Source organism: Vidua macroura, chromosome 12 (assembly GCF_024509145.1).
Source record: "Vidua macroura isolate BioBank_ID:100142 chromosome 12, ASM2450914v1, whole genome shotgun sequence".
NCBI classification, from domain to species: Eukaryota; Metazoa; Chordata; class Aves; order Passeriformes; family Viduidae; genus Vidua; species Vidua macroura.
Window position 1 is genome coordinate 1,076,801 of NC_071582.1, and position 243,793 is coordinate 1,320,593.

General features: G+C 42.9%; 5 protein-coding genes and 1 long non-coding RNA gene across 18 annotated transcripts; 3 read left to right on the top strand and 3 right to left on the bottom strand.

Moving 5' to 3' along the window:
• The first annotated feature begins 44,239 nt into the window (after positions 1-44,239).
• Positions 44,240-90,716, top strand: UBE2Q2 (ubiquitin conjugating enzyme E2 Q2). 4 transcript variants are annotated; one of them, XM_053988214.1, is made up of 14 exons: positions 44,243-44,694; positions 60,469-60,573; positions 67,104-67,208; positions 68,818-68,874; positions 69,076-69,162; positions 70,884-71,024; positions 77,263-77,347; positions 82,102-82,162; positions 84,219-84,309; positions 84,635-84,693; positions 85,945-85,993; positions 86,851-86,946; positions 87,388-87,454; positions 89,177-90,716. In XM_053988214.1, the coding sequence occupies exons 1-14, from the start codon at positions 44,509-44,511 to the stop codon at positions 89,206-89,208; spliced, it is 1,221 nt and encodes a 406-aa protein (XP_053844189.1). In that variant the 5' UTR covers positions 44,243-44,508; the 3' UTR covers positions 89,209-90,716. The 4 variants fall into 4 exon arrangements, with proteins under 4 accessions (XP_053844191.1, XP_053844189.1, XP_053844190.1 ...); XM_053988217.1 differs by lacking the exon at positions 44,243-44,694 and adding an exon at positions 48,654-48,791; XM_053988216.1 differs by lacking the exon at positions 60,469-60,573 and having other exon boundaries at positions 44,240-44,694.
• A 120-nt stretch (positions 90,717-90,836) lies between these two features.
• On the top strand, positions 90,837-98,725 carry FBXO22 (F-box protein 22). Of its 3 annotated transcripts, XR_008438976.1 has the most exons (8): positions 90,837-91,013; positions 91,109-91,241; positions 92,325-92,412; positions 92,803-92,898; positions 93,769-93,933; positions 94,249-94,414; positions 94,692-95,036; positions 95,464-95,499. XR_008438976.1 is itself a non-coding variant. In XM_053988218.1 (7 exons), exons 1-7 carry the CDS (start codon positions 90,910-90,912, stop codon positions 95,891-95,893), a joined length of 1,182 nt encoding a protein of 393 aa, XP_053844193.1. In that variant the 5' UTR covers positions 90,853-90,909; the 3' UTR covers positions 95,894-98,725. The 3 variants fall into 3 exon arrangements, 2 of the variants coding, with proteins under 2 accessions (XP_053844194.1, XP_053844193.1); XM_053988218.1 differs by lacking the exon at positions 94,692-95,036 and having other exon boundaries at positions 90,853-91,013; positions 95,464-98,725; XM_053988219.1 differs by lacking the exons at positions 92,803-92,898; positions 94,692-95,036 and having other exon boundaries at positions 90,852-91,013; positions 95,464-98,725.
• Positions 98,726-104,461: 5,736 nt separating this feature from the next.
• Positions 104,462-126,083, bottom strand: NRG4 (neuregulin 4). The gene is made up of 7 exons (XM_053988223.1): positions 125,847-126,083; positions 121,486-121,659; positions 120,454-120,508; positions 116,402-116,495; positions 108,587-108,736; positions 104,793-104,872; positions 104,462-104,700 (listed from the first exon to the last, which is right to left on the bottom strand). The coding sequence occupies exons 3-7, from the start codon at positions 120,461-120,463 to the stop codon at positions 104,684-104,686; spliced, it is 351 nt and encodes a 116-aa protein (XP_053844198.1). The 5' UTR covers positions 120,464-120,508; positions 121,486-121,659; positions 125,847-126,083; the 3' UTR covers positions 104,462-104,683.
• Positions 126,084-126,350: 267 nt separating this feature from the next.
• Positions 126,351-211,269, top strand: TMEM266 (transmembrane protein 266). 8 transcript variants are annotated; one of them, XM_053988207.1, is made up of 13 exons: positions 126,351-126,419; positions 151,200-151,278; positions 152,485-152,585; positions 153,558-153,662; positions 155,709-155,897; positions 166,258-166,412; positions 170,316-170,389; positions 179,618-179,674; positions 181,389-181,527; positions 182,979-183,094; positions 191,913-192,099; positions 202,523-202,573; positions 210,245-211,269. In XM_053988207.1, the coding sequence occupies exons 4-13, from the start codon at positions 153,649-153,651 to the stop codon at positions 210,805-210,807; spliced, it is 1,545 nt and encodes a 514-aa protein (XP_053844182.1). In that variant the 5' UTR covers positions 126,351-126,419; positions 151,200-151,278; positions 152,485-152,585; positions 153,558-153,648; the 3' UTR covers positions 210,808-211,269. The 8 variants fall into 8 exon arrangements, with proteins under 8 accessions (XP_053844182.1, XP_053844181.1, XP_053844183.1 ...); XM_053988206.1 differs by lacking the exon at positions 126,351-126,419 and adding an exon at positions 127,051-127,149; XM_053988208.1 differs by lacking the exon at positions 126,351-126,419 and adding an exon at positions 128,864-129,345.
• On the bottom strand, positions 187,759-188,739 carry LOC128813261 (uncharacterized). Its single transcript, XR_008438977.1, has 3 exons — positions 188,128-188,739; positions 187,967-188,044; positions 187,759-187,849 (listed from the first exon to the last, which is right to left on the bottom strand). It is a non-coding gene; the product is annotated as an uncharacterized LOC128813261 (long non-coding RNA).
• A 160-nt stretch (positions 211,270-211,429) lies between the features above and the next one.
• On the bottom strand, positions 211,430-241,060 carry ETFA (electron transfer flavoprotein subunit alpha). The gene is made up of 12 exons (XM_053988221.1): positions 241,010-241,060; positions 235,178-235,327; positions 233,364-233,445; positions 233,180-233,262; positions 231,598-231,697; positions 230,292-230,402; positions 229,040-229,141; positions 228,177-228,245; positions 227,113-227,195; positions 215,759-215,824; positions 212,372-212,452; positions 211,430-211,527 (listed from the first exon to the last, which is right to left on the bottom strand). The coding sequence occupies exons 1-12, from the start codon at positions 241,046-241,048 to the stop codon at positions 211,489-211,491; spliced, it is 1,005 nt and encodes a 334-aa protein (XP_053844196.1). The 5' UTR covers positions 241,049-241,060; the 3' UTR covers positions 211,430-211,488.
• Between the last annotated feature and the right edge of the window lie 2,733 nt (positions 241,061-243,793).

Genomic DNA, 243,793 nt, shown 5'->3' on the forward strand with positions numbered 1-243,793 from the left:
TCCAAAATTGCATTTGACTGGTGGCAGCCTTAATGGACCGACTGTCTTTTTGATTGACAGCTCTACAGCAGAGTCTAGTGAAGGCGCTGTAAATTAAATGAAGCTGCAATGACAGTGGTGGCTCAGGGCTGTTAGCAGCGTACATCCAAACTGCAGAGCAAGTGTGGGCCCAAGGCTGTGCTTGAGCCCAGCCCTGGCAGCGACTCCTGCCTCAGGGCGACCCAGGCCGTGCAGGGCGAGCAGGACGGAGCTGCCCACGCTGGGTGCTCAGTGTGCTCTGCTGTGCTCAGTGTGCTCTGCTGTGCTCAGTGTGCTCTGCTGTGCTCAGTGCTCAGTGTGCTCTGCTGTGCCCAGTGCTCAGTGTGCTCTGCTGTGCTCAGTGCTCAGTGTGCTCTGCTGTGCCCACGCTGAGTGCTCAGTGTGCTCTGCTGTGCTCAGTGTGCTCTGCTGTGCTCAGTGCTCAGTGTGCTCTGCTGTGCTCAGTGTGCTCTGCTGTGCCCACGCTGGGTGCTCAGTGTGCTCTGCTGTGCTCAGTGCTCAGTGTGCTCTGCTGTGCTCAGTGCTCAGTGTGCTCTGCTGTGCTCAGTGCTCAGTGTGCTCTGCTGTGCCCAGTGCTCAGTGTGCTCTGCTGTGCCCAGTGCTCAGTGTGCTCTGCTGTGCCCAGTGCTCAGTGTGCTCTGCTGTGCTCAGTGCTCAGTGTGCTCTGCTGTGCCCAGTGCTCAGTGTGCTCTGCTGTGCTCAGTGTGCTCTGCTGTGCTCAGTGCTCAGTGTGCTCTGCTGTGCTCAGTGCTCAGTGTGCTCTGCTGTGCCCACGCTGGGTGCTCAGTGTGCTCTGCTGTGCTCAGTGTGCTCTGCTGTGCTCAGTGCTCAGTGTGCTCTGCTGTGCTCAGTGCTCAGTGTGCTCTGCTGTGCCCACGCTGGGTGCTCAGTGTGCTCTGCTGTGCTCAGTGTGCTCTGCTGTGCTCAGTGCTCAGTGTGCTCTGCTGTGCTCAGTGCTCAGTGTGCTCTGCTGTGCCCACGCTGGGTGCTCAGTGTGCTCTGCTGTGCTCAGTGTGCTCTGCTGTGCTCAGTGTGCTCTGCTGTGCTCAGTGCTCAGTGTGCTCTGCTGTGCTCAGTGTGCCCTGCTGTGCTCAGTGCTCAGTGTGCTCTGCTGTGCTCAGTGCTCAGTGTGCTCTGCTGTGCTCAGTGCTCAGTGTGCTCTGCTGTGCTCAGTGTGCTCTGCTGTGCCCACGCTGGGTGCTCAGTGTGCTCTGCTGTGCCCAGTGCTCAGTGTGCTCTGCTGTGCCCAGTGCTCAGTGTGCTCTGCTGTGCCCAGTGCTCAGTGTGCTCTGCTGTGCTCAGTGCTCAGTGTGCTCTGCTGTGCCCAGTGCTCAGTGTGCTCTGCTGTGCTCAGTGCTCAGTGTGCTCTGCTGTGCCCAGTGCTCAGTGTGCTCTGCTGTGCTCAGTGCTCAGTGTGCTCTGCTGTGCTCACGCTGGGTGCTCAGTGTTCTCTGCTGTGCCCACGCTGAGTGCTCAGTGTGCTCTGCTGTGCTCAGTGCTCAGTGTGCTCTGCTGTGCTCAGTGTGCTCTGCTGTGCTCAGTGCTCAGTGTGCTCTGCTGGGCTCAGTGTGCTCTGCTGTGCTCACGCTGAGTGCTCAGTGTGCTCTGCTGTGCTCAGTGTGCTCTGCTGTGCCCAGTGCTCAGTGTGCTCTGCTGTGCTCACGCTGGGTGCTCAGTGTTCTCTGCTGTGCCCACGCTGAGTGCTCAGTGTGCTCTGCTGTGCTCAGTGCTCAGTGTGCTCTGCTGTGCTCAGTGTGCTCTGCTGTGCTCAGTGCTCAGTGTGCTCTGCTGGGCTCAGTGCTCAGTGTGCTCTGCTGTGCTCAGTGCTCAGTGTGCTCTGCTGTGCTCAGTGTGCTCTGCTGTGCTCAGTGCTCAGTGTGCTCTGCTGTGCTCAGTGCTCAGTGTGCTCTGTGTGCCCACGCTGGGTGCTCAGTGTGCTCTGCTGTGCTCAGTGCTCAGTGTGCTCTGCTGTGCTCAGTGCTCAGTGTGCTCTGCTGTGCCCACGCTGGGTGCTCAGTGTGCTCTGCTGTGCTCAGCGCTCAGTGTGCTCTGCTGTGCCCACGCTGGGTCCTCAGTGTGCTCTGCTGTGCTCAGTGTGCTCTGCTGTGCTCAGTGCTCAGTGTGCTCTGCTGTGCTCAGTGCTCAGTGTGCTCTGCTGTGCCCACGCTGGGTGCTCAGTGTGCTCTGCTGTGCTCAGTGTGCTCTGCTGTGCTCAGTGCTCAGTGTGCTCTGCTGTGCTCAGTGTCAGTGTGCTCTGCTGTGCCCACGCTGAGTGCTCAGTGTGCTCTGCTGTGCTCAGTGTGCTCTGCTGTGCTCAGTGCTCAGCGTGCTCTGCTGTGCCCACGCTGAGTGCTCAGTGTGCTCTGTGAGCAGCAGAACAGCTCGGGGGTCCTGCGCCGCACACGCAGGGCTGGGAGGTGAACTGAGCATGGCCACGCGTGTGACACAGCCCAAGCTGTTGGCTTACACTGGCAACATAGAAGCACAATGAACGATAAGGATTTACTGGGATATAGGCCACGTGTTAGTCCACACAGTCTAAAGCACTCTTTGGTGCTGTGTTCTTTTTGCCTTTAGATTGACCAATTTAAAAGCTGTGTAAAGGGCAGGCATGTTTCCCATTGCTTTTCTCTTCTGATTGACAATTGTAATTTGCATCAATATTTTTTTTTTACTGGATGCTGGGTAAAACTGAGAAGCAGAGAGGGCTTACATGTCTTCTACCTGGGATTGAAAAGAAGCTTAATTCTTGAACTTCCCTTCAGCTCCTCCTCCTCCCAGTGTCCCATTTCTTCTTTTCCCTACCTGTAAAAGCAGGCTTTGGTACTGTATGGTTACTGGTGCTCTCTACCTGGTCCATTCTGTTAGGAGCCTGAAGAAGGGTAGGAGGTCTCTGCAGAGAGACCTGGAACGGCTGGATAGATGGGCAGAATCTAACAAGATGAAGTTTAATAAGTCCAAGTGCCCAGTCCTGCATTTTGGCCACAATAATCCCCTGCAGCATTATGGGCTGGGGACGGTGTGGCTGGACAGTGCCCAGGCAGAAAGGGACCTGGGAGTACTGGTCAACAGCTGGCTGAACATGAGCCAGCAGTGTGCCCTGGTGGCCAAGGCCAACGGCATCCTGGCCTGTATCAGGCATGGTGTGGCCAGCAGGAGCAGGGAGGTCATTCTCTCCCTGTACTCGGCACTGGTGAGGGCACACCTTGAGCGCTGTGTCCAGTTCTGGACGCCCCAGTTTAGGAAGGACCTTGGGACGCCTGAGCGCATCCAGAGGAGGCAACGAGGTTGGTGAGGGGCTGGGAACACAAGCCCTATGAGGAACGGCTGAGGGAGCTGGGGTTGTTTAGCCTGGAGAAAAGGAAACTCAGAGGCGACTATCACTTCCTGAAGGGTGGTTGTAGTCAGGTGGGGATTGGTCTCTTTCACCAGGCAGCAACTGACAGAAAGACAGGTCACAGTCTCAAGCTGTGTCAAGGGAAATTTAGGTTGGATATCAGGAAAAAAATTTTTACAGAAAGGCTGATAAGGTTCTGGAATGGATGCCCGAGGAGGAGTGGAGTCACCATCCCTGGATGTGTTTAAAAAAAGACTGGATGTGGCACTCGGTACCATGGTTTAGTTGAGGTGTTGGGGCTGGGTTGGACTCAATGATCTTTAAGGTCTCTTCCAACCTTGTGATTCTGTGATTCTGTGAATTCTGTGAAGGTTAGAAGTGCAGAGGTGGTCTCCAAGGAGGGGATCTATGAAGTGGTTGTAAATTGAAGAAACTACAAGATAACTGCTCCTGCAGGTTTGACAAGAGTGTAGTGCCTCCTGTTGCCTCCTGTTATATTTGTCTTCCACAAGGTTCTTCCTAGCATTTTAGGTACTCAAACTATTCAAACATTTCTGTTTTCTTTTTCTAACTCTGTGTACTGTAGTTCTCTCACAAGACAAGAATTTCTTCAGAATCTGGTCTTCAACTGCTGAACTGGTGTTGGTTTGGTTTTCTTTGCTTTGCTTATAATCTTGTTTGAAGTGATTGTGGTGCTCAGTATTGCTTGACAATAATTTGGATGTGGTACCCAGTCCACATCAAACTTCCACTTGGGTGTTTGTGTCCTTTTGGTAACACTGGCATTAAGGCCAAAGAGTAAAGCTGAAAGACAAAATTGCTCATAGCCCAAGAGGGATTTGGCTCTGTTGGGAGGTTCAAAGGGAGCAACTTGGGCAAGAAAAGCAGCATCTTGTTGTCTTCTGTTGGGAATAAACCAAGGAAGAGTTGCCACTGCCTTCTTTTTCTCACAAAAACACTCAGCAGCTGAATTCTTGATGGAGGGGCAAGAAGAGCTATTATTTCTTTCTCAGCCTTTGCTGTCAAGTAAAGTGTTCTCTCAAGTTCGCATTACTTTCCTTTCTGCAGCTGCAGGACATGTTGCCATCAGCTTTTATATCAGTAAGGCTGCTCTAATTCTTCCCTTCTGATTTTATGGAAACAGTTATGTGTGATCCCTATGCTGTAACTGGTGCACTTCCAAAGGCAGCAGTACGTGTGAGATTTCCCACAGCCACAGGAACAGAACTGTTTCCAGATCCATCTATTTGTGTAACTCCACATGCCAATCCCACAGGGAGTGCAAGCTTCTGGAATCGTGTATCCTCACATGTAAGAAGAAAAGTGGCCATGAGGATGACAGGTGCAATTTGAATATGTAGATAAGCAGAATTTCTAAGACTGATAGTGGTAGGGGATAATTTGGGAACTGAATAGATCATTCCTCTCAGAACAGCACTTTTAGAGTCTCCAAATGCATAGGTTTTCATACCAGGAACAAAGTCTGTAGGCAAAAATATGTTAGTTTATATTTTTTCAAATACATATGTATGAAAAATTGATCGTTGTGAAGTTCATAATTAGTCAAATTAGAATCAGATTGCCTTTTATCAGATTGGTTTCCTATGCAGGAATAAGCTTTTCTGATTTAATCCTGTGCATACACACTGGGGACAGTTGCCTGTGTATAAACAAGATAGCTAAAATGCCAAAGCTTCTGTGTGAGAAAAAAGCTCACACTCCATTGTGAAAGTCCTTCCTGTTTTAGTGGAAGTGCAGCCAGTCAGGCAGTTCTTGTGTAGATCCCCAGAGCTTTTCCTTTCCTCTTGGGTTTGTTATCTAAATGCACTGAGGTAAATACAAACAAACAACCTCATCTGCTGAAGAAGCAATAAGTCAGCAAACTGCCATCTTTTACCATGCACAGGATTCACAGGAACCCTATTCTTTTCATAAATGAATAGGCAGAAAAGGATGGGTTTAGAAAAATACGTCAGCCATAAGGAAGTGAGAGAATCAAACACAGATGCTGCAATTGAGCTTCATTAATATTTTTGTTAGGTTAAAGAGGCTGCATGTAGAAGTTTATATAGTTTTGGGGCAAAATGAGGTTCATATGGTTTCCTTTTACACAGAGCAAAAGAGTGAGCTTTTAGTCTTGTTAAGTTAACAATAAAAAGGAAAGGAAAGCTAAATCTCCAGGGGGGCACATAGTATGTGTTTGCTGTCTGCAGATATGTGCATTGAGCTGAACAGGTCTCAGAGGCACAGTTCAAAGAAAAAAGGGTTACCACAGCTCTGCAGGATGTCTGGGGTGATGCATTCCATTTACACACTGATTTTTCACAACTGCATTTGAGGGGGAGGAAAATTCACGTGGGCAAGCCTAACTTTGGAGGGAAAAACTGACCCATCCTTCTAAACTGAAGTTACCTACTCGAAGCAATGGCTGCTAGTCCAAGCCAAGCATGGAAATTACAAGAGAGATTCAGAGATAGTCTGAAATTCACACTTCTCCTGTGGACCAGACCTAAGTGGGGAGTGTAGGTACCACGCTGTGCAGCACACGGCCCCGTCAGCCCCAGCTGTGTTTGCACTGCAGCAAAGACATCTCAGCAGCTGGCCCAGAGCAGAGCTGGTGGTGCCAGAGCTTGGCACAGCCCCTCATCCACATGCTCAGCCACAGGCAGGGCTGGAGCTGCTCTGGTGCATGCTCCCAAACAGCAGCTGCAGCCTGAGCACTGCAAACCCAATTGGCAGCTGGACAGAGTTTCCTTCCACATGTTTCATCCTTCCAAATGTTTCATTTGTATTTAATTTATGCTGTCCTTAAGGACTAATTCACTGCCAGGACAGTCTGCCTGAGGAACCTTCCTTCAGAGACACATAAGGAAACCCATAACAGAAAAGCAGGTACTTAACCAGTGTGTCTAACCACTGCGCCAGACTTGGATCACACTTTGGTTTCTGAACCATTTCTGTGTCTAGAAAATGGATGGGCTTTTATTTGGTGTTGTGGATTTTAACTTCCTTGGACTCTTATAATCCAGAAACCAATGGAGTTTACTTTTTTTTTTTTTCAGTAAACAGAAGGAAGGACATGATAACTGTGTTTGCCTTCCATTTCATTATGGAGTGGGAAGCAGCTGCACATCTGAGTACAGTGTTCTGACTTTGCTGCTGCTGCTGATTGTATTATGTCTGGATATGCAAGTCTGGCAAATTTTGTATCTGCAGAGCTTCTGGAAATACTCTAATGACGTTTTATGATTTTCTTTTTGCCTCGTTGGCCTTATGAAATGTATGTTAATAGTGTAAGAGAATTTTTAAAGGGTACATACAGCTTATTCAATATTTCCAAAGACTAGAAGAAAAACAGTTCACCTTGGCAATGAAGGTTACTTCTACCAAGAAAAAATTATTTGCTTTTAAAGCTGGCAAAGTGATTTCTTGGTGTCTGATTTATGGTGATGACTTATACTTTGAGTTGCTCTTTGTCTGTATACCCGTGTGGGGTTTTTAATAAGAATCTTGACATTTTTCTGAAATGAAAGAAGAGTTATGTTGAGAAGGGAATTTGTGTGCTTTACTTCTTTGGTCAAAAAAAATAACATGGACAAATCTGTTTCCTGTCAAATACTGAGATTTTCTAAGAGCCGTCAAAAACTCTGCTCTCCTGAAAATGGAGCAGCAGTGAAGAATTTCACATTTAGAAAATAGCACAGTAAAAGGAGTTTTCCAGTCATGACACATGCTAATAACATCTTATATGGTTTTGAGCAATTCCTCACGAGGTCCTGAATCAAGTTATAAAACCATCCACTAGGAATAATAGTACTAAAGATCTAAAAAGTTTATGAGCCATCTAAAAGTCCATGTCCACTTCAGTACCCAGTTTAATTGAGCCTCAGGGAATGCTGGAAGGTTTTAGCTTAGTAGATGACAGGTCATAGGAAGCTTTCCTAGCACATTTGGAAAATAAACTATTGGAGACCAAAAAGCACTGAAGGTCCCAAATGGGCCAGAAGTGACAGGAATGGTTCCTATTAGCTCGTTTAATGGAAATAGTTGTTCTCAGGCAGATTTTCCTCTTTCTGCCCCTGGTTTAAATCCAGAATTTTTGCTGAAAGGGAAGGAGAGCAGGTGAGCTGAAAATGAGGCCTCATGGATTTGCCCTGCCACCACTCTCTCAGTTTCTGCCAGCGTTGTGGAGCTCAAGGCACAGTGGCTGCCTGCAGGCTGCCCTTGCAGTGGGACTCCTGTTCCTCCCAGAGTCCTGAGTGCTGCTCATCTGCTGCAGGGACACTTTCCCCCACTGCATCCCTCCTCTTGTTCCACACCATGCGGGTCCTGGCTCCAAGGTCAGTGGAACTGTGCTCACGTCTGTCTTTGTGAGCAGGACCTGGGCGCTGCCTTCGCTTCTTTTGGTGCAGCAAGCCCTGGGGAGCAGCTGCAGTTAACTGGCACCCAGCTGCTCCTGGCAGAGGGGAAAAGTCACAGAGCAGTTCTAGTCGTTCAAAAATGAAATCATCCCAGGAGATACTGCTTCTCAGAAACTTCGGATAGCAAGCAGCTGGATCCCTGACTCTTGGCAAATACAGTTTCTGCTGTTCTTGTGCCACTGGGGCAGGACAGGGAAGAATCTAGCACGTCACTGAGGCCATTCCTTTAACTGTCATTGCTTCCACGTCCAGTACTTCTAAATCTGCCTTTTGTTCCCACAGCAGCTCAGATTAGCAGTGCCTTCCTTTAGGGAGCTTTTATATTGCAAAAATAATTTTATTGTTTGCTATTTTTTGCTGCAGATATAATGTAAGCAGAAAATGATGGGGTTTGCATGCCTGGAGTGAGACTTAACTTAAAAATTGCATTCAATTACACAAAGAAAACCCCAAACTCCACTTTTTCCTGCCCAGATAGGAAAGTGCTTTTGTTAATTCTAGTAATTATTACATCTTTTATTAGCCTATCAGTTTCATCTAATCTGGTCTTTCCTATTTTACTCCACAAGCTCTATACTGGGTAGAAAAAGAGGCATGGTTAAGTCTTGCACTTGAGTGGAAATTATTTAAGTGTGCATGTTCTCCCTCCCACCTGAACCCCCACTTTTTCTTTATCTGGATTGCAGTGTGCCTGATGATCTCACTTCTACCAAAGTCAAGAAGAATGCTGCTGTCAGCCTCCCTGTGCACACAGGGCAGTAATGGTCTTCTTCCACCAAGAAGAAAGAGTTTTGTTCTGCTGTGTTACAATCTCCCTTTGGCCGTAACCATCAGGGAAAATAGCACCAGCAGCATTTCTGGATGGGTGATCTGTGGCCACATCAGCTGAATGTGTCCTGATAAGCTTCACCATGGCCCCAGCGACTCCTGCAACTCTTTCCTCCTTGTCCCTCTTCCCCTCCCATTCTCACTTCAAAATGGGAGACTTCAAAGCACTTAAACTGTGTCTCCTGTGGGTTGAGAATAGGGTCAAGTTTTTTTAAGATCCCTTCGTCCAAGAGCAGGGAATCTCTGAAACATCCAGAGGCAGCTGCCATAACCTAGGTCTCCTTAACTTTGTCCTTGTTTTGCTCCTCATCATATCCTGCAATTTCCTGTTCATTTCTGATCTGTATTGCTGTCATCTTTGTTGGATCTGTGTTGCTGTCACCTTATCCACTTCTATTCTGAATAATCTGATAGAAGCTGAAGAACGTGGGTTTTCATTCTTATATTTTTATGTAGCAGTTCTAGCTAGTGTGCAATAGAGCAGTTGTGTATCAAAAATAGGCAGGCAGGAATATGAGCAATAAATAGCAATGCTCATTCATGCTATGTGTTCTTCTACTGTGAGAATTCTCTGTCTCCTAATTATTTTTCCTTCTTCAGAGTCAATTAGTTTAATGTGGTAACAGGAATTTATGATGGTGCTGCCAAACTATATGTGTCTCAATCTCCATGGATTCCCAGCATGACTTTTTGTTATGCACTGAGCAGTGGCAGATGTGTGACACTGAAAACATTATTCAAACCTCTTCCACTTTCCTCTATCTTTGGGCCAGGATCAGTTTAAAAAAACACATGGGCTAGCAGTAATAGTACATGAACTTGTCTTTTCTTGGTCCTGCAGAGATTTCTGTGTGTTCTGGAGTTCAGATGCAAACGGGTCCATTGAACTTGTCTGGGCTGAGCAGAGATAAGGAAAAACATGGGACTAAATCCTGCAGGACTGGGACCTTAAACCTGAGCAGAACACAAGGATACAGCATCTGCATAGCCCAGTCTAACCTGGGCTCAGTGTTTCTGAGCCCAGCTTTACAGGAAATTATGACACATCCCTGATGCTCCTCCTAGCTCCAAATCATCTGGAGGCAGTTCCGTAGTGACAAATATTTTTCCTAATCTTCTTCCAGCCTAGGTTCTAATGACTGGGATCTGGGCTTGGGCATGATGTTTTGAACAGACATAGCACTTACTCTGCAGATTGCTAGACCTGTGATACTGATTGATGTTATTATTTTGGCCGTGCTGCACTGTCAGCACTTCCCATACCACAGATTTTTGTATTGTGACCAAGATGTGCAGTGCCAGCTGAAAGTGTTGGCAGCTGAATGGGACACATTTATGATTTTTGGCACTTGCTCATGTTGATTAGGGGTTGGGTTTGAGCATTCCAGCTGACCTTCTCAGTACAATACTCAGCTGACACATGATTTGCAATTTTAAACTTTACATTCCACGTTTTTTCTTTTTTTTTAATGAAATAGTGACTACTCAGAAATCTCAGAGCCGGTGTCTGAAGCCATGTGGGATGTCTAGAAGAGAGCACTGAGTGTGATGACTTGCAGGATTTGTGACAAGGACTGTGCTTGAGTAAACTTGTCAGCCAGGGAGGGCATTATTTATTTTTGCACACCTTCTTGGCTTATGTCTTAGCACATATATTGTATTCACATAGAAACTTCTCCCACAAAGAGTTTGGAAGAGCAAACCTTAGTTCTGGAATAGCCATTCAAGCTTCAATTGTATTTACTATTTATACACCTGCTGCAGATGTTTTATCTGAAAACGCCCAAAGCATTTTCTTAACAACATTCACGATGCTGTCCTTTCAGGCCTTTGCTGATGTTCTTTATCTTTACTGATAGTGCTGCATCTGGGCATAAGCTACATTTTATGGTTGGATGGAAGATTGTTATTGGGGCATTAATCATTTCACACAAATCTTCTCTCTCTGTAATCAGTGAAGTGAATGTAGCTTTTACAGGCACTGCTTTGTGTTGGCACCTCCACCCCTTTGTAGCATTTCAAATGACAGCTGTCCCAGTTCTGCTCTGTTTTGGGCTACTGGAGGGTCCTGATACATTAATTGAAAGCTGGTCTGAGAGCAGAAAGAGGTGTAAGAATTACGTTTGTTTTGAGCTCTGCCCATCTAACCCTTCCCTCAGCAGTGGCTTTAGCATGGGTTTGTCTTTGAAAAAAATATACAAACAACAGATATAGAGTGTGTTTTATCATATGATAATTTTAGAGGATCCTAGCACTAAAGAGGAGAGTAGATTATTTCAAGGATTAGTCAGAGGGTGAATGTTAAGCTAATGGAAAACTAGGATGAATATTGGGGAAAAAATAGTCTTGCTACCGCAGTCCAGTGGGACAGAGAGGAAATGGAAGGACTATTGATTGGCTTATTTTAAAAGGTCTAAGAAATATATTACATCAATAACAATCTTTCCTTGGTTAAATCATCCAAACATTGTTTTCCTAATCAGACTGAAGAAATATGTAAATACAGCATTTATTCCATCTGCATTAGGACCTGGCACAAATGTCCACCCACTTTTGGAAGAGTACTGACATTTGAATGCACACTTAGAACGAAGCATCTGTTTAGAAGTTATGTTGAATTGGGCTCCAAACGCTGAGGTGATTCCTGAGCAGTTGCAGATGTTGCCCTGCAGGCCATCCTTTCCCAGGGCTGCTGTGCCCTGGCAGCACCAGCTCTGCTCGCTGAGCTTTGCAGCGTTTCTGGGCTGCTCTCCTGTCCCTGGGGGCTGCAGGGTTGTGGCTCAGGGAGTTCATGCCCAGCCTTGTGCCCAGCTCACACAAAATGGGATCTGCTGTGCTCAGGTGCCATCATCCACTGCAGAACAGACACTGAAATGGTAACACTTGGGCAGGCCCAAAACAACCAGCAGCAAAAGTACGTGGCTTGCATGTCGCTGGGCTTTATTGCCTATAATACAGCATTCATTCAAATTACAGTCTCTAATTCCTTATGTTCCTTTGAAAAGCTGTAAAAGCTGTATTAAAACTGCCCAATTTTCTTTGTGATTCCATCTTCAGAGGAAGCTCGTTATAATTGCATTCTGAAAGATCATCAGTGGGTCTCCACTGCATTGCACTAAAGTTGTTTTTACATTGTAATCTCATATAATAATGGGATAGTAATGACTTTGCTAATAGGCATGCAGGATGCAAATTGTCTCTTTCTCAAATTTATAGTATTTTTGGTAGAAGGAGCAGCATAATGGAATCATCAAGAGGGTTTTGAAAAGTTCCTTCCCTGTTTTTCTCTGTCTGAGTGCTTGTACTTACAACATGAGATCACTGAGACAGTATTAGGAAATGAGATTTAGTGTCACTCTGCAGGAGCTGTGTATTTGATAGGCAGTGTAATTTGTGGAACGGTGGTCTCATCCTAAATGGAAATCCAAATGGAATTATGAGCGCTTTTGAACCTTCAAAATTGTACACTTAATGATGATGGAGATTAATTTTATCGTCTGTTCTTTGTGGCTGAAGCTGCAGGGTTGGAAACAAGCATTAAAATTTGATGAGAGAGATTTTCCCGTGGGGCAAGTCTGTTTCTGATACTGACCAGTCATCCAGATTTAGCCCTAGATGGATTTTTTTGGGCAAGTACAAGGCTGATGGGTTGGAGGTAAGTAGAGAGAGTTGTTAGAAAAATAACAGTGGCTGGAGACCACCAGGAATGACTTGTGCAAGTGTGCTGGCCTACAGGTTTTAGAATATCTATGCTGGATGTGCCTGTAGCTACAGAATAGCTAAAGATGATGTTTTCCTGGCATTTACAGGGGCCAGCTACTCCTGTGTGAGGTAGGTAATCCTCTAGCCTAGTTTATGCCTCATCTAAATCATCATTTCTGTAAGGAGCTCTCACTCACATCCCACACTTAATGTGATTGAAGAATCATGTGACTTCAATGTGTTAAAATCACATCAAGTGATTCTTTACCCTGAATTTCAACAGATATTCCCTGTAGCCATTTCTGTGTGAAAGCTGTGCATTGGTTCCCCTTGGAAGTCCCACACTAGTTGTAAAGTTTGGGGTTTTTTTCCCCCTCTTCTGTTTCTACTCATCAGCTTTGGCTCCCAGGGGCTGAGAACAGCAGCTGCCAATGCTCTCTGTCTTTGTAAGGCTATTCAGGTGGAAAAGAAATTGTGCTGTCTTTAGTTCCAGTGTCATTTGACTGTCCCACTGTTACAAGGATTTCCAGGAGATTTGTTTCTTCTGCTTCTCCCTATGCCAAGGACTACAAAGGTGATATTTTTTTTTCTTGGCTCAAATCTTTCTATTTATTGTGCGCTTAAAACTTGTAAGAGAGTTACTAGAACTTTCTTCTGTCTCCAGTGATACTGGCCAAATAGCTGAGGTGTGCTGACACCTGGCTAGTAAATATCCTAAACTTTGCTTCTTAAAGGCACATTTAACAATTTGAGTTTAACTAATTTAACAAACTGAAGAGCTGGCAGCTCTTCAAGTTCCAGAGCCACTCTTTGGACGCAGCTACAGAACTGTGGCTGCAGGTAGAAAGAACAAAGTAACACAGTAATGAGTGAGGCTGGGCTTTTCAGTGCCTTTGTTTCTAGAGCTACCAGAAAAGCTTGATCATTAAATAAACGAATTGTATGAAAAGGAGAGAAGGCTGGGAATGTTTTGATGAAAACTTTCTCATTGCAAAGTATTACAGCTGCACCTGACTAGAAACAGTTTGGTCAAAATCTGTCAGGAAATTTCTCAGGCACGAGACAGAAATGATTGCAAAAGCAAGCAATAATTAGAATTTAATTTTCAATGATGAAAAGTTTGGGCTCAAGATCTTTGTGTTTTAAGAGCAGATATTTAATCTTTCTCTCCCAGATTCCCAGTCTCAGCAACTGCTTTTGCAGCAGAAATGATGATTTGAGTGAGTGTAATAGATAATCTGCCTGCCTTGCTGTGGCAGTGGTATAGTTTATAAAGCATTTCAGAACTGACTAAAAGGGAGGGATCTATCGGAAGAAATTTGTACAACGTTCCAGAATCCATCAGAATCAAAGGATTCAGAATCAAAAGGTCCAAGCTTCCCAGGTCTCACATTGCTATTTCTTCAGAATTAGAATCAGTAGAATCCATTGGGACAACATATCATTACCTCCATGTGGTAATTACCTGTACAATAGATATAACATTCATCAGAATAAATGCCTAGTATTTAAGTTTCTGACTGGAAGAGTTAAGAAAGAGTGACAATTAGGAAAGTATATATACCTGGGGATTGGAACAAGATTTTTTTTCCTTAAGAGACTTAGAAAACCTTTTTCTCTGTTTTGACTATCATGAGATCCTTTTCTACCTATGGCAAACAAACATTCTTCTCGATGCTTTAGATAGACAGAGGCTTGAATAATACTTGTAGCAAATATTTCTGAGGTCCATTTTATTAAAAAAACAAACAAGCCAGCAAACAAAAAACCCACCAAAAATCCAAACCGCATCCACCTGTGCAGCATGCCTTCCTGGCTGCATGCTGTGCTTGTTCCAAGCCTGATTTATGGAAGAACAAATACAGCATGCTCAGCAAGAACCCAGGAGAGGCTGTTTTACCTGTGACCTCTGCTTCCACTTGTAGATGCAACAATTGAAATTACAATTGCTGCTAGATTGCAGTGACTCTGGCAATGCTGGGGTCTGTAGGATATTTGTGCTTGTGGCTTGATCTTTCCACAAAGGGCTGAACCTGAAAAGCATTATCCTCACAATCCATCCCGTATTAACCTCCCAATAAAGCTGGGAGGAACTGTTTTGTCAGCTGGAGTTTATGCCTGCAGCACTCAATACTGAGCCTGCAAATGTCAGCAGTTCCAGCTTATCTGTTACAATGCCTCACTGAATTCAAACTGCTCTCGTGAAGTACAAAAATACAAATTTATTTTCAATGTGGAGCAGACCATCTGTGCATTGTTCAACTTCTCACTCCTTAGAATGCTTAAATAGTGTCACAGATGAGTCATAAAAGTGTGTTGGTTCATGCACTCAGTTCTATAAAGTGTATTAGTATTCATGGTTTTCTTAACACTCCTTCACCCTAAAATGGAGCTGCATGAATTTCAGTCCAGCTGTCAGTCAAGCAAATACTCCCAATGCTGAGGTAGTGATGAACTCAAGATATCAAAACGTGGAATGCTATTTTAAAAATGTTGGTGAGTTCATTTCTTGCACAGTGCTAGAGGAGCTGAGTGTCTGTGCATCAGATCCCTTGGAGGCTGCAGATGCAGCTGTGTTTATACTGCAGCCTGTTCCAAGGGCCTTCAGGAGAGCACAGAGGTGCCTGAGCCAGACACAGAAAGAGAGGGGCTCACCCAGGGGGGACCACATGTAAATGTTGAGTGGGAGGAGACAAAGGGAGCAGCCAGCAGAAACAGCTGAGAAGGAAAATTTCAGTGTGGGTCAAATGTGGGTACAGCCAAAGCTTCTTGGTCCAGTTCAGTTCTCTCCCAGATTTGGGGATGGTGTGTCCTGGATGTTAAAGAGTCCAATCCTACAGGCTCATCCCAGGGCTGGCTTTCGGTTCTTCCCTGTGGGTTGTGGCAGGACTGTGGTCTGGCAGCTTGAATGGGGCTCTGCAGTGCCATGGGAGGTGGGCTGGGACACCTGCCCTGCACCATGGCCTGCAGCATCAGCGTGCCCATGAAAGCAGCGCTGGCCCAGCTCAGAGACTTCTGTGTGCTCTTCCTTCTGCAGAAATGAGCAGTGTGCTGGTCTGTGGCAGTCCTGTGAAAGCAGGCAGATGCATGTAAAGGGCTGTGAATAAACACAAAGGTGAGGAGGATTGTCACTGCTGTTCCCTGAAGAAATGATGTGGAATGAAAGCGCAGCAAGAGTCTTGCTGGATTGGACACGGTGCTCACTCACCACACTGTAGATGCAGCTCAGTTTGAGCCGTGTGTGGTGGGGTGTTTTCTTTTTGCATTCAAATCTTACATTTGTCAGAATGATAAATCAGAATGATAAATGTAAGATTCATTTATCTCTTTCAATTACTTTAGCATTTTGCCCTCGCTCATTCTGTTTAACCTCCCTTCACCTTTTGTTGTGCAAAATATAAATACATTGCTATTTTCTACAGCATAGGGTCATAATTGAAATTTTTGCATGCGCAGCAAGGTTTTCATATTCATGGTTGAAATAAAAAAAAAAAGCTGTATAATTGCCATCCCTGACGTGTTCCAGGCCAGCTTGGATGGGGCTTGGAGCAACCTAGTCTTGTGGAAGGTGTTCCTGCCCATGGCAAGATGTTGGATCTAGGAGACCTGTAAGGTCTCTTACAACCCAAACTAACCCCTACTCTGTGACTCTATACTCTGAATATTTATAATTTGAAGTTGGGTAAAATCATGAGAGAGTTTGCCTTGCTCAAGCTGGATTCCATTGGCTAGGTAGGTGTCATTCCCAAGTGCCCAGAGGAAAAGTGCCACACAAGGTTTCATATGCTCCAGCTGCACACAGACTTTGTGTTCTTTTAGCCTGAGGACAACTCAGGCATAATCTCTTACTGTGTAAGCTAAAAATAAAAATAAAAATAAAAATAAAAATAAAAATAAAAATAACAGTTCTAAATAGCAGAGCTTCTTTTGGGAAGTTGCTGAGGGAAGAGCTGCCATGCTGCATTAAGAGCATGGTCACAGCAACTGATTTCTTCATACAGGGTATTTGCCAGTCTGTCTCCTGTGTAATCATGAAGAATGCATTGACTTCAGAATAGCTGCACATAAGTAGGTCTGGGAGACAACTGAAACTTCCTGTCATGATTGGTAGCGTGAAGAAATATTGCCAAAGCTATCAGAAAAATACTCTCTTTTCACGATGTATATTCCAGAAGATACAGACCCGCATCCCAGAAATTCTTCAAAATATTTGAACAGAAAATGGGCACAAGTAGTGACACGTGCTAGTGCTGGAGTTAATGGACCTAGTGCAGGCAAACACCAATCCATGGTGTTGTCTGAAGTGCATTGCTGTGTTTTGTTGCAGAAGTGAGTTAAGGAAGTAGCTGTGGTTGTGGATACTGAGTATTCCGTGGGAGTAATTCATGTTTGTCTTTTTTGGAGAAAACTCTTCCAAAGTCATAATCTACAAAACGTATTCCCTGGTTCTCAGGCAGACTGAAGCACTTTGGCTTTGTCCAAAGCCCTGAAGAATAAATACCCTCACTGTCAGTTTGCTCTGCTCTGCCTGGGCAAGACCCAAGCAATAAACTGCTCAGTGAACTTAAGCGGTTTGGAATTGCACCAGGAGAAGGAGCAACAGCTCCTTTCCTCGTTCACATACATCAATGCCAAGGTGCTCAGGCACAGAGCCGTCCCTCTGAAACCCTGTGGATGACACTGGATTTCCTACAGGATCCTCTGACATTTAATACCCACGTGTTTCGTGGGGTCGGGGCTTGGAGGCAGGGACAACACACACCCTGATGTCCATGTGGCAGAGAAGAGAGCTGATGTCTCCAGCCCCTCTTTATAAAGAGGTTTGAAAAACCCAGTCTGGATGGATCGTGGCTCGGGTCTCTGACAGTGCCCAGCTCCCCGAGCAGCGGGATGTCTGCAGCTGAGGGTGGGATAGCACTGGCTGAGGTTCCTGTCACTCAGCCCAGGGCTGGCTTATGGAGCCAGCTGCGTTTCTAGCCAAGTTAACTGCCCAGTACAAGCCAGCTTGTACAGTAACAGGATTCTACCTTTAAAAAAAAAATCTTGCAATTTCTTTCTCTCTTCCATAATTCCTTTTCTATCTTCTTTTTAATGCACCAAGTCTTCTACATGGCAAAAATTTCATTTTTTATTTCTCTCTCATCGTCTGTTGGCGTTTTCATTTGTTAAAGGTTTTTAAGAAGGGTTGGTTGAGTTAGTTTAGTTTTACCAAAGATTTAGTAAACATAAAGAAACAATCTTTCTTTTAATGCAGTCATATTGCAAAAATGGAGAGGGGAAACACTCTGAAATCTTGTATTTACAATTTTGCCTTAAGCAACTGTGGTTTGCAATGAAAACTCAAAACATTTCCCAGGAAACCTTGTTTGTGTTTGACAAATGTGTAATAGACATTTTTCTCCAGATGTCTTTAATTTTGAATATTTCTAAATCCTTTCAAACTTGCACTGCTTCTTAAGTTTCCACTGCAAATATTCAGTATACACCTTCCTTCCAGAAATGCTGAATGGGGACACAAGAGGTTTTTAGCTATTTCCCCGAGGGAGGATGGTGGTGAAAGAGCACTGTTGCACTGGCAGTTATCCTTGGATCAACAAAGGAACAGTTACCCTTGGATCCCAAAGGAGCTCCAGACCTACTTCTAACTGTGTGTTTAGTATTTGCTCCAGATTAGCTGCATAAAGAAACCTACCATTTAATGACCTGGTGGCTTGACCTTATTCTCTGTCTGTTAGGCTATAACCAGCAGTCACCTCATGGCAAAAATGCACCTTACAAACCTCTTCATCCAGAGCTGTCCTAGAAAAGCCTGCTTCATTTAACTCCTGTTCTGGCCCGGGTAAAGCAGAGTTCTAGAGATGTGCTGCATTTTGTCCTGTATCTCGGGGTAGGTCATTGGCAGATGAGGCAACAATTATCACTATCTTCTCTAGTCATGTGAACCTCATGTGCGAGGTCTACAAGAGGAAAAAGAACATGAGGGTTATTGCAACAGGTAGATTAACTATGGGATTATTGCTGTAGGATTGCAGATGCCCAAGACTTCCATGAACAAGTTTGTGGAAAAGACATTCGTATTCTCTAGGCACCACTAAATACCTCAAACCCAGTGTCTTAGGCTGGAAATGCAAGATGTGGCTGGGGTGTGTATTCTATTGCCACCTGATAGAGCTGGGGCAGGGATCTGCTGTTCATTGGGCAGTTTTCTTTAGCTCTTCCACAACCAATCCTCCCTCCAGGAGATACCTTCTGTTAATGGGACATTAATTATTAATTATCTTCTGTTAATGGGCCATTAATTATTAATTATCTTCTGTTCATGGCCAGTGAGTGCTCCTTCCAGCTCTGCATGGCTGATAAAATTCCATCATCCCATGGGGAGATGCTCTGCCCAGGGGGAGGAGCCAAGCATTCCTACCTGGATACAATCTGAGATTTTGGGACACCACAGCAGCCTTTGCCCACTGCGTTCCCAGAGGAGCAGCTTTCTGCCCCACTGCGCTCCCACAGGAGCAGCTTTCTGCCCCACTGCATTCCCAGAGGAGCAGCTTTCTGCCCCACTGCATTCCCAGAGGAGCAGCTTTCTGCCCCACTGCACTCCCACAGGAGCAGCTTTCTGCCCCACTGCATTCCCAGAGGAGCAGCTTTCTGCCCCTCTGCATTCCCAGAGGAGCAGCTTTCTGCCCCACTGCATTCCCAGAGGAGCAGCTTTCTGCCCCACTGCATTCCCAGAGGAGCAGCTTTCTGCCCCACTGCATTCCCACAGGAGCAGCTTTCTGCCCCACTGCATTCCCAGAGGAGCAGCTTTCTGCCCCACTGCACTCCCAGAGGAGCAGCTTTCTGCCCCACTGCATTCCCACAGGAGCAGCTTTCTGCCCCACTGCGTTCCCAGAGGAGTCCAGGCCCATCTCCAGCAGCCCTGGAGCTCCAGAGGAAAACTCCAGCCTTGTCCAGGATCCTGCTCCAGCAGAAGCACAGCTGGCACTGCAGGAGGGCTGAGCCCCCATGGAATGGCACTGCTGCCACCTCCCTGACCCACAGGCTGCCAGGGCCTGCTCTCACTCTGGCAGTGTTGTTTTGTATTACTGCTCTTTTTTTTTTTTCTTTTTTTTTTTTTAATTTTATTTTCCTAATAAAGAACTGTTATTCCAATGCCCATATCTTTACCTAAGAGCCCCTTAATTTCAAGTTTATAATAATTCAAAAAGAAGGGGTTTACATTTTTCATTTCAAGAGAGGCTCCTGCCTTCCTTAGCAGACATCGGTCTGTTCAAACCAAGACACCCAGGAAGTCTCTGAGCTGCAATCTGTAGAAGGGTATTTGGGGCTGGTACTTTCTCTCTTGCCTTCTTCCTGGAGCATCTAGCTTGGACATCAGGACATCCAGGGTAGTGAGGCCGGAGGTATATTCAGTCCAACCCTGTATGGCTGGACCTTGCGTATTCTCAGCTAGAAGGTGAGAAATGAATTTGTTTGTAAATGTACCTAATTGGCTTCCAAAGACTGTGCCTCATAAAAGGGCTGAGATGCATTATCACGTCAGTGCCACACAACACAATCTCCCTGCACCTGCAGTGCCTGCTCTATGGGACATCAGGCTGCAGTTTTGAGTACTGGCAGTTCGGCACCTTTCGTGAACAGCAGATGAATTTTTAAAGTGAAAAAGAGCTGAACCATTGCCAATAGGTTATGAGGCTGGTGAAGGAACATGAGACTGGGGAGGAGATTGCACAAAAAGAGCAGTGAGCGATTCTTCTGGACAAGATTTGTGCTCTGAGCTATATTAACTGCACTGAACTGGAATATGTTAAATGATTGAGAGGAGATGGAGGCCATCTCCAAGCAGCACAGAACCCCGGGGACTGGTAAATAATGAATACAATTCTGCTGTTAGTGGGATGACTCATCACTCGCTGTCTGTTTTCGGCACCTGCTGCAGGGATTGGAGGAGGACCGGGCCTCTTAAACCTGTATTGCAAGGAAAAAAGCAGCTCTTGGCTGCTACTAGGCCATTCCTTTATCCACCTGGATATAAAAGATACCAGCAGCAATTACGAATAGACGGAGCCTGAACAAGGAGGACAAATTGTCCTACTCTGGTGTTTGGCAATGGAGGATCTCGACCCACAAGTTATTGTTTTCCTTGGCTTTCCTAAAACCAGGGAAACTGGAAGGTGGCAGCTGACACAGAGAGCTCCAGACCTGTCTCGGAGTTTCTGCTGGCAGGTACCAAGGGCTTCCCTGCACACAAAAGCCCAGCAAAGTTCTGGGACAGAGCCATTCTGTCAAAGGAAAGCCCAGGATCACTGACCCAGATGCCAGCTGCTCTGTGTGCATTGCTTGTGGCACCAGCAAAAAGCTGATGCTGCGTCCCATCATTTGTCCACTTGACCAGGTCCAGAACAGTCAAATGTGAGGTCTCAGCTTCCTCCCCCAGCTCTGACACGTGGAAAACCAGGAACCCTTTCCAGCTGATATTTCCACAGCTGACGTTACTGTCGAAGTTTGTGTCAGTTCCACTGTGCAGGTTTAGGGACAGCTCAGAACTTCTTAGGAGTGGCTGTAAAATCAAATTTTAATACGGTAACAGAAGGGTGTTGCATGATGCCCAGACCAAAGAACAGGTCACCGTGGTCCCTCTTTCATGCACCAATGTCCTTTGCTTGCCTGTTGCTGGGTGTCTGTTTTTGCTCACAAATGAGCAACATTAAAGAAAATTAGTGGAACTGACTTTTTCTCTCAGAGGTTTTAGAGCCCAGAAGAGGCTAGAAAAATGAAACCTGTCCCTCTGCCTGGATGACATTTTCTACCACAGGTAGAAATTTGTGTTTATGAAGGTAGATTTCTACCACAGGTAGAAGTTTGTGAAAATTTACCACTGTAGATCATGGAAAATAGCTTAGCAGGCTTTATTTCAGCTTATTAGCAGTACGGGAAAACCAAGGCCGTATTTTGATATTGTGGTGGCCAGCAGCTGGCCCGAAGGCCTCGCAGTAATGATTAATCCCAGTTCTATAACTGAAAGGTCACTAGTTCTGCAGGTACCTCGATTCCACAGGCTGAGCAGAGAGCAGCCCTCGGCCGGCCGATGGACCGATGACCGCCTTGGTCCATCGGTCCATCGGTCCATCAGTCCATCGGTCCATCGGTCCATCGGCCAAGCCGATGGACCGATGGACCGATGGACCGATGGACCAATGGATCCAATTAATTAATAATTAATGGCCCATTAACAGAAGGTATCTCCTGGAGGGAGGATTGGCTGTGGAAGAGATAAAGAAAACTGCCCAATGAACAGCAGATCCCTGCCCCAGCTCTATCAGGTGGCAATAGAATACACACCCCAGCCACATCTTGCATTTCCAGCCTAAGACAGTGGGTTTGAGGTATTTAGTGGTGCCTAGAGAATACGAATGTCTTTTCCACAAACTTGTTCATGGAAGTCTTGGGCATCTGCAATCCTACAGCAATAATCCCATAGTTAATCTACCTGTTGCAATAACCCTCATGTTCTCTTTCCTCTTGTAGACCTCGCACGTGAGGTTCACATGACTAGAGAAGATAGTGATAATTGTTGCCTCATCTGCCAATGACCTACCCCGAGATACAGGACAAAATGCAGCACATCTCTAGAACTCTGCTTTACCCGGGCCAGAACAGGAGTTAAATGAAGCAGGCTTTTCTAGGACAGCTCTGGATGAAGAGGTTTGTAAGGTGCATTTTTGGTGCACCGATGGACCGATGGACCGAGGCGCTGTGCGAGGCAGAGAGCGTGCAGGGCACGGGGCTGCTGTGCACGGACCTCGGTGGCCTTCGTCACATCCCTGCCCCTGACACCACAGCAACATTTTCAAAACAATTCCACCTGTGTTTGGACTTCCAAAGACGGATGTGAGTGCACCCATCGGCCCGGTTGTCGTGGCTATATTTCCACCTGTGATCAGGTTGATCCCCAGCTAATCACAAGCTGAAAGCAGGGTCTGACCTATTGCCTGAAATCCTTGCAAAGAGATGGTTGGCAGTGCCTGGTGGCATGCTGGGAGAATATTACTGTGCTGCTTCACATTTACCTGTAGGAGGGAAGTTTTCTTTCAAACAAAGTGTCGCAAACTTTCCGTTTGAGAGTTCTTATTCATGCATACAAAAGTTGTTCTGGATTAACTGATTCGTTAGCGATGTGAGATAAGAGTAAAGAATAATAATTCCTAATTTCTAAAACTCCAAACCCAGTAACTGTCAGGTACAGCTGTAGCAGCTGATTCTCAGTTGCTGAGATGCAGGAAATCCTCCTTTTGCTAATCAGACTGCTCTACAGTACCTCCTTATCCTCTACTGGCTGTTTTGGCTGTTTTACTGATGGAGAACCTGTCAGCTGATGAGTGAAAAGTCACAGTTTCAGAGTTTTTGAACTGAGATGTTAAAAAAAAATCTCTTGTGTGAGATTTGGGGCATATTTGTATATCCTTTGGGATCAGAGTCTTGTTTGTATTTTCTACTAGTGGCCTCTTCAACCTATGAGAAATTTGGGATTTTTGTAGTGTTTTTTAAGTGCTGTTCTCTGTTGCCCTGTTTTGCTTTTTGATCCAAGAACTGTTGTCTTCTTGCTAGTAGGAGTGCCACCACTTCACACCAATATCCTGCCTGTCTTTTCACATCCAAGACTGTTCCATATTTATAACCACCACTTATGCTTATAAGCATTTTTCTCTGACATGTATCTGTTTAACCAAGGGCACTGATCTCCCTGTTTAATCCTCCTTTTTCTGCAAAAACATTTTCTTCCTTCCTTTTTAAGAAGTTGAAAACAAAAATCGTTTTAGGTCACTGAGAAACTTAGAACAGCCACCAGTATTTATTAGTTAGATGATTTCAGTGACTACACTGTCCTCTAGCCACAACTGTGAGTATCACATTAGTTGTCTGCCTCTTAAGTGAATTTAATGACTGTAATGTGCACACTCATTTAGACATTCAGAGGAGCAATCTTATTTGTCATGAATTCTGCCCTTGACACCTCCTTTGAGAGCACTTCTTGGGCCTCACCAGCCTCATGCTGGGGACAGTCTCAGACAATAGCTCAGCTCTGCTTTTGCGCTTCCCATTGTGCTGCAGTTGTGTCTAGAAACCACACCTGTGATCTCGAATGAGTTTGTTGTAAGAAGAAACCCTTGTTCTGCAGAGCTCCGAGTCTAAAGAGATGAGACAGATGACAGGTGGAGAGGAGAGGGAGGCACCAGCAGGCTCTGTGACTTGCCTGAGCTCATGTGGCAGTTGTGAGGTGCCACGTGCAGGGCGTGTGACAAGGCTGGGGCAGTGACCCAGCTGTCTGGGTCCCCATGGCTTTGGCACAGCTTCCAGACCAGTCCGTCTCCAAAGTGCCAGGTAGTGAGACCTTACCAAGTGTCCAACAGTGCAGAGTGGCTGTAAATCAAAACAATGCAACTGTTTATCAGCCCAGAAAAAATGACCAGGAATAAGTGTATAATCTGTAGAGCCTTTGTGTCAGAAATGGGATTGCTAGGGAGTATTTGTAGTGGCTTTTTTACAGGGCAGTCGTCATGGAGAAATTGCGGAAATATCAGAAGTGATGCTTCTACTCCTGTAAAGGATAAGATCATTCCTAGAGGGAGTGGTTTCTGGGAAGACAGCAGTGAAGTTCCAGAAAGATGTCTGTGAAGTAAAATAGCCTGACTGGGGATCAGCCGTGCTGCTTCTGCTAATTCATAGGATTTCAGCAAGAATGTTCTTTAACCAAAGTAGGAAATACTTAACATTCTCTTTAGGTTTCCAATTCTGTACCCAACTGTGCAGGGCAAGCACAGGAGCGAACAAGCTTAGGTGGGAAAGTCAAAATCCACAAAAAGATGGAACTTTTTCTTTTAGAAAGGGAAACTTGAGGAGACTTCTGTTTTCATCAGCTTTCCCTTCGTGTGGTTTACGTACAAGCCTCATAGTCTTGGGTGTGTGAGACTGTGTAATATCAAGAGTACACTTCAGATACTGTGTTATTTCCACTCACCTTGGTTCCTGTTCCTAGAGACATGCCTGGAGATCCTCACTGAGAAGTTTAATTTGCAAAACCACTTTTTTGCAATGCTGACAAAGACATAGCCAGTACCTGGTAAGGAATTGTGAGTTAAACTACTAGGGTAGTTATTCTTTTGTTGTTAGCATGTTAGGGAAAAGGGTAATATGGCAAGGAAAGCCTAAGAAAGTTGACCAGAGATATTGCTTTGGATGTTTCAATATTACTTTGGATACTGTTTTTCTAGCAGTGTTTTGTTAGTGTGCCAATATACACAACCTATCTTAATTCTAGTTACAAGGCATTTTCTTACCATCCCATTGATTTGCTGCACTATAAAACAGATCTTATATCAAACTAAGCACTTGCAAACAGCTGCTTGTCAGAGGCTCTGCTCAGGGCTGCTGATACAAGGCAGCTCAAGATTTAAGGTACCTTGATGCTGCAGCAAGAGGGGTGTGCCTGGTGCAAGCTGCAAGGATGCACTCTTGTGGCAAAGAGGTGCTGTACGGGGAATAGGTGGAGTTGAAATCACATTCTGTTCATTAGGAAATTGAAGAGTTTCATGCTCAAATAAGATCAAGAGCCGATCAGCTATTCTAGGGAATTTTCGCTGCAGCATCAGTATTTTGTATTAGTCCTCATTATGTTTTCTTTTCTGGAGGGTACATTTGTACTTCTGTTTTCTGAACTTCTTGTAAGCAGGTGCTATTCAGCATGCCTCAGTGTTTGCCCCCCTGGGCACATATGCATAACTGCCTGCCAGCCAACTGTTCGTATGACTTAGAGGAGAGGAGCTGTGAAAGGGCAGAAGCTGGGGGAGCACAGCCAGCTGTGTCCCTGAGGAGTGCCACCTGCCTCAGTGAGCCTGCACCCCACGGAGCCCTGTCCCTGCTGCCTTTGCTCTGCAGACAGTAAACCCACCACGGCTCAGGCAGTGCAGCGTTGTCTCCCACTCCTGCCTTAAAACACTTCCAAGGTCAGGTGGGGAGAGTGCCAGGAGAGAATGGTGGCTGTGAAATGTTGTGCTAAGCCCAGAGCAGCAACATTAGGACCACGGCAAGGGCTGTGTGTGTGCAAAAGCCAGTGACTAAGAACTAGCCAAGAGGAACCATGGGTTGATTGAGGTGAACTGCTGAAAGGCTCTGAGCATGTTTCAAAGGTGCTTTCGTGCCTGCTGCTATGGATGGAGTTTTGAATTTCCCCAGAGAACCTACCCGGAGGCTGTTTTCAGTCTTTCCTCTGTTGGCAATGGTGAGAGAGATGGGGAGGCTGAGTGGTCATCAAAAGCCAATTTATTGTGGACTACATGTGCTTATATACTATTCTAGGAAGGCTAATAATTTTTTACTACAATGATTGGGTTAACCATCAAATAAGCACACTTATACATTTTGCAACATCTCTTGCTTGCAGAAGGTGATTCAATCTTCTTTTCCTGTCAGCCAGTCTTGATTCAATCTTCAGCCAGTCCTGATTCAGTCCTCAAAGCTCTGTTTGTTCTTGCCAAGGCATCCTGATTATCAGATCTCTTATGCTAACTAGATCCAAAGTACTCTCTGTCTTGTGTGCCCCAATATTCCTCTTGGAGACTTTGTTCCTTCTCTGTAGCTCACAGCTGATCATGTGTTTTTTCTCTGCCACTGGTTACCTCAGCTGTGTGTTCAGAGAAGTTCTTTTTTAACTCTTTGCTAGTGTCCAACTGGTAAGTCTTTAGCATGAGTCTCCCATGTCCACCTCTGTCATTTAGGAGCCCTGTTTCTACAAATAGATGTGTCTTACAAGAGTTTCCCTGTGGAGGAAGCTGGGGATATTTGCAGACTGTTTATGTAAGGTAGTACTGACAAAACCCACTTGAAATGGTATGTAGTTATGTCACTGAATGGATGTTTTCCAAATATTTCTTCCCATGTTCTGCAAAAAAAAAAAAAAAAAACCAAAAACATAGTCAATCAACAGCTAAATCAGCAATGCAAAAGGTTAATAGCAAACAAAAGTGAAGAGCACTGTAGCAGACTGCCAAGCAGTTGGCTCCTCTCTGAGCGTGGCAGATGGATCGCAGGTACCAAAGCGAACATCGGATTCACAGAGGAAAACACAGGAAAACACTGCCTCACTTCTCACATGGTCCCTGAAGATGAGTGGCTCTGCCTGTTTTCCAAGAGACCCAAAGCTACCCTGGCAAAGTTACTCAGAGTAGGACTTGGCAGGACCTGCCCTCAGGAAGCACCATCCCGAGTGTCAGAGGCATCGGAGTGATGCAGTGCGGCCAGTGCAGAGCAGGGAGCTGCCAGGGCTGCAGTTGGACTTGTTCCTGCAGGGACCTGGGGACCTTCTCACCTCTGTGGCCCCCGGAGTTCACGTGCTGAATGAGAGGGCAAGGATCTGGGACTAACACTGAGGCCATCTGGATCTCTGTGGGTGTACAAAGGGCCCAGGTGGAGCACAAAGCCGATGGATGCTGGGCGAGTAACTGAAGTAGGTGATGTTGAAGATTCCAGTTTAACAGATAATATGGATTGTTCCTATAAAGTCCTTCTTATTTTGAGATTTAGGATATTAGCATATACAAGATAGGAACATAAAAGGTTGATCAGGACAGATTTGAACAGTTTCCAGTGTTCCTAGTTAAAAATCGGTTGGGAAAAGTGAAATAAATGGAAATTAAAAGGGAAAGAAGTCATGGATGAGCAACACTGCTTCTCCAAACGGAGCTTTTCCCCTGTGAAAATGTGGTAGTTTAATAAAATTGAATAGACTAGCTTTGGAACGTTAATGTGAGCATACTTTCCTTTTTACACTAAATTGTAATCACTGTCAAAGGATGTGCACTGAAAACTGTTCATCAAACCATCCTGTGCTGCACTCAGATTGCAAAACTCCATCACAACTCTGCCTGGCTAGCATACAGAATTAATTCCCTGGCTGACTTCAGTCTGAGACAAAGTAAATACTGGCAAACAGGTGAAGGCTTTACGAACCTCAGAAAAATAGATTTCTAGGTGCTTTTTCAGAATACAAAGTATGTTGTAGATTCTCAGGAGCACTAAAATTACCAGAAACATTTAATCCCATACTGGTAATACCATGTGGTCTTGCCAGGATGCTGAATAGTAAAATTAGTATGACTTAAATTAATAGGAACAATTGTCTAGAAATAAAACACTTTTCTTGAACTTAATAGTTCAGTTTAATTCAAGGGGTATTTTCTGAACTTGCACATCAGCTTGGTAGGAGAAGAAAATAACCACGGCAACCTATAGGGAATTATCTTTGAATGTCCTTTGAATGTTCTGATCTCCTCTGGATGAATACTGACCCGTAGCAGCTGCTGTGATATCACAAGAATGCTCCAGGGTCACCTGAGTGTCGCTGGCTTCTTGTGTGGAGATACCTGCCAAGAGTGCAGTGTCTGCACAGCCTTCTGAGAAAGACCCGGGATGTCTTAAGAATATTAAGAATTATTTTCTCCTCCTCTTCTGCCTCAAAAGATTTGTAGATGTTATTTCATTTTTTTTACCGAAGTTTTACAGATTTTCAGAAAATGTCAGATTTGGAGGGCAGAGATGTCCCTCTAATCAAGCAGCTCCATAGCTCTCCATCCCTGTGTCCCGTGGGATGGGTCTGCCCCTCCCCTGCTTCCGAGGGCAGCTCCGGCCCTGCCGGGGGGTGCGGGCAGCGGTCGCGGCCCCTATGTGCTTCCAAAAGTGTTCCTCTGTCTCCATCTTCTGGTCAGCTCCTCGGCGCTTTCTGCACGCAGAAAGTGTGCGTTTATATCAGCGGGAGAAATGTCCTTCTCTGCTGGAGGCATGACCGTGCCCTTTCCCTGCTGCTCCTGCTGCTCTCCCTGGCTTGTGAAGAACGGCACGTTCCCGGTGGGGATGGCACTTGGCTGAGTAGGTGGGTGAGGAAAGCTGCTTGCATTAAGCACCCAGTCTGCTCACGGACGTACGTGAAAGTCACAAAAAATACCATGAGCTCCGTCCCCGTGTAGACAGGAGCCCTACGTGTCCGGATGGTTTTTCTTAAAGCAGCTCTTCTGTGAAAGGTGGCAAATATTAGCAGTGAGGAGTGTAACAAGGGAACTGCTCGGGAATTGCTCACACCAAGGGCCACGGAGCCTCCTGTGCCTCAGCTCTCAGGTGCAGCCTCTCGGGTCAGATCGGTGTCCAGAGGAGCAGCTTGAGCTGCTGAGACAGAAAAGCTCAAAGCAGGTGCTCCTCCTTGGAGGGGTGCAGCTCTTACCTTTGGGGATCGAAGCCCATAGCTGGTTAAACCAATAGAAGTAAAACTAAAGATCTGTAAACAATAGAGCTAATTATTGTTTACTGGGAGGCAAAAATCCAAAATTTCTGGCTTTCCTGCCTTGATAACCACATACTTTTTCGCCATCCTAAAAAGAGCAACGCGTTACCCAGCTTGTGTTTCTAAAAATGTTAGGCAGAAGTTGATCACTGATTTCTTACACTCATTTTACCTACATAGCTGTATATAATTTAATCAATAGAGATGAAATTGTGTTTCTTCAGCAGATTTTGAGATTGCCAGAGACAGTGATAGGCTGATGACTTGTGCTCTTTTGTTATAGAAAGAGACTATATTTTCTACAGCTAACTAGGCATAGGAAATTTGAAATGCATTCACTTTTTTCAAGAAGTCAGAGGAGTTCTTGGTCCTGCACGTTCCCCTGCTGGCTGTTTTAAATGGATTGTAATCACATTTTCCCAGGGTTTTTTTAGTGTTTTCCTCTTCTGTGTTGTGTGTGAAAAACCCACACAAACAACAGGGAAAACTGACTGACAGCCTTGGGGAAACAGTGAAACTCTGCAAAATGCTGCCAGGCATACAGAGCAAACTGACTGAAACGCCAGGAAAAAAAAAAGCAATTATTTTTAGTCACTATATGTTCTAATAGGAGCCTAAAGGATTCTAACAGATGTGGGATTTTTGAAACAAGGTGGTATCCTCAACACAGACGATGCTGTACTTCTTCATGAAAGGTTGATTGTAAGTGATGCTTCTCACTTCACCATGACTGATGTGGCCCACTGGAAATTTCAAAGCATCAGGCAGTGATCAAAGATCTTTCTTTGGAAGGGGCAGCTATCTTTGGCTCCCCTCACTGGATGGGAACTCTTAAGGTGGAGTTCTACAACTGAAGCAACGTAGAATTCACTGCCTGTGGGCACACCACCCTTTCAAAGTGGGCCTTGTGCTTCTCATGAGCCAAAGCCTTTGTAAACAACCTCCAAAGGGATTTTAAACCAAACCAAATAACAAAACATGGTGCCAGGACCAGCGGGAATGGTGGAGAGCCAAGGTGGCCAGAGGCAGAGCCAGTCTGGAGAGCTCAGTGCTGCACCCCTGTTACAGCTGCTCCCCTGCAGCTGTACCCGGCACATTCGGGGGCACTGGGGTCTGGGGCGATGTCGCCCAGTTCTTTTAAAAGTTTTAAAGTTCTTCTAAAAGTTTTCTATGCCTTCTGATGTTTACAGATTTCTACTGGAGTTTCTCATGCACTGTCATGTAAATAATGATTGTGTTGCATTCTTCTTTGTGGGAGGAGAGAATTGATGGGGCTGTTGGTTTGACCAGTGTGGTTGGAGAGGTGGCAATTTCTTCCTCCAATCCACTGTCACTTCTAGAATTCTATATATTGCGAGGTCAGAAATAAAACTTCCTCTTTTCCCTCTTTTGCATCTTGAGTGAACGCGTGAGTTATTTCGTGTCGTAGTGCCACAGGGCTGGGTGACCCTCCTTATGTGAAGAAGGCTGAGAGGAGACCTAGGGCCTGAGCTGCAGCTCAGCAGCTTAAGAATTTTCTTATGTAGCTGCCATCCTGATATGAAGAAAATTTCAGGAACCCAGCTTCAGGTTACAAATTCTCAGCTAAATCCCATCAGAGCTGTGTGAGCTGCAAAAATCAAATTAGAAATTCGGACAGATGGGAACCTCTCAAAAAATGTTTGCTATTTTGTTTCCTGAAAGGATTTTGACAAGTTGTTTAAAGCTGTGCAGCCTTCTACCTATCTCTGCCTGGTCTTTGAGACACAATTCAAAATAAACTCATTAAAGTTTTGTGTTTCAGCAGGGGAAATGCAGAGTTGCCTTTTTGCATTTCTAGTGGCAACATCAGCAGCACAGAGCAACAAATCTCTGAAAATCTCTGTTTAGGCCGTTGCCTAGCCTCCATCATGGTATGCCTGCATGTGATGACCACTTCTAAGTGGAAACATGCCTCTCTGTAGCTCCTCAGTGCATGTGCAGCACCAGCGCTAGTGCTTGGCACGAGGCTGCCAGCAGAGAACCTCGAGAGGAGACTGGGCAGTTGCATTTCACACTGCAAAGCTCTCATGGAATGCTGCAGGCATCAGGAAGAAGTAATTGCTTCTGCACAGGTATCTGCAGCTGCTAAAAACCCTTTCTCTCCCGAATGTGGCAAGTGCATGAAGTACGTGGTTCAAAAGAGATTGGTGGATGAGTCAGCCTGAAGTTCCAGCTTTTGCCTCGTAGCAGGTTAACAAAGCTTCTAAAAGGCATTTTAGTTGGGGTTTTTCATTTCAGCCAGCAACAAAAGCTCCATGCTCCCCAATAAATGTGTGCAGGCTTGTCTTCCCCACAGTCCCTGAAGCAGGGCAGGGAGAGGCTAGCCTGAGAGATTTGTTTCTTCTGGACCTGCAGTAAAGTTAGGCATGTAGAGAGATTTTCTGTGACTCCTGAGAATGCTTCTAATCTACCCCAGAGAGCAGGGCAGGAACCCGATGGCTGTACCTGCAGCCACGCCTTTGCACAGGAATTCTGTTCTCAGCTGGAAGTGAAATGGGCCCTTCTGGTCAGGTTGCTGAGGCTGTTCTGGGAGGTGCTGTTCCAGCTGCTGCTGAATTGGAGTGAGAGCTGCCTGGTTTTGGCTCCTGTTCTGCCGTCCCTCATGGTACATCCTGCTCTGCCAATGTGACTGCACACACAGTCACTCCCTAACCTAGTTCTGTCAGAATGATGCAGGTTAGGTTAGCTATTTTTTTAATATGGGAAAAGTAGCCTCAAGGCCAGGTTCTCTTGCTCAACTTCTATTACAATAATAGCACGCAACATTCATATTATGCTCTGCTTGAGTGTGTGTGATCAGCTTGTGATTGGACTGAATGGCTCTGTAAATAAAGGAAACAGAACAAAAAGCGTGATAGTCCTCAGAAATCCGGCTGATTCCTGGAAGAGTTAACTCATTTAGAAACCTTTTAGTGGGCCATATTGATTACATGGATGTGTTCAGAGCAGCTGTGGATATTGCAGTAACAATGAACTGAAGCAGTTTATCAGCACATCAATTATTTTACTGGTATAAAAAGGAGCTTTAATTGGACTAATGATGATGGGCTCAATCTTATGTTGAAGCTGTCTGGCTACCACAAAATAATCTCTCAATGAGCTCATCTGTTTTGCAAGGAAGAAGCTCATAATCTCGTAGGATGGAAGATGTTCTGGCTATTTATAGTCACTGATTTTATTTGTAGGGAATATCATGACTTCACAAGTGGCAGTGGCACTAATCTCCCTGGTAAAGCATTTATCCGAATCTAAAGGGAGCTGTTTGCTACAAAGCCAGCCATGTACTTAAAAGGGCCATTGAACAAATTTGGCAGTCATTTGCCTGTAAAAGCAGCAGGTGAATCAGTGTGTCCTGAATGCACAGCAGCCCAGAGCCAGGCTGCTCTCTGAAAATCCGACAGTGAGACAGAGGAGAAGATATTCCTACCCAAAATGGCTGAACTGCCGAGATGAATTGGGCAGCAGCACAAGAGCAGCTGAGAACGTGCTGCAGCCTCCTGGCTGCTGGGGGCACGCAGGGGTGGGTTTAGGCACTCTCGGTTAAAGAGCAGGCTGCTGTTCTCACACCAAGGACAGGGAGAGAATTTACTTTTTCTCAGGTATTTCCTACCCTGTTCCAAACTAGATAGTCTGGGCTAGCTTTTAGCACTAAGTCATGTGGAATTACTTTGGGCACCTGCTCCCAGGGGATGAAAATACCTTTCTGGTTGTATTTGCAGAGATCACTGAGGACCATGGAGGTAGCTGGAGTATATCTCCAAGAGATCAAACGTGTTTCCCACTGAGCCAAATGGAAAATAGGTTAACGAGAAAGCATGGTGGAAGTGGAATTTCTGCAGAGTTCAGGGCTGAGAGGAGCAGTGAGCCAGCAGAGATCACTGCTGGGGTGGATGGGGCTTTGGTTAACAACTCCACAGCTCGAGCCTTCATCGGGATGTGGAGCCAGCCCCAGGACAGGCTGGGGTGCAGGAAACCACGCCAGGGCTGCGAAGGGAGGCAGTGTGGGTGCACAGCACCCGCTGCTTTCTACCAGGCACTTCATTGCTTGCATTGCTGCTGCAGTATCCTCAGCTATCAGCAAGCCCCTGGGCTGCTGCTGTGCCTCACGGGATAGTGCAGCCCCAAGTCTGAATTTATTTTTTTCTCCTTGAAATCTGTGGGAATAGAGTGCACTTCACTCACTTTCTGCCTGGTCTGCTGAGGCCTGCCCTTCCTGGTTGTGGGCTCAGTGATTCCAAAAAGATGAGCAGATTTGAACACAAGTTATGTACAGGATAAACTAGGACCACATCAGTGGAAAAGGCCAGATGTGTGTTCCTTTAAATCATAATCCTTCATGTAGTATCACACTTAGTTGTCATAGAAACCATGGCATCACTAAGACTTGCTGCTCTTGATCCTGCAAAACAGTTGAGCATTTGCTTTTAATATAAAGTATGTGCTTAAATTCCACCTATTTCTGTGGCACTGCTTGTATGCCTAGGAAAAAGCCTACACTTTATTTTTTTTTTCCTGTGTGCGAGTGATACGACCCAGTAAAACCTCCTGGTTTCTTTAGTTAAGCACAAACAGTATGCATGTTTCACAATCAGAAAAATTACTAGCACAGGAATGGTCTAAAGAAAGTCCAAACAGAACTTTTTTAAAAGATCTGTTGGCAATTGAATACTTGATTAGATCACATCACTGTCTCTGCTTCTGCAGCCTGAAAAAGCATTAGAATAATGCTTTTCACAATTTCTTCCAGTACTTAGGACACTGGACAACTCTTAATTCTACTGATTGTATAAGGAGAATGTTTTTTTTCAATTAGTCCAGAACATATAGAAGTTCATAATTCCTAACAGAAACATTAATGCTCCTGAATTAAATAACCTATTTATGTAGCTGTTCATGAAGCATTTTGTATTTTTCTTTGAAAACTCAGATTCTGACTTAAATGTTTAACACTTTCTGTTTTAATTCTGACATACGTTTTAGCATTCAAAGTGCTGAGGAAAGTATCCCTTGTGCCTCCAAGAAAACAACAAGAGAAGTTTGAAGTTCTGGGAGGTTTAAAACATCTTTTAGCTGGGTCTTTGAGCAGGTGTCCATGTTGAATATTCAATTCTGTTGCAAGTGCATTTGAAAGATGACACGTGATATTTCACTCCTGTCCATTAACTGCAGTATTTTCCCCCAGGTCATTCTAGAAATGAGATGTTTGGGGTACCTTTTCAGTGACTGAGTGTTCCCCTGCAAACAGGGCCTCATTCCAGGCTTGCTGGGCTCAGTGGGTAGGTTTCCACTGGAGCTCGGTGGGTTCTTTATCAGAATTAGGTGGTTTACAGTTCATATTTGATCTCTTTATAGACGTGGGGTAATGCTTTGACCAATTCCAGCAGTTGACAACCGGGCCTACCCACCTCTGTTACAGCTGTTCTCTATAAAGTTAGACATCTACATCTGTGCCAAGGAAACCTGTTCTGTTGAACTTCAGTAGGTCGGGGGTGGTAGCAACTCCACAGTAAATTCAGTGCATTTGTAATGCTTCCTGTCAGCAGAAATAAAAAAAGCAGCAATATCCCATCAGCTTTTGTGGAAATTAAAGCAAAAGGTTAATAAAGATGGTTGAGTCACAACTGTCTTCCAATTCAGGGGTTGTTTGTGGACAAATCTTCCTGCTGTTTACCAAGCTCCACCAGCTGGTAAATGACTGTGTATTTCTAAAAGCCCTTCTTGTAAAAAGTTTAAGTTTTGTGAATGGAAAAAGGGTTTTTAAATGTTCCTGACTAATCTCCTTGCTTGCAGAAGAAGGTATCAGCGTTTGTATGACTACAAAGACAAATTGACGAGCATGCTGTTGATTTTTCTGATTTCATAGTACCTGGAACAAAAGAATCTCATCCATAAAAGCATTTTATGAAATAGCATGATTCACACCAAAAAATGAGTAAGAATTTATGTTCAGCCATATTCACCAGCAGACACACAAAGGGAAAGTTCTCCAGATCAGTTTTTAATAATCCTGTATAAATGTAATTAATTCAAACTGAAAACAAGATAGGGAAAGGGAACAGTAAGCTACTTTTCTATTTTATACTCACGGGGCTTAAGTGCGGTTTTTACACAGCTCCTCTGAGTCTAAGAATTCCTAGTGCTCCCGAGTGTTCGCAGAAGTCCATCGGAGGTGATGGACAGAATGCGACTGAGGTCCCGAACGCGTGAAACGAGTTTCAGAGCACGGAGGAGCGCCAGGCCCTGCTCTATGGGCCGGCGCTGCCGGCGCTGCCGGGGCTGCCGGGGCTACCGGGGCTACCGGGGCTGCCGGGGCTGCGGCGCTGCCGGGGCTGCCGGGGCTACCGGGGCTACCGGGGCTGCCGGGGCTGCCGGGGCTGTGGCGCTGCCGGGGCTGCCGGGGCTACCGGGGCTACCGGGGCTGCCGGGGCTGCGGCGCTGCCGGGGCTGCCGAGGCTGCCGGGGCTGTGGCGCTGCCGAGGCTGCCGGGGCTGCCGGGGCTGTGGCGCTGCCGGCGCTGCCGGCGCTGCCGGGGCTGCCGGGGCTGCCGGGGCTACCGGGGCTGCCGGGGCTGCCGGGGCTGCCGGGGCTGCCGGGGCTGCCGGGGCTACCGGGGCTGCCGAGGCTGCCGGGGCTGCCGGGGCTGTGGCGCTGCCGGGGCTGCCGGGGCTGTGGCGCTGCCGGGGCTGCCGAGGCTGCCGGCCCTGCCGGGGCTGCCGGGGCTGCCGGGGCTGTGGCGCTGCTGGCCCTGCCGGCGCTGCCGGGGCTCCGGGGCTCGGCTCCCCCGCCGGGCCCGCTGAGCCCCGGGACGGCCCGCGGGCAACGCGACCGCCAGGGGGCGCGCTGCGAGCGCTGCGGGGCCGCGGGGGAGCGCCCGGGACAGGGGGACAGAGGGACAGAGGGACAGAGGGACAGAGGGACAGAGGGACTGACGGCTGGGGACGGAGGGACTGGGGACAGAGGGGCTGGGGACAGAGGGACAGAGGGGCTGGGGACAGAGGGACAGAGGGACTGGGGACAGAGGGACTGGGGACAGAGGGACAGAGGGGCTGGGGCAGCGGGACAGAGGGACAGAGGAACTGGGGACAGAGGGACTGACGGCTGGGGACAGAGGGACTGGGGACAGAGGGGCTGGGGACAGAGGGACAGAGGGGCTGGGGACAGCGGGACAGAGGGACAGAGGGACTGGGGACAGAGGGGCTGGGGCAGCGGGACAGAGGGACAGAGGGACTGGGGACAGAGGGACAGAGGGGCTGGGGACAGCGGGACAGAGGGACAGAGGGACAGAGGGACTGGGGACAGAGGGACAGAGGGACAGAGGGACAGAGGGACAGTGGGACTGGGGACAGAGGGACAGAGGGACTGGGGACAGAGGGACAGAGGGGCTGGGGACAGAGGGACAGAGGGACAGAGGGACAGGGGGACAGAGGGACAGAGGGACAGAGGGACAGGGGGACAGAGGGACAGAGGGGCTGGGGACAGAGGGACAGAGGGACAGAGGGACAGTGGGACTGGGGACAGAGGGACAGAGGGACTGGGGACAGAGGGACAGAGGGAGTGGGGACAGAGGGACAGAGGGACAGAGGGACAGGGGGACAGAGGGACAGAGGGACAGAGGGACAGGGGGACAGAGGGACAGAGGGGCTGGGGACAGAGGGACAGAGGGACAGGGGGACAGAGGGACAGAGGGACAGGGGACAGAGGGACTGGGGACAGAGGGACAGAGGGGCTGGGGACAGAGGGACAGAGGGACAGGGGGACAGAGGGACAGAGGGGCTGGGGACAGAGGGACAGAGGGACAGGGGGACAGAGGGACAGAGGGACAGAGGGACAGAGGGACTGGGGACAGCGGGACAGAGGGACAGAGGGACTGGGGACAGAGGGACAGAGGGACAGAGGGACAGAGGGACAGAGGGACTGGGGACAGAGGGACTGGGGGACAGAGGGACTGGGGGACAGAGGGACGCGGGGACAGCGGGACGTGTGGACAGAGGAACATCGGGACAGCGGTCCATCGGGACAGAAGGACACTGGGACATGGGGACACCGGAACGGGGCAGCTCTCCGGGCACACGCGGCAGGGGCAGCGCCTCATCCCAGCGCTGCCCCGCACTCCAGCCCGCCTCACCCCTGGAACACCGCAGCCTTTTCCCTTGGCCTTCCCTGCCGTGCTCACCTCGGGCCACCCTTGGGCCGCTTTGGTGGCCGCTCTTGGCAGCTCTTTTGCCCTGTGGCATTGCCTACTCGAGGAAGCAATCCTTCTAGGGTCTCTTATGTGGCAGGAATCTTTGGGCCAACATTCCGGTTATGTTTTCCTCTTCCCGGCTTAATTTAACTTTTGTTGCTTCTCTGCATCAGAACTAAATAATCCCTTACATAAGTGCTCTCAGCCTGCAGATTTGGGGAGGCAGAACACAAAGGCAGGCCTGTGCTACAACTTGATGTACTTTTGGTTACGTGATACCACCATGTACTAATGAAGAGAGGGCACGACAAAGGTTCTTTAGCTCCTTCCCTCCAACTGTGTTCTTCTCCCCCTGTCCCTGTGGGAAGACAGTGTATTCCTATTTGACTATTCCCTAGTTAAAATTGTTTATATGAGACTGGTTCTTCAAGCCAGATAAATCTGGAAGATTTATCTGGCTTGAAGAACCAGTCTCATATAAACAATTTTAACTTTCCAGATAAATCTGGAAGATTTGTCTCAGCAGATTGGGGACAAGTTAAGACTCTTGTCTAGAAAAAAAATAATCACCTTGGTGAGTACATTGCCATACCACATTCTTGCAGGTGTCACACAGATGTTGTTCTGAGGTTGCTCAGTTGTGCCTGGAGCTAATGTGAGTGCAAGCCAGGGCTGGGATTGGGGTGTGTAAAGGAGTATCCCAATGGACACTGGCTGCATCAGAGAATCTAGCCCTGGTGTTTAATGCTATTAAGTCTCACATCAGAAATCTCTCCTCCAGGTCCCACACTCTGCTGTGGTTTTTGGTAATTTTCTGCCAAGATCACAGTTGCAGTGTTCTAGGTACAGAACACAATAGAATGTACCAAGCAGGGTAGATTCTGAAACCAGTGACAGCATCTGCTCTGCCTCCCCGAGCCAAAACAGGTTGAAACTGTGGGTGGAAATATGGGGAATCCTATGGAAAGTAAGAAGTGTGGAGGCATGGGAAGGAACTGGGAAGGTGTTTGGGGGGGTGTGTGTTGCAGAATGGGCCCAAGTGAGATCCACTGTGATGGTGATATAAAAATGCAATCTATAGGAGAGTAGGAATCATTAGGTTTGTGGCTTTATAGATCAAGGACATGATATTTAAAATTTATTTTTCTGCACCTGTTGGAATTATTTTCTTGTCCTCATTGCTATTCAAAATGTTTCTCTCTGATATCTGATAATTTCATCAATTAGTCTCTTCTAAATCACACAGAAAGTCTTGATCTGAACTCTAACACAGCACTACCGTGATCCATTTTCAACACATTTAACATTAAACACACCTTCTCCTGCTCAGTTATTTGCTATTTTTATTCCTTATTCACAATTCTTAAGCCAGTTCTCAAATTATGTGAGTGCTGTTATGTCAAAAGAGATGTGAATTAGTTATATTCAGAATCCTGTGATTCAGTCTTTCAAATGTTGGTTTAAAGCCAAATATGTTGGTTCTGTTACTTTCCTTTTACTCACTGATGTTGTAAATCTCTATGAAGTTCCCTTCCTTATAAACTCCAGGGCACATACAACTGCTTGAGTCCGTTAGCCTTCATCTGTTTCAGCAGCTTTTTGTGCTTAGAATTTGTTTCTAGCAGGAAAAGAGTCAGATTTACAGAAAGTAATTGCTATGATCATTCTTTGTCTGAGGTTCGGTCTCACATTTGATTCTCAGACTGCTGTTTTCTGTGACTTTTTCTCAGTCATTCTGAGGGAACATGGCTTCAAGTCAGCTTTATAATGGAAAAAAAATCTTATATTTTCTGTCCTTCTTTCACCAGTAAAGGTAGATGGGTTAGTTTTCCAGATGTACTTCACTACCTTTTTTTGGGGGTTTTTTTTTTGGTTTTTTTTTTGTTGTGTTTTGTGGGGTTATTTTGGTTTTTTTTGGGGTTTTGTTTGTTTGTTTGTTTTGTTGGTTTTTTGGTTTGGTTTTTTTTTTTTTTTTGGGGGGGGGTGAGTTTTTGGTGGTTTGTTTGTTTGTTTGTTTGTGGGTTTTTTTTTTTTTTTTTTTTACTGTTGTATCTACCAAACTCAATTTTGTGCATTTGATATTTAAAATTTAGCAGATGCAGATTATGTAAAAATACTGGATCTTGGTAGACCTCGACCTGTGGCCTGTGGACACATGTTATTTCCAAATCAGTAAATGGTTGAAAAGCGCTGGTTTAGTTCCCCAGTCTGTCCTTCCCCATATCGAATGAGGCTGCATCCTGTCACACCTGGTTTGGTGTGACACTGGTAAGGCAGCACTTGAGTCTGTGGAGGGTTTGAACAGGGACAGTACTGTTCCAGGCACAACTCTGCTCCCCAAAATCTAAACTTGCCCACAAAAGAGATAAAAGTAAATGAGAAGCTGTGGATGGTAGGGTTGCTGAGATGCACTCGACCTGTCTTTTCCATGCTGAGTGATGCGGTTGCAGAATCTGGAACTGGCCCAGTTCACCTCAGTGCCTGCCAACTCAGATGCCCTGTGCTGATATTTTAAATGTAGACAAAGTTACCTGCCTATTAAAATAAGAAATCAAAAGGGGGACAGAGGGGCTGAGTATTCAGCTGTGGCTATGATTGCATCTCAGCCCTGGGAGCACTTGAGCTGGGGGTCTGCCCATTCCTTTGCCTCCCACTCCAGGCAGAAATGTATTTAGCAGGACTGAGCCTGGCATCCGACCTCTGCTCCTGAAATCCCTTTTAAGCATCTGTGATGGCAGGGGAAGATAAGCTTGCTGAGCCCTGTAAGGCTTGTGAGCCTGTGGATCCCAAGGAAAGGGTGCAAGTCCTAGGAAGTCAAGGGAAGGTGTGTTGCTCTGCTCTGAACAGTTCTGTGCAACTTTCTTCCCTAACCCAGCTGGGTTTGGAAAAGTATCACATTTTCCTTTTTTCTCTAGCTTGTTAATTTATTTTATCAAATGGAATGAGTCAGATATGGCTGCATGGCTCCTTATTGCTTTCAGAGATGTGTTGTTAATCTGTTTTCAGGAAGCTGTGTGAGCCATTAAGGAGAGAACTAGGTGTGTTCTCTCACTGTATGCACAAGAAGTGTGGTTTCTGATGTGTTTGTGTAGTGGATTTTAATCCCCATCTGCAGCATTGCAAGACTGTGATTAGCATGGCTTGGCTTTCCTGGGGCACCTTTCTTCTAATAAATGAACTCCCACAACTTTCATATAGAACAAAAACATATCATTGACCCTGCTTTGCAGACACCATCCAGCTTTTGACAGTTCAGAAATATTCACTGTTCAGCCACGGAGGTAAGTACAGCCAGAACTACAGAGAAATCCACAAACAGCAGCGTGATCTCCACCAACAGGTTATTGCTGTTTCCTGTACAGGATCGCAAACACTCCTCAGTGGATGAGCCAAAGCACTCCAAAGAAGGGATGTGATTGACCTCACTGCTGACCAGCAGAGGGATGGACTCAGAAGGACTGGAGCTGAAAACTACTCTGACCATCCTGGGTAAAATCATGCAACTTGGTTTTTTGTGGGTTTTTGTTGTTGTTGTTGTTGTTTTGGTTTTTGTTTGTTTGTTTGTTTGGGTTTTTTGTTTGTTTGTTTTTTTGGTGTGGTTTTGTTTTGTTTTGTTTTGGTTTTTTGTTTTGGTTTTTTGTTTGTTTGTTGTTGTTGTTGTTGTTGTTTGGTTGGTTGGTTGGTTGGTTTTGGTTTGGGTTTTTTTTTTTAATGTTAAATTCATGGCCATGGTATTTGAGTGCCTGTAGACATCTCTTTGACACCTATTACTGAAAATCTGGGCAACAGTATCCCTCTCTGTCCCAAGCTGCTCTAGGATAGATTGATTTTGGAATGCCTTTTCTTAACTGTTAAAGGGAAATTGGTGTCTGAGGGACTAATCAATCCCTCACCCACTGCACTCTTGAAACTAGCCTTTTAATCAGCTTTCGTGCACTGATGTATGCTTTTTTCTCAAGGCTTTGAAGGTCACTTCATTATTGAAGCAATGACACTGGTGCTGTGAGCTCAGAATGATGTGAAAGCCTGGCTTTGGCAAGCAGGACAGCTTGTCTTGTATCTTGGTAAAGCAGGATCCTCTTGACTCTTTGTCCAAGGCTTCAGGTGTGGGTCCCACTCTTGTCCTTCTCTTTATGGGTGTCAGGTATTATTTGTCTTTTCTAGTCTCAGGTTCTGTGAAAAAAGTTCAAGAGTCTACCTGGGGATCAACTATTGTCAAACTGCATCATCCATCAGTAAAATCAATTTGCACTTCCTCCCATCTCATTAACTTTATCCTTTACTTTCTCTGTCTATTGAGGTTCAGGGATACAAAAGATCTGGACCTTCCCTATTTCTGAAATGGCAGTTCCTTTTTGGTGCCTGACATTTCCTTTGGGAAAGTGACATCAGAATTAAACAGAAAGACCTCTTTCTAAGTGCTAGGCTGTAAATGAGAGAAATGAGGTGAAAAAAACAAGATTATAAACTGCTCTCAGAGAAACAAATCAATCCTCTGCTAGGCACACTCAACTGAATGTACAGGAGCTTCATTCAGGGGTAAAGCTGGAAATACAGCAGACCTGGAAAAGGCATTCGCAGGAAGAAAATGACTAACACAAACTGAAATTCATCTGTGTTCTGGAATATCCTTTCTTTAAGTCCCAGACAACTGTTGCTTTCATCAAAGCCCATCCATCCTATATTTTACTTCATTTCCTTCTTAATGGCTCATTCTGAGCTCATCTTTCCTTCAGTTCCCTTTGCCCCTTTTTGCTGGCCTTCTGTCTTGCCAGGGACATGCCTGTCTGATCTGTTGGAAACAGGGCTGGCAGTAAATGCTAAGGGGAGAGACAACTTTGGTCTTAACTGTTTGTCTCCTTGTTCTACCCAAGAATGCAATGAGGAATCTGCTATTTTTTTTTTTTTTTCCTGAGAGTTTCAGTTGAAGATTCTTACAAAATTTCCTATATTTAAATAAAAAGGAGGAAAAAGAAACAAAGGAGGTTATGAAGGTATGTTATCTTCAAAACAGGGATTTGGCCAAAGTTCAGCCCCTGGAAGAGGCAATCTAGCTGTATGATAGAAAGAGGTAATCGTGATGGTGAAGATGTGCGTGCAAGTTAGAAAACAGTGGTGCTTACAGGCAATATAGATCAAGGAACTTAAGAGCAACTGTAACTACTGGAATCTGATAGAGTGCTCCTGGGGGGCTGTACCAAGATTCACTACCTTTATTAACCCAAGATGTCAGGTCCTGCCCTGTGTACAATCATTTTGGTCTTTGGGAAACTCTGGGCTTTCCTGAATCATCTTATGATCAACATGAGATTCATGTCAACGTCCCATGGCAAGTCCTGAAGAAAGAAACAGGAATGAGTCAGACATGTCTAACAGCTCTTTACACCTCTGAAGCAGCCTCTGAATTCCAGAAAAGGAGACAGCCCCAATGTGTTCTCAAGGTCTTATCATAGAAACTAATTCACAGCTTGCACAATGCCTACTAAATACCGAGAAGGGCAGGAGAATTCAGAGGAGCGGTGGCTATGCTGCTGCATGTTACTTTTTGAAGCCTGCAACAAAAAGGCAGGTTGAATGAGCTGGGGAAAGTTCTAGCCTGGGTTTGCAGAACACACTTGGCCAATTAAACGAATTGTTTGGCCTGCCTGGTGCTCAGGAGAGGTGTGGCGAGAGTGTGGCGAGGTATGCTCCCAGCCAGCACATCCACACATCTCAGCTGTGCAGCTGCCAAAAAAAAGTGCGATGTCACAGTCAGCGGAGAGGCAGAGGAGAGGGAAGGTAGATGAGAAGACAAGGAGGATGGAAGAGCAGAGCCAGGGATAGAGGCAGCTCTGCTAAGGTGCAGTTCAAACCTGCTAAGCCTACTCACCTAACTGCTGCAGTGAGGCATTCCTGCGAGGGAAATTGGGCTGAGTCACCAAATTCATTCCTCTGCTGTTTCATACATCACACCATGCAACGCCTGACAAAGTCTGCTTTGTTTGGTTTTGTCTCTGGGGTTCCCATAGGGAGGCTCTTCCAGGTCCTCCCTTTATGATAGCTATAGACATTTTCTGCTGCTTATTTATAGCTAGTTTGCCCCTATACTTAAACCATCCCTTATCTCTCAGAGTTCTTTGCCCTGCCTGTTGACGTATTGACACACAACAGTTACATCCACTGTGGCTTCGCTTCGCAGGCTGTACAGTCTAAGCAATAGTTCAGCCTGTCTAGAAGAGCTGAGTTGCACATGCTGTATAATCAGAGCCTTTCAAAGGACAGCTAAAAAAATCCTGTGGACTTTCTGGTATCTTTCATTCAGAGTATTTAACCAGTGTCGATCCTTCCTGCGTCCTTTTGTAGCGAAGCGTGTTCTTTGCAGCTCTCTTTGCTGGAAGGATAGGAATCTCAAGCCCACAAATCAGTAAGACTTCCATATGCTTGGAGCTGGGCATGTGCATAACTGTTTTCTGGATCAAGATTAGAGTTCTCACCACTTGACAAGGTTCAGATTGTGGTTTGTGACATGCTGCCAGTTTGTCTGGAATTAAAGATTTATAAAAAATATCAATTAAAAGAAAGGCAATTCCCTGTTCCAGGTTTATGTGTGTACTGCTTTAATTAATACCTGGTTGGGAAACATGAAGGACACCGTGCAACAACATTGCTTGTATCGCACTTCTTGTCATGTGAGAGCTCCTCCATATTCCCAAAGAACTGACAATTGTCTATATGCAAAGCCAAGAGGGGAAGGGACAAATAAAGGTACAGAGATGGTATTTCCAGTGTCAGGAAGGGGCAGAACCTCTTGATCTCTGAACGTAGCGAGTACTTACTTCACTACCAATGCTTTCGTGCATCGCGATGCTTTTTCTGGGGATAAAATGTTTTACAAACAATTATAGGAAAGCTTAAGTGGAGTAGTAGCAATTTTTCTTGGCCTCTGTGCTGCTGATTTCCAGCCTGCGGTGACTGACAGCAGATGTTATGTGCACGGATCCGCCAGAAACGCCAGTACAGGAATTCCTGGCTTAAGTCGACTGACCTCCGAGGAGTACTGAAGGACTAACAGGACTCTGAGATGACAAGTGCCGCAGTTTTTTTTTCTCAGCCAAACAGGAGTGCGGTGAGGAAGCAATACCGCACGCCCTTCCGCAGGGCTGCGCGGTGGGAGAGGAGGAGCAGCACGGGCGAGCGGTTCCTGCGGCTCGGCAGCAGGAGGGCTGCGCGCCGGGCTGCAGGGGGCAGCGCCCGGGCAGGTGCCGCGGCTCAGCCCTGCCGTGCCGTGCCGTGCCGTGCCGTGCCCGGCGGGGGCGGGAGGCGGCCCCGGGGGCGGAGCGGGGCGCGGACCGGCCCCGGTGCGCGTGTCCCGGGCGCGGGGCCGGGCTATAGGGAGGAGGGCAGGGCGAGGGCGGGGCGGTTGGTGCGGCTGGCCCGGCCCGCCGGGGAGGAAGGGAAGGGAAGGGGAGCGGGTTGCGCTGTTGCCCTTTTAAGCGAGCGAGCGGGCGCCGGAGGCCGGTACAAAGGGAGCTCCGCCGTGCCCCGCCGGCTGGGGCTGCCCCGGCCCCGCCATCTTCCGCCCCGCAGGCGCGGCCGGGGCCAGGGTCGGGCCGGCTGAGTCGGAGGGAGGCGGCGGCAGCGCAGGCCCGGGCCCGGAGATGAGGCCAGGATGTCGGTGTCAGGGCTCAAGGCCGAGCTGAAGTTCCTCGAGTCCATCTTCGACAAGGACCACGAGCGCTTCCGCATCGTCTCCTGGAAGCTGGACGAGCTCCACTGCCAGTTTGTGCTCCTGCCGCCGCCGCCGGGCTCCAGCCCGCAGCCGCCGCCGCCGCTCACCATCCACTGCAACATCACGGTGCGGGGGCCGCGCGGGGCGGGGAGGGCCGGGCACGGCCCGCCCTCGCCATTGTCCGCGGGGCGCGGGGAGGGGGCTCAGCCCCGCCGGGGTGACTCAGCACGGGGGCGCCGCTCCTCAGGGGCTCCGGGGGCGCCCTCCCCGCTGCCACCGTAACAAAAGTTAACAGGGGGCGGGCGGCCCCGGCCTCTCCTCCTGCGCGGCGGGGGCTCCTCCGGGGAGCCCGGGCACGGGGGGAAGGAGACGCGGGCCGCCGCCGCCGCTTCGGGGCCGGGAGCCGCGAGAGCCGGAACAAAGGGCGGCCGGGCCGGGGGCAGCGGGCACAGAGCCCCGGGGCGGCGGCGGCGGCGGCGGGGGGGAGCAGAGGGACCCCCGTGCCCGGCCCGGCCCCGCGGCGGCTGGCGGGACTCCGGTGTGCCGAGCCCGGAGCCGGCGGCGGGCGGGCGCTTTGCCGAGTGCGCCACACGGCCGCGGCCTGGGGCGGGCCCGGCCTGCCCCGCGGGGCAGCCCGAGGGGGCCGCGGCGACGGGAGACTCGTCGGTGTGGCCGTCGTGGCGGGGTAGCGCAGAGCCCCCGTTCTGCCGCCGAAGGGCCGTTTTTAGCATCACGGTGCGTTTAAACTTGCCAGGGGTACCAGCAGCCGTGTCTGAACTGAGGGTCTGCTGCCTGCCGCGGGCTTTGAAGGTTCTCCTTTCTGTGGGTTTTTTCTCCCCCCCTTAAATTCGTTTGGCTTAATATTTTTTATATGAGTGTGATAAAACTGGAGTTTTATTCATATTTCTATGAATAAAACGTTCGGTGTTGTGTGACATAGTAACAATCCTCTGTTTCTTTAGAAGATTAGGGCCTAAACTTGCCGAAGTGTCTGAATATTGGCATCTGGGACTCAGGTACAGGAGAGTGCTGGAGGTTCATTTTTGTTGGGTTGATTGCAGTTCTAAGTGAATTTAAATGCCTTATCAAGATTCGACTGAACAGTGAGGTATTGAAACACTTTGGGTGAAAGTAGCATGTTTGTGTTTAAGGAAGATAAATTCTACTGCCTTTTTTTTGGCTTTGTATGAAAGTTTCAAGCACCATGGTGGTCGAAACATTCATGTAAATGTGAATATTTTGGTACTGAAAGATGAAAATGTGTGTGCAAACCAGGCAAGTCTAATAATAATCATTACCAGATTCTCACTTGCCTTAAATAACTTTATTAAATTAAAGGCGAATCATTAAGTGGATCTTTTGGTTTTCACAGTTAACTGTTATGAGAAGTTGCTTCTGTGGTCATGGGACAGGTGTTTGTTTTACTGGGTACTTTTAAGACATAAGATTCTGGGGTTTTATGGTAAAATAAACAAGAAGTGTTGGTGTTCTTGTTTCCAGACATGCCCTATCAGATGATGGACTTTGTGACTTCCTACAAATATTTTTTATTCAGTAGAGAGTGTTCCATTGCAGAGAAATTCGGCTTTTAGTTTCCACACAACATGATCTATTTCATAAGTCTCACTCTAAACAATAAAATGAGTGGTCTGATGATTGTGCACCCTTAGTTGCCAGTTGAATTTGATGGGTTATTTCTCCTTTTTCAAGTCACAGCTGACAGGTGAGCCAGCAGTAAGACCTGAAGTTGTTGTGCTCAGGATCTGTGCTGTGGTGTTATCTGCTTCTGAGACTGCTTTCATTTGTAACTACTTTTGATAGTAATTCTTATTGCAGAGAAATATGCTGCCTTAGCTGTAGGCCTTTGGTTGAGGTGAGCAAGCGAGAAACCACTTAGGTCACTGTTGTCATATTTGTGTTAGTGAGGAAACAGTGTCTGCAATCTGCTTTACAGTCGCTTGCCCCAAAGGTCAGGAGATCTCTCATATGCCACTAGACTTGTGGCATATGAACTTGCGAAAAGAACAGGAAAAGTGCTCTTTGAAACCTCAGGCCTGAGACTTCTGCTTTGATGAAAGGCTGAGCTTTCTTGAAAGTTCTGAGCTTCTTGCAAGTTCTGTTTACAGTTGCCTGTGAGCAGCTTGGTGCTTTCCAATGTTGACTAATATCTTGCTCTTTGAGGCAGGTGGCTATTTTCCCCATCTGTTAAAAATAAATGGGATAGGGCAACCCGAGATACAGACGTGGCTCCCTGGAAAGAAATGGGCAACAGGTAATAGAGCCAAGAAGAGAAAGCTCATCTCTGGGCTTCCATCCTAGTTTTTTGACACACACTTTAGAACTCGTGTCACAAAAGTGATTTTTTTTTTTTTTTTCCTTCCCCTTCCTACTGAATGGAGTCCCTTGGCCCTAACTCCTGATTGCCTCCAGATATTTTTGGTGGGTTTTGTGGGCACTATAAACTAGAAGAGCCTAGGTCTTTTTTACTGTGCTACAGTGGCTCTGCAGGTACTGAGGGAACTAGGACTTCAAATAGCAGTAGTAGCATGCAAAGACTAGTAAGGCTATAAAGTTGTTGGTAAACATGCTTTTTTTGGGGGAGACTCTACATCAGAAGCTGCTGTCTTAGTGTTTTGGATTTGCAGAGCAAATAAGCAATTTTAACTGTTTGCTTCTTCTAGCTAGTTTTAACCCCTGTGATACTGATCCAGCCAGAGTATTTCCTTTACTCAGCAAGAGCATCCAGTGGGTTGTGTCTGGATGTTCAAGAATCCTGTTAAGGGAGAAGAGTAAGCACAGAGCTCAATCACCACTTCTTTTCTTTGTGGTTCTGTTAGCATACCTCAATAGGTTATGTAAAATGACAGCTGTCCTGCAGTGTGTAGAGATGCTGAGGTTAGGGGATGGAGAAATATCTGGTAGGGAAGGAAGCTTTCAGTAGCTAAAAAGAGATCTGATAACTAAGTTGGCTCTGAAATTCCCAACAAATCTTTTTTTTCTTTCCAGCCTAGAGGGAAGAGGAAATATTCCTCTGGAGATGTGAGGGAGCATATATTAGGAACTGTGTAGGTCTCCACAAGTTTTCTAGACTAAAATTCAGAGTTTGTGAAGTCTGCCACTGGCATTTCTCACTGAGATGATTTGCTGATTGTCTCTGTAGTATAAGTTTGTGGAACTATCAAAGTTCAGTATTGGCTATAGCATCTCAGGGACACTGTACCTGTGACGCTGACCACTGCTTGAAATTAAAGTAAGATACCTTTTACTTGATAGCTCCTCTGTTTATAGAGTGGTAGCTGACTTTGTCCAAGTTTGTCCTTCACTATTTCTGGTAGTGACCTGTATTAGAGCTTACATGGTTAATCAGATTATTTTAAAAGAGACACTTCAGGGTGGAGTCATCCCTGTCAGAAATATTGCTACTTATTCCTGAGAACTGTCCAATTATTGAACTTGTTCAGGCTGTGTACCTTCACATTCCCATTTTGTTACGCCAACAGCAGCGTCTCCATTTGCAGTTTTATTTCTGTTTTCCTCAGGTTTCCATATTAGTTAACAGCACTATTCCAGTTGGTCGAGTTCAATAAACCTTGCCCTATTCCTCGTGTGTTTTGAAATAGTATCAAGCCTCTGGCCTTACTTAGAGGAGTGTGTTTATTGATCATGACTTTAGGTAAGTGTCCTTCAACACAATCTCTAGCTTCAGTTTGGTACCTTATCAGACTTTGGTCATAGTATTGCAAAGGTTGTGTTAGAATTATTCTACGCTGAGGTATTTTCCTTGTTATTTCAAGGAAAAGGACTAGTCTGGATTGCTGTAGAACATTTTGTATTTATGTCATCTCTTCAAAGAGAAACTGGATGTTAATATCTCTCCACCCATATGCAAAATTTCTGTTGAAATTCTGTATCCTCAAGTGACCCTTGCAGTTAGAATGGCAGTTTGTGCCAATTCCATGTGGGAACAGGTTTGCCCTAAACGGAGAGGGGCTGTGATGTGCAGTGATATCCTTCATACTTCAGCAATTCATTTCAGGTGATGTGGCTGACTCAGTGAACTCCTGCTTCTCTGTTGGAAAGAAGCATCTTCTGCTGAAAAATACCCTGCTGCTAAATCAGAGTTAGAAGCTGCTATGAAAGACTTGAAAAGGTTGCTGCCTACAGATAACTGCAATTGATGGGACAAGGCTTTATTTTCCCTTAAAACCAGAATGGATGAAAAGGTATTACCTGTGAAGCTTTTGACAAGTTGGGTGTACACAGAGAGTGAGTGTATTGGAACCTGGGACAGTTCTTCAATGGCATAGGCTTTTCATATTGAACTCACTCCTAGCTAATGCCTAGACAGCTGGTAACCTTTTTAAAAGGTTATTTATTTGTACACAGAACTAACCACATAATGAAGGAGGCATTCCATTCCAACCTTGGATTTATTTATTTTTTGTACATCATTAGGCCTTCTGTAGTTAGGTTGAGACCTTTGTCTCGCAGCATATGCATGTCAGGGCTGTATAAAAGCATACATGGCTTTATCTTGATAGTATGTACTTTTTAGCTAGGGTTAGATATACTTGCTGATTTTTAAAAAGGCACTCATGCAACTATTATCGAACATAACATGCAATAGAAATTGACCAGGCTTAGTATTGTTTTATTTAGCAAACCAAAATTAAGCTAACAAAAAAAATTAAAAGAGTGTGGTGAGGGTTTTAGTGTCTTCTTTTATGTCAAAACTGTAATTGGAAAAAGAATATTGAAAAATGAGTAGGAGAAATCTTTTGTGTTTGGAAGACAATACCTTTCTGATGCCACAGTCTGGTTTTGTGATGTGTGAAAGGCTGTAACCAGTACTTCAGGACTTAAAAGATGGTTCTGTTCTCCTTCATACCTGTAAGATATGAAGTGCTCCTAAAATACCCTAGAAAGCCACAGTGGTGGACTTCAAATAGAAATGCTGGCATATGTTGAGGTCTCAGTGCACAGTAAATTGTGCTCATTTCCAATGGGTTGCTCATGTGAGTTGATGACAGTAACCTCAGAACTGGGATTGTTGTGGTGCTTGAAAGAGCTCCCTGTGCACTTTGATAATTAAAGAAGTTTTATGGAAAGAATTACATTCTTTTTGAGGTGTTCAGGAGGTTTTGTTTATTGGTGCCTTGTTGAGACCCTCAACATGTATTGAAAACTGTGATTGTTAGTAAGAATGAAGCATGATGGTAATAGTGCTGTTTCTCACAGACCAGTAGAGGCTGTGTGCCTTGTGAGGTGGCTGAAATTGAGTTGGCTGCATTAAGGACCTGGCTGGCAGGTAAAAGTTCTGACCGAGTTCTTGTTGATCTGGGCTATTTCCCAGTCTGGTTTAGCTGTGCAAACATCTGTCCCATCACAGCAGGGGCACAGCACTGAGTGGGAGCTGCTGGATCCAGCAGTGCTGGCAGAGCCCTGGGTGGCACTTGGGACTGACCTCTCCTGGGTGCACTGCCTGGGCTGGCACCAGGCCCCTGGGCCTCCACCACTGCCTGCGTTCTTACCGTGACAGCTGGACCAGACTTCACTGCAACGAGTTTGTTTAGCTGAAAAATCTGACTCTTTCCTGGAGACTGCAAGATGCAGAGATGGAGACAGTTCTCTAAATAGTATTATTTTTAGGAAAAAAAAAAAAAAAGGAGGTGAAATTTCTTGATAGGAACAAATGTTTGTAGAAGTTTATTAACAGAAATTACTCCTATTATAGTTATGCCTTAATGTGGACTACTGTTCAGTACTGTCAGTTTGTTTGCCTTTATGTAACTTTGAAAGGTTGTAAATACCTGAATTCTTGGCTGGAGTATTAGGGGTTTTTTCCCCTTTAAATGGCAATATTCCCTTTTTAAGAGACATGATAGTTGATGATTTAGTATGTCTTCTACTGTGTTTCTTCAGCTACAAGCTATGTAGGAGAAGCAAAAATGATCTTTCACCAGCTCCTAGAAGACAACTGGAAAATTAAATGACTGATTAAAGTAAGAAGATGCTATTTAGCATTTAGATCTTCTATCAGTCTGCCTATATGCAGTACACTTGAAGCTAATATGTTCACAGTAGTTTTCAGTTGATCTCAGGTGGAATCAAGCATACCAGTATGTCTTATGTCTTGTGTCCAGCTGTAATCTCCAAGCGTGGTATAAAAATAATGACCTTACACGTGGGGATTTTTTTCTTTCTCTTGCTTACAAGACATCTTGGTGTACTAAGTACTGTAGAACAGCTAATAAATGACTTCTGAAGACTTAGTATGAACTGTATTCTCCCTTCTCTCAGACCTTATACTCTTTTGCCCCTTTGCAGCAAAAGAATTCAATGTAGTTGGGAGATCTTGCAGTAGCTTCTTCAGTGTGTATTCAGGAAGGCAGGAGCATAAGCTCTGTTAGAACTTGTACAGTGGCATTAGAAAAAAAATCAAAGCGTTCCTGAGCAGTGGTGTTCAAGATACCACAGGCTTCCTTGAATTTTTGAAGTAGGAAATAACTGTGGTAAGAGTTGTGGTATTAAACTTATTAATGGTAAATGCTGGTTAAACTCTGTGGTACTGAAATTTTGCATGTGGGGGGACAGAGTTCCATGCAAGTGGCTGTAATCTGAAGGCTTGTGGCTTAGCAGCATCAGGGCAGCTGTATACATGCTGTTGTGAGGGGAGAGCTGGGGAGCCTGGTGAGTGGTGGCTGGAATGCTCTCAGGGGTGAGGAGCAGCAAGACCTCTCAGCCATGGGTGAGAATGAAAAATTCTTCTGCCTGCAGGTATGTCTGGAGTACAACAAGTTTGCAAAGGGAAAAGATAGAAAACAATATGATTGCTCTTGGAGAGGGGAAGGGGCACAGATAGCAGGCAATGCTGAGTGGTTTGAACACTTGAAAGATGTAAATTCCTGAACTTAGAAGGGGAAGCCTGGATCTTTTGGGTGACAACAGAGGCGATATCAGAATTTGCATACTGTGGGGTAACTGTGACGTGATAAAGGTGAGAGCAGGTCTGCAAGGAAACTTTCTGGATGATTAAGTTAAGTTGGTGAGAGAGGGATATGTCACAACTTGGTTATAATCAGTTCTTCTGTTCTCACCATTTTAGAAGCCATTTCTTGTTACTCTGGCTTTGTGACACTCATGTTGATGATAACTGGCCTGTATAGTTGCAGAAGTAGGTAATTAATAACTCTTGATGATTAGAACGAGTTGATAATTTGTTTCAAGTAACTAGACTTCCTGCAGGAATTTGGACACATCAGATCCTGTGCTGGTAGTAAAGAGTATTGCAGAATCAGATTTACAAAATACCTTTCTCTTGATCCATGTGTGTAGCTGCTCTTAGGTAAGGCACTGCCAGCTTGAGTGTGTGTGTAATGTGTGCATTAAAGAGAGCCCCTTATGTCTGTGGGCTCCCAAACAACCAGCCTCTGACAACTGGCAAGCTGAGGGTACAAGCACACAGTGGGTTTTTGTGTGTGAGGAGCAGGATAGCTTGAATCCTGCTGCTGTGAGGTGCTGTAATAAAAACCTGGACGTAGTCTCGGGTCTACAGCCATGTTCCCAATAAGCAAGTCGCTTAGTTTTCAGCAGTGCTGTAGCTTTGCTCAGTTTTGAGTGTGGAGGATGTTTAACTTTATTTGTTGCTGTTAACATTGGCAGAGCAATGCTCCTTAACTCCCTTAGGTTGGCCCTCCATGATAGTGTACACATTCAGAGACTGCTTGCTGCTTGAGAACAACTGGCTTGCTATGCTGTTAATGCAGTCCTGCAGTGTTGAGTTGTGTTTGAACAGCAATTCAGTAACATTTAGTGGGTTTTTAGTTTGGGTCTGGATAAAAGTGGGTTTTTTTCTGTGGATTTCCTTGAGTGCAGAGATTACATGCTGCATTATGGTGATGTGGAGAGTAAAATGCTGCTTCACAGTGATGAACAGTAACTGTGTTTTGTCAGAAAAGTGAAATTTTTTTTTTTATGCTCCAAATTCCTGGTTTAATTCTGTGTAGTTTTGTTCCACTGGACAAGTAGCCTCCTGCCTTTGGCTTGGTATGGAGAGAGAATGAGGTTGTGGCAGCTGATAAGAGAATCTGATAAACCTGTTTTTTCCAGGGTTATGTGCAATTTCATGTATGGGAATTGGCAGTAGGGACATTTTGCATAGATTAAGTAATTTAAGGAACAACTGGCCATAAAAACTTGACCACAAGAAATGTAAGAATTATAATGCTACATTTGCATTAATGTTTGTGACCATTTAAAGTGATGTTCTGTGCCTTTACTACTTTGGCTGTAGATGTTTTGGCTTCTTACCCAGTAGTGATGTTTTGAGCAGTGAGAGATGTGTGTACCTGGACAGAGAGATATGGAAGTAAAACACTTAAGTATCTTGGATTATTCCACAGACTCTGAAGTTACTGGCCTCATGTATGTGCCTGTTTGAAAGTAGCAGTTGCTGAAGTTTTCAGGAATTTTTTTTTTCCCTCAAAGTGTTATTTTCTGTCTTGGGTGTATAAAAAAATTAAGAAGTTAAAGATTCCATAATAATTTCAAGAGAATTTTATGAGTCTAGATTGAACTGGAAATTAGCGCATATGAAGACGCAGATTACAAACTGCTTGGCTTTTGGAATAATTTGTACACCAGTGAATTGCCGTTGAAATGCTGTCCCTTTTGATACTTCCTTAGTTCTGGTGGTGGCTGTCAACGAAGATGGGCACTTAGGGACGCTGCTGAAGCTGTATATTGCAAAAAGTGTTCCATGATGTACATCAGTTGATTCAGATCCCTGCTGTGGTCCCTGTGCACTCGTGCAGAAGGCAGCTGGAGAAGGTGCAGTGTCAGAGCCCCACACATGTGCCTGTGACACCTGATGTGACCACAGGGCAGTGGCTTTGCTCTCAGAAGGGGTCTCCAGACCCATTCTGTGTACTCACAACAAACATTTCCTCCTGGTTACTTTTGTGGTAGCCTTCTGCAATCGGTAGAACTTGTTTGTACAGAGAGCTGTATTTTTGTTGGGGACAATTTGTGGTTGCAGAATCAATTTTACTGGCATCTCTAGAGTTGTGGTTTGTTGTGGTCTTTCTGCTCCATGAGGCGTGTACCTTTGACCCTCCCATCTCTAGCACGGCTGTGTTTAATAACAGGAACAACTCTAGAGCAAGGTCCTGTGCTCCACTTGCCTCCTTCCCTGGAGAGTGTGTGGGAGAGGCCAGCTGTGACCCTGTTAGTTGTGTTGATTTAATGCGCTCCTGAAGGTATTGGCTTCTGCAGCACTGAGCGTATTAGCAGAACTGACATGGAACAGGATTAGGGGATTCTTCCACCTTCTTCCTGTGAAGGTGCAGGATGATTAAGCCTGTGCAATCCCAGGGATCCTACCAAAGGACGATGCTTCACCTGGGATTGTCATATATAGGCTGTAGCTGTCGATACAGCCATTACATTTGAGAGTAGAATTGCAATGATTTTGTATGTTGTAGAGAGAGATGTGTATTTCAGACAGCTGAACTTGGTGCCTTACCAAGTGCAAGATTTATAACAAGTGTTCTCACTGAACTGAGCCTGTCAGGTTTTAGGGAGGATGGAAGAAAAGTAAAGCTATACAGGCTTGCTTTTGGGCAAGTTAATGGCATGTTATATGTGATTTTAAAATTTGAGAGACAAAGCAAGTTCCTCTTGTTTGGTAGTGATGTTTAAAATTAACTTTGCTTCCTTGCTACCACAGATACTAAATTTCATTTTAAATCCTCCATTGCAAACACTTTTCTTATCTTTTAGAACTCTGGATTACTGGCATGTTAGATTCTTTAAGAAATGACAAATTTTTCATATCCAAAAGTGCAAACGTTAGAGTATTGTAGTGTTCAATGACATGATCTACACAACACAGCAAATGGTGGTGTCTGAATGTTCGAAAATAAAAAATTGGGGGAGTTTACAGCAGGTTTCTGGGAAATAGTTTGATCTGGATTATATTCAGTGAAAGTGATTCTTCATGCTTTCTTCTTTCTTAATTATTATAAAGGATTGGTTGAGAGGGCAGACGACAATCTGCTGGCTTTTAAAGGTTCTTAAGCCTGTGGATTTCACCTCCACTTGAGCTGCTAGTGGTAGAAAATGTTTGCTGCTTCTTAAGCTGCCTTTGGAAAATTTGGCCTCTAATAATGGGAAACAATCTGTCAGTTGTGTAATCACAACTAATGCTGTTTTAAGTAGCTGTAAGTACTAGTGGTTTATGGTCACCAAGCTAAACTTTAGCTTTAAGAATATTTTTTGTTTTCTGAAATCCTGATATTTTTGTTATTATTAACTCTATGGGTTTTTTTCCTCTAAAGGCAGCTTGATACAGGTGGAAAAACAAGTGGTGAATAACTGACTAACAATTGCAATTAATGTGTACTAAAGTGTAGCTAATTGTTTTTTATTCTTCAGTATTTATTGAATGTTCATGTAGGGTGTATATATGGCCCTTAATAAAGATCTGATTCTGCCGTTTAATTAAATGGACAAAGTTGGAAAGCCAATCTGTGATTTGAAATCAATTTTTTGGCACATGTTTATAGTTGCAAATGTATTCACCTTGAGAAGATTGTATATTAGGCCTCTGAGATGTCTTGTTCCATTAGGATTTACTTCGTTACCAAGATTTGGGTGAGCAAGAATGGTCTCTTTCCAGTCTTCTCTGAGTATTTAAGCTGGTTATAAGACCTGCTTTTTGTCAGTAAAGGAGGGTGAAAAAAGATGTTGGGACTGAGAAAATGAATATTAGAAGGACTATTGGGGAAATTACTTAAGTTTTAGTTGTATCGGGTATGAAGAGAATAGAACTAGGTTCTGTCTGTGATGGGGATTTTGCAAAAACTAACAAATAGAGAAGAAATAAAACTGGCTGAAATTTGTTCAGACAGTATGCTAAGGATTTTTAAAAGAAACCACCCCCACACTTTTTCCATCTAGTATGATTGGGAAATTAAAGAAAATTAAGAACTGTCACTGTGATTTTAAATCATAATGCAGTAGCCATGTGTTTAAATGTATGTTCCTACCATTTAGCTGTGATGAAATGGCTCAGTTGTGTACAAGGAGAGATGATTACTCTTTTTGCCTTGTAGAAAACTGCAAGGACAGGTTGTTCTAATGTTAAGAGTGAGAGCAAGATGTTTTGTTTTAACAACATCACAATTCTAAAAGTATTGTAGTAATTTAGAAATGTCGCATTTAAAAGTCTCTTACTGATGTCAAAATGGTGTTACTGTAGCTTTAGAAAGCAGGCTGAAGATTATGTAACAGTGCAAGGAAATGGCCTTATTGTTGAGGATGAGAAAGCTTAGATAGGATATACTTAGATGACAGATCCTGCCTGGGAAAAGCTGTCTTAATGTGTGTGTTCCTGGAATCTTCTGTCACATTTTGCTGCTTTATTTTTTTTCTTTGGTTAGCAAAATGAAATGTAAGTAGAGCTTTTACAGAGAACGTAATGGAATGTCTGAACAGAGAGATCCCATGTGTATTCTTCTAACGCACTGGTTTTTCTAAATGATTTTGATCAGTTTTGAAATTGTTCCCATGGCAGGAGTGCAGGGCTTTATTCCCTTTGTATTTTGTGTGTTTATTAGCGGCCTAAATTCTTTCACTGCGTTCTGTCACAGAAGGGTTTGCGTTCACAAAGCTCCCAGTCTGTCCTGGTGCTGATACAAAGAGTCTCTAGAAGTGATGATGCTATGAATTGTGATTGTATCTGTGCTGCTGTAAACATCCTGCCTTTGTCCTGCCTGTGCAGGGAGGTGTGATGTCACTGCTGTCCTGTCACTGCTGTGCCCACAGCCCTCCCTGGGCTGAGCCCCTGCCTTCGCTTGTGGAGAGCAGCAAAAGAGCAGCAGTTACATAAAACATCTCCAGTACTGAATATGGTGAGAGCTGTGCAGCTGGGAGAGATTATAGAGACAAAATCACTGCATGGCAGCTCTCTAGTGAAAGGCTCACAGTAATGAGGCTTTTTAGCCACTGACAATTAATAGTAAAATAACTGCTATTTCAGGGTTCCTCTCATGAAATGTCTTTGAGAAGCCTGTGTTCCATACATGACACAACAGCTCAAACCCACCTCTTACCTCTGTAGCATGCAGATACAGAAAAAAAAAGCCGACTTAATTCTCTCAACAGAATTAGCTCATGTGAAGTTCATTGTTTGACCTGACAAACCACAAGCTTAGCTTTAAGTTGCCTGCTGTGGTTATTACAAACTCATGAGCCTTTTTATATCTCAAGCTCAGAACGTTTGAAGTTCATGTGTGAATTCTGTATTTCAAAATATAGTGACTCATATCCGCGTGGAAATCAGCTGTTCCAAAAATATAGATTACTTACAGATCTAAAGGAACTCAATTCCATTTATATTTTTAAATTAAATGAATATATTTATTGGCAAGTGTGAAGAATTAAGAAGTATGGCAACAAAATGGAAGTCTAGTTGAATTTGTATTTTAATATTAAGCATCTGTTGTGAAGAAGCTGGTATGTACAGTTAAGTAATCATATTCCAAAAATTTAAAACTTGAAATATTTTCTGATACAGCTGAGTAAATATGCTTTCAGTGTTAAAGAAGAGCCTTTCTGAGAAGTGCACTCTTCCATTCATGTTTCAAAAGCTAGACCAGACTAAAAATTTGAATGGTTAATGATTTTTAGGACACAGTCATTCATGTGTGCTATACACTAATCCAGGCAGTGTCGAGTCCTTGTAGGTTTTCTCACCTGCAGGAGGGCTTGTTTTCAGGGCACAAAGTGGGGTGAGTGTAAACCATGAGTAAGAGCTGTCACTCAGAGCAGGAGGCAGCAGCACATTCAAGTAGCCACTGCAGTGTATTTAAACTCATAGTGGGATTGCTTGATCATCAGATCTGCACTGTCAGTCCTGTCCCTGCTGATGACAGACATGCTGGAAGTATTTTGTATTTTGGAGGAGATAATTATGTAGGCCCCTAGACTGGAACAGATACTGGTTGCAATAAGGAGTGTCCCACTGTGGTGTTGTTCCTTAAATTCTTCAGGTGGAAAAATAGAATTGTCAGCAAAAAGGAATATAGACAGGGAAGATTTGAGTTCCACTTTCTAAGCAGTCTTCAGATTCCAGAAGAGAATCTTCTACAGTTTAGAAGAGAGGACTAGCAGGTGTTTGTCTTCTATAAATCTTTGCAATTAATAGACTTGTATAGTTCTGGACTAACATAAGTTTAAAAATGCTTGATTTAAAAAAAAAAGCCAAAAATACCTGTTATCAGAATGGTGCATGCGTGCACAGTCCAAATGTGACTGTATCTGGAGAATATTTTTATTCTGTTGAGTCTGAGGATTTTAAAGAAATAGATGGCTTGGTGAATCTTGGAAGGGATGTTTCTTGGTCTTTGTATTCCTTGATGGGAATATTGGTGTAATCTAAAGTCATGGTAGTAGTGTTTACCCTACTGCCTTTCTCTTAACTTCATGAGCTGGACAGAGAAGTTTGGGTCTCAAGCACAGCTGGGTCAAACAAGTATTCAGGCAGTGGGGCCACAGTTAGCAGAGGTTCCCTTGTGCTGTTCCCCCTGCACATCTGGGTCAGTGTGCAGTGGGAAAGGCTTGAGGTGAGAAGGTTGCACCAGTGCAGAAGACTTCACAAGTAGGTTGCATATTACTAAAAATGAGTGAGGTGTTATCAGTACAAAACCTGAAATACCTTTAATGAAGTTTAGCTCCTTAAAATAACAGTTCAGAAACCCAGTGGCAACAGGGAATTCAGCCTTGTTTCTCCCACAGACATAGTGGTTAATCTGTTATGTGAAGCTGAGGAGAAAATACACTCTTCTCCAGCACTGTGTGGTGTGAAGGAGGAAGGTGAGTAAACCACATCGGTAAGCCTGCCCTAGCTGTAAATCTTGGCAAGCTGGACTTTCTTGATAGATCTTTGAGATCTTGGGCCTCAGTTAATCAAGAACAGATATTCAAAGGTCTCTGCTTTGAACAGATATTCAAAGGTCTCTGCTTTGAACAGATATTCAAAGGTCTCAGTGCAAGGGAATCTCTGCTAACTGTGGCCCCGCTGCCTGAATACTTGTTTGACCCAGCTGTGCTTGAGGCCCAAGCTTCTCTGTCCAGCTCATGAAGTTAAGAGAAAGGCAGTAGGGTAAACACTACTAGCATGACTTTAGATTACACCAATATTCCCATCAAGGAATACAAAGAACAAGCGAAGTATAGTAGAGTGTGCTTTGAAGTGAAGATGAAAGATGTGAACAGTTTGTCTTTTCATAAAGATACTGGGAATATCATGTATTCCTTTAATGAGTTTAGCTGTGATTTAGAAACAAAAATTACATAAACTTGAGGGGATTGAACTTGTTAAAGAATAAGTTTATGCAGAGGCTTCAGTTTACAGGTGGGATTTTAGACCTCTGTATCTAGAGGTTCTCTGGAGTATGGCATCAGCCTGTTCTGCCAAGGCTGATGTCCTTTAGTCATATGGCTTTGTTTATGGGGTTCAGCACTTCAGATAGAAGGTCAGGTAGGAAATATGCTTTATTAAAAGCCAGTTCTGACGTGCTTTCTTCATGTATTTTTCTAATTTTCAAACCTTGCCTGTTAACTGTTGAAGAATGAAGCATGATGTATTGTCTCTGGAATGAGAAAGATGGATTTTTTTTCCCTTTTCAACAGCAGTGAGGGAAATGAATGAAAATTCCCTCATTATTTTGTAAGACCTAGGGATACAAAGAGAATATCTGGGTGATAAAACTGAGGTTCAGGCAATTTGCCCTCAGCTACTAAAATTTAATTGAAAGGTTGAGAAGTGGAGAATGCCTTAAATAACTAAAGCAAAACAAGTAAAATCCACCCACATCAACAACATGAAGGTACACTTACTGTTGAGTTGGAAGTTACATGGTATTATTCCATCCTCACAATCTTACCAAACCTGTGTGAGGAGAAAATCTGAATTGGTTTTTAGAATTGGTCTGACCAAGAGCCAAGGGCTTTCTGTTTACCTTTCTGTAGCAGGGGTCTGCATGCTGTGGCACCTTAGTGGCACCCATGAGCAGCTGTGGGTCACATCTCTTCCATGGATTCCATCTGCCCAAACCATGGCTTGCTGTGGGAAATGGAGCATACCTGTAATCCTGTGAGCTCCTTTGGTGTCACCTGGCTGTGTCCTGGCACCTGCCTGCCAGCTGTGGGACTCTGCATGGAATGGAGTTATGCTGTGAGCTCTCCTGGATCCAGGGTATTGCATGAGAGATCCTCAAAATGGAATGTCCTCAATGAGCCTTGGTGGTACAAAGATAAAATGGCAGATTTTATCTGTGATTAAACTGATCTGCCAGTTAAATTGTCCTCCAGGGTAGGACATTGTGTTGCTTTTGGCTGTGGATCGGTGCTAGAAGAGTTTCAATAATCTTGTTTGAGGAGGAAATCTAAAGACACCAACTTTTATCACTTTCACAACTTTTCTTTCCAAGAAGCCGTGTTTTTATTATTTTTATTGTTTTATTCTTTGACATGTACTACTTGTGATTCCATTTTTTGCTAATTATCAGCCATACCACATTCTTAAATTTCTTCCTCCTGCTCCACCTGCCCCCAAGGTTTTAACATTTCAGCACTGTTTCTTATGTATATCCATCATCTGAGAGACAAAAATAGGTTGAAATACTAGAAGAACCAGTTGGCTGGATTTCTTTCCATTTCTTTTGCATTAGATAAAAATGTGGTGTTAAAAGCTTCTGTGTTACCTGACATAGAGTAAGATTAAAGGTGATATTAGCACTGTTTATGAAATTTTGGGGGTAAATAATTTTTAAAAGCTTTGGATTTTTTGTTTATTTGTTGGGTCTTGTGTTTTGTTTTGTTTTGTTTTTTTAACAGGAATCTTACCCCTCTTCGTCACCAATATGGTTTGTAGAATCAGATGACCCAAACCTGACTTCAGTCTTAGAGCGTTTAGAAGATATTAAGAAGAGCAATACTCTGGTGAGTGAAATATTTTGCTTATTTTGGAGATTTGCTTGGGATTGTGTGTTTACTTGGCTTTGTCACATTAACAAGCAGGTCATCTAGTTCAGTTTTAGGGTTATTTGGGGGGTTTCATAAACACAACTTTCTCTTCCAAAAAAACTGAGGAGCCAAAAGCAATCCAAAAGATTTGAGGCAAGAAGGAAATGATCATTTCTTTTAGGGAGTAAGCTTTTAAGTAAAGTTTCAGCCCCAGTAATTAGTGTGATGTTCTTTGAAAATAGTTAAACAGTGAAGTGGATGAAAATGTTAAAACTGCTGAGTAAGACAGCTGTGTAGAGTTTTCTTTGCACAGAAATCAATTGCAGAGGCAAAACTTTGTACTCTTGAGAATGTATATTCTCCGAACTATGACTCTTAATACCAAGAATTCTTGGTTTCTTTAATTCCTTCCTTCTTTCAAAGGAAACTTGACCTGATAGCTTCTGGTTCATCAGAATGTTCCTTAGGTACTGATACATTTAAGCAGTGTTGTGGCTTTGGACAATTGCTACTTAAAGGAAATCTTTGTATACAGATTCTGATGGCTGTTTTGTATTTCAGAAAACTCAAGCATTGTATCTTACTCAAATACCCTTTTCATGTAGTGATGGGAGCTCAGGGGAAAGGCACATGAATATAAAAATTAGCTTCCTAGTCTCTGTAGGAAACTGTCCTTGAATAGTGCTTAGAAATAAATGTCAGTACAAATGCAGTTTGTGCCACAAAAAGGAGTATTGCAGCATACTGACAAAGTCAGGTGATCTTTATTAATAGATGATATTAACATTTTGTGTTTATTTTGGTGGACATGAATGCAATACAAATCAGTCTGCAGAATACTGTTTATTGCATGGATGATGTGCTTAGTATTTACCTGGTTTGGAAAAATTTTGGGAAAAATTGGAAATGTTCTTTCTTAGGAAAACCTACTACTTGTCACTTTTCCTGGGAATAATGTTCATCTAGGATACCCAGCCTTACATAAGAATGTACTTTTTCTGAAGATAGTTTAGGATGCATTTGACTTCTAGCAAAAATAATTGGGAAACTAATAAAAGTGAGCCTTTGTGGGCCTTCCCATAATTAAAAACAATTGTAGAGGGACATTAGTGCTTTCATGCAATTTTGTTGGATCTGATTGCACAAGATGTACATCTCTGTATTTTCTACTTCAACCTAAGATTTAGACTGAGCTACTTTCAGAAGAATATTATAAATCTTAATCTTTAAGCTTTGCCTAGAAAGGGGCAGTAGCAGAAATTCTGGCCAAATGAGCTTTTTGCTTAAAGACACTTCTCAGAAGAGTGTGCAGCTTGAAGCTGGTGTGGCTGATATTCAGCCTAAAGGTGTGCACAAGGTATTTCCTGTGTGCAACTGCCTGCAAGAGCCTGGAAAGCTTTGTTGTGAGCATGCATGGGACTTGCTATGCTGAATTGCATATGCACACAGACTGCTTATGTAGCTGGTAAGAAAACAGCTTCTGCTATCAAGATTGTACTTGCCCATGTAAAAAAGCTGATGGGTTGATGTAATAGACACCTGTGATGGCCCATTGGTTTCTCAGGAATCCACCCTGCTTTGTGCTATGCCAAGGTGAAGGCAGATGGGAGTGGTTGGGGAGACAAATACTCGCACTACAAAATCTGATTTCTTTTTTGCTCCAAAGACATGGCTTGCGACTTTTAAATTGTGTGTTTTCTTTTTATTTTCTCCCTACAACTCTTCCCTCCCTTTCAGTGACATCGAGCACTCACATAGAGACTTTTTGCTGCAAAGTAGGAGGGGGTAGGGGAGTACATGTAAAAATCCAAAGGCTTCTAATTTATCACAGTCTCATAAAAATTCAGTTTGTTTAATTTAGAATAATCTAGAACGTTTCAAAGTAGCTTTAATTTAATTTAATGCAGGTAAAGTATCATTAGTGCCATGTTACTTTAAACTCAAAGTTACCGGAGCAGTCAAATTGTGAATGGAGGAAGGCACAGCACCCTTCCAGGAGCTCAGCTGTGCTAAAAGCAGTGCTAGCACGTGTACCCTGGTTTAGCCTTTGGTATTCTACTGCCCTTTCTACCTGCTTTGTAACTGGGACAGGTGTCAGCTGTTGGGAAACTGAAAAACATGCTCTTCAGGCTTAAATGTTTGAAATGTGGAAGCCTTGTCATTTGACATGGTAACATGAAAACTGGTTTATGATGTTGAAATCATAAATGTGTTTCCTGGAAAATCTTCTGTGGGTCTGAAACTGTTAGTTACCTTGCACCAGCATGTTGCTTTTACTATGAAAATTCGTCGAAACACTAAAAATGTTGGAAGGTTATTAAGAATGTGACCAGCATGGATATTATCAGGTTTGGACAGCTTGGCTGCTTGGTTGTCAAAGTTAGGCAAGTTTCAGTCAGCAGATGAAGAGGTTACAGAGTTCTTTCAGCCCCTAGTGTCTCCTGCATTTCCTTCTGAAAATCAGCCATGCTTTCGATTTTGTAAGTATGAAACTGCCATCTGCCTTCTAGTGGCTGTGCTATGCAAAAGAGAAATCTCACTGTGATTTCCCTTGTTCTGTTTAATATCATGGAAGTTACATGATGCGAGTCTGAAGCCTCAAACCTTATTTCATGAGATGTTAAGTATAACTCTACACTATTTGGAGGTTTGCTTTTTAAAGAGAATAGGGAAACGGGCTGAAATTCAGAGAGGCAGCTTTAATTCTCACACTCTAGACCTTAAACTTGCATAGAAGATGTCAAAAGTAAATTCACAATTCCTGGCATAAGTATGTTTGCAGCTTGGGTAAGCTGCTGTCTTGAAATACACTGCTTCTGTGTTAATATTTTAGATTAAGTCCCACACGGAGGCATTTCAGGGAAGAATGTTGTCTCTTACAAACTCCCAGTGTGGCAGCAGCTATTTCTGTAGTGGGAGTCAAAGAGACAAAATGCAGGAATCAGCTTTGCTTTAGTCTGAAACTGCCCGAGGCTGCTGAGTGTGGGGGAGGCCAGGCGAGGGACTGGCACCGTTACCTGATAACCAAGTAGTGGCCGCACTCCAAGTGACAATTATTGCTTCCCTCCGTTTCCATTTGTATCCTTCTTCAGCACTTTCTCAATGGTAGGCTAAGATTTATCAATGCATTTATTTTTATAAAGATATTGTGGGTGTAGGTAGAGACGCAGAGAAAAATTAAGTCTTTCTGTGCTTAAACTGTACTGCTTAAATTCATTTTTCTTGGTAATCAGGAAACATGGTGTTTCATAGTGAGCCCAGCAGGATATTAATATCGTCAAAGGCATCCTAAAATTATTAATGCTTTCATACTACATTAGGAGGATATCTTCATACATAAAAAAGCTGCCTAGTGTAGGCTGGGTTTCAAAAAAAATTGTTTTAAACTGTTTTTGGATGTGCAGAACATTAAGATAGGAATCAAAATTCCAAGAGGTGTTTGTGTTCTAAACCAGCATTATGGTGTCCAAAAGAACCACCAACTTCTCAGAACTCCTGAAGCATTTAAAATTATAGAGGATGTGTATTCTAATGGTGTAATTTTTATTATTTTGATATTCATTATAATCATTGTAGCAAATGTATATATGTGTTGTTTGGTCACTTGAGGGTTTCCCTTCTGCAGGCTATTCACATCACTCCTTTACCCTGTGGGTTATGAATTCTGGCTGCTGTTCACTTTGTGCTGTAGGCAGCTTGTATTCCAGGGAAACTACTGGTGTACTGATAGCTCACTTTTCTTCAGTAGCCTCCAAATGTGTGTGTTAAGCATTCATTTTATATTAGTTAAGCCTGTGAAGTTACCTTGGAAATACATTTAAATTATTAATGCATGACAGAAATCTGCTCTCCCTTTTGCTAGTCTGTTCATGTACATACCAGCACATACCAAACCATGCCAAGCTCTTCTTAGAGCATAGGGCTGGATCAGATGTCTTCCACACATGACTTTCAGCTCAAATTGCCCTGTGATTTTTCATACAGATGTGCAGAGGATAAGGGACAACAGTGATGGTGATTCATGGCAGAAAGATCAATGGCATTAAATTAATTCCTGTGGAGGAAAAATGTAGCAATAAGGAAGAAGGGTGGAAGAGTTGTACAGACAGGATCGGCTTCTGGCTCTGCCACCACCTTTGCAAATTGTAGACACGGATTGCAAATAAAGCAGCTGATCTGTAACAATGAACTGCAGTATGAGTTGCATTAAGCTAGCCCTGCAATGTAGACCCCTGCTCTCAGCAGGTCTCTGCCTCCCCCTTCACGGTGAAATGGTGGTTATGTGCTGAAGCATACCGGAATTGATGTGCCACAAGGCTGATAAGCTGCCACACACTAGTGTGATCTGTGCTGCAGAGGAAATGAGAAGGTGAAGTGCTGCTGGACCCTTGTCAGGCACAGCTGAAACTCGGCCCAGGCTGTGCCAGCACCTTGTTGTTTTGAGGGTGCTCCTATTCCTTGCTTGTGGTTCTGTGCTCAGAAGCAAGGGAAGCTTACAGTGTGGTAGGTCCTGGCTGCAAAAATCCCTTCTGAATTCCAGTTCAACTGACAGGACTATTTGTGGGGAGGAGGGGGAATGAAGGAAGCAGGGCAGGAAGCAGTTCTTAACTCTCCAGCCCTTATTGTCTCTCTGTCAAGGCATATCTAATACTGTGTTCATCTGCTTTTCCAAGGCCAGCGCTAATTGACCAGCCCAATTGTGGCAGTCTTCCCTCACTGTTTAGATATATTTTTGTATGATTCAGAGAAGATTTAAACAAATTTTTGTCTCTGTGAGAAAAGTTGCAGCTCCTGGAATTGTATGGTTTATGCTCCAGCTCTCCATGAGGCAATATTTGTGCAGAGAAAAAGTTTCTCAACAAAATGTGTAGCAGTGCAACTTTAAGCATCTTGCACTGAAAATAATAGTTCTAAGACCTGTGGTCCTATCTGGCAACTAACTTTTTGATTGATTAACCTGATTCCTGTCTGCTAAAAGATTTCACAATGCTCTGGGTACCTGGAAAGCTTCAAACAAGTGTAGAATCTTAATGCTGGTGAGAAACGTGATTGTTACAGAAGGGTTTTTGCCAAAACCTATCATGTCTCACGTATATACTCCTAAGAAATGTGGTGCTGGTGCCCCAGTCCTTTTGGTGGTATCTGCTCTATTTTTGAGTTAGGTTGATTATCTGCTTTATTTTTGGTTTGGGTTGACTATCATGAATGATGCAGAAACATCAGACATGGTGTGATAGTGTTCTAATGCAGGCTGGTGCCTCAGATGGATAAATAACATTCCTATGAAAGACAATGTGGAATTTTGCTGTAGAAGGGAAAAGCACTGAAGCTTTCAGATAGCATAAGGGCAACATTTTCCTATCACTGCTAGTGATTAGGACTTGGAAATGAGCTCTTAACCCTGGAGAGAGTGAATTTTTCACTTCCAGTGGGGTAAGGTGAGAGGATTTAAACTGGCCAATAGCAAGGCTTTAGACATGTATTTTGGAGTGTATGTGCAGAAATGACTGTCTTGCATGCTGCCCTTGACAAGTGGCAAGACAAGTTCTCCTTGGTTTTTGGAAGAAAAGTCCATAAATGGTTGTATAATTTCTGCAAGCTTCATCTAGGTTAGTATTTGCAAATGATGAGATGTTGACCCTTTTACAAATGGATTTTGCAGTCCTTTTTTTGTTTTCCTGACATAGCTGTGCAAAGACCTTGGAAAGGTAGGAAATGCAGTGCTATAGTCTTTCATGTCTTGGCCTTAGCTAGGAATCTGAGGCTGCCTAGAGAAAGTGAAAAGCTGTAGAAATCAACTTCATTAGTGTAGTGATCAAAGAGCAAACGATGTTTGTTTCTGCAGAAGTAAATTTTTTTCTGGCTTGCATTAGTGAGTGTGAAGTGGTGCATAGTTTGCAGTTAACAGAGCACAATCAATGAAACAAGTTGGAAACAGAAGTCAGAAATAGTAACAGATTGTGCCTCACCCTGATACAAGAAACTGCAGGCAGAGTGCCTGGGCTCCAGCTCAGAGCCCGCCTGGCTCCTGGGACTTGGACAGGGTTGGTCCTGCTTCTGCTGCCTCACTGGTGTACCCTGTAAAGGAGTTCAGGGTATGGAAAACCAGTCTCCTTGTTCCTCCTTGTTTTTTTAAGCAGGGAAATGGGAATGGACCATTTTGTCTCATGGAATGTGACCATTTGCTTATCCCATAGTGATGTGCGGCTCAGACACCTATGCTTGAAATAGATGATGCTGTCAGACAAAAAATTGTTTTTCTGCTCATGGCTTTCTTCTTGGACGTAGGAAGATGAATGGGAGTCATTGTTAACTTGCCATGTCCTTGAGTTTCTATGGTGGGGATTTTACTACAAAGACTACAGAGGAAATTTATTCCGGCCTGAGGAGATTTAAATGCTGTACACTGACTTTGAGTTCAGTATCAATGTGTGAAGAAAACTCAAAATATATTTCTCTGTGCTTTGGTTTAAATAAATGTATCTATGTTTTCTTATTGTTTATAGCTTCTTCAGCAGCTGAAGCGATTAATATGTGACCTCTGCAGATTATATAATCTTCCTCAGCATCCAGATGTTGAAATGCTAGATCAGCCATTGCCAGCTGGACAGGTAAATTAAAAAGCTATAGACACCTTCTTAGGCCAATAAAGGAGTTGGTTTTTTTAACTCCAAGAAACAAGATAATGGGAATGATTAAACCTTGTGTAAACCAGAACTGAGAGATTAAGCACTTTTGCATTATGGTGTCTTCAATTTGAATTTTGTCTGCAAAATCCATTTAATAATGGTGTGATAACATTACACAATTCCCTTTGAAGTTTCTGTATCACTGAAAGGTGTGTATGTGATACCAGTGCTGTCAAGTTTAATTTTCTCCTAAACACTGTTCAAGCCAATGTCTGTGCACTTGGAGTGCTTCCCAAAATTGCTTTTTCTGAAATATTTGGCTCTTCGTTGAAGGGTATGTATTTCACATGTGCACTTGGATGAACTACTTTTTTCCTTCTTCAATCCCTTGCAGAGGCATAGAATATCAAGGCCATATGTTACTTTGAGTAGGGAGGTGCCTTGCTTACTTCTTGTGCACTTGAAAAATTCAGAATTGTGAAGGCCTGTGAGGTGTTCTTCTTGACCAAAATGTTGTGTATTGTGCTGAAAGCAGAACTGGCAACCAACAGTAGCTGTTCTTTTCTGTTCTTTAGTAAGATTATGGGATCTTCTTTTGTTTGTACACATTAAGATGACATGATTGCTAAAATACTCCTTTAGAGTAACAGATGCTTTCCTGTGGTGACAGTACTATAGTAATGACAAATAACTTGCTTAATTTTTGGTGGCATGCCAAACTGTAATCCTATAGGTCTTTTCTCTGAGCCACCCACTCAGCAGTGCAGCTGTAAGGCAGTGGGCTGTGCTATTAGGGTGTAGCTTTGTGAAGGGTCTCATGTGCTCTGTAACTCAAAAACAAACTCATGAAAGGTTTCTTGGCCAGAAATGTCAGACATTTTCAAGTGAAATAAGAAGGCCTAACTCTGACCAAAGATTCATCTGGTCCCATATATTGTCTAGAGCAGTGTCATTCCTTCTTTGCCAAAGGAAGAGTGAGCAGAGGAAAAGCATATCAGAATGCTCCTGAGTATTTCTGCAGCTCAAACATCCTGAGCTTGGAGTGGTATCCTGAAAGTTATATTCAGTGTATTGTTTTGATATTTCCTCCAATAGGCTAATAGCAATGGCTACATGATGATACCAGCGGCTGCATGGGAGTTCCAGGTAGTGAGAAAAGGAATCTGTTAAGTTCTAGATGTCTAAAGTTCATTCAGTTTTTTCTTTCTAGGGATGTAGCATGTAGATGGATTCTAGTCAGAGCCATGATCTGATTTCATGGTTAAGGGATGGTGGGTTGTAACCCACTTGATGTGTTTGTTGCCTTTTTCACTGTCTCAGAATAGGATGTTCCTTATCTGAATTTAAAGTTTCTATTTACAACTTAATTGGAATTAATTGAGACATGCTATTTATTTTTGCTTAGTGAAAACATTTATTCACTGTCATATTCCAGGAAAGCATCTTTATGCATCTTACCCTTATCTGCAAAGGACTGAAGTCTGACATGTAACTTTTTCATTTGCTGCTTCTCTTGGAGAGTAGACTTGCTGATTTTGAAAGCAGGAAGCATATGCAGAACTTATGCAGAACTTTCATTGTTGTATTGCAGAATGGAACAACAGAAGAAGTTACATCAGAGGAGGAGGAAGAAGATGATATGGGTGAAGTATGTCTATATATGAGATTGTTGTCCTAATCTAGTAGAATTTTGGCATTTTGCTCTAATGTCTGGCTAATAATTAAACCAAACTGTAAAATGTAACCTCCCTGGAGTTCAACAGAAAAGATAATTAAAATTTGGATGTTTACCTTAATGTCAGCTTTCCCTTCAACCAGAAAACTAGTGAAATTTTCTTCTTAAACCTAGATCTCAGCTGTGAGGTACTTGGATACAGAGAATTGGACATCTGTTTGTGCTTTAGTCAAACAATACATAACATTGTGTGCCAAATCAGTAAGTTTTTACATTGTTCACTCCTATTTCAAGCAGCATGTGAACTGGCTCTGATACAGTTGGAAGTGCCTCCCAAATTGAAGCAGAGTTGCTAAGAGTAAATCAGTTTGACTCATTAAATGGGTGAGGTAGTTTTTGACTGTAATAAATTGAAGGGTCTGGAAGAACATCGAAACAGACGCACTAAACTGTTATGTCCATGTCTGGCAACATGGTGCTCTCTTTAATGAGCTTTTTAGTTGTAAGAATCACCCTTTTTGCTTGCTTCTGCTACACGTTAGAATAGCTCCAAGATGCTTGCTTTCTACACTATAGACTGCCTTATTATAGTAGAACTGTTCTGGTTATTTCAAATTTGGATTTTTAATTAAGGTGTAGTAAGAATGAACAACGCTCTCTGAACAAATGATCTTCCTATAGAAAAGACCTAAATGTTACCAAGTTCTTAAATTAATTAGTAGCAGCCTTTCTTATGCCGTATTTAGCCTAATCCAGACTATGTTTGCTGGAGCCTGTTTTTCTGTAAAGGTGGTATCCTGCTGGCACAAGGCACTGGTTGCTTGCAGACTGCTAAAGTAGCCTTTTGCATTCTGTTTGGGTTACTTAGTACAAAAAAGAAATGGTCTGCCATTATTTATCAGCTGTCAGGGGGCACTGTGCGTGGCAGCGATATCTGCAACCTGTGATCTAGTCCCAGTTTAAATGGAGAAGCAGTTTACAATTCCTCAGCTCTATCACTGGAGAAACATGAGCATTTTGAAGAATACTCAGTCTAAAGTCTGTTACAGCTGAAGACAGTGTTGTCAAATGCACCAGGTGTATTTCTTGTTACACAGAGCATCCTTGCATTTGGGTTTTCCTGCCGTGCAAACAGCTGGTGCATGGAGAGCACCCCCAGGCGTGGCAGAGCTCTGCACATGGAGTATATCTGGTAGTTGTGTCACCAAAGCTTGCTGGTGTGGCTGCTGCAATGCTTCCTCCTTCGTGTCAAAGTATCTACATGCTTGCCCTCCTCTCTGCAGCCAGCATTTGAATCCCCTTCAGGCAATTGTCTGAAGCTCAGAGTGCTTCTCTGCCACAAAGATAAGCCCATCTCAGGATACAGAGTTGGAGGGGTTTTAGTGCCTTGGTCTAGAACATAGAACCAAAGTGTTGGCTTGGGTGATCAGAATGCTTGACCACAGAATTTTGTCTTATGTCCTGATTCCAAAATTACGGCATCTAATCTTTAGCTGAAATGCTAACCTTGAATAAAGTACACATAGTATTCTAATATTTAACTTTCTTGAAGGGTTGCTGTAGCCCTCCCAAATATGTTAATCACTACTTGTGAGAAGTGTAGTATAACTAGGATTCTAATTGCAAAAGAGTCTGCTTTTAGAAACAACTTGGAGCCACCCTAACTTGGGGTACTTTTGGATTCTCTTGTCCAATTTGCTGCCTACTTCAGTGGGCTAATTCTCTTCTTCTTCAATACTATCTTCTTGTTTCTGTGACCAGAAATGCTGTGAATTTGGGTTTCATTTGTATAATGGGGGTTCCCTATACTTCCAGTGGTTATGTTGGCTGAGGGTGAAGTTAGAACAAAAGAGAAATGGCATCCAACCATCACACATAGTGGTGTGTGGTATGTGACTGTATCCCACATGCCTTTGGAGAGAGCTTCATTGAATGAAGAGCACAGGACAGGTATTTACAATTAACTTCTCTCTCTCCTGTAGGACATTGAAGATCTGGATCACTATGATATGAAGGAGGAGGAACCAGTTGATGGGAAGAAATCTGAGGATGAAGGCATTGAAAAAGAGAACCTTGCAATCTTAGAAAAAATCAGAAAAAATCAAAGGCAAGATCACTTAAATGTGAGTTAATGATTCCATGCTTTTTTTGCAATACTTCTGACTTTAATATAGAGATGGTTTTCAGCAAAGAAAGCCCACTGCTATGCACCTAGACATAAATTAACCTGTAGCTGACTGTTTAACTGCTCATCTCCAGAGGTACCCATGTGGTTGTCCCTCTTATCTCTTGCTTGGTGCCTTTGTTACAAACATTAGCTCTCCTTGCAAAATCAGCAGAATACAGTCTAGGCTGTAAGCTTGACTTTTGTTGCTGAACACTTATTAAAGTAAAAAATCTAAAGCCAAAATTAAAGCTGCCCGTGTTAAAAGTCACGGGTGACTTAAAATACTTGGCAAACCTGTGCTTTAAATCCATTTTATGCATGAGTTTATTTTTCAGTAATAGCTGTGCCACCTGGAAATTACTGAAGGGTGGTGGATTGTTGTGCAGTTTTTTTATTGCCATGCATAAAGTAAGGGGCTTTCAGCAGCACTGCAGGTTTGTTGTCAGTTTTCTGAGTGATCTTACCAGCAGGCAGTTGTAGAAAAAGTGGTTGTTGTCCAGAGGTTTAGAAACATTCTGTCCCAAGTGCCAGGTTCCAGAGAGGCTTCTGCTTCTCAGAGGTGCATGTAGCAGGCTGTGATGATGTCATACAACCTTAATTTTATTTACCCTGACTCCCAAAGAAATCAAAGCTTTTGTTTCATAGAGGCTTAAAATGTATAAAACATGAAATTTAATACTTCTGTTTATGATCTGCTTCATCCAAAGGATTTTAAAATTTTAACACCTAAACCTGATTTGCATTTCAGGGTTTAAAAGCAGGTAAACATAAGGTCCCAAACTGCTTTGGCTGTATAGTCAAGTCTGGTTTTGAGACTTGACTAACCATAAGCACAAGAGTCACTTACTGGTTTTGTTTCAACTTGAATATTCACAGTTTGAGAAGATGCCTAGTGAGGTTTTGTGTGTTTCTGTGTGTATAACTCAAACTCCTAATAGTAAGGAATCTTTTTATTGTTAAAGAAAATATATCCTCTTGCAGCCTGAAAGGCATGGCCTCCTTTACAATCATCTAAAATTTGGTAGAACAGAAAAAAAGATTTGTGTAGTGTCAGCATTCTTCCTTGGTGCAGCAAGCCTCTTAAAACTGCAGATTTTCTTTTGCTATCTATTCTTTTCTCCTATTTGGCAAATACTGCCTTTCCTTTTGGTCTTTCTCTCCACATTTAGTGGAGCTGAAATGAACACTGCTGGTTTTCTGTTTGACAACAGCAGATTCAACTTACATAATAGCTGTTCCTCATGCCAGGACACTCTGGTTGATGCTGGTGCATAAACAAGGTCAGCTGAGTGCAGGGAACAGGGTATTCAACTGCTGCCGAGGAACTGTGGTATTTTTGTGGGTCACCAGAAATAGCTGTGCTGCTGAAATAATTTCTTCAAGGACTTGTGAGGGTTTACTCCTAGGTGCTAGAGAACCAAAAGCTTTAGCTGTGTTACTGACCTAGGAAAGAGCTAGCCCAGCTGCACTTTATTGGTCCTCCATGCTGCCTGAACAGGGGGCTTCTGATAGAATTTAACCATGCTCTAAGAGCAGTTGTTTGAGTGTCCCAACACAAAACAAAATTTAAATCTGTACAGCCCTCACAACTGGGTTTCTTGGAGAACACTCTGAGTTTGACAAACCTAAATGCTGTGGCTAAACTAGTCTGGTTTTTTAGCCCTTTGGGAGACTTTGTTTCCTCAGCAGAGGCCAGTAAAACAAACTCGTGCCATTGACATGCTGCTTGTTGGAAAAGGGAATGTGCAGCATAATACAGGGCTTTGACTGGTGCCCAGTGCAGCCAGAAGACTTTTCAGTTCCTTTCCATATTCTTTGGCCCACGTCCATGGGCTGTCCTCTCTGCCCTTGGCTGCAGTGCAGGCTGGAGTTACAGATCATGCTCAAGGCTTGTTCATGGGAAAGCAGTGCATGCACTCTCATTGTCATTTATTCCTGATAGGTTGCAGACATTTTTCTGCTTCTCAAGATGTTGTCACAAGAGTTTTTAGGGTTTATGCGTGCTGTACAAGTTAAGAATGTGTATTTACTAATTTTGTAAATGAGTTCTGTCCTTGGCAGTATCCTTAATCCCATTCTTCTTGTTGGCATCAGGAAATAAATTTGGCTTTTGGTACAGTATGAAACTTGGAGCAAGAATTAATCCTCCTCTTAACATTGTAATAACTTTAAACAACCACTTGCTTTCCTGTAGTTAAAATAGGTCTTTGAACTGGAATCATTAACTTCAAATATTTAACAACTTGCTGCTGCTTGCTTTTCAGAGGTCTCTCCCCACATAGTCATTTCAGAGATTAATGCCTTTCTTATTTAGATAATGCTATTAGCTTTTCCTGTTTCATACTGAGGAGTTTAAGCACTTCCCTTCAGAAGTCTCCAATGTCTCTACTTTCATCTTAAGATTTTATGAAATCTAGGGTGTCATTTCTATTTTTAGATTAATCCTTGAAGGAAGTATGAAACTACTTTAACTTCTAGGAATGATTGTGCTTCTGCACAAATATGGAGAAAGTTCAGTAACAAATGGAACTTATGTTCTTTAGCTCTTTTTGGGTTATTTTAGAATTCAGTTCATGATCTTGGAGGAGTTTTCATGTTTTGTTTCAGCAGGTGATTTTTGGTCTTGTGGCTAAGTCTTCTAAAATTCATTGAGTGAAGAGGTTTCCTGTAGTGTTCTGTTGTGTTCACAGTATTTTTCCGATCAGACAGAAAACAGATCTTATCAGATCTTTGCATAAAAATCTGCAGTGAACTGCATCTCCTATCCCCTATAACTTGGGGAGGAGAGCAGGCTGTGGGTGCATTTTGAGGGCTGGAAGGGGAAAAGAAACCCTTGATGTCTCTGTGGCCTTAGCACAGCAGGGCAATGGCAAGTGCTGGTCCAACTGCACCACAAGTTTCATGTTTCCAACAGTGGCTCGTCCTTGGGGGGAAGAGTTTGAGAACAAGACAGGCTTGTAGTGGTGCATCTCGTGAATATTTTTCATGTCCAACAGTTTTGGCTGTGAGAATTCCTGGATCAGGTATTTCTGTTATGTGCAGCTCTCAGCAACTGGCACGTTGTCAACATAGATGTTTGCCTCCTGTAGCAGTGATTTCTCCAGCTTACCTGCTCGTTGTTCTGGAGAGCTACAACACATGCTAGTACAGGACGGGACGATTGAGACTTTTTTTCCTAATAAGTAATCAAATAGGCACAAAAAGTCTTTTGGGTCTGGTCCTGCAGCTCATTTAGTTACTTCAGATGAAATGGCTTTGCCTTTCTGCTCTTGGCATCAGCCCCACATGACAGATACCCATCAGATCCCATGATTGACCACTTAATGTCTGAGGCAGTTGCAACTATAAATCTTACTGTCACAATTTGAGAAATGGGAACTTTATCTCCCTTGGAGTGTCAAGTCCCACTTTTCCAGAAGGATACTGTTATTTATATCTGAGTTCAGTATTTGAAATTATAACTTGTGTGTAGTGAGTTATGGAAAAAGTTTTTAATTTTAGTATCACTGTAGTTAAAACTGGCCTCAGTGCTCTGTATCGTGCAGGATGCAAGTTGTGCTCTCTTCTAAACTACACTTTACAGTGGCTCCAAAACCCACAAGTGGCACCAGAATGAAGAGGTGCTTCAGAGCAGTGGTGTTTGGCATTAGGCTTACCATCAGGTTTAGCTGTTACCTTCCTCTTCAAGTTCCTCCAAGGGTAGTTCAGAGCACATAAAATTAGCCCCTGTGCTAAACGTCTTAACTTAAGCTTGCTATCCTCTTTCTCCTGATTGTAGATTACTGGTTTACAGTCCATTGATTCTTTAGAGTAGCAAGTGTAACTATATTTAATGCTGCTATATAAGGAGTGAGCAGCCCAACCAGAAACTCCTGAGGGAAAAAGGGTGAAGACAAAGACAAAGTGTGTTGAGGCTTGTTTACACATGCTACAACTAACTCCTTTAGTACCACCTCATTTGTCAGCAGTTATAGTGGAAGTCAGGGGGATGTGGGTGTGTTACGCTTTGGTTTTTAAATGTCTCCAATAGAGAAGATACTTAAATTTTCATTTGCCAAGATGAACTTCCAATATTATGTATAGAAATTCAGTAGTTTAATTGGATGGCAATAGAGATGCAATGAGAGAGGTAGTTTTCCACAGGATGTCTTTGACCATGTAACTTGTTCTTAAATTGTCTATCTTTAGAGGTTGACAATCTGTGGGAAGTGTATGAAAATTCCTTCTTTTAGTAAGAAATACAGTGGAAGGGGCAAGGATCTGCACAACTGTACTCAGAAGAAAACCAAAGTCTTGAAACTTGTCTATGAAATGTCTTTCCTCCAGACTCAACATATCATGAGTCTCAATGTTAATGCTCACAAAGCACAGCAACTCTACAAAGGATGGTGATTAACACTGCTGTGTTAACTGGTTAAGTGCAATGCTTCCTTTTTCAGCTAATCTGTTAATAGTGGGCATAAATAGTAGTAATATGCAGATATTGCATATAAACAACCTTTTTCCCTAAAATTTCATGTACTTGGTGTTTGAGAATTCCCTTCTTTGTCTGATATTGCTCTATAGAGAGGGGCATAGTAAATGGAGAAATTACTTATCTGAAGCCTTGTTTGTATGTGGCTTTTGTTTAATCAGATGAAAGGAGTTGCCTGTTATTTGCATGTTTAATTACAAGGTTCATCCTTCATACCGGTCTGTTAAGAAAAACTAGTGGAATTTCAGAAATCTGCATAATTAAATCCCAAGGTGTATGAAAATGAATAGCCTTAAAAGAAAAGTCTACAGATTCTAGTGTGAAGCTGTGTGTATTGTTTGATACTACTGGACAGAGAAGACAGAGGACTATGTGGAGGCTTTACCATCAAGTAACTCTTACTGATACTTAATTTTTATTAAGAAGTAATTTGGTCCTACAATTAAGACCTTGTAGAATATAAAACATCACTGTGGACTTCAGGCAAACAGGGAGGATGTTTTGGGTATTAGGTAATGGTCACAGCTGCTTCATATTCTTCCAAATATGACACTTCTGTCGAAAAGGGATATGTTTATAGGTGTTCATAGTGTCTGGAAGGAAAGTGAAGAAATGAGAATCCTTGAATTTTTAGATGAAGTAAAAAAGCAGCCTCATCAACTTACTTATTCAGTACTTGATGCAGAAAGGCTGAATTCTCCTAGGTGGGTCTTTTTTATTTGGTAGAGGGGCAGTTCTATTTTTGGTCATGGTTTCTCCCCCCAGCTATGCTTATGAGCTCCGTATGTTAGCCTGTATTTCAGTGGCAGTGACTGAAGACGGGAGCAGAAGGGAACTGCAAAGGTCCAGTGGAATAATCTACCTTTAGGAAACAGACTGGTGGTGAAAGCCCAAGTGTCACAGGGTCAGGGTTTGGGGTGGTAACTTGAACCTAAAGTGGTATTTTGGGTGGGATATATAAGCAGAGTAATCACATAACATATAAGAAAATTGTTTTGAGTTTTCTCTCACTTGGAGATGCTGAGCAGTACAGAACTAAGCTCTAAAAGAACAGAAGAGGTTTTGCCGTAGTTGCATAAATCACAAGAACTATGATAAGTCACAAGAAATATTTTGTATTTTAAGGTTTACATAGCTTTGTCTTCCTCTGTGTAGGTGTTGGTTTTTTTTCCACTCAATTTCAATAAATATTGCTTTTGTTCCACATTTCTTAAATTCAGTGCTTGCTCTTATTCCTCTGGAAGCTGCTGTTCTAGAGTGGATACTTAGCAACTCCTGTACCTTTTTCAATGACCAAATAAAAATATACCTCTGAGAAAGCAATAAAACCTTATGTGTAGAAGCTTGCTCTTAGGATTAGGTTTACTTTTCTTCCCAGTATGTAAAAGCAGAATGTAAAATTAAGTAGTTCACTCTGAGATCTACTGTGCATCCATCTTGGAAATTAAAGTGCCAAAGATTTAGGTCCTTTACAGAAAAATACCTTCTACCTTGATTAAAAGTTTGTATCACCTATAGTATTTAATAGTATATATTAATGTTCTTTAGAGGGAGGGCCTTGTTTCTTTGGAGTAGACTTTGCTCACTAGAATATTTAACTTTTCAGAAACCTAACTCTCATACAGAAATAAATATATTGTTAATACATTCTAGTTAGTAATGTAAAGCTGTTTGTAAATATTACTTTTCACTTATTTGGAGTATTTTTTGTTTATTTCAGGGTGCAGTCTCTGGGTCAGTTCAGGCTTCAGATCGACTTATGAAAGAACTCAGGGATATATATAGATCACAGAGTTATAAAACAGGTAAATGCCTCAGATTTCCCTTTTTAAAAGATACTTTAAATGAATCCTCTTGGGAAATACTTGCTGCTAACTTCTGTGTTTTGTTGTCCTGTGTTTGTATATACGTGCATGTTTGTGTGTGCACATATGTAAAAATACATAGATACATTATATATACATTATATATACTTTTATTACATAAAGTAGTTTATTTGTGGAGGAAAGTCAGAACATATATTCCTTGCAGTAATGATGTGAATTACAGTGGAAAACAAGCTTGTATTTTAAATTATTTTGACTAATGACCAGTGATTATCTTGAGGTAGTGGAGGCTGTTTCATTTATTCCTTGTAGGAGCTGTAGCTAAAGTAGCTCAGCAAAGGATTCAGCATGTTGAATCATCTGAGTGTTACCATATGAAAAATAGAAATTACACAGATTTTGGGCAAGCTGTATTCCTCTAGGTCTGCCAAACAGACCACTCCATCACTGCAGCCAGGTGTCAGACCCTGCTGCAGGCCAGGGTGGGAACAGGAGGAATACCTAATTAGAGAGTATAAACTTAAATATGCTTTCACTTTTCTGGAGTCCTGCCTATATTTATTTCTAGTGGACTTAAACCTCACTTGACGATGCCATTTTAATCACGTGTAAAAGAACAGAGGTGAAGACACGATAGGTTCCTGTTTTGGTTTGTCATATTTAACTTTTAGGTCAATTGTTTCATGTATGGAAGTGCTGGGGACAGTGGTAAAATGCCTGGGGTATAGATTTGATGAGGTGACCTAGTGTTGATCTGTTGCAGCCTCCTTCTTTTAGCTTTGTGGCAGCTGAGTGCTTGCCAGTGTGCCCCAGTCACCCCCTATCCAGGGAGGAAAGGATTAGTGGCTCTAGGGCAGAGCTGGAAGCAGATCTGTGTGCAGTCACGGGGGATGCTTTACTGCCTGGTTTTGACCTTCAGGGTTTGTTTAGGTGACCAGAGCTAAGGCTGGCTTTGACAAACCAGACTGTAAAGTGCTCTGGGGTGCTCAGTCATGTGCTGGTGCCACTGGAGTCAGCCAGGGGCCCCTGGCTAGCTGTGGTTTGAGGGGAGGGTTTAGGCTCTCTAATAATGCCATTTCTTGGCTTTAGATAAAAAGTCCTAACAAGTTGCAAAAGACTGATCTTGAATGTAGGAAAGCAAACTCTAAATTATGAGGAAGAGCAAATCTTGCTAAACTTTACAGAAAGTGGGTGTTCTAAAGGGTGAGTGCAGTAACTTAGAGCTTATGACTTTGGAAATATGTAAAAACACTGCACCTGGATGGATGCCTCATGTTGATCTCTAAAACATGGTAATGAAGTAGTGTCAAGTGGAGGTTGACACTACAATGATGCTGGCAATTCTGCTTTGAAACACCGTCCTAAGTGACACAGTTATTATATTTTGCCAGTAAATTGATGCTGTTTGTTATAAAACTTACCTGGATTCATTCCTTATGGCTTCTTTTATTCTTCGACGTTGAGCGAATTTATGTTCTTGTTTCTTTTCCTCTGCACAAAAATCCTGCTTTCATAGCCTAGTTCTGCCTTTTGTTAGGTAACTGTCACCACGAGCACAGGCTGTGGTAATTGGTTTTTTTAATGTCATTTTTGTTAAGAGTATTTGCCCCATGGTCCATTTTACCCTAAATTGAATTTCTTCCTACTAATGCACAAAGGGAACCATTGTGAAACTTCCAGGTTCTTGTAACTATTGCAAGGTAATTTAACGGTTTTCATTTCTTTGTAAGACAAGCCAGAAAGGCTAAGGCTGATTTTTAGTTGGGTAAGGATCACTTTATTTAGTTTTCATGAGGTTATATGTTTTTAGGACTGCCTGTAGAACAACACTGGGTGTTCGGAAGTGAATAATACTTGTAGCAATAGTATTTTAATTTTTTTTTCTTTTCTCTTGGACTATTTTATAAAAAAGCAATATTAAAAGACAGTGGCTTCAACTGTAGCTGTGCATTCAAGGTAGTATCTATTTTAAAATTAATTTCCTTTATCAAATGAAGCAGTGCTGCTGGAGTTCAAGCAAAAGATTACAAACTTGCTCTCAACAGCAAAGTTGCTTATCTACCTGGGAAATCTAGGGGAAGAATTGCCCCTAAAGAAACAGAAAATAATTTTCTTATGAGCTGACAGGAGCAAAAAACACTCCACCAAATTAAGATACTCTGTTGTGAATTAGTTTCATTAGCCTGTACAGATAATGGGGGCCACAAGTCCTGTAAAGCAAGATTATCTAATTTCCACATATCAAATTGGAGAGTCACAAAAGACTTAATGTAATTTAAGGGACTGGGAAAGGAGGGCAAGAAACAAAGAATTTGGGGATATTAAATGAATTTTTTTCTGTTCATATCTTTAGCATCTGTTTTATTCAGATATAGTTCATATAGACTGCAATTCCCTGTTTTTATCCAAAGACTGTGTGGGATTTTGATATAGTAATGTTGCCCTAAGTAAGATGTTGCCTCTGTATTGAAAGGAATTGCTTTTCTTTCTACATTTCAATTTCTTTTTTGCTTGCTTCATTGTTCTGTGGTTTCTTTTTACTTGATCACCTCTTTTACTTTATCACCTTTGAGTAATAAAAACTCCACTCCACCTTGTATTTAAGCAAGAGGAACCTACCTTGATTCCCTTTCTAAATTAAGGACTTCTCAAAAACTACTGTTAGTAAGTTAAATTCTTTTTGACAGGAACCTTTTTCCTCTCTCTGTCAAAATTACAAAAAAAGCACATAAATTACTTCCAAATAACACCACCTGATTATTCAGAAAACCCCAGACAACCCTTGCTCAGCTTTGGATGGTGTGAAGTAGCTTCAGTAGGAAGACATGGAGCCCCCTTGCTGCTGCTCACGAGGAGACACAGATGCTGTTTGGCTCAAAACGTGGCTGCTTGAGAGGCTGCTGGAGGTTCTTGCACTGGTGTTAAGTCCTGAGCTGAGCCTGTCTCTCTGAAGAACCCTCCTGCAGCTTCTGGCTCAGATGCAGTACAACTCTTTGGGCTACAGCTCTTCCTGTTGGGGAAGCTGGCAAAGTGTCTGGGCCTGGGAGTTGGACTGGGACAGGAACTGTGGCTAAGAGCAGGAGGCTCAGGATGATGGAAGGAGTGCAGGACTGGGGCTGAAGGCTTAGTGAGTGAACAAAGGGATGGAAGTTCTCTTGTGATCTTGCATTGTTTAGCATGGTATCAGGAGCCTTACTGTCACTTACTGCCTTGTCTGTAATAAGAATTCTTTGCTCCCACTTGGACACAGGTGGAAGAAAATATTCTGGATACAACAATGGAATAGATTTGTCATTAATGGGAGTTGACAATGAGCAGAGTTCTGAATGTCACCTCTTTAGTTGTTACATCAGAGCAGTGCAAATTGAAATTCTTACAGTTTGTGACTTGCACTAAGGTCAGTTCAGAAAATAGTGTCCTTGGATCTGGGGAATTGGAAAAAGGCCTTAATAGTTCCTTTGGTTGCTCCTCAAACAGAGATGTCATGTCTTTGAAGTAACTGCTGATTAAAAAGGGCATGGATAGCACAGTGAGTATGTGTTCAGGCCTACGTTGTTATTCTAGACATAGGAAAATTAGAAATTGTGCTCTTGGCTGCAGTACCCACTTGTTAGCTGCGCTCAGGAGAACCAAGCATGGGTGCTTTAACTTGTGTGCCAAGTTTTGAAATGCTTTAGAAATAATGGTGTCTGGACAGCTAGAAATGTCATCTGTACTCCTAGTACTAATGCTTAGAAGCTTCAACTGTAAGATTATTTTTATGCTAGAATAATAAAATTCAGAAATTAATACTCCCTATTCCTTGGGGAGAATGTGGTGACTGCAATCTGGTGGTGGTTGTATTGCCTTCTGAAATCCTAGGCAGGTTCCTGATTTGTATATGGCTTCCAAATAATGAGTCAGCAACAAAGATGCTGTTAAATATTAGGCCAGGTAATGAGTTTAATAATAGTGGGTTAGTCTATATGCATGAATATTCTGTGAAAGAGGAGGTTTAACTTCTGTACATGACTGACTGATACCATGCTCTAAATCTTGTTGGCTGGTTAAAGATTTATTGCTTTTTCCAGAGCTGCTTGTGAATTTATGCAGAGAGGAAGCCTTGAATATATAAGATGGCAGATAATTTCCGTCCTTCCTGGGAGTCAATTGCACAACTGTTGTTTAACATGCTTAAAACAATAAGGCCACTGGAAGTCACCAGCTGGCTCCCACAGACCATTCTTCAGATGCATCTTTCTGGCTTCCTCAGTCAGCTTTTGGGAATGTGCTTAATCCACTGCTGTATCTCCTTTTTGTCGGGTTTCTGCTGCATACACTGTCCTGTGTGCTCTCCTGGTCTGCCTGTACTGATGAGAACCTGTGAAACACAATGCTGCACGTTCACACTGTGTGGTGAAGTGTTTTAAAAACACATTGGTAGTGTACTGGGTGTAAAATACAGTGAGTAATAAGCAAACTGGAGTTATTGTTGTGGAAGGTTTGAAGGTGAAATGGTTAAGTATCAGAAAAAAAATTGATTAATGTGGACTTTTTTAATAGAAGTGAAAACACTTTTTCCTTGTAGCTCCTCAGAAGTGCATCTGCTATTGGAGGAAGGACGTGCCTCAGCATCAGTGTCCTACCCATTGCTTACACCTGCTTACAGCATTCAAATTTAAAGCAAAGAATGGTTTTGCTAAGTTCTCTATCTACACTTAGTGCATAATTAATTCCATCTAATATTTCTACAGGGATATATTCAGTGGAACTGGTAAATGACAGCTTGTATGAATGGCATGTTAAGCTTCTCAAGTAAGTTAATAAAGTTTTTACGTGTTCCGAACAATCTGTTTTATTATTGCTGGAGAGATTCTCTTGATAAATGAGTATCTCTAGCCATAGCATATAAAATAGTGTGTTACAGTAGTAGTAGCAGTAATGGTAATTGTAGCCACTAAATAGTGGCTGTGATTCTGATACATAGAAATGTGTAGAAATGGAAGAGTAGTAATTGAGCTGGCAAAAAGACAGACCTGCTTTTCCCTGCCAACACTATGTGTATTGCATTAACTGTTATTACTGTTCAATTCTAAAACTGCTCCAAAATATGCATCCTTAAATTATGAAAATTCTTTTCAAGAACTTTTGCATTGATTTTATTTTTATTTGTTTTGAATTACAGGAAAATCCAGCTTCTAGTTGCACTTAAGATGTAGGCAAGAACAGAACTGAGTGTCATTAGTTGTTTATTTCTACAGTTAAACAGACACATAGGACTGAAACTTTTAGGTATCACATAAACATGAATTATATAATTATATGTACCTTGTCTTCTGTCATCACCTAGTATACCAAGTGAAAAGCAGTACATAACTCTCACCTTGTTACATCTGCAGTCCAGTAACTCTAATCCTAGAGGTGTTAGAGTGAAATTATTCCTGGTAACAGGATCATCTGCTGGCATCCCTATACAGTACCCTAAAGAAAGGAAGAGCCTACCCAAACTGGTCTGGGTGGCTGCTGCATGTGGCAGCGGATGAAAGAGCTCCCATGGGTTCAGGGATGTCCTGGGGAATAAGGATAAGGACAGAGGCTGTTTCAGCACAGTAGTGCTGCCTGCCTGTAGGAATTGTTGCCTTGTCCTAGGGGTGAGACTTGTGCAGACTGGGTCACCGGCTGCTGAAAGAGGTTTGTTTCCTTCTTAGTGTAATCATGGGCATGGGAAGGTTTTGAGGCTGAAAATGGCAGGAATGACACATCAGAGAAATCTGTATCATGTTATTGGAGGCCTTTCCTATTGAGTGCATCTGTAACCAAGTGCTCAAACCATGTGCAGTGGTTTGAAACCTCTGTTCAAGTGCTGTGAACAGGTCTCATTTTCTGCCTTCAGAAAAGAGGAAATGGAGTACATGCAGCAAATGCCTTCCAGAATGTCTAAGGGAAGTGTTGTGTTTGTTTATTGCAGCAAAAAGTGTCTGGAAACAAATGCACTGTGTGCAGAATAGGTGAGGGGTAGATGTTCAGAGGAAAGAGCCCATATGAGGAAGGAGCAGAAATTGTTACTTGGAACAAGTCCCTTTGAACTGGCCCTGCAAAAGCCATGGCTTGAAATGAGAGGTTCCTAAGCACTGGGAAGATTTTTTTTTTCTGCAATAACTTCACACTGATAGAATGGGGACTATCTGCCCAAGAAGTTCTGAAATGAGATCTAATAACTTTGTACTTTCAGCTGTAGTAGAGGATTAGATTTAAGGGCCTTTCAGTCGCTTTAACATCTTCCTTTGACTTGCTGCAGGTGTTTTTGACTAGTCTCTTCTGTTTAAAAGCTGCTAGGGTGTCATATTAACCCAGTAGTGTCTGAATTAATGACCAGGCTGTTCACCACCAGCATTTTGGAACAAACAGTTGTTGAAATTCTGCCTATCAGAAGCTGCTGGCTTTAGTACTTCTGTGATGCAGATTACTTTTAACAGCTGATGCAGAACTACAATTACATATTCCATAAAGGATTCACTAACTATGTGCTGAAAACAAGATTACTACAGGCTTCCTGTTTTTCTCCCCTCTTATTTGAGCACAACTGAACTGAAGAGAATTAAAATTGCTCTTTTCAAATAAACAGCTTATTTTGTGCTGTGTTTAAGCAACACTTGATAGCATTGGGAATGTTGTACATTGCAGCAAGTTTTCATGCTGATCTCATGGCAAAGCTTTTACTGGGTAAAAGGAGCAAGAAATTCCTACATTTCACCTTAAACTACAATTTGTAAACTACAATTACACAAAGGAAATCTTTAAGAGGAACTACTGTTTACAGGTATTGAAAATATGAACTTCATCCATGGTCTCCCCCCTGCTGCTTTTATAGGGTTGATCCTGATAGCCCACTGCATAGTGATCTTCAGGTCTTAAAAGAAAAAGAAGGTGTAGAATACATTTTACTGAACTTCTCTTTTAAGGTAAGTGTCTGTAGGATGAAAAGCTGTGGTTAAATTTGAGGCTTACTGTAGAAAATTACTAAAGTGACCCTCAGCTGTTACTTGGGTAATAATGGAATGTAGCATTAAAAAATGGGCAGGTAAAGAAAACTAACTTAAGTTCAACACTGAAGCTTCCCAAAACAATGCTTTTTTTAGCCAATACTATGGAAAGTGAATTTTTACAGAACTGAAAAATTGTAGTACTTCAAATGTGGTTTGACAAATAAGGCTATTGAAATACTTTCTGTTTGGGAAGCAGTGTCACAGTATTTTCCTCAACCTGTTTTTTTATTACTCTTTTCAGGATAACTTCCCTTTTGATCCTCCCTTTGTGCGAGTGGTGTCTCCTGTGCTCACGGGAGGGTAGGTTTGAGTTGCCCTGCAGAAATTGTGCTTTGTGGTAAAAATGTTACAACTTGAAAAGTTCTGTGCTTGCCTCTGTGGGGGGCTAACATCGCTCTTCCTTCTCCCGTTGGAGGCTGTTTGGGTTGGTGCTTTAATGGGTCTTGATCCTTGTGTTGCCTTAAGTTTGCTGTAAAGTCTTACCTGTCTCTCTCTTGCTGGTAACACTGACATAAAGTTTGTGTTTAAAAATTCCTCGAATGCTAATCCAAACCCACTAAATCTAATTGAAAACATGCTCCAGATGTCATCTAAAGCATGTTTGAAGTGCTGTCTGTGGCACTTGTATATATCCATGGAGAGACAATTAAATTCACCTTCCTTTTATGCATCTCCTGGTGACAGGAAATGATACCTGCTTTTGGAAATGCAGTCTGTGATAGCTGGTGCTGATTCTTATGTGATCTGAATTGCCATGTATTCTTCTTTAATTCAGTAAATGGTTAGTGCAGTTAAATAGGGTTCCTGTGGAGTGCTGCTATCTCAAAACTAAACAAGCAGACCCAAACACCAGAAAATTCATTGGATTCTAATTTTATTGTGCTCAGACTTCTTTTTAGAATGAAAAAAGGATGGCTTTTCAGTGGTCATTTTTTCCCTCTGAATGTCATATGGATCTATGAGGTTTAAATGTCTTGATCACAGAGGAGAATACATTTTGGCAGTGGTAAATTCTCTTCCCTCAGTCCAGGTTTTGTCATACTCGGGTGTTCTGCTGTGTCCCAGTCAGCACAATGGATAAAGTGTTTTTGAAATTTAAAAAAGCTATTTACAGGAAAAGAGAAAGAGAAGATCTGGTTATCTCATCATTTATAAGTGCACCTACATTGTTTGAAATGGTGTTAAACTTCTTTACTCAATTGAATTTTGCTAGATTCTTTTAGCTACACATCTCTACCATGTATATGTAGAGTAGCCATAAAAAGTAACTTTGCTTTTTCTGTGGTCTCTGCAGTTGTGCAGAATAGCTCAGTCAGTGGTTTAAGCTAAGTCTAGTTAGCAAACAACTTTTTTTGTTTCTCTATGCTAATTTTCTCTGCCTAAGTATAACGTAGCTAACTAGTTACAATATATTACTGGCTAAAGGGCATTTCAGCTTTATGAACAAAGAATTGAACAAACAAGGTAGCAGGAGCTTAAAGTGCTGCGAGCACTTGCATCTTTTTACTAACTGCTGATGTCAAGTATATTTTCTTTTACATTTGTTTCTAGGTATGTCCTAGGAGGAGGTGCATTATGCATGGAACTTCTTACTAAACAGGTGAATATGAGCTCTGTTATCTGGATAATAAAACATGCCTGAAAATAATGAAAATAGGTGCTTCCCTTGAGTTGAGGAATCCCTGTGTGGAATAAACTACACACTCCAAAGGAAACATGATGGAATTAAACCTCAATCCCACAAGATTTGCCTCACTGATCTTGTTTGAGATCTTATTTTCTGCCTTGGATGGCTTACAAGGGATGTGAGGGAGAGGCAGGCAGTGTGAGCATGTGAACTTGGAGCTCTCAGAATTTCTGTGAGGAAGGCAGTGTGGAAACACATTGTTTTCTTTTCTAGAAACCTCTCCAACTGCATGAAGTGATCTCTGGAGAAGTGAGGAATACAGACAATTATAGATGATTTGTGTAGAGAGAGTGATTTTCTCTTTAAAATAAGGAAATGAATGAAGTAACTTACTTGCAGGCTCTGGCAGAAACTCTTGTGAGCTGTGGAAGGTAAAGCAATGCCAGAGATGAGCAGAATTCTTACAGCTTATTGAATTGACTTCATTAGATATCAGTCTTTTCTATTTATTGGAAAAAGGAGTTGTAATTTCTGTTGTGACATTGCTGAAAATGTGTCAGTGCTGTAAGGATGAAGCTTTTTTTGTTTGTCTTGCTAGATTTTGGAAATGTGATTCAGCCTTTTCATTCTTCTTACGAGTTCTTAGTACTAGGATGGTACATAATTTTACAGATTTTCTGTGGAAAAGAAATGTTAACTGAAAATAATTAGTTAAAACTGGAATTCAGGAAAAAAAAAAAAATCCTAAAGCACATGTTCCAAAATAGATTTGGAAGGTGAGCACAAGAAGCAAGTACATGTTGTATGTTAGCATTCTTTTCCTCCTCCAGGGCTGGAGCAGTGCCTACTCAATAGAATCGGTCATCATGCAGATCAATGCCACTTTAGTCAAAGGAAAAGCCAGAGTACAGTTTGGAGCCAATAAGGTAAACGTGCTGTGTTTCTGAATTACACAAATCACTGTTGGACTTCCATCTCCTTGCTGACTCCCATAGAAGATGCTTAATGACAAAATTGCTATGGCAAATATATATGCATTTCAAGTTGGCTGGTGCCTGTTATGAATATTTTATTGGCAATTAAATGTTTTTTATGTAATTACAAGCATATGAGTTGGATAAAGCCTTGGGATGGGCAGGGTAGGCTTTTGCTATCCTTGTATTGGCAAGGGAGGGGAGGCAAGGAGGATTAGGATTGGGAGGATTTGGAATTTCTGTCTCTGAGAAGGGAATCCTGAAAGCCAGGAATGTTCTAACACTGTGTATGGACTTTATTTTTAGGCCCACTGTAAAATTTCCTTCTTAGAACTGTTTTTGAGTCTTGCATGTCTAGATGCAGGTTTTTATGTTATTTTTTTCTCCTTTCAGAATCAATATAATCTAGCAAGAGCACAGCAGTCCTATAAGTCACTAGTACAAATACATGAGAAAAATGGTATGTATATTCTTGCCACTTCGTTTTTGTCTGCACAGCACCCTGGGAATTGGTGTTTGCCACAGAGAAACTTGAAGTGACAAAGTGTCTTATTTTGGCTTGGGAAGACCATAAATGTTTCTTCCTTCTTTTCTTCTTGCACTAGAAAAGCAGTAGTGCTTAAATAACTTCACTGCAAGCTCATTGCAACTTTTCTGGTTTACTTGAATGTTGTGTGTGTTCCTGCTGCTTGTTGAAAGGCAGCTGCATTTCATTTTCAGCCAGTTGATCTAGGAACTTCATTGCTACTGTGGCTTTAAGGACTCATAATATTGGCAGAGTATCTCCCGGGAGTTTATCCCTTTCCCTGAAAGATTTTGTTTCAATGTGTCAAGAGCCTAGTGGAAATAACATTAATGAAGAAAGAAAGTAGGAAAAAAGACCTGAGACTAAAACATACAAGAAGTCCAAATGAGGTGTACTAGCTGGGAAAGTGTACAATAGAATAGGGAAAAACCTGTTTTGGTATGGGCTTTTTAAAGTCTCTGCTGCATAAAACAAGTGTGCAAGTGCTTTAGATATAATTGAATTTACTGTGGCAGTATGAGAAGCCTGAGGCTTTAAAAGGTTTAAGTAGCTTACATGTTACATAAAGGTAGTCAGCAGAATTGGTACTCTGGTCTCGTGATGAGGGAGTCAGTGCAGTTACACTTCAGTGATGTTCGGGGCTCTGGGTTGGACACAGTGTCCTCCAGGAACTGAGGTTCTTGTAAATGTGCTTGTGTGACTGCAGTGAGCACCTCAGCTTCCCTGCTGCTAACACGGAACATAACACCTGTACTCTTGGGAGGAAGATCAAAGATAATGGCTTCAACATCATCTCCGATTTTACAGTATTTTGATCTTGCCGTTAACTGAGCCTTTTGCTCATTTTGTTTGCTACAAAAGCCAGCGTGGCTGTTTACTTTTATGTGCTACAAGTGATCAGTCCTGCCTCAGGATCTGTACACAAAGCATTCACAGTACTCAGTGCTGCTGTGAAAGGTGTCTCAAGCTTAGAGCTGCTACGTGCTCTCTGGGACAGCACAAATAGGCCTTGTAGTCACTGTACACACGTTTAAAGGAAATGTTACAAGAGGGGCTGGGAGAATTCAGACTCTGGAGCTCTGGAGGTCTCTAGAAAAAGCAGTACACAGCTGATCAGGTATGATTCAGCTGCTAAATGTGCCAGATTATGTCAGGAGACCAGTTATCCATCTGACAGTTCTGAGCTTATTCCTACAGTAAGATTTGCAGAAGTAGGATAAACCATTCCATTGGAACCATGCAGTTGCTCGTGCATGCCTAACTCTACAGTACACAAAATAAGTGTCCCAGTGCAGTCATGTTTGTATGTCTGTGTTTTAAGTAGCTTGAAGACTTGAGGGTTTTGCCTCTCTTCTATGAAGTTTGGTTAGAACAACCCTCCTTCAGCAGGTTCCTCTCGTTGGTGTTCCACTTGTCCAGCTCGGGATAGCTGCTGCCGTAGAAACCCGTGTGTGCACACCCAAATACCAGGTCAGATCCTGGTGTGTGCCACGTGGTTTGTCTTGCACTGCTGGCTTACTCACATTCAGGGCACTGAGCTGGCCTGCTTTAAGAGGGAAGGACTGAGCCAGGTTAGGCTTCCATCTCCCACAGGTGAAGAGTAGGATGGTCTGCACACAGCAGCATTGGTACCTAACATGTCTCTGTTCTCCACAGGCTGGTACACTCCTCCAAAAGAAGATGGCTAATGCTGAGGACTGTTGTATACCTGGACCAATGTCAACAAAACAAGCTCTTTTTTATGTTTTCCAACACACAGACTCAAGCTATGAGTGCCCCTGTAACAGCTGTACTGAGGACTTTAGCTATTAGATAAGTTAGTGGATAATCTATCAACTGACACGTACAGTATAAGTTACAGCCTTACCATTCCGCTCTTCTTAGGCGTCTGGACTGAGCAGTTTGGGCCTTTGCCATATTTGTTCTTATGGATTGAGCAGATTTGGGCCACGCCCTCCCTTCTCCCTTTTTTTATTTGAAAGCATAAACTCTCCCTGCAGCAGGCTATTGACTTACTAAAGATCATACAATAGGAGTGAGTTGTTCACACACTTCTGTGTATTTCTTACTTTTTGCAAAAGGCAGACTTGCATTGTATTGTTTCATTTAAAGCCAAGAAGTTTATTAATACATTGTTTAATACTGTTTTAGGAAATGTCAGGTCTTGCAAATCACAGTAGTTTTTCTGGTCTAAAATGACAGCGTTTGTAGTATTTTCCAAATTAATGATATAGGAAAAACACATGTATGTTAAGTCATTAAACATTTTTCATGGCTGTATGAGAATATGAACTTTTTATTGGAAAAGATGCTCTTTGTTTAGATTATTTTAATTTTTTTTGTTTGGTTTTTTCTTTTTTATTTTGTTTCGGTTTTTTGGTTTTACGCAGAGCAAGGCTGTGCCAATGAAACCTTGTAACTAGTCACGTCCACTGGGGCATCAGAACTTGCTGGGCTGTTCCTGCTACTTGTTGGCTCAAGCTCCTTAACAAGAAGAGCCACAGTATGAAGCTTGAAGTTATTTAAAATACTAAAAACCTTTTTAGGTGTTCCATTTTATTAACGGGTTGTTGCAATCATTTCTAAACTAATGAACTTATAAAGTGATTGGCACAAATTGAGATGAAAGTCCTTGAATGAAAAATTTTTGTATAAAAACTACAGTAAAGTACAAAAACACGTCATCCAGTTCAGAGGCGTAAAAATGCTGCCATAGTCTTGACGGTGGCTTTGTTATTGAAAGACTAATGGGAACTGTTCTTTCTTTATTAGGAGATGAGTCTGGGTCTGTGTACTTACACAATTTCATTGCCTTACCGGAATCGACTCTTATTTTGGTTGTAGTTCTAGTCCTTAGGCGTGTGCACTCCTCGGGGCCGAGCGAAGGGTGTGTTCCATGGATTAAGCACTTTCAGAAGTGCAGAAGCATGTTTTTATGGGTTTTTTTTTTTTAGTTGACTATCAACTTGTGCTCTTTTCTCTATCAGGCGCCCGCGGGTCCTTGTGCATTTGCTTCTAGATCCAGTTTTTAGCTCGAAAGAAACGCCCCGGGCACGGCGGGGCTGGGGGCGGCCGCGGCCTGCGCCCCGCGGCGCACGCTTCGGTTTGGGTTCCACTTCTTCTGGCAGAGTTCCTTGGCAATGTACAATAATTTGTAAACTTGCATCAAGTTTATGAATAAAAAGCATTTTACGAAGCGCTGTGTCCGTGCTGGGGCCCGGGGCGCGAGGGAAGAACAGGGGGGGAGGTGAGAGCGGCACGGGTCCTCCGCGCCGCTGGGCGGCGCCAGCGTAGCGGCGTGTGCCCGCTCGCGCTGACCGGAAGCTGCCTCAGGCGCGGCGGCGCGCGCGCGTGACGCAGGGCGGCGGGGCCGGGGAGGCGGCGGGGCCATGGAATCCGCGGCCAAGGGCGGCTACGTCCTCGCCAACCTCGCCGAGGTGGTGGAGCGTGTCCTCGGCTTCCTGCCCACCAAGGCGCTGCTGCGCGCCGCCTGGTAAGGGCCGGGGCGGTGGGGTGGGCGGCGGCCGGCTCCGCTTGGCCGGCGGGGGCGCGGCGCGGCTGACGCGGCGTGTCCGTGCTGTGTTGCAGCGTGTGCCGGCTGTGGAGGGAGTGCGCCCGGCGGACGCTGCGGGCGCGGCAGCGCATCGCGTGGGTGTCGGCGCTGGAGCCGGGCCCCGCCGAGAACCACGCGCTGGTGCGGGCGCTGGCGCGCGAGCTGGAGGTGAGGGGGCGCGGGGCCGGCGCCTGCCTGAGGGCGCCGCGGGCTCAGGCGGCAAACAAAGTGCTGTGTGTGAATGCACCGGCCGGAAGGCCGAGGATTTGCAGTTCAGGGCGCGCCTCTCCGTCGCGGCAATCTTGTTAAGAGGTTAACTCTCGTAGGCTGGGAGACACTGAGTAACGCTGCGGGACTTCTCTCTCTCTCTCTGGCGGGATTCCTTTCCCGTATTAACCCGGTGCTGGGTCTTCACTACACAGAGGTTCATGTCAGGGTCTTTGGCAGTAGACGGGCCTCAGCAGGTCAGCGTTAAATCAGCTGGGACAAGATGGGCCCGAAGCACGTCTGCGCTGTTTAGCAGCGTCAGCGCTCGTGAACGGTAGGCGCCAGCAACCATGGATGCAAGGAGTTTGGATAGTGCTGAAAGAAGGAGTAGAGTCACGGGCCAATCTGCTGAGCTGTTCTTGCTTCTGTGAGCTTTGGGTCAGCTTCCTGCCTCTGGGCACTTCTGAGGCTAATGAGAGGTTATCTGTTGGCTGGCAGGAGTCTGGTGAGGGGGAGGGGACCAGTGTGGGCTGGCGGTGGAGCAGGAGCAATTTATCCTCGGTTTCTGCCCCCACTTTCCCTCCACTCCGTCCTGTTGTGGCATTCACGTTCTCTGCACAGAGAGACATAATTCTGTCTCTCAGGAGACGCACAGAAAGAAGAAGAGAAAACAGTCTTTATCTTTGCTCCTTTGTTTTCCCCATGTGGAATGGAGATTGTTTACCTGAAGTGATTGCTGGGTTGGATTCTGGGGAAGGCTGTTTGGGGTCAGTGACCAATGGGATCCAGCTGTGGCTCGGGCTCTCCGCAGGCAGTCATGAGTTTGTTAGTTGGTTGGTTGGTAGCTGATAGGTAAGTAAGAAGTATGCATGTAGAATAGGATAGTTGCTCTTTAAACAGTATATTAATGTAATATAGTATAGTTTTAATAAAGCTATCCTTCAGCCTTCTAATCTGGAGCCAGACATCATCCTTTCTTCCCAGCCGGGGTTGCTTTTTCACTGTAGTCCTGTCTTATGTTCTCCTCCGCCCGTGTCTTTGCAGAAGGTGCACGTGCTGCCCCAGACCGTGCTCTACATCGCTGATGCAGAGACGTTCAGCGGGCACGAGGAGTGTCACGAGCAAAAGAAAGGTAAAGCCTGGACCTAACTCACTCCCACGTAAAGATATGCTGGGCTGTGAGTAGAGCATAGTCAGCTGAAAGGGAATTTCCTGCGTTCCGGTTTCAGTGGACAGGAAATGCTTTGCAGAAACCGTGACTGCCTAGTGCCGCGTTTGTGGTACGAAGCAGCTCGCAGGCCTGTGTTAATGTGCACAGGCGGGTTCCTTTCCCTTCCGTGGAGAGCGCCGGGTGTTTGCCTGCCGGCAGCTCTCAGGGAGCAGCACAGACCAGCGTGCTGTTACCAGGGCGGCCACTGACGGGCAGCATTGCTTAAACAGGCCGGGATTGGCTGTGGGATTTGCTGAGAGCACACTTCTACTGCTGTCTGATGGTTTTGTTGGTTTCTTCCTGTCTTGACAGCCAGAAAAAGAAACAGTAAAGAAACGGCACTCGCACTTGAAAGGTTGTTGCCAAAGCGATGTCAGGTTCTTGGACTGGTCACCCCAGGGATTGTAGGTAGGAGCAAAACGTGTGGGTTTTTGAGAAGTCAGCTTGAAGGTGTCATCTCCCTCCTTGTTCAGCACTGGTTTCAATTTTCAGGCGTTCACAGTGTCACTGCTAAGTGACGTGGAGCTTACTTCATGTATTGCAATTGTAATTAAAAGAGTTGATTTAATTAGGCAGGCAGCTTTCCCTGGCACCTTAACATACTTACTGAATGTTGCTTGGATTTATGTATGCATTTCAGTCATACTGTGACTAACTGTAGAGGGCATCCTGGTATATACCTGTTTGAAATGGTCTAGCAGGAGGCATATGCAGTAACTGGAAAATTCACGGCCTCCTGTGGCAGGCTTTTTCTCATGCTTCACTTTTATCATTAGAAAGTTGTCTTTTTTTTATGGTTTGTCACCTTAAATTCACTTCCCACATCGTAAGTAAGGTATTTTGATTGTTGTCATTGCCATATTTTAATAATACACTCCCAATTTTTGTGTCAGTTTTGCTTTATACTGTCATCACGTGCTTATAGGACACCTTAAAAACTTGAGTATGTCTGTGTGCTTGCAGAAGTTGGCTGGAAGGCTTGTACTGCACTGTTCTTGTTTTCCTAATGTTTTATATTTGGTGTCACTGGGGAGATACGTGTAAATATATCCATGTCTCCGTGTCAAAACTGACTTCAGTGTGATCAATAGCCAGCAGGACCATGTGTTTCATCTTTCCAAAACATTAACAAAAAAAAGTTAGCTTTCAATTAGATAAGTTGTTACGGAATTAGATTGTCATGTTTTAGATGTCCTGAGCTACCTCTTTCTGCCCGTGTCAGTGTAACAGAATGTACTAGAATCTCTGAACACAGGATCCTTGGTTTTGTCTCCGTAGTTACCCCGATGGGTTCAAGTAGCAATCAGCCTCAAGAGATTGAAGAGGGCGAAGCTGGGTTTGCTCTGTTGTTTCCCAAAATTGATGGGGTGAAAATTCATACCTTCCATTTTTCTAAAGATGTGAAGAACAGGGTCTTTGATGAAAGCAAATTTGCTGAAGCAGGTATGTCATTTTTCTCTCTTTTACGTGGGCTTTTGTGAGGTGCTGCTCTCTGAAGTGCCAGTCTGGAGTTCTGAGTAGAACCAGCAGCTTCTGTACTGGCTCCAAGAGCCTCTGTGGGGCTCCAGCTGGTGACTGTGCATCTCTGCTCCTCCCTCTGGAGTACTAAGGAGAAGTTATCCCGAGTATCGGTTTCCCGTTACCTCAGTTATGTTTCAAGCCGAGGTGTGATGTATTATTTGAGGAGAAGCTAGGATGGTTGGGCTTCAGAGTTCAGGATTTAACAATAAGGGGATCGGTGTTGGCTTTTGTTTGTAGGTCTGAAGAATAACCCAGATCTCCGTGTTGTTCTTCTGTTTGGCTACAACTCCTGGAAGACTGGAGCTACTCGATTTCTTCATCAAATAGTCAATCCATTGAATGAGAAAAGTATCATCCTGGCTGGGGGACAAGTGGAGAGCTTTACATCACTGACTTCTGAGAAGTAGGTATTTTTTTCAAGGTAAATGATGAAAAAGATTTAGCATGAGAGAAACATTGCAGATCATAGCCTTCAAGGTATATTGAAAATCCCCTTTACCAGTAGTAAAATAACAATTTCTTAAAGGGAAAGAATGTCACAACTGCTACACTGTCATGTAGCCAGAAAAGCTGGAAGCTTGGTATGGCTGTGTTACAGTTTGGATTCTGGAAACTCAGTTAGGAGAAACCCAGTGAAAAGGAGATTTCCAGCTTCAGATACCTTTGTGTGTTTACTGCAGTCAGCATTTCATCTCTGGAGTGCAGGTAATGAGCACCCATTGTGATGAAGCCCAGGATGTGAACTTGTGTTTGTGTATCTGCCTCAGTTTGGCTCAGAGCACGGAGCAGTAGCTGCACACACAGCAAGGCTGTGCCCCAGGAGCTCACCTGATCCACCGTGGCTGCTGAAGGACGTGGCACTCTGTCCTGTGGAGCACAGTGCAACCATGCCCATAGCTCCTCTCGTCCCACTGGGGGTCTGGAGTCCATACTAATAGCAACGTTTTTCTTGCATCTGACTTTGCCAGCAGCACCATTGCCCCAGATGAGAGAGCTGACCTTAAATAAAGTCACTGCAGATAAAGGTTAAGTACCTAACTACTTAACCTCGTGTGTCCTGGCCAACCAATTTAAAGCAATGTGAATCCGAAACCTTTCCTGACTGCTGCCCTGCTTCGGTGTATAAATCCTCAGTGCCTTTGCTTAAGTTTAACTGATGTTTTAGTTGGAGTTGCAGAGCTGTGACATAAACAAACTACTGAGTTTGGCATGAGTGAAACAAGGTTATGGTTAATACCTAGTAATGGATGTGGAAGTTTTTCCTTGTGAAAGGTTGCTACACAAAAACACTGCTAAAATATGAAGTCTTTGGTTTGCTTTTTAACTTTGGATGGTATCAGAATCACTGCAATGTCAGCTGCATTGAACTTACGTCTGCCACAGCAGCAGTTTGCTCAGGTAAGAAGTGGTCCCCCCAGAATGTTCTCTAACTCGGTGCCTGTTACCTTTCAGTAACCATGCCCAGCCTGGTGACGCCTGCGGTGTGGTTGGGTTGGCTTTCAGCGGTCCCCAGATCCAGAGTGCCACAGTCCTGCTAGACCAGGATGTGGCTGATGAGAGGACAGCAGAAGCGGCCATGCAGCGTCTCAAAGCAGCAAACATCCCCGAGCACAACACCATTGGCTTCATGTTTGCCTGTGTTGGCAGAGGATATCGGCATTACAAAACCAAAAGGAATATGGAAGCAGATGCATTTAGGAAGTTTTTTCCAAATGTACCCCTCTTTGGCTTTTTTGGACATGGGGAAATAGGATGTGATCGAATAGTTACTGGGAATTTCGTGTTAAGAGAATGTAATGACATAAAGGATGACCTGCTTCATGGTTATACTACTGTTATGACTCTTATTCACCTTGGTTCAACTAAAGCAAACCAAGCATAAGTAAGGTTTAATGCTTCAGGGAGCTGTTTGTTTCGTTCCAGAGCTGAGAAGTCTGGAAGAGTGGACGTCTTGCAGTCAAAGCCCCTTCCAAAACATAGACATCATTTTGGTAATAATACTGAGTCTTGTAGTTGCAATAGAGTTTACTGTACTGTCTGTGAGAAAGCCTTGCATTTTGTGTAATCCCCTGTACACATCAGAATTGCAGGAAATTATATTTGATGGAATTCTGCATTTGAAGAAAGCCTCTTTTCTTCCAAAATGAAAACGGTTCCTACAGATCGTAGAATATGCTGAATTGGAAGGGACCCATCAGGATCGTTGAGTCCAACTCTTGGCCCTGAACAGGACACCCCAAGAATCCCACCAAGTGCCTGAGAGTGTTGTCCAAACTCTTCTTGAGCTCAAGCAGGGCTTGGTGCTCTGACCACTTTCCTGGGGAGCCTGTTCCAGTGTCCAGCCACAATGGGTGGAAAATTTTTTTCCTGATATCCAACCTAAACCTCCCTGACTCAGCTTCATGCCACTTCTCAAGTTCTGTCAGTGTTCATGAGAATGAAGAGATATTGAAGACCACAACAGTCTCCTCCAGGCTGAGCAAACCAAGTGTCCTCAGCCACTCATAAGGTTTCCTCTCCAGAGCCTTCACTTCCTCATGGCACTCCTCTGGAGCCCCTCTAAACTTGATGTCTTTCTTATACTGAGGTTCCCAAAAGTGCCCACAGGACTGGAGACTGCCCCAGTGCAGAGCAGAGCAGGACAATCCCCTCTCTGGTCTGGCTGGTGGTGTTGGGCCTGATGCCCCCCACATGATTGACCCTCCTGAGTGCCAGGGCACGGCTGGCTCATACCCAGCGTACCATGGACCCCAACTCCCTTCCTACAGCTGCTCTCCAGCCTCCTGCCCCCCAGTCCACACACACAACCAGGATTGCCCTGTCCCAGCTGCAGCATCCAGCACTTGCCATTGTTACATGTCATATGGTTGGTGATTGCCCATCTCTTTTTGTCAATGTCTCTGCAGGGCCTCTGTCCTTGAGGGAGTTGACAGCTCCTGCCAATTTAGTGTCAATGGCAAACCCAAATGTAGAAACAAACAGTACTTTGATGTGCTCTATTTAAGTATGTAAAGCACTCTAGGAAAACTACTGATGTATTAAATCTGTCATTTCCTGGATTTTATTTCTAAAGAGATGCAGAACTTTCCCAGAGTCCTGTTTACAAAACTGAACAGTTTTACTAGATAAAATCAATGAAAATCCTCAGAGAAAAGTAACAAACTACTTGTTAAATAAAGGTAGGATAGAAGTATGTCAAAGTACCTTGCCCTCTATTCTTAGAGTAAAAGCTCTCATTTAAAGAGGTCGCCCAGCTAAGAGTTCAGCTGGGCTCACCACTTGGAATTGAATTTCATTTGCTTAACTGTGTGGTTCAGAATATAGTGTGATTACTCTAGCGTGATTACAGTCTTAAATCCAGAGTATTTAGAAATAAGTCTTATCTATCTTTAAGTTCCTTTAGGAGGTTTTCTGCTCTTAAATTTGGAATTGTGTGAGACACAAGATCTGGCTATATTATATTTATATAGAGACTTTAAGTGAAACTTGTGCTTCTGCATGTTTTTCCCTTGCTTTTACATCAGTCACCTGTTTTGATTGCTGCAGCTGGCATGCAGTATCAAGTAAGTAAATTCAGCATAGTCTCAGTATAGCTAATAATATATTTGCCACTTTTTACACTCTTTCCTCCCTTTTATTTTGACTTAGTAATAGAATGACAAGAAAATAAGATTAATTTTGTACTATATCACCTGATTTCTAAATGCTAAATCAAGCACCTGGCCCATTTTCAGTGTAGTAAAAAGAAAATACTTACCTGTATGTTGTACAACAAAATAACAATTTTTGCTTTAAATGTTACTTAAGGATGACTTCAGTTAGCAACTTTATGCCCATGTCTAGTTAAAACTTTTCCTGAACTTGGCCTAGCAAGCTTTAGTAGGGTGTATCTGTCCTGAGCAGTAACTGTTAGTGTCAGTGTGTGTTGAGCACAGACAGCACTTCCCCATGGCTGTATTGATGGTGGGATATTGTTTCAATTGGAAGATAGTATGAGCTGTGAACTCCCAGTGGCCATCTGTGAATGGAAGATTAGTAAGTGTGGATGTGACTGGACAACATTTAGTTATGTCATTTAGAGGGAGAGGTATCTGGAAGCAGAGTATGGTTGAATTTTCGGAGAAGCCCCTTGGTGGGAGGTGACTGTGTTTTATTTTAACATAACCAGAATGTCACATTTGGCCCTTTATGTCTGCATAACCTTCATGTTTAACAGGACAGAAAGGAAATGTTTAATTTCTGTAATGCAGATAGGATTCCTGGTGCTTCCAGCCATGCTGAGCAGCCTAGGAAGGTTAACTGGCTGCTGTGTTGGAGTAGGTGAAGAGAGATCAGCCACGTGTCCTCAATAACAGTGCAGACTCCGCCAGAAGGTGGAAGAAGTTGATGGTGAGCTCAGACAATGGCACAGCTAAACCAGAACCCCTGGGGCGGTCTGCAGGGGACAGTCAGCAGGTCCTGTAGCTGAGGAAGCTTCAGAGGTAAACAGTGCAGAAAAGGGGGTGGAGGGGTGGGGGGGTCTGCATCAGAATCCAGGAATCCTTCTCTTCAGCATCAAGAAGTGTGGGGATGTGCCCAAAACACCCTAGAACCATGCACGTAGCTGGAACACTACAATGTCTGTCCCAGGCCACATCATGCCTTCCATGTGACAGGGAAGTGGTGTAAGTGATAAAACTGTAACATCTGTGATTAAAGTGTTTTGCTAACCAAATTCATTTTGCCTCCATGCTGTTATTTGCTCTTCAACCACAACAACTGCTGAGAGTTGCAAATATATTTGCTTACGAGGTGCGTGTACCAAAAGGCAGAGCTAATTGATAGAAAGTTTTGCAGTGCCAAAATTTATACTTCTGTCACTCAAAAGAAGCAAGCATGAGGTTTTAAAGTGGGTAAAGTTACTTAAATGAGTATTCAGTGATTGAGGCAAATGTAAATAGCAGGCCTGCTCTAAGCATATCTAAAGATAAGGTCTATCTGCAGTTCCAGTGCTGACAGTAATGTGTTTCCAGCAGAGAATAGAGTCCCTAAGTGACCACAACTGGGTTTAGGTTTTGTTGTGAAAAAAGTAAAACCTGCAAAGTCACAAGACCTGCAGGGAGGAGTGATAGTTTTGCCTACAAAAGGTAAAGACATTGTTTTTTTCCAATGTTTTGAATATTAATGTTTTGCTGCACATTTGTTCTTGATGCATCATTCAATTAATTGATCTGTAGGTTTCAAAAACTCAAAAAATAATAGGCAAGTAGTGTGACGTATAACCTCGTACTCACACAACCAAAGTAGCAACTACCAAACATAAAGCTATTACTGCAACTTTTATTTTAAAGTTACTGTCCAAAGATCTCCTCATTATAGGATGTTTCTGTAACATGCAGTCGTAATAAAGCGAGAATAAATTGATAAAGAGGAGCAAAACTTTTAAGAACAAATAGTTACATATGATTCTGAATTAATTTTTAGTTAAAACTTTACCTCAAAACTCACTCAATGTCATTACCCCCTCTTAGTTTCTATTTTTCTTTCTAAAAATGGAGAACTTCTTTCTACTAGAAGTAACTCTGTGGTGGGGGTTCTTAGCTTTCATATCAGAAATTGGAATTAAGTTTTCTGGTGTTTGGCCCCGTAAGAGAACAAGCAAAAAGCATTTGTCATTCAGATACCTGCTTCTGTTTTACTCAGCAGAATGATACAGAAAAATAACACTTAAGTATAGACGTTTGCTCAGTTAGAAATTACAAAGATCTTAAGTATATAGTTAAGTGGTCTTTTATAGGACCTGTTATAGTCTCTGAGCACTCTGCAAACATTAAGACAGTAATGATTTCCTCCACTGTCTGATTATTTTTCATGATTTCATGGTGGAGAAGTTATTTTTTACTTTATCAATCTCTGGTGGATCTCTAAAATCCATTTAATGTTAATACACAGCAGCTGTATGTTCTGCACACAAATGCAGGTAACACAGTTGTTTGAGGCTTACTATCATCTGCAGTTTTTCCTGTTGCTAAGTCCATTTCTCAGCCAGCAGCAGCTTCAGGAGAGGCTGTTCCAGCAGGACTCAGGTTAGCCTTGAGGGGGTTCTGAACTGTAGGCTCCAAGGTGTGCAGCGAGGTAAACCAAGCTTACTTCTGCCGCTGCTGCTGTGCGTTGGGCCTGTACTACTGGTTTAGGTCAAACAAACACAAGTTTAAACATTTGTAGGGGCATTTAATTGATTATTCCATGCCTACCAGCACTCCAGGACAGTGTGAGGTATTATTCTAAAGAGAGCATACAGCCACAGTGGGAAATTGGAAACTCAAAGGAAATGCCTAAGAGAGAGAGGTTTGGATTATTTGGAAGTGATATCACCTGGATACTTAGATTAGAATTATCAGCAGAAAAACACCTAATTAGATTTTTTTTCCAAGTGCTTTGATAATTTAGGTGAAAAAAATTATTCCCAAATCATTGGGATTTGTGCTTCTAAATGCTTTTGAAACACAATGTATACATTTTCATCATTACATCTCACCAGTATATCTTCCCTGAGCAGCTAGCACAAAATTCTGAAAAGAAATGTTTCAGAGATTCACATCACTGAGTCAGTGGCAGGTCATGTCACCTTTCCATGATAAATTTTCACAGCTATGAGAGTTAGAAACAGCTTTTTTTGAAATAAATGCATCTTAGCTGAGTTGTCAATATGGCAACGGTGACGGCAAACAATAATCCTCTCAAAAGAGCCACTCTCCTAGAATCTTCAAAGCTGGTGAAAATATCTGAATGGCAGCAAACTCTGTGATGGAGAATGTACAACATAAATTCAAGTGATGCAGCCCTCGTAAAAAACACCCAGATTTTTACAGCCCATTGTTTGTCTGCACAGAAGTTTTAGATTAAATATTACTTGCATTGAGAGGATAATTTGAAAACAGTCTCTTTCAATGTGCACAGAAAAAAAGTTTTCAAATGGTACAGAAACTCACATAGAGGGGCACTAAAAAGTGTTAAAAATTGGTTGTGGCTTTAATTTGGGGACCGAAACCAGCAGTATCTTCTTGTTATTTCAGGTTCTGCAGCTCTAGAAATGGTTCCTGCTGAAAGGTTTAGTGGAGTATCAGTGTCAAAGATGGAACTGAGCAGCAGCCTGACTACTGGTATTTCACAGGGTTTGTATTGCCTGCTCTGCCATCATGAAATGGATCTTTTGCCTTACGTACAGATTATGCTGAACAGGCTACAGTCACCAGGAGAGCAGGAACAGACTTGGATAAGCATAAGCAGATAGCTCACACAGAATAACGACCATTTCTGCTGTGAGAAGTTCTATCCCGCATTTCTTCTTGGCTTTCCAATTTCAAATAACTGAGTTACACAATCAGAGCCTCTCTACAGCTCCTCAAAAGTTCAGGGCCAGGAGGAAAATGTTTTCTTTTAGTGCAGTAAATTTTGAAGGAGTTGCACAACACTGACATTATCTTTAAAATGGGGAGTGCTACCAAATGGACTTTTGTTGGTTTTTCTCTAATATTTAACATTATAAAACAAAAGACTATGCAGCACAGAGAAAGCTTCATTTTCTTTGAGAAGCCATTTGACTTTCTTTAACTGTAACTTTAACTGCACTTTGCTCCAGTGTTTGTTTGGGCTGCTAATGAAAAGCAATTCTATATTAAGTAACATATAAGCATATATATAACTTATAGGTCTGTAAATAGATTTCCTGGTAATGGCTGTCAGTTCTGCAAGTGATCAAAAGGTTTTTGGAATACATTATGAAGAGACTTTTACTACAAGGTTCTGTAGGATAACATGATCCCTAGGCATAAAATAATTTTTGCCATAACACTCTATTGGGTTGTTGTGTAATCATAGTAATGGAGTTTCTTAGGAAATTAGTCTTTTCCAGTTTCTTCCCTGCATAACCTTTCAGCTGGTGGAGAGGTAATTTCAAAGATATGAGCTCTTCTGTTTCATGGAAATGGGAGTCAGACAGGAGAGAGCCCTTATTACTCGCCCTTTCATAAACATGTAATAATTTTTAAGACTCCAGTGACTCCAACCACAAGATCTGATCCATTGGAACTGGAGTTTCCTTAATTGCTCACAGATCAACTTCATTAATTTTGTAAGCAATCATTGCTAAAGAGTGTTGCACTATTTTATTAAATTATATATAATGCTACCCTGTACTTTCTGTGACATTTGACCACCTGAAAATGAATTTGTAGCCTGATGTTATTTTGATTTGAACATCATAGTCACAAAGTTTGTGAACTGAAATAATTTTAGACGCTAAAATGTTCTCAGGTGCAATGGGTTTGAGGCAGTCTGAATTGCTAATAGCGTTTCCTTCATAAATAACAGTGATTCATAAATCAGCATGTTCACATTTAAACATAGGGTCAGTTTATTCAGCCCCACTTTTTGTAGAGATTGTTTCCCAAATAATGCAAACAAGCTCAGTAACAATGAATAATTATTCTATGTCTGTCTAGAGAGCTGAGAGGGTTCTAAGAGCTTATACAGAGTAACTTCAGTCCATTTATTTCTTCTATCCTATATTAGTATTATATCTTATATTAGCATCTCCTTCCTGAATTGCCACTTAAGATGATGAAAAGCCTTTTCCTTCTTCAGTGGATACAGTATACCAAACTGTGAACCTGTCTTACGATCAATAACACAGCAAAGTGATCTACCAGGTGTCATCTCTGATAAATTTTAACTGAGGCTGTGCAAAGTCCCTCAGGTAACGCTGATCCTGATGTAGCTGTCATTTCTGCTGCACACATCTTGAACTCTGTACAACAGTGGCCTGTCCCTTTGTGATGAAAAGTAACTTTTATCTTTCCTAGCCTTTAAAACAATATTATCAGCTTCCTTCAGCTTATCTGCTAAAGATCTGAAGTCCAGAAAATAACATGTATGATTGGTTAATTTGGGGAGAAAGTGATCTTCTAGTGCTTTATATAAGTTAATCTCTGGATCAGGTCCTCTACCTGACTTGGTGCCCTCAGATTCTCCTTTCACATGCTGAGCACTAACTTGGACTCTGACCTCTCCCATAGTTTTCAGAAGGTAATGAATTATTCTGGTTTGTGTTCTAGCAGCTATTGTAACATAATTTCTCTTTGACTTCTCACCTTATGCACTGTACCCAAGCCCCTTTTCTTCCCCCTCCCACCGTGCTTTTGTCTACATTGATACACTGATTACAAGTACACACTGATCAAGTACACACTGCTTTTTCTGACACTAGAGCATGTAGTAGACATCCTAGAAATAGGAGCTTATTCAACATTTGCTCTGCACCTATGTTTTTATACATCTTCAGATTGTTTCTTTTGGAGATAAGAAATCTCTGTTCTGAATTTTCTCTCCTTTCAATTCATGAATTTCCTCAGCTTATCTTCCCTTCAATACAACCTTATAAATCCCATATAATGACCCGCTTGGTAATGTGCCATTATGGACACATATCCAATTTTTTGCTGGTTTCTGCCACCAGTGCTAGAAATAAGTTGAAAAAAAAAATTGTTCAGTTCACATTTTCTATGCCTCTGACTAACCAGGCATTCTCTCTGTGTTGTGAAGGCAAAAAAAAAAAGACGTGGACCATGGCAGATGGCCTCTCTTTGCCTGAGTAAGAGAATCCTGTAACGGACCAAAGTGTGGTATATAATACATCAGTGTGATCAGCAGATGCTTACGTGAACAAAAGAAATAAATCTTTGGAGAGGACAGCATTTTTTCATCCAAGATACCTGTCTGGATAATATTTCGTGTCAGAAATTGACCTGATGAACAAAATTCCTGTTTTCTACTATCTGAAATAACAACTGGAACATTCAAGGTAAGGTTTGAATTTCCCTCAGTAGTGAGATTTTCAGAAGAAAGCCAGACAAAATTAAAAACTATCAAGGAAGATGTCTTGCTTAGTATTAGGAATGTACACCAAACTCTGCCTAAAAAACTTTTTTAACCATTATAAATCTCTTTTCTTAATATTTCCCTTTAATTTGAATTTAAATTGTGTGCCAGGAACCTGGGCAATAAACTATCAATGATACCTCGTGCTGATGTTGTGTTACAATATTTAAAAAAAAAAAAAAAAAAAAAAAAAGTATTAGCTGGGAGAAAGGTAGGGGTTTTCCCCCTACATCTGGTAAGGGTATCTGAAACAAGCCAAATTCTGGACATGTATCACAAATATCAATTTTGAAACTATTGAATCAAGACAGGCTTCAGCTCCTCTGGGGAAATCCTGTGAAAAATGAAAAACCACTATCAAAAATTCATAGTGTCATCTCACGCTAAAATCCTGTGATAGCTCATATTCTCTGTGCAGTGAAAAAAAAAATATTGTATTTTATTTATTTCCCATGTAGTAAAACCCAAAATTATCTCGTGCACCTACCTGTACATTATTGAAAATCATAAAAAAACTCACAGAATTCAAACATAAATGATAGTGATTTCTGTATAATTGATACAGTTTTAAAAGTACATAGAAACTCCAGTAAGTGCAACTGTTTAAGTTTTAGATGAAGTCTTCTCTAACCCGTCAGCCTCCTGTTTTAGTCAACTGCCTTCTCTCATCTTGCTTACCATGTCACCTTCTACAACTTAGATTCTTAGGGTTGCTCTGCATGTTGTTTCTCCACCATTCTTCCACTCTAATTCTTTAGGCTGTTGTTATTTCTGAAAAATAAAACATGTGACTTTAATTAACAAAAACTTCGTCCCCCACTTCCCTTGTGGAGTCCGGTCATTTAATTTTAAACTGTACTCACTGCTGCAGCCATTGCTGCTTGTAGTTTCAACTAGGTTGGCACCACACTCTGAAGAACTTGCCCTTGGAATGGAAACTTTCCTGACCATAAAAAACAAAAAGGAGACAACAGAGAGAGAGAGAGAAAAAAATAACACACAGAGTGAAAAATGGTATCAGGGAAGAGACAAATTAATTGAATGATTTTTCCATTGGAAAAAGTGACATGGATCTTTTCCAACCACTTTCTAGTTAATACTCATTAATACTCATTTTGAGAAGCATGTGTTTGAGGGAGAAGAACAGAGATCAGAGGGCAGTACAGCATTTGGAACTACATGGCTTCCCTCCTGAAGGTAATGTTCCTGTTTGTCTGATTTCTTAGGTCTTTATTTAAACAATTAGTAAATAGCACAGAATTATTTATCAATTCTCTTGGTGTTTGGAAATGATGTGTAATTTTCCACACTTTGTTGAAGAGAAGCAAATCTTGTAAATGGAGCTGATCATTTGCTGTCTAGTTCCCTTTCTTTTAATAGTAATCAGACATCTGCTCTCTTGAGAAGAGTCATGAGCTAGTCTCTGTTCTGTCCAGTTTGTGTCCTGTGGTGATGTAACTCCTCCACAAAGTCTGTTGTCTTGGACAGCTTAAATGGCTTTATTCCTAGACCCTGTTGTTTTGGCTGCCTGAGTTCTTGTTCATCAATATTACACTTACTTTACAGGTCATTTGGCATTTTAGAATGCATTTACAATGAAATATAGAAATTAACTGCAGATTTATTTTGGTTTTCCCTAGGGTTTCCTCTATTCCTCTGAACTATAAGCGTGGCATTTAGGCTTCTCTATTGCTTCTAAAGAAAAGCTGGCTTATGTGGCATCTCTTCTCCTCAGCAACCTTTCTTATTCTTCTTCCAGTAACCTAGGTGCAATATGTTTCTGGAGGAAGAAGACCAGATGGGCCTGGTCTGACAGGTGAATTGCTGGAAGCAGAATATGCCATTTGTTCCTCAGTAGCAGTAATAGCAGGGATTTTTTTGCACTTCCCTGTTTTGCCCACGTGAGAAGGACAGGCTTTATCAGCACTGTTTGTTGGGGAGGGTGGGGGATTGTTTCAAGATGGAGAGCGGCTAGATCTGTGCTTGCCCTGCCTCCATGTGCTCTGCATACTGGAAAAAATACATCATCAGCTGATAAAAATGTGATGACTCAGTTAAATGTAAAAGGAGAATTATTTCCCACTGTTCACCCAGAGCTTTCATGTGCAGCCCTGCTCTTTTATAGATTACTTTCACTGTAAGCTATGATTTAGTTTCATAAGCAGAGCAATGAAACCTCCACCCTTGTATGTTGAATGGATTTGTTTTTAGGGAGCATGGAATGCACTGGTCCTCAAATCTGCCCCAAACAGCCTGAGAGAAAGAAAGCTTGGAAAGGAAGGGAGGTGCGATGATACAGACAAGAAAATAGAGCACTGAGTTCTATATTCCCAACAATTTGATGTATAATTTTAGGAATTCAGTTTCCTTGTCCTGAACTTAAATCAGTATTTCCTCTCCTGCACCCCTCCAGATTACATTACTGTTTATACTAAAACCCCACTAGAACCCTCTGCTGAAAGAGCCATGGAAATGCTCACTAACACAGTATGAGGAAAAAGGCTCTCTGCCCTCTGATTGTGGATCAAATGTCTTTGTTAATGAAGTGGAATAGTGGAAACTTTAGCACAGTATGTCTCTTAACATTTTAAACTTAATCTGTCCTGTCAGGAGGCCAAGTCAAAGATGATGCAAACTCTCAGCTAACCCTTATAAGCCCCAGCTCCACCCTCTTCTAAGATATAGGTGATAGATGCAGTTTGAGAAAAAAGTCTGGATTAACGACAGCTCTTGGCAATAATGCTCATTCACTCAGCTGGAAAGAGACTGGTAGATTAAAGTATCCACTTGAGACTCCTCATGTTTTGGTCGCTTCAGCCAAGAGATAAGGACTTAGAGATGTAAAGTGTTTCATTTATAGATGAGTTCTCCAGCAGATGATCATCCTACATCAGCCTCTGAAGTGTAAAGGTAAGACAGTTTTAGCCAGTTAGGTATCTGCACTAAAGAAGTTGATAATAATTTTATGAGATTTCCCAAATTAGTCTGGTGTGTAAGATAGGGTTCAAAGGACAAGTATGTTATAACTGAGTTGTTGCCCTTTTTATTTTGCTAATAAAGAGGCACTACTGCTTGTTCTGCCAGTTAGGTAAAGAGTGAGTAAAGAGAAGTTGATGTTCTAACTGACTAATAAAAGAATTTTCACAGACCTGTCATTGCTGTCACTCTAAGCTTCTGTACTTGGACCATAAAACTCAATAGATTGTCTCCAGCTTTCCCCTAATTTTACTGTATGTGAAAGAAAAGGGATCTTTTAACACATTATTCTCGGAAGACGTTTTTTTCCTTTTCTCAGAGACAATTTTACTTCTAAAGAAATACTGTCTGTATCTCTGTGAGACTTGAATGAGTTTTTCTTAGGTTAGTTTAAGCTGTATTTTGTTCTAATAAGTTTACAGTAATTTGCAAATGTTTTTTAGTGAAAACCACTGTGGCATTCCATGGCTAAGCAAGATTAATTTAATTAAAATTGCTAATCTGGGGGGTGTCCTTTACAACAAGGGTTTTTTTTTTATACCAACTGTTTTATCCAATGCTCTCTATCTCTTCTAAATACATTCAGCTATGGGAGAAGCTGGCATTCAGTGGGTTTCCATGACAGCAGCTGAGGTAAAACTAGACCAGCTATTCCAAAGGTCGCTCATTGAAAGGCACAGATCTGAAAAGTTGATTTGGCAATGTGACCGTGGGAGCACAAAGAACAGAATTGCAAGAACCTTTGGTTATCATAACCAAGGAGAAATGCAGTATAGGAGGAAAGATTCTGCAAGTCTGTGATGGTAAAGAATTACAGGGGCTATAAGGTGCCTTACAGAGACATAGAGATGCATAAACATATTATTGGTATATGGTAAAATGAGTTCTTCCAAAAAGTGCTGTACTCTAAAAATAAAGAGGGCACACAGGTGCAAAATAAAGAGGGCATTGCAAGTGAAGATGATGCATTTGTTTGGGTTTGGTGTAAGTGTAGTGATATATGCATCAAGTAGTTGCCTCATCCCAGCAACTCTTTATGTGTTTTCATTCCAAGTCCTAACATGTCTAAAATGCTACTAAAACCAACCCTGCAGCACTTGCATTTGCTGTCTGGCACTGACATTTGTCTTCTACTCAAACCTGGATCGTCCTGGACAAATTAGTTAGCTCTCTGAGTTGTCCTAAATGCTAGTAAACATCTACCTGGAAGTATTCTTCAATTGCATTCTTTCCTTAGTTTCCCTTTTTAGACTGGGAGTGGTATAGAAGAATTAGGAGCTAATGGCACCAGCTGCTTCAGTTACCAATTCAGTAGGAACAGTTTCTGATCCCTAAGCACTTTGCTAATTTACTTCTACTTCTCAGTCTTTGGACAACATAAGGTAGACTAATGTTTTAAAATGTTAGCACTAACTCTAGATGGACTGTAAAATCTCAGATAGGGGTGTATTTTTCACAAAGCAGCTGTAAGTAAGAGCTTATCAATGACACTGAGAAAACTTCAAGCCAGGAAGTAAATATTACAAGCAACAAGTTGAGACATCCCCTTTCGTTATGCTGAATAACCATACAACCTTATGGATAATTCATTACATACTTTTACATTCAAATAATTAGTACATGATTGCCAGAAGAAATTTCTACTTGATTGAACAGCTTCAGCCTTATGAATCACTTTTACCTGCAAAGGAAGTAGAATGCTCCAATTACAAGAACTCCTAGAAGAAGAAGGGAAGCCAAGAAAGCTGCAAACAGGTCACCTTTTGTTTGGGATTTGATGCTGGGCAGCAAAACTTCCTCACAACGAGCTCCTGTGTAATTCTCAATACACCTGGGAAACCAAGTTGGATTTGGATTAGATGGTAGCTTGTCATCTACGATGAAAAGCACAAAAGGCTTCTTCTGGGTAGAGAACTCGTTATGACTCAATTCAAAAGTTATATTTGCTTCACAGCAAGTTTTGTTACAGAATTTCCTCTCACCTGGTATTTCTGGAACAAAGGGAATTAGGCATGTTGGGCATCAAGTTTACATTCTGATCCATACTGCTTTTATATATTAAGTTTAATATACTCATCACTGACAGATTTAATTAATTAAGCCTACTTCTTTAGTGTTAACTGTCATCCCACTGATTCTCACACAGTAGTCATGCTTTCCCTGTTTAAGGTAACTTTCCGGCTTCCTTTGTTGAAGACAGTAGTGTCAGCTAAAGAGATCAAGGAAATGAGAATTCATTGAGATACAGTACAGCTTAAACTGTGAAAGTAGTTTATGCAGTGTAATAATTCATGCCAGAACATGTTACATGCTAGGTGAATAACCCCCTCTTGGAGAGACCTACGTAGAAATCTTCTCTACTATGCTTATTTTATGTGTTGAGCTTCTGAAAACTTCTTCTGAAGAAAGTCTTAAAACAAATATGGTATTTTACCATGGTAAAATGGTATGATATTTTATTAAAAATAAATAAAATCAATGGCTTAGTAATTAATATTCAGCCAAAAATAGTAGGTTGAAGCTAAACTAATCTTCATTTGTTATGTATTTTGCACTTATTCTGCTAAGTTTTCTTAAGGAATTGATTTCATTACAGAAAATGGAAAGCACTTCTTTCAATATCTAGATTCTGTGTGTATTTTTTATATATGTAAATTTGCTTCTCTCTATTTGTATTGCTAAAGATCTTGCTCCTTCTTGCTATTTTTGGCACTGAAGTCGTAATAATCTGTGACATAAGCAATTTCAGGCTCCAGCTGAGAAAAATGGGCTAAACTCTGCAACATCCTTGAGATTCTCAAATGGCAGCTGCAAGGTATAATTTCAGATGAGGGGTAAGAAGGTGGAGAGGGAAGGAACTGCCAAAAAAGAAGTATGTTTAACATATATAACTAGGACCAAAGGGTCCCTTTGAGTTTTCCGACATGATGCCTGATGTGACTCCCACGACGCTTTCTGTAAGTTATGGACCAGTATTTCAGTACTGCTGGCCTCAACCACTGCACAAACAGTTACTACCCTTTAAATTCTTTGTCTTGGGAAATAGAGAAGATTTAGACACTAAAAAAAGACATCTAATTATCATCATATATTAAAGCTATGCAACTGATCAAACAGACAGCATTTACTAAGGACAATCTGAGGCTTTTCAAAGTCATGATGTTTCACTGCTGGGAGAAGCAAGGGTAGGCAGACTGCTCTGATTGCTTGAGATAATGTTCCAGATATTTATTCTAAGTGTAGTGGCTTTTCAGTGGCCTATTTCTGAAATACTGTAGAATACTTTAAGAATAGAAGTGTAGTTTGAGTGGGGCATTGTTCTCTAGCAAGTGAGAGAGAAATGCTTTGGAGAGCTGAATAGAGTAACAGGGAAAGAAAATGGAATAAGAAATTCATAGGAGTATTCTTGAATAGCAATGAAAACTGGAGAATAATGCAAGGCTAAAATGATACAGGAAGAAAAAAGTAGGTTTTGGCATCAAATTAAGGCTCATGGAAAAGTTCTAAAGAATGAGTGTAAAGTCAGTAGCCTAAAAAGCAGAATACAGCAGGAGGAAGACAAGACAGTCATAGCTGCAGAGAGCTGCAGAGAGGATCAGGTAAAGGGTAAGGGTTACTGAATGCTGTGATACAGGAGAGTGGAGTGAGTTGGTGTGAACAGTGCATGGAAGCTGTATTCATGTTCAGCAAAGACAGTGAGGAAAACATTGGGAATGTGTTGACAGCACAGCAAAAGGGTCACTGAGATCGTAGCACTTCTACAAAACAGAAAACAGAACCAGATGCTTAAGGTGGTCACAAGTCTTTAAGAGGGAAAACAGCTTGAAGGCCTAAGATGGTAAGGGTAAAACTATAGTGATATGAATCCAAGGTTATAGCAAAAAAGGAAAAAACCTATACTAAAGAAGCACATGCCAAACTTAAGACATCCTGGATGTTGAACCTATTAATTCTGCATGGTTGTAACAAAAACAAGTTGTAGAAATATGACTAGCTAGTTTGATAGTATCTGTTTATCTGTGAGCAATGTGTTAGGGATTACAAAACTACTCATCCACTTTCTCTGCGCTGGCCTGTTGACACACTTGCTGAAAGTGATTCCGTGCTATCTAGAAAATGCTGTCATGTAACCTAAAAATTATGTAGGTTTTCATAGAAACAGGAAAATTAAGATGAGGTATCTTTGGGTTACATTTAAGTAATAAAATTATAGCTGATGTGACCAAGCTGTGCTACAGTTGCAGCATTTCTGAAAATCCAGATGTCCAGATACTGGTTTGAACAAGCTTTTATGAAGTCACCTTTCCTGATGTACAAATAGGTAAAGGCCTATGTTAAAGATAGAAGCAACTGATGCTTTAAGACAACCAGGAAATGTTTCTTCTGCAAGTCCTTTGCTAAAATAGGTGAGAAAGAAACTAAGCATACTTCAGTAATTAGCAGTGGAATTTCTCAGAAGACCTGCTTATCCTGTTGCACTAGCACAGCTCCAATAATTTGAGTGGAGTTGCATATGCAGTGACTGCAAGCAAGACAGAAATGCAGTCTGTGACACGCACATGGGCTGTGAACACAGCCCAGAATGATGGTGTCTGTGTAGTGTCTCCTGGAGGCAGGCAGCCTTCCTATACACAGCCTTAAAAGCCAGCAGCAACTCAGTTTATGGACGCCTAGAAGTAGCGCACGAGTTAAGAGCAGTTGTTGACATGGCAGGCACTGGTGTACCTGCACCTGAATGAGCAAAGCCCAGAGGAGCCCGGTGCAGGCTGCAGTAAGGAGGAGCTGCACTCATCGAGTTTGTGCTCCCTGGCCAGGGGTTGCTGTTGCACATCACCTGCATGCTGTTACCCTGCTGTTGCTGCTCCTGCCCCGTGCTGCCTTTAAACGGCCCTACTATGCAGCATTCCAGAGCTGATTTTTCAAATGGAAAAAAGGGTCTTTCCCCCTCTAAGAAAATTGAATTTCTAATTCAGAGTTGAAAGACAGCAGCCTTCAATGTTTGAGGAAAATCTGTGACTAAAACCTCCCATTTTCAGCTGGCATCCAGATCTCTGCTCTCCTAGATGTGTGTGCACACACATGCACACACGCCCACACCTCTTGTCAGATGAGATGAGGCAGCCTTAACTGTTGTATACAAATGTCCTATAGGAGCTCCAGACAAAACACTAGCATATGGAAAGAAACCCATAGGATCTTTCAGCACAGGGTATTAATCCTGTCAGCATCAATGCAAGGTGGAAGAAAATAGACTGCATTGGATAAGATGTCAGGAGATGACCAGCAGGTCTGCAATTACATTGACCCTTTACAATCTGATTAGTAACTAAAACATAGCAGCCCTGCAGTAACACGGGCACTGCTGCTGTCTCCTTCCAGATGCTGTTTGCTGGACAGTGCAAATGATCCTATGGCACTGGGACTTAGTAAGAAGGTAAAGTTTCTTTCTTTGCCAGACTCTAAGGTGGGCACCATAAGGAAGTATCTGATAGACTGTAAAAGTAGGAAGTAGAATTTGAGTCAAATACACACACAGGTTCTCACTGCTTTGCATTATACTATCAGGGTGTTGACTTCAGTTTTCATTCAGTCTTCCTTCAGTCAGGAAAATTTTGGATACTTGGTATAAATACTACTTCCATGTAAATACAAAGCTCTGGGCAGAAAGAGACGAGAAATTATCTGCTTGTCAATGCAATTCAGATTACATGGCTGATAACTTCAACATCATCTTCAGTCTGTAGCAGACTCCTAGAAGTTGTCCTAGTACATTCAGTCTAAGAACATCTAGTAAGGATGAAAAAGAATTTAGAGCCAAAGCGAGTAAGCAATGACAAAGTTAATTGGACACCTAAGCAGCTTTTTAAAAAGTTTGGCATTTAGAGAAGTTTCAAAACGGTTACTCTCTATACACAGAGAGTAAAATACAGTGCTCCCACTGGAGAGAGGTTGAAAGAATGGGTTATTCTTCCCTAAAAGAATGGCTTCTTCTCCCCTCCCTTAGCTATGTGTTTGTCTGGGAAGGTTCCCCTATCTGGCAGTTATATTAACTCAGATTGCTGATACTTTTCAGACACATAAGAGAGTGTTGCATTTTATATTTTATGTCCCATTAAAAAAAAATCTTAATTCTTGACTCCTTTTAGCTATACTTTTGGTGTGAATTCTAACTTTTGTTACTTCCTTTCAAGCCAAAAGCAGAAATGAAAAATACTAATTGGACAGTTTGATTTCAGAAGAGCCTGAGGTACATTAAAGTGTATTTTTGGAGGCAGAGAATGAAGAAAAGCCCAAATGACTGGGAAGCCCCTCCCTGGCAACTCACAGGGTGCATATTCTGAAGGCTGAGAGCACAGCAAGTGTATGACTTGTGGGGATGTCTGAAATGGGGAATTGAAAGGCCCATGGCAGAGAGTCAGGCGAGGAGGGAATATACAGAAAACGGCAGAAGGAGCTTGCATGGGATTTGCTGGATTATCATAGGAGAGGTGGGGGAGAGATTCCATTAGGATGGAAGCAAAGGAAGGGAAAAAGGAAGAAATATCTTTGAAGATACACAGGAGTTTCAGGGAGGAGATTTGTGAGGTCTGCCTGTGTCTCTTGCAATACTTAGCCCTCAGCAGAGTGGGATCCCTGTCCCAAAATGAGAGCATTCACTGTTGATTTCTGTGTGTACTGCCCTCTGAAGCAGAGCTCTGTGCATCTTGTCTTATACCATCTGTATTTTGCTTGAAATACAGAAAGAATGCTCTCAGAAATCTGCCAAGTGTAAGAAAAAATGGGAGTACCAGAGCTTCCCCTCAGAAACCAAAATCTTCACTTAATTCTGCAGTGCATTAATTAATGATTATGGGACAGCTGTGCATCAGGTGCTGAGGCAAACAGCTTTCCACCTTGTGTTTTATGATGCACCTGAGGCAGCTGCCTTTCCATCCTCCTCTGTCCTGCTTATTTATTTAGTTCCCTGCCTGTTTATTTAGTTCATTTGAGCGTTCCTGGGTTTGGAGCTCATCTGGTTTATGGTGACAGGTGTGCTTTTTACTGCTGAGAACATGAACTCCTTGTTTGGGAAAGCAGGGACGGAAGATGGCAGCTGAGCAACCACATTTTTAATGCATGTCAGCTGTATTTAAAATCTGCTACTGCTGCACATGGAGTGGGGGGTCAACTAATGTTCAACAGATATTAAATCTCTGCCTTGCATATATCTATTTCTGAACGATTAAAAACACCCCTGAAATTCCAAAGGTAAAAAGCAGTTCTTCATTTTTAGCATGCTACAAAACACATATTTCTAAAGAATGATGCATGTTTCTTAGTCACATGGTGAAATTACTTCCAATGATGTTGCATAGGGTAACTCTGCTGAGCACAACACATTTGTGTGACCAAGTACCATGTCAAGGCAAATGTGTTTTAAGGTATTTTTACAGTTTGCTAGTCTGTTCTTTCTCCATCTCCTCCTTTTAATTAAGAATCATTCAGCCCTTGATTCTAAAAGTGATTTGAGTTTTCTTTCAGTAGGACATGATCATTTGAGAACACTGGGGAGCTTTGGGTGGGATTTGGCAGAAACCTTCATCAAAGAAACTGCGCAACTGTGTGATGATGCCAGTCATGAAGTTCCAAAGCACCAAATATTTTCTGAATTCTGCTGAATAGTGATGCATTTTTTCTGTTGTTTCTATTCACATCACTGCTGATTACTCAGATATCTGTGTGTAAACAAAACCTTTCTCATCTATAATTAGCCTTCTCTGACTGATTAAGGAACATGCTTAGAATGAGGATGTGCTTAAATAGAATGCTGCTATTTAAACCCATCTAACTTCATAATCAACCACTAGATACAGAAAAAATAGTTGACAATTTAAATGCTGTAAGATTGCCTGAGTATAACAAAAATGTTCTTAAGATGTTACTTTTCTGCTTCAGCAGATTATAAAATCCTATAGTACCCAAATTGGAAATTACTTCATTTGGAGCTGTTAAAGTGGAAATTATCTATGCTGACTAGTTTGTGCTCCTGAAGGATGAATTTTTCTAGGTATTTGTTACTTCATATTTATAGTCATTGCATTGAATATATCTTTCTTGTTACACAGTCCAGCAGTAGTTGAGAGGGTGCTTTGAAATTGTGTAACTGCTGCTCTTTAGTTTAACCATTCATTTTCATTTATGTACAATAATACAGAATTCCTTCTAGAAAAAAAACCAAAACCCATGTGTTTCAAAATGTTTTACTTTTTTTGTGTAGTATTCATTTTATATTGCATAAGCTTGCAAGGTTTAGCACGTAGAATAAATCGTCATACAGCACTTCAGGGCTTTAATCTCACTTCTGGATCTGATTCACTGTGACACTGAACAATGACAGTGATATGCTGTGTACATTTTTCAATGAGCATTTACCACAAAATTGCCTCTTTTCTCCCTGTCTGACTAAATGAGTTTATGTGCTTGAGTTTAAGTATTTAGACTGAACTGACCCAAACAAAATGAAGTAATACTTTAATTAGGCATTTAATAGGCAAGATGTTGTTTCCTTCTTCAACTTTTTTATCCAGTTATCATTAGTTATAGCTCAGGGCGGAAGAGGAAACAGAAGTTGCCATGGAAGAAAAAAGATACTATCCTTAAGTGTATCTAATATTTGTCTGAATGCCTATTTTTTAATTAAGCAAACCCACTAAGTCAACCATAATTTATTTTGATGAATGATAACTCAGAATTAGTAAATGCAGGACCATGAAAAGTGACAGTTTTATTTAGCATCTTATGTCTTGTTAAACCAGAGAATAAAAAGATAGGGCAGTATTTATGCAGGGAATGTATCCACATGCAAAACCAGGAACTGCTTCTTTTCCTGTTTGCTACATGGGCTTCAGCAGGAAGAATGGTTCTGTTATGGAGTGGTGTAAGAAGGATCTGTATTTGCTGCCTTGATGTTTTTTTATCAAGTAGTCTTTGGCTGTCACTATAAAGCTGCTCTTTGAGTATTTCAGCACGATTCAAAGAGCACAGTAAGTCTTGAATTACATTCTTTTTCCCCCTTAAAAGACTATATTATTTTTTGTGTCTCTGCATTTTGTTCAGGTGAGGCCATTTTATATTACAAAGATTTTTGCAATAGAATTAATTTGTAAGAAAAACTGTACTTTGCCTTTCTGAATGCCTTTCCCACAGTCTATTCCATGAGGCAAAGGGTATTTTGTTCTTTCTGTATTGTAATGAGGAAATATGGCTCTAATTATAGATATAATCCTGACTGCATACGTAACTGAATACTGTTCCACCTGACAAGCAAGTATACACCAAATATACACGTTTATTTTTCTCATACTGCTATGTCTCTGTGAACTAGGTAAGTAATAGGTAATTGGTATTTTCTTTTAGATAACGCTTTAGCAGTGATTCCTTAAAGAGGGAAAATGGAGAAATAGTCTTTTAGACAGCTACTGTCCAATACTTAGACAAACAAACTAGTTTCACTGACCTGCAGAATGGACTGGATACAGTAGGAATCATATAACAAATCCCTCCATTTAGACAAAAAGATCCATAACTGGTGCCACAGAGTTCTTCATGATCTTAAAAATAAGACCAAAACAAACACTGAGAAAAACAGACTTCAAACCAAATAAACACAAAAGTAAATTACCACACAAACGAAACCAGCCTATGAGCAAAAAAGGTATAGGTCTTGCCTTCCAAGCCAGCAACACAGAGCACAGTTTTGCAGAACAGTTTCATGTAACAATTTGCAGAAAAGGTCAAAAATTTATCACCGTATCAGACACGAAATAGCTAAATTAGATGAATAAATCAAGCTCTCCCTTGCAGTGAGAAATTCTCCATTACTTCCTTTGCCTTTCATGACCACTCAGCATAGTGAGTACAGTGCTTCGCATGATGACCTGTGTGAAGCCTGGCTTGTCCTATTCCAGAGGCACAAAGTACCTTTAGCTTAACTAGCTCCTGCAATGGAGTCAGTCAGTCCAGATGCACCCAGTGCCAGCTCGGGGCCAGGACATTCTGGGACTGCTCTGGGCTGCACAAAAGCTGAACTGCAGCACACTGGGACACCCCCACCTTTCCCCACCCCAATCCTCAGTGGCCACACCAGGGCACAGCCTGCAAGCACGCACTTACCTACAGGATTGCTGGCTACAATATCATTTCCACAGATCTCAAAAAGGCTTTTTCCTAACCCAGTAGGCTTCTTAGATGAATTCTTAATGTGTTAAACATAATTAGGCATTCTAAAAACACCCCAAATACAGAACACTAATGTTGGCACTTGTAGCAGCACTTGTCCATTTTGTGCTTAAAAAGCACATCTAACTGTACCACTTCACTCTTCCTGAAAGCAGTCTAAAATTGGAAGTTGGACTGAATATGTTTATGACACATTTAATGCATCAGTAACTCATTTAATATATATATGCATCTAATATTGTTATATATTTCTTCCATCTTATGAAACCACAGTATCTCAATCAAAACAAAAATAGACCAGTCTTCTGATATCACAGGGGTGACAGTCATGTGTTAACCTCACACTTTAGGTGTTCTTGCTGTTATTTCTCCCAGAAGTTCTGAAAACCAGAATTCTGCTGTGTCACTATTTATGTAGAGAAGACATGTTCTATACATAGCATAGAGTTAAGAGGAATAAAGATTTTAGTTTTCTTATTTGTCCTTCAAGAAAAAGAGTTAGGGTTTCCCTTTATTCCTGCAGAAAAAAAAAAAAAAAGTAACAGGTGTGGCTGTAAGACATTCTACCCTAGAGAGACCTTCTACAACTTCTTATCTAAAATAAGCCAGGCTTTTCTAAGAGTGGCAGAAATGCTCAGCTACTTCTACCTCTGTGCAACAAAACCATTGTGCATCCTGCTGTCCTCCAGGCCAGCTCTACTAATTCTACTCTCCCTTCTTTTCCTACATTCTTCCCTTTCTATGAGAGCATATTGATTAGAAGTGTGAGTAAAGTCCTTACATTATTTTAAGATGAAGACAGTTATACCCCAGGGCCCAAGAGGAATTCAGTTTCATGTTCCTGTTACCAAAGTGCCAGCATCCAAATGGTAACTGGACCTTCTTGCCTGTGGGCAGATAAATTAGGAAGCTGGAGGAGGGCAGAAGACAGGCTGGAAAGATTGTTCATTTTTGACCTCGTTGCACAGAAAATGTGTGTTCTGTCCTACCTTGTTAGAAGTTAAATGGAAATTTATTTTAACTCTGAAGCTTTCTGTGCTTGTCTGCTAGCAATTCATTTACTGCAAGTTCACAATTTAAAAACTTGTTAAATTATTTTGTATGGGTAACTGTACAATTGCAATAGGAATAAAATGGGAACGGGAGAAAACAAGGAGGTTTTTAAACAAGAACTACACCTTAGTTGCTTTTAGTCTATTCAAACGTAACAGTGGACCTCCCGTGAGCTTGTAATTCAGTCGAAGGCTACATCCTTCCTTAAATGAAGAGAGGGCACTGAACACATCAACAGTGTATCCAAATATCTGTACAATTTTAAGAATCAAGTGCGAAAAACAAAACTCTCAACTTCGACCTCATCTCAACTCCGTTAAGTGTCTGAGGGAGGTAACTGTTGAAATTCTAGCAGACAGAAAAGTAAGATGATAGAAGGCAGGCCCTGCAGAAAAATGCTTTTGAACAGCTCATGGAAAGGTTTCAAAGCAATTCTCAGATTTGTTCGCCTCCTTAAAATCCTTCCTCGCTGGTTCTATTTCTTCATCTTTATGCAGAAATAGAGGTGTCTCACACTGGCACAGGGGCAGACTACTGAAGAATGCCAAATGCCTCGAGTCATTCAGGCCTTGGAACATCTGGGAGAATGAACACCGTTAAGGTGTGATCTTTGTATCAAGCACCAGCTCTGCAGCCCAAGCAGACGTTTCTGTTCTGGCAAAATACCTCAGGCACTTTCTCTTGGGTCTATTAGAGAAAAGTGACAGAGGTGGAGAGAAATAACAAAAAGTGCCTAGGAAACCTTTGAAACCTTTTTGATTGTAATTACAGACAATTTTTCTATAGGCCTTCTTTCTAGAGATAGACTTTTCTTCCAATACTAAGGAGAAAATGGTTACCTTAATTTTAGCAGTAATGAGAAACTTGAAAAAACCTCTATGTCCACCTTGATCACGTACCCCTTTTTTCCATCCAGTTGTGCTTTTCATTAATTCTATCTTGTGTTTTAGTACTTTGCTACTAGTTAGTAAAACTATCTGAGTAATACAGTGTAATATAGATGTTAGAATTATGAAAGACAGTCAAAGAAATTCAGGAAGCTTTAACTCTAGGAAAAATATTACTAACAAATTGTAATTTGCTACAATACAAAAACAGGTATTATTGTACTCCACACCTATGATATTGAAATGCAGCAGCTTGCTGCAGATTTCATAGTTACAGTTCTGTATTTGTAGAGAGGAAAGTGTGAAAGCACCAGTTTATCCCTTTAAATAAATAGTCAATGATGCAAAAGAGTATACTGGAGAATCAGAAGGGGTTCAATACAAGCCAAAACCCAATTACATTAGCATTGGTGAATGTGTTATGATTTTTCATGAGGTGAGTCAATACATTATATTAATCTAAAAATGCAAATTGTATGCTTTGAAAGTCAAATGTGTAATACAGTCAGACTCCATAATGAAGACAGAAAAGTTTAACAAGTCAAGAGATGATGGCCAATTAAAAAATACAAAAGATTTAGCTTTGAAATTAATAGAACTCTATCAATGTATGTTGCACATAACATATAAGTATGTATTTTGACAACACCTTCTATGTGAGAGATTAAAGAGAAGTAGGACACAAAAGTTACTTCTTAAAAAAGTTGGATTTTGGTGGAACAAGTGAAGAGGAATAAAATGAGGCTGTTCTTTCTAATGCTAGGCTGAATACTTAAAACTGACTGAGGTAATAGCAGCCTCTAAATACACTTATTCTTAATTATTATTTTTGAGGACATGCAGGTGTCCTGGTTTCAGCTGGGATAGAGTCAATCTTCTTCCTAGTAGCTGGTACAGTGCTGTGTCCCTAAACTGTCTCGTCTGTTTGCATTAAAACTTTTTAACCTGACTGTCCTGACTATGAAAAAAAAAAACAAATGCAGGCTCAATACCATCTTAACCCCAAAGAGCCAGCCAGCCTTGATAATTCACATGTTGACTCAGCTGTCTTGCCTAAAACAGAGGCTAAAATACTAGATTGCCAACACAGAAAAGGAAGAGAGAGGAGTGGGAAATGTTGGCAGAAGGTCAAAGGGGGCTGATGCATGCTTCCTCACTTGTAAGCAACTTTGGACTGCACGCTAACAATCACAAATTGAAATATGAGGATTGATCAAAGCCAACACCTCCTCGCAGGATTTGCACCACTGGCTGGTAAACTCTAGTGAGGGATGGCATCTCTGCAGAGCAGTTGTGACAACCCCAGTGGCAGCTATCAAAATCAATGCCATTTTAATGAACTCTAATTATATAGGTCTATATATCCAAGTAAAGACTTGGAAGAAATTACCTGTTCGCATATTATTCCAACAACAATTTTTGTTCTTGGTCAGAGGCAACAGCACCTAAAGACAAACATGTAAATTAAGCATATAATTTTTGAACCTGCTGTCTTTTTCCCCTGAAGAAATAGCTACTGGAATGCAACTTTCAGTGTTTCCGCTAAGACATCTGTTGCACTCTAACAGCAATGTACTGTTATATGTAAGTTCCATTGAGTCACAGTTAATGGCAAACGTTCAAGTCTGCTGTCAAGTTCAGTGAATCCCTGAAGGCAGAGTAAAACTAAATTCAGACTAAAGCATGTTTAAACAATGAATACTTTTCAAAAACTGTCATGCTTATTCAGAATTGTAATACCTGATGCATTTAGGCAGTCTGATTGATTCTGGCTAGCTAATTAGGTTGACACTTGCACCTTGAAAGGCAGTGCACACAACTGAATCATTCCTCAGACTGCTAATTAGTCAGGTAAATCCTGGTGGTAGAATTCTTCCATTCCACAAAAAAGAACTTTCTAATTTGTCATTTCTCAGAGTGAATATGCGTTTCACTTGAGTGTTCCTCGTGTCTGGATGTCAGGTGAAATTAGTAATATAAGCTATGAATTTTTAGAACTTGTACAATGATTTTTAAAATCTACAATAGAAACCCTCTGCCTGGACAGAAACCAATGTTCACTTGACATTGCTAAAAGAAATTACTTACTCTGTAGACACGCCAACTCTATAAACATCTATCCTAGCTATATTCTGTTTTCTTGTTAGGTATAGCCAAGGTTTACTGTACCAAGTAGGTTACTGAAAAAGTCTAACATAATTTTCTCATGTTTGCTCTTTCTGTCTTCAGAGTGTATGCAAAGTAAATATTTAAGCGACTTGTCCTATACTGGAAGCAAGATTTTTTTTTTTTTTAACCATTAAATGATCAAATAAAATAAATTATCAGCTTTATGAGAAATAGTTGCCTATACTGCAGCTTTAACTAACAGCTGACTTTCTGTAGAGGCCCATTTCAAAAGGTGTAATGAATCCGTACTTACTTTATAAGTAGGTGGTTCTGGTTTTCATGGGACCTCAGGTGGCTTCTCTAGCTTTTTAACTGTCCAGCCCATAGAAGACAATCTGAACTGGCAGTTCCCTGTGACACTGGGCTGTAACAGCAAGGTCCCCACCCAAAGGCGTCCTCTTGAGCTGGCTCACAGCTACACTTTGCTCTGTGTACAGAACCAAGAACAATTAGCACAGCATGTGGCACGGAGAAACAAATGAACAGGGGTCACTTCAGAACTAAAATCTCGTTTTCAAAAGAAATAAATCATCCTGGAGATTCGTTTTCCTAGCAGCCAAGATCTGGATTCTATATGTGCTGTTAAAAAGGTTTCCAGTTTACACACTGTGGGTGAGGTTACAACAAAGACAAACACGTGTACAGGGGCCAAGTACAGAACAGGGTAACACCCCATCATGCCCACAGGATTACTTGCATATTTTTCTAGGGTTACCAGTACTAGAGTTTATTGCTGAATTCAAAATACTCACATAACGTTGTACATATAAATTGTATCATACATATATTTTACACTGGCATCAAAAATCTGATTTAAATTTGTGCTTTATTGGAGCAAGTAGTCTTTGTTCATTTAGTTTCCCTTTTCACAGAAAGCTCCACAAAATTGTATAATATCCAATAACTCTCATAAAATAAAAGCAGGATACATAAGCTAAATTTCATGACTAGCTCCTGTGCTAGATTTAATTAGGATATGAATCCTTGAATTGACAAAACAGCTTGAGTTTTGCTACTGCCAAAAGGAGATCTCGCATCAGCTCTCCGTCACCTTACTGTCAGTATGTACCTCCATACCTCTGGTGCTGCTCCTGGTCTAAGTTTAACTTTTTCAGAAGATGCTTAAATCTAATCACGTGGTAGAAAATCCCTTAGGGGAAGCTGATGGTTTTCTACTGCACCAGTGTGTTAAATGGATGTGCTATGCAACTCATCAGCTCTTGGGACTAGGACTAATTGTTCCATGTAAGACAAATTGTTTATAAGCTGAGTGTAGAGAGCGAGACAGCTTGAGGAAGGCTGTGGGACTACTAATTATTTATTTTCAAAATTTGTTGCCTGTGTATTCAAGGAAATGGGGGGTGACAAAGGGAGGGAGTGAAAAGACTTCCTCGTCAACGGGAAAGCATAACTTTATTTTTTACGTGCTGATAATGAGTATCACAATATGGGTCTAAAGATGGTTTTTTAAAGAGGTGTTGCTGACAGCATTCACAGCTTTGACTTTTTTAAGATTGAAAAGTACATCATTAGGTAATCATGTATTTAGATGTTTTTCTCTGAGGTGTTGCACCCTGAACAGAAGTTCAAGTATGTATCAGTGTTCTAAAAAGAGTAAACTGGACTCTCTATCTCATTAGAAAAGAAGATGATATATTTAAAGAAAAGGAAGCACTGCAGCAGAAATTGTTGCTAAATTTGATTGTAACTCATGGCTGTGTGTGTGTACTGAGTTCATCCTAGAAACATAAAGATCACCTGTGCACCTTTCTTGCACTTTCCAAACTGAGTCTTCCTCTAGATGCAGATATAGCCTATGCTAACAGAAACTAAAAATTCAATTGTATGAATGCTCAAATGTTTAACTTCCATGTGTCTTTGGGGTTTGTGAAATGTTACTTTATATATCCAGTTAAGAGTATTTTAATCTGAAATTTAAAATATAGCCTGTTTTGCTCTGTGCCAGCTTGTTGAAAAATCTTATCAGTTCTACCCTTTTCCCCTCATCTTTGTCATCTAAACTGATATTAAGAATAGTAATGCATTGTTTGAAATACTTATACATGAGAGTGAGGTCACCTGTGTATACTGAGATATATTGGAACAAGTCTTGAACGTGTTAGATTTGTCTTTAAAAAATGAACCTGTCTGCTTTACTCCCCATCTATTTAAATCAGAATCTGTATTGCCTCTTGGTTTTGTGTACTTCTACTGGTTAGCTGGCCTAAGCATCCACAGTACCTGTAAGTCAGTCTTAGTGAGCACAGGCAGATAAAAACCAAGCACTGAATAATGATCTGGGCTTTGGTTTATGGATCTTTGCTATTCAAACACTCTTAAAATTAATCTCTATATAAATGTTCCCCTAAATTAAAGAAGATAGTTTCAGTCATGTGGGTATTTCAAATATACCTTGTTTGTACATTTAGATTAAGTTACACCTTACGGCTGTCTTTGAGAATAGGATTTTACTGCACTATGTATTCTTTCTAAAAATCAAAAAAGGTAAAATCTCATTCTGCCCCAATATTGAGCTTAAATATTTGTGTCATGAAAACAATGAAGGGGAAAATTTTTTTAATTGCTTATTATGCTGATTAAATATAAATTTCCTTCTGAGATGTCCTTGATACCTGTCAAGCAGTCTGTAGTCTACACCTTGTATTTTCTCCAAAAGCCAGGAACTGTCCTGAAGTCTTGTTAAAAAGAGTTTTTTCTCACCTGGGTATAACTTCTCATACCTTCAGTGTCAGAAGCTCATAACTGATCTGAGCACAGAAAATCACCAGGCATCAGAAAAAATCCATCAAACTGCCTGAAACTGATGCCTTGTGAAGGCTGGCCTAGAACAGAGGCCAGACGGAGCTAAAGAATAAAGCAGGGATTTATTAAAAGACCTCCATGGATCCTCCTTGGGCAGTACAGAAGCCCAGCCAGGGCTGCGCCCAAGATGAACCAAAATGGACAACTGGTCATGAAGTCTCACTTTTGTAAGTTCTGGTCCATTTGCATATTGGAGTTAATTGTCCAACTACAGCTTTAGGTTATGAAGTCCCATCCTGCTTGTTTTTCTCTCTTCAGTCCACGTTGTTTGTGCTCTTGGGCCTGAAGTTTGGATCGGTTGTTCTTGGTCCCAAGCTAGGAAAGGAATTGTTTTGTCTCCCTGCTCTGTGAAGAGAGCTCACCATCCCTTAGTATCAAGCTCAGAACTACACACAAAAGCAGTACAGAACCCGAAAAATAGAACAGCTAAAAACTAAGGCATCAAAACAAATGAGGATCTCTATAAAGAAGAATTGCAGGTGAGATAACAAATCTGAGTAAGAGCAATGTTTTACTCAAATTTACACACTGGAACTTTGATTTAGGATGGGATAAGCACAATATCAGGAAATTCTGACAAAAGACAGAAAGCTAATGCAGATGACAAATAACTCACAAATCTCAGTGTGCTTTGGTTGACAGGGTAATTTTTTTTTAATAGTTCTTCAAAATTCTTTCCATGGCAGTTTTTCTAAAATGACAACAAATGGCTGAGTCCTCTTACATTAGAAATCCCTACAGCAAAAATTTAGGTTTACATTTTCATTTTTACCCACTACAGTATGTCTAGGATTAATTAGACACTAAAACAGGGGGTAAAGCTCTTGTCATAGCGTTGAAATTGAAATTTGAGACATTACAGTGAATTTCAGGGAAAACTTTCCATCGCCAAAATTTCCTAAGCAGCTTGCAAACAACTGCAAATTTCCATCTGAAACCAGTTCTAATGTACGAGATATTCATACAGGCATTGGCAAAGCCACAAAGTTCAGGCTTCTGTCCAATGTAACTACTGTAGTCACACCACAGATTTGCAATTTTGAGAGAAGAGATTCCAGTTTTAAGCTTGTGTATGCTTGTGTGAGGGGAATTATTAAATCTTACAAGACCCTTGCATTAAAAAAAAAAAATCACTATCAGTCTTGGAAAACGACCCCCACCACTACCCTATGATTTTGTATAAGTATTGTGGCACTTTTGCTTCCAAGTTTCATCCCTAACTCTTGTAAGAAATCAACTGAAATGAACGCAAATTAAAGTTTGTCTCTGCATGGTTAATTTTTATGCATACCTCAGTGGCAGATGTAGTGTTCCTCATAACGTCAGCTCTCAAATGGCAATAATCTCAGATCCAGCAATCAGAACTCAAAATATCCATATTACAGGTTATCATACGAGGAGACAGTTTAGCACATGGTGACACAATAAAATAGACCAGTGCCACTTAAACAATCTTGAGTTACTAAAAATCGATGTCATAGGAGTTTAGATATTTACTTTATGTGGCAGTCATCAGGAACCAAGTGTAACCAGTCTTCATAAGAATGATTTTGATTTTTTTAAAATTCATCCAGCACTAATAGCTGGTTGCTGCTAACAGCAGCTGTTCCAGAACACAGGGGAGATAAATGTCAAACCCTGAATTTCAGTCTCTTTTGTTTTGTCCATTTAAAGCACCGACGTTCTTAACCTTGGGGTGTTTTACTTCATTTTTTTCTCTTTTTTTTTTTTTTTTTTTCGTGCACTTAATTTTGTATTGAGTTAATTTGTTCTACTTAAACCACGGCTTACCGCAGCAAGCGGGTACTCCCAGCTCTGCTGGTGCAACCTTTCCCAGGCACGCACAGCTCAATCTGCTGGACCAACGTAATCCCTAATCCGCGTGGTGTAATCCTGCAGCCGCTCGCTCCGGCGCCGTTATGCAACCCCGGCCTCTGGGCAACGGAGCGGAGCCGGCTGAGCGCGGCGCCCGTTGCGGACGTGCCGCAGCGGCCGGGGGTTGCCGGGGGGTGCCGGGGGTGCCGGGGGCTGCCGGGGGTCGCGGGGTGCCGGGGGTTGCGGGGGTCGCGGGGGTCGCGGGCTCCCGGCCGGTGCGGGCGGCGGGCGCGGCGCGGGGGTCGCGGCGAGGGGGCGTGGCCGGGGGGGGCGTGGCCGGGGCCGCTCGCGCCCGCCGGCCCCGTGTAGTACTACGGCGCGCGCCGCCCGCCGCCGCCATTGGCCCGGCCGCGCCCGCGTGACGCGCGGCGGACGCGCGCGCGCGCCCCCCCCCCGCGCTCCGCTCCGCTCCCGCGGACCGAGCCGCTCGCGCCGGCCCCCGCGTTGCCAAGGCGACCCGGCGGGAGCGGCGGGTGCGGCGGGCAGCAGGTACGTGCGGGGTGAGCCCCGGGGACGGAGGCGCGGGCGGGGGAGCCCCGATCCGCGCCGCGCCCCGGCGCGCGGGCAGCGGGTCTCGGCCGTGCGCCGAGCGGCGGGACCGGCGCCGCGCTCCCGGCGCGCGGGCAGCGGGTCCGCGCTGTGCCCCGCCGCGGCCGCGCGCGGCTCGGGGATCCCGGTTCCTCCGCCTCCCGGGGGCGCCGCGCGCCCCGCCGTCCCCGGGGTCGGGCGGGGTGGCCCCTGCGGGCTCCGCCGCGCCGCGGTGGCGGGGGCCGCGCTGGCGGGGGAGCCGCTCCGCGGCGGACAAAGTTTGGCGGCGGGCGCCGCCTCCCGCCAACTTGCCGGCGGTGGGGCCGGGGGCCTGAGGGCGCTCCGCCGCGGGCCGGCCTGCGGGGGGGTGCCCGAGCCCCCTCACGCGGGGACAGCCGAGCCGCGGCCCGGCCGGGGGCGGCGTGAGCACCGCCGCCCGTGTTGCGGGGCCGCGGCCGGAGCGGGGTTACAGCGGGGGCCGGGGGGGCTCGAGCTCGAGGGGCGCCTCACGCAGCGCGGTCCCCCGGCGGCGCGCCTCCGGACGGGCCCGGCCGCGCAACTTGATTCCGAATACCAACAGCCCCGGTAACGCCTGAGCGTGAAAGTTGCTTTTATTGTCTGTTGTGTGCAAACCCACCCAACGGCGCTGCCTCAGCAGTGTCATCACGCAGGAGTGCTCCGTATCTGTAAGGTGCTGCATTGCTTCTTGGAAACCCCCTGTCCTGAAGTAACATCGTTCCTTGCCCCAACGGGAAAAGGAATAGCGGTTTCTTTTCTAAAGCCGAAATCCATTTAGAGTGCTCTTTAATAGGGAATTTTTGGTTTGCCTTCCATAAAATGCAATAAACTTAATAGGCCTTTTTTGTTAGATTTGTAGAGGTGAAATCTAAATTGTGGGAATTGATGAGCTGTAACGGGACAATATGTTATAGTAACTTTTCTTAAAAATAGTAGTACACGAACATTCATGGATTCAAAGCTTGTTGCTGTACTGAAGTTAGGAAAAGATTCTGCTAAGCACGTCTCCAGAATTTCTTGTTTCTTACATGAAGGTTTAGGAGCAAAGCCATCTACAAGCTCTGTGTTAGAGCGTGCACCTGACACCAGCTGTAACAGCTGCAAAAGGTTGTATGTGTAAAAGAAGTAAAATGAGCAATGGTGTAGGGGTATTTACAGCTGTGAATGCAATCAGCAGAGAATGCTCATTTGTCTGAGTGCAGGGCACCTTTCACAGGCACACAGTCAGAAACTGCTGCTTTGCTATGTGACTCTTAGGAATCCTGCTATTTTTGCAACACTTATTACTCGAATTTGCAGGAGGAAATTTAAGGAATTTAAGGAGGGGTAAGCAACCTCTGTACTTTTAATGCGCTGTAATAACATTACTATCCAAGTGTAGATTAGATGAAACAATACTGATAATAATTTTTGATAGCTCCCGTGAAGATGAGTTCCTGCAGGACACTTGTAAAAGGGTTATTGATACCACAGTCACGTTGGGTGGGGGTTATAAATTAGACTGTACAACAGTAGCACATAGGTGCTTTGCAATGAGATACTGCAATTGTGCACCAAGTATTTTGTGTGGTAAAATGTGCGTCTTGGTGTTGTGAACAATGTCTGTCTTGTGAGGCAGAATACTCTGTGCAAAGAAGGGGAGGAATGCTTCTCATTTACAGAGGATGCAGAACGAGAAGTGTGTGCTGCTTCAAACGTGTTATGGTTCCTAAGTGCTGGGCAGAGTCCACAGTCAGTGAGGGATTGGTGTGAGTGAGGAGCCCATTCCCAAAGCAATGCCTGTGCGTACTCATCTTACCGATCCCTCTGTGTTTCTGAACAAAGTGGAGTTTTTGCAGCTCTGTCCTGATGCTACGTATTGCAAAATTGTTTAGGGCAAGACGCTGTTTTCGCCTGAAGGGTGAAAAGAGGTGGAAGTTGCACACAAATTTAGATGTGGTTATCGGGTAGTAATTATGCTAAAGACAGCAGTGGACAGCAAGGATGTGAAGCAAGAGTACACATCTGCTATTTCAGCCACAGAACTGGAGTAGTAGGTGAGATAAAGATCTGAACTCGCACTGGTTTATGAAAAGGCCAGTAAGAAAATTAAGATGTGAGCTACGTATGCTTGCAGTGTGAGTACCAGTGCAAGCCTGCTACTCAGCTGAAGTATTTTCAGATCTTGACTGACAGCATAAATGCAGAACATAACAGTGTGGCTGTCTCCCCTCTCACTGTGCCTGTTCCCAAAGGTTAGCTGGATGTAAGTGTGATTACGGTTCTGAAGGTGCCCTGTACAAGATGCTCACAGCTCATTACGCTTTGCCTCTCCTGGCCCCCAGTACTATTGTGCTGTTACACCAGCCTGGGTTCAGCGGTGACTGCCCCAAACGTGGCCACCTGGCAGCTTGCTGTTTGTCTCTGATGGTCTCTCCACTGCGGAGTCTGACGCTGCAGTGATATTGCATCACAGGTTACTTCTAGCACGGCGGGACAGAACTAGCAAAATCTCCAGCACGGTGAAACGCGTGGTTTCCGTGTTACCCCACGATCCAAATTGGGAGGAGGAACTGCACTGTCCTGTGAGATCCTGACATGACTAAAATCTACCTGCATCGTCAGTATTCATTTAAATTAGTTGCATTACCTGGCAATAGCACAAGAATTAATTGAATTGTGTTGCGCGGGACAAAACAGCATCTTTTATCAGAGCAGCAAACGGGGTGTTAGTTCAGTTACAGTGGCGCTCAGCTAAACTGCTTCCTGGACAGTGGGGTTAACTCACAGAAAAACTACTTCATCCCTATCAACACTGCAGAACCAATATTGACATAGGAGACTGAGCTGGAGTCCTTTCTGCCGCGTGTGTTAACATCTGAAGTGTCCAGTAAGTGCCATCTGAAGAATCTACGGTGCTGTTGGGTATATGAGGTTTGATTCCTCCTTTTCCTCTCCTCTGGTTCTAGAGTGACGCTGTGTGCTGCTGAAGGGTATTTGCCACACTCTTGTTAGGCTCAGTAATATGAGGATGAGTCTGGAATCATTGGTGCTCGGAAATGCGGAGTTCCGGATTTTTTGACTTGGAAAAAATTTCTGAACTTTTGGGAGTATTTTTGTAGCGTAGGTGGCTATGAGCGTACTTGGTGAAATGCCATTTTCAAGAGAAGAAGAGTAAATAAATTATTAAAATTATTGGCTTCTTACTGCTTTGGGGTAGAACTTTGCTGTTGTTCATTCTTTGGCTCCAGAGATTTCTGTCCAAGGTGAATTGAAACCTTTTTTCCTCCGGATTCCTAGCTGGTGTGTTGTGGGCAGCAGCAAGGTTACCTCAGTCTCTGTCATATTTCAGCCCACCCATTTGCTGGGCTTAGGATTTGGTGCGACAAGTTGATGTAGTGGGTTTAATTCTTAATTTAGTTATAAGGTCCCAGTGAAGCCTGTTGCCTCCATGTAATCCCGTTGAAATCACTGGGTCTGCATGAATAGAGTGAAGTCAGGTCTTGTAAATTCAAGTAGCAGTGGAGGTTTTCTAATGATACTTGTTAATAATGTTTATCAGCTAAGCATTATCAAATGCAACATCAGCTTATTTCTTGGTTTATTCCTCTGTCTCACTTGTATTTTATCATGTTCTAGAGTTCAGTGTTGCTTTGGTGTGTTTCAACCAAAGTTTTTTGGGGCAATTTCTGTATGTTTCCTTGCATCTGTAAAGCACCGTGTGTGCCTATAGCATTACACACAAATGAAACTACTTTTGAAAATGAATGTTCAAATCCTTTGGTTGCAGAGTTAGACCTGTAAGCCAGCAAATATCTGATTGAGGGTTGTGCAGATAGAGTTCTGTGTTACGAGCCACCCTGCTCGCTGAATGAGGCAAGGATTTGCAGGAAGAGTAGTATGTGATCTTAATAGTTGAGAGGAGGATTAATGCAAATGGAGCTAAAGTAATAGGCTGTTCTAAAAGTGGTGCTTCTGAATTTTCAAGGGCTTTACTTTCAGCCCAAATAACTTTCTTGCAAATTAGTTTCTAACATGGAACCTCTTGGTATTGGGAGGCTTAACCCCTTTTGTGTGTTTCTTTGGTTTGGGTTTTATTTTGTAAAATTACACTACATGGAGGTATAAAATTCCCTTGTTGACTTTAAAAAAATCCCTAAATGGGATTTGAGCCTTCAGTGGTGATTTCTAATTCGGGTAATTGCTTTATTTTTGTGAGGTTGTTACTGGATGAATGGGGAGAAGACCTTTGGGTTCCGTGCTTTGTGTAGTGGAACAACAGGTAAAGTCTGACCGTTTTCATCCTCCTTTCTGCTCTGTGTCCTGCCTCTGCCTTTTAGCCTCAGCAGCCTGCCAGTGCTCACAGCACACTTGCCTGTGCTCTGTCAGAGGCCCCCGGTGCCCAGCCCTTTGCACAGGGAGCTTGTGTCCATTTGGATTGGCTTTTGAGAGGCCACCGAATACTTGATTAAAAAAGCAAGCAGGCATAGGAAAACTGTTCAGTTTAACTTGAGTGGATTGCTATGAGACAAAGAGCATCTCTGCTGTTCCAGGGAACTTCAAAGGCTGCCTGCAGACGAGGCAAGTGTCAGAGCTTCTCAAAAAAGTTGGGAAAGTCTTTGTAGTGGAAAGTGTTATGTGTCTGATATTTAAGTGTGCCTACCAGGTTTTTCCACTAATAAAAAATGAAAATTCGTGTATAAAAATACCAAAATACAAGTTTTATTGAAGTTAGTGAGACCTTTACTGTTGAATTATTTTATAATTTCTCCTTCAACGCTTTTGTTCAAGTTTGTCAAATAATTTCTTACAGAAAAGCAGTCACTTGGACTACCAGTCAATGTAGCTGATGGTACAAATGTAAAGAAAGCTCTTCTTTGAGTGAACTAAAGAGCTCCTGTCTGTAATAATTAAAGTTAGCAAACATACAGGATGTAAAAATGAGGCATGTGGTGTGTCTCAGCAAGCAGTGCTTAATTTTTCTCTGTATATAATACCTGCCTGCATTTTACAACCCACATATAGTAAATAATGGCATTTTTATCTGGATTGATGAAAGTAGACAGCTTTGAAAGCAACTTTTTAACAGGAAAGGGAGATACGAATCAAAGTTCACATGTTAATTGCACAAGTGTATTAAAAAAAAAGCCAATCTGAACGATTTTTCTTTTCCTCAACACATATTTGTTGTTTTTCTTGTGTTACCAGCTGCCACATTCTTTTTTTTTTTTTCTGTTCACTCTTAAGAAGAAGGACTTTTGGAGCAGGGGCAGTAGTGTAATTAAATAGATATGTTCAACTTGGAAAGGTGTTATTTTTAGAACTAGCTTTAAAGGGCAGGTACTCCTTGGAGACATTATAATATGGCCAGATTGTCTCCTCCAACTAAAGAGCCGTACAGAACATGGGCAGCATCGAGGTTTACTTAAAAGTTTTTGACACGTGTTATCTCTGGGCAAAAAAAAAAAAAAAACAAAAAAAAAAAAACCAAAAAACCTGAGAGGAGGCTGCAGAGTGGGCACAACTTCTGAGCCTCTGGGCTCTTGGTGTTTCATTGAAGAGCGCGGGTTCCAGAGGCTGCCCCGTGGAGGGAAGTCCTGGTTGCCTTCCTTTGCCAGGGCTGTGCTGGTTCCTGGCTGCTCTCAGCAATGCACCACTGCTGGCTGGAGCCCGGAGGAGCGCCCTCGCAGCCAGGGTCGTGTTGGAGACAGCAGCTGTTCTGAGCTGCCCCGATCAATTGCTGATCCTCTGAATTTACATCCTACACGGAGCAGGGAAGTTGGTTCGTGCTCCTGGTAGGAGAGGGTGTGTACATGAATTAATGGGCACATCAATGGGCACGCTGCAGAGATATTTTTCTCCCTACTCTGCTCTTTTTTTTGTGGTTCACATTTGCTCACTTTTCCGCCTCTGAGCAAAGGGGAGCACATGGCAGTGTGCTGTCCATCTGGTTGCCACTTACTGTGACATCATTATGCGGGCAAATTTGGCCCCACCTTGAATTTCTTAGGTAGGAAAAACTGTTCCTAGAATGACAGCTGAAGTGTTTATACTGAGCTGTAAATGTGAATTAAGCGCAGAATGAACATAAAGGACTTTCTGAGTATTTTCAATCTTCTACATTAAAAAAAAACCCAACTTGTGCTATGCTAGTATTTAAAGCAAATAAGGCTGGGATTCTCATTGTGAACAGTAGACTCTTCAAGTACGGATAAAAGACAAGACCTGTCCCAGAGGATTTGCAGTCTGAATGCATTTTAATGAGAATATAGTGAATGGTGATAGGTGCTTAGGAACCCCTTAGTTATAGAGATAATACTGTATGTATGTCACAAAACTTCCACTGACGTTTTTGCATCCTAGCACAAGCTTGTCACATAGTCTCTTGAAATGCATAGCAGATGTTAATTCAGGTCTGTGCATTTTGGGTATACCCAGGTATTTCCTGTTCACCTGCATATCAAGGATCAGTACTGGCAAAGAGAAGTCTTACTGTCTTTGGCACCATGAGCACGTGTACATTTTTGTTACCACATTTCACATTGCAAACATTGAAATAGTAATGACCTAGCTTTCCTCTAGTTACCTAAAGGAGTACCACTGAAAAAAAAAAAACAATTAGGTGATGTTTATGCTGTAATAATCTGATACCTTATTTGCAGACAAGAGTATTTGCTAAAGTAGTTTTTAAATTCAGTTTATTTTATAGTTAGGAGTGTTAAATTTTGTACATTTTCTGTTGTGTAAGTCAAGAGCTTGTTTTTCATATAGCCACATGGAAAACATATATATTTTTAAATTGGAACAGGTGACTACAAGTAGAAGATAAGTCAGAAGAAAGTAATTTATCTGAAACAATCTTCCTTGCTGTTTAGATTAGGGATCCTCACTTTTGATTGCTATGTGTATATTTATTATATAGTACTGCTGCAGTGATTCTAGTGTGATATGAAATTGCTTGTGGACTGCAAAGAAGAGTTTTGTCTTTTTTGGAGGAGAGTGGCTGGACTTTGTTCACTGAAGTTTTCATTTTGTTTTGAACAGAAGTGCAGTTAAGTTTTTAAATATTGTAAGTATTGAGATTTTTTTGCCTTTTTTCCTGCAAGAGCATATTTAAAGGACTTCAGATAGCTTTCTGAAAAACTTTTGTTCTGTACTGCAACATGCAACGGGAAAAGTTCATTTTAAGTTTCAAAAAAAATCTCAAGTTCGAGATTTACTCCAAAGGAACTGTTTTTGAGCAGATATTCTCTGCATTAGTATGTCTTTCAAGTATTTTAAAATGGGAATTCAACCCTCAGTACACAGCAGTGAAACTGGGCTGACAGTGGGAATTTTGAGTAGATTTGGGGAGGAGGAAACACTTCATAGCTCCTGTTAGAGTGTGGTGAGAGCTGTGGCCTGTCTGTTGGTGACCCACCTGTTGCAGCAGCACAGGGGGCAGCCGGCTCTGCTGCTGGCACTGGGTGCCAGGCTCTGCTAAATCCCTGCTGAGCTGCACTTTGCACTGCTTTGGTGAATGACTTGTGCTCTGTGGAATTTTTTTCCGGTTCAAAAGAAGAAGAAAAAAAGGAGGGGTAGCGCAGAAAAATTCAAAGCTTTTCTTTTAGCCCCAGTTCTTTAGCTCAGAATATTGGAGAGTTCTTCCTGAGTAGTAGTTGAGGCTTTTAAATGCATGCTGTCATATGACTTGTATTGAAGTTTTCTGAAATATATTATACTTCAGATTTTGTTGTGGGATAAATCTGTGATGAATCTATATGTGACGTGCTGAGTGAGATTCGTGGACATCTTCACCAAACTTGTCTCCCTGCTGTTGTTTTTTAATGTGAAAATGAGAAGTAATTCCTTTGGTAGGTTGCTTTTCATGAGATAGAAGTAACTGGTAAGGGAATTTCTCTCTGGTTTTAGAAGTCAGAATAGTCACCATAGTGACTCCTGAGACTGACATTTGAAAAAGATTATATTTAGTTAAAGATTCTAAAGGGTTTTAGTTTAATGATACTGGCCATCTTCCTGCATCTATTATTCTGCTGTAGAAAAAGAAGTAACTGTTGTGCAGGTAAAAAGCCATGGTTTTAGCTAAAGAAGAGACTGTAACAGTTGTCTTGAAGTGCTGCTTTTAGTCTGGTACCCAGGCTTCATATCCTGCCAGAAGGCAGGAGTTTTGATGTGTAAATGAAGGTATTCTTTGAAATGCTGGGAAGACCTGGAGTGCCAGGCAAAAGATTTCCTCAAGAGCCCAAGGAACAGGAGCTCAGGGACTGTTACAACCCTTTGAATCTCGAGCTGTGGACTGTCCACTTGTAAGGGTGATGTTTGGTTTATTTTTTAATTACATTCTCTTTTGGTTAAAAATACTCATCAGCAGCTCCCTTGTGCTTTTCTGAAATTTGGGAGCGATGGAAAGACACTTGGTGTGTTTTCCATTAGCAGTTGGATATATTAACCAATCTGACTGCAACACTTCATTCTGAAGCGTAGATCAGCTTGTTGCCTTTGAAGAACTTCTTTCGGTATAAGACTGAATATACTGTATATACTTTCAGTATAAGGGACTCCTTTCAGTCCCTTCCCTTTTTCGGGGGGAAGGGCCTGCAGTCCAAGTAGCTGGTAGCCTGCCAAGGCCCAAATCTGAAAGCACTGGGTGCAGTGAGCTAGGAAGCAAAGACTAATGGTTATTTGTTTGAAGCATTTGCAAATTCGACCAGGTCTCTGAGTGTCCGGGCGACTGGCAGCAGCTGGGATCTGACTGATGTTTGCTGGGCTAAATGAAGTAAGTGTATCTCTAGTGAGAAAGGTTCCACAGTCTCCTCTAAGAACACTGTTAGCTGTTAGCTTTCACGGGCTGCCTTGATGGAGGGATTCCATGGACTGAGTGAACATGTAAAGTCAGCCAGCTTTCTTCTGCTTCATACCTCCAGATAAGAATTAATGTACATGGGACAAATTGACTGGGAAATACAGGTTTGCACAGTGCATTTTGTCAAGAGAGGGAGGACTTTATACCCTAGTGCCCGTGTATTTCACAAGCTTTAAAAATCACTTTTAAACATACTCGCTTTTTGTTGGTGGCTGTGTGGGGCAGGAGCTTTCTCTCCTGATAATGTCTAATGAAGTTAAATACTTATCTTGTTTCTAATGTAAGGCAATGCTAAGTGTTCTTTCCTAGAATGAAGGTAGAAAAAAAGGAAGGCCAGTGTTCAAAATATGCAGTTATAAAATGGAGGGTTCGATATTGCAAGAAAAACTGATAGCAGTGGTACTTTCCTTCCCTAGATGGACATCTGATCTTGGGGCTTTTACTGCTTGTGTTTAAATGGTTTAGCGAAGCACTTCAGTCTGAAAAAGGCTGTTTTTCTCTTAGTTTCACTGAGTGTATAAAGCATACTGCATGAACAACACTTGGCAGACAAGAAGCAAAACATATCTGAAACCTTTAATTACATATTGTAGGCAGCACTGTCTAGGTCAGAAGACACCATATTATCAAATAACATATTACAGGTATTCAGAACTTGCACAGTAGCTTGATTATTCAGTGAATAATTGGTCTTTGTTAAGCAGATAATGGTACTGTTTGCATTCAGAGCCTAGGTTTGAAGTGTATGATATAGAATATTTGTATTTTAAATCATTTGTTATCCAGCTGATGTAAGAACTAAATAGAACAGAGTTCAGTAAAAGCTTCTAGGATGGTAGACTGCCTTTTCTGCTGTGCATGTCTCACTGACTGTATCATACCTGCAGTTCTGAAGGTATTGAAGAGATTTTTTTTGTTTATTGAATTTAATTTTGTATGGGTGTTTGCAGCAATGCTTGAGACTATATAGACTGTTTAAACATGGACCGTATTAAAAACCAAACCAAACAGAAAACACCCTGAAGGAAAAACAGTTTGGAAGCTTTCTGACCTGCTGGTGGGCTGAAAGGGAAGAAAATGTATAATGAAGGAGAGCAAGAGTATGGTTAAGACAGGCAAATAGGATTTATGAGAGAAATGCCATGTCTTTCTGTGTCACACACTACACCGTATTTTGCTTATCTAAAGGAGAGAAAGTATTTCTACTGTATGAATATTTACTTAGGCTTTTTAATCCTTAAAGATCCCAAGGTGGAATATGAAATTATTGACTGCAGTGTCAATAGCTGGTAATTTTTATGAGTATCTCAAAATATGAGCTCAAGTAAGTTTGCAGATTCCTTGGGCACTCATTTATGTAAGCTTATGCTTGGAGGTGACTGTCAGCTTGGTAGAATCCCCAGTGCTACAGTACTCTGTTTTGTACAGGCTGGGGAGCAGGTGATGATGAACAGACCTTTGGCATCTGGGTTTTGTCTTGCTTTCTTTTTCCCAAGACAGAGTTTAAAAGGAAACGGTAAGGTGACAAAATTATTGCCTTAAAGGATAACAAAAGTGATCAAACCGAGTCAAAGTAATGGTTTTTTTGTATCCAGTGCAGCAGCATAGTCACCTAATCAAAACACATATTCTCTATCTGTGACTGTTTAGCCTGCAGAAGATCAGCCTGCTTTGCAGTAAAGAAGTTGTATTTTCCATGTGAGCTGAATACCCATTTGAGCTGTGATCAGCACTCTGCCTTCCCTAAGGAGATGGCAGTGATTGTAGCATTTATCATACATAAAGGAATCTGTCTTGCTCTATATATCTGCCAAAAGACATGTGAAAAATAGAGACCAAGGCAGCAGTGTCCATGATCTCAGTAACCCCTCCGACAACAAGACTGATGGTGAGCTAAGGAAATCACTTCTCCCCGCCTCACCTGAGCCCCATACTTAGCCACAGCAATAGTTTTGAGTTGGGCAGATTTAGAAGCCTGTCTGTATAGGAAACTGTTAGCAGAATATTGGCTAAAAGGTTTGTGTAGTGCATGAAGCTGTTGACCTATGCTGCAGAGACCTCATGAACCTCCAGGTGAAAACAAATTCTTGTTCACACCAGAAATTGAGTACCTGGATAGAGTGCTCTGGCTTACATTAAAAATGGTTACTTGAAAATTCAGTGACACAGTGGGCAAGAGTTGGACTTTTGGTGTTCAAGGAAAAATTATAGTGCATACAGTTGTTTTACTAAAAGCAAGGAGTTTGTCTGGGTTATTTAGGATTGAAAAAATCACAGAATGTAATGCATGTTCTGCTATCATCAAACAGCCCTGTGACTGAAGCAGAGACATAAAACCAAGGGCAGAAGTTCCATTCAGGGAAAGAAAGGTAGAGCAGAGTTAAGTTGCAGAGCACTTTTTTCGTGGAAAAGCACTGAATATTAGAATTTTGCTTTAGTCCTCGGCTCTATAACATGCTAGCAAAAATGATGGATCGGTGATTCTTCTGACTTGGCAAGATTAGGGCTGCTCTCAGGAAAATGCAGCAAAAGAGCCTCAGAGGCTGCTCTGGGTATGCTCACGGATTTGTGTGCCTTTGCAAGGAAAGGAGAGACAAAGGACTTGCAAGCCAAGATCAAAATAATAAACGGTGTATAAAAGGTGCCGTACATGACCTGTTTTTCAGTTTCTCTGCTGAGGGCAATGAAGCTGCATGGTATGTAATTTCTAACGATTTTCCTTGTATCAAGCTAAACATTCCATTCATTTTTCCCTCTAAGGTCTGAAGTATAAGCATTCTTGTGATTCAAGCAAGGTCAGGTCTGTATGTAGCAGCAGCAGCTACTGGACCTACATGGACGGAGCTGCTTCCCTTCTTGCCTGTCACCGTGTGTGGTGTCAGAGGTGTTCGAGTTGCTAATGGCTAATTTAAAACCCACATGAAAGGATGGGTGATAACATTTGTATGTCCCTAGCTAGAGTTTGTGTATCCCCTGTGCAAGGAGTATGGCAGAGTTTTCAGGCTTAGATTTTTGTCAGTTTTGATCGTTTGTGTTTGTTTTGGTGGGTGGATAAGTGCATGTTTAAGTTAGTTTTCATCTTTTTTCTGAGATACAGTTTTGCATTTTTATAATAATTCATAACTGAAGTGTTAGAGGAAATCATTCAGGTATGGGTTTTTAATGAAATAAGATCTAGTAACACTGTTCACTATTACAATTTATTTGCCTAGAAAATCCCACTAAGTTTTTTCCTTAAATAGGCAGGTAAGCTCTTCTTCCCTTCCCCAGTTTTCACAAATTCCAACGCTGTATCTGCTGACAAAGTGAGTAGGTGGGATTAGGAAAAGCATTTCAGCCAGGTGGACTTCTTGTCATTATCTGTAATGTGTATATGCACATGTGAATCCTGTAATTTTTCTGCCTTCTGGGCTCTCATTAAGTTCGTCCTGGTGCACAGCTTCAAGTTTGATTTGTACTTTCCACCAGTTTGTCTCTGGGATAGCCTCTCATCTCATTGATTTGCTGTGATATTTTTATGCTAACTGTAGGAAAAGGAGATGTTTAAGGGGAAATATTTAAAGATTTTCAAATGTGCTTTTCATCTTCTGGACACAAACTGGTGCAACAAAGGGGAGAAAAGTCAGCATAAGGTGACCAGCCATCTCTGTAAGATGTCAGTGGAGCAGAGTTTGAGAACATCTGGACTGTGAAATGCACCTCTTGAACTTTCATTGATTGGTTCCTTGGGCTGCCAGCCAGGAAGTGTATTTTTAGATACTTGCAGCAAATTTTATTGCATGTGAGCGAATGCCAGATCCATAGTTCATCAGCTGCTGTTTTTCAGTAAGTAGGGAAAATGGATTTGGGTTTAAGTTAAATAGTTAATTTTATGCTGCATTGCAGAGTGCCGTTTGTACAGCTGTACCTGAGTTAGCTTTAAACTGGGCAGTGGCAACTAGTCCCAAAGCCCAGCACAAACTGTGGTAATCCTGAGTGCTAATCCAGAGAGGAAAACTATTGGCCTGGACACAGTAATGCAATCTTTTCTTTCACTTAGCCATGGCCGCTGAAAGCAGAGATGGAAAAATGTGTCTCATTTTTATGGCTCACCATATATTTCTTTCCAGAACAAAGGCATATTAATTTAATGGAAAATGAATGGGTTGACTCCTTATATGAGTGAAATGTGATGCATGCTACAGTTACATAGCACACTGGAGTACAGCTATTCCTTGGGATTTTGAAACGAGGCACATTCTTGGTAAAAGCAGGAGAAAATAGTTCTGCCCTCCAGCTGTGTGCTCTGCCTGCAGCAGTGGGCAGGGTGGTGGTGAAGTGTTTGTAAAGTATGGGGATGCCTGAACTGATCTAATCTCAGTGGTTGCCTTGGTCCCATCACATTCCTAGAGGATTCTGCTCTTGGTTGAGGGTGAACTGTGGTTTGGCCTGCCTGTGTTTTTGCCTTTTGGATGCTGCCTGATGCTACTTCTGCTTGGCATTATTCTCTGAAGCTCATCGCACATCCTTTGAACAGCTCTCTGCTTTGTGCTCAGTAGAAGAGCGTTTCCAATATTACTGGCTCTTGAAATCACTTGTTAATGGAATATCTTGTCAAAACCTTGTTCATCTTCCATTCAAGACAGAAATTTTCCTATCCTGAAGCATTCCCTGTTTCTCATGCTGTCTGTCCTGCAGTTTCTCCTGGAAGGTCCTCTATTCAGCATCAGTGTGGTAGGTCCATTAACCCAACCTCTGTTGATAAGGTAGATAATCTACGCTTGTTCAAAACGGAGTGATCTTATTACTGCAAACAGTGCCTCAAATTAGATTAAGTGCTTTGGAACAGGGGTTAATATCACTTGAAAAACCACCTTCTAAATCACCTAATGTGTATCTAGGTAGCATGTGAATAATTAAAGTATGGGCTTTCTTGTGTTCATTTCTGTGTTTCGTTTCTGTTCATTTAAAAATCATAAGATTCTGCTTGTCCTTTTGGTGTCATTCCCATCTTGGGCTGCAGTGGAGTTTGCAGTGGATTTTGTCAGCTCTCACTGAGAGCAGATGCCTCAGACCAGCTGAAAGCTTTCTACCCTCCACTTTTCAAGTGTTGTGAGCTCTACAGTTCATAACCTGTCAATTGTCAACATTGCATTTCAAAATGTTGAGAGTGAGAAGAATTATTCTAGTGCTTGTGTTTACAGTGACAAGTGCAGTAAATCTCTCACCTGATGCCAATACCATCCTAATACCTCACGGATATTCTTGGTTTATTGGAAAATTTGTATTGATTTGGATTTTGATGTTTCTGATTCAAATAAGATTTCCAAACCAATTCATTTTATTTTTGGAATATTTTCATATGTATCAAAAAAAACCTCAACAACCTACACTTACAATACTTGAGGCTTTTCTTTCTATTGGAAAGTGGCAGGATTTTTATCTACAGGATGCTAGATCAAAGGTCAGAAACTTGAATACTAATCCAGATTTTAGCATGTTTCCTATGTGGTCTTGGGCTTTATGTTTAGTTAGGAAGTATGTTTTCAGTAGCTTATTTAAATTCTATGGAAGGTGCTGGGGAGTCTTCAGCTGAGTTTGATAGATTGTTTAGCAGATATCGTTTGGGTTGGAGAGGTTAGTGCAATGGTGATACACAAAATATTTCTGAAAATGTTCAGAACAGTTTTGCCAGCTCTTCGTGGTCTTAATCCAGAAAGCTAATACAGATGTAGCATCTTTGCTCTCATCTGTCTGTTTTTAACATGTTTTTATGAGTTTCCTATATCCTAAAAATGTTTAATGAATATACTGGTAAAGTAGTTTGTTTGGGTTTTTTTTATATTTTTAATAAAGATGAATTGATAAATCTTAACAAAAGTCTGTGTTTGCAGCAGTAACAGACACGGTTCTGTTACAAGCAGGTGACTGGTACTTGTTACAGGTTGAAGAGCAAAACTGTGTTTTATTTATATCTTGACATTTGTTTACTGTTCTGGGGCTTGCATTGCAGTATGGATCTGTTGCATAACCTTTGCTTGAAAAGCATCCTTTTATCTGCTCAGTGTATTAGACAGAACCTCCTTATTGGATGTGGGTCATGGGACTTGAAGTACTAAATAAGACACAGCTGAAATAGAGCTGAGGAGGGTGGCAGGGTGACTGCTGCCCTGGGTCACAGTGGCCAAAGCTTTTCTGCCTGTGTGGTGCCACTGAATACTGAAGGATGGAGGACAAAGTTTTTTTTTTTGTGGGGCAGTGTGGTTGGGGTCTCCTGTTTTCTTTATGATTTTCTGTTTTGAAGAAAATAGTTACTAAACAAAGCTTTTTAAAACATGTGTTTTATATATTCCCTGTGCCGAGCTCTAGGGTAGCAGTTTGTTGCATAAGCTTCCATTGTACATTTCTCCAGCAGATACTGTCATGTGTGGTAGAAGTGTTCACAGAAAATTATTGTATCTCCTTTAATAGATATTTGTTATACTTATTTAATACACTGGCAAAAGTCACTGAGGTCTGATTTGAAGTTAGTGCCAGGCATTTTACATGAGAGTAACTTTTCTCCATCTAACTGCAAGTGATCTACTATGGCTCTATATTGAAAGAGAAGCCTAGGAATTAACATGCATGACTTTTAACTGAAAATACATGAGGGGTTTGTATATGCTATTTATTTCTTCTCATTTTGCTATGATTTGATAAGTACTGGGTAGAACAGTTACTCCAAAGTTTACTTGTGGAATTGCCAGAGAAGCTGAGTGCAGGTCCCTCTCTGAACTTGTCCCCAGTCCCTGCCCTGAACTTTCTGGCTGTGTTGTCAGTGACAGCAGGAGCTTGCTGGGACAGAACAGAACCTCTGGGATTCTTGGGGATACTTCAAGAAGACCAGCTCCCAGGCAGGGATCCATTTGCTGCTAGGTTCATCAGTTTGCTTTCCCTTATCATTGTGTCTTATCACTGTTCCTTTAAATTTATTATCAAATCGTTTCTAAGGCAGGAAAGTTCTCTTTTTTTGTTTGTTTGGTTGTTTGGGTTTGTTTGTTTTTTTTTTTTTTTCCCTCTCTTCATTCTTTTCCTCCTACATAAAGGAAAAACGGGTCCAGGAAGCCATGGTCTAGTCTTATGAAGGCACCTGATGTGGCATTCAGGCACCAAAGTCCAAACAGCTGAAACATTGTCAGAGCATTAACACTTCTGTTTGAACCATGGTGCATGTTTTATCTGCCTTTAAGATATTACTATTCCTACTGCTCTGTGCCTCTCGCTTGCTTGTGTTCTTCTGGGGCTGTAGTTTTAGCACGTGTCAGTTTTATATCTGGATCCCAGAGTACCATCCTCATTGTTTCACAGCATGGATTTCTCAGTATGTTAGCAGTAGCACCAAATTAGTGTGCCACAGGAAAGCTGGTTCTAGGCTCACAGTTTTGAATCACAATAAGATTAATTTCCTAGTGAAGAGTGAACTTTGTGAGCCTTTAGCAACTGAGAAGTTGATTTTAAGTTTATCTTGATGCTGATGCTATCAGTGGAAGAGCACAAGCTGACAGTTCTCCCCTCTAAATCAAAGGGAGTGCATGGGTGGGTGTTCCTGCATCTTCTTTGACATTTATTCAGTAGCTTGTGATACTCTGCATTTCCTCATGTGACAAGAATATCAGTCTTCTCTGTTCTTGCAGAGTTTAAAAGAGATGAGGGCTGGGCAAGGATGGTGATGTTAGGTATTCTTGAGAGGGGAAAAAGATAAATTGGACATTTTTACTTTCCATGTATGGTTTATTTTACTGCCAGTAGCTGACTGCATTTTAATATGTATTTATATGAATAAGTAAATCACTTCATTCTGAAGGAATTGTGCATGCCTGTGCAGATCAAATGCTTTTTAACATTTTCAGGAAGTACTTCTCTTGCATACTTCACTGATCCTTTTTGTATTCCATACAAAATAACTAAGGAATCAATTACTTCTAGTAAAAAAGAGCTTTTGCTTCCTATCCCTTTTCCAGGTCCAGTGTGAAGAACTGTTGCCTTATCTGTTCAGTTTGCAGTGGTCAGACTAGACATACTCCAAACACGTGCTGGCCGTGTGTGTGTCCCCTGCGATGTCTTCAGAGCTGGGTGAGAGCTGAGGAGGAAGGCACCCTGCTGAAGGGGGGAATCCCTGGCCGTGTGTGTGTCCCCTGTGATGTGTCCAGAGCTGGGTGAGAGCTGAGGAGGAAGGCACACTGCTGAAGGGGGGAATCCCTGGCCGTGTGTGTGTCCTGTGATGTGTCCAGAGCTGGGTGAGAGCTGAGGAGGAAGGCACCCTGCTGAAGGGGGGAATCCCTGGCCGTGTGTGTGTCCCCTGTGATGTGTTCAGAGCTGGGTGAGAGCTGAGGAGGAAGGCACCCTGCTGAAGGGGGGAATCCCTGGCCGTGTGTGTGTCCCCTGTGATGTGTCCAGAGCTGGGTGAGAGCTGAGGAGGAAGGCACCCTGCTGAAGGGGGGAATCCCTGGCCGTGTGTGTGTCCTGTGATGTGTCCAGAGCTGGGTGAGAGCTGAGGAGGAAGGCACCCTGCTGAAGGGGGGAATCCCTGGCTCTGTGTGTGTCCTGTGATGTGTCCAGAGCTGGGTGAGAGCTGAGGAGGAAGGCACCCTGCTGAAGGGGGGAATCCCTGGCTCTGTGTGTCCCCTGTGATGTGTTCAGAGCTGGGTGAGAGCTGAGGGGGAAGGCACACTGCTGAAGGGGGGAATCTGCCCCAGCTGCCAGGCCTGCACTGGCAGGCTGTGGCTCCAAGTGCTTCACAGGACTGCCTGGGCTGGGCTGCTTTACTCACAGCTTGGACCCAGTCTCTCACCGTCAGTACTTTGTGGCAGAAACCTGGCCTGTAATTTGCAGTAAGTGCATTCCATCACCTGCTGAGGGAACCAGGGTGACCTGGTTAAATGCACCAGACATACATTAAATAATGGCTGTCACTACTCTGCATGCTGTAATAAGGTAGTTTTAAATCTTGCCTTTTAGGCTCCCGGTGATCAGGAAAGATTCTGCCAGCCAAAAGCAGTTCAGGTGTTGTGTCTCCATACCTCTGTGAGGTAACTTGCCTCTGAAGTACAAGGCAGATGTGAATTCAAGAGTTTAGCGTGTTTTTGCAGAGTGGAGTTCATCCTATTTACATCACCAGGATTAAACGCTGCATCTATTCGTAAATTTGCATTCAAAACTGCTGGACTGTTTGTTTCCAAAAGCTGAATTACAAAGCATAACACTGTCCAAAAGAAGAGCAAGAAATTTCACATCAATGGGCTAATTGTTATATACTTGCTTTTAAGATACACAGTAAAGCCATAAATTCATATAAATTTATTGCATTTTGTCTGGAAGATTGCCCATAATGCTCTCCAGGAATGACAAAACAGATATTTCTCACAAGTATATTTGTGATTTAGTTGGTTCTTAGAATGAAATCTTTGGTTCCAGATGCTTGTTTTGATTTGTCTAGTAACTGGATTTAGTACCAGTCTAGTTAGGTTTCTTTTGATTCTGTACTGCTGATTATGTGAAAAACAGAATTGGTCTGAAGAACTTACTTCTCACTCTCCTTCCTAGCTAGAAACATAATATTTATGGGCCTCACAGAATCGTAATTGGCAAGATGCATTGAAATCCTCAGCTTCAAGAGATGCCAACAATTTCTTAGGAGATTTTCTCTGTACTTTCTCCCATTCTCATTGTAGTGTTTTGAATCTTTTGTATTTTCATTGACATTAAGTTCTCTAGAGAACTAGAGGATACTTCTAAAATTTCTAAGGCCCTTTAATTCCAAAATCCATTAGGCCCAGAATCTGAAGAAAATTAAAATTGATAGTTTGAGGAAGAGTCTTAAGGTTGAAGGCTAATGGCTGAAAGACAATCTCAGAGTTACATTAATCTAAGATTATGATCAGAAACTCAAGCAGGAGTTAAGCTCCAAGTAAGATGGGCAGCACATGTGGTGGATGAACATTGAAATGCGGTGAGTTTTGCCTGTTTTTCTGACAGGTAGTGACAGACACTGGTACTTTCACGTGACTAAGACAGATTGCCAGTGTCACCCCCCTGAACTGACCCATGCCTCGTACTCAGGGTGTCTCAAGGATTTGTGTTATTCTGCTGCTGTTGTTAAAAGCCTGAGTGAATTTCCAGCTCTGTCCGAATAAAATTTGCTTTTGGATTCAAATAGACTTCTGTTCTTAGCTCAAAAGCCATTAATAGGCTGCAAAAATTAGGTTCATGTGTGGTAAACTCAAATCTAGTCAGAGATGACCTGCCAGGTATCTAAATAGATCTAAAAACATTACTTCTGGCATGTTCAAAAAGGTACATATTTTTTTACACTATTCCAAAGAGCATCTGGACTGATCTTTCTTGGCTTGAAAACAAAAAGATGTGGCTGCAGGTTTCTGGTTTGGCTTTTCACTGCACTTCAAGGGAGTGGGAAAAAGAGGACTAAAAACAACATCCAGGAGTTGACTCTTGACAGACGAAAGCAAACCAAACTTTGAAACTAAATTGGTACTTAATTTGCTGCCAGTAGTAATAATTTGGTTTAATACAACTTGACTAGGTCAGTGGAATTCCCAAACGTTTAAAGTCAGAAATGCAGTTGTTTTTAGCCAAGGAAATATAACCCCAACTTTGTGTTTCAAAGGGGGGGGGGGTGTATATGTGCTTGTTTGTTTGAGAGGGTTGGTTTGTTTGTTTATTTGTTTGTCTTGAGAAACAGAATTTGTGACACAAAAAATCATGGTTTGTGGGGGGAGTGCCCGTGTTATGAAATTTGTCCAAACAATCATCTGACTATATGCTGGCTGAGTCCAGTTAGTTTCCTAGACCAGAAAAAGTCAGATGTTTTCAGTCCAGTGGAGCTGTTGATGCCAGGCTCCTTCCTATCTGCGTGTGCAGTGGCACATTTCAAATGCAAACTAATCCTGAGCTTCCACGAGTGAGCCCAGGAGCAGCAGCAGCAGGGTCGTGCCAGAGCCATGTACCCGAGCCCGCAGTGCCTCTTCCATCGCTGTGCTGTGCTGTGCTGTGCTGTGCTGTGCTGTGCTGTAAGGGGGAGTCCTCTGCCTGGGAACCCTGTGTGACTCGGGTGCTGCTCTGTGTGTGCAGCTTTGTCCTCACGTTCCAGCCGAGGTCCCCCAGCTGCAGCTGCAGCTGTGAGCAGAGCAGGGGATGCTCAGGTGTGCAGGGACGTGCTGTGAGCCCCGTGCCCAGTCCTGCTGGGGAACAGCCTGCTTAGGGCTCTCCTTTCTGAGGAGGCCCAAACTGGGAGGATCAGACAAATCTGTAAAAGGACCTTTTAGCTGTGTGGTTGTTTTGTTTGGTTTGTTCTCTGGACTCAAGAACCCTGTGGTGTGGGGATTTTTTCTACCACATGCAGGAACTATAGATAACTGTGGGGATCACCAGTTTATTACAGCTAAATACAAGCGGTTTGTAAAATGGAAAGGGAAATGGCATGCTTGGAATTACTCCAGAGAAAGACATCAAATGAATAATATGGCTGAATGAATGCCTTTTGTTTATTGAGGAGCTAAGAGCAAACTTGCTATTCGCATAGCCTTTGTGGATGGACGGATTTTGCACATCTTTGAGATCCATATTGCTCTCAGTATTTGCCATAGTATTAAACTTCTCAAGCAGAAGGTCCTCAGTGCAGAGAATACCTTTTCTTTGCCCCGTGGCATTTTCTGAATTAGCGACATTGTGGGTTGCTGCAGTACCTGCCAGACCTGTGCCTTTTCTGGAAAATGTTGGGAGTGTGTGAGAACCATGAATTCCAGCAGTGCCAGTATGTACCAGGTAGCATGAACTGAATGAGAGCCCAGAGGAGCTGTGGGCAGCTCTTGTATTGAAAGCCTATTGATGCTGGAGCAGTTGCAGGTCACAGAACCTGTCTGGAGACCTGCTACACAACCCCTGCCCTCCTCCCCAGCTCCCATGTGAAGAGAGAGCACAAGGAAGAAGCATGAGTGGAGTCTTTTTATAACCTTCCCAAGCAGAGCAGCTCCTCCTGTTTCTTTTGGTCTGGAAGTGCCACGTGCTGCACACCTGCAAGCTCCTTGGAAGAGGGTAGGCTTGACTGGGCTCTCCTTAGAGTCTGTTTTGGATTAATCCTCCTCTAAAGGCTTGGTTCCAGCTACTGTTACTTGTTTTGTACTCCAGATTTGCAGTACTGGAATGTTCAGGATTCAAGGAATGATCATGTTGCATTTGTGAAGAGGTTGTTCTAACTGTGCACAAGATAATTTTTCTCTCTTTTGGCTCATCTAGACTTCTCTCTAGAAAGTGAGAGTCTACTTAGGAATAATGAGGGTCTTTAGTTACAGGATTACATGCTGGTTTTTTTTTTTCCTTGAACAGTGTTCTGCTTAATTTCGCATACAGGATGCTTCCACAAGGGGACAGAATTATGACTGCATGAGTAAGTGCAAATCTGCTATTTCCTAATTTGTGAATGCCTGACTTTTTCCCTTCCTATCCCCACCCCCAATCTAAATACCTTTCCTGCAATGGAGGAGTTTTTCCTTTTTTTTTAATGTGGTGTATTTAAAAACTTTGCTGTTAATCCCTCAATGAAAAAGATGCGAAATTCAAATGTCTCTTCTTCCTTGAAATAAAAAATTCCTTCTCTTGTGCCTCTTTGCTTTTGGACACTGCTTAGGAATGTTAAAGATTAAGGAAGTTAATTTGCTTTTTGTTTTCTGTGTGGCATCTCTGCATTCATAATTTTTTGACAAATCTAATACTTCATTGAATTCTTGTCTTACATAAGGCATTATGGAAGGCCAGTTTAATCAAAATAATTTTTTTTTAGTATCATAGCCTGTGATTTTTCCTGTTGGGGGAAAAAGAAGAACCAATTTTGTTTAACCCAAAGTAAAGCAAGGAAGTGCTGGAACCACACCTGCAAATTTGTCAGTTTTTCCCCTTCAGAAGTACAAGTTGCTGGATTCCTGAAGGGAACAGTTTTGGCATATATGACCAATTAAACTTTCTAAATGCAGATGATTGGAGCTAATTAAAATTCTCAGGACGAAAACAGTTGTGATCCCAGGGGGCCTGGGAATTTCAGTTCTTGAAGAAATGCAACTTGCAGTAGTCACAGTGAGTGATCTCATCAGGTTCGTGGTGATCCTCAGGATGATATCCATGGTGCTCATCACCAAAAAATCTGGCTTGGCTAATTCACAAGAGCTCAGTGTATAAATCACTCTTGCTGTTTTGCTTTGAAAGCATCGGGGGTAATGTCTGTTTAGGTGTTTCCCCTACTCTTCTTACTCTTATTTCAGGTTGTTCCTTTTCTTCCTGTTTTTCTGACGAGCTCCTGGCATCGTTAGGGTTGCCCAGCTGGCACACGAGTAGCCATCATTTGCATTTACACTTTCAAGTGTAGAAGGCTTTCAGTGTATAGACTGAGATAGGAATGTAACTTGTTTGCACAAAAGAAGCAAAATCCTGTTTCTTGATGTAGACTAGATTCAGAGTAAAAAGCTGCAGTGTGACACAGAAGGAGAAGAACCCCCACAGCAGCCCTCCTCCTCTGCACCCTGCTCAGTCTCTTCAGTGATCTCATGCCGCGTGTTTGCGCCGGTTGGATATTGCCAGTGGCCAGGGCTCTGCACGTTATCTTTGAGTATTTCTGATCTAAAGTCTTTCTGCTCTGTGTGCTTTGTTTCTTTGGCTGTACACAGTGCCTTGCCCTGCACTCTCACTTTTGCTGGCACAGCTATTTTTGGAGCTGTACTATGACCTGTATCAGGGAAGCCATCCTGCTGTTTGTTTTTTTTTTTAATGGATGGGGTGTGGGCAGAGGAAGGAGATGGAGCTGGTGAGAACACAAAACCCCACCTTGCAGCAACAGCAGTGTCTCCTTGAGTGGAGCCTGTGGCATTTCCTTTGAATGCAAACTCTGAGCCTGTCCAACTGTCTTAAGCTGCTATTGGGGGACTTATTCCAAGAACATGTTGGAATTTGGTTTTGTAGCTACCTTGTAAGGGCACAAACTTGAATACATAAGTTAGCATCTGAATTTTGTACAGGAGCTTACAGATCCACGATTATACGCCTCAGAACATGAGCAAGTGCAGCAAACAGCTCTGAATCATGTTGACTTAACTTCAGCTCAGCTGAATAGGGTACAAGTTAGTAGGGACTTTGGTGCAAAAGGTTTAAATTAAATAATCTTCCTACTCCCCACCCCCAGTTGGGCCCACTACACTGTGACACATATTTTGTAAGACTGTGCTTAAATCAGTGCTAAAAGCCATGGTTCTCATGCACCACTGGAGTAGAGATTCTCTTTTTTTAAAGTTTGCTATTGGAGTTTTGCTTTGTTTTTTGTTTTAGCTTAGTGTATGTACACCATGCACCATGCTTTAGCATACACTTTCCAAACTCTGTTCTGTGCTTTTTGTTGTTTCAGCGGGATTTTATCTCTTACTGGCAAGCTCCAGCCAAGGTGTGGTGACTGACAATGGAAGATTGATGTAAACATTAACAAATTAAGTGGGGCCGGATATGTGCTGGGCAAGGCCAGCAGCAGGAACCTTTGCTCAAGTGCAGGGCATGACCCCAGCACCTGCAGAGCCAGGAGCTGTGAGCAGGAGCTTGCCAGTGCCCCTGTGCAGGACAGGGGGAAAAGCACAGTCAGCCCAAGGGCACCTCGCAGGAGCCTTGGGAGCACTGGCATGCATAGTGAGGGTGCAGAGAACGGAGCAAAGCTGAAGGGCTTGCAAGGCAAGGATAGCACTTTGAAGCATTTTGAAGATCTTGCCTCAGAAAGAGCTCAGTGGTTGGGGTACAACTTGCTTCAGTGCTAAAGAGGGGTGATGAGCTGAACCAGCTTGGCTGAGATTTGAGCTGTGATCCCACACGTTTTAAGCTGGACTGTCAGTTGCAAACTTACATGCCTCCCATCAGATTGCACTGTCTTCTTGGTACATAAAAGATGTCAGTCATTTAGTGCAGTGAATGTTTCTGGTTGTTACACTGCTTGAAAGCTTGCACTAGAAACTAGTGGGACAATTCTTTCCTTTCTGTCTTAACTCCCTTCCAACCTGTTTCTGTTAAACTTTGGAAACTGTGCTCCTGCTGCAGCCATCTCACCTGGAAAACACACCACAGAACAAACAGAATTGCTGAGCTCTCAGGGGTCAGGCATTGCCCATGCTCACGTGGCAGCTTAGCAAGTGCTGCGTGCTGCCTACTCAATTCTACAAAGACAAAAGGGGAAAAAAGCCAAAAACTCTGGACCTGTTCATAATTCCATCAGATGAGACTATGAGAGATGAAGCATTTTTGTCTACTGAACATTGAGTGTGTTAGGTGGGGAAAGGGCTGTATGGAAAAAGTTTCACTCAGATGATGGATGGAATACCCAAATGTTGCCTGTCTTTGTTGGCAGGGAGAAGAGCAATGTCATTCCACTTCACCTACAGGAAAATCCTATAGGAATGCAAGCAGGAGATAAGTTTAAAAGAATAACATTTCCCTGCTTATCCCTGCTGCCTTTAAACACCACTCAGTTGCACAGAAATTTCTTGTGGAAGTTTCAAGTTGTTTATGGTGCTCTGAAATGTGATTTTTTTAAAGGAAGTAAAAACAAATAGATGAGGTGGAGTGGATGGTAAAAAAAATACATTTTTGCAGAATACCAGTATATGTTAAGGTACTTCTGTCTGTTGCTTGCATAAAGCCTGGAAAGAAGCATGAATCACAGTCATCCATTTTGGAGATAGATACATACATATACACAACCTATTACATCTTTTTTGTCTTCTTACTGCACTTACTGACTTGTCTCTTCAGTTTGTTAGATCAGCTAATACATTAGTAATTTTTCCCAGAGATTACTCACGTTTTGCCACTTTCTGTTTCAGGAGGGTTGCAGTGGGTCCTGTGGAGAGCCGAGTCCCTGTCTCTCCTTTCGGGTGTCTCGGCGCCGCTCGTCTCAGCCCGGTGAGCTCCTTGTGTCATGGTAGCGATCCCCGCGGCTGCGAGCTGGACTCTGCTCCCTGCAGAGGAGCTGCTGCCCTCCTGCCAGCGGCTCCTTCAGGCCTGGGGTGAGCAAACTTTACCTGCAGAGCTGCCAGCTCCAGCAGGAGGGAGCTGGCCTGGCTTGGTGCTGCTGCCACTGGTCACATCCAGTTCAGAGCCCTGGCTGAGCTGTAAAACACAGTTCTGTTTAATTGCAAATGCACTTCCAGCTTTGGGAAAGTGAGAGAAGGGAGGGACAAATATTTAATGTTTGTGTCCTGGCCCATTCCCTAGAATCTTAGGATTAATCTAAAAAATAAGATTTCTTAAAATCTAGATGTACAGTTTTTGACACTGCTTTCTTTTCTAAGTCCCCTTTGGAAGTGAGATTGGGGTTACCAGCGCTGTGCTGTCTCCCAAATAAATGGTGAGCTTTTACTAGGTTAAGAAGCTTCCACATGTGCATTTGCCTGTCTGTCCTCTAAGGCCAATTTCCATCAGTCTTATTCCCATTTCCCATTCCCATTCACATTAAATCAGCTGCATCCCCATGTACTTTTTACTCCCCAGGCCTGCAAATGCAGTTAGAGCAGTTAGATAGATTCTCAGTTTTCTCACTCTCAGAAGACAGGTGCCTTGACCATGTTCTCATGCTGAGTGCTTAGAGCAACTGATTTCATTCAAAATTGTTTGGGGTTGTTTCATGTTGTAAAAATGTCAGCTGAAAGTGACATGTTAGGGAGCTAACATGGCAAACCAAGTCTGAGTCTTATATTTTAGTTTTGTTGTGCTGGTATGTGCAACAGTTCCCATCAGAAAGCTCTGTGTGATTGAAATATTCATAAATTTAGGCAAATGTTTTAGTATTTTGCTGCCTTAGGGGTACAGTAGATGAAATAATTTAAGGCATACAAAGACCAGGGAATAGACTCCCGCTGATACTTGAATGGATATGAAATCAAGTTTCTGCTGTATTAGCAAAGCTTTATCTGAAAAACGTTTCCTTCTTGTTCTGTCTTTAGAAGCATTACAAAACTGTAAATAAACAGAGGGTGTGTGTCTTTCTAAAGTATATGTAATCTTTTGTTTTAAAGTTGTCCTCTTCATATTAAATTAAATTGCTTTTGGCTGACTTACCTACCTGAGGAGAATGATCACAGTGTAGAACTTCTTTTCTTGCATATCCAGGCACATTATCTGGAAAATGTGAAAATGCATTGGCTACATTTTGCATTTTTGTAAAATTACAAATCATGAAATAAAGCCTTGGAAATGGCTCTTCAAAAGATGTAAGTTCAATTTTACTTTTTTGTATGAAGTGATTGTTAAGGATCTTAATGTAGCTACATTTGTATGTCTCCACTGTAAATACCTGACTAACAATTCAGCCTGTAAGTGACTCTAGGGTAAAGTTTAGCATAAGAGCATTTTTCATGATCACTAGTTATTGTAAGTAATTTAATTTGCCAATGTTTATTTCTGTTTCTCAAAATAAGAGTCTGTTTTTATGTTAATTTTAAAAATTTTGTAGCATCTAATCTTCACAATAGCTTCACAAGATCTCTCATTTATAAGAGCTTTAGTTTGTTGTGTGGTATTCCTCATTTTTCCTGCTTCCAAAATCTGTGTATCAGTAGGTTTCATTCTCACAGGCTTGTCCTCTTTTGCTCTGGTGGCCATGCATTGCTCCAGGTACAGGACAAGTGGAGATTTTGCCTTTTCCAAATGTGTTACTGGGTTTTGCTGATCAGAACACTATCCTGCTAACAGCCCATCTAAAGTGTTTGATGACATTATTTAATTTTTGGAAGAGACTTCCTAAGATAGCAAAGGGAGTCAGGAACAGTTCAAACTGGAAAATGAACAACAAACTCCCAAACTTCATTGACAATGTTAATGCGTATGTCTAGAAAGTGCAAAAAATTGTCTTCCAATAGAACTTACGCTCCTGAAGCCATGAGCTTTCTCTGAAATTCCCTTCCCCTCTCTGATCTTGGTTATTTTCTCAACAATCTAGTGGTTTAAAATAAGACCTGTGTTCTTAAGGAATTATGTATGTGCCTGTGTGCAAACATAAATGCACTGTAACTTTACAGCTTCCATAATATGGAGGAATTAACCTGGAATGAAAACACTTTGAAAAAGAATCATAGAGGGGAACTAACCTATTAGTCACATTTGCAACATGACAACAGAAGTCAGTGTAGCCCTTTGGATTTCTTTCAGCTGTGTTTTAGATAACCTTGTTTTGCTTCTCACAGAGACCTAATCTTGCAAGGCTAGAACTTTAATGCAGAGCACTGGAAGTAGTTAGATACTGGAACCACTGCTGATTTGGTCGCATCCTCCAACATGAGCAATCCTCAGTAAGTACCACGTGATACAAATTACTTTAAATGAAAGGGAACAGGCTGCTACCTGGAGAAGAACGATGTGACATCCTGGAGGTTTTGTATTTGTATAAAGTATGTGACTTAGCAGAAACTACATGAATGATGCTGTCAGCATGTCTGATGTGCATTACTAACAGCAGTGGCTGAAAACTAGTATGTTATGTTATTTTCAGATCTGTTCGTCTTTCTTTTTCCCGCCATCAAATCTGTCTGCCACACCACTCTGTTTGGTTTTCTTTTCAATCTCATCAGACTTTGTCATCTAGTCTGTGTAAGAATACAGAAACTCAATACTGTTGGGGGAGGGAAGGTTGCACCAACCCATTTCCTGTTTCTTTTATAGTACTGGAAATTGGATCATTGTATGCTCTTTCATGCAAAACTGACCCAGCTTAGACTTACAAAGGTACATGTCCACAGGATGGCATTAAATTTGAAAATCAAAGAAAATTCTTGCTAAAATTAGCTTTTACCTCTGGGTTTCTGATTTCATATTGTTTACAGAAGAATACAGTTCTGTTGGAAATTAAAGAATCTCATTATTTTCCATTATTAGTTACGCATGAATAAAAGAAAAGCTTTTGGGATGTTCAGATAGTACTTCCTTTTACCTTCTTTTTCTGCCACAGTATGACACAGCTGCAGCCTTTCCCTGCCAAATTCTCTACATATAACAGCATTTTACTTTCTTGGTAATTCTGGCAGCAGTTAGTTCCTTTTAATTCAAGAATAATGTCTTCCATCTGAAAATATTCGTCTAATGGTGAGACTCAGACCAGTGGAAACTTTCAACATAGAATTTTACTTCCTTCACCCACATCCTTAAACGATGTCCTTATACAAGGTATACCAGTTGAGTGATCTTCTAAAGCAGCCTCTTATTTTTGGGAAAAAAAAAGGAACTGCTAACCAGATTGCTTAAATTGCTGGAAGATTTTAATAAGCTTCTTTATAATAAAATGCAGTTTTTGCAGTCAAATAACAGGGGGTGCTAAAAACTTTTTAACTATACCCCTGTGGAAAAAGAGTGTCTCTACACCTGCTGTAAACCTCTGACAGTAGCCTGAAATTTCTTCCAAAGTTACCAGGCTCCCCTAGAAGAAAGCTGGAGAAGTTTGTGTTTGCACATCCTTGGAATCAAAGGACAGGGCAAGCAGCTTTGCTGGGTGCTGCAAAGATCAGCCCTTGACATGCAAGCTGTGTCCTACAGTCGAGTCATCCTGTGCATGCACTAATGGCAACAGATAAAATTCCTACAGAAGTAGTCTCTTGTTCTAAATGTGGGAGACACACACATTGTCAGACTGTTTTTAGCTGCGTGGAGTTTCCATTAGTGTTAGTAGGCTGCTAAAAGAATACCTGATCAGATTTAGAAGCTGTACATAAGGTTAGTTAAGATTCAGGAGGAGGGGGAGGCCATCATTCTTCTGAATCACTGTTCCCTTTCAGAACTATTTTGAAATAACTTGTAACAGAATGATCCTTTTTAGGTGAATGTAACAAAGCTGCCATCCGTCAAAACTATTTAATCAGTATTCAAATCTGCAGTGGAAGAGGGGTCTAACTGCACCTAGCAGTTAACAGTTGATTTGTATATAATAATTAAAAACCCTAGCTGTTCGTTGCTCACCAATCTAACTTACAAAGCAGCGAATCTTTAGTTGGCATAGTTACATGCCTTCTTTCTGTTTTGCATAAGTATTTTCCTTTTGGGCTCATGCATTTTTTTCTCTATTTGTTTATAACACAGACATTTATATTTAGTGCTTTTGAAGCAGATTCAGCAGAGTGAAATGTTGTTCTCCTTTGTGAGGTTTCTGTTGATTAGAGTGAGAACTACTAAAGATTGGAGAGATTTGATCTGCCTCTTTAATGACAACACCTCCTCAATGACCTTGCAGAGACCTTTTAAGTTGTTGGCTCTTTAGGATTCCATGAAGTTCTTGTCTGTAACTTCCTTTTACTTGCTTGCTGATTTATATTTCTTTATGTGTATACATGTGTTTATTCAATTTTCAGGCCTACAATTGAAGGCAGTGTTTCAGAAGTTGAGATCATTTCCCAGCAAGTGGAAGAAGAGACCAAAAGCATTGCTCCTGTGCAGCTTGTTAATTTTGCTTATCGAGATCTACCTTTAGCTGCACTTGATCTGTCTGTGGCTGGGTCCCAGCTTTTGCCAAATTTGGATGAGGAGTACCAAAGGGAAGGGTAAGTACAAAGGGCAGATTTTTGTCGTGTAGTTTTAGGTTACAGGAATTTCATGGCCTGTAAAACAGGAAACCTTAAGCTGAAGAAGTGCAGCCAGTTGTCCTTAAACCCTATGTAAAAGTGCTTTCATGGGATGGAAGAGACCTTTTCTAATATCACTGATCTGGGCTGGTTTAGAACTGTTTATCATTTGAAGTGGTTCATAGCTACTGTTTGACCACACTCTGGAAGCTTTATCTCAGGAAAAAGCAGATGAAATACCTGGCCTGTCAGACAAGCAGAATGGCCTGGTGAAAGCTCCTTGAGAAAGGTATTTCAGGATAACGAGAGTTGGCTGCTGTGACTCTTGTACATAACTGTACATCTCCTGACTGAGAGATAATGGCTGGTACTGCTGATTCCAGGACAGAGAGTGTACTTGTCACCCAGTAATTTGAATTCTGTAGTTTGCTAATGTGAGAATGTTGTCTTTGATAATGTACACAGTATATACACGCTGCTCCTGTTTTCATAAAATGGTGGTTCCAGGTTTATTGCAATATAGATCTTAATCGGTTCATAGCATCTGCCCAAACATAGCCCAATGTCAGATTATGTAGCACTGTTGTCCTACAGGACATCAGAAGTCATCCTTGTGCCTGGTTCAGGCTTGAAGTGGCTGTAGGTGGACTGCTGTACTAAATTCTTTATGAAAGATTTGGGTCAACTGAAGAGAATCCTGAGGAAAGCAGTGAGAATGATTGGAGGCTCAGAAAACCTGCCATGGAGTACTGATTGAAATAACTGCATTTCACATGACAAAGAGACTTTGAGGGGAGCTTCCAACAGACTTGAGTGAGGAAGGGAGCAGCCTGTTACTGATCTCCATGATGTTTAGGACAAGAAGTAAAAAGCTTGAATTGCAGCAGAGAGTAGTGAGGGCAGCAAAGTGCTGGGGTAGACTTCTGGTGTGTGTGGGAAGGAGGGGGATAGAGGTACAGTTGCTGGATGTCTTCAGGAAGATGCATTTGTCAGGAATGATGACACTGTATTTAACATCCCTCAGGACAGAAATGGGCTGAGCACTGGGGCCTGCCCTCCCTGGTTCTGTGCCTGCTGTTCCCCTGGGTGTCACACTGGACACAGACCTACTCCACTGTCAGTAAAAGCTCCAGGGAGAGCACTTCCCAATAAGCCATATAGAATGCTTGCTGCTGAAGATTTTAAAGGCTTTATATAAGCCTCCATTTATTAACAGCTCAGTACATTTTAACCTGTGCTCTGTAATCAGCAGAGACCTCCTTGATCTGAGCTCAGCAGGTATTCTGTGTGGTACTCAGGAAGCAAGATGTGGGGAAGGCTGTTGCCTTTAATTTCTTTGCAAATTGACTTCATGACACTTCTCCAAAAAGCTGTTACTCCAAACAAGGGGAAATACATTTCGAGTAGGTTATATAAGTATGCTACAACTGTAACATAAAATACCCTGCATAGCAAAAGAGGCACTTGAAAATTAATTTGAGTATGCAGGTGTAACCCTCAGGCTATTTTGGTGCTGAGTCAGTACCAGTTTAGTTCAAATATGCATTTTTATAGATTGTTATGATCTGAAACTCAGTTCTTCACTGTGCCAAAGGGCATAGGTCTCTCACTATAACCATCTGAGTAGCTTTGCAGTCTTAAACATGGAAATAGGCTTGTCATTCTTTTCCTCAGCAGAGATCTGTCCCTTCACTCAGACTTCTTTTGTGGCTTTGTCAGTCTGAATGGAAATAAGCGGGTGCCCTCCACACCTCCCAGCTGTAGAGCACATTCTCTGAAGAAAGTTCAGAGCTTAAGTTTGCACATACCAATGCATTTTGGGTGAGTGTGTTCAGCTGCCTTGTGGGAATGGTTGCTTCTTCCTTTCAGAAGCATCCGTGACAACTGATGCCCTGAGAAATTTCGGAGCAGAGCTGGGCTTCAGGAGCCCAGCAGCAAAGTAAAATACTATCCCTGTGCTTGGTTGGGAATATGTCTGGTTTTGTGGATGTGGTGTCATTTCTTTCCCATGGCCTTGTTCACTGTGGCTGGCTCCAACCCGAGTGAGGAGAAGGTGGGGTGGGTCAGATCAGTTTGATACAGGGACTGGCAGCCACGTCTCCCTTAGGTGCAAAGAGGGGGATGTGGGGAGGGCAGCACAGGGAAGTGGCAGAAAATGGCAAAAATCCCTGTGGTTTGTGCCAGCACCCATCTTCGTGGCTGAGGCTCTGTTGCCCCAGTGCTGCTGTGCAGAGTGCAGGTGGAGATACCAGCAGGTACTGCTAATGCCAGAGAGTAAAAGGTTCCCTTCCCTGGAAGTCTGCCTTTTGTTGCAGACTCCATGTGTTACCTTCTGCATGCATTTCCCAGAGAATGTCAGGGAAGATGCCAGCCTGCATGGAGCTGCATGTGTTCTGTGTGGCTCTGATACTCTGGATCTGCAGCTGGTCTAGGCAAGCTGCAGTTGTTCTAACTGCAGGGCTCTGGCACATGCCTGTGCTTGGAAGACTGGGTGGTTGTTACAAGCTGCTTCTCTCCACAGCCTTGCTGGACAACAGAACTGTCCACAGTCAGCAGTTCCTGGTGACTCTGGGCATTCACCAGTGAGTCTCCATTTCCTTGCACGGAAGGGCAAGAGATACTTCAGACTAGGGATGAACGAGAGGGCAAGAAAGGAGTCTTCTGACTGAATGGTTTCGTTCTGTGCACCCCAAGGAGCACACAAGGTTTTCCTCTACCTTTTCTTCTTTAAGGCTACAAGGTGTACAGGGCCCAAGCACAAATTTTACCTGGTTGCTACCTAGGGGAGCTTTTTGTTTCATCTGAGGGAATATTTATCTTCATAAAGCTGATATTAATAGGTGATCAGGAATAGGTGGGTCATAACCCTCGTTGTGTGCCTGCAAATTCTCAGATGGCATCACATTAGCTACCTCTCTGACAAGAAAAGAAAGAAATGAGAAGGAAAAGAAAGTAAGTTATGGTCTGTCTTTAACTTGTTAGCTCGTACGTAAGCTGACCTTCCCGTGGCTTTAATACTGGAATAAAAGTCTTACTTTGTGCAGTTTGATAGGTCTTTGCCTTTTCATATCAGATTCTCAGGGCAGTCAGTTCCTGTCTGTTGGTGTTGTTTAAGGAATTTTGTGAACAGTTTGAGCTGGTTTTGTCAGACATTTAGATGACAATGCTGATCCCTGTGCTAAGCAAGAAAGAAAGGACTGCAGGTTAGAGGCAAGTTAAGCCTGTCCCTAATGTACACCTGTAAGTAGTGAAAGGATAATCAGGCAAGAAAAACATTTCTGCTCTACCTGAAACCCTCAAACAAAATTCAAAACATGTTGTCCTGAATTTACTGGAGAGGCTGTGGCTGTATTGACCTCAGTTTGCATGAAAAGAATATGCCAGCATTTCTTTAAGGAGCCTAATGACCCAGAAAGATGAGATGATTTTTAAATATTAACGTTGCTTTAAATACTACTCTTATTTTTTTCCAATCAAGTATTCTGTTTTTCAAAAAATAGTTTCTCTCTTCTGCTTTTTTTCCTTCAAGTCCAGTAAAAGTGATGGAGAATAGCAGAAAAACTGACAACATGCAGAAAGTAATACATGGATAAGGAAAAGCTCTCCTTCCTATATTTTCTGTAAGTTCCAGTTAATAGGTATCAATCACAATAAATTGTAAAAAAATTGACAGATAGTTGCACTACAGAGTGTATTTTATTGTGTGAATACGCAGGTAGACAGTCAGCCTCTCTCTTGATGATGATCTGTGTTTACTGGAGTTGAGAAACAAGGGGGAGAGATATACACCAACTTTTAAATTATTCTTTGTATTTGTTTTAAATTGCAGCTCTTGAGTTCTAATGTTAAACATTTGAAACAGGTGTTTTCAAATACTGTGTTTTACATCAAAACTATAAAGTTCCCGAGTTCACAGTTAATGTGACTCACTTGACATTACCTGTAAACAGTCATGCTGTTGTAATTTAATAATTTATGGTCATCTGTTCACAGCCTTAGATTTGTATGGTCTCAGCTAGAAAGTGCATTAAACAGTGGGAATATCGGAAAAAAGAAAACCATAAGGACAGAGAAGGAGAGAAAGGAAGGGAAACCAAAACTGAACAGAGATTTACAGAGATGCAGAAAGGAGTTGTGAGCTCTCATTTTAAACTGGTTACAAGACTGTGCTGGTAAATGTATTCACTCATCCTGGGAAAAAAAGATGTCTGTTCCTTCAGTCTGTCTTCTGTAATTGTACCAAATAGGTGCTATTATTTTGCTTTTCAGATTAATCTTTCAGATATTCCTTCGATTTTTTGAGGTATTTTACTTGTACTTTCTACAAAACTTAAAGGAGCTTTATCTAAAAGATCAAGTTATCACATTTCTCTTGTTTTCTGCTGTTCTTGTCTTTGTCTAGTGGCTTAATTAAAAATAGTCCATTTTGTGAAAAGTTTTGTGCACCTCTGCGGATCTTGGATCTGGAATAAGGGTGAATAATGAGGTCCAAGCCCAAGATAAAGTGCAGGGGTTTTGGAGGGCACACCTATTTCATGTACCAAGCAAGCTCCTATTTACAAAAGTGAGTTGTAATTTAGTTTTAGCTGCCGGTCGTAGTCTGAATCCAGAAAGATGATGCAAAATCCTAACATGAGGATGCAGTGGATGAGAGTGTAGTGCTGATCTGTTCTTTGTGCAGTACTTTATCACTGCTGCTCCCGGTGCTGTGGTCCAAAACAGACCTGCACTGCAGCAGAAAAGGAGCATTCAGCTCAACAGAACCTCTGAGGTGCTCGGCTCTTCAGCAGAGAAAACATGCAATTTTCGGCTATGTTAGAGGAGTTCAGTGATTTAGAAATTTCTGTTTCTGTACACAGCCTTTGAAGTGTTTCTCTTGGTAAATTTTGTTTTCCAGAGTAGCTCATTACTGTGTTTATCCCAGTACCTCAGTGCTTTGACTGTGTTCCCCCCATGTCTTTTATCAAGTGGTAGAGAGAGCAGTACTCTTAAGACAGAGAATTAATTTTCTAGCTCAGTGATTTTAAGAGTTTTTTGGTTTGGAGATGTTTCTGTATTTTTCCAACAGAACTTGCTTTTCCCAGATAGTTTTTGAGTATAGAAATGTAGCATTTGTAGCCCACAGATCACTGTTTGCAAAGCTCTTTATTGGAGACTAGAAATTACATGAGTCTAATTTGTCTGGCTTGACACTGGAATTGTCTGAATTGGGGAAGGTATGGCTTCGGGCAAATATTGAAATATGGATAAGCCATAGGACAAATAGGAAATGTGGAAAAGAGGAATATTTGTCTGGAAGGCAGGTCTGTAAAAAAATCAGCTAAATGCTGAGCAGCAGTGTAAAAGCAAATCAAATCTTAGGGTTGCTAAGGAAAAAGAGCAGAGAATAAAAGAGAGGCCGTTGTTGTGCCTCTCTGTATATCCAAGCTTTGCCCATGTCTTGAACACGAGTGCAGTTCTGATCCCTGTCAGAATATGGTAGATAGAAAAGAACTGGAAAAGAATCAAAGAAAAACAGTGATCAAAGATGTGATACGTCTTCCATTGGAGATTACTGTGTAAACTAGGACTCCACAGTCTGGAAAAGAGAAGGTTGACTGAGATTTGATTGATACTACAAAGTCTGTGACACAGAGAGGTTAAAATAGGTTTGACACCCACACACCGCCCTCCCAATACAGTCTCTAAGGTATATTAATAGATAAAGGCCCAGTTCCAAAGAAACAAAAAGAGTTTGCTCTTGGCACAGAGGGCAGTAGATGCCTGAAGCTACTTTCTGAAGGATGTGTGCCTGAGAGAAGCTTATCCCCACAAGGGGAGGTTGAACAAATTTGTGGAAGAGAAATTCACTGAAGTTTACTAAGTACAGCCTGAGAAAATACATCTGTCTCAGGAAGTGACAAAATGGAAAAGAGTTGGATTCTGTGGGAATGTTAAAGGGAAAGGATTTATATGTTTGCTCTGTTCTTAGTCATCTGCTCATGGCCACTGTTGGAGACAGGGTGCCAAGCCTTGGTTCAGAATATTCTAGTATGTCTGTTCTTACGTTTCTTAAAGGGAGCTTTTGAGGCTGATGTTATATTGCACTAAAGATTTTAGCATAAAAAGGAAAAACCTAACGAGCAATTTTCTAGTGAGAGGAGTAAAAGGCCAGGTAATCACTGGATGTCTGTGAGCAATTGGTGTGATATACTCCTGTAAGGAAAGCACAGATGATCCTAGAAAGCTTCAAGTACTTCAAACAGAGCTGGGAATCATTCATGTAATTAATTAACCCTATTCTAAAACATTATCTACCGCTCCAGTTGTCTGTATTCACAAACAGGAGGGGCTGCTGGGATAGTTACAGAAACAGTGTTCTACAAAAAGCATGGGCTTGAATTGGATTGCACACGTGGCTGCCATTACTGTGTATAATGCATCATGGACAGAGTGCCAGGTGGGGAAAAGACCTAATCAAGCAAAGAATAATATTGGCACAAGAATGAGTGTGTATAAACTAGCCATGGGTGAGCTGGGGAGAAACATGGGGGAATCTCTCTTGCCATTTGAGCAGCAGAGTTTTGCAGGAATCTTCAAGAAGTGCCACGGGGTTTGAAATAGTACAAGTTTTAGGGGTAAAAAGATGAGAGTGTCGTCAATAGTTGAAGTCCTGTAGCTAAATGAGGCTTGTAGAAGTCCAGAAAAGAGGTGCAGAGCTCTGTGTGTTCTTGGAGTTAGCTGCTCCAGGCCTCCAGCTGCTCCCTGCAGCCTGCTGCGAGGCTCTGCTGTCTGGCTTGGCTCAGCCACATTTTGTATTGTTATTTAGCCTGTGTTCCTGTCACTTCCTGACCATAGCCTTTCTTCTCCTTCAGATAGCAATTTGGATCTTATCCATCCTTCTGTTTTCTCATCATAACCATCTTGTGAGGTGCAAACACTTGCTGTTTAGCCAAAAGAAAGAAAAAAAAAAAGACAGGATAAGGTATAATGCAGATTTTGGGGTATTTGTTTACAAGACCAGAAAATAGAAACAGTGACAGCTGTTAAAAGCTTGAAAAAACTGTTTGTAGTGGTTCCTTACCAGATAAATATGTTCAACCTTTCCCAGTTTTGCCTTATGTGCTTTTTTTTCCAAGCTGTTTATTAGTAAGACTAACAGGATGCTGACAGATTGGTTTTGGACAAAGCCATATGTGAAAGTATCTTTAAAAAAAAGTTACCCCTGGTAAAATTCCACTAAATCTATTTTAATGTCTCAGAACAAAACTGTACAGCTCAATGTCACCAACAAATAAAAATTTTCTGTGCTAGTACGTTTATTTATTTATCCAGGCATTCCAAGAAAGGTAAATTATATTTCTGTTGTAGAGACAAATTAGCTGAAATACCTAATGAACCCGTTTGAAATCACGCAGGAAAGTTTTCCAAAGTCACACTTGTCTGTGAATTCAAGCAAACACAGTCAGGATACCAATAGAATGTGTGCTTATTCTCTGAACAGATAGGGGACTTTTTAAATAGTTTGTGGGTTTTTGGCAATTTGTTTTTTTTTGTTTGGTTTGGGATTTTTTTGTCTGAAGTAAGGGAAAAAGGACTTTTACTTGTCTATGGTTAGGATGAAATCTCTTCATAAATTTATGAGCTGTGTAAGTTATATTTTTAGTTTGTTGGGTTTTTTGGAAATTCTGTGTAGCTGACTTTCTAATCTGAGCTTAAAATTTTAAGTGTAGCTTAGCAGTATCACAGGTGAAATGGCCAGAATTTGGGAGGTAAGTTCAAACCCACACTAATTCTGGTAGGGGTTTGTTTTTCTCCAAAACCAGATTTCTCTGAGTAGATGAGCCCTTGCACATCAGAAGGGGGAGAGAGAGAGAGACGCTGCTCTGCTAGAACAGGTTCCAGAGGTGAGGTCTGTGTGCCAGGGGTCAGGGTGGTGTTACCCTGCCAGCCTGCAGGCAGGGCTGTGCAGCTGCTGATCGCTGGCCAGGTGTTAACCAACTCCCCTTGGTGCAGCAAGTTAGGACACAGAGCTGAACGTGCTTCTCCAGTGCTTAAATTTCAAATCCTTTGGTGTCTTTGAAATCAATTTATGTATTTTACGAGTATGCTAGAGGTAGAAGTGTGCACTTGAGCTGCACTTGGCCTCTTAAGCTGATTGCTTTTTCAGTTGTAAACTGGTAGTTTCATTCAGAAGCTTTTTAGAATTGTTGTTAATAATATTGAGTAATAATACTGAGCAGACAGAATAATGCCATGTTATTTAGGATTCTATAAGTAATTAGCAGCTTGAGTAATAATTATCATGGTTATGTGTATTGTATGCTAATTATTACAATTGGTGTGTTCTTGCTGGTGCATTTGGTGTAGTTGAAAATTTTGACTATGCAGAGCTTTTAGAGGTAGGTACTTGGTACTTGGGCCCTCTACTGATGATTCTGTGAATAGGAAAATCTGCCCTGCAATATTAAAATACTGGCATAAGGGGTCTTTTGGAAAAGGGAACATAAATGTAAGCAGAGACTACAACTAAAGCCTGTTCTGTTTAAACAGAGCCACCCCCCCTCACTGTTTTTAAAATATCTAAAAAAACCTCAACCCTAAGCCTAAAATCATAGTTGCATTAAAAACAAATTACCCTGTTTTGAGATACGTAAAATAAAACCCATTAAAAGGTCAAGCTGGCAAAAAGGCCCCTATCCCAATGCCTTTTTTTTGCCTAATGTTTTAACACAACCTATTTGAAATCTATTGCATTCTGTATTCAGGCTGGAGCCATAACAAAGTTTAACCTAAGGGCAAGTTGCTGATAGTAACACTTGTCAAATCTTCTCTGAAGCTTTGAGAGTCAATTGAGGAGGTCTTTTACAGTCAGGCAATCAGGCAATCTGACTACAAGTGTTGTTGATCTGCTTAATTCTGAGAAGCTGCTCGAAAGTGTCAAGTCTCTGAGCACTGCTTGGCATCGCTTTCTCCCTCATTTGTGAGTATGTCAGAAAACATTTTGTGGTGTTTTTCCAGGAGTGTGATTATAACATGAGTTACTGAGTCTAGAGCTGTTTATTAGGAATTGATCAGTATCACCACATCTTCTTGTACACCTCTGATTTCTGTGTTGCGATATTTTAGTCAGACAGTGGGGTTACTGCACCACACTTGCAGCTTTTTAAACCCTGGCTAATAAATCATGTCAGCTTTTCATTACTTAATGTGTATTTACAGTGCTTTGAAAATCTGAAGTGTCAGGCAAACATCCCATCTGAGCGTTCTGAGGTGAGCCAGCACAGGAACCTTGCAGAACACTGTGATGAGAGATTATGTGGTACTGAGGGGGAGGAGTTAGGAGATGAGCAGAATCAGGATGGGCTTTATGCATTTGAAGTCCATACTACTGTTATTCCTATTACCAATACTCCTAAAAGGGAAAAAAAAAAAAAAATTAGCAACTCTCATGTAAATTTGTATCTGCATTAGCACAACACCAGTGCAACGTTTACTGCTTCATCAGCTTCCCTCCTGAGTTCTGCTCCTCAGAACTCAGCCTCCTCACAGCTTCCTGCATCTGCCTAAACCTTATTTTTCCACTGAAAAACGGTGACCTCATCCAAACCAGGTTTGGGAGCGGTCCCTGGTGCATGCTGTCCCCCAAACTCTGGCAAGGTCATTCTTGGCCTGATCCACAAACAGGATGATGAGAGCTGGACAAATAGCCACGTGAGAGAGCCTTGGCCAGAGGCTTGACACTGCCAGGCTGTGTGCCTTTGCTGCCATAAAGCGTAGCTGTGGAGTCACTGAGTCACTGCTGCTTCTTTGGTGTTTCCCACATTCCTGTTGTTCTTTTCTGCGATGTCACAGACTGATTGTTGCAACCCAAATTTGGCAGCCCTTGTCAGATCTGTCTCATAGTAGAGCAGGGATAGAGGTGCATGGCCAGAAAATTCAGTAGCAGAGAAATAATTTTTAAAAAGTCATTAGCTTCTGAATAGCAGAGTCCTGCTGTGCCTTGGTACTCACTGATAAATGAATGCAGCATGTGTGTCAAAATAAGAGTACATGAGAGCTAGTGAGGCAGGAGGAAAGCAGAAATATGTGTATGATAATTAGGGCTGCATGGCTCAGTACACTGAAGGCACTTGGACACCAGTGCACTCCAGAGCTGGGGAGATCCCAGGCTGAAGGCCTTTCTTACATTTCTCTCGGTAAAGAAACCAGTGAAAGTGAACTTTGCAAAGTCTTTGTGCATTATTGCTGAGTGTATCCATAACAGAAGAACTTACAATTTTCAGTTCACTGCTCTTTAGCTCTTTTCCTTTTTCACTTCTTTTCTTTTCTTGTTTTTCCCTTAATTTTATTTCCTTAGATCTAACTGGCTAAAACCGTGCTGTGGGAGACGAGCAGCTGTGTGGCAGGTATTTTTGCTCAGTGCAAGTCTCAACAGTTTCCTGGTAGCCTGTGTAGTATTGGTGGTGATTCTTCTGACTCTGGAACTCCTAATAGATATAAAGCTTCTCCAGTGTGAGTAGGAGGAATTTTTAATTTTGATGAAATGAAGGCTTAACTTGCTGGGAGGTTTTTGAAGGGGGAGGATGTTGGGAATGTTTTTTCCCTACCATTTAAATGATTACTAGGCTAGGTAAGAAATGTGTTCTTGTGGAACCCTGGTATAGTGAAGTCAGTCTCTTCTTTATTATTCTGACCAAAGCTAGGTCAAATAACAATTTCAGTACAGGACAAATTTTCAAAGGACACAAGCAGAGTGTACATGCAGAGATTCACAGGTGTTGTCATTAGTATTTGAAAAGCTCTGTCCTTTATAGACATGTTACATATGCACAGGAGAAAAATCTGTGCATCATTAATCTCTGATACCCATCACATGTGGATAGACGAAACTGATGAACATACAAAAATAAGTAGGATACTTGTTGTTAACCTCTTATCAATTACTTCTCAAAATTACAGCCTTCTATCTTGTAATGCCCTGAAATGAGACAGATTTTCATTCTACTTTGCTAACACACTGTGAGTCAAATCATGGCTTAAATGGAGTTTGCTTTATCTGAATTCACTCTACACAGGTTCCACAATGGAAATTCTAATGCTGCTGTTTTGCTTCTTAATTCATCTTTTTTCCCCTACTCTTCTTTTCCTCCATTGCACCCCTTTTTTTTTTTTCCTTTTTTCTCTCTTTTTGTTTTATGATACAAAGTTGACATGACCACAGACACCACTAACACTTTTCCCTAAGCTAAATGTTGAGGAGCAGCCTCTAGTATCTCCATGCAATCTCAGATGTGTTGAAATGGCAGCTGGGTTTCAGGCAATCCCATAAATGCAAGAGTACATAGCACAGAAGAGCACCTCGTGTGTCCTGTGGCAGCTTTAAACTGAGCAAACCAAATTTTTATTCTGTTGGAAGTCCTTTTACTGCTGCAATTTGCCAATTGATCATAGTGGCATAAAGATTCAGGTGTTGCAGTTGTATTAAGATGACTTTAAGGGACTTCATTGATAATTACAGCCATTTCTTAAACTCTGTGAGATGAATGTGAATGACTGTGTGTCATTCCATGCTGTTGCTCTCCATTTCCACCCATCTGTCCATACTGTACACACTGTTCAGCACATGGCCACTCCCTTACAGCTGTTACTTTCTCTGCTCTCTGGTCACTCACCATTTTTGGATGAGGAAGCCCAGGATTTGGACAAGTCTGCCACTTTCAAAAAAGTCAGGAACGTGAATTGTGGGTATAAGGCCTTAAGGAAGAAGCTTTCAACAATACTTACTGAGGTGTCACATCTTTCTGTTTATGTAGAGAATTTTCACTTCCTGTAGAGTCAAAGGGTTTAAAGACTGTTTATTTCTCTGAGTTTTAACAGTTTGGTTACTCTTCTCTGGAAGCAGCCATTTTCTCACCACTTATTTTCTGAAGAACCTTCTAAAGAAAGATTTACTTTAGGAGTCATTGGTCCCCTGTGTGTCTGGTGCATATGACACTGCTGAAAGCTCTGCAGCTTACACCTTGTGCATGACCTGCAGGCGTTTGGTTGAGCCAGATGACTTCACTGTTCAGAGGTGGCCCCAGCCACCAGGATGGATTTGCTCAGGACCATTCCACTTGTGTTACTACTTTACTTTTTAACTAATGAATCATGCCATGAGGCTTTTTGCCTTCACAAGTTTGAATACCTTCTATCTTGTTCTAAAGCAGATAAAGGCTGTCTCAGTGAGGCTGGTCTAAGTATTCCAGTTGTGCCTTGCAAGGGATGTGTGTCATTTACACTGAAGTTTTGAAAAGCCATTAGCCCATAACTGTGTTTCTCAAAAATATAATTACAGTTCTAAAGGGTTCTTTATAAAACCAAGCAGTGCATTAGGATGCCTCACAGCACATTACTGCCAGTTCTGTCCATAATAACAACTGCTAATCCATGCTATAGACTGTAATTACTTAGGAAGCCTCCCTTTATTAAAAGAAATCCAAACCAACCAACCGGAAAAAAAAAAAAAAAACGACAGCAAAAGAAACCTGGTGTTTTCTTTGGCTGTGACAATTTCAGAGTACAGTTTTTCTCTCCTGCTTTCGGTGTAGTCTTTAGTTGTATGATGCATTTCTCCCACGCACAAAGCTGTTGGTTTCATAGGTCAACACCACATTTACAAACTGTAGGACGCACACGTGAAAAGGTCAGAGACCTTTTCGGGTATTTTAGCACAAAATGTATTCATACCAGAATTAGAAACCCCAGAAAGCAAGGGACATATAATACATGTTTTGTTTTAGGTCTCTGTTCTGTAATCGGGATTTTTAAGTCTGTCTTCAAAGTTCCTCGCATGCGATAACAAAATAACATCACAATACCTTGTGATGTTCTGCAAAAGCAGAAATGAGTATTAACTTTCAACTCATTAAAAAAGAAAAAAAATTCAATGTTGTGGCAGGTTCCAATGCCTCAGAAATACAGCCCGTGCTATCCATTCCTCATCTTGAGCAGTTTTGGGAAGAAGGGGCTCAGGAAATGATGTTAGTACTGCCCTCGTTGTGCAGTCAGCACGGGGAGAAGGCAGCAGCCCTTCCTGAGCAGCGCGGGGCCGAGGAGCTGCGCTCCCGGGCTGAGCCCTGCGGAGCCTCAGCACCGCGGGGTCAGCAGCAGCACACACAGCCCTGCAGTGTCCATCTGTCTGCCAGGAAATCAGGAGCAGCAAGCGCTGAGAGAGGGGCCGCTACTCCGAGCTGCTGCGGCGCTCGCTCGGGCTTTGTGCGGAGGAGCTTTCGTGCCGCGTTCGTGCTGCTGTGTCCCTGTGTGCCGCCAGGGGGCAGCCGGAGCCGCGTGTGTCGGTTGGAAAAGCGGCGTCCCAAGGGATTCCCGTTCTTCAGGCTGCCCAGTAGAGATAGTGCTTTAGCAAACTTTATTATGCTGCGTTTTGCCGATTTGGTTCACCTTTAAGTAGTTCCTCTGCTGCAGTGTAGCAACTGCTCTCATCAAGCTCCAAAAGAGCTTCAGCAGGGGGAGTTCCAGTGGCAGGGCATATTCGGTTTTATTTGTATCCTGAGTTCTTCCTACATCCTTTTCCTCTCCTTCCCGTATCGATCGATTCTGGTTTCAAAATAAAATTCTTCATTTAGTGTGTGCCCTGTATGCTCTTGGGAAATCGTTAAGTCTGCCGCAGCCCTGCACCTCTATGCACACAGCCACTGCTTGCCTTACACAGTCATTCCCTGACACTGCAGGACTGCACAGACTGCTCCGCTCTGTCTGCTCTGGAGATAGCAGACTCACAAATACCCTGCAGGGAGGAGAGAATGTTTACTCTTCATTCTCTTAGTCCAAACTTGGGAGCGTGTGGGAGTAGGACTTGCTAGCAGTTCAGTTAGTGGACCCTGTCAACTTTCTGCATTTTTCTGTCAGCATGAAATGTATGTTGAAGCCCATTTTGAGCATTAATTTTTAAGCACCTGTTCCAGATAAATAGTGATCATCTGAGATGAATTGTCAAAGACTGAACACAAGGAATAATGTGGGGATAGTAGAGCATTCTGTTTCCTTACTGAGTCCTAGATCTGGATTTTTAGGTACACAGGAATTAGTCACACATCTCATACCAAAGCAACGTTGGGGTGAGAACACGAAGCAGTGGCAGAGCATCAAAGACCTGAGCTGTGTCTGCCATTGCTTACCAGCAGCAGGATCTGTTAAAGCTCCAGTGAAGAGCTGCTAACATGGTGAATGAAGGTGAGCAGCTGGCAGGGCTGGAGTTCCATGTCCATTGCATCCCATCCTCTTTCTGGTACTTCCATTGCAAAATCTAAGAAAGTAAGCTTTTACCATATGTAACTTGTGGCAGTACTAATTATGCTAAACCTAAGTTGCACTCTGCTACTATAATGACCCTTCGTTCTATTATGTTAATTGCAGTTTCAAGTGCTTCCCAGTTTGCAGGAGTAATTCACTGGATCAGCCTAGTCATCCTCTCTGTTTTCTTTTCAGAGGTATGTATAACCAAAGTCTTTCACCACATACAGAACTGCAAAGTGTTTTTATGTTGTCACTGGAATTAGCAGGAGTTTTACAGTAGTTTGAGTGCAAATAACATAGCACAGTGTATTTCAAGGAAAAAACCAAGCAAAAGTGTACTGTTGCTGCTTCTACTTAGCAAACTAAAAAGTGTTATTTAGATTAGTACTGTATGTCAGTTGCTTAGAATTGGTGAGGAAACATGGAAGGGAAGATACTGCCTTAAAAATTATAATTGGTAAGCTGCAGAAAGAAATAATTATCTCTGAATCTACAGGCAGTGGACAGGATAGCTTGATCCATTTGTTATCAGTGTCACTGGGTATAAAGTATAGGATTCAGATGAAGAGATGTTCTTCAAGAATAAAGATCCATGGAAGTTTTGTACGAAAAGATCTGTTTTGAGAATGGAGTTCTCTCCTTTCACAATTTATTAAGGTAGTTTATGTATTCCAGGTTGCTGCATGTAGACCTAGCCAGAGGATGAAACAAATGGTGAATTTCTTTGCCAAAATGTGTATGAATGCATGCACTGGAAAAGGCTCTAGTCATGATGTAACAAATGACCAAACTGGGATAATCGGCCTTTCTGAGCTTTCAGCTTTGTTCCAGAAAGAAGTCATTGGTATTGAGACATTAAGACTGCTCCTGAAATATTCTTCTAGTGCTGTTTTTCAGGTTTTAATATGTTACTTGTCACAATAACAAGTTTTCTGTTTGTTGAGTTGAAAGACAGCTTGGACTTAAAATACTTTACAATATTTTTTCAGGTTCCATAGGAGAAAATATAATCCAGAAAGGTTTGTTAATGACTTCATTCTGTCGGAAATTTAGATAGTTACAAGGTGAAGGTTACAAAAAAACAATAATCAAAAAACAAAGCTATGATATCTGCAAATGATTTATTGAATCCCTTGTATTGAATTCATACTTATCATATATGATTGGTGATTTCCATGGTGCTCCTAATGAAATACACGTACATGGATCATTTTGTGTGTCTCAGCAGGGTTTTTTAGCTGGCGTTGTCCGTGGGTGCTTTCCGAAAGGGTTGTGTGATGGCAGGCAGGGATCTCCCACTGCTCTGCATCCCAGCCTTCTGCTGCACTTACACAAGCAGGTCCCATTACTGGCCCCATCCTTTGACAGTGGTGGTGGGCTCTAGGCTACGTGTAAGATGACTGAAAATAATCTCTGAACAATTAAAAGAACTTGTAGTCTTTCCTTTGTGAATTGCACATCCTAATTCCCAAAGGCTCAGGTTTGCTAGATGCTGTCCGTTCCCTTTAAAGAAATACTTTCCTCTCCCCTCCAGAATCTTTCCTCAGTGGGGATTAGCACCCTGGAGCTCCCTGTAATGCTGAGCTTCCCAATAGGATCAGCGTGTAACTGCTGCTAGCAGCATGGCTGCACAGCCCCGTTCACCTGACCCCTTTACTTTCTGGAGCTGGTTTCACCAAAAGCCTCTCCTGTGCTGCTCAGTTCCCTGCTGCTGGACTGCAGTCTGCAGTTCTGTTTTCATTCCCCTGCACCCCCAGCACTCTGCTCACACCTGGGGCAATGTCTTGCTCATGTGTCCCTCCCTGAGTGCACAGCTGCTGCTGGGCTGTTTGTGGCACTGCAGACACATCCTCGAGGCCAGGGCTCATCTGGCTCAAGGAAGAAATGGATTGTTTCAGTTCTGCTGGGACAGGGTACCCTCCAAAGTGGTTGAAGTGGTTCAGAAGTTTTTTTCAGGAAAAGAGTAACAGAAGTGTTTCACAGATCCAAAACAGTTTCCCTGACTCACCATCCTCATTTTGGATCTGCATTGGCTTTTCTCTCTTTATTAGATATTTGGAATTACTTTGTCTACGTGCTGTTCTCATTTATTATAAACTTATCACTCACTTCATTATCTACTTCTGTCTTCTGAAGTAGCTTCCTTCAGCTATTTGATTATGGTTTGAATTTAGATCAAAGAAAAATGAGGCCACAAGACAGCCATGTGAGGTGCATACACCAGGGTAGATTTTTGGATATGGATTCATTTGGCAGCTCAGAGATAGAGGTGGCTCCACAGAGCAGCTGGATGTGCTTCAGAGACCACCAGTCTGGGAAGGAGTTCAGGTGTACCTTTCCTGCTGGAGTTAGGTTGAGTTCATATTGAATTGTGTCTTACGAGAGCAAAAACAGAGAAAACAGAGAGTATAATTTTCTGTCATCCAATTTTTTTTTCCCAAGAGGTTCCAAAATACTGCAAAAATTGCAAATGAATTTTTTTTTCTCCATACATACTTTTTTTTTCCCCATACTTAATTTTATTTACTCCTTTGGTCCCTTCAGGGCATTTCTTTTCCTCTGATTCCCATACCATGAGTCAGCTGTCTTTGGGATTGTTTGTTGAGGTCACATGTTACAGTGAGATTCTGCAGTCTGTGGTTGTTCATGCCAGGATGATAATCCAGACATCAGCTTTAATTAGTTTACCTGAGTATAACGGGCAACTTCTGAGGATTGATGAGTCCTTCAGTCATCGTTTTTCTACTCAAAGCAAGGATTCAAGGTTTCTGGTGTTCAAAAAAGGTGGTTTCCATAGCAAGTACCCTGTTCTAAGTTTGGATGTTTAGTGTTTATTCTGTAATTTGGTCCCCATTAGTTGTAAATATGGGTACACAATTCTTCAGGAAGGCCTTAGCTTAAAGAGCAATGTTGTAAAATACTTGTTAAGACCCATAAAACTTTCAGCACAAAATCTGAATGTTTTGGAAGAATACAACTGATTAAAGGAGGTGCTCTCAAAGCATTGCAAGTGATTGCAGTGCAGTTGAAGCTAAACAGCCACTGGCTTTCTGCTTGGTTAAAATGAGGGGGCTAACCATGCCAGCAGCTGGCAAATGCCACCAGAACAGCTGCCAGCAGAGCTGGGTAGCTGCTCTCACAGCATCTTCCTGCTTTCCCTAGGCTTGTCTTAACAACCGCAAGCCTTAAAGGCACTTTGTTCATTTTATACCTGTCACTGTCTGCGACTTTCCAGCATTAAAATATCCATATTCAAGTGAAGTGCACATCAGCTTTTTTTGCTTTTTTCCATGTATTTGACCAGGATTTACTAGTGGTTTGTCTCTGTTGACATACATCACGATGATTTGTCTGTGCACCAAATGTTACCCAGACATGAAGACAGAATAGCAGAGAAGAGAGAGGCACTGGGGAGAAATCCCAGTACCAGCAGCAAGGCGAGGCCAGGTTGTACCCTCTCAGGAGGGCAAACTCAGCCTTGGTATTAGTTGGCTGAGAAAAGGAGATGGGGAACGTGGCAGAGTTTTGGTAAGTGGATTGAAGTCTGCTCTTAACAGTTCTATCCCACTGCCACAATTACGTGGTTCTGCGGCTGTTGCTCAGCTCTGATTTTCCACTAGGACTGATGTGCAAGAATGTTCATGGATATTAGTTGCTTGCACTGCTCCGTGTGCTGCAGCCAGCCCAGCACCCAGGCATTCTGCTGAAGGAAAGCATGTGAGGGTTTCCCTGGGAGGAACCAAGGCTTGTGTACTCAGTCAGGCAAGCACCAAATCACAGCTTTTTTCTACCATCTGTGTCCAAGAAATGAGCTCTCAAATTTAGTAGAGTAAGTCTGGGCTCCCAGCTGATAAACAATCTGTTTCATTGCTATGGCTCAGAGGAGGAAATACTCCAAGGCTTTCCTCATCCTGTATGTTTAAAGGAAGTGTTCATAGTAGCTTGCCACTTTTCTCCTTGTCAATAGCAACCCTTGAAAGGAATAAAACCTCCAAAGGGAAACTCTGCTGTTAAAGTTCTGTTAAAAAAGAAAAACATCCTAAATGGCAAAACTAAGTAAAAATGTCTTTCCCTTAAATTCATAATTTATCTTAGAGAAACTCAGCTATGTTACTTTTGTTATATTATTTGTGAGCTTCAAAGAGCTGAGAGGAAAGATAATCATCTCCTATTAGTCTTCTGTAAACTGTGGTTTCTCTTTTGTGTGCTTACTTTTATTCCCTGTGCATACAACTTTTCTTATGGTGTATAAATGCACTTCATTGCTGTATGTTTTGTATTCTAAATGGAGTGAGTAATGGAGTCTAGGAACAAAGATACAGGTTTGACATATTAATGTGATTTATAAAGGTGAATTTAGGCTTCTTTCTTTGCTAGTGTGTATAAAATAAAATTTAATATACTGGGAAATTTCTTTACTAAGCAATTTTGTGGCTTCACAAAGAAGTAGTTACCATGGAAAGTGGTCCTGTAAAGTTCTGGGAATCTTGCTGGACATCTGCCTGAAATACCAGTCTGCCCATTTAATTTCCAGTAGTATCCCTGACTTACAGTGTGCTCTATCAGTGCTTCATCTGTGCTTTCATCTCTTGATACTGACAGTGCTGCACCTCCTACACCACAGGTTTCAGAGAGAAGTATTAGTGCTTGTGTGACCATGCCCAGAGGGAGCTTGTGATACAGGGCTGCCTGAGCCCAGTTCCCTGGCCACTCTGCATGTGTGGTGGAGTCTCTGGTGAGCCATTCCCGTGCCTGAAAAGCCCTTTCAAATCTCTATAGAATTGTCAGTTGAAAAGTCACTGGATTTCCCCGTATGCTAAGAATTAAGATTGTGGGAGTATTGGGAGAACACAAGAAGAAAGAGAAGTGCAGAGGTTGTGCAAAGGTGCATTTGGGTATGTGATGTCCTGGTGGTGTTAGTGTTTGTGTCTGTTCATGGCACCAGGCTTTGGCAGGGAATGGTTTCTGAGGCACCACGAGCTGATGGAGCCCAGCAGTTCCAGAGTGCAGGACGTGGGGTTGGGTTGTACTGGATAATGGTGACGTGGGGTCTGTAGTTTCAGAGCTTTGGTTGAAAAGAAAGAATCTGTGTGAGGAGGGTGCCTGTGCCCTGGAAACAGAAGGATGTGTTCGTTTCAACATGCCAGCACGTTCCTCTGGGCTCTGCTGGCCTGGGCACGGCGTGTGCTAGGACAGCTCGTGCAGTAGCTCAGTACAGGCACACCAGGAGATGGCAAAAGAGGATTCTTTTAAGGACTGGATGAGCTAAGGCCTCTGGGAGTGACCCAGATGAGAGGGGTTATAAGTTACAGATTGGGTACAAGGTGTTCTGGGAAAGCTTTCAATAAATATTTGGTCTTATGAGATATGTGGAAAAGGCAAAAGCTTAATTTACAGAGTTTCTGGAGCCTGTGTGATGGAGGGAGGGAGGGAGGAAGGAAGGAAATCCCCTTCCAACTGCCTCCATCCTGTCTATCTCCTGCCCAAGCTGTGCCCCATCATGAAATGCAAAGCTGCTCTCCTCTCTCCTTTGCCTTGTGCTGCTGGGCCAAGGTCCCCTCCTCTGCTGCCTCCTGCTGATTTCACACTACAGAGGGATTGGACGCAGTGACTCCCTGAATAGTAAATTTTATATTAAATGTGCAAGCAGAAAAGTATTTAAAATTACTTAAAGTACTGTGCAGTTAGCTAACAAATGCAGATTGTGGGCATTCATACAGCTGGCTCAGCAAAGGACTTGGCCAAGTTTCCCTATAAAATTAAGAGAGAGAACCTGCAGCATCTGAACTTCACTGCTGACAGTCAATATTGTGCAAACAATTGTGTGTCACCAGGAGACTTTGTCAGTTTTGAAATAGGGTTTCTGTCTGAAAAATGATTTAAAATTTTATCTGGGTTTACTTCAGCTTAAAGAAGTTAACACAACTGTTCAGTCATTTGCCTTTTATTAGTGCACTGGACAGACTTTTATGTAATAAATTAGCTTTAGCAGAAGAAAAATGTATTTCTGATATAACTAAAAAATATGTGTTAAGGACTTTCTAGTTAAAAGGTTTCTAGTCAAAAAACATTAAAGCTCTCTTTCTCAAGTAGAAAAAACCAATCTGGCAGTACTTTCCTTTAACAGGAAAGTGCTCACACAGATATGTAATGTTTTTTTCAAATCTGTATTCAAAAATGCAGGATGCCAGTAGTGTAATGCAAAACTGTTTGTGTGCATTTGCTACATGCCTGCACATCAGTAGGAAACAGCGATGCTGCTCCAGTTTTTCCCTTTTTCTTGGAGATTTTTGTACTTTAAAATGGTAGAATTGTGACTAACGTTGGTTTTGTCTGTGATGAGTGTTTTACAGTTGCAGTTCTCTTCTAATTCATATGCATCTTTCAGTTTGGTCCTTGCACAGTAGGTAGGAAGTTTCCTGGATTATTAATTTCTGTCTCTGTGTTTTTTCAGATTCTGCTACAGGTCCTCATTTTTAAAGTTCTTTACAGAGAGAGTATGCAATCAAATGCAATATATATGTATTTGTATGAAACATATTTTTGATTGCTTTGGAAAAAAACCTAAAATGTTATATATAAGAAATACTAATGTTTTCATTTGTTGTCAAAGCATTTATTACACTGAGCAATCAAGGAGGTGCCCAGTACAGTCCAAATTCCTTTGGTTCCACCTCTTGTGGGTGAGAGCTGTGGCAGCAGCAGTGGATGTTCTCTCTGCCAGGGACACACAGAGGCAGAGTGGGGGCAGCCAGGGCTGGTTGGAGCTGTGCTGGCTCAGGCTGGCCCAGGGGCACCTCGGTGGCCAGGCTGGGGCTCTCTCGGGCCACCAAGGGCAGACTGCCTTTCCTAGCTCCTGGCACTTCAGTGCTGATGGGTGTTTTAAGAGTGACAGAGCTGGTGCACAGCTTGAAAAGCTTCCATGCAGAGTAAATGTTTTCTAAGCTTACCCCCAGTAGTGCCCAGCTGGTTCTGAAGGGTGCTGGGCTGGGAGGAGCTGGCTTATCCCACCCTTACACTCACCTTGGTGCAGTGTCCCTTGAGCTGAGAGCCAAGGTGCTGATCATCTGGGCATGTTGTGCTGGACACCAACACCCAATCCTGCATTAAATGTCTGCCAAGTAGACTTCCAGTCACTGCTGACTTGTGCTGATTCACAGCAGCAGAGTGGCAGTGAAAACATTTGTGTTAGCTTCCAGCCCTTGGAACTGCTCACACCCAGAGCACAGTCTGATTTAAATGCTGCAGTCAGGAATTAAAAGGGCAGGAAGGAAAATACTTTTGTACATTCCCTCACCAGTCCAATGTTAAATCATATTTAGGGTTGTGAGGCAGCGTTCCTGTTTTCTTTGTGCAGATATGCCTCATTTCAGTGAAAATACCTTTGTGCACACCTGTCCAAAGGAAGGAGGACTTTCACCCTCAGTTTCTGTGTTAGTTGCTTATTGACCTGGCACTTCATAAGTACTGCCCAAGCATAGCAGAGCATGAGCTGTGCTCCCAGCAGGGTGGCTGTAGGAAAGGTGGTGCCTGAGCTTCATAAAAGGCTCTGCTTGTCCTCGTGTGTTTCCCCATGGCTGCCTGCTGTGGAACCTGTATAGACCCCAGACAACTGATGCTGCTGAACTGACAGACTCACAGGTAGCTTGTACTTCAGCCTTTTGTGCAGCCTTTTGTGCAGCTCCTTGGTGGGGAGTGAGGGAGATGCTTTTCCTGGCAGAATTCAGCTCAGGAGCTGAGCTGTGGCTGCAGGAATGCCTTGGCTGGCCAGCAGCACATGTGCTTACACCTTGTGCCTATGTCAGATCACATCATGCTGGCCACTTTGGGGTCATTAAGGGACTTGAGCACCTGCTCTTGTGCATCTCTTCCTCCACATAATAAATAAACCTTGAGGTTTATTTCTAGGTTACTATGGAGAGAGCCTTACTCCCATGCTGCATTTGTAAAGTGCTTTGGAAGTACAGTGTTTTTAGGAGTACAGACTGGCAGCATTGGTGGATCTTGCTGTTTCTGTAGAGAATCATCATTTTTTTGTAGAGGAAAGAGGATGCTGCATTTTGTCTTGGGGCTCGTGCCTCCCTTTCTCAGCTAGCCTTGGCCTGTGCCTTTGCATACCCCATTTCTGAGGAGTTGGCTGGCTCACTTTCCTCCTCCTTGGTGCTGTGGGGCTGGGCTCTGGAAGCACCATCTGCTCCACAGCAGTGTCCCCTGGGTGGAGCAGGGGTAAGTGCTGTTATCCAGGTTTGCAGTGCCAGGAGCAGGGAGCACAATCATCCCAGGCCAGCTGAGGCAGCTGGAGGAGTTGGCAAAACCATGCACAGAAACCCTACTGAACAATTCAGTATTGTTCTGTAATTAGGTATGTTTGGCATCACTTCAGAGCTGCTTGGGATTTAAGGTTTGTATTTGTAGTGGAGAGGAGATACATGTATTCATCAGAGTCACTTTTTTCTGCACAATTCTGGGCATAATCACCCCCTCACATGTAGGCCTGCTGAGCACTAAGTCATTATGCTGCTCTTCAATGGAGAAAGTAGCATTTTGGTGGCCCTTGTAGGGCTCCCAACTGCAGGTAGACTCCTCATGTCTGTCAAAGTCTGACCTTGTTGCTATTGGCAGGAAACATCCCTACCAATTATGCTTTTATGTGAGTTCAATATCAATTGCAAATTGACTGATGGATTTTTTCTTTTATTGTGTCTTCTGAAAGCCAAATTAAAAATTAGGAAAGGTGCCATTGGATTTTTAATAGGAATTCACCATTGGTTCATTCTGTGGTTTTTTTTTTTTATTCCTCTTTTTTAGCTGTTGAGGCTACTTATTGCTGTTTTGCTTCATAGAGAAGGATCACAGAGATATTTTTCTCCCTTATCCCATGACTTTCTGGGATCCTGTAATAAGGCAACTGCCTTAAATTCCAGTGAAGAGCATCTGCTCTTCAGGCTGGTGAAATGTCAGTACCTTTAGGCATCAGGACAGGATAGGGCCTCTTCTCTTAGAAAATCAGTAAGCACTGGCATATCAAAGATGGCCAGAAAAGAGAATTTTCCCCCTTTCTGACTGAGGGAGCCCCATGGTGGATCTTATATAGGCTTGGGTCAGGAGACTGGGGAGGGTTGGTAATCTAAATCACACAAATCTGAAAGCAAAATTTTAGGAAGATGGAAAGACTGATGAGCATTTGAACTTGGAACTTGTTTGTGGAGGTTTTACTAAGTCAATATACTGCTTGGGAAGCAATATCTGCTTTTTTAATATAGCAGTTTAGCCATTTCTAGAACCTGATTATTATTTTGAAGAAATGTATAGTACTTAAATAAGACAAAAAATTATTCCTTCAATAGGTAAAGGGCTAAATGTTTATCTAAGACTGCAATAACATTCATAATAATTTTCCCCCCTAATCTGTTTTTTTCTAGACTATTTTGAGGATTGTGGTCCTTGGCATATGGGATTACATTGAAAACAAAATAGAGGTAAGCTCTCTCTTCTGGTACTGTTTTCCAGGCAGCTCCAGTAAAACCATGAAGAACTGCTTTAAATGGCTTTGTTATTAACCTGGTGCAATTCAATATCTTTTAAGGCAGATAAATACACACATTCTTCTCATTATGTGCATTATCCATAGCTGAGTGATGCAGTCCCTTTTTCAGAAGTTTGCAATATTTGAAAATGTTTTATGGAGGGAGGGATTTTGGCCTTCTTGCTCTTTGTGTGACTTTTGTTGTGAGAGCTGTGCTGGTCTAACTGACAATACTGCTGTTCTGAGATGTAAAAATTGTCACCTGAGTTTTATGTCCCCATTGCCATAATTGAGTTGAAATTAGTTGAGTTAGTTGAAAATTGCATGCAGTGTCCTGGTCGTAAATACTAGTCTGGCAAAACCCCCATTTTTATTGTGAAATTGTTTTGGTAAACACTGCAATTAGTACCTCAAATTAAAAATTACACAGAATGTATATACTCTTGTAGAGAAAGAAAAAGAAATTAGTGTGTGATAAATAATATATAATCCCAATCTGAGCAGAAATCTGGAGATCAGGAAAATTAAAAGCTCTTTCTTGATACTGCCTCATAAACCACTACTGTGCAGGAAGAACCAGAATACAATCTGGGTGTTCTTGGAGCATAATCAATCTAGAGACGTGCATATTTTTGTAATGAAGTTGTAAACATTATAACTTGTTTTGCTAAAAAAATGAAATTAAACTTAAATAGTTGATTCAGGGTTTCTTGTTATTAAGGCTAAATGCAGCCGTTTCTGATAATTCATCTTGGTAATTTGGAATAGTGTTATTTTTTACTGCCCGTTGAGTGGCTGCAGTAAGAAGTATTTCTTTTCAATACACAGAATTGTTATACACAGTTCTGAATAAGTAGTTCTTACAAAAATCTGTGCCCTGCCTCCTTATGCACACAGTGAATCAGTGGGCCTTGGCAGCAGGGGAGGGTTTCAGCAGGAATGAGAGCGTGTGGGCCAGTGTGGGACAGACACTGCTGCCACTTTGCTCTGAAGCACATTGACTAGCTCATTTCTGTCTCATGCTTTGCACAATTGCTTTTTCTGATCTAATCCCAGTGCAGGCAGTGTCACATAAATCATTCAGAACAGTCCCAGTTGTCAAACTCCTTGCAGGCCACGCTGCCCCATAAAAGTGAGAGCAGGCAGTTTGTGTCTAGGTGCACAGCCATCCCCACACGTGTGGTGTAGCCAGGACATGGCCAGAAGCCATCAAGTCTCTTGGCTCCATCTTTTTCTGCTTGTCTTCTTGATCTCTTCATTTAGACAGTAAGATCTACGGACAGGGACTGCATTTTTTTTTTTTTAGATGACATTGTGCCAAGTAACAGGTAATAAATACCAGTGATGATAAAACTCTCTGGCTGTAATAACATTTAGACTATCAATTCTCCTTGGGGATTTTGGCCAGTATTTCCAAATACCTTTCTCTCCCCCTTCCCTTCCACCACAGTTTATCTCTCCTCACCTCATAAAAAGCACTGAGGAATTCTGTTGTGCTACCTAAAAAGGATGCAGCCTTTCTGTGGCTTGGCCACCTCTCATATCCCTTTCAAGTAGGTACATAATTGCATTTCTTTTGGACAAACAGGGAGTCCTTCAAGACTTCAAAGAGGAACAGCAAGGATATGATTTTAAGGAAAGGTTTGAAAAAACTGATTTCTCTCTAGGTGTTTGATGGTGCCATCATAATCTTGTCCTTGGCACCAATGGTGGCCTCAACAGTGGCTAACGGCCCCGGCAGCCCGTGGGATGCCATCAGCCTTATCATCACTCTGCGGGTATGGAGAGTGAAGAGGATCATTGATGGTAAGTGGGAACTCAGCTTGTGACTCCAAGCATCACCTGGCAGGCTGGGAAGAAGAGGTTTTAAAAATACAGGAAGATTACTTACTACCACTGTTCCTGTCATTGTCCTTTCTCTTACATTTTGCTAGCACTGAACAGAAGAGAGTTATGACTCCCATGGAGAGTAGGTCTGGAGATCATGGCTGTATCTCCTGCTCTCTAGGAACCTTTCTAATTTATTGGTTTGTTTTGCTGTTAGGCACCTTCCCATCCCCTGTTCTGTAAAGTAAATGTCCTGACTTGTTTTATGTCTCTTGCCATCAGTCATTCCTGATTCTGCAAAATAATTGATTCTCTGCTTTGCTGATATTTGCTGCACCCTCCCCATAACCATACAGCGAGCTCTGTCTTGGGACTTTCTTTCCTACGTTTTTGTCAGTAAATGAGTTTTGTGTCAGATTCCAGGATGATTTTCTTGCCCTGGGGATTCCCAGCAGGAGGTGCTCTCTGCAGTGCCGTAAATCCTGGAAATGAAATGAAGTGCATATTTGTGGTGTTTTGCACAGACCTCTGTGGGGATGTACCAGGGGAGATGAAAAGGCCTCAGCAAGTCAAGGTTGCAGAGAGCTGGGCCTGGAAGCAAGGACTTTAGTGTAGGTTACTGTGTGCTCAGCAGCTTCAGGCAGCTTAGGGAAAAGAAGTAAATGAATGACCATTTTGCTCATGTGTGAAAAATCAGAGTTGTTATTTTGGGTTTAAATGCCCAAGAAGCTTTGCATTCAGAGTTCAGGAGATGTCATAGCCCTCTGATTGAAGCATAAAAGAAAATTTCAGGATTTTGTGTAGCTTCAGAAAACATTAATTGCAGTATGTGTTGACTGACCAGCTTTTCTGATCAATGTGAGTTTGCCATAGTTAAGACAGGAGGAAAAGTTCTAGAGCCATTCAGAAAATGTATTGAAAGCTGGGCTGTAGCTTGAAAAGCCATAGAAGATAAATGTCCTTTTTGTTTCTTCAAAATATCTTTCTTAGTCTGCTGTGTCCATTAAGGACTGATTTCTTACTACAAAGTCTAGGAATTAAATGGTTCTGGAATAGTTCTTTTCCTCAGGGAGCTGTGCTGTTGAGGTTTAGAGGGAATGGGGCTGACTAAAGAGAAAATCCTCCTGCCCAGTCATTCAGGAAATCCGTGGTAAACACTGGGGAAGAGCTCTACTAGCATGGGATCTGGGAAGAGCAGGCAGCATGCATTTCAGTTCAGCCAGGCAGACAGAGGTCTGACCAAACAGTATCTAGACCCTGCACAGAAGTCCTTCCCTGAAGAATGTACTCTAGTGCTGCTTCTATTGGAAATACTCTAGTTCTCTAGATGCAAGGGAAAGGGATGATGTTCTTTGGCCTGTAAAGGTTTTCTTCCTGATAAAAAACCAAATCACAGCTGGGTTGCTTTAAGTGTTATTTGTGTTTTCCAGCATATGTCCTTCCAGTGAAAGTGGAGATGGAGATGATGATTCAGCAATATGAGAAGGCAAAAGTTATTCAAGATGAGCAGCTGGAAAGACTAACCCAGATCTGCCAAGAACAAGGGGTAAAGTTCAGTTATGTCTTTATTTACATCTATCTTGTCAAGGCAAGTCAAACAGTTCATGTACTTGCTGCAGGCTGAGCTTTGAGAAGTACCACTGGGACTTGTGCTGTGGGGTGCCAGGTCTCAGTGCTAAGGAAGCATTAGCTGCAGCCAGGATATTGTCAGCATGGTATTTGTCAAACAGCAATCAGCTGCCTCTGCTGTTGGGTTTGTGTTCTTGGAGGTGAGGAAAACAAATGTGAGCAACAGAAAATAAATGGTTCCACTATGTAATTTATTAAATGAGTACAGCTAGCTTGATGTAGTATTAACATACAAAACCCATTGTTGGAGACTGCAGCTAGTATTCCTAGGAAAAGGATGTGCAGTTAAAAAAAATTAATTCCCTGCTTTAAATGCAAGAGGCAGCTTCCCTGTAGGTCAGTCAGAGACTCCTGGCAAGTTCAAAATGTTGTAGTAGAAGCTTCTAGTTCCTGGAAGCAAGTCAAGATTTAAGACTCTTCCCAGGCCCCCAAATGTTCAGTGATTCAGTCTAGAGGTAAGGGAAGGTGAAGTTTGAAATATCTGAAGTGAATATATTTAACATGAAAAAGGTGTAAAACCATTTTGGGGCAATGAGCCAGGAGATTTTGCCATTTGTCTTATGCAAATGAGTTCTTGACTAACTTGCTTTAAAGTAGAAAGCAGGGATGGATGTTGGGGCTCAGGATAAGTGAGTGTTGAGGTGACCATCAGACCACAACAGGATGATCCCCAGGTGATTTACTTCTTGTTTCAGTGGAATGGGAGCTATGAGATATAGTCCAAATAAGTCCTGGAGATTTCTAGCTTTAACTACCACTCCTGGCTTGTGGCAGGCATTTTGAAATACAAAACCATCAATATTTAGGTCCCCAATCAGATTTTTAGGTTTAGGTCCAGATCTCCTGGATGTCAGCCTAGGATTCTGCGATGAGCTGCTGGTGGTGGTAAGTTGCTTTGTCTGTGTGATGCTTTAGGAAGTGCTGTAGACACTGTGTCATTTCATAATGGCTGGTTTTGAGTCACTCATATTAACCATAACAAAGTCCTAAACATAAGGCTTGGCTTCTACCAAAAATTAGTAAGTGCCGACTATATTGTCTTTGGTGGCAAAACTGCAGTCCTCTTCATAACACCTTTGCACAATGCTACTCAGTGATTTGGGTTCTGTCAAGGTTGTGAAATTGCCAGGTAAATGGTATACACTCCATTTTACAAGGGAGAGGTTATCCCTTCACCAAACCCATTAAGCAAATCAGTGATTTCTTGAGTCCCAGTGCAGTATTTTGTCTGTCAGACCATATTAAAGTTCTTGACAATCATAAATAGTAAAACATTTGTTTTTAGGAACTTTGCTATACAGCCAGATAATACTCTCAATCTCTAAACAATTTTTGCTGTTACTGTTTCATAGTCCGAGTAATGGTGGGCTCGTTTTCCCAGGTGGGGTTCAGAAGCAGCTCTTGCTGCTCTTCATTCTGTGCCAGGTACTCCTGAATGTCTGACCAGAGTCGCCCTAAATCCAAGCTCTGATGGTTACAACCTGTACATCAAACAAAGAAATACTGCACTGGGAGAGGAGTAAGTCTGAGAAAACAGAGCAGGTTCTCTTGCAGCTTTCAAGTGTCATCTGCTATGGAAAAACACGGTCTATAGAAAGATGACAGCATGCTAAAGCCCTCTTACTGGCCTGACTTGCTGCCAAACAACTGTCTTAGCTGCATAATATCAGGTAAATGTACTAATTTGCCGCAGTTAGTAACATAAGACATTGACAGGAGTACTGCATCCTTTATTTGTAAATTATTGGCTTCATAATTCATTCAAGAAAAAGTTGTCAGCATTATAATATTCACATTAACGTTGTGTACAGCATCTGATGGGAAAAAATGGCTCCTAATGGTATTTAATGTCTAAAATTCTGCCAGGTTTTTGCTTTTTTGTTTGACCATCTTTCCTGAGCTTTCTAAAGGATTGCTGGTTCACGGTGTTTCCGTGGGCTTGTCTGTTTCTGTGGGAAGGTTTGCCTGCAGTAGTCTGGCTGTGCCCAGAGCAGAGCAGCAGCCAGGAGGGCTCCAGGCTGCCCTGTCCGTGTGGTGCCAGCTGTGCCAGGGCATGGGCACAACAGACAGGTCACCGTGGTTCCCTGCAGCCCAGCAGGGGGACAGGCACTGATTCACCCCGTGCTGCCCCTTGGTGACCACGCTGGTGATTTGCATTTATTCAGTAGTTAGAGATGGGACTGAGAACATTCCTGGTGGAAAGGTTTCCCAGTGCTTCCTTTCCTGAGATCCTGTGTCTGGTTTCTTACTGCTTTGCTGCTGCTCAAGCAATTGGGGTTAGAATTCTCAGGGTCTGGCATATTCTGCAGATGAAATGATCTTGAAAGTCTCAAGCAAAGTGTTCATTATTTCATGAGAGGAATTGGGAAAAATAGCCTGTTTTGCTTGGGATTTAAAACAAAAATAATTGGTGGCTGGTTCTCTGAGAAGTCCCATGCTGATTTAAAGCTGGTGCTTAATGCTAGGCAGACAAAACCAGGATTTCTGCTTTAAAAATTAAAAGCAGCAAAGATAAAACCTCCCTTCATCTTTTTGAAGTCTCTTTCTTTTGTCAGTTGTGGGGTTTTTTTTTGACCAGTGATGGGGTATCACAACTGTAAAGTACATTTCCATTCCTGACTGACATTGGAGATGTACTTTTGGAAACATGGAAACTCTTTCCACATGTTGCTTTTTGGCTAGCTGTACATATGAAGAACAGAATATATTTCTAAATTATACTTGCACAGGCCACCACTTTGTTCTCTGTAGTACCTCACTGCAATTGTTTGTATAGTTTGTTTTTTATTTATTCTCCATTGGCCAAAAAAAGAGATTCTTAAACAGGAATGGAGCATGAGGAATTTCTAAAAATGGGTAAGGGTAAAAGGAAGAGAAGTCTCACTGCAGTCACTGTCAAGAATATGCAGAGTGTATTGCTGATGGTTTTGTTTTATCAGAATAACTTAAATTGCAAAACAAAGTTCTAAAGTTTCATTAGCTACAAATTCCAGTCAGTGAAGATTGCTTTTTTTCCCCTGGAATCACCTGTAAAGGAATTTCCATTTGTGATAATAGATATGCTTACCTGATCTTTTCTGCTTAGCTTTCAGAAGAGTCGTTCAGCTGAACACAGCCCAGCCCAGGAGTATGTGCTCAGCCTTATCACACCAGAGCTCCTTTTCTGTCAGTTCCTGAAGAATGCTGAAACCAGAGCTGGGGTTTTCAGCATTCTTAACACTGCAACAACTATAGGAGCTGGAATTTCTTTTTTTATCTTGGAATATAATTTGTACAACAGCTGCCAGTTTAATGGCAGGGCTATTTAGCTGGTAAAATTACCTATCGGAGAAATAACGTATGCTATCCTCTCGCAATAATTTTAATTTATTTCTAACTATCAGTCATTTTCTTGGTGGATGGAAGGCAGCCAAGGTCATCCTGTGTTTTATTCTACCCATAAATCATTAGTTTGCAACTGTATCCTGATTTTTTATTGTTACCAACAATGGCTAAATTAATGGAAATAAACACTGGATTGTATCCCAGTGGTAGATGAGTTTTAGGGCAGGGCATTCTGTACAGACAGCACTGATAGAATTGAGCAAAGTTACTGCTCCTGCATTAGACACAAGTAAGCTTCTGGCTAAAATGTTCATTGATCTCTCAGAAACTGTGTCAGTCCTACTGTGTTGTTAGACCATTAAAGGGAAGTACTCCATGATTCACTGCTAAGTCTCTTTTCAAGTCTTACATGTGTATTATAAAATATCAGCTAGGATGGGTGGCCCACTTAATAAAACCAGGCATGTGAAAGGAGATGTTATCTAGAGCTCCGGGTAGGTCTGTCGATTTACCTGCTTAGAAATAATCACCTAATGCATTATTTGAGTGAGGAAGTGCACAGGAGTGCCCCATAATTATTTCTGGTTTGTTTCCTGACAAAATATTGCCAGGTTTGTGCTGCAAGAGGACATGTAACAGATTTTGAAAATGGTAAGTTTAAATTTCCTATTGATGAACTTTATCTTCATGCCAGACAATCTAGTTAACTCATTCTTCTATGAAGCATTCTGTATCTCCCTTTTTCGTGGTAATAAGTGTATTTTCACTTTCACATCAGCCACATGTATTACACCTTTGTTTTTGTTTCCAGCTCTGTCATGGTGGGTGTAGCCAGACAGTTCTCAGAGGTGCACAGTGACGGTGCACAAGCATGGAATGTGCAAACTTTCTGTGAAATACAAGAACAAACATTTTCATTACGGGAATGGAGCATCTTGCCAGGGAGGTGGTGCACTGGAGCATCTTGCCAGGGAGGTGGTGCTGTGTACACACAGCCTGGAGATAGTCAGACTTTGAGAGGACAGGCTTTCAGCAACCTGAGCTAAATGGAGCTGCTTAAAGCAAGGTGTTGGATTAGATGGCCCTCCCAGTTCCATTTCACTTCAGATTATGCTGGGATTCTATGCAGTTTTCAAAAATACTTTTTCTGTTACAGAGTATGTTGGAACTTATTGGTAAATACCCACCAGAAGCTACCAAAGTATGTGTAATGAAGGAACACGAATGTCATAGGTATCAGGAGCTGGTTTGCCTTTGTCTCCTTGGTCACAGGATATCCTCTACACAAGAGCATTTTTTTGCTCCCTGGCTCTCTGAGATTTGCAAGGTTCTTCCACAGAGCTGATACCTATGAGTTAATTTAAGCAAATCAAAGCATGTGTTCAAGTTTATATGCCCTTTTTTTGTCATCTGATGATATGTGCAGTGTGCTCCTGCCCTACAGGCTGAGGGAAGAATGGTGTACCTGGAAGTACAGACCGTGGTTTCCTCAGTCCAGCTGTGCTGGTCCAGGTGTACGCTCAGATTGCTGCATCAGCTGCTACTGCAAATAGAAACTCAATGTTACCTTGGCCCAGAATTTTACCTTAAAAAGACTTATATATACCTCCTAATGATTTGTTTTACCTGCCCTGGACTGCCTGAATGCAGAGCAATCTCATTAGCTCTTGTACGCATTAGAACTGCCTGAGGTCAGTGTGCAATATAATCTTCAGTAGACAGGAGCAGCTACAAGCTCGTTTGCTCGTGCAGCCTCTCACTGCGTTTCACCCGTAAGGAACACGCCCTTAGACTTAACCTTTGTTGTAGGGGGTTGCTCTGAGGGGCTGACGCTGTGTTCCAGCATCTGCAGGATCCTGGGATAATCGTTAGGACACAGCTCCTGCCCAGCCAATCGCCTCTGTAGACCCTTGCCTTTTGTGAACAAAAATTCTGTTTCTTGTCTGTGACAGATTCAGTGTCTGTGACAGGTGACACTGGCACCCAGATTTGGTGTGGGTGACAGGTGACACTGGCACCCAGATTTGGTGTGGGTGACAGGTGACACTGGCACCCAGATTTGGTGTCGGTGACAGGGTGACGCTGGTGCCCAGGTTCAGTGCCGGTGACAGGGTGACGCTGGTGCCCAGGTTCAGTGCCGGTGACAGGGTGACGCTGGTGCCCAGGTTCAGTGCCGGTGACAGCAGTGCCCCAGTGCGGTGTCTGTGGCAGGGTGACACTGGAGCCCAGTTCGGTGTCTGTGACGGTGTGTCGCAGTGCCCACTGTGTCCCGTGCCCGGTGTGTCACAGTGCCCGCTGTGTCCCGTGCCCGCTGTGTCCCGTGCCCGCTGTGTCACGGTACCTGGTGTGTCCCGTGCCCGGTGTGTCACAGTGCCTGGTGTGTCACGGTGCCCGCCGTGTCCGGTGCCCGCTGTGTTCCCGTGCCCGCTGTGTCCCGTGCCCGCCGTGTTCCCGTGCCCGCCGTGTTCCCGTGCCCGCCGTGTCCCATTCCCGCTGTGTCCCGGTGCCCGCCGTGTCCCCGTTGTGCCTGCCGTGTCCCGTGCCTGCCGTGTCCCGTGCCCGCTGTGTCCCCGTGCCCAGTGTGTCCCCGTTGTGCCCGCCGTGTCCCGGTGCCCGCCGTGTCCGGTGCCCGCCGTGTCCGGTGCCCGCCGTGTCCCGTGCCCGCTGTGTCCCCGTGCCCGCTGTGTTCCCATACCCGCCGTGTCCCCGTGCCTGCCGTGTCCGGTGCCCGGTGTATCCCCGTTGTGCCCGCCGTGTCCCGGTGCCCACCGTGTCCCGTGCCCGCCGTGTCCCGGTGCCCGCCGTGTCCCCGTTGTGCCTGCCGTGTCCCGTGCCTGCCGTGTCCCCGTGCCCGGTGTGTCCCCGTTGTGCCTGCCGTGTCCCGTGCCCGCCGTGTCCCCGTTGTGCCCGCCGTGTCCCGGTGCCCGCCGTGTCCCGGTGCCCGCCGTGTCCGGTGCCCGCCGTGTCCCCGTGTCCCGTGCCCGCCGTGTCCCGTGCCCGCCGTGTCCCGCGGTCGGCGGCGCGGCTGCAGTTCCCGCCGCGCTCGGCAGGCGGCAGCAGAGGCGCGGCGCGGGCCCGTGTCCCGGAGCGCCGGGCCCGTTGTGCCCGGGCCGTGCCCGGCCGTGCCCGGCCTGCGCGCTCGGGGCGCTGGCACTGACCCGTGCTCCTTGGAAATGGCACTTCGGCAACTCTGAGTGCGCAGGAGGCGTCCGCGCTCTCCCCCAGTTCTCCTCCTCCTTCACACCTGCATAACGCAGCGTTGCGTTCAGGCTTCTGATTGCTACAGTGCTCAGCTAATCTTTGTAAAAGCTGTAGCTCCTTAAATTGGATCTGATGCTGTCATAGTTATTGAGATGACTTTTAGCTAGTTCTGTCCGTGTTAAAAAACACCTGCCAGGTTTTTTGTCTCTCATGAAAAAAGGAAATTGTATCATGCCTTTAGGCCAGAATTAAGCATTTCAATGGCTGCTATTTCTTTTTCAGACACGTGTGAATGTTTTTGAAGGGTGAAATGTAGAGAAACAAAATATGTTTGAGCTAAACAACATGAAAAAAAAAATCCAAATTTCTTTTTTGCCTATTATGTTTGAGTGCATTTCCTCCTTTAAACCAAAGGAGTGTCTGAAAGGGTATCTTTCTCTCTTTAAAGGTGGAATGTAAGGTATTCCTTGTGATTCCTTGTTTTTTTTCAAGTCAGGGATATAAACCTGAAATTCCCTATGTTCATATTGACACAAGTACCTTGAGCCTCAGGATGCTTCAGGCTGGCTGGGAGCAGAGTTAGCAGTGCCAGTTCTTCCTAGCAATAGGTTAACACAATAACAACTTGCAGGAATCTGCTATGGAGGCTTCATTGCAGGAAATCAGGGAGCAGGGCAGTATTTTGACATTTGCTGATTCCACCTGGCTCCTGACTGCCACTGCCAGAAGACCTTTGGTTAAAAAGCAGTGAGCACTTGCAGCCAGCTGTCTGCAGCTGCCAGGCCTCTGTGCACTGGATTGCAGATGGAGGAAAAGCTGTGTGCTTTGTTAGAGCCCTGGATTAGCTGCTTTAATGGGATCTGGAAAGCTTGAACTGCCCTTTGGCTTTCTGGATTTGAGTCTTGCAATGGGCCTTTCAGTTACTGTAGTTCCTTCCCAGATGCTCTGGAAAGCAGATAGTCTCCAGGTGTGGCAAACTGGAATCCCTTTTCCTTTCCTGAATTGGTGCAGATTCTGTCTGGTTTCCCCTCCCCGGTGTTTGCACCATGTCTGACTGCAGTGGAACGAAGGGGGTGTGCTGATGGGTTCCAAAATCTGCCAGTGAAGCAGATCTGAGTCACATCTGAGGGTGAGAGGCACAGGCAGGTGCACTCAGCCAGGGCTGTTCCACACCAGTTTTCCAGCATGGAGGTGCCAATTCCGTGTGCTGTGGGTGTGGAGTGGCAGCTGCCGTGTGCTCCTGCAGGCCCTGAGCCAGGGGAGGCCCAGCAATGCCACATTTGAATGCTTGCCTGTTATTCACCTCAACTGTGTTTCCCTCTCAAACTGTAGAATTAGACATGACTTGGTCACTGCTGTACTGCTGATTTTAAAGAGTTACTCTTTTAAAGAGAAACTCTTCCTTGCAGCCCCACATCTGTGCCGTGTGGCACAGGGAGTTTTGTCCTGCTTATATAAGGGTTTAAAGGGTCTCTGCAGCCTCTCCAAAAAAACTGTTTTCCTTCTTGTGTTGTGGAAGATGCGTGGCCATCAAAACCAGAAATCTGCTGTATCCCTCAGTCAGATTGTACCTGGTAGCTTCTTTTTTTCAGGTATCTGCTTTATAACACCAGTCATAAGCAAATCCCCTTGTGGCTGCAGAAATTCTTTGACATGTTTGAGAGGAATGGCCAGAAAAGTGGTAACCTTCCCCAGGGCTTTCTGCACACTGCTGAGTACAGAAGGTTTCAAGTCAGAAGAGGACTGTATTATCCTCCCCTGGCCTAATTAATGAGGGAGAACCATTCTGGGTGCTGCTCAGAGAACCTCCCCTCCACTGGAAGCCTCATTACGAAGTCTGGTTAGGGATATTTGTCATGAACTTAACTCCCTAAATGCCTGTTAAAACTGGTCTCTTGCTATAAAGGTTACACGAGGTTGGGCAGTAAGACTTGTTAAAATTGTCCAAAATCTTACCTTGAGGACACAGCTGTGCAAAACAGAGGACCAGTATGAGGCAGTCATTATCTTTAGATTATGTGAGCAATGGTCCAGCTCACACAGGCTGTGGGAGAGCACCACCAGCTTGGACTCATATCCTGGCTCAACCACACTATTTGTTTTACCAGACCTGTAGTGTTTAGTGATGAGTAATGGGTCCCCAACTGTAGCATGTAAACTTCTGGCTGTGCTCACATGACATCAGTTTGTGGTGGTGTTTTTTCCTCTAGTTTGAAATCAGGCAGCTGAGGGCCCACCTTGCTCAGCAGGATTTGGACCTGGCTGCAGAGAGAGAGGCTGCACTGCAGGTCCCACACGTGCTGAACAAACAGAGCAGCAAGAGGTACAAGGTGGTGGCCACTGAAGACTCGGACGATGAAGGCACCGAGAACATCGCTGAGCTGCGACCTGCACGAGGTGAGTGCACAGCTGATCCTCCACAGTGGGATCTCACTGAACACCTTCACTCCTGCACTGATTCATTGCTTCCCTGCAGCCTGCAGTTTCCCATTGCTGCAGAGAGGCTGCATCTGCTCTGGAGTAGCAAGTGGCACTCAGAATGATTAGCTGCAGCCCTCACTCTGGAATCTTTAAGAAGGTAAAACACAGCTTAGAGAAAACAGTTGCAAAGCAATCCCTAATGTGGTGTAACACACGGGGTAACTTGCCAAATATAACCCTTGACCCAAAGGTTAAAACACTGGTGGCTGAAGGAGCTGTTGTATTTGGGAGCAGGTTCTAAAGAGAGCCAAAGAAATGACAGGGGAAGAAAATGGCTACGATGTACCTTCCAGTGTCCTCATGGTTAGATCCATCAAACACCAGAGAAGCAGCAGCCAAATGAAAGTTGGCCAAAGGATAGTCACTCACAGGTAATAGCAGGGAAATTAGGAAGAACATTGAAAAACAGTTTTGGTCTTTGACCACTTGCATTTCTGTGGTTTGGAGAGGACTCCTGCATCAGCTGTGGGGCTCGCCTTGCCTGGAGGCTGTGCTCTCAGCACTTCCCTAAAGCTGCCAGTTTTGGGCAGGGCAGCACTGGTGCCAGGAAAGGAGGGAAGTGCAGTGTGGGCATCCTGCTTGCATGTCTGAGTGCCATGTGACCATGGTAAGGAGCACTCTGCTGCCTCAGGGTGTCTGCTGGGCAGCTCTGTGGTTCAGGGGATAGCAACAGTTACATTTACTGGGATCAGATTTTATTATGTAAGTGCTGGACCTGAATTTTTTCTTTTATGGAAAAGACAAAGCTCCTTTCCTGTGATCCACCAGCCCTACCAGTGGAGTGCAGAATGTCTCCTGCTTTAATGTAATATTCCAGAGGAGACAACACTTTCTGCCTTAGTGGTGTGTTAGTCTTCCTTGGGCATCTTAGCTTAATTATTGTGAATCTGTTGGAATTAGAAGTTTGCACAGTATCTTTACGTTGGTCAAACTCCTTAGAATTCAAGGCACAGATGCTTTAAAAGCTGTTAGACATTTTTAAATTATAATCCTCTCCTTTCTTTACAGAGTAGTGAAAGCATGTTGAAAATTGTTTTGTTTTTTTTTTTTTCCACTTTATAATATCTAAGCACTAACTACAGTAAAGCCATTAATTATTCCTGATATGAAATTGTATTTAAAAGCAGACAGTTGAGCAGACTGACCCCTAAAATGCATTTCCCTCTTTTTTTGAAATATTTCAGAGGTTTCCCCAGTGGATATATTATAATTTATGCATGTGTTCCTTGGGGGTTATGTTTGGAACTGAAGAGTGTTACACACACTGTAAGGAGGCTTGCTGAAATTTTAGTGCTCTGGAGGTTGATCTAAAAATTCTTCTGTCCAAGGTATTCATTCCAACATCCAGGTTAACAGAATTACTCATTATTCATGTCTTCCTGTAAAATGCTGCCCACACTTGCAACAAAGTAGACGCCCAATCTTCAGGACTGATTTCTGCACTTAGGTTACATGATTAGAGGGATTTGTGCTTTTCACTGAAAAAAAAGACATTGAGCAAATAAGAAAACATGGATTACTTCACATATTGGGTCAGCTGCAGTTATGTTATATTTAAACATTTATACTGAATATGCAGAATAAATTCCCAATTCTTGGAGATCATCTAAAAGTACCAGAAGAAATGTTTCTTGTGCACTGTATTTTATATTGCATACAAAGCCTTTGTAGGTGCCTCGAGTGCTTTTTGTCAGAACCTAAATTAGGGTGACAGTATTTGAACAAGTAGTTTCTGTGGAATGAGGCAGGAGCTGGACAGGAGAAATTCCCTGTGTTCTCACAGCAGTCTGTGGTAGTCTGTCATCCCATGGGCTGCCAGCACAGGGCCCAACTCAGATTGCATGAGACTCCACACACCAGCAGTGGTGTTCAGTGTGCACAGCCCAGGGCACAGGCAGTCGAGGCAGAGGATTTAACATGGCATTTCTGGGATTATTTTGCAGTGCTGGCTTAGGGATTGCTTCTGTGTAACTTGGAAATCTCGGCTCACAGCTGGAGAAGGCATTTACTTCTGGGCAGTAAGGATCCTGGGCCGGCCCTGCCTCATTGTTCTCTCTCCCCATCTCAGCTGGGGCTTTCTTCTCCGGCTCTCTGGCACCAGCTTGTGTTCCCAGTGATACGCTTTCAGCATCCTCCCTTTGCCATGCTGGCAGTATCTTCTCATTCTGCACCCTCCTGAGCAGTGCAGGTGTCAGCCAGAGCTGCCTGTGCTGTGCCAGGTGGAAGCAGGGCATGGCTGAGGGTGCCTCCATGTCCTCTGTGTGGAAGGGCATTTGCAGTTGGTGTGGGATCTCCTGTCTCCCCACCTGCTGGGACACGTGAAGTACTCAGAGATGTGGCTCTGCAGAGCACAGGCAGACAAGACAATTCCTGTACTCTCCTGCAGTCACACTGGCTGTGCTGCCTTCAGGGCTTCCCACAGCACTCGCTCTGCCTGGAACTTCAGCCACCAGTGTTTTAACCTTTGGGTCAAGGGTTATATTTGGCAAGTTACCCTGTGCGTGAGACCACATTAGGGATTGCTTTGCAACTGTTTTCTCTAAGCTGTGTTTTTCCTTCTTAAAGATTCCAGAGTGAGGGCTGCAGCTAATCATTCTGAGTGCCACTTGGCATTCTGAGCGCTGGAACATACCTGCCACGGCCTATTGCACTGCTAGGGAGAGGAGAAATGAGGGACCAGGTCACCTCCACTGTCGAGAGGAAGGCAGCAGTTCAAAGCCACGATTCAGCTGTTTGGCAGAGCACGCTCTGATGTGCTGTTCTTTTATACTCTGGCAGAACATTAGCCCTACATCCAACACCTGAGGCTGGGGGATGGGATGGAATGCATGTGTTTTTGCCAAATGAAACTTTGTCAGCCTTCAAAAAATCACTGTCTTAAGAGAGCTCTGAATTCTGCCAAACCAGCAAGCTTGAGTTGGCTAGAGAACATACTGCATGAGAAAATGGGATATTCCATCTCAGGCTAATCTTATTTCCCCCATCTATATTGAACAATGGAAACATTCAGTGCAGAATTCTTCACCATGAAGGGCTGATGGAATAAGAAAGCATTGAGACTTTTTATTCATTTCCCTACCTAGAAGTTTTATGGGACAGTGCATAAGTTAAAGCTCCTCAGGGGCAGCTGTAGCTTGTCTCTGGTATTTACACAGGATTTTGTGCAACCATTTACTACAGCATTCAGTAAAGTAAGTCAGGTAAGCCCAGTGTCACATGGTACGTGCAGCGCCTCAGCGAATTTGTGTAAGGATACCCAGTGACCTGCACCAGGAGAGCTGTGTGTGTGCTGGCTGATTTGGGAGTTTTCAATTGCATGTTTTCACCCAGATTTTCCTTCAGCAGATCTCCTGCTCTTTGTATTTAACGTGCCTTAATTGCAGGTATGAGACTGGGAGAAGCAAGAGCTCTGGTCAGATGGACCATGGGTTCTGAAAGAGTCCCATAACTCCCCAGCTTACATTTCATGCCTCCTCCTGAAGGCCAGTCCTGTGCTAATTCTGGGAACAATGAGCTGGTTGCTGCCTCCCACTTCTGTCTCCCCAGAGCAGTTCACCAAGGGACCTCCTGACACAGTAGGAAATAACACTGTGGAAAATGTATGGATATGTGGTATTTCCTAATCAATATGGTAAAGAAGCAGGAATTTTTTTCACCTTTAATTTCCTTTGAATTGGGGTTTTATTTCTCTTGCCAAGAATTTTATCTCCAGAGCAGACAAATGTGAAGGCTGAAACAGTTTTCAGCCTGCAGGTCAAAGGGTACAAGTATCAACAGCAGGAAACAAATAGACCCCAGAGAAGGGCAGGGCTGGAGGAGCTGCAAACCCAGGGCAGAGCTCTGACATCTGCTGCACTCTCAGAGCACTTCAGCTCTGTTTGTGAAGAGCTTGGGCTGAAAGCTGCTGCCTGTGAGTGCACGGCAGCATCGCTAATGTTCAGGAGCATTGTGGTCAGCCTTTCTCTGAGAGCAGGGAAATACCCTGAGTGCTCCTTTCTTCTTCCCAGAGATGGTTGCCATTTCACATAATGGCAATTATCATCTTACCTATTAATCTCTAAAATACAAAGGAAGTTCTAAATTATAAAGGAGTTCTTACCCCGTACAGCGTGTAACTGGTCATGGTGAGAATAACAGCTAATGTTTTCTTGTTCTGCACAAATCATTTTTAGTGTTTGGTATACAAAGTTCCAGGCTTCAGGGAATGCCAGGTTCACAGTGCCCCCTCTAGCCATTAATACTTCCTTCCAAAATTTATTATTCTTTAATCTCTCCCATAACGTATGAATTAGAGTCCCTAGTGGAAAATCCTCATTTCCCTGCATATATCATTTCAGTTTTTGAAATTCTACAGTACTGCCATACTGTAAGATTAATATACCACCCTTCTTATTCCTTTGAGCAAGAACCGGAACTTCACATCGCCAAAACCCCTTTTTTAACTATTCTGAGTCAAATTTCCATTTTTATGGGGTTAGCAGTAAGTCTTTTGCTTTGGGGAACTGCTGCAATTTATGATCATGCTTTAAAGAAAAGTAAAGCTTGCCCTCCCTGTAGATACCCACTGTTTTGTAAGTGAAGAAAATAGGATATTGGGAGGGGAGCAGGAAGACTTCTGGAGCTTCAGAGGGCTTCCCTTAACATTATTCATAAGCTGTCTGAGAAGGCAAAGCAGGGCACTGGAAAGGATTTTGTCAGTTGTTCCTTGCAAGGCAGTCTGAGCTGGTTGGATGCTTTTAAACTCTAAGCCAGTTCCTTTGGTGATCATCTGTTAGTGCTCTAAGAGAACCCTGTTAGTGCAAAACAATAGATAAAAAATAGTTTATGGTTATTTTCAAATGCTGAAATGTATCTACTTTGAAGTCTGCTCCTGGAAATGGAGTATCTAAGTGCACGCCACTTCAGCTGGACTTCTCTCTAGGTGCCTCTTCCAGGCTTTGTGGTTCTCTGTGCACTGACCAGCCAGATAGGAATCAAAGGAATTCAACCTTAAGCAACACTTGGAGAAATGTGTGTGCAGTTAGTGGAGCCAGGCTCTTGTATTTCATAGTCACCAAATGGGTGGGATAGAGACTGCTCACTCCCAGAAGGGGTGAGCCTACAGTCACGGCTGTGAGGGTGAAGTTGTCTCTCATCATTAATGTGAGGAGGTGCGAAGACATTGCTGACAGGTAGAGGAACACAGAACTGGAATGTTTCCCACTGCCCAAGCACGCAGCCCTTTCATAAGGATCCATTTCATGAGCAGATGGTGCTCCCCGTGACAGCAGTGATTGCTCTGCCCTCTGCTGCCCTGCCAGACACTTGGGTTCTGAAGTATTTCAAGTCTTTTCCGAATTCTCAGATTACATTTCTTTGTTGCCAGTTTATAACAGTTTGTTCTTGAATCCCTTCTGCTTCATTTTTTCTTATCTTGATGATTGTTTTGGTGGCAGCCATATTCTTCCTTAGCTTTGTATTTTAGATTCAGCAAATGTTGCTGTTTCACAGAGACAAACCCAGGTTCCTCTGAGTTTGCTTCAGGCTGACTGTACTGAGCCAGCTCAGCCGTGGATCTGCTGATCCATACTCTGGGAACAAGGCTGGGAAGAGCACTGAGAGTCTCCCAGGCCATCCTGTGCTCACAGCCCCTGCACACAGAGCTGTGCTGCATCCCAGCCGTGCTCCAGTCAGCTCACAGTGCTTTGCTGCATCATCTGCTCAAGTGAGGCCCAAAGCCCCTCATTTGTTGTCAGGATTCTGGGTTTCGGTCCCAGCAGCATCTGCTGATAATGGAGCCTCTTGCATATCCCAGATTTCCTTCTGCACGATGACTTGGACCACAGATTGATTTCTTACATAGAACCAGGCTGAAGCTCTGTTTTCTCTGCAAGCTGACTTTACAGTTGCTCTCAAGATGGAATATCCATGTGCCCAGGCATCCATCCAGCCTCTGCAGGGACTGGATATGTGTGTGAATTGAACAGTGGTGTGAGTACTGCAGCTTGCAGTAATGTAGCAATCTGTCTTCAAACCAAAGGCAGGGGAAGTCTCCTGGAAAGTGCCAGCTGGCTGCTCTTGGTTCCTGTTGAAACAGATGAAAGATCTGCTTCTTTAGAAACCTCCTAGTAAAGCCTGTTTTCTGGAAGGAAGTAGGGGTAAGACATCACTCTGAGGACTCACTTCCTCAGTGGGAGGCTGCACAGCAGAAAAAAGAACCTTCCAGTTCAGAAAATTCAGCTTGGAGAGACAGAAGGCAGTACAACTAATGGCAATAAAAATATGAAATAAAATACTCTAATCATGAAATATTTCAAAATAAAACCCCCTTTTTAAGGCCTTTTCTTGTATGCAGGGGAGTTGCAGATCACTCATGAAGGCATTGATGAAACAATTAAAGATCACTGTTGAGGCATTATAGAACTGAAAGAGATCTGCTTGGGTGGAATGTCATTTATATGTTTCACCAAATTTATTAGGTTTTTATGGGGCCAAGAGAGAGATTGCAATGTTGTCTCTTGGGTCAGATGAGATTATATGGCACTGTACTCTAAGTAGTTTATTACTCCCTGAACCATTGCAGTGTGTGTTTGGAGTCCTGCAGGAAAAGAACAAGCAGATAACTTGGAAGCCTTCATCAGACAAAATCCAGTGGTTGTCAGACAGATCCTGACTGAGAACCACACGTTTTTTCAATAACTGGGATTTGGGCAGCAGGCAGAGTTGGATCTGCACTGCAGTGAGCAGCATTGCAGGGGGGTTGGTTACAGTGCAGGGGAGGCTGGGTTTATGTGAGATAGGGCAGGGTCTGAGCAGCCTTCCCAGTCAGACATTCCCCTCGGTGGGGTGGGAGTTCTGATTGTGTTGGAGGCAGCCCCTCTGTCCCTTTGTGGTCTCTGCTGCCTCACCCCTTGGAGCTGTCAGCCCACACTGCTTGAGCAAACTGTGCTATAGACTACAGAGAGCAGCCTGTTCTACTCCTTCCTTCCCCTGCTCAGCAGAGCTCTCAGCTGAATCCCTCCACAGGCTCTCACCGCCTCCATGCTGCCCCTCTGCAGGGAAGATTGTACATTCATCTATTGTTCACCACAGACTTTCACAGGGGGAGGACCTGCCACACTCTTCCTTCTCAGCTCACACCTTTTGGAACTTCAGCATTAATTTCCCGTCATCCACATCTCCTTGGGGCTGTTTATTAATGGTGGATTTGGCACAGAGGGACATGGCTTAGTGGCAGTGTTAGGTTTACTGGTAGACTCAGTCTTAAAGACCATTTCCAAGAGAAGAGTTTCTGTGATTCCTGCTGGTACATGTAGCAAGAGGATCCCAGTCACCATCCATCGTCATTTTTCTAAGATTGCCATTTTCATAGGAATTAGGAGGGAAATGCTTTTCCTTTCTACTTACTGCCTTTTTTTTTTTTAGTTCAAATACCGTTTGGGCATCTTTATAGCTAAAGAGGCAAAGTCTGTCTGGAAAAGGAAGTGCAGGTAACATTTCTGTGTATTGGAGGAGATGGATTGATTTCCAGGAAAAGAAAAAAATTAAATCTGGATCCTGAAAATTTCAAGGAGATAGAAATAAAATTTAAAAAATTTAAAAAGGTTTAAGAAAATCCCATGAAAATTGTGAAGAATTAAGTATTTCTTTAGACAACTCCCTTTCTGCAGCTGAAACTGGACAGCAAAAGACACTGTGTAGGATGTAAATAATACGAGTGCTCAGCCCCTTGTGTAAAAGCTGGTCTTCCCTGCTCTCTCCCACAAACTCCCTGTGTGCTACCAGCTGATCCTGATCCCATGGGACCCCCACTCCGAGCAGGGACTTCATCTGGGAATCCCCACAATCACTTGAGCAGTGTTCTGTGGTGCTGTGCACAACTGTGGTTCTGTGGGTACATTTTATATGCACAGATGGGTGCTTTCAGTTGGGTATTTGTTGCATTATTTTGAACTCCTTTTTTCAGCAATGTAGAATATAATGGGAGGCAACTGGAATTGTTTATAACCTTCAATGCCCAAAGCAGCTGAGACTCCCATATGATTCAGATGAGTTTGTTAATTGTCAGTTTGCTTTAAAGTAATGATTCAGAAACTTAATCTGTTGTTGAAATATTTATTCTGCTGCTGTTACTCCATTACTCTTTATTGTTTTTTATTAATAAGAAACTACTTAATGTTGAATATATGTATTTTATATTTACATACACATGCACTGTGGATATATTTATACATATATTTTTAATTTATAGCTAAATAGATCAGCAGTGATGAGCAATGACATTAATAAAGGCATCACAGAATACCATTAAAATAGGCAGGTGGGAGTTCCCCCAGTCTTGGCAGTGGTCACACACAGGGCCAGGCCAGGCCAGAATTCTCCTCCCAGCTCAGAGGGAGCAGTGGCAGTGCATTTCTGGAGTTCCTCTCCAGGTGTTTGGCAGTGCCCACTGCTGCCATACAGAGCAGCCTGGTTCTCTGCTAGCTTGGTTTGGACACAGCTGCTGTGTCTGGGAGCAGGGCCCTGGTACATTCTGTCAGCTGGCAGACAGGGGACCAGGGCAATCAGTGTGTGCACTCCTAAGGAAGCCTTGGTTTGAGCACTGTCTTTAAGACACAAAAAGCAGGTGAGTTAACTTCTCCAAGCATTTCCTGTCTTTGATGCAAAGTGTCTTGGCATTTGGACAGACTCTACTGGGAGCACCCAAGGCCCCTGTTGGTGGCTTTTGGCAGGTGGCAGGAGGGGTGACCCTCGTCCAGCCAAAGTGCTGTGCTGTTTTCCTTGTTTGTCTGCTTAGAATGGGACTCCAAGATGCTGAAAGTGCCCTACCAGAAGTACAGCTAGAGAGGCATTCTCTGAACCAGAACCTGTGTCTGTATGGCTGGCAGATTTCGTGGCACTGAGAGTATCAATTATGCATGACTGAAATGAAGTGTATTTTAGTAGCAGATAGCTGAAAAGCCTTGCAATGTACTCCTAATTCAGTGGCATCGCCCTGAGCTACTCTGAGGCCTCTTTTTTAAACTCAGACATTAGCACAAAGCACACCTCTGACTGCAGGCATTTAAAGATCAACAAGGGCTGAAAAAGCTTTTAAGATCCAATGAAACCAGGAAAACAACCACGTTTCCTTTCAGTGTCAGGTTAGATTGCCTTCTTATGAGTGCAGCTATTTCAGGTACAGAGTGCTTGGTGGTTTGGGTCTTGTTGTGTGAGGAAAGTGTTCCCCAGAAAACATCTGTTTCTTTCACCTGCAAACCGCAATGTGCTGTGATGAGGCAGGACTGTAGCCACAGAGACCCAGGGGGACGAAGGAAATCTGGCTCAAAGGGATGAGCACGGCTTTCTGAAACATGGTATCAAAAAGAGCACTTAAAAGGAGAGAGTGCTTTTAGAGCACAGATACACCACAAATTGGGCAGGTCAGGTTGCTTGGAAGCCTGACGTTCTCCGGGCCTGCCAATACTGTTTCTTAGCAGCAGTGTTTGCCTTCGCTCAGAACAAAAGAAGTTTATGGTTTTTTCCACAATGGTAAAATGTTCTGCTTTTCCATAAGATAACAGTAAATGCCCCTGTCATCTGTAGCATCTAAAATCTGTGCATGCAATAGAGCTGCTGCTTTCCCTTTTGTGGTCGTGTCTTCATTTTTACCTTGCTGTTGAAGTTCAGGTGTAGCTCTCATGCATGTACTACAAGGTTAGTACTACACCCTTGATTGGTAAAACTCTTTATAGTAGGTTTTAAGCCAACAAATAGTGTAACGTTAATATTATGCTGTATACTTACATGCATGTGTTATATGCACCAAAATAACTCTTCATTCATTCAAAATAGAAATTACCTTATCTTAGAAAGTAGGGAATTACACATTAAAATCATACATGGTGCCTCCCTTTCTCCTGTGGGGAAGGAGGTGACTTGGGGATGTCAGTGTGCAGCAGCAATGGGTCTGTCTGTGCTGGTGCCCTTGGTTCAGCCTGTCAGGATAAATGCCAGGTTTATCTGTGTGCCCTGGCTGGGAGGGGAGGGCCCTGCTGACCAGGGAAAGGCCAGTGTTGTGTTTGTCTCTACAGAGTGAGGGGAAATGGCCAGCCTCACAGCAGCCTCTGGAAGGATCACAGAGCACCTTTCCTTTGGAGCCCAAAGTGCCTCATTCCTGGACTGTGACAAAGAATAATCCAGTCCCTGTGCTGCCTGCAGCCACAGCGTGGATGGGGTGTAATGCATTCAGGCCTTGTGGCCTAAAAATCCAGAGCAGGTGGCTCTGGGCATACAGGGAGAGGAAAGCTTTCCATGGGGTGGGATTCAGCCATTTAATGAAACAAATGGTCTTCTAAGGGCTGCTTTTCTGTTCTTTCAGAGGATGACATGAATAATTACATCAGTCGATACTACAACGAGCCCAGCAGTGGTGAGTGTTGCTTGAAAACACAAACGTGAGTGGTATTTTTGCATTGTACTGTGTGCTGTAAACCAGGTGAGACTGAGCAGTGGTGTAGATCTGTCCTGGAAATGAAATCCACCACAGAGTCTTCTGGTTTGGTCCGTGGAAGTGTGTGCCAATAGTCATTCTCTGAAAGTTGAAAGGCCCCAAGTTTGCTCTTGCTGATGGCACTCAGGATAGTTTGGAGATCTGGGAGGGGTTAATTCCCTGTAGCTGGGCTGTCCAGCTCACAGAGCAGTTCAAATGCATCTGAGAACGAACAGCAGGGACAAAATAAATGAATAGAAAAGAAGTGGGGAGACAGCTTAGCCCAGCACCACGCTGGGAACCTCTCAGAAAGGTTAAACCGAATGGTGGGAAACCTCAGCGGCTGGGCCTGACCCGAGGGCAGCCTTCAAATGGATGTTCCTGGCAGGCGTCCTGCTGGCACGGGGAGGTGGGGGTGGGTCCTGCCTGTGCTGGGGGCTCTGCACAGCCCAGCTGGGCCAGCACGGGGGGCTCTGCACAGCCCTGCGCTGCTGGGCAGCACGGGGGGCTCTGCACAGCCCAGCCCTGCTGGGCAGCACGGGGGGCTCTGCACAGCCCAGCCCTGCTGGGCAGCACGGGGGGCTCTGCACAGCCCTGCTGGGCAGCACGGGGGGCTCTGCACAGCCCAGCCCTGCTGGGCCAGCACGGGGGGCTCTGCACAGCCCAGCCCTGCTGGGCCAGCACGGGGGGCTCTGCACAGCCCAGCCCTGCTGGGCCAGCACGGGGGGCTCTGCACAGCCCTGCTGGGCCAGCACGGGGGGCTCTGCACAGCCCTGCTGGGCAGCACGGGGGGCTCTGCACAGCCCTGCTGGGCCAGCACGGGGGGCTCTGCCCAGTCCAGCCCTGCTGGGCAGCACGGGGGGCTCTGCACAGCCCAGCCCTGCTGGGCAGCACGGGGGGCTCTGCCCAGTCCAGCCCTGCTGGGCAGCACGGGGGGCTCTGCCCAGTCTAGCCCTGCTGGGCAGCACGGGGGGCTCTGCACAGCCCAGCTGGGCAGCACGGGGGGCTCTGCACAGCCCTGCTGGGCAGCACGGGGGGCTCTGCACAGCCCTGCTGGGCAGCACGGGGGGCTCTGCACAGCCCAGCCCTGCTGGGCCAGCACGGGGGGCTCTGCACAGCCCAGCCCAGCCCAGCCAGGGCTGGCCGTGCTCTGGCTGCCGCCACAGCGGGGTGGGGGAGGCTGAGCAAGGCAGGCTCTGACAGGTGGGGGTGTGCACACCCCCTTTTTGAATAGAACATTTTGTATGTATATTAAAAATGTGTGTGCCTGCATATACATGTCCATAGAATATACACAAGGGTGTGTATGTGTATGAAGGTATGTATGCATTTATGTGTATATATGTTAGCAGAATGTATTACATACTTTATCTCTAGTATGCATACATAGTGAAATATAGGTGTATATATATATATATATATATATATTTATTTATTTATCTCTATAAGGATATGTCTAGTATATATACAAGTGTATGTGTATGTATATAAATCTATCCTGTATTCTATATATCCATATATATAGATATACATATATATACACAAACACAAAGATGTAAGTAACCATATACATGTTTGTACATGTATGTATATGGTGTATCATATATGTCTCTCCAAACATAGACACATTCCCATATGGGTATTATGTAAGTACATTTATACACATATAAAGGTATTTGTGATTGTGTGTCTACATATAGGTATATCTTTATATAAATATAAAGATGTAGGAAAGGGTATGTCTCTGTACATACTGAGATATTTTATTAGAATGCATATATTAAATATATAAAATATATAAAGGAATGTGAGAGGAGAGATGTCAGAATATATGTGTATATATTATAGAATACATGTGTATATATTACAGGAATGAAAATATGTGTATCTGTATAATGTATTATATATCTTTACTCCTGTATATACATCCACACACATGGAAATAGATTCATATGTAACTGAAACTACATAAACGCTAACCAGAGGGGAGTGTGAGTGTCTGGTTGTAAACCCAGCTGGCATTCAGTGGGATCCAGGCAGGCTGGAGAGGGGGGCTCCTGCATCCTCCAGCATTCAGCAGGGCCAAGGGGAAGCTCCTGGCCCCGCGTCCGGGCGCTCCCCAGCACAAGCTCCAGCCGGGGACCAGAGGATCGAGAGCAGCCCTGAGGACAAGGACCTGGAGCTCGCCTGCCCCGCTTAGGTGAGCCCCAGCTGCAGAGCCCCGACAGCATCAGCATCAGCAGGACGTGGAGCTGCTGCAGCGAGTCCAGAGGAGGCCCTGGCACAGCCTGCCCGCAGAGGCTGTGGCTGCCCCAGCCCTGGCACTGCCCGGGGCCAGGCCGGACAGGCTGAGCACCCTGGGGTGGTGGAAGGTGTCCCTGCCGTGGCAGGGGTGGCACTGGGTGAGCTGGAAGGTCCCTCCCAGCGCAGACCGTTCTGTGACTCTGTGAGCACATGGGTATTCTGTTGTGTATGTGCACATGGGGAGATGGATGTGCTTGCTGAAGACAGTTTCTGTGTATGTTCATAGATCCAGATTCATGCATATGAATATGGCTACCATATGTTCCTGTATATTTACGATCTGTGAAGGCATTTGTACATGTTTGCATCTATAGATTTGTATTTTATACGCATTACAAAATATGTGTGTGTGCGTATATAGCTGTAATGTATTATGTTTCCATAGCCACACCCATACATGGAGAGCCATGTACTTAGATATGACTGTGTATAGTCCATCTATACATATATATAGTCTATACCTAGTCTGTATAAAGATACTTTTAAGTATGGCATATATGTGTGTGTATATATATGTCTATCCCATATATATGGGAATAGACATATATTTATAGATGTGTGAGAGAAACTGCATATTCATATTTTATATTTCTTAGGTAATATAAATCAAGGGGGTGTGAATGGCTAAATATATTAATATGTATCATATGTATGGTATATAACACAGATCTATCTTGGTGTATCATGTATATATATATAATACTATAAATTATATCCCTATATATAAATTCCCCACATAGACACAGAGGGGGAAAAAGTGTGTGTCTTTACATTTATTTTAAAACGTAATTACATATATTTTAGAAGTATGTATAAGACTGTCTGCATATACATCTCTTTTTAATCTATTTTATGCATGTTATTATGTGTATATCTTACATATAAAATATATACTTGCTTTTCTATTATTATATGGGTACATGGAATTTTATGTATAGGCTTATCCTATATCTGTGTGTGTATAAATGAGGCTATTCATTCATATATATGCAGACAGATACAAAGACAGGTAAAGATCTGTGTACTACATTAGTATTTTGTATATGTATAAATATATGTAAAAATACATATATAGATACAGGGAGAGGTATATGTGGGTAGGTATGTGAGAGCCTTTTTTAAATACGTATATGGTTGATATATTACAAAGGACTGAGTGTGTATATATAGACATATGTATTATCTAAAGAATGTGTGTACATATGTAGATATATTATGAAGGGGAGACATAGATATATGCATAGAGACATTTCCTCTATAAATATGGGTGTCTCTATGTAAAGCTATGTATTTGGGTATATAGAATCTGTATATATATGTGTGTGAGAGAGAAAACCTATGAATCCATAGACACATGAATTATATAGAGAGCTATTTAAAAAATGTACACTGATGCATATAGAGGTATAAAGTATTGGTTTTATTCCTGTCTATCCCTCTACATACATCCCCAAGCTCTACAGGATTAAATATATAAAGATGAATCTGTATGTAGGTGTAGGGCATGTAAAAAGGGAAAGGTGTGAGGGACCATATACATATATATGTGTGTATGTGTGTGTGTTCACATATAGCAATGATGTATTTCCTATGTGCATCCCTGTATATATACCTTCCACCTGTATCTACAAAGATACTCATGTGTATGTGTGTAAGCATTAGAGATACATACATTATATCCTATATATGGGGCAGATATACACACATATTCCCTCATCTATATGGATATGTGTATATATTAAATTGGGGGTATATCCTGTACGTACCTATGTATTTTATTGTGTGTGTGTAGAGACAGAGAGAAATAGTCACAGGTATATGGTACTGTTTATATGGTACTGTTTATAGCTGTATATCCCCATAACATACATTGAGAGACATTAAAGGGGGAGGTAATGTGAGTAATTTTGTATGTATACTATGTATCATTGGTGTTATGTATAACGTACTATATATGTATGTCCTTATATCTGCAGTCCCTGTGTATGTACACACAAATTTATAGATGTGTGTATATATATGTGCATGTGTGGGGATGTGTGTTCTATTTAAGGAGAGCAAAGGGAGTATTGTGTGTTCCATATATCAAAAGTCCCTATGTCTATATGCTGTATTTTATAGGGGGCTCTTCATCCATATACACATTGCCTGTATGTGTACAGAATGATTGAGTGCAAGAGACTGTGTGTGTGTACGTATATATATATATATATATATATATATATATATTAGTGTGCAGGTTTATACACAGATCCCTTGATATTAACCCCCATTATACAAATAGCAATAAAGATATATCTGAGTTCTCAAGTAAAGGTACAATGTATTTTTAATATTTATTTGTATATACATACATACATCGTATAAATAAATATACACACATAGAGAGGTGGGATCTTTTTTATTTAGTAATAAATAATTACATGTATTTAAGGGGTGGGTTATGTATTAGAGTGTATATGTGTGGGTATATACATGTGTGTGTGTGTGTAAAATATTCTATATGGAGCTCATGTATGCACACATTGCCCTTATCTGTAAGGAGGCATCTAATTATGTGTATAAAAAAGGGAGTGGGGGAGATTGCATTTCTGTAGCAGTGTATCCTATAGAACATGTATGTGCCTGGATATACAGATGTACAGCACTGTTTGTGGCTTTCTCTCTGTACCCCTGAACACCTGTGTCCATCTCTAACAAGGGGGGTGTGTATATACACGTCTCACTGGCCATGGATAACATCTATTGCATGGAACATGGTTGTGTCTCTGGGTGTGCAAGTGTAGCTGCAGTGTCTATCCTGATACATACATTGTCCGTGTACCTACACAGGGTGACAAGTCTGTGCATTTCCACACAAAGGTCAGGCTGTGCAGGTCCAAGTGACAACTGTATGGAATTAAAGAGGGGAGTACACAGTGCAGCTATAAAATGGCTGCATATTTTTAGGTATAATGTATTGTTATGGGGGGACAATACAGTACAGTGTGTGTGCATGTACATGTAATCTACTGTATTGACACACACCCACTCCCCATATCTATATGGAGAAATCTATGCACGTATAGGTTATATGGATTTAAACTGGGGCAGGTCCATATATGTAGGGACATATTGAATTACACACAGATGTATAGCCCTGTGTATACATCCCCATAATAAACTTCGCTGTCTATAAAAAGGTGTTTGTATATAATTTAAAACATGTATAAAGGTTGGGGGTGTCATGTATAGTTATAGTGTTATACATGTATTATATGTATATCTCCTATTACTTGATACATGTGTTAGATATATAGCCCTGTATGTACATTCCAGATTTATATATAAACACCATAAGACATAAAGATTCATACACAAAGGTAAGCATACATGTGTGTAATTGTACACATTCTGTTTAAAGAGTAACAATTACCTTTTCAAAGGGGAGAACAACAACTGTCCTATAGGTAGTGCATATATATTTTTATCTATCTGTGCATACATAAACACAGGTATGTAGAAAATGTACAAATGTATGCATAGGTCTAATGTGTTACACATGGGGCTGTGCATATATACATGCACAGATACAGCTCTTCCCCATATCTGTATGCTTAAATCTGTAAATAAAGATTAGGTATGTATAAAATTAGGTGGGTGAGACTGTAGCTACACCTATGTATTACATATGTGTGTCTGCACATGTGTAGAGAGATTTATGTGGTATTGTATATTGATATGTATCTAGAGATCCCCATAATATACTTGGAATGCTGTAAAAAGGTACATGTAAATATGTGTGTGTGTATATATATATATATTTACATAGATATATACATTAAAAGACTAATAGGGGAGGGGGTGTTCATATATAGGTAAAATACATTCTGTATATCCTTATAACTATGTTCCCCAGCCATACATACAGAGAAATCTATTTATTTATATTTAAAGGTACATATACTTGTGTGTGAAAGCACAGGTGTGTTCTATCTATAGATAATAATTCTATATATTTAAAGGAAGGCATTTATCATTAGTCTATATATGATATGTATGTGTACTGTATCATATATGACTCTCCATATAGTCTAAAAGCATGTATATAAATAAATATATATATATAAATAAAATATGTCCATGAAGTACTGGAATGGTCTGCCCAGGAAGGTGGTGGAGTCACCATCCCTGGATGTGTTTTAACAAAGCCTGGGTGTGGCACTCACTGCCATGGTTTAGCTGAGGTGTTAACACGGGGTTGGACTGGATCTTGAAGGTCTCTTGCACCCCAGCAACTGTGTGATAAATAGCTGTGTAAATACAGAGCTGGGGTCATGTATAGGTACCATCTCTTACATAGACATCTAGCCAATAAATACAACTACAGAGAAGCATGTACACATTTGTGTAGAAAGGTAGAGGGGTTGTGTATATTTTATTTAATGGTAGATAACTGTGTCTTTCAAGGACGCACTGTATCTTGTGTGTGTGTGTAACAGAAGGTCTATGTACAATGTATTCTGTATGGGGCTCATACAGACATAATTCCTCATCTCTGTAGATAAAGATCATGTGTATATAAAATGGGCTGGGGAGGTGAGAGACTGCATCTCTACACCTGTGTATTGTATGTAATAAATGTGTGTGTGCTCGTGTATGTATATGCAGGTATGTGGCATTAGGTATGGCTCTGTACCCCTGCCCGTACAGCCCCAGTGTATAGACAGGACATACATAAAAGGCACGTGTGCATAATTTAAACAGGGACTCAAGAGAATGGGGGCTGTTAATGTGTAGGTATAAATGTGTGTGTATCTGTATATGCATATCCCTGTGGGTAGGCATGTACACACCCACATACAGAAAAACAAGTACAATTTGGGGGGGGGGGGGGGGTTGCATGCTGTTGTATCAGTAGGTAATTTCAGGTATTTAAGGGATGGACTATAGGTACCTATCGCCTGTCCATGCACACATGGAGGCAGAACAGATTGTAGATGCAGTTCCTTGTGAACACATACACACTCGCTATATGACTAAACCTCTAGGTGCTGGTGTATATACACACACAAATACAGGCATACAGTGTATGTTATACTATGTATCCCTATAAAAAAACAGAGAGCTGGGGATAGAGAAAAGGACTGTGTTACTCAATATATGTGCATAATATATATGGATTAAAGGGGTCTGTGTGTCTCGGCTGGCTTTGTGTTCATCACTGTAGGTACAAAGCATTACACATGACCTCGCTCTAGCTCTCTGTACCCCTCTCAGCCCCTCCCCACAAAGGCTCTCAGCCGCCTCTGTGCTCTGTCCCTGCAGACAGCGGAGTCCCCGAGGCCGCCATCTGTGTGGTGACCACGGCCGCCATCGACGTGCACCGGCCCAACATCTCCTCGGAGCTGTTCACGGTGGACGTGCCGCTGCGCCTGGGCAGCACCGGGACCTCGGCCAGCCTCACGTCGGGCAGTGCCTCGCGCTCCACCGTCAGCTCGGGCACGCGAGGCTGCAGCGAGAGCAGCCAGACCCTGGGCTCGTCCCCGGACTGCAGCACGGCCTGCGAGGAGCCGGGCGCGGGGCCCCGGCCGCGCTCGGCCCACGCCGCCGTGCAGGAGCTGCTCTCGTCCCTGTCGGAAGAGGCCTGCCTGGCGCAGAAGGGGCTGGATCCCGTCAACCTGAAGCTGCCCAGCCCGGCCGGCTCGGTGGGGGCCAGCCCCGAGCTGGGCCACCGGCTCAGCGTCTACAACCACAGGAACCAGGAGAGTCTTGACGTCTTCCAGCTCAAGCCGCTCCTCGACTGCCCCCAGGGTGCCCCAATGATTGAGGAGAAGTATGGGGTGCTGGGGCCCCCAGAGCCACGGCTGGGCAGGGTTCCTGAGGCATAGGGCCCGCCTGGGGGAACGGGGACTCCTGTGGGGACACGCTCACCGCGCTGGCCCACGAAGCTGCCGCAGGCCAGGTGGCAGTGCTGAAGACAACCTGCGGCATCTCCTGCAATGGCCGCCAGCCTAGGGCAGGGCCAGCATCGCCTCTGCTCCCGCGTGTCTGTGGCACATGACCTAACTACCCTGCCACCAGCTCTGGGCCAGTTGGGACCTACAGTGGGCACAGTGGACCTTCCAGCAGTCTTAGGGCAGTATGGACCCACAGGGCCTGGAGGGACAGACTGTGCTGGGAACACCACGGAACTTCCACCAGTCCAGGGCCAGCACAAGCCCCATAGTGCTGGGGGCAGGATGGAGCTGCTGGACAGCTTGGGCCCAGCCTGGCTCCCCAGCCGGACACTGCCCAGGGGCTCGGCGTGACTGGGAGGGGTGTGGAGATGGGAATAAACACTGACAAACACATCCTGCCTCCTGCCTTGTATCCCTCTTGCCTTCTTCTCTTACCTGCTTTCTGTCTCTTGCTTTCTTCCACTCCACACTCCATGTGCCATGCAACTGACCACCAAAAAAACCCCAAAGCAAAAAGCAACCATCCCAACACCGCAGTGACCGACCCCACCTCTTTCCAGTAAAATCCTTTATTTGCCCTTACTCCACAGTGCCGGGTCCCGTCACCAGCACTCACTTCTTCTTCAGGAGCTTCGTCATCTCTGGCACCGCCTGCAAACACCAGTGCCAGGGTAGTGCACGTTCTCCTCTGACCCCCACAGACTCACCCTGTGCAGTTCCCAGCCCTGCAATTACACTGCCCACCCTCCCACCCAGCACAGCACTCCAGGGGCTGTGGGTCACCCCAGCTCACAGCACTCCCCACTTCTCTCCTGCTGAATAAAGCCTCTTAATTATTTAAGAGAGCTACATTTCCATTAGGTGGAAATAATGCATTCGTACAAAATTTATTAAGGAAATTGTCTACATGGTGTTTCTTCAGAATGTGACTTTCTCTCCAGCTCACAAAGAAGCCCATGCTCACCACGGAGCCAACGGGCATTATTTCAGGAATGGCATTAAAAGCTGGCAGAGTTTCTGCCCATGCCTGCACGGAGCCACCACACTCCTGCCACTCACACGGGTGGCCACACACAGGCAGTGACACACAGACACTGGGACAGGGCTGGCTCACAGCTCCAGAGGGAACTGCGAGCTCCTCCTGGGCATCAGTCAGCAATGCAGCAAGCCCAGGCAGAAATAATCATGCCTCCTGCCAACTCTGTACTTCCAAACTTTATGAAGCTTAAAAACACACACAAGCACCTATGTGTGGTTATTTCCAAAATGGTTCAACCTCAGGAAACCAGAAATGAGGCAGGCTGGCTGTGACACTCCCTCAACACAACCTACTTGCAGGGATTTGATCTTAAGCATGCAAATCATGACATCAGAAAGCAGATTTTTAAACAACCCAAACACCCTCACACAGACATCGTTAACACTCATTAGGTTATATTATGTAAGCTCCTGTCAGTTCTCCCGAAGTTACCCTGCACATCAAGTTTAGCCTTACCTGAAATAAGTCTGCTACCAGTCCATAGTCTGCCACTTGGAAAATTGGAGCTTCTGGATCCTTGTTAATAGCAACAATGGTCTGCAAGGAAAGTTAAAGCACCTTATGAATCTAGATATTGGTCATCCTCTGGGGCTGGATTACAGGGCCAGGTCTTAGCCAGGAAATGGGCTATATTATCTCCAAGCCCCCAGAAGCAGAACATTTATCTGGGCATTTAATATTTTTCCATCTCAAAAACAAGTACCTCCTTCCCTCCACAATCCCCCTGAAAAAAAAAAAAGCACCCCAAACCCTCCCTTCCCTGCTCATCATACACATTTCTGCTATCCTTCCCTGTTGAAAAGCCTAGGAAAAAATTATTACAAAGGATTATCTGCACATTCTAAGCTGCACCATTGCAGAACTAACCTGGAGGCAGCAGTTACAACAACCACAGCAAAGCCCTGCCCAAAAGCCTCGGTACTTACAGGGGGACAGCATTTAGTTTGTCACACAGTAGAAAACAGAACAACAAATCCCAACACAATGATCTAGAAAAACGTCTTGGTTTAAACCCTGCCCTACATTGAATCATCCTTAGCTGCCTGTGACAGCTTCCAGCAAGATAAGCGTGGGTGGGTGTCCTCATCAAAATCTGCAACAGGATGGGGAGCACTCCATAGAGGAAGGGAAGAGAATCCTGAAGCAAGCCCAGCAGCTCACAGAAGGGGCCTGGAGCACAGCAGTGGGGCAGTGCCAGTGGGAACAGTGGTTGGGGCAGCTGTAACCCAACAGGCAGCTGAGGCACGCACTGCCACACCCAGGGAACCACACTCCCTGTGGCTGTTTTACTCCCTCCACTGAAATTGGAGTTTTACTCCTTCCACTGAAAGTCCAACAAAATTAATGGCTTGGTAGGCAGGGGCCTAGTGTCAGTAACTCAAAGAGAAACGTCTATAAATCCTGTGGTTTTAGGCCCCCCAAAATGTTATTTCTTGGCCATTTGTCCCCTGAGAGTCCCTGTAAAGGACCCCACCACACATGCAAGTGCTGCAGCAGTGCTGCCCTTGAAATGCTCTCCCCAGAGCTTTACTCTTTTACAGAGTTTCACTGCAGTTACCCCTCTTTGCAAATGCAAGCCCCCCCGACAAGCTGCAGTGCAGGAAGCAAATCCAGGCTGTGATCCCTGAGGGTACTGGCCCAGTAAAAACTTTCTGACCCTTCTGAGGCCCTGCCATTCCTTGCAGAACCATCCACAGGGGCTGATGCTGAGACCCAGCCAAGGCCAGCAGTCAGTGACATCACCGGGGCTGCCAGCTCTGTCCTTAGCACAAAAATAAGTTTAAAATTGCTTGCAAAACTGTCTGAAGCCTTGGTTTGGCAGCCTAGTCCTTCTTCCCCTGCCTCCTTTAGCTGAAGTAACTTCAGTAAGATTTGGCTCCCTGCCTCACTGCTAACTCAGGTGAGCAGCAAAAGCACCACCTTGCTCATAACTGAGCTTTGTGAGTTAAACCTCTGAGTAAGAAAAGACAGGGGAACTCTCAAGAGGGAATTAGAAATAAGGAAAGAAAGCAACAACAATTCTTCAGGTCTCCTCAAAAGCTGCATTTTCTACCTTGCTGTAGAAGAACAAATAAATTATACATTTCACTTGGTAGAAAGCATCTGACTGTTTTGGAAAACATATCTTGAAGTGTGCAAGTTCACAGTGCCAGATAATTCAGAGTGCTGAGGGAGGACAGGGGACACTCCAGAGAGCTCCCATGGCTGCAGAATTCTTTGTTTGGGAAAACTGGATCTTCTCCATAACTACCCCACCTAAGTGCTTTAGCTAAAAGAAAGGCAGAACACATTCCAAATACCAATAACTAAATCTGAATTTTACAACAGACACATTAGCTTACACTAAAAAAAACTGAGATATAGGAGAAATGGAAGGGTTAAATAAGAATCAACAAATTTTAGCTGGCCTTATTTCTTATAGCAGAATACCTCAAAATATGCCTTTGGAAAAGCCATAAAAGCAGAGGTTTTGCTGTTACAGTGCAGGATAATATCACTGTTCAGTGTTTTTGTAACAAAGGAAATTCTGGATCTTCAAGTCAGAGGTTCCTAGTGCTGCTGGCAGCCTTAACTGAGATAAGGTAGCAGATAAACACAAAGAGGGTCACATCAAGTCTTCTGCAGCTTCCAATATCCAGCCTCAGTCAGTGGCTGCTGCTCATCCCACCTGCCCATCTCCTCACTCAGCCAAGGGCACAGCTGGAGACTGAACTGCTCCAAAGAAAGGCACCTGTGGCCCAGCAGTGCCCGAGGAGCCCAGTGCTGTGCCTGGACTCTCCCTCTGCTGCGTGTGCAAGCAGGAATGTGGCAGAAACTGTGGCAATGCTGTTCACCAAAGCCCTTGGGAATACACTGCCACAATTCCCACTTCTCAAGAGACACCTTCACTCCTGCCCATCACACACCCTTAACAGCTTGAATTTTGGTTGTTTTTTCTCTGCTGCAGCATCTAATGCTAACAACACTCAAGTCCCTGCTTTTAGAAAGCCTATCATCCCCCCCCCCCCCCCAAAATGTTTTATAATACATGAGAAAAAAAATTGTAAGAAAGCAGAGATCATCCTACTGCACAGGCTGGTTTGTGAGGACAATTACCAGTCACAAACTCACTGGTCTATCACTGGTTAAACACAAGAAACTACCTGCAAAGTTTTGCAACCCTTTTTCTCAGCTTTGTAAACTGTTCAAAGCTGTGGCTTGGGTAAGTTCATTCCTTGAAAATAGAAAAAAAAATAAATACATAGCCTTTTAAAAAAAATACTGCAGGAGGCAGGACCTCCAGTTGTTGATGTCTGCCATTTGATAGTATCAATCAGCAGGTAACTGCTCCTCTTTTCAAATGCTGCACTGTGGGCCAAACTGGCAATTCCCATTTTGGATTATTTGCTTTGGCAACTAATGAGTTAAACCTTTTAAAGTTTTACTGCCATTTTATTGCAGGTTTCCATTTGAATGGCTAAATGCAGGAATGTCAGAGACATCTTTTACTTTATGGAATAGTAAGTTCATAATTCAAATTGTGCATTGTTATGCATGAATTAATATGTCATAGTCTGGAATAAAGGCAAATGGAACTATTGTATAGAATTCAGGCATATGTGCCTTGGGTTGGGTTTTTTTAAGCAAAGTCAATTAGCTGCTTCCACTGATGACTCTGGGTTGTGATGCAAAGGTTTTTCTACTGCGCGAGATCTTTTGCCACAGTATTTGGTTTTTTTTTGTCAAAGAGTGTTTTAAAGCAGCAGGAAATATGAAAACCATCTAAAGCACTGATGCAAAAGCAAGGGAGTCAGCTCACTCCCTTCCTCAGAAAACTTTTCTAGTACATCCACCTTCACATACCTTGCTGTCTTTCATTCCAGCCAAGTGTTGGATTGCTCCAGATATTCCCACAGCAATGTAAAGTTCCTAGGGAAAAACAAGAGACAGACATTTTTGGTCCCTGCACCACAGTCTCGCTAAGCTCTCACAAACCTTAATCCAAATCAATTACATGCAGCAGTTTTTACATCACACTAGTTTTCAATAGTAAAGGCAGCTGATGGTTGGTTCCCTTCCCCACCTGGGGATGCAATGTGACTGCAAAAGGAGAATCCCAAAGGAGCACCTAGCAAAGACAGATTAGGGGGAAAAAATAAACAAAGTCTGCATCAAAAACATATGACACTGCTCAGCTAAAGGCCAGGGCAATCCATGTTATCCACGACCCTGAAGATTCCCAGTGCAAATATTAAGGAAGATAACCTTCAGAGGGATAATGCAGTTGCCTGGAGAGCAAACCAAGGCTCCTCTTCAAAGCCTCTCAGAGCCTTTACCTAAGACAGAATGCTCAAAGCTGAGATTCGGGTGTCAGGCCTTTGAAAGGTTCCCTAGAGAGCAGGATAAAGCTCTGAGGTACCCCAGTGGGCTGGTGCCCTGCACACCTGCAGTTTGTGTTTCTCACCCCAGCCCTCCGTGTCCACATGGCCCGAAGCCTCCCTTCCCCACTCACTGCCACTCCCACACAGGTGAGTACAGAAGGTACCCCAGCTACAGCAACAGCTCTGCACTTTGGGGCTTCCAGTTTCCTATCTCCAAAGAGTCTTACAGTCAAAAGAGATGAAAATTTATAGGTAAATAGATCTGTGTCAGCTGTTTTAGTCACAGCTGAAACTATTATTTCTCCTTGGCCTGAAAGCCATCCATTCTATAATCTACCCAAAAAAAAGGGTATTTCAGGGCCCTGACAGTTTTGCCAGTCAGAGCTGTACTCTTTAGCTAACTGATATTACAGAAGAAAACTAAAGAAAGTACTTTTCATCAACTCATTCAATAACAGAAAGTTAACACATAAATTTAGTTAGGGGCTCATCTATCAAAAGCAGTCAAAAGGTGATACTTCACACATGCTTAGAAAAGACACACCTCAAATACTAACATAAATTCTCCTTTAAAAATACCAAGGGTATTCCATATCTAAGAAAATACACATCTAATTTAACTCAATAAATACTGGAGGGGCACAGGGAGGGTAAGAGGGTCAAAACCAATCTTACCACTGTGCAGCTGAAACTGCATTACAGTTAAGTGGCTTTTAGCATGGCAGAGCCAAGCCCAGCTGGGGCACGTGCACAGACCTGCACAGGAGAGTGGCAAACAAAGGTGTTCAAACACAGACCCACAGAGGCTTCTGCCACACAGGCCTCAGAGTCATTACATCAATTAAAGAAAAAAATGCTTTCTGATGTTTCTCCAACTACAGACTCTGCTCATTATGGTTTTTTAAATAGGAATAGATAAATGAAATGTATGAATTTTTTCTGTGTTTTTATACAAAAAAACTCTCTAGTGTAAAAACTGAAGGGGAGGGGAAATAAAGCAGAAATGAAGCATTTCCTATCAAAAAGGCTTCCTTTGAAATTGAAACACGGAATCTGGTCCATGTACTTCCACAAAAGCACACAGCTGGTGCACACACTCAGAAACTCCTTGGCCTCAGCAGGCTTTTACCAAGTGGATTACTATAGGAGGTCAATCCATTTTAACCACAGCTGCAATGTAACCTAATATGTCCACATTAGAACTCGTAAGAATGCAATATTTTAATTATACCAAATAAAAGAACAGATGTTACAGGAGAAATTATTCTAACATCATGCTGTCTTTAATACAAGCTCTTTTTAAAGACACATTATCGTAATTTGATTTTTTTTAGAGCAATTCATTAAGTGCCAGTCATCCAGACTACCAGATACTCTTATCAGTCTGCTTAACATTGTGAAGTTCATTCTTTGGAAAGAATCCAGCTAACCAGGAGCCAGATGCCTATGAATATATTCTATTAAAATATCTAGGAAAGACAAGGATGTTTCATTAAAAGGACATTTGTTAATCACCAGGCTTGTCTAAAAGCACTTATGCATCTAGGCCATGGCCTTCAAGGTTATGTGCTTTTGGCTCCCTGGTTCAGACAAGTGTTCCTGTCAGTCAGCTCTAACCCTGACAGGAGATCACCTCAGCAATGTTTTCATAGAGAGAGCACACAGGGCAGCAGGGTTCTTATCAACACTTCTGTGCTGTCAAAGGGACAGGACAGTTTAAATCCTAGTTTTAATCTACTCTGCAGTTCAGTAGGAGGGACCCAAAGGTCCCACAACGTCTAAATGATGAAGCTTCAGGATTGTTCACTGCTGTCCTGAAGAGAATTCAACTGGTCATCCAGAGACGACATAAAGCATTGAGAAATGTAAATCCTTATTTCTTTTCAGAGTAATAACCTTGTTTGGATGCTTTCCCTGAAATCACTAATTTCTCTCAGGCCTTTTGCCGAGCCCTGTCACTGCTGCGTTAGAGTTCAAAGTCCCAGGTCAGGACTGTAGCCCCGAGCCCCATGAAGCAGAAAGGAGCTGGGTAGCCCAGGACAGAGCCCCTTCCAGAGCCCACAGTCCCCTCCAGGACAGAGTCCCTTCCAGAGCCCCCAGTCCCTCCCAGGGCAGATCCCTTCCAGAGCCCCCAGTCCCTCCCAGGGCAGATCCCTCCCAGAGCCCCCAGTCCCTCCCAGGGCAGATCCCTCCCAGAGCCCCCAGTCCCTCCCAGGGCAGATCCCTCCCAGAGCCCCCAGTCCCTCCCAGGGCAGATCCCTCCCAGAGCCCCCAGTCCCTCCCAGGGCAGATCCCTTCCAGAGCCCACAGTCCCTCCCAGGGCAGATCCCTTCCAGAGCCCACAGTCCCTCCCAGGGCAGATCCCTCCCAGAGCCCACAGTCCCTCCCAGGGCAGTCCCTTCCAGGGCTGGGCCATGGCAGCACGGGGCCGCACGCTCTGCGCGGAGCTCCGGGTCCTTCAGAGCTCCTCTGGGCAGGCCACCCACACCAAGGCACAGAGCAGCTGAACCCGAGTCTGCCTCGCACCTCTCAGGGGCCAGATGTGGCTTTACACCAACTTCAAGTTCCAGCTTTTTGGGACCATGGAAGCTGCTCTAATTACTGCTGCCAGGCAGCTGATCCACAGCCCCAGTTACAGGCACTTACAGCAAAGTCCAGGACGTGGAGTAGCATTTCTCAACTCCCTAGAGCTGGGCACAGGCAGATTTCCACTGAAGGGCTGCTGCCAGCACTGTGCCACACGAGAACAGGCAACAAAACAGCACACACATATTCCAGAGCAAAGGGTTCACAGCACTGTGAACAAATGAAGTGCCAAAAGCAACTGAAGTCAAGGAAGTAAAAGTTTTGGTGGTATATGGACATAACATCAGCTTAGAAGATTGTTTTGGCTCTTGGTAACTTCATTTCACACAGGAAATACTGTACAAACATCACAGCCATGCCACAAATATTTTTATGAAGTTGCTGGCAGACATCAGCACAGGGAAAGGACGCCAGAGAAGAGAGCTGGTGGCAAGGAAGAGCAGGATGGAGGGAACACGTGGCACAGGACATTGAACTCACCAAAGAGCCAAGACCCTGCAAAGCAGAGCACAAGGAGGCACCATGAGGAAGGACCAACACTCCAGATGTGCTGCTGCTGGAAGGGCTCAGTACCTCGATGGTGGGCAGATGTGAAGGGGGTCACCACCTCCTACGAGGTGTCTCACAAGGGCCACAGCAGCAAGCCAAGGTGTCTCTGCCAGCAAACTGGCACAGAGGCCAAGGGGGCTTTCCTTTGTCCTGCCACACGTCCTGCACAACTCCAGTGGCAGGCAGGACCCTAACAGAGATCTCCAAGTTTATAAGCACAGGTTTGCATCACAACCACCCTAAAAAAACCCCACAACTCCAACTCCCAAATTTATCCTATTCAAAGTCAAGATTCCAAATCAAAAATCCACTTTCTCAGTTGCTAGTTAAAGTGTTCATCTAGACTTATATTTTTCCAACAGAAATGACCAGGGTATGTATTAGAGTCATTACATGCTAATCATTAAAATGAAAAAAAAAATCCTCCTTGGCCATTCCCTAAACTCTATTTCTGCCTCAGACATACCCAACTTATATACTGGCAGACTTCACATGCACGAATCTGCACATCTGGCCCCAGAATCCATACAGCCAGTTACATGCTGTCTGGATAAATGCACAGGAGTGCTGCATGTGGATGATTGCAATTACCAAAATACCAACGCAGTTATTTTCCTGTGCATACAGACTCTTGCAATTATTTATAGAATAATTTGTGGCATATGATATTACTTCATTTATACTTATATTTAAATATGCCTAAGGCTGCCTTGGGGCAGTTAAGGGACATTTGCTTAAGAGAGCTACAAGAACAGTTTTTATTTCAATTCCAGAGCCTTTGAATGGTGCTGAGACAGACCACAGGGCAGCTACAGGTGCCCTACAAGCTGAGGTAGCTACTTTGCAAGCATGTTGTCAGCTGCTATTGATTTTTACTACAATTTTAAATTATGCTGAAAACCTCCAACACACATCAATTTGTCATCCTACCAATGGCATGCTTTTAAACAGGCCAGTTTAATAAACCCCTCTGGCATACACACTATTTTTAAAGGCAGCTCAGATATTTTATTTTCTTTGCAAGAGTGAAAGGACAATGAAATTAGAAAGAAATCTTTGTGATCAAAATTGCTTTGTACAAGAGATTCCTTCCAATTACAAGCTATTAAGGCAATAAAATATCTTCTGGCTTGACAGCAGTTCATGTCTAGTCCACTGTACATCACACACTTCTGCAGTACGTAAAGCTTTGGTGCAGCTGAACCCACTCCATTCAAGAAGCACACATCACTAAACTAGAGCCCAACTGCAGTTTCTTTTTCACTTTAAGAACCTTTGATCAGCCAAGCTGTGTAATTACTCCTAAGCGTGGTTAGGGTGTCTGCTGGAGTGCAGGGCCATACAGCAATTTTTTTTCCCCCCTCTCTCCAGGGAAAAGCACATCAATTGCTTTCAGCTAAATGCACTCACATATGAATATTTTAGTACAATTTAATGTTTCTGCACCAACCCCAAAGGAGCAGAGCATCAATTTGTGAACATAGTTTTCTTGGAGTTAAAAGCTACACTGGATAATGCAGGATGAAAGGGGTTGTCAATCCTTAGCTTTTTAGCAAGTCAGAGAAAGACAGTCTGTGAATTCAGTCCCAGCTGCATACAAACAGCTCTCTAAAGTTTGCCACCATAAAGCTACTTTTCAACAATAGTGAATTATCAGAGGAGATATTCCAAAAACAATTTCCCAAGCACAGTTGGTTTTCCCAATGCTATTCCCATCTGCCACCTACCTAACAGCCCCAACCATTTATGCCATGCAAGGTGCACCTGCTGGTCTGTTAATAACACCCACAAACCTGATGTACAAATAACACATTCCTACAAAGCACCGAGCTGAGCAGAGCAGAAATTGTGTACCATGCTTTTGAAGAGAGGAACTTTGCTATCTCAATATTCCCTTGTACGTGCAACAAATGAGGAAGCAATTAAGATCTTACCATTGATTGCAAAGAGTAGAACATTTTTTTAAGAAAGTACAATCCAGACAAGAAGAGTGACAATTCTCATGATGCCAAGGGAACTAATTAGTTAGTTCTGTTGTTTGTAATTTTAGGTAAGGGCCAGAGAACAAAAAAGAAGAAAAATATTAGAATAAAATATGCCTTGTTTCACTTTCCTTATGCTTCCTCACAAGAGAGTGAAGTGAAACAGCAGATAAGCTAAACAGAACAAGCAAAGGATCCCTAAGAAAGTGATGGGAAGTAACACTCAAGGACAGTTAGCATTCACTTATTACAAAGAAATAGAAAATACAGGAATTATGTAAATGATGTGATACTGTTCCTCTCCCTTCCTGCTACTCCCAAAGCAAGATGACAGCTACTAAGTGCTAAAAAGCCACTCACTGCAGTGAAAGGGATGCCCAGTAAAACACTGGGGGCACAGAGAGGCTCAGAAAGGATCCCCTCCTCTTCTAGAAGAGGGGGAGCAACAAGAATTCCAGCGTTGGTGCCTTTCAAGTGAACCAGCATCTCACTCCTCAGTGTCTCAGCTGAAGCTGCACCTCTTTTCCTCTCATTATTACTGTCAATTCCTGACAGTTCTAAATTGCCTCCCTTTTGAAGCTCCTTCAATCTAGTACAGCTAGAGAGATCCTCCAGCATGAAACTGAAGCAGTGAAGCCAAGCAGTTTCCTCCTGGCCATCATATCAGACCTATACTGAATTCCCCCCCACCTTGCCCACGTGAGGTGTCTCAGTGCATGCTCCTGCCTTCTGTGTCACATTCTGGCACCACCATTTCATCCAGTGTCAATTATTGCTACATCACATATTCCTAACTGGTGCCTTCCTGAGTTTTCCACCTCAGTTTCTTGTCATCTATTAGTGTTTTGTACCCAATGTTGAAAGTAACAACACAGCAGCAAGTGAACACCTTAAAATAAAAAAATAAAATTAAAAAAAGAAAGTAGCTTTGCCAGCTAGGAAATCCTACAGCAGAAATTAAGGGAGTTCTAGAGTTAGACCCTGAAAGAGCACCAATTTTAGAAGAGTGAAGATTTAAACTCTGAAGAGATTAAGTTAGAAGGATACCTTTCAGGCAGCAGCTGATCTTTTACAAGGTCAGAGGATAACAATATACACACATGCTTGCCAAAAAAAAGCACCTCTCAGTGTCACTGAGGTGCTGGCTGTTTTCTGGGGACAAGAAGCTGAGTGTGAGATAATCCCAATACAAGCCCATCTTCCTTCAAAACCTGAGGGTTTTCTAATTAATATAATTCATTAGAATAGGCTGCAAGGGAAAGCCTAGGAAACCATGGGAAGAGTTGGGGCATTCAAAGACAGCTGCCTGGTGGCACTGCAGTGTAGGACTTCCCCCCTGGATCATGGATGCTGCTCCAGAAGAAGTGTCCAGGTGCCACCCAGTCCCCAGCAGCCCAGGGAATGCACTTTGCACAGCCCAGCTGGCTCAGTGGCACTGATGGACCCCCCTCAGGGACCACCAGTCCCCCACTCCTTCCACCAGCCTGAACTGCACAGGCCACAGCAACCGCAGAAGCCAGAAAAGGTTTACAGCAGTTGCTTTCCTTTTCTTACCAGTCACAGTTTATTTTTTAGCTGAATATCAGACAAACTGCACAAGTTCCTGAGAAAGATTCCATATTGCTTTGCATGTTAGAAATGTTGCTAATTATGTCTTGGGTAAGGAAAGCTAATACTGAACTAATACATGAAGCATTCCTGTTCCATTCAAAAAGTTTTAAATAACTGAAAAAAAACCACTTTTAACTTTCTTTCTTCTCCACACCTGTTTTGTTCTTGTTTCTTTCTTTGTGAACATGAGAGAAAGAACTGGGAAGATATTTACTGTGGAAAGCAACACCCCTGATTATTTGAAATCTCTTATCTAAAAATAGCAGTTATTCTAGGGTAATGGTGGTCGGCTTGATTTCTCTAGGGAATTTAGTATTTTCTAACTGGATATACTTAACTAATACTTAGTAGTAGGCACTCATAGGAAGGATATTTTTATCCAAAACCAGCTAATTTTAACATTCTTGCAAGGGCTTTTTCCTTAAACAGAAACTACATACAGTACTTAACCTGAGAATCAAATTTCATTTTTCTGCAGAACACCTGTATATAAGAAATAGTGGGGGAAAACTGGCTTCTAATTGTAAAAAATATGCTAAAATGGTTGTCACTGATTAAAGAGACTGAATATACTAAATTGTCTTTTTTTAATTAGGAAGAAAACATTTTCTATTTTAATATATCCACTTGTGTCCAAAAATTTCCTTCCATCTCATCAAATAATACAAATCAGCCCTCTCTTTCTTAAGACAGAGAAGGAGCTCTGAGAAGGAGTTCAAATAGGAGCTGCAATCACCTGAAAGTAAGAGGTTAAAAAAAGGGTACTAACAGAAACAGAAATAATACACTGAATATTTTAACAAGTGGACTAAAACCATCCAAAAGAAAAATTGCCAAAGATCCTGTTAAAACCCAACAATATGCATAAACACCAACATGAACAAAACCTTGAAGTTTAACAGTCCAGGGCTACTTTGGAAGAGCAGGTGTGCTGCGTAGAACCAGGGCTCAGACAGACCCAAGCTGAAAGCTGTGCTCTTTAATTAACTGCATTCTTCCATCACTGCAGTGAAATGAACTCCAGTTGTTCCTTGAGTGGCAATGTGTTTGTGTATTGATACCTCAGCATTTTGGAAAGCTGCTGTGGCTGTGACGTTCTTGGGTTCTGTGATACCCTTGGGTTCTGGGCTGCACTCTTAAAAACTGAAGCCAGTCACAGAATTATGAAGGACCAATCACCCTTCCTTCCCCAAATGCACAACTGAAGGCACAGGGGAAGAAACAAGCAGCCCTTTCAGACAGTTATGCTATTAGCCAGAGATGAGCACAAACACACCCCAGCAGTCACACAGAAAAAGCAGCAGAAGCACTTCTCCTCTTCCTGAGCTTGGAACTAACCCTTGTCCCTCTGTAGTCTCAAACTGACCCAATTCCAGAGTCCTGGAAAACAATGCATTCCAATCCTCCACTGAGGCTGGGCAGGAGACTATTAATAGAAGTGGAAGAGCACACACTCAGATACTTTCCCATCAGAAGCCAACAGCTGCACAGGAGAACAAGCGTGGCTCAGACTCCAGAGTTTCTTGTATCTGGGACTCTTCCCCTGCTTAAAATCACACACCCAGAGGGCACACACCATGTCAACTCAAAACTGAACACAAAACCCAGATCTCAGCTACTCTACCTGCCCAGTGTTCAAACCTGCTTTGCAATTCTCCAGAGAGAACATCACAGGCTCTTCCTGAACTGATACTGAGCACATCTCACACAGGGAGAAAGCAGCATCTTCTGAGAGCTGCTCAAATAGACAGTGTCATCTTGACCTGACCAGAAAAGCTCAGTTCTTCCTCAAGTCAACTCTATGTTCCACTGCAGAGAATAATTTTCTAGCTGAAGTACCAAAAAGACAGTGAAGCAGAATTAGGAATGTTAAATTAAGAATTTGTAGCTTTCAATTGCTTCATATTTAAGATACCTATCCAACACACAGAAAAATTAAAACCTCTAGTCAGCAACTCTGTGGGCTTAGTATCAGTTCAACTTGCACTTTCATTACAATTAACATTTCATATTTTCTATATGTCTAAGGCACTGAATGCAATCCTTGTATGTATTTTAAGATCCAGACTAAATATCTGAAATTTGAAAGAAAATTTCCAGTACTCTGCACAGCTCACTATTTAATAAACACTTGTTAAGAAGTGAGATGAGAGAAAAATGCATCAGCCTGCAGACAAATAGATGCACCACCATGCAATTGTGCCAGTTCAGATCACTTATGACACCAGAGTTTAACATGCATTCATCACTCGTGATTAAAGGCTATTTAACAATCCTCTAGAAGAGAACACAGTGACAACACTGACGTGATCCTATGATGTGGCTTTATGTTCTTACTACTCTCACATGTTGCTGTGGGCCATCTGTGGCAAAATACAGCATTGTATAGTCATCAAAAAACAGCCTTTTTTGTTTCAACATAAGCGTTATATAAACAGTTTCCTTGACTCTGGAAAGAATGTTCATTGTTGAGCCTTAACACACAAATCAGAGCTGAGCTGTCTTCAAATTAATATTCTCCACCTCATTAATGGATATTTAGGCAGTGAAGAACTAGGGATGGTTAGTCCCATCTCATGCCCTTTCAAAATACACGCTCTTAAATGACACTTAGCTCATACCCTGGTAAGCAGAAACAGTTGGGGTTGCATTTATAAGCCACAGAACCTCCCAGTTTCCTTACACAGCAGACGTTAATATCACTGCTATCAAGATTCTGGAATGACCTTAGTCTTATCAATAGGTCTATTTCTCAGAAGGAGTGTTTTATAGCAGTTGGTTATCATATACATTTGCAGGTTTAAACACTTGCATGTGTAGAAATAGCTCCACTCAGGCCCATTGGATGGCCTCTGATGAGGACTTCAAAGAAAGTAGCAAACATCCTTACCCACAGCTCAAGACAGAAGAAATCAGAAGCACGGAACATCTTGTTCAGGAAAATCCAGCAGACAGAGTTGACAACAGAATCACAAGTTCCTGTCTTTGACATGCAAGTATTACTCTATCCTGCTGGATATATTACTAGAAAAATAATGGTCATGGTTTGAATTTCTTAAATTTGCAGCAAAGGCAAAACATTTCAGGATCCTATCAAGGCTTTGAACATGCAGAGCTTTTTACTACTATTTAAATTATTATGATTTGGCAAATGCAGCAATTGAAATATGATGAGTTTTTCAGCTCACTCCTCCCTTCTGGTCTCATTAAGCCACTAACAAGTAAAAAGTTGCTCCTTGGTGCTTTCTGTTGCCATACTCAAAGAGCTGCTTACTCGGAGGCAAAACCTTTACTCCACCTGACAGATCATCACATCTCAGAGTGGGCTCTGCCCCACGCTGAGGTGAGCTACATTTGTACCTTCCTCTTTACAAACACTCAAATGTGCTTCATCTGGCTACAGCTTTCCTTGTATGTCCTCGTGTCATAAAGAACAATGAAAGAAGTCTCAGACTTCTGCACAACAAAAAGCCCCACACAGATACAAAAAGAAACAGAAATCAGTTCCCTGTGATATTGGGATGCAGAAATAGCAGAAAAATATGTGCAGCATGTTATTACCCAATACTGAGCCATTCAGAGTACGTCCTTCTTGGTATTCCACTCTACAGCAGCCAATCTGTAGATTATTCCTCTCTTAAATTTCTTGCGCTTCCATTTTTTACAAAAATTTTGCTTTGACTATACTGCAATAATTCAGTAACAGTTACTAAAAGTATTATAAAAATCATCACCTGAAAAAACCCAGAACACACAATTACAAGAGATCAAGCCACGGATTGATGTAATTTTGAGTTTATGTCAGTAATGACATCTCTTAGCATATCAATGAAGCTAAAAAAGGTTCTAAAAAAGGTTCAGGCAGCTATGAAAAAATGCAGCATGCAAACCCCTGACAAAGCTGTGTCAGAACACATCCCATTCACCCAAAGTAGAGATTTCCTGGCATTTTGAAAACACAGCATCAAGTGACAGTATCACAGTGGGCACACTGATGTTCCTGTTAGGCTGGAATCAAGGCTCAGCTCATCTCCAAGTGCTCGCTCTAAAGGAAAATGCATGCTAGAAACCATCCCAGCTCTGTGATGAGAGGTCTTTCCATACTTACTGGTGCTACTATTTTGCCCGTCTGTCCGACTTGCATGTCATTAGGAACAAAGCCAGCATCAACAGCTGCACGGGAAGCTCCAACTAGTTGAAAGAAAGGATTTTCAATGTTTTCTTTGAAAATATTTGCGAGCCAAATTTATATCACCATAAAAGCCCATGTATTTTACTGAAAAGTCCCACACTCTAAGGGCACATATTTAAAAACTTCCCTCTTAAAAGCTCTTATGGTAATCCCTCTCTATACCACTAGCTAAAAACTTCCAAATACTAAGTGCTAATGCACTTCATAAGCAACAGGAAATCCCTACTCCCAGCACCACAGGGCCATATATTTAAACCAAGGATTTCAATCTGGCATATTTCCATGATTTTTTTCTTGTTGCTTTGTCAAAAGAAGATTTTCCCATAAATGCCTTCCCAAAATGTTCCTTCAAGTCTGAATGGAACATATGTGCTATTTTGTATTGCTGTGAATCTCAAAAGTCAGGCATGGTAAAGAAAAATATCAAAGTAAACTCAAAAATGCCATATGGACATTTAGTTAGCAAAGACACCACTTTAAAAACTAGGCCAATTGTGTAAAACTATTAATGTGAATGCTAAAATTCATGGAATTAAAACATTAGAGCAAACAGTTTCTTCTTCTTTCCCAACCTTTATACAAAATACTTCACTGAAACATTGCATATGGTTTATTTTCTCCTGTTAATACAAAAGCACAGAGCCACTCAAAATACAACAATGTGAGTGGGATTCTGTAAAGAAGCACTAGAAAAGGATGTATGCAAAAAGTATCAGCTCTTCAAAATGAGCTATGACTACTTCACTTTCTGTTTGCAGGCTTCTGGTCTGGAGATTTGAGAATATTATAGGTTAGTATTTTGCTTCATACACAGGCATTTAAGTATAGTTGACAAAACTTTATCTATTACTAAACTAAGAGCAATTAACCATTTGATAGAGACATGAAAATAAAAGACTTAAGCTGAATTCTGGTTTTAATGTGACCTGTTTAAATATAATAAACAGGGTTAAAAAAAAAAAGGAGGAAAACAAGTTTACCTGCAGCATGCAATTGATCCGCAAGGTCATACAGCAACTTAAAATTTTCACCACTCTTCAAGCCCCTCCCTTAAAAGTTAAGAACAAAAGAAGATCAAGAAAGAAGAACATGTGTTTTAAGATTTTTTTTTTTGCCTATGTAAATTTTCTGTATGAGTATTAGCATTTGCAAAGACTCAAAGATATGCTTGCATAAGATATTTTTGGATACATTGCTAACCAGTACTTAATATTTGGAGATTTAGCTTTTGTCTTTGCCATTAACATTTCACGTGTATAAACCAACACCACTCTGTCTTGTTTACTTCCTGCACACAGCACCATCTAGGTCATTCTCCTAGAATTTTTTAACTAATTTGTGCTCCCTCTGCTGGCTTCAGGAACAAAACACTGTTGTGGGATTAGTAAGAAATCATTTTAGCTGTAGGCATACAGTAAAAATCACAGTCCATCACTTGATCCCTAAGAAGCAGAATACAATCAATACAATTTTAAAATAATTAAGGTCATTACATCATAATGTTTGGACTGACTGAAATGATCAGCAGTAATTTTGATACATGCTAAATTTTGCTACATGAAAACCACAATACGTGTCCATCTAAAAAAACAATTCATATTGCTAAGCTTACAAAGAGGCTCATCAAATATGAAAATATTCTAACAAAGCCTCCCAGCATATGCTAAACTCATGCGTTACCTCTTTACAAAATACACATTAGGTGCTTCCCAGGTACCCCCATGGAATATCATAATGCCTTTTTTTTTTATGTATCACACTACAGGGCTCTGCTACAGCCACGATTTGCAAGAGGTGCCATTACTGCAATGCAGCATCAGCCAGTTTCACTGTGATCACTCACCCCCTGACACAACCACTTTGGCACTGGTGAGCTCCGGCCGGTCGCTCTTCGTCAGCTTCTGCTCAATCCACTCGGAGATACCGACCGGCGGTGGGGGGGTCACTGCATTCACCAGATGAGCCAAACACCCACAAGGAAAATGGGAAAGCATGTGTTTTCAAGCTGAAACCTGAGCTCGAGCTTAATTCAAAGTTCATTCTACACCCGATTCCACCTCGAGCTTTTGCCGAGTCTCCACAGTTGCTCCTGGCACTGAGAACGAGCCTCGTTCACCAGCTGTGCTCAGGGCACCTACAGTACAAACTGCACTACAAGGGATTCTGCTGTACAAGTGTTACACACTGATTCCAACCCAGCATAACAAGCGTGAGCCTTACCATCACGGGCAGACAAGTCAATCAGGCAGCACACCAACAGCACAACACACTAATTCAGTAACGTTTGAATTCTACCACGCACAGACGTTAGGAAATACAGAATGGTTCGGAGGCAGGGACTAAGCCACAAAACAAAAAGGCCCACAGTGAAAAACAGCAGAGGTCACCAAAATGGAACAAGTTACCCAGAGTAGTTGTAAAGTCTCCACCTGTGGACATTCTCAAAGCCTGACTGGACACAGTCCTGGGCAACCTAGTCCATGGGGCTGGACTAGATGATCTCTAGACATCCCTTCCAACCTCAACTACTTTGTCATTCTGTGACTGGATTTCTCAATTATCAGAGCAACACTGGCTTCATTAAATTATAAATTGAACTGATATGGTTAAAACTGATCTAAAAAAACAACTCTGTATTCTCAAATCGATTTAAGCTGCCACTAATTTAGCTTGATGATGTAGTGACCTATCTCAATTGCAATATCATTAAACCAAAACTACAGAGAGCCAAACACTTCTGGTTTTGCTCAGTCTCGTTTTGAAAACCAATCTGGTTATTCAAACAGCTGTAAGGACAAACTTGTCCTTACTTAAAGTTTCAAGACTGCATGGCAGACGTTTAGGCAGTGAGTGGAACAAGCACGGATTTCAGCACAGATAATTTCCATTTCTGGTCAAGGAAGTAACTGTGCAGATAACCTCTATCTTCTCTTACCAGGCATCACTAAAAAGTGCAAGCACCTGTAATTAAAAGTATAAAGCTAACATTATGACAATCAGTTTGCTTTGACAAATACTTCTACAAAACATCACCATGCAGTGAGCAAAACGAACTCTATTAAACAAAACACCAGCACTGCAGAATAAATACTCACACTTTTCTACACTGGCATTACCACCACTCGCTGCAGCAGCCTCAAATGAAGTTCCCCGTACAGTAAACACTTTGATTGCTTCATCACACTGCACAGTGCAAATAATATTTCCTAAAACAAGAGGCATTCAAAATTTAAAGATTATCAGACATACTGTGCTTTTAAAAAAACCCCAAAATTAATATCAAAACCACATTAGCAGTTGTACTAGAATATGCAACATCCACCAAGGTACTTCCCAAAATTGTAGTTTTAGATGACTAAAATTAGCACTTAATAAACAGAGATTAAAAATACTTTAATTTATGGCTTAGCCCCATGTTTTTAAAGTATGAATACAAATCCTCTATTTTTAAAGGAGACAGAGCATTCACATCATCTCTTATGAACGAGATTTTAAATTTCAGAAGGGATGAAAAAAAAACAACTTTGAAAATGCCACTCTTACACATAAAGAATGTCTATAATTCAAAGTAGATCTTTTATCCTGTTGCATGAATTCATCAGAACTGAAGACAATGAGGCCTCCCCCAAGTATCTGTGGGACTGTGTTTCTCTCTATAATATAATACTTCACACTGGAGGCTGCAGGGAATGCTAAAAGAAAAAATGCTGCAACATTCATAAAAATTCAACTATTCATAAACAAAGTCATCTTGAAACTGTGAATTACTGGGAAGTAACTTAAAGTGCAGCATTAAACCACATTCCAGTACCATAATTCAAAATGTAATACCCTGCTGGTACATGTGGTACAATCTTTACAGTAAAATTAAGAAACACAAGCTAATAAGCTAATATCTAAAATAAAACACAGAGTCAGCCAAGCATTAGAGAAACAAGACTGAAGAAATAATTACAAATTAAGGTAATTAAATATTAGAAATAATTCATTCAATGTCTTCATAATTAGAAAAAACAACCCTGTGGTATCTTAATCAGAACTAATGCTAGTCCTATTAAATAAAGCTGGACAATTAACCTGATGTCTTATGCTTTCCAAAACCTGATCAGAAGGGCATTAACAAACACAGCACACGGAAAGGATGGGAGCAAATGCTGTTCCTTAAGGTGACAGACATGGGTTTGACATGCTTCTACCAAAGCCCTTGCAATTACTTGCTTTCTCACACAGGGAGCGTCGTGTCCATCCCCAGGCTTCATTTTTTATGAACCACAGCAATTGAGATCGTAAAGGGAAAATTCCTATCATATTCTAAGGTTTTCACATTAGGATCATGTAGAAAAATTAGCACTACTGGATTCTTCATTGGACAAATACCACACAGCTTTTGTGATTACCCACCTGCATAGATAGTTCTCACAAAAGTATCTGGGGACTTAATTTCAATAATGTCAGAAACAGGGGCAACATCAAGCTTGCCAGCCACTCTGGGAATAAGATTCTAGAAGTTAGAGATGAAAAGTTAGCAAAGTAAGCTAAGTAAAACATATATGGTCAGTAAAAGAACACTGCTGACCCGATTTTAGCTTCATATGGCTCTAAGACACATAGAACTAAGATTTTTGAAGGGCTACTCATGTAGCTTTAGCAGCCAAATAAAATCCCATTACTGTAATAACATTAGACATTTTATGAGACTTACTGTAAGTAAACCCTTAATTCAATATCTTAAATTAGGAGACTTATTTGCTTCAAATATTCTAAAACTGAATATAGATGCCATTTACTCAGAAAATTGACAGTTATGGATTGTTGAGCTCTTGGCACTTCAAGGGAAAAAAAAAATGGTGCTTTTGGAAGTTAGATGCCAGAAATTATAGGGAAAAAACCCTGCACTCTTCCCTCCAAGGAAAAAAAAAATTTAAATTTAATATTAAAGTATATATTCTCTTGCTCCAAAATTTACTCTAGAAAATTACTTAGCACCTTTAGAGTGGGAAGAAGGATAAAAAGAGCAGCAGAAATGATGAAGAGATCAATAAGATTATTATTTGCTTTTTGTCTGCCTCCTAATCTGGTACAAGAAAAAAGGCCCAGGTCTGAAATCTTTACTCACATGAAGCACTCAAAAATGGCAGTGTAAGCTTTAAAGCAAAAGCCATTAACTCCTACCATGACACTGCAGTTAAAAAAGAAAAAGAAAAAAAAAAAAGAAAAAAAAAGGAAAAAAAAAAAGAAGTTTTAAAAACCTAAGGCTTAATTTCTCTTAGCAAAAACACAAGCATAGGGATTGCTATTGACTGAAGCAAAAGTAGTCAGATGGAAGGCTGATGTCATTACCCGTCCTACATCGGCAAGATTTCTGAAGGATCCTTTGTCTCCAATTCACTGCTCCACTATGTTGCCCAGATTCTTAGTACTGAGGCCCTCCACTTATAAACACATTCCCAAAAAAACCCCAAGTTTTGAAAAATTGTATTTTCATTAAAAACCATCCTGGCTGGACCTTAGATCTGTGTTATTTATATATGTTTACAAGCATTTCAACGTACATGACTTCTATCACAGATGCAAATCCCACTCCAAAAAAAAGTTTGCTTCCGATAGGTTTGCACACTTTCATTTCAACATGCAAATAACAGATTTTTCATCCCAATTTGCTGCGCTTTTCCTTACAATTTTCATGCTTTCAGATCACTTAATCTGTTTGCCTTATTGCACATTTTGCCTTGTGTCCATAGGATTGGCTGGTTACCACAGAATATTTCTTCTACACTATTTTTTTCACATCAGCTCATAAAAGAACTCAAACATGAATCATGAAATCTAACTAATGACCTCTTAAGCAAACTACTGTAAAATAGTTTGCAAATGCAGAACTGTCCATGGCTGATCTCTCTCAGGCCTTTGATTCACACTCGTACCTACAGCAGTGTCTGTCTCTTTTCTAGAAGAACTTTTAGATGCTCTTTGATCTACTTACCTTCCCAAAGGCAGATGCTCCGGCACAAATGTGGGTGTAATTAAATTTTTTATGAGTTTCCACAATCAAGGGAGTCAGCTCCTCTGAGAATAAAAATACATTGCTCAGAATTTACAACTGTCTTATTTTCAATCACAAATACACAAATAAATTTCTTTTCTCAATAGGTAAGAACAACTCTCACCTGCTAGAAATCCCTTGTACACATCATGCTGAGCCACAAGAACTTTTGCAACACCCTGCACTTTGCTGAGTTCTGATGCTACCTGTAATTAGAAGTGAATTATTGTTAGTTTGTGTTTTAACAGGCACCACAAACATATAACAAGGTAGTCCCCCCACTGCAAATAACTCACAGCCTATAGGTTCGTAAAACCAGAACCAAAAGTACACGAATTTCAAAATCAGAACAGACATGAATGGAATAAAATGCAGGTCTTCTGATGCACAGCACAGCGCCTTATGGCATAATGAAAATTAATTTGTAAGAGCTCTACGGAGCAAATCAAACTCAGGAAAACTTGCCTCCTGCATGCAGGGCTCCACAGGGACCCCAGCATTTCTTACAGCAGCCAGCAACAGTCACCCTTGAGGATTATTGCTCAGTATTCCAATACAATCACCAAGAAACCAACCCTACTTTTAGATCAGTCAGTATCTACCAGACAAACAAATACAAATGTACAATGCTGTTATCATTTTTGTCCAAATTCTAGGAGCAACCCTTTGTTTGCATCTGACTTTTTGCCCACTGAAGCAATGTGAATTTTCAATTTACATTTATGCATTTTTTTCGTTTGAATTGGCATAAGTGAAGTTTAAATGATAAAAGGGTTACTACAGATCAGAGAGAAGAGGACTGACAGCGAGGTCTGGAGACCACATGCATCGCCCAGAAACTGTAGTTTTACTGAGTTTGATGAGTATCAGTTTACCCTCAAAAATTAACAAAAGGAAATAAAGAAAAAATCCCTAGTAGCTGCTGCAGAATATCTGTTTGAGCCACTGGCTCTTAAATAAAAATCTCTAAACCTTCATTTTTTATAAAATACTTTTTCCCACCATAACATACGGACTCCATGTATTTAGCATTAAAACAAACAAACAAAACATTCACAATCATTTTTCTCCTATGCAAGTGCATAGAATAAAGAAAATTAAAGACACATGTCAGGAAATTTTTTTTCTTTTTCATTTTCTTGATTTAGATAAATATTTGCTTCATCTCCACCTCGAACACCTGAATAGCTACTGAGGTTTCTCCACCTATTTGTGAATAAGCTGCTCTAAGTATGCCTTCTTCATGAGATACCACACGTTCCTTTCAAAATAACAGTGCATAAACAGTACATAAGTATTAGGCACAGTTTTTTGTACTTCTGCTGCTCACACAATACCAAGTCATGCTGGAATAAAAGTGCCACTAATGTACTGACGACACTGTCTCTAGAATTGGCACATCAAAATTACACTAAAAATACACAGCTTACATACAAGGAACTTCTTACATACGTGAGCTGTGTGATAAAGTCAAGAAGCACTAATTTCAGAATTTCAGGTTGCAAACACAGCTAGTGATTGGTTAGTAACAGCAACTTGCTCAAAAGCCCAATTCATCAACTGTTGTTTCACTTCTGCTGGTTTCCATTTAAACAAGCAAAAGCTTCTTTCCAAACTCTTAGCACTGCAATATTTGCCATTTAAACTTTACAGAGATATAGCTTGTTTTAAAAGTTAATTGTCCTTTAGTCCTATAAAAATTTGCTTCCTCAAGCATGTAACAGCCATTATTGATACCGTCCCTTGTGAAATGAAATCTATATCCATATTTTCTCTTTAGAAGAGAAGCAGTTCCAAGTGCAGGACTTTTCTGGCAGATTAGCAACTCCTGGCACAGTTTCTCCTGACTACAGATTATCTTTCAGGCTGCCCGACATGCTGCCAAGTGTTGTTTCGCTGCATTCTTTATTTCATTGGTATGAAAATAGCATTTCCTACCTTGTCACAGCTGGTACCAGCAACCAGACAGGAAACCTCCCCTCCCAAGCGCTTTGCTGCAGTGATGGTGTTGAGGGTGATGGGTGTGAGGGACTCATTGTTGTGTTCTGCCACCACCAAGGTGCTCTGGGACCTCCGGAGCACCGACGCCTGCAAGGGAAGAGAGACAGACACGAGCAGGAAACTCAGCACTGAAATAAAAACTGTCCCACTGGGTGTCCAAGGCTTTACAGAAATTCATCACTTATACAAATCATAAAACACTGCTAGCCTCATTCTAGATAATTTCTGTTAAGTAAAGAGAATACACAGGGTGATACAAAAAGGAAAAGATAAACCTGCTTGACTTCAGCTTGTGTGTAACATGCTGTGCTTAAACTGAAACTCCACGGGAAAACACCAAACAAAATTAAGAAAAACATGTTAACACCTTACATTCAAGCTCAGTCAATCAACTTAACCAAGTACCTTAAAGACTGAGGATTAGACAAACAAGAGTAAGACACAATGAAATCAACAGCTGCAAATAAATATTTACTTGATTTTCTAGGGTGGTTCTCTGGCAGTGCTTTATTTTAAGTTTTAAACAAAATCTAGCTACAGAACCCACTTTTATATTTAGAGGCAAAATTTTATGCAGTGGCTGGATGAAAATTAAGCAGCAGGGGCTGACAGCCTGAAAACACACTAGGAGAAATCTTTATAGGCATCAGGTTCACTTTTCCCTCTTTTCCTTCAAAACTTTTGAGCACTTAGTCTACCACCACAATTTAATGGTACTTAAATAACAATTTTGACCAATTCACCATCCATACACAAACTTGAGCTTCTAAAGCAAAAAAAAAAAAAAAAAAAAAAAAAAGGCAAAAAAACTGCCATAAAACCAAAGCAAAATATTCTAAATTCTGAGACCTTCCTCTCTAATATTCAGGTGTATGTGTGAAAAACATTATTCCTCCAAGCCTAATACTAGGGTAGGGAAAACATGTTGGATGGGAACAGGAATAATGTCTCTCAAGTGTTTGTTTACCCTACATAAAGCCCAACTGAAGGCTTGAGTTATGATCAATGTAGGATGGAACACATGGAAAACCAAGTAAATTCATTAATATAACCAAGGAACAAATACCAACACAACGCTGAAAATACACAACCAAACACTATTTTTTTTTAATTTACATTCCAACCCCATCTCCCCTCATGTCAAACATGCACTTGCCTACAACCCTAAATAAAAAAAGCTTCAGAAAATAGGAGAGGCTAAAATTTGCATCTGGATTTCAACCCCACAAAGCCTACCAACATACTGAATTTCAAACACAGAAAGCAAATCCCAAGGACTTTCCTGAAGCTAATCAGCAGTGCACAAATGAAAGTACAAGGATAAGTTTTTGCAGAATCTGGATCATAATTTGTCCTTTTGATTAAAACAATAAGGATTCTTGTAGAAGTGCTCTGCATTTAATCTCTTATGCTTAAGCATAATGCTTATGCTTGCTGTGATTAAATATTCTAAGCTCCTTTGAAACCAATTGCCAGTAACAAAATATTTACTGCCACTATAGATCAGACGCTGCATTTTTGATTATGTTTCATACATCATCCACAATAAAAGTTATGAAATTTTAGTCACCATTTGAAGAATAAATCCATGCCTTTGTGGCAAAAAGCCCACTCTCCAATGATTTACAGTTGTGTCATGGGGTAAAGTGGACCATATTCCTGGAAAATCCTCAAGTTTTCGAATTTCCAAAGGGAGACACATGCATTTTAAACACACTTATTTCTGCCTCGATTATCATTTTTTCCCTAAATAAGCACTGCACCAGCACCATCATTCTGTCAAACCATTCTAAAATAAACTGAGAAATAATTATTTTTCAGCCAAAACGAATACTAGCAATAGAAGTTGCTTAAGCAGACTGGCTATTACAGCATTAATTAGGCATTATTCCTAAACCTATAAATCCCACATTTTATATTTGTGGGAATACACACAATATGCACACCAGGTCACTTCGTGCATGACATTTTTGAACATAAAGACAAGACCAGATTCAAAATAAATTTAAAGTCACATTATATATTATGGGTAAAAATCTAGATGACAAACGAGATTTCTACGTGAGTCTGAATTTTATATACTAGGACACGTTAAATAATTTTCTCAATAAACAAAACCAAACCAAACTGACTTTTGTTCGTTATAATAAAGGATCTGCAGTAAAATCAGAGGGTAATTCATCCAGTCATATGGTCCTGGAGACTAAGAATGTGCAATGAGTCAATGATAGGACACACAGTTATTTTGATGCAGTTACTGTCCAGTGGCACGTGTGGGAGAGCAGCCCATCACTTCACTGACATCATTTCTGCTCTTGGGCAGGATGTCTGCTTAGGGAGCCTAAATAAAATAGGAAGGTAGAGAATAAACCTAACCAGCTGGCAGCAAGGAAAGAAAGCACTAGAAATAAGACCCACAGATCAAAGTGTTGAAAACAGTGACTTAAGAAGGAACAGCACTCAGTGCTTGTGCCGCAGAAGGCTCCTGGTGAAAACCAAGCCCTAGAAAATCAGGCTACCCACAGAAACCACCTCCAGATAAATATCCCACCAACCTGGGAACCTGAGTAGCTTCTGCAGCATGACAGCAGGTGATGACATCCCAGTAACGGGGAGGTAGAACTGGGAAGTTTATTTTCCTCAGGTTTAGCTACAAATCACAGCTACACACCTGTGTTTCCTCTACAGCAAAAACATCTGCACTTCCTCTCTGGTGGAAACTCTGGACAGTGACTCAGTTTATACCAAAACTAAGATTTGTGAATGAAAACCACCAAGAATTTCCAACTCCCCCTTCCCTCCCCAGTATTTACTGTAGAGCAAACTTGGCCTCTGACTTCCAAATGTCTCAAAGTTCCTAAGATTAACTCGAATGTGCAGTAATTAATCAATTAAGCCACTTGCAAAATAGCCACAGATTCACTGCACTGATTGTCTCAAGTTTCCCCAAAGCACCATTTTGCTCCCCACTGAGAAACCCATCAATATTTTCCAACCAGAGCACAAAAAATGTAAGCATAATATCTGGATTTCTAGGCTCCAGACAAAATACCATCAGCAATCTGGGCACATCCAGTACACGTGCACAGGTAAAGCCAACACCACACACATCCAGCACCCACCCAATGTGCACAGGTGATCTGCTCTTCTCACAAAGCCACTGCAAACTGAGCATCTCTTGGTCTTTCAGCACACAGACAGGCCACCTAAACAGCACACATGCCTAGCACCTCTTACAGACAGATTTGCTGCTTGTGTGCTAAAAACCAGCTGTACCAAGAGCTGGAAAAGCCCAGAGGGAAGTGTCACAAATCTTTGCTTGCTGCTTGGTGAGGTTGGTGTGCAGCACCCGTGGCCTCTGCTGGCAACAGCGATGGCTGTCTGCAGCCTGCTCCAAGGACGCTCATTAATAACACCGGAATTAGGAAATCAGCTCCAACTGAAACATGTGGCAGGCACAACAGCACAAGATGTGTCCGCCAAAAAGTTGTTCCAAAAACTGCCAGAGACGCAGCAGGTGAATTCCACATAGCCCCATGCTCCAAATATGCATCAATAAGAAACAGGTGCTAGAAGCTTCACCTGGGAAAATGAAGTTTGTCTCTCTTTAGAAGAGCCACTGGAAGTTACAGGAACAAAACCAAAACAGACATTCACAAGGCAGAGCACCAAACAACTGGACCTACAAAGGTATTTCTAGAGATGATTTACTTAGCTGTAAAAGCAAACTGGCCAGAAGCTAAAATTTTAAAACTGCTTATTAGGAATTCTGGATCTCATGGAGAACCACTAACACAGGACAAAGTTCCCAAGAAAGAACTCCAGAAACTAGAATTGGGGTATTACTAAAGATAAAGGCTACGTTCCTAAACAACAAAGCAATGCCTAATTCTAGTAAGACACAGTCTTGTAGCTGTAAAACTTTAAGCTAACTAAATAAATCTGGTAAACTCAGAGAGAGAAGGGAACTCAAGCTTATACTTCTAGAACCTCTCTAAAGACCTGGCTACAAAAGAGACAGCTCTATAACTCCAGGAAACACTAATTAGAAAAGCAACACTAAAGGCACCTAAATTAAAAAAGGAGCTATAACTGCAGCAAAGAACAACAAGAAAAAAATAAAACCACTTTGCAAAAAGGATTTGGCAATCATAGTAAAGACTTAATATTACAAAGGGATTGAAGCAGCAAGAGAAAGACAAAATACACAATTAACTTCTCCAAATACACTCCTTGCAAACCAATAATAAAAATCAACAAAGCTATTTTGAAGTACAACACCGAGTGCAGTTCAACACAGGGAAGTCCCTAAATCGCTTATTCCCACCTCTGCACCAAGTTTTTGTGCACTTGCAGTCTCATTCCTCCTCAGTATTCCCATCTTTAAGCTGTACAAAAGTTCAACTTTCCTTCCTGCTCACACTTCACAGGCTTCTCTCATCTTCTTTTTCTCTAGACTCCACTCAATCTTGAGCTGTTAAGTGTCAGTAGGGCTAAACTTCGCACTTTTCAAACAGTGAAACAAAAATTGTGAGTTTGTTTCACTTCTGTCACAGACTACATTGTTACACACACACTCAAGATGCACACAATGTTTTACTGGCCTTGTTTTACAAAGTTACTAGTTTAGATGTGTATGGCTGAAAACCACGTGGCTGAACTCAACGTGCCCAGGTCATGAAACTGAATTGTGCAGTGAGCATGTGAGTAAAGTACTATTTACATAATAGCAGTACCATATGATTCAGAGATCATCAAGACCTTTGCTCTACAAAGCCTGCAGCCTAACAACAACTGAGACATGCCCATGATTATAACAGAATTTTCTGATTAATTCAATCATATCTGACCTAGTCTACCTTTGCTCATCTTTTAAGAGATTTTTATCACCTGAAACCATTTAATATATGCATAACTACTATTTTACAGCTGTACTCAACCATAGTACCTGTAAAAGCCTTGGAGACCTGAAAAAGACTTGAGAGACTTAAAGTTACTTACAAGGGCTATTTATACACAGTTCTAGTGGAGGGTGCACAGTAAGAGACTGAACAGATATTCGGGGGCATCTCATCAATCATCTACTCCAATTAACCTTGAGTTCACCTAGACCTTGGTAAGGCAGGCACGATGACACACCAAGGAGCAAATGGCCTCCAAAAGCCCAGCACTCCTCCCAGCTGAGCAATATGAAGGTCAAACTGCAGAAGCAACAGGTGTTTTGCATTAGTTTCATCCGCAAGTTGTGATAGTTAAGGCAATCACCTTTCTGCACAGGTGTGACTGAGAAACGGTGGATTAACCTACAATACTGCAGAAAGCCTTCCTTGGGCCGCTAATATTCTTTTAGTATTCTAAACAGTTTACAGTAACAAACTTTAGGAGTCTTCTCCACCTGTTGCTCAGCTTGTCCTGCTCCAGGGTGGATGCGAGCGAGCACTCCCAGAAGTTCAGGACTTCTCTGACACCTACGTTAGCTTTCCACACGGGACAACAGTGCTCAACTCCTGCCTGCCGTGACGGCCGGAAAGGGTTTCTGGAGCATCCCGTGTCCACTCGGAAACTTTACTTTTAACAGCCAGAGCGGGAGGGGAGCCCAGCGGAGAAGCCCGAGCCCGGCGGCGCGGGGCGCTCGCCTCTCAGAGACCCCCCCCTCGACCACCGCTGCCGGGCGGGAGGAGCTCGGCCCCGCCCCGCGCCCCCCTTCGCCCCACCGGGCAGGGCCCGCCCGGTGCACACCGCGCGGCCCGGGGCTCGCCCCGCACTCACCGCCCGCCGCAGCCGCTGCGCCGCCGCCGCCCGCAACATGGTTCCGCCGGCCCGCACCGCGCCGCTCTCGCGAGAGCGCGGCCGGCCCGCCCCGCCCCGCCGCCCCATTGGACCGACCGCCGAGCCAATGCGCGGCGGCGGCGGCGCGGGCGGGAAGGAGCGGGGAGCGCGGAGCGGCCGTGGTACGGCCCGCACCGCAACGCACCGCACCGCTGAACCCCGCACCGCACCGCACCGCACCGCACCGCACCGCACCGCACCGCTGAACCCCGCACCGCTCCGCCCTCTGAGCCCCGCACCGCTCCGCCCGCCGGGCCCCGCACCGCTCCGCCCTCTGAGCCCCGCACCGCTCCGCCCGCCGGGCCCCTCACCGCTCCGCTGAGCCCCGCACCTCACCGCCCGCCGGGCCCCTCACCGCTCCGCTGAGCCCCGCACCGCTCCGCCCGCCGGGCCCCGCACCGCTCCGCCCGCCGGGCCCCGCACCGCTCCGCCCGCTGAGCCCCGCACCGCTCCGCCCGCCGGGCCCCGCACCGCTCCGCCCGCCGGGCCCCGCACCGCTCCGCCCGCCGAGCCCCGCACCGCTCCGCCCGCCGGGCCCCGCACCGCACCGCTCCGCCGGGCCCCGCACCGCTCCGCGGAGCCCCGCTCCGCCCGGCTGTCCTCCCCCGCTCCGCCCGGCTGTCTCTTCGAGCCGCCCGCTGACACCCGCACAGCCGGCTAGCCCCCGCACCGCTGTCCACCCGGTACAGCCGCCTCTGTGCCGCGGCCCGGCTGGCTGTAGCGGTGCTCACCGGTACGTCCGGGCCGTACCGGTGAGCAAGGGCGAAGTTGCCGCTGCCCCAGGGGGCCCGTCCGGCCCAAACTGAGCTGGTACCAGCGCCAGCCTCCTCCGGCCGCCTTTGCGCGGTTTCCCTGCGCTGCTTCCGCAAAGGGTTACAGCCTTTAAAGAGAAGAAAACATCAGAGAGCAGAGTTATGTCTTCGAATGCCGGTGCTGCTTGCCAGATCCTATCCTAAGCCAATGAAATGTGCCTTGCGAAGAGAAAGGAGAAGTCTTAATTTACGGCTCTGGAGCCAATAGCAGCCTGGGAGACTCTGGCCCCCGCCTGTGGCTGCCCAGGAGCTGCCAGATCCCCCCCGGCCGCGCTCCCCACACCACGAGGCGCAGCAAAAGCAGGAGAGATAATGTAGGGACGGAGTGCGTGGCACGCTGGAAAGGCCAGATGCCACCGTGCTTCCCGAATGTCACGCCCCTCCAGCTGTCCAAACCGCACCAAAATTCAAAGACCAGTCGGGTACCACGAGCCCTGGATGGCATCCTCTCGCCATGACAGATTTCTGGCTGCCTCACCCACACCCCTGTGCTTGGCCCCAAGCAACATTAGGCAATAGCTCATGAGCTCTGAATAATTTATAGATCTATTTTATTATTACTCTGATTTCCCAGAACCAAGGCAAGACATCTTGTGCCTGCCCCTTACATGGCACCAGGGTGCTCCAGGGACCAGACTGAAACTTGCTGGTTTTCCATATGCATTTTTTTTCTGGGTGGCAAGGAGAGGGATTTAAAAATCAAGGAAGCAAAATGTTTCAGGCCAAATTCACTGCTCTGTGTGCTACGACTCTCTGAAAATGTGATGTCCTGGAGAAGCTGGCAGGAGCTGCCACACTGGAGCAACTAGTCCTGCCAGCCCAGGAGCCCCAAGCACACATGGATTTGGGACAATCCAGAATGGAATTCCCATCCCAGAAATCACAAGATAGTGAGCCACAGATGCAGTTTCTTCCTTCCCGTCCTGAAGTGGTTTAGAGTGTAAAAAACCTCAGACATTTCCCCCCTCGCCCAGCAATTATGGCCATTGGATTGCTCCTCCAAGAATCAGCGGTGATCTTCAGCACGTCAGTGATTCGTTCTGCATTGCTGGGTCGGGGCATAAGAAGGCAAAGGCAGATTGATCAAAAAGGCTCTTCAGCTTTGCCACAGTCTTGGCACAGGATCACCTTTTAAATTTATTCTGCCTTGTGATTTTCATATCAGATGCCAAAAAGTGCTGCTTTACAGCAAATGCTAACCAGGTCCAGCAACTCAAGCATCTAAATGGACAATTTACTTCGTCTCAAATCTCAAATGTCTCTAGAATAGAAGAAAAGCAGCTGTCCTGCATATTACAGCTCCCTGGCCCCAGAGCAGAGCCTTAACTCCTCAAGCCCCAAAGGAGGGCTGCAAAGGGAAGAGCTAAAGGAGGTGGCAAACCTCCTTCAGGGCCTGTGCCTGATTATATGGATTAAAGTAGCTCCAGGGCTGGTCTGACTTCTGCCTGGTCTGGCTCCACCCTTTAGTCCCCAAAAAAGGAGGAAAACCAAATGAGTGTTTGGAGCTGCCTGCGCATCGTCTGGTCTGTGCAAATGACCAAGTGAAAAAAACCAATTGTTTATATGAGAATGAGGGGGGAAACGGTTTTGCAGAAGCCCCAGTACCCTGAGAGGGATTTAAAAAGAAGATTACTATTTGCTGTGGCTCTTTATCACCAGTTTGAATGATGGTTAAGGTGCAGTGTAACTCTTCAGAGATGTGGAGTTTTATACAGCATAGAAATCCCTATCTACATCCTAGGTAATCCAACAAATGCAACAGCAAAGGCAAAATAAGAACATCCTAGGCATCCTTAATTTGTCCATTATGTCTTTTTAATTGGGGTGTTTTACTCATTAGAAGCGTGGCATGTAATTTCATAATCCTATTTTAGGCTCCAAAACTAAGCTTCCAACACGCACATCTCATGCG

What these genes read in the sequence shown, in the direction of transcription:
- UBE2Q2 (XM_053988214.1), top strand. Translation starts at nt 44,509, where the DNA reads ATGTCGGTGTCAGGGCTCAAGGCCGAGCTGAAGTTCCTCGAGTCCATC. An exon ending in AGCCATTGCCAGCTGGACAG is followed by an intron (nt 67,209 to 68,817) that starts GTAAATTAAAAA and finishes GTTGTATTGCAG; the next exon opens with AATGGAACAACAGAAGAAGT. An exon ending in TACTGAACTTCTCTTTTAAG is followed by an intron (nt 84,310 to 84,634) that starts GTAAGTGTCTGT and finishes TACTCTTTTCAG; the next exon opens with GATAACTTCCCTTTTGATCC.
- FBXO22 (XM_053988218.1), top strand. Translation starts at nt 90,910, where the DNA reads ATGGAATCCGCGGCCAAGGGCGGCTACGTCCTCGCCAACCTCGCCGAG. An exon ending in GCGCTGCTGCGCGCCGCCTG is followed by an intron (nt 91,014 to 91,108) that starts GTAAGGGCCGGG and finishes GCTGTGTTGCAG; the next exon opens with CGTGTGCCGGCTGTGGAGGG. An exon ending in GGTCACCCCAGGGATTGTAG is followed by an intron (nt 92,899 to 93,768) that starts GTAGGAGCAAAA and finishes TTGTCTCCGTAG; the next exon opens with TTACCCCGATGGGTTCAAGT.
- NRG4 (XM_053988223.1), bottom strand. An exon ending in GTATCCAGTCCATTCTGCAG is followed by an intron (nt 108,737 to 116,401) that starts GTCAGTGAAACT and finishes TTGGTTTCCCAG; the next exon opens with GTGTATTGAGAATTACACAG. An exon ending in GCATTCTACTTCCTTTGCAG is followed by an intron (nt 104,873 to 108,586) that starts GTAAAAGTGATT and finishes TTTTATGGTCAG; the next exon opens with GAAAGTTTCCATTCCAAGGG.
- TMEM266 (XM_053988207.1), top strand. An exon ending in GAGGAGTACCAAAGGGAAGG is followed by an intron (nt 155,898 to 166,257) that starts GTAAGTACAAAG and finishes TTATTTCCTTAG; the next exon opens with ATCTAACTGGCTAAAACCGT. An exon ending in AGTGAAGAGGATCATTGATG is followed by an intron (nt 181,528 to 182,978) that starts GTAAGTGGGAAC and finishes TGTGTTTTCCAG; the next exon opens with CATATGTCCTTCCAGTGAAA.
- ETFA (XM_053988221.1), bottom strand. Translation starts at nt 241,048, where the DNA reads ATGTTGCGGGCGGCGGCGGCGCAGCGGCTGCGGCGGGCG. An exon ending in TGTGAGAACTATCTATGCAG is followed by an intron (nt 230,403 to 231,597) that starts GTGGGTAATCAC and finishes CTCTTGTTTTAG; the next exon opens with GAAATATTATTTGCACTGTG. An exon ending in GGATCAATTGCATGCTGCAG is followed by an intron (nt 227,196 to 228,176) that starts GTAAACTTGTTT and finishes TCTTTCAACTAG; the next exon opens with TTGGAGCTTCCCGTGCAGCT.